We start from the raw sequence: 288,358 nt of genomic DNA, 5'->3' as shown, positions 1-288,358 counted from the left end.
TATGTGAAATAAGCTTATAAATATAAATATAAATTTTCCAAAATATATTAATCAATAAATTAATATTATTTTATGTGTAGTACCATTGCTTCATTGATTTCAATAGTGAAATCATATTATATATATTTTAAAGGGCCCTTATCTTTATTTTCAATGTTTATTATTCACAGAGACTGGCCAAGTTCCTAGATTTTAATAAGTTTCCTACCTCACTTCATCCCCTTCATAGTATGCCACCACATTTGGGAAAATAAAGAATGATGTCAGGGTACAATAAAATTCCTTTGCTGAATCACCAATATCCCATGCATTTATTCACATTCCTTGCATGGCTGAATTGAACACAAAATTACTTTAACACCAATCTGGGCACTGTGCAGAAATAAGTGTTAGTGCCAAAACTCCAAGTTATGTTTAATTTGCACTGTAAGAATTAAGCAGATGATTTGCTATCTAACAAAAATCTATCAAAACTTCAAGGGCCTGTGTTCCTTGCCCCAAGTTTAGAACATTACCGACACAGTGAGTCAACTTTTGCAGTGGAACTAGGAGAAAGAAGAAGTGATCGTTGTGAGCCAGAGAAAAATGAATTTGATGGAGTAAGGTCAGGAGTCAATATCCAGTCCCCCTGAGACTCCTGCCTTCCCACTCACCTTTCCATCATCTGCACCTTAAAGCTCCGCTGTCTGTGAGAATCATTTCAACCTTCCCCGAGGAAGCAGCTACATCTCTGAACTATTCTGTATTATATTTCTCTTTTAATGAATACCACACACATCTCGTGAGTGTCTGTGGCACTCGCAATGAGTAATTAAGTCTTGTGGGATAGAGAGCCCCGGTGGGGGAAGAAGAGAGCCAATAGATCTGGCTTTGAGACAGTGCTGTCTGGTTTTAGGTGTTTCCTTCCTGATGGCAGTGAGTGCTCTGTGGCTCTCGGCATTAGCTCTCTCCCCTCTGGTCTCGGTTTGAGCAGGCGTCAGCTGTCTTGCCTTGCAGAAGATGCTCTGCTTGGGTGCATAGAGTAATTTATATTTTATTATTTTAATTTTTTCCATTTTTTAATTGGATCACAGTGATATACACGTTTACAAAGCTGTTTATGAATGGATTTCAGTCATATAATGTTTCATTACCTGTTCCTTCACCAGTGTACTTTTTTCCACCACTAATTATCCCAGTTTCCCTCCCACCCACTCTCACTGCCTGCTACTATGACAGGAACTCTTTTTTCTCCGTTTCTCTGTCTTTCTCTGTCTTTCTCTCTCTCTTTCTGTCTGTCTCTGTCTCTATCTCCCTGCCTCTCTCTCTCTGTCTCTCTCTCTCACCTTTAGATTGGAAGCTTGCCACAAGAGTGTGTGTAGGCGAAGGGTACAGGGAAAGCTAACCTGTTAACCTTCCGTTATCTGTATTGCAGACAATGCTCTTATCTTCCATGTCTCCAGCGATTTTTCAGAGAAAAGAGGAAATATTTTCTGCTCACTTATCAGGACGATAGAAAACTAACACCTATGACCAAAAGGGGAAGTAACACTTGGGTTCAGTGAGCCTTAAGGCGTTCTCCCCCACCAATTCTTCTCTGTAATGTTTGTCTTTAAGGTCCCTTTACTCAACACCTGGTCTAAATATGCCACCCAGAGAGCACCTGAGTTTGAACTTGCATCATCCTAACAGATGTTTTTCTTGGAATCCAGCCACCGATAAAACTTCTTTCCTTTCAACAAGACTTTATTGAGCAACTACAATGTGACGAGAACCAATTCAATCATAAGAAGGTAGACTGTGTTAAGGCAACATTTAATTTTTCTCAGTGGGAATCTCATAAAATCCACATTTCCCTCCCCAATATTAAGAGTGAGCATAAAGGGAGCATTGCTAAGAGGCTGATTTTTATGGCAAAGAAAAGATTATATATATATTAAAAGAACATTTGGATCCATGTACCATTTAACACTAAGTTTAGTCGCTTTTGCAAGCCAAACTAATTTCATTCAGACCATAAAGAACACCGTAGCAGCTTCTAAATCACAATTTTTCAGGGTCACCTATATTTTCCCTTCCTGGAGTAAATGGTTACATGTTTAAAACTTTAAAAAGCCACGTTATTGGAAATACCACTAAACTTCAAAAAAAGTAACAGCAGGAATACTTTATCTTCCTAAGCACAAAGCTGTTGGACAAAATGATACCTCAAAAATGCCTTGCCAATCTGTTACCTGTAGTTTGTTAAGAGGGTTATTTAAAAGGTTTTGAGGGTGGGAGGGGAAAATAAGCCTATTTATTTGTGAGTATAACTGTGTCTATTCCAGGCATTCCTTGAATTGCTGCCACAGAAGAGAAATATACCCTTGTTCTTCTAAATATGAAGTCAGCACTGACCCCGCTGCCCTAGGGAATGTGCTCGCCCACATATATGTACAAAGACAAACATCATAGCTGTGGGTTTCAAATCTGACTACCTGCTGTCAGCACCAGAGCTACCCTCCTAAATATAAGAATCTAGACAACTTACTCGGTTTTCCCATCTCACTTATGAAATGAGGGGTAAATAGAGCTCACCACTTCATAGTGCGCTGGAATGATTTAAAGGAAACACGCACACAAAGAACTTAAAGTGATGTTTGGCACGTTAGCGCGTAACCAGTGTGAACTGCTGCTATTTTATGCATGTGTTTTAAGAAACTTACTTCAATAGCAGAATCTTGGGAATTGAGGACCATTTGCCTGACTGTGTATTACCAAGGAAAAGTGGTCTGTCATATATAGTGAAGCAATCTATGTTTATTTACTGAATATATTGCCCAAGAATCTCTCGCAAAGTTTTTATGAGAGTCCTTCCATTAATCCTGAAACCTTTTTATCAAATACCTTATTTCTCTATCCCTCTCATCAACTTACGCTTCCCTTTCTCCATTTCTTTCTCTATCAGCTGCTCTTTTAGTTTAGTTCTATGTTATAGAAACAAGTTAGTTTCAAAATATCACCAAATGTGTCTAAAGATAATTCAGATGTTTATTTTAATAGACTTCACAAAATTATTTAAAGTAGTAAATGTTCAAAGAAAGAGCTGCAAAGTTCAAAAAGAGAACTCCCAGAATGACCACCAACTGGGAACTCTTTGGTACTATTGCGGCAACATGGGAAGATGCCATTGTTGACAACATTGACGAGGAATACGATCTACTGGTTCAGCACCTCCATGAATGTGCGAGGAACGCCAAGAGAGAGATAGCCACAAAAAATCGCCTATCTTCGAAAACTCTTGAGCTAATTCGCCAGCGTGGTTTGGCGCATGCCTCAGGCAACCGCAAGCTAACGTCCGAGCTCACAAAGCAGTGCAGAGATGCGATCAAGGAAGACCTCAAAGAGAGAAGAGCAGAAGTACTGGTAGATGCGGCAGAAGCCGGGAAAAGTATTCGTAACGCCCGCCTGTCATTCGCCAACTATAAGACCAAGATGACTGCCCTCCGACGTCCTGATGGATCCATCACATCCTCCAGAACGGCAATGGAGAAGATTATCCATGACTTCTACTCAAATCTCTTCGATAGCCATGTCCACTTGCCGACATACCAAATTCCACAGGATGGGTATGTTGTTCCCAATGTTCTCCCTTCCGAAATCCGACACGCCATTTCGTCGGTAAAGAAACAAACAGCACCCGGCTCAGACAAGGTCAGACCTGAACACCTGAAGAACCTGCCGTCAGTACTCATCAATACACTGGCTCGGCTCTTCACTCGCTACCTGTCTGAATGCAAGGTTCCATCCCAGTGGAAAACCAGCAGGACCGTAATACTGTTCAAGAAGGGAGACATCCATGACATTGGCAACTATTGCCCGATCTGCCTATTGTCTGTCATCTACAAGTTGTTCACTCGAGTCATCCTGAATAGGATTGGCAGAACACTAGATGAAGGACAACCATGCGAGCAAGCAGGGTTCCGCAAAGGATTCAGCACCATCGACCATATCCACACGATAACCAAGCTCATTGAGGTTTCTCGGGAGTTCAAGATGCCGCTCTGCTTAACGTTCATTGATTTAAAGAAGGCCTTTGATTCTGTTGAGATGGAAGCGGTCATTGAAGCCCTAGCCAATCAGGGCATTCAAGCCCAATACATCAGGATCCTCCGTGAGCTGTATTGCGGATTCACTACCAGGATCTCACCATTCTACAAAGAAGTGATCGTTGATGTCAAGAGAGGGGTGCGGCAGGGTGATACCATTTCACTGAAAATCTTCAGTGCCACCCTCGAGAACATCATGCGACGACTGGAATGGGAAGGAATGGGAGTGAAGCTAGATGGTCGGCAATTACACCACCTCCGCTTTACTGATGACGTTGTTTTAATAACACCAAACATCAGCCAAGCGGCACAAATGCTGGCCGACTTTGACCGTGAGTGTGGAAAGGTAGGACTACAGCTGAATCTTACGAAGACAATGTTTATGAGAAACAGCCTTGTTCCTGATGCCCCATTCGCTCTCAATGGAACGACCATCTCCGAATGCAACAGCTATGTGTACCTAGGTCGAGAGGTCAACATGACAAATGACCTGGCACCCGAGCTGCGCAGGAGGAAGAGAGCGGCTTGGAACGCCTTCAAGAACATCGAAGAAATAGCTAAGAGGACGAAGAACCTCTGGCTCCGGGCACATCTCTTTGATTCCACTGTTCTTCCTGCATTAACATATGCCTCAGAGACCTGGACCCTTCGCAAACAAGATGAGAACGCCATTCAGGTCTCCCAAAGAAGAATAGAAAGAGCTATGCTTGGAATATCACGTTTCACTCAAATGAGAGAACAAATCCGGAGTTCTGACATCCGTCGACGATCAAGGATCAGGGACGCTGTCTCATTTGCCAAGGTGTCGAAAATCAGATGGGCTGGTCACGTAATGAGATTTAAAGACGACCGTTGGACTAGAGCTGTTACTCATTGGATTCCACGGAATGTCAAGAGACCGCATGGCCGCCCACCTACCAGATGGTCAGACTTCTTCGTCAAGATCATGAACGATCGGTTTGAGGCCCTTCATGTTCCTGGAGCGAACAGATACCATTGGGCTACACTAGCACGAGACAGGGACAAATGGAGATGTTACTGGCGCCCTCTCAAGCAAATCGACGACTAACGGGAAGTTAAGTGATTAAGTGATTAAGTGAATGTTCAAATAGTGTCAGACTATCGCCAAAAATTAAGCTGATTTTCCATTATTTTTTTAATATTATTTTACTACAGAAAGTAAAGCGTCATATTCACTTTATCAGATTTGAACACTTTGATAATTTTGTTCCAAGGTTAAACTTTTTCCACCCAGAACTCTTTTACATGTAAGTGTTCATTATTTTGGTTATATAATTATTCCCTACCTCTGGAGATTACAGTCATAATTATTTCTCTGTTGTTAATTAAAAATAATCCCTTTCATGTATATCTGATATATGAAAATAGTTACTATAAAAATTCACATTACTAAATAGCATAGACCAAAAAAACCATACTTATTTCAATCAATGTATCTGCACTTTTAGAAAAAAAAATATTTGATTTTGAAGAAAAACTATCATTATTATTGAAAAATTTGCTCATTTTTTATATTAACATATTATAAGCTTTATATAAAATAGTGCTTTATATTTGACAGACTTGAAATTAGACTAGGGGCTGGAGAGATAGTACAGCAGGTAGGGCGTTTGCCTTGCACGCGACCGACCAGGGTTCGACTCCCAGTATCCCATATGGTTCCCTGAACACCACCAGGAGTAACTCCTGAGTGCAGAGCCAGGAGTAAACCCTGTGCATCGCCAGGTGTGACCAAAAAGCAAAAAAAAAGAAAAAAGTAGACTAAATATTTTAATTTAGATCAATTTTTAAACTTCCGGACTGTTATCTTTTAAAAAATCTATATCTAATTTGCGAGAACTTTTTATAAGTAAATCTGCACAAACAGGAAAAAAAAGCATACTTCTGACATCTGACATGGAAAAAGTGAGTGTGAAGCACGATACGATACAACAAGAAGTGTCAAAAACCAGCTTGACCAGAAAGAGTGCAGATATGATTTACAGCCTCTGAAAGGAAAATTGTCACAGTTCTCCCTGTTGCCTACTGCTCTCCCTGAGTTAGTATAAGGCTCTTCAGCTCTTGGTTTGGAGCCACTTCCTCTGCCTCCTCTCTATCTGTGTTGACTGACTATTCCCTCCCACTCCCTCATCTCCTTTTCGCATCCTCCTAAAAAAAGATTTAGCTGCACTTAAGGCAGTACTCTCGCCATCCAGGTTTCAAAATGCAGGGATAACTTCTTCTAAGATTGGAAATATCAATTTGTAGCTTTCCTCATAAATCCAAGGATGCTTAAGTAGGTCTAGAAGCCTCTTTCAAGAAATGCCTAGATCCAAGAAGATACTTGTAGGAGAACATGCAAAGTTCAGACCTAGGAAAGAAAAAAGGGTCCATGAAACACCTTACCTTCAAAGTTCAAGTGATATGTTCTCACAGATATGCTGGAAAATAGGGTCAAAGGGGAACAGGTTGGATTCCCAGAATAATACGAAATCCATGTTATGTTTTGTTTTATATATCCAAAGAGAATTGGGTTAAAATAGTTGAATTAATGTCTGAAGTGGGCATCTTTTATTTCTACTTTAATTTTAGAGGTTGGCTCTGCAGAAAAATTTGATGTTTTGGTGGCTGTGTTTTGTTTTGGGGCCACACTAGCAATGCTCAGGGGTTACACCTGGCTTTGCATTCAGGAATCACTTCTGGCAAGATTGGGGTAACATATGGGACGCTTGGATCAAACTCTGGTCAACTATGTGCAAGGCAAGCATCGTAATGCCTGTTCTGTCTGATCTGCCCCTTCTCATCTTACCTGAGCATTTGATGATCAGTTCTTCTATGCCAGAGGTGATTTGGCAATAGGAAGAGGGGCATATGAAAAAGCTTAGAGATGTCCTCCAGGAACTTAGTGTGAGAAAGACAGCTGTGCATGGTTGCTAAGCTTTGTGTCACCAGAGAGGTGGCAGTGCCTGGCAAGGTGGGTGCACTCTGAGTGGAATGGCTGAATGAAACAGCCAATAGATTTAAGAGGGAGTAGTTAGCACATCAGAAAAATAAATGGCCATAGAATAAACAAAGAGGAAACTATTAATTCTTTATGGAATGAGAGGTCACCCAAAGATCTCTATGGTAAGAGAAGCTCTTGGTAGCATCTTGAAAGAAAGATCCCAGTAGAAAAATAAGAAAGAGATGTTCAGACAAGGGCACTTGAGAAGAGATATACAATAGAAGTCGCAGCATCATGTTGTTTGAAATGATTAGAACATTTTTCTAGTTCTGGTGAGGAGCCAGCCTTTCCAGACAACATGCTGATAATAGAAGTTCTCGGATTAAGTGTTAATAGATTTGGAAATGATTACAATGGCAATGGGAACCAATAAATGCTACCATAACACAGAACAAGAAATTCATCATTTTTTTTTTCATAATGCAACTTAGAAAAAAATGATGTCTCTAAAGAAAGGTACTGAAGCAAGATGACTTAACACATAATGAGTTGGCCCTGAGGACATCTTAAAGGCATATTTAGAATAATCAGAACAAAAAATAATTCTTAGTCAAGGATTCCAGTCTCATTGTCTAGTAAAACTGTAATAAATTATTTTTATATAGATCTTTCTGAGTCCTTCATGTTATGTAAAGAAAAAATCTGACATCAACATTTGAAAAAAAAGCATTCCTACAAATATGTTTCTTTATGTGATGAGCTAAGATCCAAAGACTCAACAACTTTCCCAAAAAGGGTAAACTTGACATATTTCAATTAATTTGATTAAAGGTCATGTAAACTCATTCACTAGGAAATGAGGAAAGTGAGGTATGTTGCCTAGGGTGGGAAAAAATTATAGAGACATAACTTATGTGATCAGTTTATAACCCATTAAAAACTGAGTTAGAATTCTTTAGTATATAATTAGCAAGAAATTATGAAAGACACAATAATTTATACCTTTGAGTCTTCAGATTGGAATTATGAAAGTTATATCTAAGTATTGTCAAAATTCATAAAAAAAGAAGGTTTTAGGAAATTAATGGAGAAACTGTATACCAAGGAATAAATAGCAAAGAGCATACAATTTAAAAGAATTAGAAAGAAACAGAAGTACTCAATAAAATAAAACATAGTGTAGTTGTAGATATAGGATAGTGGGTAGAGCACTTATCTTGCGTATGGCCAACACCTTTCAATACCTGGCATTTCCTATGGTCCCCCAAGTTTCACCAGGAGTGATCCCTAATTACAGAGCTAGGAGCAAACCCTCAGCACAGTTAGGTGTGGAGCCCCCTAAAAAAAAAGACATTTTAATATCAAATAAGAATGTTCAATGGAAATCATATTCCTGAATAGTGTGAAATGCTGCTGAAAGCCAAATACAATGAAAATACAAATGGTGACTGAATTTAACATTGAGCATTTTATTGATGAGATCTGGGAATGCTGCTTTGTCAAAATAACGGAGACAGAAGTTGGGCTTCAGTAACTTATAAGTAAATGGTGCATGAAATTTGGGAAAGGTTAATCGGCACGTCACTTAAAAATTGAAAAAACAATGTATGAAACATGTTTCTAAAAATTACACCGCAGCCATACTCACAATAAGACTTATGAATCTCATTCACCACGTATTTCAACCCACTTACTTTGCATATGGTTACTGATTAATTTTAGATTGTGAAACTTTCAGATGGTCTAATGCATTTCTATCTCTAAACATAATTAAACACCCACACACAGGTGTATATATTTCATAATGTACGTACATATATATTTAATTTGGGGCCTTAACTGTGGGTGCTCAGGGCTTACTCCTGATTCTTTGCTCAGTAATCACTTCTGGTAGTACACAGGTAACTATATAAGGTGTAGGGAATCAAATCTGGGTTAGCTTAGTGGTGTGCAAGGCAAATGCCTTACCTGCTGTACTATCTCCCCACACTATTTTTTGTAGTTATTTGGGATCATCTAATAAAAATGTGATGTAGAGATTAAGTTCATGTCAAGAAAATGGAATTAAGAACTGCTAGACCCGCTGTCTTTCTCAGATCCTGAAGCCAAGAGTTTTGCCCTAGACACTGAATTTAAGCCCAAAGAATGGACCGAGACTTACTTGCTGTGGCTGTAAAGGCACTTTTCTTGCATTTAACCAGCTTGCCATCCTTTAGAGTCTCATGAGCACTGGGAGCACCACCAGGGCAATCAGCACTGTAGCACTGTAGCACTGTCCTCCTGTTGTTCATTGATTTGCTCGAGCGGGCACCAGTAATGTCTCATAACAAATTCTGAGACTTATTGTTACTGATTTTTCTGGCCTATTGAATATGTCACGGGTAGCTTGCCAGGCTTTGCTGTGCGGGCAAGATACTCTTGGTAGCTTGGTGGGTTCTCCGAGAGGGGTGGAGGAATCAAACCCCAGTCGGCTGTGTTGGCCGCGTTCAAGGCCTGCTGTGCTATTGCTCCAGCCCTCCTGAGCTAGGTATGGCTCAAAAATAAAAACCAATGTCTGGAGTGATGTTATAGCAAGTAGAGAATTTGCCTTGCACACAGCCAACCTGGGTTCTATCTTTGGCATCCCATATGGTTCCCACCAAGCACCACCAAGAGTAATTCCTGAATACAGAACCCAGACTAACCTCTAAGCATAGCCCTGTGACCCCAGAAAGAAAAAAAAATATTTTCTGTGAAGAGACAACAGCAAACAGAATTCCCTGACCACATCTTCAGAATCTAAAGCATAAAGGATTCCAAACATGGGGACTTAATTTGAGTATAAGTTGATGAATATTTCTGAAGAACATAATATTTGAGGTTGCTGGAAAGTAATGATGATCAAGCTTAAATAATTAAGAGGCATATATACTTCACCTACAAATTTAGTTACTTCATGGGAGGTCACACCAAGGGCAGAATTTTAGATATGGAGGATAAGGTTTAGAGGTTGCTGACTATAGACCAAACACTCAAGTCTGATATTAACTTTCTTTCACTTTTTTTGTCTATATGCTTTTTCATTGTGTTAGAGAAAGTCCATTTAGACATCATTTTTAAGTTAACACCTTTGAAAACATGAGGTAAACTTTCTTTTTGAGAAATTAAATTCTATATATTAAGGACAGCTGCAGAAAGATCCAAGCATGAGGAAAGTTATAAGGCTTATATTGCTTTAGTGAGCAATTGTGCATGTGGAGGTCTCAGGGCACATATGAATAATTTGAAACCATATATATATATATATATATATATATATATATATATATTTAAAATTCAAGGAAGTTTCAATTCTCTTTTTCCCTTTGCATTGTGGCTATTTAAAAAAATAGTTTTTTTTTACCTGGTTAAAAACATCATTTTTATTTTGTTTTGTACAGAAAGAAGCAACATCAGAATATTGATGATATTTGATGAGGTACATTCTGAATTTAAGCCAAGAGGCTTGTCATTATTGAAAAGTTACTGAAGCTTGAAAGTTATACAAATTGGTATATGTGCAAACAGGTAGCTGGACTACTAATCACTGAGAAGAAGCACAACAACAATAGAAATTCCCTCATTGAGTATGTTCTATGTAAGTTTTAATGAAGTCATTTGCACCATTCCATAGTCAACATAACCTTACATGTTAGAAACTTTTATCAACATATTATAGTACGGACATTCTGGCTTACAGAATCCAAATAACACCCCCAAATTCATTGTGATAACCAGTAGCAAAGCTAAGATTTGATTCATAGTTCAGATCTAGTCAGCTCTGAGCCACTGATCTTTCTAATGTTCTATACAGTCAAAGCAAACCTATCATGTTTATCCTTCCTAAAGAGAAGCGAGGGAACTCATCTGAACAAGGTCAAAATTCTTCACCTTTCTGGCTAACGTAGCTTCTGCCCAAGATTCATATGACCATGGGACCTGGGGGATATACACTAGTCTTTTCAAGTGTCTGCCCATCTATTCCTCTGCAGCTCAAGCCCTCTCAAAGAGTGCTTAATAGGCTACCACGCAACCAAAATAAACTTAGGTCTTGAACCCTGTTGTGGAAACTAAATGCACTGTTCTGTTTTCTCTGTAGGCAGGAGAACGCTTAGCCCAAAGAAGCTTAAAAGGATAAATGAAAGATTGATAAAGGAATCGGAAGAGGGACAGAGAGAAGGGACTTATAAATAAGCCGGAACACACATGTGGTCCCAGAATGCAATTAAACATGAATAGCTCCTTTGGAATGGATATGTAAACTGAATTTCTAGTTATTAGAATGCCGAGTTCTTTTCTGATTTCTGAACACAGATTATAGTGCCTAATCACCAGTGTGTTAAAGTGGGACTCTGAATGAGCCTTTTGCCATTTAAACTATCTGCAGTACTAATTCTGCATCACTATAACAGTCTTTCTCATTGTCCTCATCATTTTATCCAACACCTTACTTTGGAGTTGAAAATAAAAGGGCAATACCTAAAATTTTATGTCAAAGAATCACTATATTGCATAATGCATTACCCCTCTGAGATTCTCAAGTTGTTTAATAATATCAAGTTACACTAGGAAGTTTCACATATGCTCATACACAACTGGCTAACATGATTAATGTAGGACACTAGGTAAGAAACATTTATTCCTTGTAAATCCTTTAAGATGAACTAAAACTTCAGAACCAATTGGGTGTGGTTGACATTTGCATTTTAAGGATCTTTCAAAGATTATAGACTTTAAGCCTCATAAGTATATCATATTGACAGCTTTCCTCTAACTGAAACCATCTTGGCCATTTGCAATAAAATATCCTTTATCCCAGTCCTAGAAAAAGTGTTGAGCTCATAGACTAAACATTCAACAGTTCTGTGCAGTCAGCAGCTTTATGACTTTTTTGGTGCCTTTGTGGAATCATCCTGGAATCAATTTATCTTCATGCTTCAAAGAATACTAATTCAGAAGTACTCCAAATGTTTGGAACTATTTTAAGATTATTTTTCTTCTGGAAGTTCAAATGTAAACTAAAATGAATGCTTTCCCGATAATTTTATACTGTGTTAACTAACTGTTAAAGTGCACCTTATGTTCAAACTATAGCTTTGCAGAAGAAATGTGTGCTAGCTGCCATGATTGTTCTATTTTTGAGAACCTACAATCTTAGTAATACTTATTTCCCAGATATTTCTCTTATATGCTACAATGAGTACAGCCAAATTGTTGCATATATAATGAATTGAATTTCTTTCTGATACTGATTCCCATTATAATAAGAGAGCTTCTTTTGTCTAGTGATAAATAGAAATAAACAGGAGACTGATTTGAAAATTTAAATAAGTAGGAATATGCTCAGTTGCAGGGATGATTTTTTTTAACAGCTAAACTGTTCTTCTGGCTTACATATGGCCAGCAAATCAGATTTCATCCTCTTTTGCAGAGTTTTGTTTTTCCAGTATCTCTCTACCGATATTGACAGGTTCATTGCTCTCTCTGGACCTTAAGAATGTCTCTTGTAACTTTCACACAAATAACTTTGAATATTTTTCTTTTTCTTCCTTTTTTTAAAATGCTATATTCTATCTATTGAGTGCCTAGCAGGCTTTACATGGCCTACAGTTAGCATGGTCATTTATATGATTTATGTAGTTTTTTAAAATATACTCTAAAAACTTAAAGTATACAGAATATATTTGTTTCATTTTTCCAAATTAGCATTATGAACTGTTTAAAATAAAATATACTTATATTTTTATGTTGAAGGATAACAATCTTTCTTCTTGCCCCTTCCTTCTCTCTCTCCATCTTTCCCTTTGTTACTTCCTATAAAATGCTAATTCCCAGGAAGTGAGTATCTACCACGAAGCACCTTGTTTTGTAGGAAGATCTAAAGTTGTTTTGCTTTTGATTAAGACAGAAGTCTTGTGTGGTAAATGTATTTTAGATAAACTGAAAAGCTGCTGTATATCTTAAATGAACATTAAGGCTTTTGATTATTTTCCCCCACTCCCTCAGACAAAGCTCAATAGATTATTTGAAGATTTGACAAAATAGAAAACGTAGCAATAGAGACATTAGAAGATGGTCTGGACAATTGTGTTTCTTAGAGAAGTGCAGACCCTGAGTCCAACTGAATTAAATATTAGTTTATTCTACTCTGTTGGGTCAATATAATAGACTCCTTCTGATAAATGGATGAGTAAATAAACTCAGTGTATCAAATCAGGTGAATATGAGTAATAGGTGAAAAGGAAGAGACCGATTGATTATTCAATACGATTTTGTTAACCATGAAAGCAGATATTTTTAATTTACAAATCTAGATAAACAGTGTGTTTATGTATTATTGGGTAATTGATACTGAGAGGTAGACATGTATATATGGGTATATGTTTGCGTGTGCAGGTAGCAATATGCAAAAATTTTAGAAGAAATTTTGCTAAATCAGATATAGTTCAGTTTTTGAACTAGATTCACTTGATCACTTGACATCCCATTACTCATCAACTTGCTCGAGTGGGCGCCAATAACGTCTCCATTTATCCCTGTCGTATGCTAGTGTAGCCCAGTGGCATCTGCTTGTTCTAGGAACAGGAAGAACCTCAAACCGATCGTTCAGGGTCATGATGAAGAAGTCTGACCCTCTCATAGGTAGGCTGCCACTCGATCTTTTGACGTCCATGGAATCCAGTCGGTAATGATTCTAGTCAACAGTCTTCTCCAAATCTCATCATATTTCCAGCCCATCTGATTTTCGACACATTGTCAAATGAGACAGCATTCCTGATTCTTGACCATCAATGGAGGCCAGAACTCCGGATTCTTTCTCTCATTTGAGTGAAATGTGATACTCCAAGCATAGCTCTTTCAATTCCTCTTTGGAAGACTTGAATAGTGTTCTCATCCTGTTTTCGTAGGGCCCAGGTCTCTGAGGCGAATGTTAATACAGGAAGAACAGTGGAATCAAAGAGATGTTCCTAGAGCTGGAGCTTCTTGGTCCTTTTAGCTATTTCTTCGACGCTCTTGAAGGTGTTCCAAGCCATTCTCTTCCTCCTGCGCAACTCAAGTGTCAGGTCATTAGTCATGTTGACTTTTCGACCTAGGTACACAAAACTGTTGCATTTGGAGATGTTCATTCCCTTGAGAGCGAACAGGGTGTCAGGATTGAGACCATTTTTCATAAACATTGTCTTCATGAGATTCAGCTGTTGTCCAACCTTTCCACACTCACAATGGAAGTTGGCCAGCATTTGTGCCACTTGGCTAATGGTTGGTGTTATTAGAACAATGTTATCAGCAAAGTGGAGGTGGTGTAGTTGCCAACTGTCTATCTTCAATCCCATTCCTTCCCATTCCAGTCGTCACATGACATTCTCAAGGGTGGCACTGAAGAGTTTCGGTGAAATGGTATCACCCTGCTGAAACCCCTCTTTTGACAAATATGGTTTTAAACATGGGACCATCTACAAGGCCGATTAGAGGCCACCCTAGAAGCCTCTATCCCTCTCGGAGAGCCTGGAAAGCTACCGAGAATATCCCGCCTGCACAGCAGAGCCTGGCAAGCTATCTGTGGTGTATTCGATATGCCAAAACCAGGAAATGCAATGGGTCTCATTCCCCTAACCCTGAGAGAGCCACAAATGGCAGCGTTAAAAAGGATGAGGAAGGAGAGGCTGATAAAATCTCAAGACTAAACTAGGCAACCAAAATACAGATGGACAAATATGACTGTCTGTACTTTCAATGCACGTATGCTGGCATCAGAAGCATCCATCGAGGACTTGATGTTGCAAGAGCGAAAGATCAAGTATGACATCATTGGTCTGACTGAGACAAGAAGACATCAATCGCATCACGCTGTTTTCGACACAGGAGAAGAACTGTTTTTCGGAACATGCGACAAAAGATGTGTCGGTGGTGTCAGTGTCCTTGTCAATACGAACTTGGCCATGAGCGTTGATTCATTTGAATGCCTAACAACCCGAATCAGATGATTATACTTGAACCAGTTGAGCAGATGTGGCTCACTGCCTGCAGTTTCTATCTTTGTTGTCTACGCACCAACATCCAATTATGATGAAGGAGAAATTGAGAATTTCTACATGGAGCTCGAGGAGTTCTAAAAAATCATTGTCAGTGATTTTAGTGCCAAGATAGGACCGACGAGATCAGCCGAAGAACTCCACATCGGGATCCATTGCCTAGAATGGAATGAACAGGGTGAGAGACTGTCTCAGTTCATCATGTCGACCAAGACCATCCATGGTAACTCACAGTTCCAGAAGGCCGAATCTAAACGATGGACATGGGAGTCATTGTATGGATGGTTCCATAACCAAATTGACCACATCATATTCAATTGACAGTTTTGCCTGCCTGATGTCACTGTAGACCCCAAATTCCAACGGGATCGGAACACAGTCTCCTTCCTGCAAAATTCTACTTCATGGAGTCAGAAGAAAGGGCTGCAAAGTTTAAGAAAACTTCCAGAATTACCACCAACTGGGAACTCTTTGGCATTATTGCAGAAACATGGGAAGATGCCGTCAAGGAATACGATCAATTGGCTCAGCACCTCCATGATTGTGCCAGGTACGCCGAGAGAGAGAGATAGCCACAAAAAGATGCCTATTTTCAAAAACTCTTGAGTTTAACTAGATTATATAGTTTGTTTATTTAAGTAAAGTACTCGAATAGCAATAGATTTACATTTATGAAGACATGACTTAGATTATCTGTCATCATAAAGATGCTTTGCAATGTTTCAAATCCTCTTTTGTTAACCACTTAGTAGCTCTCAATTATTTTCAATATCATATATATACATATATATATAGACAAAAGCATTGTTTTTTTATTTTTAAAATTTTTATTAGTGAAACACCATGAGGTACAGTTGTATATTTACAAATTTTTGTGCTTGGGTTTTGATTATACAATGATCAAATACCCATCCCTCCACCAGTGCCCATTTTCCACCACCATGGATAATATCCCCCCCTGCCTCTGTGGCAGGGCAATCCCCTGTGTTCTCTCTCTCCTTTTGGGTGTTGTGGTCTGCAAAAGAGACATTGAGTGGCAAACATGTTCAGTCCATAGTCCACTTTCGACATGCATCTCCCCTCCTGGGAAGGTCCTCCAAACACCCTTTATTTGGTGTTCCCTTCTCTGTCTGAGCTGCCCTTTCCTCTAGAATGCCCGACTGGCCACTAAGCTATGGAGTAAACCTCCTGGTGCTGATCTCAGCTATTCTTGGGTATTAATCTCATATTTTGTTACTTTATATCCCCCAGATGAATGCAATCTTTCTATGTCTATCCCTCTCTTTCTGACTCATTTCACTTAGCATGATACTTTCCATGTTGTACCACTTGTATGTAAATTTCATGACTTCATATTTTCTAAGAGCTACATAGTACTCCATTGTGTAGATGTACCAAAGTTTCTTTAACCAGTCATCTGTTCTTGGGCATTCAGGTTTCTTCCAGTTTCTGGCTATTGTAAAGAGTGCTGCAATGAACAAACAAGTGCAGATGTCACTTCAACTATACATTTTTTGCCTCTCTGGGATATATTCCCAGGAGTGGTATTGCTGGGTCAAATGGGAGCTCAATTTCTAATTTTTTGAGAGTCGTCCATACTGTTTTCCAGAAGGGCTGAACCAGTCGGCATTCCCACCAACAGTGAAGGAGTGTCCCTTTCTCGCCACATCCGCGCCAGCATCGGTAAAAGCATTGTTTTTTTAAGAAAAGACTGCAAACTGAGTCTCAGTTTTCATAAAATAAGTTTCTAAAGGCCAAAATGATTTGATGAAATGACTTTTATATGCAAATTGTCTTCCAAACACCACTAAATAAATGTTCTTCACCAAAGTGTGTTTTATATACTTTTATTCTTATCTTCAAAGAAATCATGTACTTTTCTCAGTATTTAAAGAGGTTTAAATATAATTTCAATTTGAACCATCCTTTAGTGAAATTAAGCATTCATACTTTTCCCATTTGTATTTATCTTAAAATTATATCAGTATTTTTTATGTACAAACCTATGATTAATATCATTTGCATTTCCATTGGGCCTGAGCGATAGCACAGTGAGTAGGGCATTTGCCTTACATGTGGTCGACCTGAGTTTGATTCCTCTGGCCCTCTCGGGGAGCCCAGCAAGCTACCAACAGTATCCCGCCCACCAGGCAAAACCTGGTAAGCTCACCATGATGTATTCTATATGCCAAAAACAGTAACAAGTCTCACAATGAAGACGTTACTGGGCTCACTCAAAAAAATCGATGAACAATGGGAAGACAGTGCTAGAGTGCTGCAGCATTTTCATTGTTTAAATTTCTGTTTCTATCAATGAAGATCTCTAATTTTTTTCTTTATAATATATATACTTTGAAAGTGCTTTATCTCGAATGCTTCAAAAGAATTCCAAGATAAATTACTTAAAGCCTAACTGTCATCTTATTTTGAAAAATTACTTATATTACAAGACATCATTATTTTTTCCCAAGAAAAAGGACTGTCTAGCTTCTATGCTTATTTTAGCTCACAATTCTATTTGCTGAAACCTAGTGTGAAACTATCTCTTTCCTTACAAAAGGGGAGGATTCTGGTTCAGGAGAAACATTCTCATTCATTTACTCAAACTTGAGTATTTGCATCTGAATATTAAGAATTTTACCTCATCTACTGCATATTTTAGAGAAATTTGTGTTGTAAGACGCAGAAACAGGGGCACAATTAAAAAAAGACTGCTGTCCTAGTGCTTATCACTGTTTCTTTAAAACTACCCTAAACTTGACTGTGTCGCGAACCAGTCATGACCTTTCTAAAGTAGGTTTCATTTATTTGTTTTGTTTTCCCAATGCCTAATGTGAAGTATATCATTATTTTAAGATCCAGCATTTCACAATAAATTAGGTACAATAGGAAATAAAATGACCAGATTTTCACAGGGAAATAATAGGCCCAGAGACAATCAGATCTTGAAATATTATCTTGCCTTAATTTTTCAGGTCAATTGTAATATTTTAATGATAAAGGTAAAGGTAAAGGTAAAGGCCCTCCCGTTGTTCATCGATTTGCTCGAATGGGCCCAGTAACGTCTCCATTGGAGATTTTGTTGTTACTGTGTTTGGCATTTCGAATACATCACGGGTGGCTTGCCAGGCTCTGCCGTACAGGCGAGATACTCTCGGTAGCTTGCCAGGCTCTCCGAGAGGGGCGGAGGAATCGAACTCGGGTCGGCCATGTTGGCTGCGTGCAAGGCAAACGCCCTACTGCTGTGCTATCGCTCCAGCCCATTTTAATGATAATTTTTATTATTTTTTAAATGGAATCAATATTATTATCTTATATCTGCAGAAATGTTGCACCATATCTACCTCCAGAATGCCTGAATCTCTCCACTATTATCTATAGAGTCCTTCCCCTCACCCTACCTCCAACACCCTTAATGATAGTTCTATCGACCAAACATATGTCCTATTTGTTTCTACTGGGAATTGTCTATTGCCTTGCTTTGTTTCCTTATACTCTGCAAACAGCTGAGATCGTCTCGTGTTTCCCCTTTTCTTTCACTTCACCTAGCATAACTTCCTCTGATATTATCCGAGTTGTAGCAAATTCCCCTGATTTCATTTTTCCTCATTACTAAATGAGAATGCATTCAGTATTCTTTATTTTAAAGATAAGGAGAATACATAATACAAGTCCATTGTGTGTAAATAACAGACTATTGAAAATTTATCAATCAACTTAGTATATATCTAATCATGGGTGTGTGTGTGTGTGTGTGTGTGTGTGTGTGTGTGTGTGTGTGTGCCTGTGTTTGTGTGTGTGTTTGGGAAAATACTTTAATTAAAAAGTGAACAATTTTATATTTTCATATGTAGTATCCTTATGTAAACTTTCAACCTCAGGCATATTTACTTTAAAAAACAAACAGGATAACTTTTAGCATTTTCTGCTTTTGCAATTTTTGATGTTCTAGAATTAATATTAAATTGCTGAAGGAAATGTATGGATCATTTATTAAATAATTGTCTACTTGATTGTAGAATACTAATATCATTTGTAAAAGTCATATATAGAGAGATTTGAAATATGCTACATTGAAATTCATATTATATATATAATATAATATTATATAGGGCTGGAGCAATAGCACAGCGGGTAGGGCGTCTGCATTGCAAGCAGCCAACATGGCCGACCCGAGTTCGATTCCTCAGCCCCTCTCGGAGAGCCTAGCAAGCTACTGAGAATATCTCGCCCACACTGCAAAGCCTGGCAAGCTCCCCGTATTCGATTTGCCAAACACAGTAACAATTGTCACAATGGAAAGGTTACTGGGCCCACTTGAGCAAATCAATGAACAATGGGAGGACAGTGGCAGTGGCAATATTATATAATTCATATTTGGTTTGGGCTGGAGTGATAGCACACGTGGGTAGGGCGTTTGCCTTGCATGCAGCCAAAATGGCAGACCTGAGTTTGATTCCTTCACCCCTCTCGGAGAGCCCAGCAAGCTACCAAGAGTATCTCGCCGCACTGCAAAGCCTGGCAAGATAACGAGAGTATCTTGTCCGCACGGGCAGAGAGTGGCAAGCTCCCCGTGGCATATTCAATATGCCAAATACAGTAAAGGTAATAGGTCTCATTTCCCTGACCCTGAAAGAGCTCCCAATCATTGGGGAAAGATGAGTAAGAAGAGGCTGCTAAAATCTCAGGGCTGGGACGAATAGAGATGTTATGCATGAGTAATTCGAAGACCAACAGGATGACAGTGATACAGAGATCAGCTCAAGGTGCTGAGCAATAGCACAGCAGGGAGGCTGTTTGCCTTGCATGTAGCAGACCCAGATTTGATCCCTGCATGCAATACGGTTCCCCAAACCCACCAGGAGTGATCTCTGAGTACAGAGCCAGGAGAAAGCCATGAGAACTGGTCTGTATGGCCCCCAAATCAAATCTTTCACTGTTTCACTGTCCTCTCGTTGTTCATGGATTTGCTCGAGTGAACCCAGTAATGTCTCCATTGTGAGACTTGTTGTTACTGTGTTTGGCATATCAAATACGTCATGGGTAGAGGCATAAATGGATAGGAAGTGTCTTATAATGTGCTGTGTGGCCATGGCCTGGAGCGTGACGGTGGTTGGGCAGTGGAGGTCGGCTGGTGGGACTGGGTCCCTTGGGATGTGGAAGGTTTTCACCCACCCTGCAGCCTGGCACGGTCTGGAGGCCTGATTCTGGAAAGACCAGCCATGAGTTCTGGAGGGTGGCCGATGAGGAGATCATCAGGCTGTGGCTTATGGGTGTGATTCCTGAGTCATTGGAGACAGGGGTGTGGGGGGTGGAAAGCAGGCAGTGGAAATCAATTCCGGGTTCCCTTGAGTCCAGAGTCCAAGGTCACAAAGTTCTGCATTATCTGGGTTGCATGGAACTTCATTCTTGCCTGAGGCTTGGCTTAAGCATCCAGAAAGCAGACTGGAGTGTGGCAGTGGTTGGGCAGTGGAGGTCACTGCCAGGGCTGGGTCCCTTGGGGTGGGGAGGGCTCTCATCCACCCCACAGCCTGGCATGGACACTACCTTTAACTGATAAATTTTGAGCTAGGCCTCCTTGAAGTCAAACCGACAATGCCAATGAGAATGCTCAATGATCCCTGGATGTTTGGTAGGATTAATTGGCTGCAACCAATCATAACACAGATCATGTTTTGACTCCTCTAACCATTTTCAGGGCACTGACTCAGGAACTATATCTACAGAGGAACAGAAACAACTTGATTCTCCTTTATGTGTATAATATTTGAAGCAAGAGACATTGCATTTGTTATTTATGTTTTATCGAAGAAAATTCACCATTCACTGTATTCCACATAAAATACACTCAGTCACACATGCACACCCCCGCACAAATGCGCATGCACCATGCACCCTCCCCCCCAACACACACACACAGAGTTCTGGTAGCGATTTCTCTCAGTAGTAGGATGAGTTTCAGGAAGGGATTTTATTCAAGGGGAATAAGTTTAAACAGGAAGATAGAGATAAGAGATAAGATCACTGTCACTGTCCTCCTGTTGTTCATCGATTTTCTCAAGCCGGCCCAGTAATGTCTCCATTGTGAGACTTTGTTGTTACTGTGTTTGGCTTATCGAATACGTCATGGGTAGCTTGCCAGGCTTTGCCATGGGTGCGAGATACTCTCAGTAGCTTGCTGGGCTCTCCGAGAAGGGTGGAGGAATCGAACTCGGGTCAGCCATGTTGGCTGCATGCAAGGCAAATGCCCTACCACTGTGCTATCTCTCCAGCCCAAGATATAAGATAAGATAAGAAAAAGAAAAGTAAATGTCAGGAGTAAACTGAATGGTAGAATTGACATTTAAGGTTAAGGTCAAACTGAGGGTCAGGTTGAAATAAGAGTTCTAGTGAGAATCTGGAAAGAAGGCAGAAAGAAGTCTGAAGTTCTAGGTACTAAATGAGTCATGTCCAAATACACTGTTCTGTCTCTGGCATGAGATCCTGTGACTTTAAGAATTTTGAAGATTTTGGATATAAGTACTGGCATGACACACCTCAAGTTTTAATTGTATGCTCATGGAAAATCCATGGAATTCCTATTCACAAGCAATTCACATGTCCTCTGAAATGTCACAAAGAACAGGGAATATAAAATCCATCATCATGTCTTTGTATGTGTGTGTGTGGCCTTCTTCCTTCTGAATTTTGTTTCTGAGCTGGATATAAATGAAGTGCTAAATTCCACAGGCCCTCACTACTCCGAACAGACTGTCTCTCTCCCAAAGTTTAATTAAATCTTCTCCAAATGTGATTATTACAAAAATCTAATTTATGCGATCATTTGCACTAGGTAGCACCTTGTTTCAAAGGACCTTTAATCCTTTTGTAAACTTCTTTCTCCCATTAGGAAATTATGAAATGTTATGTAAATTTACTCAGATTTATCACAGAATGTGGCTGCCAGAGCATATAATCTTCAACTTCTATAGTGTTGAAGTGAAATAAATCATTCTAACATTACCAGTGACATTTGACTAAAGAATAAAACTCAGATTACCTAACAGACTATTTAAACTTTGTCTCAGAAATTCTTACAGCCTGATAACCTGAATGTCAAGCTTAAGACTATAACAAATATTTTTTAACACAAAATAGAATCTTGTGAAAAAGCAGAGGTATGACAGATTGAAATAAAACATTTAAAACATGTTCTTTTCTTAGTGGTTTTGACATTCTCTTCCCATTAATAACATAGCAAGTTCATTTAACTTCTGGTGTTGAGTTGATGTAAAGTTACTGAATATGATGAAATGACAAAAAGCACCAACTTATGGTACAAGACTAGGCTGTTCACCAATGAAAATAAATGGACATGTGAGAAAAAAACATAGTGGGTTTAACATTTATGTTTTAATTGCCTTCAATGTAATATTAATCATAATATTGAGATAAAAGATGTTTTATATAAACTCTTAGCTGATCTTATCCAAAGTTAAATAAAGTTGTGAAAATATGACAAATTTCAGATCACTGCACAGCATATACGCATGTAAATGTTTAAAAGTTAATTTGAAGGGCCAGAGTGATAGCACAGTGGGTAAAGTGCTTGCTTTATATAAGTGGCTGACTGGGGTTCAATCCTCAGCATCCTATATGGGTTCCCTGAGCACTGCCGGAGTAATTCCTAAGTGCAAAGCCAAAATTAAGCCCTGAGTGTTTCAGGGTATGCCCCCCCCAAAAAACAAAACAAAACAAAATAGAAAAAGAAAAGAAAAAATAAAAGTCAATTGGAAATAAAAGAAGTCATTTTTAAATTTAATGTTTGTTAACAAATAAATACATAAATTTGATATTTTTATGACCAACACAAAAATAATAAAAAGTAAATGAATAAAGTGTGATACTTGGTTTATTTTGAAAGATAGCTTTTGCTCAGTAAACAGCAAACACATCTGTGTTTACACAAATACTTTCCTTTCTATAACACAGTAAAGAAGACATAACTTGCCCACCCCCACTCTTACTCATTTCACATAATGTGCTTTCAGCTCAAATACTGACATTTTTTTCCCATTCCCAATGAGAAATGGATGATAAGACCATCTTGATGACCCAGACCATAATGTATATTTGATTTGAAGTGGCTCTATTTCTACCAATTGCACTCATCATTTCAAATCTGAGAATTGTTGGAACCTGGAGATAGTGCTGTGGCTAGGGTGTATGTTTGTCTATTCACACCAAGCAAGCTTCCTTAATAGATAGTTTATCCTTTACTTGTTTTTATAGTACTCATAATGACAAATGAAAATATATCTTTATAAGGATTTATGATATGCCATAATAATTCCAGATGTCTTCCTATAATATTTCACCTGTGGCCTATAAAAGTGATGGAATATGTTGATGTAATGGATTCAGTGGGGAGAGGGGGAATGTAACGTTTGATGTTTTTTCAGTTCTAACAGTAACAGGGTACTCTTCAAGGGGTAATGGAAAATTGTTCTCACAATGATAAGTAATGAAGCATGGTTTGTCTTAAGAAATAGTTATTGGAGAAGTAATAATAAATCTGTTGCTTTCTTTAATCACCAATTAATTGCAAAACAGATGCCACGGGGTAATTTGTATTTCCTAGAACACTGGCAGTGAAATGTATCTGTAAAAGAATTCCTTTTAGAGTTACAAAGGCCACTGGAACAGGAGCACTTAGGCCAAACTAAACACACACACAAACACACACACACACACACAAGACTGAAGTTCACATAAGGATATAAGGATTCCAGGATCAGTCCATCAATTGGGAAATGTGGCTGTTAAGACAAATTGAAACTTAGGCTGCAGAGATGGTACACTTGCCTCGCACTAGCAAGCCCCTATTAGATACCCAGATTTAAATATAGTTCCCTGAACACTACTAGGTGTGATCCTTGTGCATTAAATTTGGGTTGACACACCTCCCCCACTTTCCTACCAAAAAATAAAGACCCTGAAACTTAGCTGTTTCAGATTGTGGTAAAGCATTAAAAGCATTTTATGTGCATATATCATTATATAGAACATAGATAAAATGTTATAGTAAGTTAACTGCATAATAATAAAATTAAAAGTCACCCTTTCCTTTCTTTTAATGGGTTCACTTTTTATTACTTCTGTGTTGGATAAACATTAGCCCTACAATTTATGAAATTTAAACTGTGTCTTTGATGGGTTCTTATTATCTTTTGTTTCATAGACGGAAGCAAAATCTAGACTAAGTACAATAAGTTAGTTTTTCATGTAAACACCTCAGATTCAAGTAACCAAAAATAATAATTTAATTCTCACTCAATTTTTTATACCACACACTTTATTACTGTCTCAGGAAGCACTTAACAGTAGTTCATTTGAAAAATGAAGATTTATCTTAACACTGACTTAATGTAGCAATAATTAGAATGTAACTTTAAAATAACAAATATACTATGTAATGCACTTACTTGACACATAGATGGAGGAGAGGTGACATAAACACAATCCTATAGGAATTATTGACAACCAAAACTACCTTTAAAAATTAGGTATTCCAGAACAAGCCAGTAGGGTTTGTCACAACAGAGCACTGGCAGCCATAAACCTCCAGAACTCAATTACCATCATGGTCTGGCCCAATTTCCACAGACTTGGATGAGCCTCATCCTTGAGTGACACTGCTGAAAAACCCAGGCACACAGGACTTGTGACTGAAATCTCCATGATCACATGGAGTCAGGAGTGAGGGACATCCCCACTCCATTTCCCTATATTTCCTGTAGTTTGGCAGTCACGCACAAGAACTGTCTCTGTCGCCATATAAGTTCATTAACAGCCATGATTCAGAGACTCCCAAATAAATTTTTCAGAAGAGAGCAACACAGAACGATAGGCCACAGAGATGCCTCTGAACCCCAAAGTCACTACCCAACTGAAAAAAATTAAACTCTATTCCTGGAGTACAGTACTCTATACCACTGATGTACCAAGAATAGAACACCACATTTGATGGGGTGTAAAGTAGAATACAAATCAGTATAGAATATATTCTATCCTGATTTACCTTCTGTCTGTCTGTCTGTCTGTCTGTCTCTCTCTCTCTCTCTCTCTCTCTCTCTCTCTCTATATATATATATATATATATATATATATATATATATGGTGATATCACAACGGTAGGGAGTTTGCCTTGCACACAACCAGCCCAACCAAGCCTGGTTCGATTCTTCCTCCCCTCTCAGAGAACCTGACAAGCTACCAAGAGTATTTTGCCCTCACTGCAAAGCCTGGCAAGCTACCCGTGACGTATTCATTATGCCAAACACAGTAACAACAAGTCTCAAAATGGAGACGTTATTGGGCCCACTCGAGCAAATCAATGAACAATGGGAAGACAGTGTTTGTTTGTATATGTATATAGGCTCAACCTTTAAAAACATGTTAGTAATCTTTATAGAAGGACTTAATGGTTCCAGGTGAAATACAACAATCTTCAAACATTTTCCTCTAAGAAAAATTTTATGGATTATTTGTAGTGAATTATTCATAACAGGCAATACAAAATAAATTTTTTAGGTCTTGCTCTGGGGGCAAGGTTTGGAAATCTGGTGGAAACATTCGAAATATGGTGGTGGGTAGGTGGGTAGGTGTAATGGTGATGAATTGGTGTTGGAATATTAAATTTAACAAATTATTGTGAACAATGTTATAAAAATAAAATAAAATTTTAAAAAGTTTTAAAAAGCAAAAGTTAGATATCAACCATGATAAAAATTATCAACAATGTAGATAATTCTATGACATGTTCTAAACAACAGAGTAACTAGCAATTAGAATACATAGCCTGGTCATGTAACTAAATAAAAAATTAAATAGAAAATATGTTCTGTAGTTCTTGAGAAACAATAAAAAAGCATGATTTTAAAAAACAGTGATCCATACAAATAATAATGATCTCAAATGGTTGTTAGATAGTAACGTATAATTTTTCTCTATTGCTATTATTTTGGTTTCTTAACAGCCAAACATTATTCTTTAATTTAATTTTGACCAAATACTCTAGCCTTTAACTATAAGAGGCTTTCGGAATCTACATGCACTTTAAAATCTATATAAAAGCATTGACTAAAAACATATTTGGTAAAAAATGCATACTCAAGTACACAGAGGCACATTTTTAGTTAATAAAAGTGATTTAGCATGCTAGTTATGCAATTGTTCATAAATCACAAAATCACAAATCATCCTGTTATTCGTCGATTGCCTCGAGCAGACCCCAGTAACGTCTCCTTCATCCTGGCCCTGAGGTTATATGCAAGGCTCTTTAGGAGAATGAGACCCATCATTGTTACTGGTATTTGGCATATTGGGTACGCCACGGGGAGTTTGCCAGACTCTGCTGTGTGGGCAGGCTACATTCGGTAGCCTGCCAGTTTGTCAAATTTTACAATTTGTTCTTTGAAAAAAATTATTTTACAATGTTCCTGGGAAGCTATTATAAAAAATGAGAACCTTCAAAGTGAAAAATTTAGAATTTGCTGGAATGATAAACTGAGCATTGCCTCTCTTTGAATATAATTTAAAAGTGCTACATCATTCTATATTTTTCCCACAGCTGTAAAATATGTGACAAATAGGTGAATACATGCTATGCTATTACTTCCTCATCCTGTATTCATGACATATAACAGTAATTACCAAATGATTATTTTCCTATTGAATCTAGTCTTTTACTAGATTTCTTCTCCATATAGTGCTTTGAATAACCACCAAAACATGTGGGACACTTATACTTAAAATAAAAATATATTTCTACAAAATGAAGCATTTGAGATTATAAAGCAACTTATAAATTTAAAAGATAAGTCTACCCTGGCACTTATATTATATACATCAAAGACTAGGTTTAATGATTTTAGCAATATGATTGCTAAACTTAGGTCTTTTATTGGGGGTGGAGTGCCACAAGCAGTGATGCTCAGGCCTTACTCCTGGTTCTACGCTCCAGGATCACTTTTGGTATGAAGGCTTGAGGACCATATGTGCTGATGGGTATTGAACAGGGTCATCTGCGAGTAAGTCAAGCACCCAACTAGCCGTACTCTTACTGTGGTCCCTAATTTTAGGTTTTTAAGAAAGTATCAAGCCTGGACCAGATAGTACATGTTTTGCATGTGTAATGAGACTTGGGAGTGGGGAAAACTGGAGAAAGGGCTGACAACCTCATTCTTGGATATGGAAAAAATCAGAGCTCCGGAAAGTAGGTACTCAAGGAAGCCCCCCTCTCAGCAGCTGATGTAGCAATCACTGAGTCCCAGGGACATGACTACTTTCAAGATTCTAAGGTGATCACATGATTATCCCTCACTCCTGAAAGGTTGAGTCGATGACAGATCAATGAAAGTCTGAGCCGAAACATCTCTCTATTGAATGGGGTGCCATACTCATAAGCCATGGCTCGCCTTTTTAATCAAAAAATGTACAAGAATATAAACTGTTTGGAAACCTCTGTTTAGGAACCTGTCTAGAAATATGTCAGATGGAGTACAAAATGTACCCACAATAATGTTTCTGGAGAGAAACACAGTGATCAAAAAGAAAGCAACTAAATCTTTAGAAAAAAAAGTGTGTGTGTGACTTTCAACTTTCTATAATGTTTTAATATTCTGGGTCAAATGCATATTCAAAAAGATATCTGGGGTAAATTTGGTCTGACTATTGTAGGAAGATAATGCCATAGTAATTAGCCAATGATTGGGTTTTTTCCAACTATTCATATGTAAGACACTCCTATTTCTGAGTTTTCTTTTGGGATTTGAGAATGTTGAACTTTTTTTTCCCATATAAATTAATGATAATAGCATTTCAGACTCATAAAAGACCCTAGCAAATCATACTGATATGGTGTTTTACTTTGGGGTAAGAGAGAAAATCTGCAGATAATAATATATCTTATATAGTGATGATTTCAATCTAGTTTTATAATGTTTCCCTTTCAATTGGCAAACTATTAGCATTATGTCTATAATGTATTTTGTATTCCTTTCCTCCCTCTGAAATTGCTGGAAATGGTGTGCGTTCTTGAGGAATCATTGTGTCTCCCTCTCTCCCATTTCTTAAACCCAGACTAATTACAGAGGAAAAAGGAATTAGTCACTGTTTTAAATAATCCTTGTTGCTTCTCTTCTCCATTCAGGTGGAAAATTAGGCATTTCAATCTGCTTGGAGAAGAGTAAAGACGGCTTTTCACGGTGAAAAATACTAAGGATTATGAAGATGACTTTCTCTTATTAGGTTATTGGTGCCGATCTAATAGAATAGAATAAAAAACCCTGGCATTGTGGCGGTAATTAATCCCAGAACATGGATATTATTAAAAAATAAAAAGTTGCCTTGCCAACCATAAATTATTTCAGCAGAAACTCTCAGCAGGTACTATTTATTTAAAACTGAAGTTCAAATCAAAGTTCAAGTTATAACTCAACATCACTTTCTCCATTCGATAAAGTTCTACTTTAGCCGCAAGATATAATTCAAAATGACTTCCTCTGGCACTAGAGAAATAAAATATTATAGCAGATAGGGTGATCGCCTTGCATGCAGTCAGCCCAGTTATGCTCCCCAGCACATCATATTGTTTCTTGAGCCCCACTAGGGATGACCCCTAAGCACAGAGCCAAACAGTAAAACCATTGGGAGTGACCCCAAAAAGAACAACAAAAATGAATTCCTCTAAGAGTTCTCATAGCAATTTGTTCTCATAGCAAAATATGCTCCTTCATTAAAACAGATGTTACAGAGAAGAATTTGATGGGTATGACATAAATATACACCATGAACAAGAGAATAGCGGGAGAGGGAGAGAAGAGACTTAGTTAAAACATGGGCAATCCTAACTCCATTACTTTGTGGGCAACCAGTTTTCTCAATTTGCAGTGAATTGGGGGGTTTCTATGATGTAGTCTCTTCATACTACCTAGCACTACAGGTGCCAGGATCATAAAGATTAAGAACAACAATAGGAATTGGAGGCACTACTGGCTCCCAATATATTATCTTTTCAGATTATAGAATTCAAGCTCAAGAGGAAATGCAGGTCTAATTGCTCTAAGGGAGTCTGAGGATGACACAACCAGGAGAAGCAGAGTGTTGGGGGAATAAAATCTAAAAATAAAGTGAATCATAGAGGGATTTCAACTAGAAAATGTAATGAAAGCATCTATACCAAACACTACTATCTTTTTATTATTTCTTTTGAACGTCCATGAGATAGTTACAAAGCTTTCATGATTGATTTTCAATCATACAATGATGGAACAGCCATCATTCCACCAGTGTACATTTTCCACCACCAATGTCCCCAGTGTGCCCCCACCCCATCCCAAACCTCTCCCTGCCTCTATGGCAGACAGTTTTTATCTTGCTCTCTCTCTACTTTAGGGCACTATCGTTTGCAACACACATATTGAGAGGTCATATGTTTGTTCCTTAATGTACCCAAACACTACTATTTGAAGAAGACATTTGCATTCCTATGTTCAGCGCAGAACTATTCACAATAACCAAGATATGGAAACAAGGAGAGTGTCCAAACACAGATGTGGTCTATATACACAATGGAATGTGATTCATTCATAACAAATATAGCATCTACTACACATAATGAATCATATCCTTCCAAAGAAGTGTGTGTGAGGTGAGGGTGGATGTGCGGGTGACAATGGTTTGAAAATGATGACATCTGCAACGCTACCTGAACCAGTTGGTAGTGCACACACTTGATCTGTTGTAATGAGAGTGGCACTTTTCTCTTTTGTCTTCTTCCCCCACACCCATCAGAAGTACCTGATTGTCACAGTGGGAGCTGAAGTGTGGAGCTTCAGGTTACTTTGAATTTCCATCCGTGGAACAGGTAGCCAATCAGAAGGTAGAATGGGCTGGCTGGGGTGGGATTTGGTTACAGATAGGAGGAGGCCCTAAGAACCAGCTTATACCTTTTTTTCAGGCCATACGTTTCCTGGACCCACTTCTCTCTTCCTAGGACCTCCAGATTAGGTAGGGCTGCACGATCCTGGACAGGGCCTAATATAGACAGGAAACTCAGGGCCAGACAGGGACAGAACCCAGACAGGACTTGGATGACCAGAAGGGGACAAAATGCTAAGCACAGGACTCTCATCCACACACACACACACACAGCCATGACTGTAGAGTAGGAAAACCGGGACCAGACGACGGGATCTTCTGGTACAGCTGGGAGACCCAGTGACATCATTCATGGGAGGCGAATAGACAACATTAACAGGACAGAGAAGTAGTTCATGGTACCGGGCAACATCAGGGACAGGACTTGATCATCATTTATGGGTAAGGGAGAGGCCTGAATGTCATGGGAAAGTCCTTGAATTATCTACCTTTTCTACACAATAAATTTTCAATCTCCCGAGTTCTATATGCACATCTTTCATACAATTCTCAAGAACCAACCAGCACAGACAAATCCATTTTCACGCTAGCAAGATCACAGAAAAACATCAAACCAATGCAGTGGAGGGGTCCCGTGCAATCAATCCAGTTAAGAAGTATTTCTCAAACACACTCCGGTCATGTAAAGAAAGGACAGTGTCTAATGACTCCATGAAAAGTATCCTCTGTAGGGTTCTGGAATAGAAAAAGATCTATTGTGTAAAAATGAGTTGGAATACCATATGGAAACCAATTAATAGAAATATATCAACAATGATCTATTAACTGCAAAAATGTACCAAATAAACATGATATGCTAATAATAAAGGAAACAATATAATGTATGGGCAACTTTTCTGAGAATCTTTATTCTAAAATTGAATACTTATTTTAAGTATTGAAAGCAACTATTCGATTTAAAATCACATTAAAATTGTGTAAATAGTTTACACAATTTTAGTTAGTTCATTCCTTGTCAAGTGGCACTTGTAATTTTATTAGAATTTTATATGAATGTATTAGTGGATGATAAGGGTAAGTAAAACAATCCCAGTTTTTATTTTCATAATTGGACTTGAGAAAAGATTTGCTGACATTTCTACCAATGAATCAGAGTTGAAAAACAAACTAAATGAACAAATATTTTTTGTACGTTCTAAATCTCAGACTGGGGTATGACCTGATCCTGAAAGTTTAATGTCTCCAGTAGGAGTTATCCTCCAGAGGGCTCAAAATATGTGGATGGCTGAAAAGTGAACAGGATTGTTTGAAAGTTGGTCGAACTACAAATCTAAAATAGGCCATAAGATTTCAAGTTTTAATGTAAACTTGATTAAAGTCTCTAAGGCATAGAAGAGAGGAAAGACATTAAAAATTAGTGAACATATGAGACACATTAGATTATATTCTTGACTAATATATTTTCCTTTTGCTTCATATTTTTCTTTAAATAGGGCATAGGAAAGATTGGGAAACTGGTGCAGTGGGTAAGGTCAACCAGGTTCAGTACGCAGAATCCCCAAAACTCCTCTCTACAACTTTTTAGGAGTAATTTCTAAATACTGAGGCAGGAGTAAACCCTGAGCATCTTGGGGTGTGGCCCCCAAACTAAAACAAAGACAAACATAGAGAATGATGATGAATTGGAAGCAGGAATTTCTAATGTGGTTATATATGTGTATATGTATATATAATCACATTAGAAATTAAATATAATATATAGAGATTATTTAAGTGTATATATACAGATACATATATACATATAAAATTTATATGTACATATTATATATACATGGGTTAAAGTGTTAGCACAGTGGGTAGGGTGTTTTCCTTGCACACAGCCAACCTGTGTTTGATTTCTCCGTTCATCTCGGAAAGCCCGGCAAGCTACCAAGAGTATCCCTCCCCCACAGCACAGCCTGGCAAGCTCTACGTGGCCCATTTGATATGCCAAAAACAGTAACAAATCTCACAATGGAGACATTAATGGTGCCATCTTGAGAAAATCAATGAACAATGGAAGGACAGGGCTACAGTGCTTATATATACATTATATATGTATTTATATACAGATACATATATACATATATAATTTTTAAGTAAATGACAAATCAGAAAAATTTTATTTATCTTTTATGTTGCTATATCAAAGAAAAAACTAAGCTTCAACATAATAGACATGAGTCTTTTGTATTAGTGCACTCAACAATGCAGGCCTAAAACCCAGATGACAAAGAGCTTAGAGCTGTGGACAGTCTAAGATAGTGATTTATAAACCAGTCTGTTTATAATTTAGATAATTGAATGCAACATTTTATTTTGTGAAACTATCAATGAATAAAGTTTAATTTATGAACACATTTTAAGATTTTCTCTTCTTAAATAGAGGCAAAAATTAATATAAAACTCATGTGTTCCTCAAATTAAATAATGGTCCAAATAAATTTACTTGGTCTTAGAAATAAAGGACTAAATAAATGTATGTATTTATTTCTGATAAGTTTTGGACATAAAAGGCTATTCAGCTTATCCTAGTTTAAAATTACATTTTATTCCAGAATCTGTGAAAATAATAGCATAAAAATTCTCAATTATCTAGATAATTAGCCATAAAATGTTTTGAGGCAGAAGGCCATCATCAATAAAAGCCCTGTTTCATTTTTAATAAGTAGGAGTTCTAGCAGTCTAAGATATGCCCTTCATCCAAAAGCAAGTGGCAAAATGATGGGCCCCTAGAGAGAATGATATTCAAGAAACATAATAGTGTTTTCACACATGCCTAAATCTTCCCCACTGATTCCTTGGTGATAGCATCTGATCACAGCCTTCCTGCTCCATTATTTAAAAGTGGAGCACTTAACTCTATCACACTATTTATTTCCTGACTCTATTTAAGCTTTCAAATCTACACTTAAGTTTAATTTGGCCAAAAACCTGAATCAGCTTATTCCTTTTACATACACATACACACAGTTGGATACACACACACAGACATACACAACACAATCATTACTTTCTTCTGAAAAGTGGAAATTACAAGCTCAATATTTGTACAAATTCTAAAAACAATAAAGTTAAAATAATTGTGCTACTTTATTATATAAGTACTCTCAAACAAGTCTCCTTGCCACAAAATACCACAGATTTAGAAAAAAACCTTAAGGGCAACCATTCTAATGCTGTCATGAATTAGGCATCAGATAGCACAGGATTGTGATTTTTGAGAAAAGATAAAAATACCAAGTTAGAAGCATATTTGCTTATCCTAACACTCTTGGTGGTGTTACAGTTCAAAGTGAAGCACACAGAGGTTACTCAAGAACAACAGGTGGTTTTGCTGAACTGAGACTCCGTGATTGAAGTTAGGTGTTGACAAATTAGTAGAAATGGTTGGCTTATGGTTTCAGAGAGAACAGAGCTAAGGAAGGGGAATATTCTGGAATTTTTTTATCAGAATTGCTAGTGGATTGTTAACTGATGGTTATTCTTTGTCTACACAGAAAGAGAATGTACAAGGTCAATGAGCATATGCGCTGCAGGACTGGAAGAATAAAAGAAATGACAGTGTGTGTGGGAGAGGAAGTCAATGGAGTCCTATCCCAACCAATTTGTCGATGTATTAGAAGATTTAATGTAGTTAGGAACTGAGATATCTGGAGAAGCAGAGATAAAGTCGCTTGCCTTGCACACAGCTAACCTCACTTCTATTCCCAGCACCACAAGAAGTCAACCCTGAGTACAGAGCCAGTAGTAACCACTGAGCACTACAAGGTGTGGTGGTCTAACCCCAAGACCCACCCCCCCAAAAAAAGGTTAAATTTTTGATTCTCAAAAAGATTTATCTGCAGATTGAAGCAGTCCAAATAAAAACCACAGCTGACATTTTTTGTTAAAATGGTCATTATTTCTAAGTTTGCATGGAAATTCAAAGGTCCAAGGAAAGCCAAGACGATCATAAAAGAATCAGGAAGGGAAATGAAGGACTAAAGCTACCTGATTTCAGAGCTTACTCTAGACTTACTGTGACAGTATTGGCTTGTGAATAGACAAATAAGTAAGGGTAAGAGAACAGAGTTCTGTAATAAGCAGACAAATATAAAGTCATTCGATACAGTGGAAAAGCTTTTTGTTCCAAAAACGTATAATGACTAGATAACTGAATGGAAAAGTATGAAAAGCAATCTCCATCTCATATAAAACTCAAATTTGTTCAAAGTGCATCATAGACTGCAATACAAAGATTAATACTGTAAATCTACTTGAAATGCAAGGAAAATGTCTTCACAATCTCATGGCAATAAAAGAACTTCAGGATATACAAAATTACTATCATCAATGAAGAATATAAAATTGATTTTCTACAATTAGAAAGTATTCCTCATCAAAAACTAGAAGGGGTTACTAAGAAAATGCACAAGTTCTAAGATAAAAGTACTATTTGCAATATACATCCAGATAATACAATGGATTTATATTCAAAATATATTTGTATTAAAAATACATTAAAACTTCTAAATCTCAGTTGTAACACAAGTGCCCAATTCTAGAAGTCCAACTTGAGATTTGAGATTTGAATGGTTTTACAAAAACATCATAGATATGGGTTGACCTTGCTGTTCCACCATCCCAGGAGAGTCCTATCTCTGGATGACATCACTGGGCCTATTCTGAATCCAGAACAGTACCCCTTATTATCAGGTGAACTCCAGCAGTGTCCATACCCACCCTATGACATAAAAGGGTCTACATCACAGTTCCTGAAGTGCGTGGCCACTTATTCACTTATGACACTCACTAATGACACCTATGGATCTCCTCTACTACATGCAGTTAAAATAATAAATCCATTAATCATCACAAATTGAATTTAATTCATTTATTTTCCAAAAAATTGATTTATTTTCCAATAAGATAGTTAAAATAATAGTAAAAGTAAAGTAAAAAAGTAAAGGCCCTCCCATTGATCGTCGATTTGCTCGAGCGGGCCCAGTAACGTCTCCATTGGAGACTTTGTTGTTACTGTGTCTGGCATATCGAATACTCTCGGTAGCTTGCCGGGCTCTCCGAGAGGGGCGGAGGAATCGAACTCGGGTCGGCCATGTTGGCCGCTTGTAAGGCGAACGCCCTACCTGCTGTGCTATCGCTCCAGCCCTTGTTAAAATAATATTGCAATTAATAATCCCAAGTTGATTTTTATTGATTTATTTTCCAATAATTCTATTTGCTATTCCTTTAGGTTTTATAGCCCAAGTAATGTGAAATAAATTTGTTATATGCCTACGAAGGAGGCAGGCTGGGGGTTGGGAGAGTACCTGGAGACATCGGTGTTGAAACATTGCATGTCTGAAACAACACTTTTATGAAAAATTTTGTAAATTAATAAAGATAAAAATTAAAAAAATCAATATAGATATAGCCAATAAGAATATGGCAAGGCACATAAAATCATAAGATAATTAATGATATTTTATTGGCAGCACCAAATATTCATAGGATATGAAACAGCTAAAACAAACATTTCCAATTGAAGAGCTTGTTACAATCTCCTGAGAAAACTATTTACGGTTTCCTTTAAAGATTTTCCTACCATACAATATGGTCATTTCCTCTTGTATATTTATTTCCACAAGTCAATGGGGGAATACTGATAGAAGCTTTACTAATTATAGCAAGATGAAAGTGATCTATTGTTCAAAAATAGATACCAACAGGGCAGCATTTGGTTCACTAGATAGTATAGCTCATGCCTTGCATGTGTGAGTCTCTATATTTTTTTCATCTAATACAAACAGAAAAGCAGAAAAGCAAATTTCACACCACAAATTATGACACAGTTTTACAACGAGAATTCATAAATAATAATAATAAAAAAATAGCACTGTTGCACTGTAGCACTGTCTTCCCATTGTTCATTGAGTTACTCAACCGGGCACCAGTAATGTCTTCGTTGTGAGACTTGTGAGGAACTTGCCAAGATATGCCAAGAGGGCAGTATACTCTTGGTAGCTTGCCGGGCCCTCCAAAAGGGACCGAAGAATCAAACCCGGTTCGGCCATGTGCAAGGCAAATGCCCTACCAGTTGTGCTATAAATCTTTTGAACATTATAAAATGCAAAAGCAAACAACATTACTTATAAAAGTACAGATTATAAGAGTTCACCCATCTGAAGTTCAAAGAGGGATCAAACTGATTATTACTAAAAAATCAGAGTAGAGGGTCAGAAGTTGCTCATAAGGAGACAAGCAGAAGCTTTGTAAATAGATGGAAGGGAAGTGATCTGTGTCTTAATTTAAGTTGTATATATAGATAAATTAATTTACTTTCCTGCAAAACGAAAATACATATAGTTTGGGGGCACTCTACTATAGCAAAAGTTGCCTTACTTGAATAGACTAATTTATTTTGCTCAGTTATGTTGTAGAGATTTTCCACTGAAATTCTAAGAGCAATTAAGTACTTGGTATATATTAAGAAATGCATAATGAATGTTTTGGTAAGAAGGGAAATCTAAGTCTAATTCTTATCAGTGCTATGGATTCGTCAGAGAAATATGCTGAGTCTACATTTTCAATGTTATTTAGATTCCTCCGTGATTTTTTTAGACCTCCTACTTGAAAATCTCTCAGGATTCCTATAGTGTGCCATTGAGAATCAAAAAGATAAAATTTTAAATGGACTTGTAGAAGTGGTTCAGTTTTAAAATTAACATAATCATCAAATGACACACAAAATTTCATGACTAATGATATTTATTTTGATTATTGACAAAGTATATGGAATTCTTGAATAATTATACTGATAAAGAATGTTATGATTTGCCCACGGGTCAACATTTATAATTAATAGAAAATTACCATGGTTTACAAAATGACACATTTTAGAATCAAAACTGATAATCCTACTTACTTTGAATAGACTTTTAATAAAAGTTCATCAATCAGTAATGGTCAGACAGTTTTACATAAATCAATACAAGTTTGTATTTAAAAGAAATGTTTAAAATTTAGTTCTTTATGTTATTGAATGTTGAGACTTGCTTTTCAAATATTCCATTTTTCCTTACTCAGGAAGTGATACTAAATCTAGTCTTGATAGAATTTATTGTATAAAAGGTCTAACAGAATATTTCATTCGCATCAAATACCTAGACTACAGTCAGATTTTTATTAATTTAAATATTGTTGACATACCTTATGAATTGGGCTGGAGCAATAGCACAGTGGGTATGGTGTTTGCCTTGCACACTTAATCACTTAATCACTTAACTTCCCGTTAGTCCTTGATTTGCTCGAGCGGGCGCCAGTAACGTCTCCATTTGTCCCTGTCGCGTGCTAGTGTAGCCCAATGGCATCTCTTCGCTCCGGGAACATGGAGGGCCTCAAACCGATCGTTCATGGCCTTGACAAAGGAGTCTGACCATCTGGTAGGTGGGCGGCCACGCGGTCTCTTGACATCCCGTGGAATCCAATCAGTAACAGCTCTAGTCCAACAGTCGTCTTTAAATCTCATTACGTGACCAGCCCATCTGATTTTCGACACCTTGGCAAATGAGACAGCGTCCCTGATCCTTGATCGTCGACGGATGTCAGAACTCCGGATTCGTTCTCTCATTTGAGTGAAACGTGATATTCCAAGCATAGCTCTTTCTATTCTTCTTTGGGAGACCTGAATGGCATTCTCATCTTGTTTGAGTAGGGCCCAGGTCTCTGAGGCATATGTTAATGCAGGAAGAACAGTGGAATCAAAGAGATGTGCCCGGAGCCAGAGGTTCTTCGTCCTCTTAGCTATTTCTTCGACGTTCTTGAAGGCTTTCCAAGCCGCTCTCTTCCTCCTGCGCAGCTCGGGTGCCAGGTCATTTGTCATGTTGACCTCTCGACCTAGGTACACATAGCTGTTGCATTCGGAGATGGTCGTTCCATTGAGAGCGAATGGGGCGTCAGGAACAAGGCTGTTTCTCATAAACATTGTCTTCGTAAGATTCAGCTGTAGTCCTACCTTTCCACACTCACGGTCAAAGTCGGCCAGCATTTGTGCCGCTTGGCTGATGTTTGGTGTTATTAAAACAATGTCATCAGCAAAGCGGAGGTGGTGTAGTTGCCGACCATCTATCTTCACTCCCATTCCTTCCCATTCCAGTCGACGCATGATGTTCTCGAGGGTGGCACTGAAGAGTTTCGGTGAAATGGTATCACCCTGCCGCACCCCTCTCTTCACATCAACGATCACTTCTTTGTAGAATGGTGAGATCCTGGTAGTGAATCTGCAATACAGCTCACGGAGGATCCTGATGTATTGGGCTTGAATGCCCTGATTGGCTAGGGCTTCAATGACTGCTTCCGTCTCAACAGAATCAAAGGCCTTCTTTAAATCAATGAACGTTAAGCAGAGCGGCATCTTGAACTCCCGAGAAACCTCAATGAGCTTGGTTACCGTGTGCATATGGTCGATGGTGCTGAATCCTTTGCAGAACCCTGCTTGCTCGCATGGTTGTCCTTCATCTAGTGTTCTGCCAATCCTATTCAGGATGACTCGAGTGAACAGCTTGTAGATGACAGACAATAGGCAGATCGGGCGATATTTGCCAATGTCATGGATGTCTCCCTTCTTGAACAGTAGTACAGTCCTGCTGGTTTTCCACTGGGACGGAACCTTGCATTCAGACAGGTAGCGAGTGAAGAGCCGAGCCAGTGTATTGATGAGTACTGACGGCAGGTTCTTCAGGTGTTCAGGTCTGACCTTGTCTGGGCCGGGTGCTGTTTGCTTCTTTACCAACGAAATGGCGTGTCGGATTTCGGAAGGGAGAACGTTAGGAACGACATACCCATCCTGTGGAATTTGGTATGTCGGCAAGTGGACATGGCTATCGAAGAGATTTGAGTAGAAGTCATGGATAATCTTCTCCATTGCCGTTCTGGAGGATGTGATGGATCCATCAGGACGTCGGAGGGCAGTCATCTTGGTCTTATAGTTGGCGAAGGACAGGCGGGCGTTACGAATACTTTTCCCGGCTTCTGCCGCATCTACCAGTACTTCTGCTCTTCTCTCTTTGAGGTCTTCCTTGATCGCATATCTGCACTGCTTTGCGAGCTCGGACGTTAGCTTGCGGTTGCCTGAGGCATGCACCAAACCACGCTGGCGAATTAGCTCAAGAGTTTTCGAAGATAGGCGACTTTTTGTGGCTATCTCTCTCTTGGCGTTCCTCGCACATTCATGGAGGTGCTGAACCAGTCGATCATATTCCTCGTCAATGTTGTCAACAATGGCATCTTCCCATGTTGCCACAATAGTACCAAAGAGTTCCCAGTTGGTGGTCATTCTGGGAGTTCTCTTTTTGAACTTTGCAGCCCTTTCTCCCCGCTCTGTGAAGTAGAATTTTGCACGAAGGAGACGGTGGTCCGATCCCGTTCGAAATTTTGGGACAACAGCGACGTCAGTCAGGCAAAACCGTCGATTGAATATGATGTGGTCTATTTCTTTGTGGAATCGTCCACCGGGAGACTCCCATGTCCATCGTTTAGATTCTGCCTTCTGGAACTGTGAGTTACCATGAATGGTCTTGGTCGACATGATGAACTCAGACAGTCTCTCACCCTGTTCGTTCCATTCTAGGCCATGGGTTCCGATGTGAAGTTCTTCAGCTGATCTTCTCGGTCCTATCTTGGCATTAAAATCACCCACAATGATCTTGTAGAAGGTGTGGTCTTCTTTATAGAACTTCTCTAGCTCCATGTAGAACTTCTCGATTTCTCTTTCATCATAATGAGATGTTGGTGCGTAGACAACGAAGATAGAAACTGCAGGCAGTGAGCCACATCTATTCAAATGTAAACGTCCGATTCGGGTTGTTAGGCATTCGAATGAATCAATGCTCTTGGCCAAGTTTGTGTTGACAAGGACACCGACGCCTCCAACACCTCTTTTATCGCATGTTCCGAGGAACAATTCTTCTCCAGTGTCGAAAACGGCATGGTGTGATTCGTGTCTTCTTGTCTCGGTCAGACCAATGATGTCGTACTTGATCATTCGTGCTTGTACCATCAGGTCCTCGATGGATGCATCTGATGCTAGCGTACGTGCATTGAAAGTACAGACGATCATTTTTGTCTTCCTTCGTTGTGGCAGCCTAGGTCGGCCTTGAGATTTTGTCGGCCTCTCCTTTCTCATCCTTCTCAGTGCTGCCATGTCGGTGAAGCCTTCAGGGTCAGGTGAATGAGACCAGTTGTAGTTACTGGTTTTGGCATATCGAATACACAGCGGATAGCTTGCCAGGCTCTTCCGTGCGGGCGGAATACTCTCGGTAGCTTGCCAGTCTTTCCGAGAGTTATAGAGGCTTTTGGGGTGACCTCTAATCACCCTTGTAGGTGTTACCATATTTGAACCCTATCAAATATGGTACGACAATTCTAGAAGACGGGTATTTAGAGTCTTATGATGTGTTGCGCGGCCGCTTGCGGCTGCGCGGGTCCAGAAAGCGTCCTGGAGTGTGGCGACGGCTGGGTAGTGGAAGTAGTGTCGAGAGTGGAAGTCTGCCAGTGGGGTATTTATCTGGGTAGGGTGGGTCTCCTGTGCACAATTCGATCCCTGGGTGGTTGATGGAAGCAGACAGGGCAGGGTAGGGTGGGGCTCCTGATTAGAATCCCTTTGTCACCTGTGGTGGTGGGAGCACGCAGAGAAGCTCTGTCCCTGGGTCCGCCGAGCCTGGAGTCCAAGGTCTCAGAGAGTTCCGCTTACCTTGTTCTGTGGGTCTTCAGTTGTGCGTGGGTCTCGGCCGGAGCTGCCGCGCGGGTCCGGAAAGCGTCCTGGAGTGTGGCGACGGCTGGGTAGTGGAAGTAGTGTCCACTACTTGCACACGGACAACCCTAATTCAATTCCTCTGCCCCTCTCAGAGAGCTACCGAGAGTATCTCGCCTGCACGGCACAGCCTTGCAAGCTACCCATGATGTCTTTGATATGCCAGACACAGTAACAAGTCTAACAATGTTTCTGGGCCCATTCAAGCAAAACGATGAACAACAGGAGGACAGTGACAGTGGCAATGACCTTATGAATTCTTTATCATGAGAATTAAAAGTACCTTGATTACTTGTGTTAATTTAAATTTTATTTTTCTTTGGGACTTTTACCAATCCTTTAGACCATAACCTACTGGATTAACTAAGAAAGCTGTAAGATATCAATCATTTTTTATGAAGAAATTGAAACAAAAATGTTATCTGAACTTTCAAAGGTATAGGACAAGTTAATGACAGCAAACAGAAATTGGATATAACTTCACACATTTCCACTTAAGAATTGTTTTTCTACCAGCTCCTAGTACTTAGTGCTTTTTGGTAATATATAACCCATGGCAATAGTTTTTTTCACTATATTAGTGGCTCCATAGCTGAGATTAAAAACATTTTATTATGTGTTTTGTTTTCTTTCAATTCATGATGTGCTCAATCAGAACATCATTTTCAATACTCTTTGTTGAGTATTGAATTTAATTTTTCATCATTATAATCATCTCAGGAATAACAAATATTTTTAAATAATATATGGTAATCTAGATCTTTCTAAATTTCCTATCCTACCATCTCCTGCCTAATACGATCTTATCTAGTTAGCAAGGGAATAGCACTGTAGCATTGTAGCACTGTCCTCCTGTTGTTCATCGATTTGCTTGAGTGGGCACCAGTAACATCTCCATTGTGAGACTTGTTGTTACTGTTTTTGGCATATTGAAACCGTCATGGGTAGCTTGTCAGGCTTTGCTATTAGGGCAGGATACTCTCGGTAGCATGCCAGGCTCTCTAAGAGGGCCGAGGAATGAAACCCTGGTCAGCTGCATGCAAGGCAAACATCTTACCTGCTGTGCTATCGCTCAAGTCCTGTCATGGCATTGGTGATTCAGTGGTAGCAAGGTGATATTGCACATAATTCTTTAGTGCATGCATTTGTGGTTATTTTAAGAAAATGCACTTGAGTACAGATTTTTCTCCAAAGTTATACCAGTTACTGAATCCACATGTTTTAACTTAGGCTCTATTTGCAGTGACGGCACAATCCACAAGCAAAGTTGTAATAACCAAGTAATAAACTATTAAATTTATATTATATATGTATTTGCTGTGTGTCACAATGGGCACTGTTTTAAAACATTCATAATTAGACAATTTTGCCTTTGCATTAACTTGATAGAGTATAAGTTAGTCTTCAAATAGTATTTCTCCATTTGCTTGACATCAGCAATTCAGGAAGGCATATTAAAAGAAGAGTTCAGTCATCCATGACTTCTGATTGCTTCCAGAATATACTGGCTATGTAGGCGCTGTCACTAGGAAAAGGAAATTTGGAACTGCTGTCATAGAGACAGTCCATGGTTGAAATGATATTATATAATATTGACCACATAGTTGTGTTTGTTTATGTGTATATACATGTGTATACATATACACAATGAGAAAGAGATGTGTCACTATAAAAAAGTAACAAACTATAAGGAATAAGAACAGAAATTTTTTCTGAGTATATGTTAAATATAATTGAACTGATACCTATCCACAGTGCTAATCCAAGTAAATTAAATTTAAGGCAAAATTAAGGCAAATTCAAGTGCCTTAAAGTATAAATTTAATTTTTTATAAAGGAGGATGTTTTGTTGGGGATTATAAATATCTTTACTGATGGGTACCAAATTTTCTTTATGATTTTCTTCCAAAAATAAGTTGATCTGGACTCCCTTGATATTTTTTTCTTTTTCGGTCACACTGGCGATGTACAGGGGTTACTCTTGGCTCATGCACTCAGAAATTACTCCTGGAGGTGCCCAGGGGACCATATGGGATGTTGGGAATCAAACCCAGCTCAGCCGCATGCAAGGCTAACACCATATCCACTGTGCTAGCGCTCAAACTGCTCCCTTGATTCTTGACACTGTTTGGGGATTATAGGTGCATTTCACTCTGGGGTACACATGTGAAAACCACACAGATCATTCCACTTGTTTCCATTTGTTGTCACAATAATCATGGAAAACTAATGATAAGGTGATTATGCTACTTTCTTATAGAGACAATAATAAAACATTTATGATGTCACTAAACTTTTAAGATGTGTTTTGTTCCCATGGGTTGACCTTTATCTGTTCTGATCAGGGTAGCCATACTTTAGTAATTGCTGAAATAAAGCCAAGAAAAGGAGAAAATGATCTAAAATCAAATGCAAATTAATTTAAAAAACAGTAAAGAATTTTTTTAAGATCTCCACTTTGTTTCTAGTGTTGAGATATGTATGTACACACATATCAACTATTGGGTGAAATGAACGAGGGATTCTTTGACAACTGAGAAGCACTATCTTCAATTTGGAAGAAAGCACAGTGATGTTTTCTGAATTAATCTCTTCTTGCAAAGCACACCTAATGGATGGAAAAAGGAATATCCATTATTTTAAGCTCCTTGTTACTGCTTTTTTTTCTTTTTTAAAATTTATTGAATCACCATGAGATAAAAATGTGTTTGTGTCCTTTTACATTTGAATCTTCTGACAGTTTTCTTTTCTCCATTCCTGTTTCTCTTCCTTTCTTTTTTTTCCTTAAATTTTCCTTAGTGAAACATCATGAATCATCAGGGAGATGCAGATCGAAACAACAATGAGATATCATTTCACACCACAGAGACTGGCCCACATCCAAAAGAACAAAAGCAACTGGTGCTGGCACAGATGTGGCGAGAAAGGGACCCTCCTTTCACTGCTGGTGGGAATGCCGACTGGTTAAGCCCTTCTGGAAAACAGTATGGACGATTCTCAAAAAACTAGAAATTGAGCTCCCATTTGTTACTGCTTCTTAGAATTAGATAAACATTGTGGTATTAGGTAGAGGGGACTCTGCACCAGGCTGTTTGGAAAGACAAGTAAGGAGATGCTGCTAAAATCTCAGGGATGGGACGAATGGAGACGTTACTGGTGCCTGCTCGAGTAAATCAATGACCAATGGGAGGACAGTGATACTGTGATTAGGTAGAGACTTCCAGCAATTGTTGCCCCAATTTCTTATGAGAACAGAGGAGTATGTGCAAACTTGGGAACAGATTCTATTGTTTGGGCCTTTCCTTGTCTTTCTATAACTTTAAATTTGTCTCTACCACTTTTCCTTTCTAGTTGCATAAACAGCATGAGAGAGAAGGGATAAGGAATTTCTTCATAGAGGAAATACTTGGAGTCAGTTCCGCATTCATATTTTTTTGTTATGGAAGGTCTTACAAAGCCACAGAGCACAAAACCTAGACCCTCAAACCTCCCTTCGTTTTCTTGTCTATGACAAATCAGAAATAAACTGACCAATTTTGTGGTCATTGACATTATTATTCTCTCCTCAAGTCATGACTTCTTAGACAAGGAGAGAATCAATCTTCCAGTTTCTTAGAAGGAAGTGCATTAGAAGTTTTCATGAACTCCAGACACTTGGCTACAGAAAGAGGTTCAGAAGGTTGCTTTTTTCCTCAATAATAGAGATTTCAGAAGTTTGCCTTCCATCATTTATAGTATGCTTGATGCCGGGGAAATGATTTCCAAAGTTAATATGAGAAGTAATACCATAGAAGTAGGGACACACTCCCCTGCCCTTCCCATAGGGGATTTTTTTTTCCATAGGTGGAGGTTAGCTCTATTATTCAATAATTTAACTATTACCACCCTCTTCCAAAGGAGATATTTTTCTGATACAGGTAATCTGAAAACACCTCCCTTAAAAATTCTAGGTTAGAGGACTGTTTTTTTTATATAATAATATTTTCATTATGTTTTATCACAAAGTTTGACTTGCTCCCAGAGGAAAGAGACACACACGGAGTGAGCAATATGTATTTCAACTGCTTTAATTGAAACAGTGGCATGCAAATTTCAGTACCAGTAACACAAACAAAATTGATTTGCTTTACTGGATAATTGAATATATTAAAATGTTAGTGATTTTCTTCTATGGCTTAACTCTAATTCCTCCAGCATATTTTAGTTTATAAGTGCTGGAATATATTGTGATTCTTTTTCAACAAGAGAGATTTAATGTTTCAGAATTATTTAATTTTTTTAACCTTGGTGCCTTGTATATAAACTAGACTAAAGTAAAGTAAAGTAAAGTAAAGTAAAGGCCCTCCCGTTGATCATCGATTTGCTCGAGCGGGCCCAGTAACGTCTCCATTGGAGACTTTGTTGTTACTGTGTCTGGCATATCGAATACTCTCGGTAGCTTGCCGGGCTCTCCGAGAGGGGCGGAGGAATCGAACTCGGGTCGGCCATGTTGGCTGCGTGCAAGGCAGACGCCCTACCCGCTGTGCTATCGCTCCTAAAATGGTTGCAAAATAAAAATCTGATATACCAATTAAATGGACATCAATCTTTTCTATGAAGGAAAGTATTTTATTTTTAATGGTATCTGCTCTATATGACAGAAACATTTCTAATCCTATGTATTTCAAAGACACATGTGAAACTTATTAAGAGGGAGTCAAATACCAATGGTAGGTCACTTGGTTTTTGCAGTTACAGTAGTTTCCAGACAGGCACTTCCACTTCTGTTCCAAACACTATGACTAAGATATGTCTGTCCGAAAGATACCAGAAAGGAGAGGAACACAAATCTCTATAAGCCCAGCTGTATTTTCTAGTATTTTTATACTTATTTATTGTCTCATGAAGTATTCATAAAGTATCATTTGTATCTGACTATGTAAAATATAAAAAGTTGAAAAAGGAAACCACAAAATGAATGTTCCCCAGAGCTGACATTATCTAAACAAAATCATTGAACAAGATCCTTGAACAATATGGGTTGGAACTGTAGGAGCCACTTATGCTCATATTTTATTACAAATAAACAACATAAATTTAAAGTAATGATGCATATGTGGATGTTCTGTAAGTGTAATTGATTTTATATTATTTTAATAAAAACAGATTTTTCTGGATAACTAAGAATAGTTTATCTAATATATTAATGCGCAGGATATGTATTAATCAGGGGTTTACTTTATCAGCATGGTTTCTAGTCAACAGCAGGATATTAGTCTTTACCTGTTTGGGCATACAAAATAATACTATCATTTACAACTGCATTGGAACTAGTACCAGTACCCCACGTTATAAACAGTAGACACTGTGAATAGTACATAGCAACAAATGCAGTGATCAGTTTTAAAGGTACGCCCCACCCAAGATCTTCACCTTCTTATTTTCTCATATACATCTAGCATTCTCCCTTACCAAATTCTGTCTGTGTTACTAACAAAATACAAGTGATAGTGTGTGACTTCTGAGGAATAATAGCAAAAGATATTGTAGGTTCAGTCTTGTCTTTCTTGGATTACTGTGTGTAGTGGAAATCAGTTGTATGTTCTAAAGACACATCAGCAATCCAATAAAAGTGTTTCGTAGAGCAAAAAATGAGGCCTCCTGGAAACACCTAGTAAGAACCAACAGCCATATGAGAAAGCTTGAGAGGAAACTGATCCTCTATATTAGGTCACACCTGCTTCTTGCTCGAAGCTTCACGAGATACTGTGATACGGAACTTCGTTAAACCACCAGCAATTCTTGACACCTAAAAACTCTAATGAGATAACTATTTTGGTTATTATGTCAATATGCTTTGGGGTTATATTTCCTATCAAGATTACTAAAAAATATAAGCAAAAACTTTTCTAGGGAAATGTCAAAAGTATTATGGAAGTTCTAAGGCTGTGTGTCATGAAAGAGATCACATTTGAGTGAAAACTGAAGAGAAGAATGCTAAGATGTTTCATGATGTATAAATGAGAAAGGCCATCACATATATAGGAAACAATACAGAAAAAATCAGTTACATTAGACTTTTAAAGGGGACTAGATAAACACATCTGATAGCAATATTAGGTCACCTGTAAAATCTTTGTAGGTCCTATAAAATTGAATTGAATCTAGGAGTTTTTTATTCTGAGCTAAGAGAATTTTAAGTTGTAAAATTGAGCATGAAACATCAGAAAAATCTTGAACAGTCAGAAAATATAAAGTTAGCAGTAAATAATGCAAGAGATATTTCAAGACACGGGTGAGTCCAGAAACAAGGGAACAATGGTACAGAAGTTCCCTTAACAATAAAAATCCACTAAATATAATTCATCCAATAGCACTAGATAAGAAGAAAATAATTCTTTAGTTGTTCACAAGTCTTTTATTCTATCATCCTTGTTGTTTTTAAGTATCGAGGTACTATAATTTACAATACTGTTCGCAATAGCTTCCTGCATGTATTGTTTCAGTACAACTCTTTCCACCAGAGTGCCCACTTACCTTCATCAAAGTGTCAAAGGACCTTCCTATGCAATACTTTTCCTCTGTAAACTGTTCTGTGCACCAACTCTACTATCATTTACAACTGCATTGGAACTAGTACCAACAACTAGTTATACTCTACAGTTATACTTCTCTCTTAATGCATATCTTTATATTTCACATATGAAAGCATCATTCTATATCTCTCAATCCATTTACATTTGACTGGGTTCACTGACGATGATACCATATACTTACTAACAAATTTTATGATATTCTGTCCCTTCTTACAGCTGCATAGAGTTTAATATATATATATATACATATATACACACATATATATATATATATATACTATAATTTCCTTTTTTTTTCTTTTTTTTTCTTTTTGGGTCACAGCTGGCACAGTGGTTACTCCTGGCTCTGCACTAAGGAATTACTCCTGGCCGTGCTCAGGGGACGATATGGGATGCTGGGAATTGAACCCGTGTTGGTCGTGTGCAAGGCAAACACCCTACTGGCTGTGCTATTGCTCCAGCCCCTATACCATTATTCTTAATCCATTTGTCTGTATCTGAACATTTGGCTTATTTCCATATCTACATATGCATACCTATATTCATTGTTGCAATGAATATAGGTAAGCATATGTTCTTTGAATTGATGTTTTTATGTTTGGGGAATAGATGCCAGGAAGTGGTGTGTCTGGGTCATATGGGAGTTATAATCTTACATTTTAATGCAAATTAATATAATTGTTTTCTTCAAGATAAATACTTGATAAAATTCAACATGCATTTATGTTAAGAACTCCTAAAAATGAATAGAAATTCTCTAAATCAGAAAAAATTAGGCTAAATACAATAAAAGAATTATAAAACATGATTTCTTTGACATGTTATAATTACTGATAGAATAAAATAAGTGTATTACCCAGAACATTACTCTCTATTATTAGCAAAAATCCCCCATATTATCAAAAGTTCAACACAATTAAAGCTTATTCCTCAATATCGTCACAGATAACGAAGTTCTCTTTCAGTGGATCTTCAAGGCACACGGTCTGTAAGAACTTTTTCCACATAGAAGCTCTTTTCCTCATTAGTTCCTACAATCCATTGGGTCTTTGTCATTTCCAAGTGAAACAATGGATAAAGAATGAAAGATCACGTGTATGGAAATTTCTATGGAGGTTCTTGCCTTTCTTTCTTTGACTAATAAGTCACATTGTCACCCCAACCAAAAGAGGCTGGGGGATTTAGACTCACTGAAAGAAATAGCTAGAAATAATAGAAAATGCTGAGCTGTTTTCTCAGCAACTCACAGTGACTGACAAATTTGCACAGTTACCATACTCTATTCTTCCCTTCTAACACATAAAATCTATCCTTTCTGCCCTCTAAGTGAACAAATATTTGTTGTTAAGCAAGGTAAGGTTGAATTGATACATGCATAATGCAGGTGTATCTTTTATTAGTTGCCTACAACTCCTGCAACAAATTACCAATTAGTTGGCTTAAAAAATACAAGTTTATTTCTTACAGTTATGAAGATCTAAAGCCTAAAATCCAGGTATTAGCTACATCATATTTTTTTTCTGGAGAATTTGAAAATAAATTAGTGCCTTTGTCTTTTTTAAACTTCAGCAGACAGCCTGCATTCTTGGCTTATTCCCACCTTCTGTCTATCACTTCAACCTCTTGTTTCATTGCCACATATATTTTGTCTTTATGAACTTCTCTGTGGACTTCTCGCCTCCCTCTTCTAAAACACTTATGATTCCATCAGACCCATTTGTAAAATTCATTAGAAAAAAAAAATAAGATCTAAAGATCCTTATTTTCGTTACATAAGAAAAGTCTCCTATGGTATGTGAGATATCTTACCAATGTATTTTAATCAATGGGGCATGATCTCTGTGAAGATGGAAGCATTTTTGTATAACAGATCTCAGAGGAATTACACTGAAAACTCTTGTAAACAGATTGCATACTGTACGATTTCTTTTTATAGCCCTGTCAATGAAGACTAAATTTACAAAAATTGTCAGATATCCTAAATGAATTCCAGATTTTGGAAAATTCATCTACCTTGTCAAAGGTAACACTAGCATAAAATTTGCAGATGGCCAATGTGTGCTTTCTACAGTCCGATTCATTCCCAAGAGAGAGGGAAGAAAAATTGAATTCAACATTCCTATATTTTTTTAAACTGCTAATTACTCCATTACCCCTAAGGATGTTTTGTCATTTGAGTAATGCTTTCATGAAAAGAAATAAAATGTGCAGGGAAAAAACTGCTTTTCTGAACATTTCGGGTGCTGAAAATTACTTGGACTTAGTAATATGTGGCTATTCCATATTTTGTGAAATTTTAAGTTATTTATGTAAACTTTAGATTGTACAAAATCAAGAGAATTCACTATGATTATAAGAAGTGCATTGTGGTGTGTCTCGACGACTATATGCAGATTGGGAAATAGGAAGCTTTTGGAGATCCACATAGAGTAGCAAAATAGAACTACATTCAGAGATGCAAGAACAGAGAGTGAGGTGATACTAAGATTGGCAAGCAGTAGGAGGAAAGTGAATAGAATTAACATGTTTGTATTTGCTGTCCCTTGGTAGGGGATGTTAAATCTCTAAATAAAGAATCTTTATTCCAAGTACTCTTATCATCTCCTTTGACTATAACACTCTGAGATGTTAAGTAACTCACCTAAAATTTTAAAGAAGAATTGAGGAAGGAATTTGAACCTAATAAGTTTGAATTTACTGGCTTCTGTACTGAACCAAAAACTACACAGTCTTTAGAGGTAGACATCTATTAAAAGATAAACTATTTACATTATCTCAGCAGCATGCCATACAATCTTATGGTAACAGCTCAGTATATTTTAGTTATCACACTGATACTATCCATCTGTATGGCTCTATGTCTGTATTTATCTCTCCCTTTGTGAAAAAGAAATAAAATTAGGGAAACAAATATCTGCCTACTTTTACAGTTTAAGAGTATGCAAAAGCCAAAGGCCAGTGCAATTCTTCTTAGGCAGTTAGGATAGGCCAACTTTTCATGTATGATTTAGATGTGCAGAACAAATATTAGAGGTTGGTTCCTAATGGGGAATTCAAGTTAAATTTGTAAGCATGGTAAAATAATGTATCTTGAATTTTAGGGGTTCCAGATGGCAAAAAAGGAATCTGAGGTGAGGACCTCTGCAGAAAATCTTGGGCAAAGAGCTCTGGTTGGAATGTCTAAGGAAAAGAGAGGCTGATAAAATACATTGACCACTAGGGAGAAAATGGGCAGAGAGCAAACTAGAGTGAGGAGAATAACTGAAGAATATAGCACAATTCTTTTTTTGTTTGTTTTTTTTGGGTTATAACTAGCAATGCACAGGGGTTACTCCTGGCTTTGCACTCAGGAATTACTTCTGGCGTTGTTCAAGGGACCATATAGTATGCTGGGAATAGAACCCCAGTCGTCCGTGTGTAAGACAAATGCCCTACCTGCTGTACTATCACTCGAGAGCTGGGGCAATAGAACAGCAGGTAGGGCGTTTGCCTTGCATACGGCTGACCTGGGTTCAATTCCTCTGTCCCTCTTGGAGAACCCGACAAGCTACCAAGAGTATCCCACCCACCTGCCCAGCATAGCCTGACAAGGTCCCCATGATGTATTTGATATGCCAAAAACAGTAACAAGTCTCACAATGGAGACGTTACTGGTGCCCGCTCGAGCAAATCGATAAACAATGGGAGGACAGTGCTACAATGCTACAGTCCATAGCAGGATTCATGTCTGCAACTCCAGACAGCGGGTAGGGCGTTTGCCTTGCACGCAGCCAACATGGCCGACCCTAGTTCGATTCCTCTGCCCCTCTCAGAGAGCCTGGCAAGCTACCGAGAGTATTCGATATGCCAAACACAGTAACAACAAAGTCTCCAATGGAGACGTTACTGGGCCCGCTCGAGCAAATTATCTCCAACTCTCATATATTAGCAAATTTCCTTTCTGCACTGGGCCACCAAAGAAGACATTTAACCCTTTAGATAAAGTGATTACATGCAGAGCTTCTGAAAGTTAGGATTTCCCTCCAAAAGATGGGCCACACACCTGTGAGGGTAAAAGGTGCAGAGGAATAATGTTGACCCAGACCTTAGAGCTCAGATCTGGGATTGGGCCAGCAGGGAAATCCAATGGTTTTGCGGATGGCTCTTGAGTAGACACAGCTGCCTTCCTTATCTCATGGCACTCCAGCTCGTGACCTTTGCTATCAGGGTGAAAGGGGAATTCATAGCTTTCTGTGAGGAAACCCATTGAATCCATATACACATTGATCCTTATGTCTGCTCACATGACCTAACCAAGAGCCATCAAGCAAAGCAAATACTATAAATGCCTGGAGAACTGACAGGTCTGTCTCTGACAACCTAAAAAGTGATTGGGTGAAAGATTTTGTCATGATAAGTCTTGTGAAAATCATGACACTAGTTCAGTACTGTGTAAATGAGGGTTTCGTGTTTGACTGCTGTTTCTTTTCTCTTTCTCCCTGATCCTCTAGGGCAGCTATCAGAGGAGCAGCTGATGGAGTCTTTGAAGAACAGAACCATGAATATCAGTAAGACCCTTGATCCTTCTCAGGGAAGGGAGTATGTGGGAGCCTTCTCCTAGCTCTTTGAGAGACAAGGGGATATTAGGACAATGCCCCTTTTAGCCTTTACTGCAGTGATAGCAATCATGACTGCCATCATGCCATTAGTTAATGAACACTTTATGGATTTGTTCATCGTAAAAATATACTTAAAAGTTAGTCAGTCAATTATCTCTTCTGTTAATGTTTCCTTCTATTCTTAACTCTTTTTATTTAATTGAAACCATATGTAAAAATATGATTAATTCTTAGATTTAGAATATTAATATGATTTCAAAGATAGGTTGAGGAAGGATAAAGCTATTTCCCATCCTTAATTTAAGACAAGCATCTCACTACTCTCCACTCGTGCCTATGGCAGATAGAGAGTTGTGCTTCTTCGTGCCAAGTTCTGGGCTAAAAGCCCAGAACACAACTTAATGCAGAAAAATAAGCAAAACTAGTTTATACAGCTAGTTAGTACTGATTGAGTGTTTTAAACTAGTGACTTTGCTCACTAAATGTGGTAGTGTTCTATACTGTAACTCTACATTGTCTGTTGCAGTCTGAGGTTGAATCTTTAAAATTCACCACTTTTGTCTCCTCTATCTCCCACCCCTATCCCTATCCCTGTTTTCCAAACATGTGCACACATGCGCGCGCGCGCGCGCACACACACACGCACACACACACACACACACATGCACCTCAGGGAGCTATCTAGAAGACAAGCTGGTTGTTGATTTCTTCCTTCCGTGTTGCAACTATCCCAACTAATTTTGTTGTTACTCACTAGGTGTAGAGGGTTTTGTGCAAGAATTCCAGGATGTCTTTCAGTATTAATAATCCTGCCACTACTCTGGCTGTAGCTAGAGATATGAAGGAGGAAAACAGTGCATGGTGGTTATAATGGTTGTGTGTTTCTGGGCTCAGGACAAGATGGCGGTTCCTGGAGTTGGTTCTTTGTGGACATTGATAGGGTTCATGGGAAACACACACCCATATGAATGGTACTGAGCTGTATTTCCTACATAAAATATATTATTTTTTAACTAAGTAAGTAAGTAAAGGTCCTCCCGTTGATCGTCGATTTGCTCGAGCGGGCCCAGTAACGTCTCCATTGGAGACTTTGTTGTTACTGTGTCTGGCATATCGAATACTCTCGGTAGCTTGCCGGGCTCTCCGATATTTTAACGTAGTAGAAAAAACTCATTAGATCGGCATGATGAAGGTAAATTTAGCACAAAATCATTACAGTTTATACCATTTTAAAGGGAATCTTGAAAGAAAATTTAGAATCTACATAATTTTTTCTTGATGTGTTGATTTTAGATTTAATCCCATTTTAGGAATGACTCTATTCTAGTAAATGCTGAGGCACACAAATGGCTATCATGGTAAATAAACAAACAAGGTGAGAGCACATTAAAAAAGAGAAAGTAGCAGGCATATGAAACTATGAATATTAAACATAGTGTTGGGTGTAGGGAGCCTTGAGTGCCCATGATAATATTAATATCCTCTAATGCTAAATCATTATTCATTCTTATCTCCTCAAAACTTGAGTTAAGAAGTAATCTATCAAGGCTGGATTGATGACACAGCAGGTAGGTCACTTGCAAAGGACAGCCCAGGATTTGCTCCTAGCCCCACCAGGAGCAAATCCAAAGTACTGATCCAGGACCCCTAGCATACTGTGTATGGATGCAAACAAAAACAAAAAAATGTTGGCCCTGGATGTTATCACATTCTCAAAGATTCATGATGTCCCAGGGAATATTTCAGTTTGACTCCCTGGTTCTACTCTGAATTCTATCTCAGCAGCTCAGACTATGCAGAACTAATAATAGATGATACAAAGGGAGGTTGGAGAAGACTTTGAGATGAGTTGAGAAGACTTTGAGATGAGTATTGGCTTTCAAAAACTTGCCTCTATCTAAGCTGGAGAGTGAATCCTTGGACACACTAACTCCTTTAGTCTTGTAATGAAAAGAAAAAATAAATGGATTCATATAATTATTCCAAGTCTAGAATTTGTCTATCTTCTGGGAATCAATTATTCTTTGTAAATTTCAGCCAAAGATTGAGCATAGGAGACAAAGAAAATTTCATGAAAACACAGCATGAAATAGCCACGCCACTCTGCAAGCATGTCAGAAGAGTTGATTGTCCAATGATACATAGAAGAAGAACCAGGAAGAATCTCTAATGATAATGTTAAGGTGGACTTTTTGGAGTAGGGGCACAGAGACACTCAGAAGACCAGAAAAGACCCCAAGATAAAATTATATGATGCATAGGACTGATGCAAAACTAAAACCAACAGAGAAGTTACCAGAGAATCAAGATGGATTAAGAACAAAGTCTATGTCACTGTTAAGATCTCATGTCCAAACCCCATCAAAAGAAACATTCATACAAAGTGCCAGAAGATTTGGGGATATAAATGAGAAAACAATAATCATTGGTGATTTATTTCTACATTGCTTGCATAAATCAGGAATAATATCTATCAATTGATCACATGGATTTGAATTCACCACATTATGGTATGAAGTGTACAAAATAAACTCCTCAATGGTCAAAGGTGAGACAGTGAGAAAGATAATGCTATTCCAAATACAGGTATCTACAACTTTCAAGTTTTCTACTACATAAAATCTGATCCACTGCCATCTAAAAGTTGTTTGAAAAGACATAATGATAGGTAAGTTGGTGATGGGTGCAGTACTGTAATTAAATCAGAAAACATTGTAAATTGTACTGTAAACAAAATAGTATTGCAAACAAAATAGTATTGTAAACAAAATGGTATTTTTAACAAACCTTAAAATTTAAGTAAAATTAATAAAATAGGGCTGGAGCGATAGCACAGTGGGTAGGGCGTTTGCCTTGCAAGCAGCCAACATAGTCAACCCGAGTTCGATTCCTCCGCCCCTCTCGGAGAGCCCAGCAAGCGACCTAGAGTATCTCGCCCGCCCGGCAAGCTCCCTATGACATATTGATATGCCAAACACAGTAACAAGTCTCACAATGGAGACGTTACTGGGCCCGCTTGAGCAAATTGATGACCGATGGGAGAACAGTGACAGTGACAGTAATAAAATAAGGCATAGTAGAACAGAGATTAATGAATATAGCACTGTAGCAATGTCCTCCCGTTGTTCATCAATTGGCTCGAGCGGGTGGGCCACTAACGTCTCCATTGTGAGACTTGTTACTGTGTTTGGCATATCGAATATGTCATGGGTAGCTTGCCAGGCTCTGCTGTGCAGGCTAGATGCTCTCAGTGTCTTGCCTGGCTCTCCTAGAGGGGCGAAGGAATCGAACCGGGTTGGCCGCGTTGGCCTACCTGCAAGGCAAATGCCTTACCTGCTGTGCTATCGCTACACATAAAATGAGATTTCAATGAAAGAAAGCTGTTTCCAATACCTTGAAAAAGAATTTGTCCTTTTATTTTCTTTAAACATAGGTATCCCTAAGTAGATGGGAGCTCAGGTGTGTGGGTGTATATATGTGCATGCAAAATTTTGCTATTTTTTAAAAAAAGCTAAATGGTGTTCTGAATATTCTATTTTTTAATTATGTCTAGTTAATGTTCTAATGGAAGGGCACAAGAATATTGAAAGACAAACTAATCTCAACTCCTAGCAATTCTTTTCTACTGTCACACATGCTTTCAGTTATGGTTCTTTATTATCACATTAGAGAAATTCAAGTTGACTAAAAATACCTTAAAGAAAACTTTATGGCATTTCACTGTTCTATACACACACAAACAAACACATATACAAACACACACACAAACACACCTGCTTTTTGACTTCTATTGCAAAGAATTTCAAGAGATTTGGAAGAAAACCTAGGTACATCTTTTGCATAATGTACTAAATTTATGCTGAGATGAAAATATGTGAAATCATTTTCTAGAAATTTAAATATTATGCGAAATTTTATGTGAATTTTTCTGACTTTTTGTGATTTATTATATATTTTTCTTTGTTTTCAACGACTCTTCTAATACCACATTTGGAAGTACTACTCATAACTTTCACAGAATAGATTTTCTGATTTACATGATTAGGTCAATTGCAAAGGAGAGGCAGTCTATGGGAAGTATGACTAAAATCCCTAAAATTCTCCCTTTTGAGACTAGTTTTAGTGTGTAATTTAATAATTAATTTAGAAATTTCTGCATAAAGAAGGCAAATATTCTTCCTGTCTGGTTCTGTTACCTAAGATTACCACACGTACTTTTAGGCTGTGTTTAGGTATTTAATAGACTACAATAAAAGTAGAAATGTAAACTATATTAAAATCATATAAAAATGTGCTGGAGCTGCCAATGGATACAAAAATAAATAATCAAACCATCTTGCAGACCCTGCACCGGAAACCACTTCCAGAGATGTCTACAGTGCACTCAGTTTTTGAAACTGTGATGGCCAATTTTTATAGTTACAGGAGTTAAAAAATATGAGCATTGTTTTTGCCAAGGTGGTTATCAAAAGCTAATAGTAATGGTAAAAAAACTTGGTCATGGTTCTATTTCATAAAAATACCTACCCACAACAGAAGTGCCTTTCTTCAAAGTATCCGGAAATTTTTATGTATCAAATATTTACAGTAAATTGTACTTTATTGAAATTATTCTGATTTAGTGGAAACTCCTTTAGCGCTAGTAATCTGAATTTTAAGATATGCTCCTGGAATTATTCAGACAATAGTCAAATATCAACTTGAAAATCCCAGCCTTACTTGACTTAGTGAGGGACAGTCTGTTGAATTTCAGCTTTTATTTCTTAGAATATTTTCTGGCTTTGTAGACATCACTGTAGTCCAATTATCATACAAGAATAGAACTCCATGGAAACTCAACCCCAAAATAAATGAGAATGAAAGATAAGGTACAAAATATTTTTCTAAAGACTCTTCCAGTTTTCTTTTGGTCTGCCATCTGATATCTTTTAGATCTTGTTCCTTTTTAAACTCTTCATCTTAGCATTTCTTAAACAAAATATTCAAAGTCATTTTGATTTAATGGCATCTCCAAGACAATTTTTTAAATATTCCCTTTGTTTCTGTCAGAGAATCTGAAAATAACCTCAATCTACTGAAGTTTTAAAAATCATATTTCATTTTCACACCATTAATTGATCGTCTCCTTGAAAAGCTCCTAAAATGAATCATTTATGTGAGCATTTTACCTATTATACTGGACACCAAAAAGTTTTCACGCTTCTGTTTCTACTGTATATTTTGTCAAAGTATAGGAAACACTTTACAAACACCTTAATAGGTTGATGTGAAGTTATTACTCTTCTTTTTTTTTGATAAATTACATTTAAGGCATGATGCTAAACATCTTTCATTGTGTACCTAAAGTATTTTTCATAACAATCTTAAAAGAATGGTAAAAGTTTTATTTTTTCAAATGAAAGATGTGAATGGAAGAGTGGGAGGATTAATTTGCCCTTAGTTTACATCATAATGCTCGGATCATAAAGATAATAAATGGTATAGACTGAAAATGAATCTTAGACTTCTGCTATAATATCCATTCTTTCACCACATGTGCGTTCAATCTGGAGCATCACTTGAAGTAATTGTTGATTCAGTTAAACTCTATTCAGGGCCAGAAAAAATGGTAAAGCAGGTAAGCACTTGTCTTGCATCCAGCTATCTTGGGTTCAAGCCACAGCAGTCCCTGTGACTCCCCAGAGCACCTCCAGGAGTGATGCCTGACCACTGTTGCATCTAGCTCCCAAATTAAAACATATATAATTTGTCCTTTATCTAGACATTACATCCCATGGATTTTGTTGATAAAATGTGATAGAAATGTTTCATAATTTTGATTCTTCTCTACTCTAGTTCTGCTCTCTTGAACAGAATCCCAAATGCCTATTATAAAAAATTGTTCCTTAATTATCATTAGTAAAAATATTTTAGATGTTTCTGGGAAAGCGAAATAGGACAGAAAGTTTGGGTCTGAGAGAGTGTACAGGAGGGAGGGTGTTTGCCTTGCACGCAGCAGACCTGAATTCAATTCCTAGCATCCCATATGTTCTCCTGAATACCACCTGGAGTAATTCCTGACTGTAGAACCACAGCACTGGGGTGGCCCCAAAGCAAACAAACAAACAAAAAAAACCAGGATTGTTTCACTTACTGTATATTCAAATTCCTGTCCCAGAAGTTTCTGAATATTAACATGACTATAGTCCTTATTTTAGGATGCAAACATAATTCAGGGGTAGAGAACTATAGTACAGTGGGTAGGCCTCCTGCCTTATACATGACTGAGCCGGGTTGAATGTTTGAATCCATTTGATTCCCTGAGCTTTGTCAGGAAACATTTCTGAGAGTAGAGCCAGGAGAGAGCTACACCTAACCACTGCCAGGTGTAGCACCAAAACTGTCCTCCCATTCTTCATTGATTGCTCGAGCAGGGCCAGTAATGTCTCCATTTTGAGACTTGTCGTTACTGTGTTTTGGCACATTGAATTTGTCCACAAAAATTAAATTAAATAATTCATTAATTAAGTAAAATGCATTTAGCAAGCAGATAGCCATAGGAGTGATGTCTCATTCCAGGGCCTAAAAAATCACTTCGTCTTTCTTCAAGTATGAATAGTAAAGGCAAACTCTCCTCTTTAAAATAGATGACAAATTCTGTTTTGGGACTTTTTGGGGCGGAAGGGAAAGAGGGGCTGGTTCATAAGTGGATATGCTCTGGGCTAAATCTTTGCACTGTGCTCACTCAGGGATCCCTCCTGGAGATAAATGAGGAATGATAAAGAGTGCTGGGGATTATTGAACCAGGTCAGTTATGCAAAAGTTAATCATGGAAAATCTGAAAAGGCAAATATCACAGAATTTTCAAATACAGACTGAAGTAGTTTCCTGATCTTTGAGAAAAAGTTCCAATGTGGAGAAGCAAGAAAAACATGACTGGATGGAAGAAGAGAAATATTTTATGAGAGAATGAAGAAACAGAAGAAACTTCCTTAGTTCTCTAGACAATTAGGTTTCCTTTGCTCCCTCAGAAGTGTTTGATCACTATTATCTTCAGGAAGGTGTTGCCAGCTGTGTCCTTTGGCTTTTCTTAGACTAGACGTGAAACAAACATATGTTCCTTTTTATGTGGTATTTGCACATTTTCCTCAAATGTTAAGAATATCTCTAATCATAATATAAATGTCTTAATATTGGATGCAACTCAGCAAATAGCTATGTCTATGTCAACTAAAGACAAGAAGAAATTATCTTTTAGATTATTTTAATGTATGACAAATCAAATCTATATATGATTCACCTTTCTGAAAAATTTCTTTTCTTTCCAGGATGCAGAATTATCAGAATAATTAAATTCATTTATTCCATATCTCTGGTACAGTTTTCTTTCTCCAGATGTCAATAACATTTTATTAACCAACCAGTGTTAACTATATCCATTTTTCTAAATATTTTATGACCTTTTGACAAGGTTTGGTATATATGTCTATATACACAAATGTATAATGCAAATATCACTTAATCACTTAATCCCCGTTATTCATCGATTTATTCGAGCGGGTGCCAGTAACGTCTCCATTCATCCCAGTTGCGTGCTAGCGTAGCCCAATGGTATCTGTTCGTTTTAGGAACATGCAGAGCCTCAAACCGATCATTTAGGGTCTTGACGAAGAAGTCTGACCATCTTATAGGTGGGCGTCCACGTGATCTTTTGATGTCCAGTGGATTCCAATCAGTAATGGCTCTAGTCCAGCGGTTGTCTGTAAACCTCATTACGTGTCCAGCCCATCTGATTTTTGATGTCTTGGCAAATGAGACAGCGTCCCTGATTCTTGAGCGTTGACGAAGATCAGAACTCCGGATTCTATCTCTCATTTGAGTGAATTGTGATATTCCAAGCATATATTTATACATATATATATATACATACATATATATACAATTCATATTTTATACAGTCTACAATGTACATGCAATTATATAAATATATAATTCTATATTTTATACAAGTACATAGTTTTGAATAAGTATTATTATGTGACAAGAAAAGTACATATAGAAAATAAGGGTTGAAGAGATAGAACAACAGGTACGGCATTTACATTGCATGCAGCCTTCCTTGATTTGATCTCTGGCACCATATATGGTTCTTCAGGCTCATGCAGGAGTGATTCCTAAGCACAATGGTAGTTTCTGAGCATATCCATATATTAGACACACACAAATAAATGTATGATACAAATAGAAACTTTTCAGTTACACAGATAGGTAGGTATCTAGCAGTTACCATAGAGATACTCTAGACAGATCGCATTATGAGCAAGACCAGGATATAGAGACACTTACTAATAGACTGATAGATTTTGTATTATTTGTTAGAATTTAGAATTTGCAAACATTGTTGTGTAATTGTCAGTTTGTATTTGTTATCAAAACGCAGTGTTGGTGGTGATAATTTGAGGCAAACATTTTAACTTTGTCCTTAAACATTACTTTTCTATCATTGTTTGTACTACGCATGATCAGAATTGTGATGATAGTAATTTTTCTTGATAGATTATAATTTTATCAGGGTGACAATAAAGCAAAATTTTGTTCCATATGTCTGAAGTTTTTCTTCCATTTTCTCTTGCAACTCATTTATAACTTTCCTATTAAGCTGTGGCATTTTATGCCTCAGAGAAGAATGAAAGTACTGATATTTGGATGGTTTCATTTTCTATCATTTCATATAAATTGAGCTCATTTTCACAATCTCTACAGAATATTCTCTTAATATGCATGTTATGCATTGCCTTGTATCTGTTCAGGAAAGATATTGTTGGTCTTGCAGAATAAATCTAAAATAAAATCTTGTTTTCTTATCTTTTATCATTCAGAATTTTCTCATGATTGTGTAGCTTGGATTGTGTATCTAACCTTATTAAATTTTACCGCTACAATATAAACAATTAAGGTTTAATCTTCCAGAAATATAACCTATGCAGTTCCTAATCAAGTTAGTCTTGAAGAGACCTTAACTGAAGAAATCTCTGGAAAACCAGGTACACTTGGAGACCTATTCAAACTTAGCACTGAGTACTTGTCAGAAAGAAATTTACTTAAAGCTTCTAACATAGGGATCCCTATGCCACCACAACAGTCTTGCTTATGACCTTGGCTAAATATCCTATTGAATCTTGAACTGTCCTATGGGATCTCTTTTTCAATCTCACTTGGACTCAGTAACATGATCATTTCTTCACGGATGTCTTATAAATGCTTGACTCAACCTGTCAAATATAGGCAGGCAGAACACCTGTAAGTAGAGATGTGGAGTAACGAAACTGATTACAAACTCATCTAAACAGAATTCTTAGGCCTGGATGACTAGTGAAGAGCCGTCTAGGTCTTGCCTTACAAGATTATGGTCACAAGTTTAAGATTTGCTCACTGGTGTATTTCTGCATACACGTATATATGAAATGTTATTGTCCTGAAGAAAGGAAAGGAATTTCTTTCTGCTGTTGCTAAAATTATTTTGTTGATGCTAATTGATGCAACATTTTTCCTCCCTCCTCTAAGAGTTTTATTTTTTCTTTTGTTATTAAAGAGAAAATCACCTATTTCCTAACAACAAAAAAAAATGTTAATGGCAAACATATTTCATACCCCAAGATCAAAATGAAAGTCTAATATTTTTCATAAAATAAGCTAACATTAGAATTTAGAAGAGGAAAATCATGGTGATATGTATGGTAAAACAAAATAAAGTTAATGATACTAATGAAAAAAACCTTTATGGGGATTTACACATATTTCATCTCCCTGGTTCTTCTATAATATTATGACTTAAGTTTTACTGTCACTTCCAGAAGTTCAAAAAATTAAAAGTAATTACAAAACAGGGCTGGAGTGATAGCACAGATGTAGGGCGTTAGCCTTGCATGCAGCAAGCCCGGCCTAGCCGGGTTCTATTCCTCCCCCCCTCTCGAAGAGCCCAGCAAGCTACCAAGAGTATCTTGCCCACATGGCAAAGCCTGGCAAGCTACTCGTGATGTATTCAATTTGCCAAACACAGTAACAAATGTCACAACGGAGACGTTACTGGGCCTGTTGGAGCAAATCTATAAACAATGGGAGGACAGTGCTACAGTGTGACAAATCAGTCAAAATAGGATTTGAACTCAATTTTAAAATTCCATATCCTTGTTTTAGTCTTCTCTAATTCCCAACACCATTACTCTCTACCTTACCACCACCAAAAGAGTCTCAGAAGGACTGTAAATGCCACCCTTCGTTACTAAATGAATATATTAAATAAGAAATCATTCCATTTTCTTTGGAGCAAGATGCTCAATATTGTTCAGGGGATCCAAATGTCAGTGAGAATATAATTATTTCCAGAAAGGTTCCTATATTCAAGTAGGAAAGGTGGGTGGGATAAATTATTAAAGCAAGTCATGGTTTAAAATGAAATCCTACAAATTTGAATCAATGATAAGATCATAAGACTGTAAGCTTTATGAGAAATAACATGTGTTTGTATGGTCACCATTCTACCTATCCTCACAGCTGTGCAGAGGACCATAAAAGTTGGCAGAAGGACTTATCATCATTGGTTGCATAAGTATGAATCAACAAAATAATTTTAGCAACAGTTGAAAGAGAATCTTTTTTTTTTCCAGAAGTACAATAGCATTTCATGTGTACTTGAATCTAGAAATGCAACGCGGAAAGAAATACTCAGGATTCTGGAAAGGCAAATAAGGGACAATGAAGAGATACTAAATGTGTATGTTCTGCAGCAGACGGAAGTGGGAGAAGAGGAAATATCATGGCTTTCCAGGAATGGTGTAAAGCCTATGACTGGAGATTCTGCCATCATAAGGGAGGGAGTTAAAGTTAGAGATCCAGAATTATAGTGGTAGGACCCAGAGCCAAGGGCTATTCTTAGTGTGAAGTATAAATAAAGCATCTTGCAACTTTCAGGCATGTGTGTCCTGGGAAACAAGTCCATACATATTTAATTCAGTTAAAAACTACTTCCAATTGGCAGATGTTTGGACATTAGCTTCAGAACAGAGAAGTATTAAAATGCTCACTAAATACATCAATATGTTGAGCCCTCTGAGGGCTTTAAACTTGTATTGTATATTCCAATACAGAAATATGCGTGTGATGTGTAAGGTGAGGAAAGCAAACACACAAAACCATATGTATGCACTGTGTTTACAATTATGTTAAAATGTACAGTTATAGAATCTTAGTGAGAGAGGCCATCTGATCATCAATAAGGATGCAAATATTTGGCATCTTACAGTCTACGAATGTTTTCCTGATTAATTTCTCTGCAGCAGATTTCATTGTCACATTTAGTCAATCAAACTATGTATCAGATGACGTCCCTGGATGGGTATATTCTACACGTCTGTTTCTCAGTGACATAAGAGGGCCATAATGTAAGTGATTCTGTAATAGTTAATGTAGGTTGTCTGTAATGGCTCTCTCACTGAAAATAAATGGCTTACCAGAAGGTGTACAGACTGAGGAAAATAGCATTAATAAACTTTAAAACGAGTGTCCAGGGACAAGCTTTATTGTTTTAAATTTAGGTTATATTAAGTCAGCTGTCAACTAATACTGAAGTTCAAATATACCAATCTTATTGATTAGATAGACATTTCACCAGAATAATTTCTTATACTTCATTCAGACTCTGTGAATTTTACATCTATCCCCTGGTGGCTATTTTCTCCTTAATGATAAAAAAAGAGAAAAGTTCCTGAGCTCCCAGTCTGCAAAGACAATGAAAAGGGTATAGTAGAAACATAATTAAGGACTTTGCATATTTCACCACATTTCTGTAAACAGATGTTCTGTGAGCTGGCCAGACTACAAATGCCTGAGTCATATGAGGAACATAATTACTGAAAGCCTTTTTGACAAATAAAATCCAGCTTTCATTTTGCAAAGACTTCTCCAAAAACCTCACACATCATACATGATCATTTCCACTGTTTTTATTCTTCCTTAACTCTTATCCATGTCACAAACTTTCTTCTCTTGTCAAGCACTTTAACCCTCATAGACAATGTAGAGTTAGAAGAATATTGAATGTAAAGGCACTGACAGGCAAGATCTGTGGAGTGTTCGTCCTAGAGTCTTCTCCAACTTTTGTCTAGAAACTAAGATCTTAACATAATAAAAAACTGTATATTTGATTTTTCTTTCTGTTTAAGGTTTGGTGGACAAATTAAGATAAAAATAATTTACCTACACTCATCATTAGTCAAGAATTTTTTTTTTTTTTGCTTTTTGGGTCACACCCGTTGACATACAGGGGTTACTCCTGGCTCATGCACTCAGGAATTCCTCCTGGCGGTGCTCGGGCGGGGGGGACCATCTGGGATGATGGGAATCATTTTGACCAAAAAGAAATAAAAGGTAGTGGTACTAAATGTTCTCTAGTGTGGACCTCATGCAAGGCAAGCGCCCTACCCACTGTGCAATCACTCCAGTCCCCAAGAATTTCATTCTTAATGTGACTGCTGAAGCATTTAGAGCTGGATGGACAGAAATAGAAGAGAGAAAGGCAGAGGAGAGGAGAAGTGAGAAGAGGAGGGAAGGGGAGGGCAATGAGAGGGGAGGAGAGTGGGGAGGGGAGGAGGATGAGAGGGGAGGGGAGGGGAATGAGAGGAGAGGGGAGGGGGAAGGGAGGAGAGTCTGAAGCCTGAGCAACTAACCAGATTATACCTTTCCCTAAGTGTCAGTGTTTGAATCCTCACTGCAGACACATCAGATTGTGTGACGAATCACAAGTGTCCAGACTGACTTTTTGGCTTAGAATGTGGAGGGGGAATTTACTTGAGGATTGCCTGCAGGGTTCAAGCTGTTCATAAGCTGTTACCAAGGTATGATGAGCCATAAAGAATGGCCATAATGAGGAAATCCCATGGGGAGTCCAGAAGTTAGAATGGGGTTTTATTGGTTTCACCCAATGCAGTACAATGGGGGCCCATTAACACTTGGGCTTTGCTTGGAAGCAATGGGGTCTTGGAATTGATAGTGAAATTAAACAATCTTGGCAGGTGTCAGTGATGACAGACTCAGTACATAATTAAAATTGCCAAAATTATGATCAATAATCTATATTGCCCTGAATGACAAAGCCTGGCAAGCTACCCGAGGTGTATTCAATATACCAAAAACAGTAACAAGAAGTCTCACAATGGAGAGTTTACTGGTGCCCACTCAAGCAAATCAATGAACAACAGGAGGACAGTGCTACAGTGCTAATCTATTTTGGCTGAGTGGACCTTTAAGCAGAAAACACCGCAACTCACAGGTTTCTCCAAGCAGGCTGCAGTGGATATAGATTTTCTTCAAACCACTTCTCAATCACGACAATCATAGGTTTGGGACAAGACTGTATTCAACTCTGGTGGTGAATTTAGGAGAGGAATTACCAACATTCTTATCCATATCGTTGCACCTTCACATGCACAGGCATCTGGTCTACCTAAATGAATGGATGTTCTCCCCAGGAATCTACCTGATTTAGGAATAACCCTAACTCTAATTTTTAAATGCTTCTCCTTTTCATAACTCTGGAAATATTCTCTAGTGCGGATATTGGGACACAACAGGAATTGGTCTCTGGTTTTACCAGAGAGGATGTAAGAATAAATCATCAACCAAACAACAGACAAATGATGAAAAAAAATTAGTAAACATATTAAGAGCATGTATATCCCTGGATACCAGGAAGAGATCTAGTAAAGCTGGGGAACATACCTCCGGTTTCTTGTGAAATAATTTAACTAAAGCAAAGGACTTTGGGAAGCAGCTAAGGAAGGTTGACTAAGTAGCTACCGGGAAAAAATCACATGAAATGAGGGTAATTAGAATTACTTTGCTTTTCATTGAAAATATAAGATTAGTTCTATCAAAGAGAACATCTTCAAAGACTGGGGGGTTCATGTCTTTCAAAAAAGTGATCTCTTTAGAGACTCTTTCATGGACTTAATCATTTTGGCCAAAAAGAAATAAAAGGTAGTGGTACTAGAGTGATAGTATATCAGGCAAGGAGTTTGCCTTGGGTTTGTTCCTCAGCACTTCACTCGGTTTCTCTGAACCCACAGGAGAGATTTCTGAGTGCAGAGTCAAAAGTAAGCCTGAGCACAACTGATTGTGCATCCCTCACCCAAAAATGTACAAATGTGGGGTCCAGAGCAATAGTACAACAGGTAGGGCTTTTGCCTTACCTGTGACTGAGCTGGGTTCAATTCCCACTATTCTTTATGGTCCTTCGAGCACTTTCCTGAATAATTTCTGAACTCAAAGTCAGGAATAACCCCTGAGCATTGCCAGGGGTCAGCCAAAAATAAATAAAACAAAACAAAAAGCAAGTATAGGATGCCTGAGACATTTTGTAAGTGTTAGGGCACATGTCTAGTATGTAAGATAACCTCAATACAATCCCGAGCATCCCTTATGCATATAGCTGATGTAGCTCCCCAAAAAATAACCTGTCATCAAATAGAAGAAACTGTTGTCATAGTGTAAAGTTAAAACCGTTTTTTAATTTAAAAATATTTTTCAACTAGAGCAAAATTTTATCTTTAATCAGAGTTGCTTTTCATTTTATAATCACTTTAAAAATTTTACTCATTGTTTTATTTGGAGGCAAGATGGTGCCAACGCTGGTTAAACCCCTCACGCTCTCCCCAACCCAGCTCACCATCTCACTCTGGATGATGCACAACTCAGCACACCGGGCATGGAATTCTGCATGTGATCCCTGCTGAAACACTGCGCATGATTCCTGCTGGACATCACCGGCTGCTTTGCGGGATTAAGACAGAATGGTATCGGTGGGGCAAGGAAAAATCGGGGCAGCAGACAAAGCATCACCGCCTCCTCCCAGCTGGGTCGAGTCACAACACCATCGAGCATGGATTGGTGACAGCAACCCATGCAATGACTTGTCCACTGCCAGATGCTGTCCACCAACCACCGAGTGACTTGGGACTCGGCACAGGTGTTCGACCTGGTACAGACCCTATGCAATGGGATCTTGCTCTGCCAGCTATTCAACAACCTCCAGGCGCACTCCATCCACATCAAGGAGAACAACTTGAGGCCACAGATGGCCCAGGCGCTGGCCAGAGACGCAGGCAGCTATGAGTTGTCAGCCTGCAAATTGTTACAGCAGGCCGGTCACCAGGAACTTACATTCAGTAGAGTGGGCACACCTGCAAGGATGATTAGAGATCGCCCCAAAGGCCTCCATCACCCCCACCCCCAGCCTGGCAAGCTACCAAGGTTATCCCGCCCACACAGCAGAACCTGGCAAGCCACCTGTGACGTACCAAATATGCCAACAACAGTAACTAAAATGGATCTCATTTCCCTAACCCTGAAGGAGTCTCCAGCTGAGTTGAAAAGAACGAGAGGGATCGTACTAAGCAGACGGCATGCAAGTCAATGGGCGGGAAGGCGCTCCACAAGCAGCTGGCCACCAAGGCGGCCCTTAAGAATACGCCAGCCATGGGCGGAGTGAAGAGGCCACACCACTACCAGCCCACACCATGCCTTATATGAGATCCACCACTACCAGAGGTCCACCGAACTGCTTATCCGCAAGCTGCTGTTTCAGTGTACGAGATCAAGTAGGACTTCAGGACCTGCACTCCCAGAACTCAGCCGCCATGGTGCTGCAGGAGGCATATGAGGCCTACCTGGTGGGGCTCTTCGAGGACACCAATCTCTGTGTATTCCCTGCCAAGAGAGTCACCATTTTGCCCAGGGACTTCCAGCTGGTGTGCCGCATCCTCGGAGAGAGAGCATAAAGTTTGCGATGCTAAAATCTCAGGGTTGGGACAAAGGGAGACGCTACTGGCACCTGCTTCAGTAAGTCGATGATTAACGGGATGACAGTAACAGTGACAGTGATTATTTTATTTGAAAAATTATGATTTACAATACTGTGGTTAATAAGATTTTGTGTATATAGTGCTCCAATACAAGTACTTTTTAAAGTTGTGATATTTTCCTATGGTGACCCGAAGCAAATCCTCAGGTTCAGTTAAAACATACTTCATCATATTTTCCTTATTGTAGCTTACAAATAATAAGAGATTGATAATGACTGTCTAACTGCTGTGGGGTGAAAAATTTAGATGCTTCCAAATGGAAGCAGAGGAGTGAGAATCTATTATTGATGTTTCAAGCGGAGACATACAAGCAGAGATCTCATATATTTGACATATTTATCTTAAAAGTTTTATCTTAAAAGTTTCACAAAGTATTGACCTTTAATGTTTTATTTAACAATAACATATAATTATACCCTAAGGAAAACACAAACAGCCTAAGGGCCAATTCCAGCGTCTGATTTTGTAATTAAATTTTTATTGAAACACAATCATACTCTTTTGTTTAAATGTTGTCTGTGGTTGTTTTGTATTATAGAAGACATATCCAATAGTGACAGGGGTTACATAGTTTCCAACGTCTCAAACACTCACCATATGGCCAATTACGAGGGGAAAAATGTTGTCTCCTTACCAAGATTGGAATTAAAGCTTCATTTGACTTCTTCTCTACAGGCTTTAGAGTAAGGCTACTTTCTCTGTCCTGGTCTTTAGACAAATGAATTTCATTCAAACGCTCAAGTACCATAGGATTATTTTAACTATATGATATAAAACATTCTCAAACCTGACCTTAAATAAAATTTGGACTGATTTTTTCCCTGACTTCAGTAATTGATATCCCTTCATTCTCTGGAACCAGTGTACAATGTAATATCCAAGTTTTTCCCAGATCTTGTAGACACTGACCATTGATGTAAAATTAAATAGTTGTTTGAACATACTTTTAGTTATTATCAACTATTATTGCACATAAAAATATTTCAAAACACAAAGACTTCAGACAGTAATCATTAGATCTCATGAAACTATAGGGCAGCTGCTTTAGACTGGGCTAATGTACAGCCAAGTATACTTTGGAGCTTATACTTGACTAGAACAGTTTCTCTGAAAATGAAAACTGCGCCAGATTTTGTCATCTGTCTCCTCATACTGGGCTACAATGGGCATGCTCTTGTTCTTGGAATGGTCTAAGTATGAACAAGCTCAGTCACACAAGTTCTTTACCAGTCTCTTCTTGGCATCGGATGCTGGGAATGTCTATCAAAGGCAGGTCAGAACACCAAGCCAAGAGTGAAGAAGTTGAAACAAATCTCTATTCTCAGAGGTGGAGATGCAGTGTAATCTGGCAAAGGCATGAGGGGAAAAAGGGTGGGGCTGTGTTTTACGGCTAAAAAGGTAATAAAATGAGGAAGGTGTTTGCCCTGCACATGGATGACCGGGATTTGATCCCTGGCACCATGTATGGTCCCTAGAGCCCTGCCAGGAATGATCCATGAATCTAGAACCAAGAGTAATCCCTAAACATAGCTGCATTGTGACCTCAAAACAAAAAGAAAAGTAAAAGAAAATTTAATACATCATCATGGCACTCAAGCATAAATATGCTCTCAGAAAATTCAGATGCTCCATTGCCCAACATATTCATTGTCTATATTAGTGCTGAGAGAACCCACAAAAATATTACACCGATTGCACCACAGCAAAATCAAAGGAATTAAATAGAGAGCCGTTCTAACTCCTTTGATGATTCATTCCAAATCATGAATAAGAGATGCGTGGACAGAGGCTTACACATCTTGATTCAAATTCTACCAACTGCAGTGACATTCTTGAAATACAGAAGCCTTTTGGAACGTGCTTATCTATATAAACTCACTGCCTGTCAGTCAGAACCACATTCTTACCACATTGAGCATAATTTTGGAATGAAGAAATAATCACAGTGGCCATCATCCTAAGTGGTACCATTGACCAAATAAATAAATGCAGTTAGAAATATTTTTTTCTATTTTGAGATAATTTGACATAATTGTAGGCTTATGTTCAGTTTTTAAAAATTATATATATACATATATATGTCCCAAAACCTTTTAACCTATTTTAAAACTATAACTTATAATTAAATATCAGGGTTAGGATACTGAAGTGCTACCATTCATCAAATTTTATTCAGATTTCATCAAATCACATGCGCACACATGTATATGTTTTTAGTTTTATAAATTTATATTATCTATGTAGATACAGATAACCATCGACACAGTCAAGTATAGAGGTTACTAGAACAGGGATTAAGGCATATGTTTTTTTATGTCACCAACACCAATTTGATCAGCGGCACCTTCCCAGTATCAGAACACCTCCAGGTGCTGCTCCGTGGGCCACAGAGCATGGCAGGAGATGGCTCTTTAATCTGAACTTTGCCCAGCTGGCTTGAGGGTGAGTAATCTCTGGCACCACAGGGTCTAAACAACATAATATCCTGAATCTTTAGCCCTTGTATTGAACCACAAGTCCAACCGCCCAAAAATTGTCAGAAGAAGAGCACTGGGCTTTGTGAACACCTCTTAGGAGTCTCCAAAAAGGAAAAACAAAATTCAAGATACAGGACGTATCAATTAAGCATCTACTTTTAACTAGCCTCAGATCAGTGAATCTGTAAAAGAACGCAGACTCATCCTCAGTGTGGATTTTTTTAAAGCAGTCATAAATATTTGGTTCATGGCATACAGGCATAGCCTCTGTCAGACACAAGCTATTTGTCTCTTTTTAAAACAGGTAATTGCCTGTTAAATGAGTCACATAACTACTCTGCTCTCAAGTGACCATGAAGTGCTTCTACAGTATGTATCTTCTTACAAATTTAATAAGAACTGTTCAAAATGAATTAAAAAGTGTTTCAGTGAAATGCTATCTCAAGGAAACTTATCTCTGCCCATTATACTTGGAATTGAAAAAAATCTGAACCACAGTGATGGGTGAGCCCCATTTAGGTGTTTTCTAAAACAAATTGTTTCTATTTCATTACTGCTGCTATCATCAGAAATGGTTCTTTGGTCATAGTTGTTCTCTTGACTCTTAAATTCCAATTAGTGGTACGTGATAGCAAATGACTCAGGCCTCTGATTTCTATAGTTGTCTCATAAATAAAAGATTTGTCAATAGACTTGATGTGCAGAGTTTCATGGTTCCTGTTATCAGAGAAAAAGCTATGTTTCCTTTCTCTGACTCCTTTTCTGACCTTTGTGAGTGAAAATAATGTGGTCTTTGCCGGAAGATTTATGGAATGGCTGCTAAGTTTTATTTTAAGTACCTGAGTTAGAAGTTGGGGTATATGCAATACTTCACCTTTGCCCAACACAATCTTATATATACTATATAATATGTACTGACTGGGCTGGAGGGTTGGCACAGTGGTAAGGCATTTGCCTTGCACACAGCCGGCCCAGTCGAGCCTGGTTCGATTCCTCCACCCCTCTCAGAGAGCCGGGCAAGCTATCGAGAGAGAGTATCTTGCCTGCACGGCAAAGGCTGGCAAGCTACCTATGACATATTCAATATGCCAAACACAGTAACAACAAGTCTTACGATGGAGATGTTACTGGGCCCCCCTTGAGCAAAACTGATGAACAACGGGAGGACAGTGATAACAGTGATGTACTTATTGGGAGAGTTCTCATCTATCAAGGAGTCTACAAAATTTCTTTAAAATTAGAAATTTTTGTTCAAATGATTTTAAAATAACCTGCACATGGACACCAGCATAAAAGTCAAATAGTCCTGTAAGTTTTAATACAAAAATAGAATGCTGATTCAGAATCAAGAATTCTTGAGTCTGTTAAATCCCCAATATCTATATTCTTTTCATGTTTGCATTTTTCTTTTTTCTCTTAGAATAAATGTTTTACACATTAAAGTTTTAACTTTCCTGTCATTTTATAATGCCAGGAATAAATATAAAAATTTCTTTTATAATTTATTCTTTTATAATTTATTCAAAAAATTTCTGTTTTTTTAATGGATGCCCTAATATCATCTCTTCAGAATCCCTTTGAATGATCTCCCCACAAATTAAAGACTCCTCGAAGTATCATTTGAAAACCTAACTCGATCATTTACTTCCAGCTGTTTTCTGGATGAGGACAAAGATCAAATAAGTTTAGTGATTTACCTTATGATATGCAGATGTAGACCTATGATATGCATCTTCTACAAGGGTCTTCTTTCTGGTTATCATATTTAATTCATGTAAATATAAAGCTACAATATGAATCATCTGTTTACGTTCCTTTTCTCCTCCCTTCTTTCTATCTTTGTCTTTCCTTCTTTCTTTCTCTCTTCTTCCTTCCTTCCTTCCTTCCTTCCTTCCTTCCTTCCTTCCTTCCTTCCTCCCTCCCTCCCTTCCTCCTCCCTCCCTATCTCCTCCCTCCCTCCCTCCCTCCTTCCCTCCCTCCTTCCCTCCCTCCCTCCCATTTTTCCTCCTTCCTTCTTTCTATCTTTGTCTTTCCTTCTTTCTTTCTCTATTCTTCCTTCCTTCCTTTCTGCCTCCCTCCCTATCTCCTCTCTCCCTCCCTCACTTTTTTCCTCCTTCCTTCCTTCCTTCCTTCCTTCCTTCCTTCCTTCCTCTCTTCCTTCCTCCCTCCCTTCCTTTTTCCTCCTTCCCTCCCTCCCTCTCTCCCTCCCTCCCTCCCTTCCCTCCCTCCCTCCCTCCCTCCCTTCCTTCCTTCCTTCCTTCCTTCCTTCCTTCCTTCCTTCCTTTCTTCCTTTTTTCCTCCCTCCCTCCTTTCCTCCATCCCTCCTTCCACCGCTTCCTTCCTCCCTCCCTTCCTTCCTTCCTTCCTTCCTTCCTTCCTTCCTTCCTTCCTTCCCTCCCTCCCTCCCTCCCTCCTTCCTTCCTTCCTTCCTTCCTTCCTTCATTTCTTCATTCCATCCTTCCTTTCTTCCTTCCTTCATTCCATCCTTCCTTTCTTCCTTCCTTCATTCCATCCTTCCTTTCTTCCTTGTATATTGTCCACATGCAGCTATACTCAGGACTTATTTCCGGCTTACCTGGCCATGCATTGAAGACTACTTGAAGTGTAGATAGCTGAGTCATGTCACATGTATTTTAGGTAGGTGTTTGCCTGCTATGCTATTGAATCTCTTTGGTCTTATTAAACACATTAATTCCTTATTTGCTATTTTACTTGAAAAATAAGACACCTGCCCTACATTGTGTTTGACAATGAAGCTTAAAAAGAAAGTATAACAAAAATTTTTTCTTCCTGAAATCCATATTCAAGGATCTGCTCGAATATTGTTTGAATGTTACAGGCCTGATTTGGTAGCAGATAAACTCTGTTTGACTTGTCTATTTTATAAACAAATGAATTCAGAGTCAGCATTCAAGAGTTGGCAGAATTAAATGTAGAACGTCTGAGGTCAGAAGTTACAACATCTGCCTCATAATATCCAACTTAGGTTCAATTTCCTGCAGTGCTTGGTCTGCCAAGCATCTCTGCATGTGCAGTTCCTTAGGCCTCCAGCGTGACTGGGGTGGCCCAGGAAATCCGTGGCACCTCAAGACCTGAGCAATGTCACAATTTTCAGTACTTGCATTAATCCACTGGCCCTGTTGGCCAAGAATTATAAGCCCTGCTTGGAAGCCCCCTCCCCACCTCAAAACAAAACTCAAACCCGTTGGTAATCTGGTTTCTCCTCAAGAATTGCAGGTCCTCTGGGAATACTGGGCCTTTAGTGAAGCTCTTGAGATTCCTGGAGAGCTAGGTGCAAGAGCCCTTTGGGATTAAACATGCAACCCATGAAGCCACTCTGTCCCTCTCCTTTCAGTTCCCTCTTTCACAGACCCCGCTTCACCCCTAAGGAAATTGATATTTGAAACTTCTGCCCCTATTGATTTTCAAATTATGCTTTATGAATCTTAGAAATTCTCAGAAGGGTATCATCAGTCCTAGTTCCAGGACCATATAAGTAAGAACTAATGGATTCTAACAGAAAGGCTGCTAAATTCTTCCGTTTTGCCAATTCCATATCTATTTCAGGCTTCCTATTCATTAACTGCTATAGAGAAATTTGACTGAGTTCTACTATTTTACATTGAGTGTTTTTCTTAGCAGATACACAGAATAAGGTAAAGGTAAAAGGTAAAGGCCCTCCCGTTGATCGTCAATTTGCTCGAGCGGGCCCAGTAACGTCTCCATTGGAGACTTTGTTGTTACTGTGTTTGGCATATCGAATACTCTCGGTAGCTTGCCGGGCTCTCCGAGAGGGGCGGAGGAATCGAACTCGGGTCAGCCATGTTGGCCGCTTGTAAGGCGAACGCCCTACCCACTGTGCTTATACACAGAATAATCACATTTTTTTTAAAAAAGAGGAAAAAATCAAGTTCCAGTATTTTATGCAGAATTGATGGAAGAATTGGTTTAGAAGCAACCCACGGATGGTCTGAAAAGATACAAAAATTAAGATGGAGCGAAACAATATAAAGGATCAATAAAAGAATAAGTGACATTATTTCCTGAGAAAACTATTTGACAAGTACATGGTGCTACACTGAACACCCTAAAATATAATGAGAAGATATAAATGGTTTTTAGATGTAGAGAATATCTTTGAAATACATTAAAAGAGTAATAAGGAATCCACTAATTCTATTCACTATTGTCAGCCAGAAATGTGGATTTTCAAATACTTCTTTGGACAACTCTTCTGTTCTTTGTGTAAAGTAATGAGATAGGAGCTCATTTTGTAAGCAGTATGGTGAAAGAAGATCTGTGTCGAGAAAATAAATTATAACACTGATTTTATTTTCCATTGCTATAGGGATCACACCCAGTGGTGCTCCAAAGCTCCTCCCAAGTTGGTGTTCAGAAACCATTCCTGGATTTTCTTAGGGACCATGAAGTACCAGAAAGTGAATCTAAGCCTTCTGATACAGGTAATGCACTCTGACCCTTTTCATCACCTTCCTGGCCCCAGAGTAGATTTATTTTAATAAAACATAAAATCAATAAAGACTAGAGAATAGTTTGCCTAGTATAATTAAGATTAATGTCTAGTTAGAATAAATAAGGTGTCACTTGACTTCTCATACTTAAAACATATGGATTCGCATGTCTTTCAAGTTAAAGGGTCATTTGGTGTGCTTTGCTTTAAAATGTAAATATTATTCCTTTCTGCTTTTATACTTTCAGCATTTAAATAGAGGAAACTAGCATGGAGACAATTGCTTATCATATTATAGGCTTGATTTTTAAATATTTAAATCTGCTTGCTTATCATTTTGTCCTTTTAATCCTCCTTTTCATTCTTTTACAGTGCATCTCACAGAATTATAAAATATTTTTCATCCAAAGTAACTGATTTAATGATGACTACAATGGAGCTAAATATAGGAGTAAGAATAACTTAGGGGGAAAAAATCCAGTTATAACATCAGTTTCAATAGCTACACTATGAACACAAAAATCACTATCTACATAAAAATTTTGCCTAGTGAGTAAATCAAAACTATTCTTTGATTGTGAGGTATTTTAGGGGGTGTGGCTTCAAGAAACTGATTTATTTTGACAGATAAAACAGTATCAGTCTTTGGGCTGGAGCAATAGTACAGTGGCTAAGGTATTTGCTCATTCAAATGCCTAACAACCCGAATTGGATGATTACACTTGAGTAGATATGGCTCACTGCTGGCAGTTACTATCTTAGTTGTCTATGCACCAACATCCAACTACAATGAAAAAGAAATTGAGAGGTTCTACTTGGAGCTGGAGAAGTTCTATAAAGAAGACCACACCTTCTACAAGATCAGTGATTTTAATGCCAAGATAGGACCGAGAAGATCAGCTGAAGAACTCCACATTGGAACCCATGGCTTAGAATGGAATGAACAGGGTGATACTGTCTGAGTTCATCAAGTCGACCAAGGCCATCCATGGTAACTCACAGTTCCAGAAGGCCAAATCTAAACGTTGAACATGGATGTCTCTCGTTGGACAGTTCCACAATGAAATTGACCATGTCATATTCAATCGATGCTTCTGCCTGACTGATGTCGCTATTGTCCCAAAATTCCAAATGGGAACAGACCACTGTCTCCTTCTTGCAAAATTCTACTTCACAGAGTGGGGAGAAAGGACTGCAAAATTTAAGAAGAGAACTCCCAGAATGACCACCAACTGGGAACTCTTTAACACTATTGTGGCAACGTGGGAAGATGCTAACGTTGACAACATCAATGAGGAATACAATGGACTGGTTCAGCACCTCCATGACTGCGGGAGGAATGCTGAGAGTGGGAAAGCCACAAACCGACGCCTGTCTTTGGAAACTCTCAAGCTCATTCGCCAATGTGGTTGGGCTCATGGACTCAAGCCTCAGGCAATCACAAGCTAACATCCAAGCTCAAAAAGCTGTGCAGAGAAGCAATAAAGGAAGACCTCAAAGAGAGAAGAGCAGCAGTGTTGGCTGATGCAGCAGAAGCTGAGTATTCTCAACACCTGCCTGTCCTTCACCAACTACAAGACCAAGATGACTGCCCTCTGACATCCTGATGGATCTATCACATCTTCCAGAAGGGCAGTGGTAAAGATTAACTAGAGTTGTTATCAACTGGATACCACGGGACATCAAAAGAATGTGTGTCCGCCCACCTAAGAGGTGGTCATACTTCTTCGTCAAAACCCTGAACAAACGGTTTGAGGCTCTTTGTGTTCCTGGAGCGAGTAGATGCCATTGTGCTACACTAGCATATATTAAGGAAAAATGGAGACATTACTGTAGCCCGCTCTAGCCAATAGAAGATCGATGGGATGACAAGTGATACACGTGAATAAACAATTTACCAGGAGGTGTACATGAAAATTCTCCTTTGATAATAAGCCTCACAAAAAATTCCAAGATTAAAAAAAATGTATCTTACTTTTTAAGACAAGATTAATTTTCAGAAGAACTTTATGGCTTCTTCAAAGTTCCTTTGTCTTGAATTTGGGGTCTTTACTCTTCTCAAATGGTAAATAATATTTCGAATTATAAGCAATCCCACTGGGTCGTGTAACAGACCAAATGAGATCACATAATAAAGGGTTTAAGTAACAAGTGAGGCTTAATAATTTTTAATTTTAGAAATAACATGGTACCAGAGCAAAAGTACAACAGGAAGGGTACTTGGACATGGTGGACCCAGGTTCAATTCCCCAGCACCCAATCTGGTCCTTTTAGCCTTGCTCAGAGTGATCCCTAAGCACAGAGCCAAGAGTAATCCCTGAGCACCACAGGTTGTCACCTTCCTTTCCCCCAAATTTAAAAATAGCAGTAGGATTTGGGATTGGTTATTTTCATATAACACACGATTCTGTCTCTTCCTTCCAAGCTCTAGATGTTGCAAATATGTTATAGAATAAGGTGGGTGTTGAGATAGTATGAGCCAACATAGTAATCTCTCACATCTTATAGTTAACTGGTTTCCCAGGTAAGGAATGCTTACAAATCTAGACTTTTGAGCATGTAATTTGGTTTACTTCACAAAAGTTTTGCAAACTCTTATTCATTTAAAAGCAGACTTGAAATAATGAAAACTTGGACTCTGAAAATTACACAAATTTCTTTCTATGTGTGGATCTCTTCAGTATCCCCTTCACCCACTGAACATTCATTTCGTCCATGATCACCTCTGAGAACTAAGATGGGACTCTTGCTACCAGAGGGGGAAACCCAAGCTATTCCAGATGATTCTAGATGTAAAAAATGTTTACATATACTGGGGGTGATACGGGGATGGAATTCAATCACAAAATGTACACCCGTTTGCACTAGACGTAATTATTTGCGCTCTCCTTCCAAATGACATTCTTCATAATTTAAGGACATTTAAACTGACTGACTTCCTCAAACAAATTATCCCCAAGTCATTCCACCATTCCTCTTTGGTTATGGGAAAAGAATTGTACTTTCAGTGTTACTTTTCTCTGAGTTAGTTAACCTGACCTAGTGCAGTCCTTTATGTGTTATCTGAAAAAAATTTCTTTCTTATGCAAAGTACAGTTCTCTGAGGCAACCACATAGCAAATATCATTGATCTTTCTTTTGCTTATCAATGTCATCTCGCATGTGAAAGTTCTAATCTTCCTTTTCTATATCCATTAAAGCAATATAGTTTTTTTGGCATTTAAAATATCGCATTTTTAATCAAACAAACACATTGCTCAGAGAGTGACCATGTGAATCAAAGCTCAAATTCAGGGAATTCCAGTAATACCATGCACAACCAGAAATGCTATTTACATCGAATCTAATGCATATTGTCAAAGAGCCAGCAGATAATATAGTGCTGGCAATATTTTTATATCACTTAGCATTATTTTTTTCCATTTTTTTATTAGTGAAACACCATGAAGTACAGTTATAGACTTACAATTTTTTTGTGCTTGGGTTTCAGTTATACAATGATTGAGTACCCATCCCTCCACCAGTACCCATTCTCCACCTCCAGTGCTCCCAGTATCCCTCCCACCCCCCATCTCTCCCCATCCCATCCTACCCCTGTGGCAGGGCATTCCTTTTTGTTTTATCTCTCCTTTTGGCTGCTGTGGTTATGCAACGTAGTTTTATTTCCAAGTAAACTTTACTTGGGAAGATATGAAAGTAGGGAAAGAGAGGGAATACATGTTCAAGAGAAAATGCAAGCTTTTCTAGAGTGGAAAAAGCAAGTACGCAAAGAGGCATAGATTCAAAAAATTGTGATGTATATTCAAGAGAGAACATGGGCTTGAAGAATCTCCTTTACTTTATTTTTTTAGCACCAACATTTCTTGGAGACATCTCTCAATTCTTGGAGTCACATGATGAGTATTCAAAGATTTGAGGTATCATTGATTCAGAGGATTGCCATAACTGCGAATGGCTCACAAACATATTAGTTTTGGTCTTCACTGATCTGGTACATATAATGTTTAAAAACAAATTAAAGTGCCTTTCCAGAGCTGCATACATTGGCATTTGCAACACAGAAGAAAGTGACTTATAACTCTGAGTGATTGTAATCCCATAATCACTTAGCGTCAAATCTCAGCAATTTATACAGAGCATGCCTGTCCCAGGACCTTATACCTGCCTCTCTGCACTGGCTTTTATAATCTCTATTTTTTTTTGCATGTGTAAGCAGAACTGTAATGGTTTCAGAGACTTTCATCTGGTTCCACTCTACAGATTAAACTTTCATCAAATATTCTTTGCACAAATTATTGCTCCATGTTTTTATTTCCCTACTGAATTTCTCCCTCCACAATCTCCTCCTGTACCATGGCTAATAGTAAAGCATCTGTAGACAGATTACCACATACTGGGGCTCTCGAAGTTCCAGAAAGAGTCTTTCCAGTTTGTTCTTTTTCCTTATCCATGTTTGTCTCTGTCTCTCCTCTTTAAAAATATCCTTTTCACCCACTGTTTTCCAGCTCCCTCAGAACTGCCCTTCCAATTTCTCCCTGCCCCTACCATCTGTGTTTGCCTTTGTCCTCTGCATTTCTCCTTCCCTTGGTCATGCAGCACCATCCTCCCAGCATCGGTCTGTCTGTCATTCCTGTGTCTCTGCTTGTTTTATCTCCTGTCTGATCCAGAACCCACAGTGTCTTTCTTTGCTCTTCTTCACATCACTCTGTTATGCCTATGCATAGTCTGTTCTGGAGCCTAGGAGTGCTAAAGTTCCTTTTCTGGACCAGCAGCACAACATAAATCCAACTGGGAATGAACAGTGTTGAACCCTGGTCCAGGAAAACAGAAAAAAATAATAATTCTGAGGCTAGGGCTCTGCCATCTGGACAAAATGAGACTCCGAGGTGATTGAGACACATGTTAAAGTTTGGTGATTATTGTTCTCTAATCCACCTGTTCTCCACCTTGGCTGACTCGAATTACCTGAGGAGGTTGAATTACCTGGGGAGGTTTAAAAACAATATATTTTTCTTGTTTTGGCACTACTCAAGCCAATTAAATGTAATCCTTGGAAGTGAGACCCAATTACAGACATATTTTGAAATGCGCTTCTAATGCGCTACTCCCTGGATAATTTTAATGTGTCAATTCCAATGAATTTCGGGACCAGAAGGTACAGTGGGTAGGGCATTTGCCTTGCATACTGTTGACCCTGGTTTGATCCCAGCATATGGTACATTTCTGGAGAAACAACAAAAGTGATTACTGAGTGAAAAGTCAGAAGTAACCCCTAAGAATTGCCAAGTGTGCCCCCAAAGCCCCCCTCTACCCCCAAAAGAATTGACTTTGATCTGTCAAAATACTTCCTACTTCTAAGTTGAGGTTTTATTCCTCTCTCTGACAAACTTTTCCTGCCCTTTGGGCGCTTTTCTTTTATTCCCCAGGTCACTGTTAACGTTTGCTTTCTCTGAGATAAAATTCCAGTCTAGCTAAATCCAATAGCCTCTATTCCCAGGTCTTTCTCCTCTAATATATTTTCTGAATCATATTAATTTATCTTTCATTTGTTCATTGGCACCACTAGATACCAACTCCTAGGAGATACAGCTCTTCTTTTCAAAAATGACTCTTCCGTTTTCTGGAACACAGCTAGCCACAGGGTCAGAGGTGTGGAAATACTCATGTGAAAAAACAAATACACATGGCCCTGTTCCCAAATATGTGATTTTCAGCATCTAGTTTGCTTGGCCTAAAATTTTGTCCTTCTCCTTTCATTATCTTTTATGATCAGCCATGAGGAACCAGAACATCTGTCTCCATCAATTCCTTCCCACCCCTAGCCTCCAAGGCTTTTCCTTTTCTGAAGTGACTCATGATATTATACCATTATTTAATGATTCACTCTCAAAAACAATGCATATTGAATACTTATTTGCCTCTTCACTGACTTCCTGAACAAAACAATGAAGTATAGGTTTCTTTCTGTTGGCTGTGTGTGTGTGTGTGTGTGTGTGCGTGTGTGTGTGTTTTGATGGTGTGGGGGGCTGTAGATTGTCATTATACAGTATATGCCAACTGATACTGTCTGAAGAGAATTGACTTAAGAAAGAAAACACTTCCAGTCAATAGTTTTAAAAGCTCAGGGAATCAGTGAAGAGAAAGAAATAGAGATGGTGGGGTGGGAGTTGAGGGCGGGGGGGGGGGGTTATCAGATACTAAAAAGAACATCTGGTTCAATACAGAGATTGGATCTTTAAAGGAAAACCAAGGTCTGGGTGTCTAATGTGTGTCTATGTTGAGAATGCTGTTTCCAATTGCTCCCTCCTCTGTTCCTACGCTTTTGAATACCTACGTCTATACAGAAATCCACTCAATCCTGTCTCTTTCTCTTTTAAATGGTATAGAACACTGAACTAGCACTCACATCAGGGAATGTTGGCTAACCACAGGCAGCCTTTGGTGGCAAGTGAGCTACTACAGCAACTCACCTTCTTTGATACCATGTTTTCCATTTGAAGCAATCAGAGAGATCAGCTGGAAACCCCCCAGCACTAAACAGGACCTGAGCAGCTCACACACTGCTCCTTAAAACATCTTGCTGGGCAACAAGTAGGGCTCACAGGCATGAATTAACATCCCCATCCTAAGATATTGAAAGCCTGCTGACTTCTTTAGGATAGAGCCTAGAGTAGACAAACCGTCCAACAATGCTCCGGCATGTTGGGATCAGGATGCTTTGGTCTTTTACCCAACAAGGAAGTGACTCTGTTACTGGATCTGGGTTTTTATTTAATGAAGCAGAGACTGAATTACTTAGATTCCTAGACACTTTTACCCTCAGATATACACTTCGACGCTCAAGGCTGTAGGCTGGCATCTGTAAAGCTTCTTATGTCATTTTTGTTCTCTGAATCTAAAAGTTAAAAAAAAACACAGGTTTCTAGAATCAAGCCCCCAGAATATAGTTCCCTTCATCTTCATCTTGCACAAGTTTACATTTCTTTCTTTTACTACTTCCTGCTCTCTCTAAGGAGTAAACTTTTCCTAGAGCTGCTGAGTGGATGCCTACAGCTTTGCCCGACGCTGTTCTACTACTGTAAGTTTTCAAACTTGAGAACTTCCTGTCTTCCTTCCCCTTTCCTGAGTCAATTTTCTTAAGATAACGAAGATTTTCGAATGCTAATTTAAAAAAAATTGCGCTCTTGATGATGACCTATCAAGTTACTGTTTTCACACAACAGATGGACCTTTAAAGCAGTATCTTAAACTCTGCAACTATGAAAAGGCATTTCTAGCACTGCTGGAGATTAGAAAACTATAGGGAAGATTTAGGCAGTGGGCAAGGGCAAACCTTGTGGTGGTGCTCTCACTCATCATGCTGCTTCTACCTTCTTTGTTTCCTCTCAATAGGATAATCAGCATAATCAATTCACCATGCTCTATGCACAACACCAGAACCTAATTCTTCACGCACTCCTGGAGCTTGAGTCTCTGCTACAGCCAGAGATGCTTTGTCTGAGGATGAGCCATAGGGGACCAGCAGAGGGATAGATCTTTCCAAGTTCATAGAGGGGAACTTTATAAGAAGTGAAGGGAGAAACCACTAGTTTGGAAGGTACATTTTGTCTATATCCTGGCTCCAATTTTTTTGTTTTTTCTTAAAGAAAGCAACCAAATAATTTACAGGAAGTTAACTTCAGGCTGAATTCCGTTTAAGAAATATATATCAACTGTAAGGTTGACATGATAAGAATCATCACATTTTATCATGCATGTTTATCATGCACCCCCACTACATATTTCACACGGATTATGGTAATGAGTGATTTCATCAACATTCTTTCTTGGTTTGTAGTGTTATGCTAGGTAGCTGGCTCTTTGGATAAAAATATTAATACCCTGATTTATAGCACTTACTGATTAACATGGTGGAAACATCCTCATCACAGATAATTTCGAGTCTAAATATTTACAGTTGATCCACAAAATTCCCAACTATACTAATTGATGCTCAGAGGTAGTAACAGCTGCTTCTAGCACACCTCTGGGGTAAGTATATTTCATTCTTCCTTTGTTAGAGTGACAACTTCATTCCAGTTTGCTTGGGACTTCCTTGGTTTTAATATTAAAAGACCCATGTCTCAGGAACTGCTTCAGTTTCTGAAAAACTGAGATTGTTGTTACTCAACCTTTAGGACATATGCGGAAACTGAGGTTTAGAGAATTTAGAAAATTGAAACTTAAAGCAAAAGCAAAACATCTTTAGGACTCAAGAGATGGTGAGCTTCTCCTCAGCAAAGCTGAGATTGGTATGGCACAATGAGTGCAAAACTAATTATAAAGAGTGAGCATTATAGGAATTTAGTAGCTTGCTTGGCACCACATATGGTCCCCAGAGTATTGACACACATGATCGGATGGAGCGGTAGCACAGCGTCAGGGAGTTTGCCTTGCACATGGCCAGCCCAGCCGAGCCGGGTTTGATTCCTCTGCCCCTCTCAAGAGAGCCCAGCAAGCTACAGAGAGTATCTCGCCCACACAGCAAAACCTGGCAAGCTACCCGTGATGTATTCGATATACCAAACACAGTAACAAGTCCCACTCCAGCAAATCGATGAACAATGGGAAGACAGTGATACAGACAGTGATAGAGTGACCTCTGAGTGCAGAACCACTGGGTTTAGCCCAAACACCAAAACCCAAACCATAACAAACCCCAAATAATGTCCATGCATATGCATCTTGTACACAAAACCTGATAGGAAGTGGAAAGAAACTCATTCCTTGTGGCAGAACTAAGGCATATCTTTATGCATATATACATATATACCAAAAGGCTGGTTATTTTTCGTAAATCAGTGACTGAGCTCAGTTCCAAATTATTGAGATTCCCCCCAAAGAAAGGTCCACAGTCCTTTGGAATCTGCCTTACCATCATTTCTACAATTTCTGCATTTCATAACTGCCATAGATGAAGGTCCACTTCTCAGCGTAATCTCCACAGCAATATAATCACTGTATATCTTTAACAACCCCGGAAACTTTGTGCAAGAAAATTTGCCTTCTCTTAATGATGCACTGTTAAATACAAGCTTCATTAACTATAACACAATTCTTCAATTCAGAAAATCATTTCAGTGATTATGCTTAATGAGAATCAAGATATTTATATGAAAAGCAGAGCAGTTTTCCATTATAAATTGAAACTCATGAAATCTAGTATATCTTTTAATGAGAATATCCTTTAAGAATAAGTTTCATGAATGATAATGTTAATGCCCTGTTATTTGTTAAAATAAAGATTTGTTTGGAAACTTCAATTTTTGCTTTTCCATTTCTGATACAGGTTTTAATACATGTCATTTGGAAAAAGCCGAATGATTTGTTTACATTATGGTGAACATCACCTCTAATCTAATAGAGACTCTTTAATGGGTAAAATAAATTATGTACTACACAGAGATGAACTATTCTGATTTTTTAAAATGCCATACAATTCTGAAAGCTTTAGTAGAGTGCAAAATGATATTAATTCTGAACAAGTAATGTTCCAGAAGAGTTGTTTCAATAAGAATATATACACATGAAAAATAGTGACTGTCAACACCCATAAGCTATCTTAATTTTCTTAAAAGCTTTCAAAAAACTCTTCCCAAATACTCTCTCTTTAAAAAAAAAAAGTAAATCTAATGCACAGCTCACACATTAACTTTGAAAACTAAGTACATATCTACTAGGGCCTTTGTGTGTATGTGTGAGAGATAGAAAGTAAAGGGGAAAATAATAGAAACTAAAAGAAAAAAGATTTAACTTGTAGAGGGACCTGGGCATCACAGAATTATAAGGTAAAGGTAAAGGTCCTCCCATTGATCGTCAATTTGCTCGAGCGGGCCCAGTAACGTCTCCATTGGAGACTTTGTTGTTACTGTGTCTGGCATATCAAATACTCTCGGTAGCTTGCCGGGCTCTCCGAGAGGGGCGGAGGAATCGAACTCGGGTCGGCCATGTTGGCCGCTTGTAAGGCGATCGCCCTATCCGCTGTGCTATCAGCGGTAGGGTGTTTGCCTTGCATGCAGCCAACATGGCCGACCCGAGTTCGATTCCTCCGCCCCTCTCGGAGAGCCCGGCAAGCTACCAAGAGTATTTCGCCTGCACAGCAGAGCCTGGCAAGCACCCCGTGACGTATTTGATATGCTAAACACAGTAACAACAAAGTCTCCAATGGAGACATTACTGGGCCCACTCAAGCACAGAATTATAACCAGACATATATTTAAATTTTATTTGTATCAAAATTATATTCCTATATTAAATTGCATTGAAAATCACAGAGTACTTTATATCCTTGGGATCTAGTTATAAATGGAATGAATCTAAATGTACAAAAGAATTTAGAAAAAACAATCATATAGAATATTGGATATTCCTTGGAGAGACATGTTATCTAATCCATGAAAATAAAAAAATGAATATGAGGGATGGGAGAAAGAGAAAATCTGGTAGAAGCATTTCTCCATGCAAATCAGCAATTTTGTGTGTTGTATGAATGTAATCTGGCAGTAGGTACTTGATGAAAGTTCCCTAACAATGAAAGAGCAATCTGGTATTTTCATTAATTTGGGGGGAGAGGTAGTACAAAATTGTATCACTGACCTCAGATACATAATTTTTGTAAATATGGAAAGAATGAGGAGAACACGATGCCCTAATCTTAAAATGAAACTTTATTGTTTTATCGTGAGGTGGTTCTAAATCAGTTTTCCCTGTATGTTACAAAAGATTGGTTGCTCTTAAATCAAACGTTTCGGTTTTAAGTTTAGTGTGACTTGCAAATTTTTACTTTTTTTCTGGCAAAATTATATCTTTTACAAATTTCTCCAAACAGTGAAAAATCCAATAAAATGTTAAACGATAATAAAATTTCTGGCATCTATTGAACTATAATACTTAGTACTTATGTATCTTGGTTGATTAGATGTACAGTGAAGTTATGTAATAAACCATTGTTACATTTGTACTAAATTTTAAGCTTCTGATAAAGGCTTACAAATGAAAGCAGATGGAATGGATTTATATATAAGAAATGACAATAATTATTTAATTATATTTAATATGCACTTTAACAAATTTTCCAACCACATTAGTAGCATGTTCTCAGAGACACATGTCCTAAATTTGATTTTTATTATTGGCAGAGATAGCCTTTGGTCCGAAGCAATCATCTGTATAACATGATTTTAGAGAAGTTATTAAGATAAGCTTGAGATCACAAATGACCCATTACATTGTTCAGCTGGAAGTTCAACCCCACAGACATATTTCCCCCCCCCCCAATCTTTCTTTCGTTCATCTAAATTTGGAATATATTTGGGGTAAGGGGGAGGGGGGAAGGATTATTTTAACAGAGAACAGTCGTTTGCCAGAACCATGCCAGAACAAGATCATGAAGGTCTCCCATGACCTCTTATAATTTTAATAAAAAGAGAAAAGGAACTCTGGAACACCAGGAAGGGGATTAAAAATTTTCATTGAAAAAAGAAATTAGTTATGAAAATAGAAACAAAGAATGCTAAAAATGGATTTCATTCACATGCCATTCACCACAATGTCATTTATAATGCATAGAAAAAAAATGCAGCAAAATAAGTGCTCAGGTGTAGAATAACACTGTTTTTGTCCTTCCTGCATAGTCTCGGATAGTTTAGGTTTTTTGGTTGCTCCCAGCACAGTACTCCCATTTCTCTGTGTTTATTTGTAACTTTTTTTCTTTATGCTTTTTTCTTTATGTAACTTTTTTCGACTTTTAAATATTGTTTTTCTCTTCCCTAAGTTCTTTGCATTCGGAGATGCAAGCAAGTTCTTTGCATAGTTTATTCAGAACAATGTCCTTTTTGTATGGACACAAGAAGACAGTACATGCTATAATTTTGTAATGTGACTCTCAATGATATTTTCCTCCTGGGCATCTGTTCTCTCACCTAAGCCTCAGCTGCCTTTACTCCCTAGCACCCCTAAAAGCAGATGAGAGACTGGATGGAACCAGGGCAAGCGGTAAGCTATGTGCTACCCTGGCATCGAGATGGGCTTGGCCAAAGTGCCATAATGCTTAACTATAAGTTAAGAGCTTGGTCATGGACAAATGCTGTCATGATCCAAATGTAGAAACTAGATTCGGACCCTGCTAGGCTTAGGAAAGATTAATCTGACCTGAGCTCTTTAGTCTGAGTCTGTGGCAAGATGTTCCAAGGAGAGCTGCCCTATAAGCCTCAATGTATCTCTTACTGTGTCCATACAAAAATAGTATTAAGATGTTGATAGAGTTATTGAGTTATTGGACTGAGGGAAAGGAGAGAAACACCTTAAGAGGTATTTTGCCTGAGACAGTGAGGAAGGGCTTTGAAATACCTCTTAGGTGGTGTTCCCTTTGAAGTTGGTGGGCCCTCAGGAAGGACTTTCTTATGTTGATTTGTTTGGCTACCTGACTGTGTGCAGTGTCAGCCCTGAGTGGGCAGGGGGCTGGGGTAGGATTTGGAGAGAACAAGAGGGCTGGATGAGAGAGAGAACAGGGTGGCATGATGAATCCTGGAGAGACTAACAAGGGGGACAGAGAGAAGAATGTAGAAGAAGAAGAATACAGGAGCAGACACACAGATAAAGCCCAGGCTGCGAGATGGAGCACAGATAGATGAACGGAAGAGACAAAAGAAGACAGGAATGAGGGGCAGTGTGAGACTACAATGGGAGGCTCAGAGAGACTGGGGAAGGCATCTGGGAAAAATGGAATAAACAAAAGGCATCTGATCAATCAACTGGCTTGGCCCTCATTTCCTCCACCGTCTGCCTCATGACCCTGGCCGCTCTGGTTGGACGAGCGGCCCAGGGCCCCCTGAACCTTGGCGGCTAGGTGAAGAGCCACCTGGCCACCCCTGGCCAGCCCCTCGATATATTTATACACTCAGGATCTTTGAATATGCAACATGGACTTAAATAATTTAAAATATCATTATTTTTTCCCTAGTAATTGTGTTTCCTTATGAGTAACAGATTCCTCTGACTTAGAAATATAAATACAACTGTCCACTATTAGGCACCAGAGGTTTAGTGACATATTTAACTCTACAAAGCAAAGTTATACCCAAAAGATAAAGGAGATATATAAAAAGATGTCTGGGAACTAGCTTGAAGATGCTCTCACTTTCAAAATCTTAGGCAATTTAGGTGCCAAAATAAACAATGATAGTGACAGAAATGTACAGCTATAGTAAAGAAATCACATAGTATAAATAATATAAAATTTAAAAATTAGTTGTCAAAAAACCCAAAATAATTATCTAGTAAGAAACAATCTTCTTAAAGTATAGACAAACCACTAAGAAAAAGAAATATAAGGGAGAAAAGACAGAGAATGCATAGAAATACACTGTGAGCATTATAAAATATGCCATGCTTTTGATTAAACTAAGATCTATAGTTTAAAGTTAAATACATAAAAGTCTTTTAATAACTCGGAAAAATAAATCTTTTCAAGAAAGTCAGATTGATGATAATATTTTATAAAATGTGCATTAACTGATTAGATAAACAGTAATATTATAATAATTGAACAGAGAAACTATTACATCCCTTATAGTGAATACATTTTTACACAACACTAAAAATAACTGCTGGTTTCAAACTGTTTTCTGGCAATCCTCCCTGAACTTTCAAGGAACACATAAATTATATCTCATCTGAAGTGTCTCAGAGAAAACAAAAAAAGAAAACATAAAAGTAATGATTATTATTTTCAAAGGAGGAGTCAAGTATATCATTGATACCTATTACTGATACAGCTTCTATAAGAAAGTATACATTAATTTAATAGGAAATACAGATGCTAAATAATATATTTGAAATATTAAGAAGCCAAATTCCATAGTTTTAAAAGAATAACTGATTATTTTTAATTAGGAGCTATTAAGAAAAGAAAAAAGATAATATTTGACAGTATTTTAATATAATTTACTACACTTATATATTAAAAAAATAGAAACATATATCATCTCAAACATGAATCTACAATAAGCTCTCATGAAAGAGTTTTTAGTGAGATATTCATTGAGGACATTCCTTTATCCCAATAAATTTTAACCACATCAAATGGTGCTGAATGGTAGAAGCTCAGAAGTAGTTCCTATAAAGTCAGACATAAGATAAGCTTGCTTAGTATCACCTCCACCAGTCAGCATTTCCTTGGCACTATTTGCAGGATAGTGATAAAGAAAAAAAGATAAGCATGAGAAACTTTTATAGACAAAGATGCAATTGTATAAAAATAAATGAAAATAATGGATTAACATTTAATAAGATTTTATCATAGATTAAGTAATAAATATAGCACCCAAATAATATCAAAACAATTATCTATAATATTAAAAATGTTACAATTAAATAATATCATCCAAAACCCAGGAATAGATCAAATAAGATATAAACAAGGATGGCAAAGCATAAAAACTATGAAAGCTCCCCAATATCCTTTTATTATATAAGAATTACAGTGTGTGTACCTGGAAAGACTTAATATAAGATGTTAGTTATGCTACGTCTTAGTTGACATATTTATGTAGTTTATAAAAATATCAAATTATTTTTAAAAACTACATACAAAACTAAAATCTTTTCAGTTTTGATAAAACTGAAAAACGGACTTGAAAATCGTATTTTTTAAAATAAGTCAAACAGCAGTAAAGAAAATTAAAAAGAGTTAACAAAGGATGTAGAACTTACTCTGTTCAAGAGCAGATGTATTTAAGTGATAGAACCATAAATAGCAAGTTTCTTAACAGTGGATTAGATTTGTGACATTTCAACAGGACTGGGGCTAGAGGATAGCACAGTGGGTAGAGCGTTTGCCTTGCTAGCGGCCAACATGGCCAACGCAAGTTCAATTTCTCCGCCCCTCTCTCGGAGAGCCTAGCAAGCTACCAAGAGTATCTCACTCACAAGGCAAAGCCTGGCAAGCTCCCCGTGATGTATTCGATATGCCAAACACAGTAACAATTGTCACAATGGAGATTTTACTGGGCCCGCTGGAGCAAATCAATGAACAGCGGGAGGTCAGTGACAGTGACAACAGGACTGAGGGCCCATAAAAAACCAAAATGCATAAAATCTAGTATGTGCTGAAGAGCATTGCAAATTAAGGGTTATTTGGTCAAATTTTCTTTATAGAAAAATGTTGAGCTACTTTTCACTTCTTACCACAAACCAAAAGTAATTCCAGAAATGACCAGAAGACAGAAAAAAGAAAAAAAGGAGGAAGAGAAAGAGGAGGAGGAGGAGGAGGAGGAAGAGGAGGAGGAGGAGGAGGAGAAGAAGGAGGAGGAAGAGGAGGAGGAGGAGAAGGAGGAGGAAGAGTAGGAAAAGAAGGAGGAAGAGAAAGGAAAAGAGAAGGAGGAAGAGGAGAAAAAGGAGGAGGAGGAGGATAAGGAGGAGGAGGAGGGAAAAGAGGTGGAGAAGGAAGAGGAGGAAGAGGAGGAGGAGGAGGAGGAGGAGAAGAGAAAGGAGGAGCAGGAGGAAGAGGAGGAATCAGAAGAAGAAGGAAGCAGAAGAGGCAAAAATTAGAGGAAGAGGAAAGAAAATTCTACATAGAATAAAATAAGAAATAGTATCCAAATTTTATAATAATTCTAAACAAATATAAGGAAATATAAGCAACTATCTAGATTAAAGAGAAAAGGACTTTTTAAAAGTAATTCTCATAGTATTTTGTTTTCCACGAAGTGAATTACATTCAAATGTAAGAGTGTTTTGTTCTCTTACCATCTTCTACATTAATTAGTAGTAAGATGATGCATATTGATGAGGAGTCATGGTTAGTTCCCCAGTATATTTCTAATTAATTTACAGCTAAACTGTCAGTTTTTTAAGACAGGTCATGGAATCGATAAATGGCAGTTATCCAAAGACTACATAAAGTAGTCAAGAAATTAGTATTTCAAAAAATTGCCCCTGGCAAAAAAGAAATCAATTTGAGTCTTCAGTCTGTGGCATCTTCAAATAATCTAAATATGGTCTTTTATAATGAAAGGCCAAATGAAAGTTATTGCTAGCAATGTCAGAGAAAAATTACACAGTCCAGGAAATATGTGATTTGAAATTATAACAAGATTAAATAATGAAACAAATTTCACTGATTCATAACTTATTTGATTTAACCATGAGACATTTTAAGACTTAGAACAAATGGCAAATATTTGCTTTGAAGAAAATACATATCATCCTTCCGTTCTTTAATTCTGTAGGTGGTCAGTTCCAATTGTTGTGTTTGGCAGAAGTAGTTTAATTCCTTTCAGGCCAAGTAGAACAGATGGAGGATAGCAACATTGACAAAAAAAGTAATTTACTATGGTATGTTCACAAAATTTCACACTTTCCAAGAGTCAGAATAACTATATTGTTCATTGGAAAAGATTCATATGGACCTGGAGCAGAGAGGAATCAGAGACTTTCCACTTGAATCAAGGCACTGCAAATACATTAACATCAAAAGCAGGAGCAGAAAATGCTCCTGGAAAAATATGCTAATTAACTAGTGGGTAGGGATGAATTTTCATGTTGGCCTCGATTGCTTAGTATTTCCAAGTGCAGTTAAGATTAGAAATATTAAATATTTAACATTCTTAGTGCTGGCATATTTTGCAGTCAGAGAACTTTCCTTGATTTCAATTAACTAATTTATTTTTGGAGTCTCCCAAACAGTGCTCAGGAGACCCAGGGCCTCCTCTCAGTCAACCAAGCTGAAAGTTTAATGCAATGACCCAAGGACTTGGTGCTACTCAGGTCTTGAAATGTTGGGGATTACATGGACCACCGTCACAGTGTTCAAGGTCCTGTAAGCCATCCTTAGTGATGCTCTGGGCTAACTCTATGATATCAATGCTCCAGAGATCTTGCAGATTAAACCTGGACTGACCACATGCAAGGGTTAAATGCTTTACTACATCTCCAGGCCATATGTTTATCTTAATTTTTGGTAGAGATGGGAAGGGGCAACAAATATTTAGGACAGGGAAACAGAAAGAACATCCAAATACTGCTAATTTCCTGTGCTAGATTGTGAAAGCATTGGGGTTCTGATGTCAGTGGGTGAGGGTCCCCTGGGTGGCTTATGTAAAGTTGGGACAAGAAAGGCAACCGCTTTGAGAGGGGGATCTGCCACTATCTACCCACCTCAGCTACCCCAGAAAAGGACTGATAAGGTCTCTGTGATGAGCCCCTGCAAAGCACGAACTTCCCATCCCGCCAGCCCCACTAGGCAGCCATCAAACTGTGCCTGAATCCACACATTCTGTGTTGATCCCTACCACCCATTTCTGAGGAGCAACGGACTTGCTCTGGAGCCAAGTATCACTCTTTGAAGGAGAGAAAGAGTGAGTCCGAGATATTACCAAGGGCTTTGATATCCTCACCTTTCTCTCAGAGAAGAATTTTCAGGAGGAGAAGAGCAGTGAAATAAAAACAGGCTTTTTTTAGAAAGTTTAAGGGGAGAGAGAGACAGACAGACAGACAGGCAGAGGCAGAGAGTCAGAGAGACAGGCAGAGACAAAGAGAGAGAAACAGAGACAGAGGCAAAGAGACAGAGACCAAGACAGACAGACAGACAGACAGACAGAGACAGAGACAGAGAAGCAGAGAGATAGACAGAGACAGAGAGAGACAAAGAGAGACAGAGACAAAGAGACAGAGACCAAGACAGACAGAGAGACATCGAGAGAGAGACAGACAGACAGACAGAGAGAGACAGACAGACAGACAGAGAGAGAGAATTACACTAAAGTATGAAAGGACAGGAAGTACACATCTCAGGAAGGGAAATTCAGGCAATGTAAGCTCAGGAACCATGGACCCAGGCAACACCTTTGTTCTCTTCCTTTGTTCAAATTGGCTTTTATAGTTTATTTTTTCCCAAGCTGCCCCCCCCCCTCCACCCAGCAGGTCTTTCTACCTACCTACCTAAGAATCCCTCGTTAGGGTAAATTAAGGTAGGGGAAGAATTAGGAATAGTTTATGGCCTTCTTTGATATTCCTCTTCTGAACTTTGTTCCTGCTTCTTCCCATCTGGGCCTGCAATGGCAAGAAGTAAAGAACTCATGAACCTTAGTTCATTTGTCTTAAAGTATGTTTTGACAGTCTTTTTTGTTTTGAAGGTAAACTATTTTTATTCTATTTGTCTACTTTTTCAACAGCAAGTTTTGTAATTTTCACTTTTTTTTATTAGTGAAACACCATGAGGTACAGTTGTAGATTTACAAATTTTTGTGCTTGGGTTTTGGTTATACAATGATCCAATACCCATCCCTCCACCAGTGCCCATTTTCCACCACCACGGGTCCCAGTATCCCTCCCACCCCCCACCCCCCCATCCCACCCTGCCTCTGTGGCAGGGCATTCCCTTTTATTCTCTCTCTCCTTTTGGGTGTTGTGGTCTGCAAAAGAGGCATTGAGTGGCAAACATGTTCAGTCCATAGTCTACGTTCAACATGCATCTCCCCTCCTGGGAGGATCCTCCAAACACCCTTTATTTGGTGCTCCCTTCTCTATCTGAACTGCCCTTTCCCCCTAGAATACCCGGCTGGCCTCTAAGCTATGGAGTAATCCTCCTGGTGTTGATCTCAACTATTCTTGGGTATTAATCTCATATTTTGTTACTTTATATTCCCCAGATGAATATAATCTTTCTATGTCTATCCCTCTCTTTCTGACTCATTTCGCTTAGCATAATACTTTCCATGTAGTACCACTTGTATGTAAATTTCATGACTTCATATTTTCTAAGAGCTACATAGTACTCCATTGTGTAGATGTACCAAAGTTTCTTTAACCAGTCATCTGTTCTTGGGCACTCAGGTTTCTTCCAGTCTTAGGGACAGTGTTAGGGATGTTGGTTTTCTTACTCCCAAGAAATCTTTGCCCTCTCTCCCTGTCTGCCTGCCTGCTTCATTTCCATTCTGTCCAATATATTGTGAAAAGAAATCTTCTATTTTAATTACTACAGCATGGTTAGGTGAGAAATCTTTTGCATAGGGCCTTCATAAGAGCCAATCTAATCTTTAAGGGTTATATTAATGTGTCTCTTCTTTCAGTCATTGGTAATTGTACAGCATTTCAATACCTACTGCCAGATACCACCAATAGAATATTTGCTAGAATATTTGCAAAGGTTGTTAGACGAGACCCCAGTAATTATGGTGGCATAGTAAGTTACCTTAAAATCAAATGAAACCTTGAATACAAAGTTGGTTTACTAAAAATTACCTGCCATTGCCATTTCCCTTTATGAAAGTTTTAGTCAAATTTGAACCTCCTCTAACAGTGGCAGTAAAATTCATGGAGCACAGGATTTGTTTCTGAGACTTCCTGTCACTAATCAGTTATATAAACCTTTCTATATACTATGTTCCAGGCTATGAAAATCTCCATCTGGGAAGTAAGCTTATTTTTGGTTATTTTATTTTGCTTCATTTTTTTTAATTGTCTTATTATAGTCTCTAGGCTACATGTACTTCCAACTTTTCAAATTACTTTCTGGAAAATTTTAGTCAAAAAATAAAACCTGAAAGAAAGAAAGAAAGAAACAAAGAACTCTGTTTAACATTTCCAAACCATTGCTGACAAAGCTTCCATCAAGAAATTAAATTGTCACTCATAAAAATTTATTATTTATAAATGCCTTAGTGTAAAGACAAAAAAACCAAACAAACAAACAACACTATGCTTTAGCCTTATTTTAACTTACAGGAAAAGGGAGCAGTCCTACACGCCCATTTCTGCTATAACCTACAAACCTTTAGAGATTCAAATTCTGAACAATGGTCCACCTGCGTATTTATTCTAAGAACATGAATTTAGGCAAGAATGTCCTTGGAGTGGTGGACACTCCTGGCTAGCTGTAATGACCATACAATGAGGCTAATAAAGCTTGTATTAACAAGTCAATTACCACTGCTTTAGCCAATCTTACAGTTAAGTCAACCCAAAGAGCCAGACCTTCACATGGATACTTTGCTACATCCAAGGTACAATCTGTCTAATCTTTCTGTGGTTTGGAGCTGATTGCTGCCACACAGATTTATTTGCCTCTCCACCTCCATCAAAGGGGTTTAGCCATCTCTTTTCTCTCTCACAAGCTTTTCCTCTGCTCACCCCATCTCCAGTCAACAAGTGCTATTTTCAACCAATTGTCTCTATAGAGAGTGTGATTTCTCACAGATGCTAATGAACAATTCAGGCTGGCAAGAAAGACCTGCACAAACAACCCTTAGGGGAAGCTCCCCTGCTTCCTAATGAGCAAGGCCCTTGGGCTCCAGATTTCTGCGTGAAATAAATGATTCCACAAACCCAAAAGCTCATTATTGGCCTGAAATAGGCCCAGCCTCAGGCATCTGTGGCCACATTCAGATCATTAAGAATCTTCTGCTGCTTATTGCTTTCTCCTTTTTTTGCGATTTAAGACGCCAGGCTGGTGCTGGTTTCCAACCTCTTTCACACCTGGAAACCTATTTCTCCTTCCAAATTTTTACCATCACCCTAATCTCTGCCTTGTGTCCCTGTTTTTTTCCTTAGCCTAAGCAAAATCAAGACTTTCTCTCTGGCCAGTGACCCTACTTTTGAGGTTCACTAGTCAACATGTACACAGCTGGAGACTTACCCTTTTTTATTGTCTTACAAAACCCACCTCAGAAGGTCACAACCCTATCTGGAATTTGCTCCTTTCATGTCTGAGCACCCACCAACTGGACATGAATTTAATAAGGGAAGGTAGAGCTGAGTAGAAAACATTTCACAAAACCTAGAGGGCCTCATTTAAAGGTCTTTGCATCTCTAACTCACACAGATGAAACTGAACGAGTTTCCAGGAGAACAGCACAAAGCCAAACTTTGGACACGTCTTATAAATTAGCGAATAATAACGTGTGAAATATTTTATTTTTCTGGTCTAATGAGTGTGAATGCTTTCAGACCACAGGTCTTTTTTTTTGTCTTTAACTTGGGACTAATGAAAATATCTTTTATTTCAGCCATGACATTAATCCACTTTATTCTACCTGTTAATTTTTGCACATTCACAGCCATCAGGATAAGTAAATCTGTATTTTCATTTACCAAACATCTTTGCGTCTGGCATGTCCACAGCCAAAATATATTTTGTATGCAAATCTACTCATCAGGGTGTTACTTTCCTAAATTTCGCTCTGGATAACCATGACATTTAATTAGAGAACTATTCAATAGCCATTTTTAAGTTTCACTTAGAATATTTTCTTTGGGTAGAGATGAGTCATTTCTTCAGAAAAATTATTTCAAAGAAACATTCGACAATAGAAAACCAAAATTAAAGAGGAGGGTCTGGAACAATAGTATAGCTGGTGGGGCACTTACTTTTCATGCTGCCTACCCAGATTTTATCCCCAGCATGCTCTATGGTCTTGGTATCCTAGAAAACAGGAGTTATCCCTGAGGGAAGAGCACCTCTAGGTGTGACCTAAAAATATCATAAAGAAGAGATAATTGGGGAAAAAAAAGACTTTGATGATAACAGATTGTCTTCTGGCTAGTTAAAACACTATTAAAGGGGAATGAGAGTGGTTGATAACTTGAAATAAAAAAGGTTGAAGAGTTTTCAACCCTTGCCTTGTATGCAGCTGGTCCCTGTCATTCCCTGGCACCACGTAACTGTATATGGTCTCTTGAGCACCTGTAACACTGATCACTGAACACAGCCCAAAAGGAAACACTGGGAATTGCCAGGTATGACTCAAGAGCCAATTGTGGTTTTGTTTTTTGTTTTTTTGTTTTTTGTTTTGTTGATTTTTGAGTCACACCTGGCGGTACACAGGGGTTAGTCCTGGCTCATGCACTCAGGAATTACTCCTGGCGGTGCTCAGGGAATTGAATCCGGGCTGGCCAAGTGCAAGGCAAATGCCCCACCCATTGTGCTATTGCTCCAGCCCCCTTTTGTTTTTCTGAAGATGAAGAAATATCTCTTTAGTGAAAAATGATTGTAGAAGAAGGAAATGGTGGAAAGGAGGATATGATATGTTTACTTTCTACCCTGTTTTCAGTTAACTTTTACTGATGTCCAGGAAAACCCTCGTAGGGGGCTTTGTTCTTTCCTTAAACAAGGATTTGTTGAAGTTTGGAGAGTGAGACCGTGAATATAAAGAGAAATAAGACAGGATGCCCTATCCTCAAAGAATCTGTCTTTGATCTGTTTAAAGATGGAAATAGACTTTCTTAGCACAAGATGACTATGCAGACCAATTCAAAAGAGTGGGGTGAGTTATTTCTAAAAGTGAAGAGAAAAGCTTTGAGCTGGACCTCATGCTGACCGTCAGAGGGATTTATTATAACCTGGTAAAGGTAGAAAATAATAGTCTTTATTTTGTCTATGTGGAGCTTTATTTTTCCAAGCTACCTTTAGAAACATTTTTGATAAATTTATTTGGTCGCTTTGAAAAATATCTAATGCTTTTTTCTCAATTTGGTGTTCAAGTACAATATTCCTGATTAAGTGAGGGAGTTAAGAGGTTGAGGTTGAATCTGGGCATTCTGCTTCCATTTAGACAACAGTAGCTGAAAGGGTAGGGGTGGGGGGTGTTGAAATTGTCAAACTAAATAATGAAGTGATAACAAATGTCAAATGGTTCCTAATGATGTGTTGCTCAATGAAATTAATATTTAGGAATATTTCATCACTGCAAAAGTACTGACATATGCTCCTCTTTTCATCTTGCTTGAAGGCTCTATTTGTATGACTGAATAGGACCTTGTCCCAGCACTACCACTTACTAACTTTATGGACTTGAGAAAGTTAGTAAACCTGTTTGTGACTTGATTTCCACATCTGTCAAACAAAACAGAAGACTCATTTTGATAATTAAAAAGTAAAATACACAACGTTTATAACTGTGAATAACACATAAAATATGTCCTTAAAATGTTAATGATAAAGATGATGCTATCACTCATTTCTTTAATAAATATTTATTGGATGCCTGCGTATATTTCCCATTATATGAATTGTGTATATAAATATTCTTGTTAATGACATAGATTATATATACATCATATACACAGTAACATTTGAATTAAATTTTAAGTAAACTAGTTCACAAAAGAAAATATATGTACATCAGATAATGGAACACAATATCATAAGTATGATAGAACTAAAAACTTTGGGGTCAAGATAGCCAATTAATAAGCTTTGGAATCACATCGACTAGTTTATTTAATATTCAGTCTTGGACAATATGCATCATATCTGTAATCTCTTAAGATTTTCCTTAACTGGACAATGAAATAGATGATAATACACAGTTTAGAAACTTACTTATTTATTAATTAAAAGAAAAAACTAACTCAGAAACTCTAAGATAACAATGTGTGTCCTTTCTCCCTGGCCGCATGGAACTTAGGTTTATTGGGTTACACCCACCGCAATGCTCCTGAGACACTCCCATTCTTCTGTGCTTATTGGAATATAGCTCTAAATATTTTAGACTTAACATTGGTATGCCCTTTCTCCCTTGCCAGAGAAAGCTTAGGTTTATCAGGTTACACCCATCACAGTGCTCCTGAGACACTCCTATTCCTCTGTGCTTATCTGTACGCTCTTCTCTGTCCTCTGCTTTCCCTACCGGTCAATCACCTTTATCCACAAGTCAGACTCTGTTGACTTGTAAGGTCAGATCCTGCTAAGGACACTGGATTTGTATTTGTAAGTGCAATATTGCTTTTCTCTTCTCCTTATGTCCTTTGCATAGTTACTTTAGAGCAATGACCTGCATAGACAAAGGAAGACAGTCAATGCTATGTTTTTGTAACTTGGGAGTTAATTGACTAGAATAATATTCATTCCTGGGCATCTCTCATATTTTCTCAACATAAGCCTCAGTTGCCCTCAGTTCCTAGCACCTCCAAATCAGGGACTGGATTGACCCAGAGCAAGCTATGAGCTACTCTGGCACCAAAATGGGCCAGACCAATCGCCATAATACTTAACTATGAGTTAAGAGCATGGTCATGGACTAATTCTGTCATGATCCAAAGAGTAACAACTGGACAAGGACACTGCTTAGGGTTAGGAAGGGCTCATCTGTTTTGAGCACTGTAGTTTGAGATCTATAGCGAGATATCCCCAGGAGAGCTGCCCTATAAACTTAATGTATTTTTTACTGTGTCCATACAAAATGACTAATATTATTAAGAAGTAGAATTAAGATGAATGTTTAAATGATTTTTGGACTAAGGAAAGGAGAAACACACCCCTAGATGGTATTTTGCCCTTAGGCAGGTCATCTTTCTGGATGAGAATTTTTTTCTTGAAGAAGCTTCCCCTGAGGGAAGGACTTTACATCTGTTGATTGCATGACCACACCTATGGATAACTGCTACCTCAAACACTCATGATTTGGGACTATCAATAATTCTGTAAGAGTGAGCAGGGGGAGGAGAATTCAGAAGGATAGAGGAGGAATATGGGAGTGGGTGAAACTGGAAGGAGGCAGAGGGAGACAAGATTGGAATAAACGGCAACTGATCACCAACCAGCCTGGCTTTCATTTCCTCCTTCATCTATCCATTGCCTTCAGTCATTGGGGGTATGGGAAATGGCCTGAGAATACCAAACATAGGCAGTGAGATAGTGCCGGGGTTTGGGATTCATTTTTTGAATACACAAGAAATGTTTAGTACTCAGTAGGGGCATGGATCGTTAGTGATGACCTTTCCATGATAAATTCTTAAGTATTCAATGTTTTAGTTTAAAATAACTAATTTTTTATTCTAATACTGAGAAAATAAAAATAGACTGGGTTAGAGAGTATTTGGTTTAAATTTTAGGCACTTGAAGATAACACTACACCTCTATTGTCTACAATCCTTCATTTATACAATTATTGAAATATACAGAATAAATTGGACAGAATCCAATGCTGATTTATTAAAACATTAAGGTTTAATGGGGAAATTAAGACTATGGAAAAGAATAGTGATATTAGAGAAGTGATATTTTTGTAGTTTATATCTTACTTTTCATTGAAATATGATATATAACATCTGATTTTCATGTTTACTACAATATTCAATATTTGTATGAATTGGAAACTTATACCACAATAAATCTAGTTAGCATTCATCATTATATGCACAAATATTTTTCCTTTGATAAGAAACTGTCATACTTACAATCTGAGTGACTTTCAAATAAGGACTATGGTTAGCACAACAGATATTAGTTCCTCATTTCTTATTTATTCTATAACTGGAAGTCTGTGCTTTTACCATCTCTCACCTATTTTCCTAAACATATAAGCATAGGACTACTTTTAGTTTAACTAAACCCTAAACATATCAGCATAGAATTATTTTTGGTCTAATTGTAAACATTCGGTAACCTACCGAATGTAGCCTGCCCACACGGCAGAGTCTGGCAAACTCCCCGTGGCGTACCCAATATGCCAAATACCAGTAACAATGATGGGTCTCATTCTCCTAAAGAGCCTTGAATATAATCTCAGGGCTAGGATGAAGGAGACGTGACTGGGGCCTGCTCGAGGCAATCGACGAATAACAGGATGATTTGTGATTTTGTGATTGTGAATTGTAAGCAACAACTACAAATGATGTGCAGTGTAGATCTAATTATACCTATAATTTCTCCTTACTAGATATCTGATAATATCTCTGAACCCAAAATGAATATAAAATGTACATATTTGGATTAGAAAACGGATCTCTTAATCTGAGAGATACACTTTCAGCATGATGTTTCACTACCTCCCATACATTCATTAACTGCAACTAAATCTAGGGCTTAGGAAACATAACGGATGAAAACAAACCCACACCGGCACAGATGAGTTCTTGCAGGGAGTCAAATCTTGAGAAGTAAAACATGTGGGGTTGACTTTCAAATCTTTCCTGGCTGTGGGAAAGTCTTACCTTAGGTGTTTTCTTTGTAGTGCAGGCAGATAAATTCTACAAGATACTTTTTTTGGTGAGGTCTAGAGGAACTAGGATAAGAAGTATCTGAGTATCTGCGGTTTGTCCTGGCCTTGGATATCCAGGAAGACTGGTCAATGGTTGAAAACTTGCCAAAAGAGAGTGCATGCGTGTGTGTGTGTGTGTGTGTGTGTGTGTGTGTGTGTGTGTGTGTGTGGTGGGGAGCATGGGGGCAAAGGGCAGTTAGGTTAAAGAAAGGACCACTATGACAATAATAGTTGGAAATGATGATTCTGTACAAGAACTTAGTGTTGGAAGTAGGTTAAGGGAGGTACATGATAAACTCTCAGTATCTATATTGCAAACCATAATGCCCAAAAGGGGAAAAGGGATTGGGAGAGAGAGAGAGAGAGAGAGAAGAGAGAGAGAGAGAGAGAGAGAGAGAGAGAGAGAGGTGACTGCCACAGAGGCGGGGGGGGGGGGCGGGGAGTGAGAATGGGGGTGGGGCAGGAGGGAAACTGAGGCCATTGATGTTGATGGTGGGAAACGTACACTGGTGAAGAAATGCATGCTGGAACATTATATGACTGAATTCCAATCATGAACATTGCAACTGTGTACCTCAATGTTATTCAATAAAAAATAAATTAAATTTAAAAAGTATTTAAAAGCTTAAACTATATTCACGGTCATGGTCCTCCCATTGTTCATCAATTTGCTGGAGCGGGCCCAGTAACGTCTCCATTGTGACACTTGTTACTGTGTTTGGCATATCGAATACATCATGGGCAGCTCGCCAGGCTTTGCTGTGCAGGCGAGATACTCTCGGCAGCTTGCTGGGCTCTCCGAGAGGGGCAAAGGAATCGAACTCGGGTTGGCCATGTTGGCTGCATGCAAGGCAAACACCCTACCGCTGTGCTATTGCTCTAGCCCAAATTATCTTATAGGGGAAAAAAGAGGTGTCTGTGGGCTGGACAATTGGGAAGTAAATGTAGGATAGGAGAGACCTGGGATGCAAGATTCCTCATTTTTATTTCTGAAATCGTAAAAGTCTTGGGGACGGAGAGATAGTACTGGGTAGAATACTTGCCTTGCATAAAGATGATTCAAATTTGGTTTCCAGCATGGTTTGCCGAGCCCTATGAGAAGTGATCCCTGAGTGCAGAGTTAATAGTAAGCCCTGAGCATAGAAGTTGGCACAAAAATCAAACTAAAATATTCTTAGGCTATTCTTTGCTCTCTGTATACATAGGATCAACAGCTAGAACTATAACATGACTTTTGAAAACTGACCTGAAATGTGAACATGCTTTCAAAAGATGAGACAGAGTTTATAGTCTGAATGGAATCAAGTTAATTTTCTGCTCACTGCTTCACAGCAGCATTTCCTAGGAGACCCTGACTATTAAAACAAATTATGAAAAAAATTCCAGAAAGCACTTAAAAATTACCCAAGAAAAGAGATCTATAAAAATGTGAAAATATTCAAAAGACAAGAAAATCAAAAGATAATAACCTAGCCCTGCTATGATCAAGATAAAGATATAAATAATATTTTTTCATATTTTAATTCCTTACATTGGTCAAACATGATGTGGGCTGAAAGTGTACTGAAATATAAGTCTTAGTTTGTATAGTCTTAAATTTGTATAGTCTTAAATTTAAAAAAAATGATTTTCAATAAAAGTTTAGCTTTTTGGTTTATTTTGGGATCACAGTTGGTAGTTCTCAGAGAATACTCCCAGAGCTCATGCATGCAAATCACACTTTCTAACCTAATGGACTGTCCACCTTGTCCCCAAAGTGTAGGTTTAAATTCTGGTTTGAAACTTAGCAAGATTGCCACTGGGTATTTCAAACCGTATCACTAGGGCAGCTTCGTAGACTTTTATTCTTAAAGATTGATCTCTGTTAGTGTTTCTGTCATTCATACCCACAAACCCACAGGGAAATTTGATATTCTGGAATAGCTCAGAGGTTATAAGAAGTCTCTAGATTGTACTTGTCTCAGGTTGAGCAGAAGAAATTAGGGTAGCCTTTTCACCCACCCCAGTCTGGACTCACACTGGCTCATCGAAGTATGAATCTTCAAATACAGATTCTTTTGTTTTTGTATTTGAGGATTTAACACCTCATATACATGTGCAAGGAGGAGACCATCATTACTGCTATTGATGCTCACCTATTTATTTGGTGATTACACAGTCATTATCTAAATAAGTAAATTCCAGCTTAGGAAGGTTAGGTCATAATCACGATCATGATCATCTTGTTGTTCGTCAATTGCCTCTAGTAGGCACCAGTAATGTCTCCTTCCTCATAGCCCTGAGATTTTAAAAAGTGCCATATTCAAGGGTTAGGAGAATGAGACCCATCTTTGTTACTGGTTTTTGGCATATTGGCTATGCCATGGGGAGTTTGCCAGACTCTGCCGTGTGGGCAGGTTACATTCAGTATCTTGCCAGTTTGTCCAAAGTAAGAATGAGATAATAAGATAATAAGCTTCCAGGAGCTGGGTTTTATAGTCTCTGGGTCTTGGCCGTTGAGGGGATTACCGGGCACTGGGGGCAGTTGGTGGGTGTGACCCCTGCCTACTGGAAGATGGAGGATCTGGGTGTAGGATGCTCAGCTCCTACCCAAGGAAGGTTAGGTAGATGATTAAAATCACACTGGACGTGGAAATTATCACATAGGATGAAATGAGTCAGAAGAGAAGGGGCAGATATAGAATGACTGCACTCATTTGTGGGAGATACAAAAAATATTATAAGATTAATATTCAAGGCCAGGGAAATCTGGGGCCAAGAGGACAAGTCAACGGTCAGAAGCTTGCTGGAAGTGTGTTTGGGGAAGTTAGAATAGAGAAAGGACCAGTATGACAATAATACTTGGAAATGATCAATGATCACTCTGGACAAGAACTGAGTGCTGAAAGTAGGTAAAGAGAAATATGTAATAAATGTTCAGTATCTGTATTGCAGACCACAATGCCCAAAAGGAGACAAGCAGAGGGAGAGAAGAGAGAGAGCAAGAGAGAGAGAGAGAGACAGACAGACAGACAGACAGAGACAGAGGCAGAAAGAGAAAGAGAAAGAGAAAGAGAAAGAGAAAGAGAAAGAGAAAGAGAAAGAGAGATACAAGACAAGTGCCTGCCATAGAGGCAGGGGTGAGGAGAGGAAGGAGGGAAACTGGGGACATTGGTGGTGGGTAATGTACGATGGTGAAGGAACTGGTGTTGGAGCATTGTATACCTTAAATTCAATCATGAGCAACTTTGTAATTATGTGTCCTACTGTGATTCAATGAAAATAAATACATAAAAATAAATGAATAAATAATAAAATCACACTGCTGATAGGTTCTGGAACTGAGCTTTCAAAACAGTGATATGATCCTGAAGTTCATGCTTTATACACTGTGCAGTACTGTAGACATGGCATTGCACTTTTGGTGCTTTTATTATTCTTTTTTCAGTAGAATAAGCTGTGAAGAGAGGAGAAAGGGACAAATGTTGTTTCAGAGCCTCTAGAATTTTACCTGGAAGTCACCAACTTTATATAGGAACAAAGTCATGAATCCAATTGCTCTTTGAACACATGTGTGCAACATTTCAGAATACAAAAGAATCCCCTTAGTCCATGAACTGATTGCTGGTAGCATGCTGGTTCCCTTAGGAAACTGTGACCACAAATACACACGAGAAAGTGTGGAACCCCAGTCTTCGTTTCAAGTCACCAAATAACCCAGTGATGTCCATTCTAGGAAACTGGTTTCAGAGCAGTCAAAATGTTAAGAGATGGTATGTTTGTTTCTGAATAAAATTTCATTTTTTTATAAATAATTTTGAAAAATATTATAATCCTTAAATCAAGGCCGACCTAGGCTGCCACAACAAAGGAAGACAAAAATGATCGTCTGTACTTTCAATGCACGTACGCTAGCATCAGATGCATCCATCGAGGACCTGATGGTACAAGCGCGAATGATCAAGTACGACATCATTGGTCTGACCGAGACAAGAAGGCACGAATCTCACCATGCCGTTTTCGACACTGGAGAAGAATTGTTCCTCGGAACATGCGATAAAAGAGGTGTTGGAGGCGTCGGTGTCCTTGTCAACACAAACTTGGCCAAGAGCATTGATTCATTCGAATGCCTAACAACCAGAATCGGACGTTTACATTTGAATAGATGTGGCTCACTGCCTGCAGTTTCTATCTTCGTTGTCTACGCACCAACATCTCATTATGATGAAAGAGAAATCGAGAAGTTCTACATGGAGCTAGAGAAGTTCTATAAAGAAGACCACACCTTCTACAAGATCATTGTGGGTGATTTTAATGCCAAGATAGGACCGAGAAGATCAGCTGAAGAACTTCACATCGGGACCCATGGCCTAGAATGGAACGAACAGGGTGAGAGACTGTCAGAGTTCATCATGTCGACCAAGACCATCCATGGTAACTCACAGTTCCAGAAGGCAGAATCTAAACGATGGACGTGGGAGTCTCCCGGTGGACGATTCCACAACGAAATAGACCACATCATATTCAATCGACGGTTTTGCCTGACTGATGTCGCTGTTGTCCCAAAATTTCGAACGGGATCGGACCACCGTCTCCTTCGTGCAAAATTCTACTTCACAGAGCGGGGAGAAAGGGTTGCAAAGTTCAAAAAGAGAACTCCCAGAATGACCACCAACTGGGAACTCTTTGGTACTATTGCGGCAACATGGGAAGATGCCATTGTTGACAACATTGACGAAGAATACGATCGACTGGTTCAGCACCTCCATGAATGTGCGAGGAACGCCAAGAGAGAGATAGCCACAAAAAGTCGCCTATCTTCGAAAACTCTTGAGCTAATTCGCCAGCGTGGTTTGGCGCATGCCTCAGGCAACCGCAAGCTAATGTCCGACCTTGCAAAGCAGTGCAGAGATGCGATCAAGGAAGACCTCAAAGAGAGAAGAGCAGAAGTACTGGTAGATGCGGCAGAAGCCGGGAAAAGTATTCGTAAGGCCCGCCTGTCCTTCGCCAACTATAAGACCAAGATGACTGCCCTCCGATGTCCTGATGGATCCATCACATCCTCCAGAACGGCAATGGAGAAGATTATCCATGACTTCTACTCAAATCTCTTCGATAGCCATGTCCACTTGCCAACATACCAAATTCCACAGGATGGGTATGTTGTTCCCAACGTTCTCCCCTCCGAAATCCGACACGCCATTTCGTCGGTAAAGAATCAAACAGCACCCGGCCCAGACAAGGTCAGACCTGAACACCTGAAGAACCTGCCATCAGTACTCATCAATACACTGGCTCGGCTCTTCACTCGCTACCTGTCTGAATGCAAGGTTCCGTCCCAATGGAAAACCAGCAGGACCGTACTACTGTTCAAGAAGGGAGACATCCATGACATTGGCAACTATCGCCCGATCTGCCTATTGTCTGTCATCTACAAGTTGTTCACTCGAGTCATCCTGAATAGGATTGGCAGAACATTAGATGAAGGACAACCATGCGAGCAAGCAGGGTTCCGCAAAGGATTCAGCACCATCGACCATATCCACACAATAACAAAGCTCATTGAGGTTTCTCGGGAGTTCAAGATGCCGCTCTGCTTAACGTTCATTGATTTAAAGAAGGCCTTTGATTCTGTTGAGACGGAAGCGGTCATTGAAGCCCTAGCCAATCAGGGCATTCAAGCCCAATACATCAGGATCCTCCGTGAGCTATATTGCGGATTCACTACCAGGATCTCACCATTCTACAAAGAAGTGATCGTTGATGTCAAGAGAGGGGTGCGGCAGGGTGATACCATTTCACCGAAACTCTTCAGTGCCACCCTCGAGAACATCATGCGACGACTGGAATGGGAAGGAATGGGAGTGAAGATAGATGGTCGGCAATTACACCACCTCCGCTTTGCTGATGACATTGTTTTAATAACACCAAACATCAGCCAAGCGGCACAAATGCTGGCCGACTTTGACCGTGAGTGTGGAAAGGTAGGACTACAGCTGAATCTTACGAAGACAATGTTTATGAGAAACAGCCTTGTTCCTGACGCCCCATTCGCTCTCAATGGAACGACCATCTCCGAATGCAACAGCTATGTCTACCTAGGTCGAGAGGTTAACATGACAAATGACCTGGCACCCGAGCTGCGCAGGAGGAAGAGAGCGGCTTGGAACGCCTTCAAGAACGTCGAAGAAATAGCTAAGAGGACGAAGAACCTCCGTCTCCGGGCACATCTCTTTGATTCCACTGTTCTTCCTGCATTAACATATGCCTCAGAGACCTGGGCCCTACGCAAACAAGATGAGAACGCCATTCAGGTCTCCCAAAGAAGAATAGAAAGAGCTATGCTTGGAATATCACGTTTCACTCAAATGAGAGAACGAATCCGGAGTTCTGACATCCGTCGACGATCAAGGATCAGGGACGCTGTCTCATTTGCCAAGGTGTCGAAAATCAGATGGGCTGGTCACGTAATGAGATTTAAAGACGACCGTTGGACTAGAGCTGTTTCTGATTGGATTCCACGGGATGTCAAGAGACCGCGTGGCCGCCCACCTACCAGATGGTCAGACTTCTTCGTCAAGATCATGAACGATCGGTTTGAGGCCCTTCATGTTCCCGGAGCGAACAGATGCCATTGGGCTACACTAGCACGCGACAGGGACAAATGGAGACGTTACTGGCACCCGCTCGAGCAATTCGACGACTAACGGGAAGTTAAGTGATTAAGTGATTAAGTGATTAAATAAAGAGAAAGTGTGTTGTTCAAACATATTAGGATTAATTATTTGCTTTCTTGGTCTTTTTTGTTTGTTTTGCTTTTTGGGTCACACCAGGCATTGCACAGGGGTTACTCCTGGCTCTGCACTCAGGAATTACTCCTGGCGGTGCTCAGAGGACCATATGAGATGCTGGGAATCAAACCCAGGTTGGCCGTGTGCAAGGCAAAGATCCTACCCACTGTGCTATTGCTCCAGGCTCAGGATTAATTATTTGTAAGGGTTGCTGGTGGACTTTGCAAAAAGAAAGAACTGGGAAGTGACATAGTGCCATCCTCTCCGTGTTGTGTCAAAAGGTATTTATCCAAAAATGCTGAACATCTGCAAAACTCAACAAAACTACTCAAGACTCAGCTATTTTTTACTATAAAACGTGTCATTTGAGAGTAGGTATGTTCAGTTCCAAAACTGAAAAATAATGGGCGTCAACGGTTCAGACATTATTTTACCTTCTGTGTCATTTCATTTGCAGGCAGTTACTATTTTCTTCAGCTTCCGTCTAAATCTTCATTATCTTATATAGAAAAGAAACCACACAATTAATATCTGACCATGTAAAAATGTTTTCAGAAATAACAACAAACATAGACTTGTCCAAATTCCATACTTCGGCTAGCCCAACGGTTTAAAAGGGTTAAAGAGAAGTCAAAGCTGAACTCCTTTAGAAACTAACAGTTGCTTTGAGAAGAGTGTGGGGGAAATTACTGAGGATAAAGAAAAGTTTCTATTTTGATAAGATACTAAGGTGGAAAGGCAAGCAGCTACAGACTGCACTCAATGTAAATCTGACAGATCAGACTCAATAGAAAGACCACAGTCCACTTATATACCAAGAAGCATCATTTGTGGCAATGGGTTCCTAGAGAAAGAGGCTGACTGAAGGAGTGGGCGAGCTCAGTTAGCATCTGTGTTGCAAGGAAGCTGAAATAACTGGATCAGACCGAAAAGCACAGGGTTATAGCTGATCTCTTATATACCTAAGTGCATGTGCATAATCAAATAGCGAAAAGGAACAAAGTTTTATTTAGCTGTATATGTGGCAATTCAGATGAGTTACAGCAACAAACATACCTAAATTTGTTATACAATTGTACACTCATATGTATGTGTCAGCATGCACTATGCCATCGTCTGAAGACAATTTTGCTTTACAAATCTGGCTTTATGCTGTTAGGATACTCTACTGAAGCAAGTTTTATGTGTTTCTGAAGTGTCCAAGACCAGTCTGCCAGAAATCTAAGCCCATCAAAGTGAGCCAGTTGCAATGCTACCCCACCTCCACCCCCCACACTGCCCCTAAAACAGTGCATCTCTGCCTGGTAATCACTTAATCACTTAACTTCCCATTAGTCTTCGATTTGCTCGAGCGGGTGCCAGTAAAATCTCCATTTGTCCCTGTCGCGTGCTAGTGTAGCCCAATGGCATCTGTTCGCTCTGCGAACACGAAGAGCCTCAAACCGATCATTCATGATCTTGATGAAGAAGTCTGATCATCTGGTAGGTGGGCAGCCACGCGGTCTTTTGACATCCTGTGGAATCCAGTCAGTAACAGCTCTAGTCCAGCGGTCATCTTTAAATCTCATTACGTGACCAGCCCATCTGATTTTTGACACCTTGGCAAACGAGACAGCGTCCCTGATTTTTACGTGCCTGGTAATAGATCAGCAAATATCATCTGATCAATGGTATAAACCAACACCGACTGGTAACCAACACCAGTTCATAAAATAGTATAGAGTGGCTGTATCTCTCCTCAGCACCCTCCTACTGCTCAGAGTTGCTTTTCTCTGGTTCCTGAGAGGTGAGGAAGTACAGTCATTAACCTTTCTCTAATGACCCCCCACTTTATTTTGTGGGCCACTGTTATCTCTCCTACATTATTTTTTTTCCTACCTAAGTCAGCTCTCTAGTGTTTAAACATCATCTCATTTAGTTGAATATCCCTATAACACTACTCTGTTTACATACACAGCTATAAGAAAATATGCTTCCAGAAATCTTGGATAAAATGTCTCTTTTTAAAGAGCTTAAAGTTGCCAGAGACACATATTTGAGTTGGATCATGTTTTAAAGGAAATAATTTTCCTGTAGAATCTTGGAATTCTATCATCATATGGAAGGAAAAAGGGTTCAGTATGTTTAAAAGTTGAACATATTGTTTTTTTCTCCATATCCTGCTCTGATTTGTATACTAACTGTAAAAATAAGTTGCTGTTTTCCAAAATGTGAACTGTTTTTTAAAAAAAATGAGTCTGGCACTTTTCCTTTCCCTACACTTGAAGTGAGACCAATGATCCCAATTACAGCACCCACCATTGGCATCACGATCTTTCTGCTGGCAAGCATTTCCCAAGAACACAAGTTTTCTCTACATGGGATGCGTATATGAGCATACTACTACTTCTGATGTTTAAATGGCATATGATATTTGTTACGCACTTTCAGTTTTGTTCTGATGATACTGTCTAGGTAAAACTCAATTAAACCAAAGCTTGCCAAAATTGGAAATGAATTTGCCTGGCAAGTGGGGTCTGGTGTTTAAGAGGTCCATATGGTATAGAGAGAAGAGTGTGGATAAGAATTAAAAGTACATCTTTCCACAATTACTCATTTTTGTAACACAGATCTATCTCCACACATTGTGTGCTTCTATGTCCATTTCTTCTAGTGAAGCAGTTCAACAAGATGTTTTTTAAGTGTCTTATTCAGCTCTAAATTCCAATGAATCTGGGCAGGAAAAAAAAAAGAAACTGTAATTTAACCTTCCTTGGAGGGTTTGATGTTAGAGGTAAGAAGATATCCTAATGGTAAAAATGTCTTTAGCATAGACAAATATTATCTGGGGATGTTATAAAACTCTATTCATTTCTGAAAAATATCTCTTATTTATGTTTCCAGGTTTAACCATTTCAATAAGTCCTTCTCGAATTCAGAGAAAGAATTAGAGGAGTGACATTTAGAATTGCAGAAATCCATAGAGTTTCTAAAATAAATTAACAAAGGGCTTTTTAAAAAGTTTTTCTATTAACTGAAATTAAATAACAAAACCAATAATCAACAAACTATTGATTGAAATTACTTAAAGAACATTCTAGCATACAATTGAATATAAAAAGCAATAATTTATGTTGGTACTTTATTAGAGAACTCATTCATTTTCCTAAATTATTTCATTTGGGCCATTAACTGTGAAAACATTATCTCAGACCAGCAGAGATGAGCCGATTGGCTTTTGAAAACACTGGTGGATGAGATTGACCTCTCACTTTCTGTGCCTTAATCCCATCATTTCCTTAAATCGGTTTAATTATCCTGCAAAAATAGAACCACAGCAGTGGCTTTTGCAATTTCCTCTGGCATTGAGCATTTTCTCTGTTCCTCAGTTTAAGTTTATTCTATTTCACTGAACATTGTCATTGGCTCACTAGGAAGTTAATTATTTAGATATCTTCTGTTAAATACATCTCAGTGTTCAGAACTGGAAAATAGGCCATGACTGACAGAGCTATTGACTGTTAATGTTTCTTTTTGCTATAGATACTTATTTGGACTAGACCTTTTCTTTTTTCCCAATTATGGTTGTCTCTGATTCTCTCCCATAACTTTCATAATATTCTGCCTCTAATTTTTGAGAACATACACTGAAGTAAGAGTCTTCTTGAAGTCGCATTCCAAATCAGTTTATGAGCTGGTGGTAGTTACCAGTCACTATTGATTTACACCATTTTGACCAGATGATATTTACCAATCTCTTACCAGACACAGATGCAATGTGGCATGGTTACTTTTTAGATCCATGAAAATTGGAGTGAATTGGAGAGGGGAAGATTTATATAATGAAAATGTCTTTCCCATAGGCTGAGAAGAAATGATATGATTCCACTCTAAATCATTAGAGTACCAAATTATTCAAGAAAACCAATAATGTGTTATATAGGCTGCTAATATCTTTAGAAATGTATTGTGAGCACTGGAATGCAGAGGGATGATACTAATTATGTTTTCTAAATTAATTCTTAATTTTCTAAATTATCTTTTCTTTTGCGAATGGATTTGTTTTGGAATACTGTTTTGTTGTTGTTGTTGTTATTATTACACACAGAAAATAGTGAATAACTAGTCCATTTAACAACAGGGAAAGTTAAAACAAGAATAAAATGCAACTACAAACCTGTTTAAGTGTTACAAAAATTCACAACACTAACAAAATGATGTGTCAGTGAGAAACATTCGTTATCAGTGGGAATGCAAAATAGTGCTGTCATGGTGGGAGATAATATTTTTAAAAACTAAACATAATATTACTATACAACATCCACAATTACATCGTGGGTATTTGTCGAAAGGAATTTTAAACTTATGTCCACACTAAGACTTGGACAAGGTTATTGACAGCAGCTATCGTCATAAAGTCCAAGCTGTACAAGTCTCCTGGCACCACCTGTTGAAGGATTTCCTAGCTCCAGTTTACATTTCTTATCCCTTTATCAAAGATCTGGTGATCATATATCTGAGGGTCAGTGTTAGGATATTCAACTCTCTTCCATTCATCTGCGGGTCTGTCTTTATTCCAATACCATACTGTTTTGATAACTGCCGCTTTGTAGCAGAGTTTGAAGTTGGGAAAGGTGGTGCCTCCCATCATCTTTCTTCCAAAGGATTGCTATGGATGTTCATGGGGCTTTATTGTCACATATGAGTTTCAAGAGTGTTTGATATATTTCTTTGGAAAATGTCATGAATCTCTTTATAGGGACTGCTACTGCATTGAATCCGTATGATACTTTGGGGGAGTATTGCCACTTCGACAATGTTAACTCTCCCAATCCATGAGCAGGGGATATGTTTCCATTTCTTTGTGCCCTATATTTATATGTATATTTATATATTTATATTTATATTTCTAGAAAAAGTGATCATGTAGGTTTCTTTGTACAGCCCGTTTACCTCTTTAATTAAACTGATTCTGGGGTACTTGATTTTCTGAGGCATGATTGTGAATGGGATTGCTTTTCTAATATCTAAGTTTCCTGCCTCTTATTATTTTAGGAACTCGATTATTAGAGAGGAGTCAATCATGGTGGAATCTGGACCATCATGGTTAACAGAATAGCAAACATGTTTTCTCTGGATATCTATATTTTCTAACATAAGCTTTTTCTCCAACTTATTTGTACAGTCAACTCTGGTAAGAATTGTTACTATAGTCAGATTCAAGACAGTTTTTGTATTGCATTTGTTGTCATGTTGGCTCCCTAATGAGCCCCGTTTAAGAATTTTGAGACCTCTTGGATATTTTCTGCACCAGGGTAGATGGTTCATGCAACACTTCCCATTTTATGATCACCCCAGTGCTCCAAACTTGCCTCATGTACTTAGTCTTTAAGGAAGAGTTTTCTCTCCACACTGTGCTTTATAGCTTTCTGTTTATTTGTATTCACAATCACTATGAATTTTGAGTAAAATATTCTATAACACATTTTTTTTGTATACAGGGGTCAAGTTGGAGAGGAGAGTTAATGCAAAATGATAATTAGATGAACTTTCAGAAAGTCTGATAGGGTGCATGATAAATTCTATATTATTTTCTTTTGATTGAATATCAGTCAGCTTTTGTTTAGTAACCTGAACAGACATAAAACTTCATTTTTTGCCACATCATGATGTTTTAGCCATTAGCTGTGGCCAGATTATTGGACTTACTTGACATCATGTCTTGTCTTGATATTTTTATTGATGTTTTTTAGAGAAATCAGAAGTTCTTTCCATATTTTAATTATAGCAGACCTGAAGACTAGATAACACTTTTGATAAATATCAATATTCATAAAATGTTCTGATAGAGCATTGCTATTTCATTTTTATTTCTATAGAAATAAAGAAAACAGAATAGAGTAATATTTAATTTGATCATATAGATAATATTTTAAACATTACAGCTTATAATTAAGAAACAAAGAAAATTTTATTTATTTATTAGTGAATAACCAATGGGGCTCAGGGTTTATTTCAAACTCTATTCTTAGTAACCTCTCCTGGTCAAGCCCAGGGGGACATAGGAAGTGCTGGGGGTCGAATCTGACTCAGCAAATGTGTTATCTGCCCTACTGTCTGTTTGGCTTCCAAATAAAACAACATTTTGATGTAAGACAGAAAATTCACCAGAGAGTAATCTTGACATATATGTTTTTAAAATGCAAATGAATATTATTTATCATGCAAATAAATGCCAATAAAATACATAATCTGCTATTATATTGATGACATATGATTGGAAAATTATCATGCTTTGCAAACTCCAATTTTTCCATATTATCAAATTATAAATTGTTCCCCTGAAGAAAATAACAGCTTATAAAACACTTGCATAGAATAGACAGAACACATCTAAGTCCTTTGCATGTGCAAATATTGAATGTTAACTGTTTGCATACAGTTTAAGAGCCACAAAGATTCCTAGCAGATGTTGCTTTGTTATTATTAGACTGTTCTTTGGGGAGCCTTCCTCATTAAACTCTTGTAGCAATTGGATGGAGATGGATGAAACTCAGGAAATCTGTCCTTCCAGGCTCTGAAAATGGTCGTATTCACAGTGCACTGTCCTTGGATGATTCTTCCTGCTTTTGCTAATTAATTAATTAATCCATGGACTTTTAGAATTGAAGAGGTGGAAGGGAATGTTTTCTTGTTATATCCCCACTCTTTTAACATTGTAGCACTGTAGCATTGTTCTCCCATTGTTCATCAATTTGCTCGAGCAGAAACCAGTAACGATTCCATTGTGAGACTTGTTATTACCGTTTTTGGCATATCAAATATGCCAGGCTCTGGCATGTGGTCGGGATACTCTCAGTAGCTTGCCAGGTTCTCGAGAGGGACAGAGGAATCGAACCAGGGTTGACCACGTGCAAGGCAAACATCCTACCCACTGTGCTATCCCTCCAGACCTGAGCCTTTATAAAAAAATCAATGAGAAATAAATTAACAGTATATTCTCTTTTTTCAGTAAAAGTCCTATCTACCCCTTTTATTGAGGTACCATACTTTACAACACTGATAATGATAGTTTCATAAATCAATCCAATACCATATCCACCATCAAAATGCCATTTCCTTTCACTTCATATTTCTTTTGACTACTGAAAATAGGATCTAATGTATAGGAATTCGGTAAAATGGTATCACATTGACGAAACCTCTCCTGACATGGATGATCACTTCCTCGTAGAATGGTGAGATCCTGGTAGTGAATCCGTAATACAGCTCAATGAGGATCCTGATGTATTGAGTTTGAACAACCTGTTTGGCTAGGGCTTCGATGACCGCTTCAGTCTCAACAGAATCAAAGGCTTTCTTTACATCAACGTATGTTAGACAGAGTGGCATCTCGAACTCCTGAGAAACCTCAGCGAGCTTCGTTACCATGTGGATATGTTCGATCTTGCTGAATCCTTTTTGGAACACAGCTTCCTCGCATGGTTGTCCTTCATATAGTGCCCTGCCGATCCTATTCAGGATGACTTGAGTGAACAGCTCGTAGAAGACAGACACAGGCTGATTGGGCGATAGTTGCCAATGTCATAGATGTCTCCCTTGTACAACAGAATGGTCCTGCTGGTTTTTCACTTGGACGGAACCTTGCATTCAGACTGGCAGCATGGGAAGAGCCGAGCCAGTGTATTGATGAGTACTGGCGGCAGGTTCTTTAGGTTTTTGGGTCTGACCTTGTCTGAGCCAGTGTTGTTTGCTTCTTTACCCCCAAAATGGCATATCGGATTTTGGATGGGAGAACACTGGGAACGACATATCCATGCTGCGGAATTTGGCATGTGGACAGGTGGATATGGCTATCAAAGAGATCCCAGTAGAACTCACGAATAATCTTCTCCATTGCCCTTCTGGAAGATGTGATAGATCTATCAGGTCATCAGAGGGCAGTCTTGTAGTTGGTCTTGGTCTTGTAGTTGGCGAAGGACAGGCTAGCATTGTGAATGCTTTTCCAAACTTCTGCTGCATCGGCCAGCACTGCTGCTCTTCTCTCTTTGAGGTCTTCCTTTATCGCTTCTCTGCAATGCTTTGTGAAACTCTTCAGTGCCACCCTCGAGAACATCATGCAATGAATGGAATGGGAAGGAATTGGAGTGAAGATAGATCGTTGGCAACTACACCACCTCGGCTTCACTGATGACATTGTTCTAATAACACCAAACATTAGCCAAGCGGCACAAATGCTGGCCCACTTTGACTGTGAGTGTAGAAAGGTTGACTGTAGCTGAATCTTACAAAAACAATGTTTGTGAGAAATGGTCTCATTCCTGATGTTCTGTTCGCTCTCAATGGAACAAACATCTCTGAATGCAACAGTAATGTGTACCTAGGTCGAGAAGTCAACATGATGAATGACCTGGCACCTGAGTTGCACAGGAGGAAGAGAGTAGCTTGGAACACCTTCAAGACCATCAAAGAAATAGCTAACAGGACAAAGAAATTCCGGCTCTGGGTACATCTCTTCTATTCCACTGTTCTTCCTGCATTAATATACACCTCAGAGACCTGGGTCCTACGAAAACAGGATGAGAATACTATTTGGGTCTCCCAAAGAGGAATCGAAAGAGCTATGCTTGGAGTATCATGTTCCACTCAAATGAGAGAAACAATCTGAAGTTCTGACCTCCGTCGATGATCAAGCATCAGGGACACTGTCTCATTTTCCAGGGCATCAAAAATCAGATGGGCTGGACATGTAATAAAATTTGGAGATGACCGCTGGACTAGAACCATTACTGACTGGATTCCATGGGACGTCAAAAGATCGAGTGGCGGCCCACCTACGAGATGGTCAGACTTCCTCGTCAAGACCCTACATGATTGGTTTGAGGCTCTTCATGTTCCTAGAACGAGCAGGGACAAATGGAAATGTTACTGGCTCCCACTCGAGCAAATCGATAAGTAATGGGATGTCAAGTGAACAAGTGATCAAGTGTGTAGGAATTGGTGAAGACAAAGTACACAATTGTGAACTTTTGAAAACTGGAGGACACCTGAATAACAGACTCAGATTTCTTATTTTTCTCATCTTAAAAACCTGCTGCTCCTTTGGGTTTCTTATTAAATTCAGTACATTAGTCATTTAAACTGTTCTTGTTTTTTCTTTGCATTTAGGTTTCTCCATTAACCTTCACTTTAAGTTACCAAACTGTAATGCTCATGTTTCCTAGATAGCTTTTAGATGCACTCATTCACTCATCTATTAAGTCAATATGTGTTATTTTTCTCATCTGCAACATGACTGGATTATAGTTACTGGATATAGAAAGTAAACTTGTCTGGTCTCTCACAATGTTATAATCTAGTAGCCAGAGAATTAAATCAGAAGTTACAATATATAAAAATATCTGCTTTTTTAACATTGTATGAAAAATAAATAATTTTTAAAATGCTTTTTCTACAACTTTAAAGATGATGTAGTGGTAAGTTTAACAGAAACTTGACCAGAGTACCAATACCAATTGCCAGAGAAATGATAGCTGAAAGCTTAAAAAGCTTATTGGTAGAAAAGTATATGCTTCACAAGTTTAAATACACACATGTTAAAACATTAATATATTTGTTAGAATCAAATATATTATCTTCTCTATTCTTCTCTATACCTACCACTTTCCCTCTTTAATTTTGTTGTTTTTCTTTTTGGGTCACACTTAGCGTTGCACAGGGGTTACTCCTGGTTCTTCACTCAGGAATTACTCCTGGTGATATTCGGAACCATATGGGATGCTGGGAATTGAACCCAGGTTGGTTGCATGCAAATGCCCTACCTGCTGTGGTATCACTCCAGCCCTTTCATCTTTAATTTTTTATGTCATAAAATCAAGCTCCCAGAAGAGAACAACACAGTCTCTTGCCCTCGTGCCTGGATGTCCTCACTGGGGTCCTTTGGAGGGGGCGGGTTGTGTTGCCCTCCCTGCCCTGAGCAGAGCCCTGGCAGCCGAAGAGCTCTGAAACCCAGCCACAGCCATGCATAAGATCACTCTCCACACACAGATGAGCGTCATGCATGAAGGAACCGGCAGAGGAATCCAGGTGTGTGGAACCTGGGAATGAGATCTCCAAGCCTTCTCAAATTGGGACTGGGCTTCCACCACCCAGATTCCCCATCTTCCAGTAGCTAGGCAATTACACCCACCAACTGCCCCTGGCACCATGTAATCCCATTAATGGCCAAGTTCCAGAGACTAGAAAACCAAGCTCCTCGAATCTCACAGTCACATTAGTGGCTGCACAACCTCTTATCTGCACAACCTATTATCTAGTTCTCGCTCTTAGAGAACCCCAGCACACACCAAGAGTATCCTGCCTGCACGGCAGAATCTGGCAAGCTCCCAAGGTGTATTCAATATGCCAAAACCCAGTAACAATGATGAATCTCACTCCCCTGACCCTCTAATGTGGCACTTGCTAAAATCTCAGGGCTAGGACAAATGGAGACTTTACTGGTGCCTGCTCGAGGAAATCGATGAACAATGGGATGACAGTGATACATTGATACAGTATAACATTTATTTTAATATTTCAAAAATTATTTACTTATTTATTTTTAGAATGATGCATTTTTCTTTTTCTTTCTTTTTCTTTTTTAATCAAACCACCATGAGATATACAGTTTCAAGGCTGTTTATGATCAGGTTTCAGCCATACAATGTTCCATCACCCATTCTTCCACCAGTGTCCCCAGTATCCCTCCCAACCTACCATACTAAGAGACCACCATGATTTGTCCTTTACCCACTTTCATCATCATTTATCTCCCATTCAGAACAATCACTTCCAACTATCATTGTCTCTATGCCAACTGACCTTGTTCCCAGCACTTAGGGCAGGCTTCCATCAGTGGACCATCCTCCTGGCCCTTGTTTCTACTATCCTCAGGTATTAGTCTCATACTGTGGTGATATTTTTTTAAATCATCATGATCACGATCATCCTGTTGTTCGTCGATTGCCTCGAGCAGGCACCAATAACGTCTCATTCTTCCTAGCCCTGAGATTTTAAAAGAGCTATATTCAATGCTCTTTCAGGGTTAGGAGAATGAGACCCATCATTGTTACTGGTATTTGGCATATGGAGTACAACACGGGAAGTTTGCCAGACTCTGCTGTGTGGACAGGAAACTTTAGGTAGCCTGTCAGGTTCTCCAAAGGAAAAATGAGATAATAAGATGCCGCACAATTTAATATCCCACAAATTAGTGCAATCATACTATGTCTGGCCCTCTCCTTCTAAATCATTCACTCCTATGATATTTTTATGTCCAGCCATTTATACACAATTTTTTGACTTCATCTCTTCTAAGAGATGTATAGTATTCAATTGTGTAGTGTTGGAGTACACGGAGCTTGGGTTTATCAGATTGTACCCATCACAGTGCTCCCGAGTCACTCCCATTACTTTGTCTGTCTGTAACCTCTTCTATGCTCTCTTCCCCAACCAATTTGTAAGGTCTCATCCTTCTTAGACACTGAAGCTGTACTGTAAGTCAATATTGCCTTTCTCCTCTCCTTATGTCTTTGAGCAGTTTACTTTAATGCAATGTCCTTTTGTATAGATACAGGAAGACAATTAATTAATATTATGCTTTATAACTTAGGAATTGATTGGCTTTGAATATTATTCACTCCTGGGCATCTGCCTTCTCAACTTAAGCCTCAGTTGCCCTCACTTCCTAGCACTCCAAGGGCAGGGTCCCGACGTGGGACTGGATGGAACCAGGGCAAGCCGGTAAGTTATGTGCTACCCTGGCATCGCGATGGGCCAGGCCAAGGTGCCACGATTCTTAACTATAAGTTAAGAGGTTGATCATAGGCATTATGTCATGATCCAATAGTAACGATGAGACTAGGGCCCTGCTGCTAGGAATAGGAAAGATATCTGGCCTGAGCACTGCAGTCTGAGATCGAGATGGCCCTAGGAGAGCAATTCTATAAGCCCAAAGTATTTCTTACTGTGTCCATACAAAATGATTAATATTATGTATGCTTATATGTTGGTTGGACAAGGAGAGGAGAAACACGTCCTAGAAGCAGTTTCCTGTGTGTCCTGACTAGCTTGGATGAGACTGCTTTCTCCCCTTCAAACTGTCTTCAGTAAATGATTCCAGTATATTGAGACAGTTTCCCCTTTCTCTCAGAGCCTTAGCTGGTCTTAGATATGCAGATCTCAGGTGGTAGCCAGGATTGATCTTTAGGATGTAGATTCCCAGCTCTAGCCAGGCTGGTCTTTGGGATGCAAATCAAGGTGCTTGCAGCTTGTGAAAGTGCTTGTGAAAGGTTTCAGCTTGGCTTTGTATCTTCTTTCCGGAGGCCAGTGTTACTGGCCTGAGGATGTAAGGAAACAATGTGGATGTAAAGAAACAATGTATGGTTTGCCACCTCAACGTTCTTTCTGTAACTCCTTTTGATGACATCACTGTAATGCGCCTTTTAGAGGGTCTATGATCTATATAAGGGGATCTTTGGGAGTCTCAGGCGCGCACGTGCTCGAGGATTCCTGAGGCCTCCATGACATACATCTCTTCCATGTAATAAACGGCTACTAAGACCAACTAGCTTGGCCTCGTTTCCTTCCTTCACCTGACCATCGCCTTCGACCTCCCTGGAGTGGGGAAACGGCAAGACCGCCGGCCTTTTTATTTTTTGTGTGTTTACACAGTGTAGATGTACCATGGTTTCTTTAACCAGTCATCTGTTCTCAGGCAAACAGGTTGTTTGCAGATTCTGGCTATTATGTACAGTGGTGCAATGAACATAGAAGTGTAAATGGCATTTCTATTGTGTATTTTGGTTCCCCCAGGATACATTTGTAGAACTGATATTGTTGGGTCATATGGAAGCTCAATTTCTTGTTTTTTGAGGAATTCCCATATTGTTTTCCAAAAGGCTGGACCAGTTGGCATTTCCACTAAAATGAATGATAGTCCCTTTTCCCCCCACATCCACACCAATACTGGTTGTTCTTTTTCTTTTTGGTGTATGCCAGTCACAGAAGAGTAAGATTGTTTTGATTTGTATCTCCCTGATGGTTGGTGATGTAGAGCATTTTTCATGTGCCCTTTGGACATTTGTATTTCTTCTTTGAGGAAGCTTCTGTTTATTTCTTATCCCCATCTTTTAATACGGCTGGAGGTTTTTATTTTGTAAAGTTCTACCAGTGTCTTGTATATCCTGGATATTAATCCCTAATCTGAAAGGCATTGGGTAAATATGTTTACCCCATCCGTGGCTGTCTCTGTATCTTAGTCACTGTTTCTTTGGAGGTTCATAATCTTCTTAGTTTAACAGAGAGTCATTTGTTTATCTCTGCTTCCATTTGTTTGGTCAGTGGTATTTCATCTTTAAAGATGGCTTTAGCTTCTATGTCATTAAGAGTTCTTCCTACATATCCCTCCAGGTAACTTATGGACTCAGGTCTGATATCGAGGTCTTTAGTTCATTTTGATGACTTTTGTTCCTGGCATTAGAGAGAGGTTTGAAAGTTTTTTTTTTTTTGCATGTAGCTGTCCAGTTTTTCCAGCACCACTTGTTGAAGGGACTTTCCTTGCACCACTTTACATTTCTTGCTTCTTTGTAAAAGACTGAGTGGTCATATACTTGAAGATCTGTATCAGGATGTTCAATGCTATTCCATTAGTCTACCAATCTGTCTTTATTCCAATATCATGCTGCTTTAACCACTACTGCTTTGTACTGTAGTTTGAAATTGAATACGGTGATGCATCCCGTTTCTCACACGCCTCCGCCCTCTGCCCAAAGATTGTTTAAACTATTTGGAGCGGGGGTGTTATTGCTCCATATGAATTTCAGGAATGTTTTGTCTATTTCTTTAAAAGATTCCATGGATATCCTTATAGGTCTGCATTGAATCTGTATAATGCTTTTCGGATAATTGCCATTTTGACAATATTAATTTTCCTATTCTCCAGTCTATGTGCAGGGGATGCATCTCCATTTACTCATGTCCTCTTTTATCTTTTGAATTAGTGTTCTGTAGTTTTTTTTTTGTACAGATCATTCACTTCTTTAGTTAAGCTGATTCTGAGGTAATTGATTTTCTAAAGTACTACACAAGCAATGTGAAGTTATTTTTTATGTGTTTTTTTGCTTTTTGGGTCACACCCAACGATACACAGGAGTTACTCCTGGCTCTGCACTCAGGAATTACCCCTGGGAATGCTCAGGGAACCATATGGGATGCTGGGAATTAAATTGAACCCAGGTCAGCCGCATGCAAGGCAAACACCCTACCCGCTGTGCTATTGCTCCAGGCCCTGAAGTAATTTATTTTCTGAGGAATAATTGTGAATAGGATTATTTTATAAATCTCTGTACTCCCGTTCATCAATTTGCTCAAGCGGGCCCAGTAACATCTCCATTGGAGACTTTTGTTGTTAGTGTGTTTGGCATATTGAATACATCACGGGTAGTTTGCCAGGGTCTGCCATGCTGGCGAGATACTCTCGGTAGCTTGCTGGGCTCTTCGAGAGGGGCAGAGGAAATTTTTTAAATATTTCTTTCATTTTTAAAATTATTTTAAAATTTTAATTATTTTATAAAATTCTCTTTTATTATTTATATATATGAAAGTCATGGACTTTTTGGTATTGATTTGGTATTGATAAATCTATCACTTTACTATACAAACCTATTGTTTCTAGGAGTTTTTAATAGTCTTTAGGATCTTTTTTTGGGTCGGGGCTGAGCATCTTCCACCCAGATCCTCCATCTTCCAGTAGGTAGGGGTCACACCCACCAACTGTCCCCAGTGCCGTGTAATCTCATCAACGGCCAAGACCCAGAGACTAAAAACCCCAGCTCCCGGAAGTGACATCTTTTTATCTCATTCTTACTTTGGACAGCCTGGCAGGTTACCAAATGTAACCTGTCCACATGGCAGAGTCTGGCAAACTCCCCGTGGCATACCCAATATGCCAAATACCAGTAACAATGATGGGTCTCATTCTCCTAACCCTGAAAGAGCCTTGAATATGGCACTTTTTAAAATCTCAGGGCGAGGAGGAAGGAAACGTTACTGGTGCCTGCTCTAGGCAATCGACGAACAACAGGATGATCGTGATCGTGATCATAGGATTTTCTAAGTATAGTGTCATGACAGCTGCAAATAGTATGTGCTTGACTTCTTCCTTTCCTATCTCCATGGCCTTGATATATCTTTCTTGCCTAACTTCTATGTCAAGTACTACTAATACTATATTGAATAGAAATTGTGATAGTAGGCAATCTTGTATTGTCCTCAGTTATAGATGGGAAGCTTTTAATTTTTACCCATTGAGAATATTGCTCGCCACGGCCTTATGATAGATAGCTTTGACTACACTGAGGAAAGTTTCTTCAACTCCCATTGTGTTGCTCTACCATTGTGACCTTTGCAGTTTGGATCTTGTGCTCACCATTGCTTTTGTATTCAAGGGTCAGATGTTAATTGGAGTAGGGGCTAATGAACTATTGGTCTAATGTGGTCGGGGTGGTCAGGCCGCCTTAGTGTGTGTTCCATACGAGGGTAATTTGTGGTTCGTATGAAATATGGTGGGGAAGATAATGGCTAGGGTGGTCACTCCCACCAATCCTCTAACCTGTAAATTCAGGTATTAGGTCCTTACAGTTCTCATCACTAGTTCAGAGCTGTCTTCAGCTTGGGTCCTGCCATTTCAAAGCTTTTGTTCTGTCACGTGTGTCTTTTGATCTCAGGAAGTCACCTTTTCCCTTTGTTTCTGAAACATATTAAGTTGTACATAAATAGAACTACTTTGCCAGTATCTCTATCAACACCTATATTTCTATTATCTCTAGTGTAAAATCAATCATAAACAATGTAATGATACAAAGCGAAATATACTCCAGGAGCCAGAGAGAATGCTCAGTGGGCTGTGCACATTATTTGCGTGTGGGAAACACAGGTTTGACTCCCAATCTCATTTGATCCCTCGGCAATGTCAACAGTGAGCCCCAACACAGAACCAAAAGCAGCCCTGAGCACACTGGTATAACCCAAAAATACTAAATGAAAGCTGATATATGCATTCTTAAAATGCAAATACATACTCCCATTTCCAGTCACTAGGTCATACATGAAAAAAAGAGTTTTTATAATTTAAAATAGAAATGACCAATCACTATACTTTAGATAAATTGCATGACAATTTTGAACATCTCAGGATTTATGCATTTCTTAGATAACAGAACTTGACAATGGAAGCATTCAGATCAAAAGATCCACATAGTCTTGATTTCCTCTTATTTACAAAATCTTAAAACAACAATTCCATTTACATCAAATAAAGCGATAACACAGCATTTGAAACTAAATTATTGGGAAGAGGGTGGGGATTGAAGGTAAAATATTTAACAGCAAAGAAAGTGGTAAAGGAACAGACTAGAACACAATCACTCCAGCCCAGCTCCAGGTGGAAGTATTCATGAATATTTGAGGTCCCAAAAAGACATAATTTGTTGAAAAAATACAGGAAAATGAATAGCTGGATAAAAGACTAACTTTTCAAATGTGTACATTACCTAACAGAAGGTTATATTCTTATTCTCCCTATGAAAAATCACAGATGTATATACATCTGCCTGGACTAACAGAGGGTTCTCATTTAGTGAAATCATTTGCTCTCCCTCTTAAAAATTCTATAGTAATTCCATATTTCATCTGAAAACCTAGCTGTATATCGATTTCAAGTTTAGCTTCTAGGGAAGCCCTCTCTGTGATTTGAGGGCTGATGAAGAATCCATATGTCACAGCAGTCCAGACACAGGAAAAAAAGAGAAATAAGCTGACTATAATTCATTCTTTACTATAATTATCGGTAAGTTTACAGTTCGTACACTAGACCAAAAGATATAATTTGTAAACACGGTGAGTTATAGTTGATCTCAGGGCCTGGGGCGAACCTAGTTTGTATTACAAGTTGACATTTCCAAATCTTTTAAAAATTTAGCCTTTGATTGCCCTGTAGAATGAATATACATATACATATACATAGATATCTAAATATACGTACAGACTTTTTAGAATTCATTGATTGACCACACTAAGATAAACATACCGCTTTCCCAAACAGATGAAACTGTTTACTCAAAGGCATTTTATTATTTCCACTAAAGAAAAAACCTGGAAAACACTTAACATTTAAGAGCTTTTAAAAAGAACACATGGTATGAGCCTTGCACTGCCTTGCCAGGCCTGACCTTGAGTGCAAACACACTTTCAATTCTTCCACCCAGAGTGAGGATACCTTCCAAGAGCTCATAGAGGATGCAAACCTTTGATTCTGGCCAGGTGGTAAACACACCCTTGTCTGCACTCTGATCCCATGTTCTGGCTACTTAACAGAATCGAACCAAAACCTTCACAGGAAAGCTCACCCATAAACATCATAATAAAGTAAACGTACGGAAAAAGGTTTTACCAAATCTACAAACTATAGTGCAAAATCCTGTCACTATTTTAATATGCATAAGAATCATCTACCAACTTGATCAAATGTGGATTTCAAATTGAATATCACAAATTTCAATTCAATAGAACTTGGACATATTATGGTCCCAAGAATTCACATTTGTTAGAAAAGTTGCTAGTGATTCTGACCCCGAGGAATCATGAATTGCATTGTCAGAGTTGCTTAAAGAGACAATTTTTCTATCGACTGTTCAAAACCACACTTATATGACAGTTTATATATGGAGACTTTAAAAAATTGCTCATTCATCAGCAATTATGAGTGTGATCACATTCAAATAAAGCCGAAACAGTTCTGCTCAAATGACAGAAGATAATTATTCTTTACTCAAAATTATTTTACAGTGCTCATGGACTATGAAACTAATTAAGCAAAAAAAAATTTCTTTGTTGAGAAAATTATATTAACCTTGTTAGCCTTTTCTATTCTTAGTTAAGAAAGAAGAAAGAAGAAAGGCCCTCCCGTTGATCGTCGATTTGCTCGAGCGGGCCCAGTAACGTCTCCATTGGAGACTTTGTTGTTACTGTGTCTGGCACATCGAATACTCTCGGTAGCTTGCCGGGCTCTCCGAGAGGGGCGGAGGAATTGAACTCGGGTCGGCCATGTTGGCTGCTTGTAAGGCGAACGCCCTACCGCTGTGCTATAGTGCTATTTTCTCAGCTGTAAATTTCTTTTATGTTTGAATCAAGTTTGTTTGCTTGTTTGTTTTCATTATTTTGCACTGTTGCACTGTTGCACTGTCCTCCCGATGTTCATAGATTTGCTCAAGCAGACTCAGTAATGTGTCTATTGTGAGACTACACATGGAAAAATTATTTATATTTAATTGTAGATTAAATATAAAAAATTTGTATTTATATATAAAGGTAAGGTAAAGGTAAAGGCCCTCCCGTTGATCGTCAATTTGCTCGAGCAGGCCCAGTAACGTCTCCATTGGAGACTTTGTTGTTACTGTGTCTGGCATATCCAATACTCTCGGTAGCTTGCCGGGCTCTCCGAGAGGGGCGGAGGAATCGAACTCGGGTGGGCCATGTTGGCCGCTTGTAAGGCGAACACCCTACCCGCTGTGCTATCGCTCCACATTTATATATATATATATATAGGTATAAGAAAATATTTATGTGTCTTTGGGTCTGTGGTGAATGATGACTACTGTCTGTATTCTTGATGAAGAAGCAAGATAAAGAGGAAGGGAAAGTGGAAGGAAATTAAGTTTCTCATTTGAAGTGATCCTTCATTTTTGTGGGGCTCAATCTCCTCAATGATAGCCTATGACCTATGGTTGGTAACTCATTCCCTGTGTAGTACCTCTCCATGTACTGGAACAGTTGGCCTGGACCAAGAGAACATGGCAGAAGTGAGGAGGTGGCACTTCTGAGCTAAGTTTATGAAAAATCTGTAGTTTCTTTTCAGCTCTGAGAAAGCTAAAGGAGTCAACTTGTTGACCTTGGACTCTTAGATGGTCCTGTGGAGAATTCCTGTGATAAGATAGTCTGGAAAAGGCCTCCAGGAAACTAACTGTGAGTTAGTATTATCATCTCCTATACATCATATCCAGCCACCCCTCCAAATGACTGCAGTCTTGGCTAACATACAGATTATCCCTCATCAGAATTATTGGACTTAGTTGATCCCAATGCCCTGACCCTAGAGAATATTGGGCATAATAAACATTTCTCATTTTATTTATTTATTTATTTATTTATTTATTTATTTATTTCATTTTGGGGCCACACCTGGTTGTGTTCGGGGTTTATTTCTGGTTCTGTGCTCAGGGATCACTCCCAGCTCTGCATTCAAGGATCACTTCTCACAGGTTCAGGGGCCATACAGTGTGCCAGGGATTGAACTCAGGTTACTGCATGTCCTGCAAGTACCCTGGTTAGTCGACTCTTTCTCAGACCCTCATTTTTCATCTTCATCATCATTGGGGTAATTATTATGCAATAATAGAAACTTTAATGTTTTCGTCTTCATTTGCTATGTAAAATGTCTGTGATGGAACTCACAAACCATTTTCTATTCAAACTTGTTATATTATAATGTCTTAAAGGAGAAGGAAATACTTTCACAAAGTTAAGCGTATGAATTTATTACTAGTGGCATTTTTGAAGAGCTAGCAGAAAGATAATAACTTCTCTGTTGTACCACATTGCGTAAAAAGGTCAAAATTTTTCTATTAAATGAGAATACCTATATTATTTTAAATTGGAAGTACAAGTCTTTAATACTATTTTGTCTTATTATAAGTTTAGTCTTGGAGTCCCAAATATTATAAATATTATAAAATTATGATTTCAGTACTAGCCTTAAGAATGTGATTTTAAATAAGCAAAAAATCACAAAACGTATATTCTATTACACTAAAATATTTGATAGATACTGAAATCATAACTAGGGTAATTTTCTTACTCAATTAAATTTAAGACTGAGTCTAACTTAAGGATTAGAGTCTGAATGTTTTTCCACTTCAAATAAAGACTAAGAAAAAATTAAACACTGTTACTGCTTGTGGGAATTTGTCCTGCCCCCCTAATAGAAAAACCCAAGGATTGTATATGCCGCTAGAAAAAATAGTTTAATCTAGAATGCAAAGGGTTTGCAAAAATGCACCAGGGAAAAATAATATAGCAGGAAAGAAGAGAATAGATGATAAATATCTGCTGCGTGCAAAAAATGCATCAATAAGACATTAGAGTTTTTTAGATAAACGGACTACATGGGCAAAAATAGAATAGGAAACTCAGGGCTTTGTATTCCACATGACTTTCTGTTAGCTGTGTGAAATGCCCCAGCCTCTGATCTTCATGTACCTACTGAATGTTGATATGCTCACCAACTGTCCTCAATGTCACTGTCCACAATGGTTCACCTATTGAGAGACCATTGACAGTGCAGTATTGATACTGTATTAAATAATAGCCTATGCAACCTCCTGCCCAGGAGACCTAAAACATGGACAGTTTGTGTGTGTTTGTCTGTCTCTTTATTTTTCTCTCTCTCATTCTTTGTGACCAACCACTGCTGGACAGAGGTAAAAGGTGCGAATCCAATTGTTTTAGACAACTGCTCATATTCAGCATGTTGTTGGAAACTGTAGCTAGTGCAAAAAAGATAAGAACAATAGAAGATCATATATTAGAAAGGAAGAAATAAAATCATTTATGCAGATGGGCATGATCATCTATAGTCTCATAATGTTTCTGACCAATAAGAGAGACTAGTCAGGCTATAGGACACAAAATCCACAAATTCAGTTGCTTTTCTGCATAGAGAAAATCAAGAATTATGATAAAATATTAAAAATTTATTTTTGTGACAGTATAAAATAGGAATCATTAATCATCAATGACATGAGTCATAATCTGTACAACTTGAGCTATAAAGCATTTGTTGAATTAAATTGAAGAAGAACTTAAACACGGGAAGATTGCAGTTACAGATCAGCATTATCAGTAGTTCTTACCAACTGATATTAAATTGAGAGAAAACTTATTCTCATTTGTGTTTATATGGAAATAAAAGAATGTAGATTATGCAAACATCTTAGAAGAAAAAATAGTATATTTAAGAGTAACTTAATCCAAATTGTATATTCTCAGGCCCTCCCCTAACAGTAGTTTCTCCATTAAAGCATTTGCACTATAGATATTTTAAACATAAAAAATGCGATGAATTATGTGTGCATATATATAGGTAGTTAATAAAACATACTAAAGAATGAAAAACTATGAAATTCACAGAACATAATAAAGAAGAATAAAATTTTTTGTCATCTTAGGTTTGGGAAGGATTTTTTAGTTAAAAATCAAGACACTGTGATATACATAGTTATTCATAGTTGAGCTTCAAGAGTACAATGTTCCAGCATCAATCCCACCACCAGTATCAACTTCCCTCTATAGAAGTCCCTAGTTTCATATGACCCAGTCTGCCTCTTTGGCAGGTACATCTTTGAAGTTTGGTGATTGCCATTCAGAACTCAAGCTTCCAGTTGTTGTCTCGAGTTTATATATGTATATCTATACATGGGCTGGAGCGATAGCACAGGAGGTAGGGCGTTTGCCTTGCAAGCAGCCAAGATGGCCGGCCTGAGTTCGATTCCTCTGCCCCTCTTAGAGAGTCTGGCAAGCTACCGAGAGTATCTCGCCCTCATGGCAAAGCCTGGCAAGCTACCCGTGACGTGTTCGATATGCCAAACACAGTAATAATTGTCACAATGGAGACGTTACTGGGCCCGCTCAAACAAAGTGATGAACAACGGGAGGACAGAACAGCTCATATCTCTACATATATTACATATGTACGTATATATGACTAAAACTCACCTCTACACCTCCAATGAGCTTGATGCTCCTGAACTCTACTCTTGTCACCTTGCTTCCATATCTTCTTACTCCCCTCCTAGGTTTCTTTCTAACATTTCTGTGACCAAGGGAAAGGATAATCTGGCTATTCTCCCTCTACAACCTTGCATTCTATCCTCTCGATCAAATCATATGGAAAAGAGTGGAGGGTTCTAAGAAAAGTAAAAACAGAGGTCCCATGTCACCTAGCAATTCCACTACTTGGTATCTACCCCCAGGACATAAAAATATTCATTCAAAAGGACATATGCACACTGCTATCCTTTGCAGCACTCAGCACAATAGCTAATATATTGGAATGACTTTTAAGATAAAATGCCAAAAGTACAATTCAAGAAGAAAAAATTATGTTAGACTTCGTAAAATTTAAAAAGCTGTGCTCTGCAAAATACTGTTTCAAATATCAAAAAATAAACCACAGAGTAGGTGAAAAATATTTTGACTGTTTATTTGGTTACTCGATTTTAGATATCAGAAAGGACTTTGTAAGATCTCAGAAAGATCTAAAAAATACTGATATTCAAAATATACCAAGAATTCTTAAACACAGCAAAAAGAAAACATATAGGCTCCAAATTTTAAGTTGGCAAAAGATATAGACAGACGTCTCAACAAATCACAAAGATGTAAAATGGCAAATAAGCACAAGTAAAGACATGCAGATAATAAATCATTAAGAGTTTGCAGGTTTAAACAATAATGATATGGCAGAACAAACCTATTTGAGAACAGTCAATATATTAAAAAAAAACCAATGACACCAAATTCTATAGAGGATGTGGAGCAGAAGTGATTGACACTCATTGTAGGAATGGAAAAAATGACATAACCATTTTGGAAAGTAGTTTAGCAGTTTCTTAGCAACTAAGCATATGCTTGCCTATGACCCAGAAACCACAGTCCTTGATATTCCTAAAGAAGTAGGAAGCTTAGGTCTACACAAAAACCTATACAAGATGTTTAGAGCAACTTAATTCATAATTATCAAAATGTGGAACCAATAAAGATGTCTCGTTATAGAAAAATGGATTTTAAAAGGTTGTGGTACTTATATCAATAGAATATGTTGAACCAAAAAAAATGGTACCAAAGTATAAGAGGCATAGAGAAAAATTAAATGAGACAATGCGATTTGTAAGTGAAAAAATATTCTGAATAGATGATATATTATATTTCATATACACACATATATTCTGATATAACATTTTAGTAAAGGTAGCAACAACAAAGAGACAGTAAAAAGAACAGTGGTGAGTCAGGAATGTGGCTCATGCGTAGAACATATGCCTTATATGAGTGAAGGCCTTAAATAAATCCTGGCACCATGTGGTCCCCTGAGGACCACTAGGTGTGAGCATAAAAGCTCCTGAACACCATGGGGTGTGTCCCCAACAACAATAACAAAGAGTTATCATGAGCTAGGAGAAAAGACGGATAAATAATAGGAGCACTGGGAATACTTACTGCAATGGAACTATTATAATTTACAGCAGAATACTGTAATGCTAGACACTTGGCACTACACATTTGTCAAAATCCATGAAATATACAAGTACTGAATCCTACTGTAAACTATGGACTTTATTGAATAGTATGAATAGTATCCATAGTATCAGCTTACTCCTTGTAGTAAATGCATCCCATGAATGTGATAAAGGAAATGGTGAGGGGCAGAAATGTTTGGTAATCTATAACTTCTCTGAAAATTATAGCTTATTAATTAAAATTGTTGAAGAGAAATTTAAAAAGTGTGCTCCTATTATGGAGACCTACTAAGAAATAGGATTACTGCCAACATGCTTTTTGAAGGAAGACCGAAAGTTTGGAAGCAGCTTATGTTCTCCAAAGAGTAAAATAAAATCGATCTAAATGCTTTACAGATGAGAGCAAAGCAAAAGACCAAGTAAAATTGTCATTTTAATAGAACTTCATGAATAAAATGTGTCTTTGATGAAGTTGGCAGTGCCTAAATCTATTTTATAGATGTTACTTTAATAGTATATTTCCAGTATTTAAGCAGAGACTATGTGAAGACACTATAATACCTATACTCAAAGGGGATTTATACATTTTATCCCTAAATCTCATGCAAGGAGGTAATAGCACTCTATTGTATTAAAAAAAAAGGCAAATGGAGGTTCAAAGATATTAAATAGCATTTACTTAAAGTCGCCCAGCTTGCTAGTTTCCAACTTGGGTCAATGTCATTTTAAATCTATATTTCTTTAATAATGAATGAAAATATCAGGAACTATCAGAACCAACTATGGATAAATATTTGTGAGTAGATGGGGCATTTCAAAATATACCCAGTAATAATTGCAATGTAGCGAGCATGTTGAATTGGAGGAATCACTTCTAAAGAATAAGTTAAGGCTAATGTTATGTCATAGATAAATTATGGTGTTCATTGGATAACGTATTAATTTTCTCAATGAGTAAAACAAGGTCCTTTTTAGAGTTTAACTGCTTTATGTGAAGTATTTCCACCTAATCCCTTTACTTCCTTTTAGGGAAAGAGCTACCTGATCTTCAATGATAATATGACTGCTCAGCCTGAGAATACATTTGCCTGTGTTCCCAGTCACTTTGGTGTGAGTGAATTGTGCCTAGCACATGATGTATGACATCTTTTAGTCCTATTTTTTTGGTCTTTTTTTGAGCCATGTCCAACAGTATTCAAGATTTACTACTTGTTCTATGCTCAGGGATCACATCTAATAGTGCTCAGGGAAATATATGCTGTAAAGAAGATCACTCAATCAGGGTCATCCCTAATAAAAACAAGCATCTCGTCCCCTAAATTAATTCCCCAGTCTTTGAATAGTATACAATTTTATTAACAAATTAATTACTTGTTTGGTTTGAGGCTACACCTGGCAATGATTAGGGCTTTTGCTTCTGTGCTCACGGATCACTCCTGGCAGAATCAGGGGACCATACCCACATTGATTGTATGCAAGGCAATGTCATATTCACTACATTATCAGTTTATCCCTGAATTCTATTATTTTCATGTGGATGAATAGAACAATTATTTTTGATTATCATACAGCTTAATTAACATATTTTGTTTCAGGACCTTAAATGACAGTTTATTTATGATTATTGTTGTAATCTAATTGAAATGTTGAACACTAAAATTCAAGAAACAGTCCATATTGAATTGTACATACAAAATCTATATAGTAAATCACACATCTATATGTTACTGTTAGGCTGGGTGAGCAATTAGTTGAATTTATGTTTAGTAGATTTAAAAAGATTTCCTTTACTCTTCTAAATCATGGGGCATCAGTAGCATTGAAGTCAGAAAAAAAAATTTCCATCGAATGAGTAGCAAAATTTCTGTGAAACTCTAAAATTTTCTATGCCATATTGCCCCCATATGTGGTATCCTCTTCATGTCATCCGGTCAAATGGTATCAAAGAACTTCCGCTCATCATGACCATAAACTTTTTCACCAAAAAATTCTGAAATATTCTACAAAGAGATTAGGGAAAAGAGATGTGAGCATTCCTTGGGAAGTTAGAAATAGGAAGAGTCCTTGAGACATTGGTGGAGGGAAGTGGGCACTGGCGTCTGTTTGGAATCGGACTGATGGACTCATGAAACTATAGTGAACAGTATCGCAAATCATGATACTCAAAAACAGTGGGAGGGGAAAAATGTGATCGAGTTGAGGGTTTAGAAGAAGAGGTGTTGGGTTTCTTGGAGAGGGAGGTGGGTAGACACATGATGGGTGTGGCATTGGAATTATATGCACGGGAAAACCTTTATTAATTGTATTGTAAGTCACTGAACATCAATCAACATTTAAAACAAATAAATAAACAAATTTAAACTATGTACCTGAGGAGTTTAGGACGCAGCTTATGCTATGGGAATCACTATAATCTGTAATTATAGGATAACTTACTTGACATAATCTCAGAGCCTGCTGCAGCAAAAAGGCTTTTTTTGTTATTTCTTTCTTTTTTCTTGGGATCATATTAAATTTTAGGACAGCAGTTTACTTGCCTCTAGGCTTTCTGCTTACCTCCAGTTTATAAACTAAGGGTTTAACATTAATTCCATTGTTCCCAAAGAGAATACCAACTGAACTCATTAAATGAATCTTTCCATATTTCCTTATTTTCTTTATTTATAGTTAGCAACATATAAGACATGTTAAAACTTGGCACATTTTTAAAAAACATGTATCAAATAGAAATGTAATGAATTTGCTTAGTAATTAATGTGTTTTTCAATTATATGTATTATTATTCATTCATAGGTGCTATATTAATATTATAACATTTTAATTAGGTAGAAAATACTCGTTTTATTCACTTGAAAGCTTTTTTTGGAGGAGAGTGGGGGCAGTGGGCAATTAATGGATAATTAAATATGTCCTTTTTGCTTCCCTTTGGGCCTGGTGAATATTTCTTTTCAGAATTTTTCATTTTTTATTGAGATTCTGTAGTTTACAATGCTATTGATAATGGCTTCTCATACGCATAATTCTATGATGCTTTTAAAGATCTGGATTTTCTGGTGTCAGGGTCAATTCAAACACTTCATTCTGGGTATTATTCTTCAGTTTCCCTAACCTCGGTCAGCAACCTGGTTTTTCCGACCAAGAATCATTAATCTGGGCTTCCACTTTTCCCAATCCAATGGATTCCTTATAACTTGGACTAGAAGACTGGTTGTCTCAAACTGGTGCTCAGACCTCTAATGGTCTATAGGTATCAAAAAGGGAAAAACCAGTGGATCAGACCTATATTTCTTACCTCAGCTTTCTAAAAAGTAGATGCATCCTTCTGGGTTCTCAGCTTCCACTAAACTAACTGCAGGTTTTGATGCTGAGAGAAGAGTAAAATACCATGTTATCACACAGTACCCTTTCCACAAAAAAGAAAATGTGTGCTTTTTTTTGAATTATACCCACAATTGTGAAGATCATTTAAAAGTAGACGTAAGAGAGAAAGAATTAGTCTTACTGTTTATAAGAAATTAAAGTAATACTAAAATGAATATGAAAGGCAGTAGATTGGTGACTGTGATATCAATATTTCTGGTTCCCTCTACGCTTCGGATTGTGCTTCTAAAGGTGCACCAGAGGTGGATCAAAGCATGTCCCGAGCTTGCAGGATTCACTGCCCAAGGTAAGACAATGTGCCCCGCAGCACCACAACCCTTTGTCTATGTCTTCATTATTCTGTCTATGACCCTGAGTAAATATGAGAACACAGACTTCCATACATTGTAACCAATTCGTACCTCCATTTTTTATTCTATGATGGCACCATTATTACAAAGCTGTTTATAATAGTGTTGCATACAACTTCCCAATATCAGTCTTATCATCATTGTTTATCTCTCCATCACGTTCTTGATTCCCGTCTGCCTTTCCATTCTTTTTCTTTGTCTTTGTGGTTATTATTGTTTTTGTTGGGGGACGCCGACCGCTCGGGGGTCGCGTAACTAGTTAGCATGCCAGAGTCTCGTTCGTTATCGGAATTAACCAGACAAATTGCTCCACCAACTAAGAATGGCCATGCACCACCACCCACGGAATCGAGAAAGAGATATCAATCTGTCAATCCTGTCCGCAATCCCCGATCCCCATCACGAATGGGGTTCAACGGATTACCCGCGCCTGCCGGAGTAGGGTAGGCTCACGCTGAGCCAATCAGTGTAGCGTGCGTGCAGCCCCAGACATCTAAGGGCATCACAGACCTGTTATTGCTCAATCTTGGGTGGCTGAACGCCACTTGTCCCTCTAAGAAGTTCTTAGTTCTTCTTTCACTACTTCCACTACCCAGCCGTCGGCACACTCCAGGACGCTTTCCGGACCCGCGCGGCTGACATATCATAAGACACTAAATACCCTCTTCCGGAATTGTCATACCATATTTGATAGGGTTCAAATATGGTAACACCTACAAGCGTGATTAGAGGTCGCCCCAAAAGCCTCTATCCCTCTCGGAAAGACTGGCAAGCTACCAAGAGTATTCCGCCCGCACGGAAGAGCCTGGCAAGCTATCCGCTGTGTATTTGATATGCCAAAACCAGTAACTACAACTGGTCTCATTCACCTGACCCTGAAGGCTTCACCGACATGGCAGCACTGAGAAGGATGAGAAAGGAGAGGCCGACAAAATCTCAAGGCTGACCTAGGCTGCCACAACGAAGGAAGACAAAAATGATGGTCTCTACTTTCAATGCACGTACGCTATCATCAGATGCATCCATCGAGGACCTGATGGTACAAGCGCGAATGATCAAGTACGACATCATTGGTCTGACCGAGACAAGAAGGCACGAATCTCACCATGCCGTTTTCGACACTGGAGAAGAATTGTTCCTCGGAACATGCGATAAAAGAGGTGTTGGAGGCGTCGGTGTCCTTGTCAACACAAACTTGGCCAAGAGCATTGATTCATTCGAATGCCTAACAACCCGAATTGGATGTTTACATTTGAATAGATGTGACTCACTGCCTGCAGTTTCTATCTTCGTTATCTATGCACCAACATCTCATTATGATGAAAGAGAAATCGAGAAGTTCTACATGGAGCTAGAGAAGTTCTATAAAGAAGACCACACCTTCTACAAGATCATTGTGGGTGATTTTAATACCAAGATAGGAATGAGAAGTTCAGCTGAAGAACTTCACATCGGGACACATGGCCTAGAATGGAACAAACAGGGTGAGAGACTGAGTTCATCCTGTCGACCAAGACCATTCATGGAACTCACAGTTCCAGAAGGAAGATTCTAAACGATGGACATGGGAGTCTCCTGGTGGACGATTCCACAATGAAATAGACCACATCATATTCAATCGACGGTTTTGCCTGACTGATGTCGCTGTTGTCCCAAAATTTTGAACGGGATCGAACCACCATCTCCTTCGTGCCAAATTCTACTACACAGAGCGGGGAGAAAGGGTTGCAAAGTTCAAAAAGACAACTCCCAGAATGACCATCAACTGGGAACTCTTTGGTACTATTGCAGCAACATGGGAAGATGCCATTGTTGACAACATTGACGAGGAATACGATCGACTGGTTCAGCACCTCCATGAATGTGCGAGGAACTCTAAGAGAGAGATAGCCACAAAATATCGCCTATCTTCGAAAACTCTTGAGCTAATTCGCCAGCGTGGTTTGGCGCATGCCTCAGGCAACCGCAAGCTAATGTCTGAGCTCGCAAAGCAGTGCAGAGATGCGATCAAGGAAGACCTCAAAGAGAGAAGAGCAGAAGTACTGGTAGATGCGGCAGAAGCCGGGAAAAGTATTTGTAAGGCCCGCCTGTCCTTCGCCAACTATAAGACCAAGATGACTGCCCTCCTACGTTCTGATGGATCCATCACATCCTCCAGAACGGCAATGGAGAAGATTATCCATGACTTCTACTCAAATCTCTTCAATAGCCATGTCCACAGGATAGATATGTCGTTCCCAACATTCTCCCTTCCGAAATCCGACACGCCATTTCGTCGGTAAAGAAACAAACAGCACCCAGCCCAGACAAGGTCAGACCTGAACACCTGAAGAACCTGCCGTCAGTACTCATCAATACACTGGCTCAGCTCTTCACTCGCTACCTGTCTGAATGCAAGGTTCCGTCCCAATGGAAAACCAGCAGGAACGTACTACTGTTCAAGAAGGGAGACATCCATGACATTGGCAACTATCACCCGATCTGCCTATTGTCTGTCATCTACAAGTTGTTCACTCGAGTCATCCTGAATAGGATTGGCAGAACACTAGATGAAGGACAACCATGCGAGCAAGCAGGGTTCCGCAAAGGATTCAGCACCGTCGACCATATCCACACAATAACCAAGCTCATTGAGGTTTCTTGGGAGTTCAAGATGCCGCTCGGTTTACCGTTCATTGATTTAAAGAAGGCCTTTGATTCTGTTGAGACGGAAGCGGTCATTGAAGCCCTAGCCAATCAGGGCATTCAAGCCCAATACATCAGGATCCTCCGTGAGCCGTATTGCGGATTCACTACCAGGATCTCACCATTCTACAAAGAAGTGATCGTTGATGTCAAGAGAGGGGTGCGGCAGGGTGATACCATTTCACCGAAACTCTTCAGTGCCACCCTCGAGAACATCATGCGACGACTGGAATGGGAAGGAATGGGAGTGAAGATAGATGGTCGGCAACTACACCACCTCCGCTTTGCTGATGACATTGTTTTAATAACACCAAACATCAGCCAAGCGGCACAAATGCTGGCCGACTTTGACCGTGAGTGTGGAAAGGTAGGACTACAGCTGAATCTTACAAAGAGAATGTTTATGAGAAACAGCCTTGTTCCTGACACCCCATTCACTCTCAATGGAATGACCATCTCCAAATGCAACAGCTATGTGTACCTAGGTCGAGAATTCAACATGACAAATGACCTGGCACCCGAGCTGCACAGGAGGAAGAGAGCGGCTTGGAACACCTTCAAGAACATCGAAGAAATAGCTAAGAGGAGGAAGAACCTCCGGCTCCCGGCACATCTCTTTGATTCCACTGTTCTTCCTGCATTAACATATGCCTTAGAGACCTGGGCCCTACGCAAACAAGATGAGAACGCCATTCAGGTCTCCCAAAGAAAAATAGAAAGAGCCATGCTTGGAATATCACGTTTCACTCAAATGAGAGAAAGAATCCGGAGTTCTGACATCCGTCGACAATCAAGGATCAAGGACGCTGTCTCATTTGCTGAGGTGTCGAAAATCAGATGGGCTGGTCACGTAATGAGATTTAAAGAGGACCGCTGGACTAGTGCTGTTACGGACTGGATTCCACGGGATGTCAAAAGACCGTGTGGCCGCCCACCTTCCAGATGGTCAGACTTCTTCGTCAAGATCATGAACAATCGGTTTGAGGCCCTTTATGTTCCTGGAGTGAACAGATGCCATTGGGCTACACTAGCACGCTACAGGGACAAATGGAGACGTTTCTGGCGCCCGCTCGAGCAAATCAACGACTAACGGGAAGTTAAGTGATTAAGTGATTAAGTGATTGTTTATGTTTATTGGGGGTCACACTCATGCTCAGGGATCACTCCTGACTGCACTCAGGGGGATAATATGGGATGTTGTGGGCTGATTCCAGCTTGGCCTCATGCAAGGTAAGTCTCCTGCCTATTGTACTTTCTTAGCCCCTATTTATACCACATTTTTAAGTTTGGTTACTGTAGCTTGGTGTTGGGGAACAGTTTTCCTCAAGGTGCCCAGACACGTTGTGCACTGGGTCCGGGCAGACATGGGGAGAAAGATGATGGGTGCATGGAGAAAGACCCTCTGGGAGCACCTGATGGCAGTTCACTTTATTGCCAAATACACACATATTTTATAGAGGGTCTCGGCTTACAGGAAAATACAATCACATAAAGTTTAGCATTATTGGCCTATCACTTCTTCTATTCTGCTTTGCCCTGGTCCAATTCCAATCAGGGCTAGATGCTATGGTTACGATGAGTTGCTAAGCATACGTGATAGTTTCTGTGTCTTGAGCTCATGTGACTAGGAGGTTGAGTGAGGCTCAAGGCTGGACACCTGGTACTGACACCCTGTTCTTGCCAATTTTGGCCAGACACTCCTTTCTTCAGAGTCTCCCTTCTGGGAAGCTTTGCAAGGTCGAGTCTTATCTGCTACAGTGCCTTTGTCCACAGCTTGGGTTCAAGGTATTAAACTTCTACCATACTAAAAGAAAGATTGCTGAAAGAAAGCACATATTTCTGGAGAAGACAGAACACATAGAATCGAAAATAAGAATTTTATATATCAGCATTTATAGTGGGGAAAAATTGGAACCTGCAAGAAGACTTTATAATATATCATAAATTTATTTCAAACATTTCAGCTTTCAGGAACCAAACTTCCTACCTAAGGCAATATCTTAAATATATGGAAAATGTGAGTGTCCTTGTGGATTCCATTTTGTTGTATTTACTTTCTTTTGTACTTACCTGGAGAACAATAATTTTGGAAAAAATTGCCAAGTCTCATAAACTGTAAATTAAACAGCTACAATCAAAGGAATAAAAATGAACAAGCCATGTATTAATTTGACAAAGGTAAAGAAAATCATTTTAAGAAACTATGGAATGTGAAATTATATAGATGAGTGCACATTGCTTCAACAGAAAATCTTTTATTTAGAAAAAGTCCAATATTTGGGCATGAGTAAGAAAACAATGACAGAGGTATTAAAATCATTTGTTATCAATTCCATTGCCTCTGAATATAAATCATAATGTTCTTATAAGATATTGACACTTTTTAAGATGTATTTTCTTTTTAAAATCTTGGTGATAAGGAACTAATGACAGTAGTGAAGCCATTACACACACTCACACACGTATAAACACAGAGTGTAATACTACGCTACCATAAGAAAAAATAAAATCATTCAGTTTGTTGACATGACAATAATGCAATGGTTATATACACAGTGTAATACTACACTGACATAAAAAAATAAAATCCTTCAACTTGTTGCTACGTGGATCAAACTGGAAAACATTATGCTGAGGGAATGATTTATCTTATATGTGGGATATAAAGACACATAGTAAGGAAAGAACAAATGTGATGGACCATGAAACTGGCTTACAGAACTGAGCAAGAAGTCTGGACAGGAAGTAGGACAGGAAGTAGGCCAGTAGGGCAAACTGAAGAAAGGGGAGGAGGGAAGCAGATACTCTGTTGCACCAAACCTTGTCATTAACAGAATTGTAATTACTGTGCACAAATTTATTTTAAAAAAAATTTATTTTCACTGCAACAAATACACAGAAAAATGTGCCCATCTACATCATACAAAGAGAATTTAGTGAATTTTCAGAAGGTGAATGAAACCACTGGCAGCACATATACTAAAATTGGAACCATACAGAGAAGATTAGTGACCCCTGCTCGAGGATGACATGCAAATTTTTGAAGTGTTCCATATTTTTGGGCTGGAGCGATAGCACAGTGGGTAGGGTTTTTGTCTTGCACACACGGCCGACTAAGATTTGATTCTTCCATCCTTCTCAGAGAGCCTGGCAAGCTACCGAGAGTATTCTGCCAGCACGGCAGAGCCTTACAAGCTCTTTGTGGCATACCCGATATGCCAAAAGCAGTAACAACAAGTCTCACAATAGAGACACTACTGGTGCCCACTCAAGCAAATTCATGAACAATGGGAGGACAGTGCTACAGTGCTACAGTGAATGAAACCATTCACCCAAATCAAGACTATTCTGAATGTTGCACTGCCAGCTTTCACTCTTTCTGATCACGTTTCTCTTACTGAGAATGAGGGTGAAATGAAAGGCTTCTCTATAGAGCTTAACAAAGCAACAATATTTAGTCAAATAATCTCTCATCTTACTAGTTGATAAATTTGGTTATTCACAACCGATTTCCTGCTGAAATCACTATGATGGCCCTTTTCTAAGCCACTTCCATTGACTGGTCATGTCAGATACACAGGAGGAGTCAATGTTTGATTGATTTATGTACACATGGGGTCAGATGGTAAGTGATGTAACACATCATCTCTATCAACGACTGTGATTTGGTTTTGTTCTTGAAACTAAAAAAAATAAATAAAATAAAGTTCAGTTTCTCTCTCAAAGAAAACCAATTGATTCCATTACCTTGCACTTTATCTTCCTTTCTTTTAGAAGTGAATTTTTTCCCTAATTTTTATTAGATACTCTGATTTAAAAAACTGTTAATAGTAGAGTGTAAGGTATACAATGTTACAAACATATTACCATGATTAGTGGTAGTGTTCCAATAACTCAAGGTCTCCACCCAGTCCAAATCAGGCTATCTTGACAAAGTATTTTTTTAAAATATTATAGTTAAAGTCATGTGCTTACAAAAATGTTAGAGTTTATGGTTTTGATGTGCCCAGTTACATGACCTTATCACCACCAAATCCAAGAGGCTTAGTCAATAACCTTATGTTTCCTCAGACTACCTTTATTTCTGAAGACAGTTTTTCTGTCTTTGAATCAAATATAAGTACTATAAGCTAGGGTGGATTAGTGGGCATTCCCACCAACAAAGAAAGAGTGTCCCTTTCTCCCCACATCCATGCCAGCACTGGTTGCTTTTGTTCTTTTGAATGTGTGCCAGTCTCTGTGGTGTGAGATGATATCTCATTGTTGTTTTGATTTGCATCTCCCTAATGGCTAGCGATGTGGAGCATTTTTTCATGTGCCTTTTGGCCATTTGTATTTCTTTTTTGAGGAAACTTCTGTTCATTTCTTCTCCCCATTTTTTGATGGGGTTGGAGGTATTTTTCTTGTACAATTCTACTAGTGTCTTGTATATCCTGGATATTAATCCCTTATCAGATGTGTATCGGGTAAATATTCTTTCCCATTCACAACAACAATTCTAACCAGTGTGAATGTGTTTCATGTTAAAGAAAAAAATTAAAGACATTTAATTTATTATTTCTTTCTCTTAAAATATGGCTTTGAGGTCTGAGAGCTAGTATGGGGAATAAGGAGAGATAGTGCAAGGGATAAGGTATTTGCCTTGAGTATGGCCAACCCTGTTTCATCCCTGGGGCCACCTGGTACCTGGTGCATCACTGGGTTGATTCTTGGTTCATCCTGAACATCACTCGGGTAACCTGGGTAATCCCTTGCACTGCAGGGCTTAGCAGCACTAATTCTTGGGTACTTATATTGAATCAACAGTCTTGTTGGTCAAGAGTTTCCTGGAGGGGCCAGAGTGATAGTACAGTAGGTAGGATGTTTGCTGTGAACACACCACCCCACGTTTGAGCCCCCACATCTCATATAGTCTCTGAGCACTGTCAGGAGTAATTCCTGATTGCTGAGCCAGGAATAACTCCTAAGCATTCACTTATGTGACCCCAAAAGACACACACACACACACACACACACACACACACACACACAGAGAATTGCCCGGAGAGGGCAACACCTTTCATGAAAAGCACTTTGGAGTCCCCTAAATAAACAAATACAAAAGTAGAAAGTATTTAGGGCCCAATGGTTTCAAAACTGTTTATACATAAAACATTTCAACATTACGTTGAGTATATGAATTTTTCCTAGCATATATTCTCTGGCATATACTGCACTAGTTGAAAAGTGATTCAATAACCAAAAAAGAACATGAGCATTTCATTTGCCTTTGTCCAGGAGAAAGAAAAATAATAGTCCATCTTGACTTAAAAATTATTCCACATATAGTAGCATCATGGCAATAAATCGTTTTCTGTTTTGTTGAATTGTAGAGAACAAATTAATAAAGGTAAGGTAGGGAATCCAGAAAGGAAGCATTTCTAGTTTCATCCCAGCAAGAGTACTGTGTTGGTTGAGAAAGAGAGAAAGAGGAAGATACAGACAGAGAAACAGAAAGAGAGAGAGACAGAGATACATAGAGAGATAAAGGCAGAAACAGAGACAGAAACATGTACAGAAATGAGTAGACTAGTTGAATTTCATATTAGTTAAAATGTATGTATGCACTACATATTCTCTTTTTTCATTAATAAAGTTTCTTCCATAAAAGACACTGAACAATTAATAGCAATAATAATTAATAACAGTTTCATATTTTAGGCAATATAATAAAAACCTTTAAAAGTGATTGGCTATACAAATATTCAATATTGATATTCAATGGGCTGTAGCCATAGCACAGGGGGTAGGGTGTTTGCCTTGCAAGTGGCCAACATGGCCGACCAGAGTTCAATTCCTTCGCCCGTCTCAGAGAGCCCAGCAAGCTACCAAGAGTATCTCGCCCGCAAGACAAAGCCTGGCAAGCTACCTGTGACGTATTTGATATGCCATACACAGTAACAAGTGTCACAATGAAGAAGTTACTGGACCACTGGAGCAAATCGGTGAACAACGGGAGGTCAGTGACAGTGACAGTGATATTCAAATATATAATGTTATATGTTGTGATATATACACAAGAATGTAAAACATGTAAATACATATGATATTGGAGTTCTTTATTTTTAAGCTAAAACTTGTTCATGGACATAGCCTGATAAAATTGATCAATAAATAATTGTGCCCTTAGCCAGAGAGTTCTGACCCATCTTAAGTTCTATGCCCCTTCTCAGAGATAACCATTGTCGAGAATTTCAGGCCCTTCTTATGGAATTTAATCTTCAACTTGCACAGTGCTTGCACTTCATCAGCACAAAAGAGGGAGGTCTCATGAGAAATACTGACTGCTCCATTTTCTTGGAATCAACTAAGCTTTAATTTTTAACTTCCAGCCTTTTAAATCCAAATTAAAACATTCTAAGGTCATGAATATCCTCTCCACCTCCATTTTGCCACTCTAGGACAGTGATGTGTCATAGACACTCAGAAGAGTTCCCTGGCACCATCTATTATTTTTAGTGATGGCCAAGATAACTGTTGTAGAAGTTGACATGGTTCTCTCGTATCTGTGTGATGTGAAATATTCTTCGGGGTTGTAAGGATAGAGAAAAATAGGAAGTTCAAGTTCAAGAGAAAACATAGGCTTCTTCAGAGTGGAAGAAGCAAGCAACAAGAGATAGAGACAAGCAAGTGTTGTTCAAGGGAGAACAGAGCTTGTCAATCAAGACCAAACGTAGTTATTTTGTTTTGATTTTGTTTGGGGCCACAACTGCCAATGCTCAGGACGTATTCCTGGCCCTACACTAAGGAATCACTCCTTGTGGGGTTCAGGGAAACATAAGGGTGCCAGGAATCAAACTTGGATTGGCCACATAGAAAGCAAGTACCAACCTATGTAAAGCCCTTCTTATTGTACTATCATTCTGTCCCCATGGGTGCATGAATATTTGATAAGATTAGCAACCTCATTTTGATAGTTTTGCACTTCCCAAAGTTCATATAGTTTTCCTTACTTCAGTAATCATTTTTAGTGCAATTTGATACTAATACTTCCCCTAAACACTTGGGCACTCATGTTCCTTCTCTTAGAGATTGTATAAAACTGATGTTAATTCTTATTTAAATAGTTGATAGATTCACCAATGAAACTATTTGGGTTTGGATACCTTATTTGAGGGAGTTATCAAATTCTGATACACAGAAGCTAGGGAAGTAGCATGGCAATATGGTTTCTTCTTGCATGCGTAGAACCTGGTTTTAAACCCTGACACCAAAAAAATTTAAAAAACTACAGATTTTATTTCTTGCCATTATGTAATTATTATGATTATTTTTAGATTGAGTTTGTGTTGCCTATAATAATATAAAATCAATGAGTTGCTTTATTTCTACTAAGTTGTTGAATTTCAGAATGTAATGCTGTTCATCCACTCCTTTAAAATTCTTCTAATAGCTGCATTATCTATAATGATGTATCATTACTTTTGCTTTTGATATCACTGGCTTATGTTCTCTTAGTTTTTTTTAACTTGAAGTTTAATCCATCTTATTGATTCAAAAATATAATCATATATAGGGGGAAAGATAGTATAGTGGTCAGGTGCATAACCTGCAGGCAGTCAATGTAGGTTTAATTGTTGACCCCACATAAGGTGCCTTGAGCTCTGCTTGAGCTCAAGAGAGAACCCTGAGACAGAGCCCAGAGGTGAGCACTGAATATGGCCCCAAACAGAAACAATCAGAAATTACCCAGTAACTGTTATACTGCATTTCTCTAGTGTTTTTGTTTGTTTATTTTCAGTTACAATGATGGCTTTGTTATTCCTTTCTATGTTTTCTTTCAGTTTTATTGTTATTATAATTTATTGATATATAGTATGTTCATTGATTTGAATTTTTTCTCCATCGTAATGTAGTTTATTGCTATTTAGTGCAATAAATATCCCTCTAAGCACTGTGTTAACTCTACCTAGCATATATTCATTTGTTTCCTTTCCATTTTTTAAAAATTTAGTGTTTTTATATCTTTTGAGATTTTTTCTTATACCCATTGATTGCTAAGAAATAAGCATCTTAATTCAATTTTTTTGCAGATACTCCCACTCTACTTCTGTTGTCAGTTATTAATTTCACTATTCTCAATTGAACATGTTATATGATAAAATTCTATTTAAATTTGTTAAAATGTTATGGCCAACGAGATGGTCTGTCTTGTTTAATTTTCCATAAGAATTTAAAAATATATGGATGCTATTATGTTTTTCTGTGGTGTATTTGTATATATAAATACTGCTGGTTTATGATGGTCTCGTTTCAGAATTTCCATATCTTAGTTGATTTTATGTCTAGCCAATTTACTGGTTTATATCCATTTCTAAAGAGTGTTGAAGCCTCCACCAATAATCGCAGATTTGTCTATTTATTTTTTCAGCTCCTTATTTGTTTTCTCTCATATATGTTAAGATTTTGTTTGCTGTTCTATGCACCATTACTATCCTTAAATCTAACAGACTGGATATTTTATCATTATGAAAATGTCTCTCTTTGCTTCTCTTAGTTTTTCTTGCATTAAAAATATTTTTCAGTTATTCAAATAGTCACCAGATATTCTTTTAGAGAACATTTTAAGTGTTGTATTTGCAATTATATTTTTCCACCCTCTTTTTTCACTGAATTTAAAGTGAGTTTCTTATAAACAACTAATGGCATTTTATCCACTCTGGCAATCCATCTTTAGAGTAGACTATCTAGTTTAGTCACACTTGACATAACTCTTGATTTATTGATGTTTAAGTTTGCCACTTTATTTTTATATGTATATTTAAACTTTTTTTTTAGCAGACATTTATTCTGTTGAGCTATGTCAGTGCCCATCCTGCCTTATCGTTTTGGACTACATTCCAGTGACAGTTAAAACTTTCAGAGTCTCTGTGGAATGTTTTGTTCTGTTTCTTTTATTTGGTACAACTGAACTCCAGTTGTGCTTCCCTGTGTTCTGTGAAAGGGGAGAAGCCTTCCCCAGTCAAGTCTTCTACTTTTATTGGCAAGATCTGAGACAAAAGTAATCCTGGCCAGCTGCTAAGCCCAGGTCTCTCTACCTCCCATATCTCTCCTAATGGGAGTAAAGAAAATTTTCAAAATTCTAAAATACAGTTTTTCTAGACATAATTCTTTTACCATCCATATTCATTTCAAAATATATCAATTGAAAAAATATATATACGACCTAAATAAAAGTATATTGACTGAATACTTGACATGTATGAGATGATCATTTATTTATTTATTTATTTATTTATTTAGGTTTTTTTTGGGGGGGGGTTACACCGGGCGATGCACAAGGGTTACACTTGGCTCTGCACTCAGGAATTACTCCTGGTGGTGCTCATGGTACCATATAGGATGCTGGGGAATTAAACCTGGGGCAGCTGCATGTAAGGCAAATGCCCTACTCACTGTACTATCGCTCTAGCCCCAGATGCTCTTTCTAAATGCTAAAGAGGTTATTAACTGGAAATGGAATAAGAATGACTGGAAAGAGTAAAAAAAATTGTATTTTGCTCTTCCTCTTTGTCCCCAATGCTATGCCAGTCCTCTTCCCCACTCAGGTCAGACTGCCTGCCCGTATTCAAACCTGGGAGTTGGCTTTCACCATGAAAATCCCCCAGAATCCTCTAGGACCCTGGGACAAAAGCAGACCTGAGCCTTGAGCCTCTTCCTCTTCGTCCCCAATGATGTGATGGTCTTCACTACCCAGCCTTTACTCTCCACACATGCCAGGTCCCCGTGGGGGGCATGGCTTCTTCAGAAGTGGGCATGGCTTCGGTAGAAGTGGGCATGGCCTAATTTTAGGCACACCAACTCTCATGTGGCCTCAGGTAGTTTAGTCATACCAAGTAATCTAGTGTACCATCACAGTTCACATACTTACACACCAACATGAAGAAACAAAACAAAGCCCCACCACGTGGGGAGGACGATGAAAAGAGTCCAGAAGCCTCAGTAGGTGCTACTCACCCAAGGGACCTCTCTGAGAAAGAATTCAGATATGAAGCCATAAAGATGTTCGAAAAACTCAATGAAACAGTCAGACAGATATCCAATAAATTGAAGGAGGACATGGAATAAACAATGGATCGGACAATCGAGAAAATCCAGGAAGCAATGAGAGCAAAAATTGGAAAGCTATGCACAGAAATGTCATGAATTAAAGATTCTGTAGGTGAAATAAAACACTCAGTCTGTGCTCTCAACAGTAGAATGACCACAGCTTATGACAGAATCAGTGAGCTGGAAGATCAGCTGCACCAAGCCAACAGGCAACAACAAACAATGGCAAGGGACCTCAAAACAGATGTAGAGTGAATCAGAGTCCTAGGAGATGATTCCAAGAGGAACAACATTAGAATCATTGAAGTACCAGAATCTCAGGAAAACAATCCCAATGAAAAAGCCACAGTTAAACAAATCATTGCTGAAAAATTTCCAGAGCTTGACAATGCAGCTATTCAGATTCAAGGAGCCCGAAGGGTGTCAGCTAAAAGAGACCTTAACAACATACTCTGGTTTCTCTTCAGATCTAATAAATCTTTCGCCTTTTACTAAAAGAGACCCTAACAAAAACACTCCAAGATATATTATAGTTAGAATGATCAATGCCGCCGATAGAGACATAATACTGCTAGCAGTGAGGGCAAAGAAGGAAATCACATACAAAGGAGCACCCCTTAGATTCACAGCAGACCTATCAGAAGAAACCCTCCAAGCCCAAAGGCAATGGTGGGATATAGTGAAAAAACTCACTGAAATGAATGCTTCACCAAGAATACTCTATTCGGATTAACTCTCACTCAAACTCAAAGGAACAGTACACTATTTTCTAGATAAACAGCAGCTCAGGAACTTCATAGACTCAAAACCAAACATAAAAGAAGGGCTAAAGGGGCTACTATAGGACAAGACAAACCCTACAAGCACAATACACCCTTACAGAAAGATGCCACAAAACCCCATAACAATAATCTCTCTCAACGTCAATGATCTAAATTCACCAATTAAGAGACACAGAGTGGCAAAATGGATTCAGAGACAGAACCCAACATTCTGATGCCTACAAGAAACTCATCTCAATGGTCAGAGCAAACACAGACTCAAAGTCAAAGGATGGTAAATAATTCTGCAAGCAAACAGCTCCCTCAAAAAAGCTGGGGTGGTCATATTAGTATCCGACCCGACAACATCAATTTCAGGTTGAAAAAGATTAGAAGGGACAGAGAAGGCCATTTTCTATTCATCAACAGATACGTACAACAGGAAGAAATCACTCTTAAATGTATACGTACCTAATGAGGGAAAAGCTAAATATTTAAAGCAACTGGTAATGGATATTAAGGAGACCATTGCTAGCAACACAATGGTAGCTGAAGACTTCAACATCGCCTTAACTCTGGATAGATCAACAAGAACAAAACTCAGCAAGGAAACATTGGCTTTGAAATAAGAAATAGAAGAGGGAGGGCTTATAGACCTACACAGGGCTTTTCACCCCAAAAAGAAAGAGTACACATTCTTCTCCAGTGCAAACGGAACATTTTCCAAAATAGACCATGTGCTAGGACACAAAACATACCACAATAGAATCAGGAAGATAGAAATAGTATCAACAATCTTTTTAGACCATGATGCACTGAGAATAGAAGTGAATCACACACAGACACAGAGAACCAAATCAAACATCTGGAAATTAAACAACTCAATGTTGAACAATGAGTGGGTCAGGAGGGAAGTCAAGGACAAACTCAAGATACCTGCAAACAAATGAGAATGAAGACATGAACTACCAGAACCTATGAGATGCAGCTAAAGCCGTGTTAAAGGGGAATATGTATAGCTCTGCAAGCATTTCTCAGGAAGGAAGAAAGGGCCCACATAAACAACTTGACTTCACAGCTCAAGATCTTAGAAAAGAATCAAAAAAAGGAGCCCAAATCATGCAGAAAGAAAGAGATCGTAAAACTTAGAGCAGAAATCAATGACATGGAAACCGAATAAGAAAGGAGAGTGGGAATGCAGAGAATTAACAGAGAGGAAACTCAGATTACTAAATGCCAAATTAAGAAGAAAAATCAGTGATCAAATTTACTTTGAAGGAAATAAAGACAAAAAATCAAGAGAAAATAAAGATTTTCTAAAGTGAACTTTGAAAACCGCAAAGCTACCAAACAGTTTATGTCCCTATGTTTCTTCTTTTTAAAAAATATTCACTATAATAAATTTTATCTATAATATCAATATTATTGTTAGAAAATTGTATTGCTATTATATCAGGCCTGTCGCCACACTTCTAGGAGCCATCCATTATTATCCCAAAGTCCTCAATCCTTCATAAACTTCAGTATCCCCAGATTACAAATGGTATTTAAGTGTAATACAAAATATGTAAAGTTATCATTAGAAGATTTAGAAATGAGTGCAGACATATTACTCACCTTTAAGATGTAGGATGCACTCATATCAAAGACTATCCTAGAACTCCACATATATAACTTGAAAGAACAATAATTTGGCTTCTTTATGGAGAGAATAAAGCATGCACACCCATGACTTTAGATTGTGTCCAAGTACCCACAGCAATTAAAAAATTATAAGCATGATATGAAATATTTTATAAATTTGATGAAGATTCATATACGTTTGAAAACATTCCTCAAAACCTACTTGGGTTATTTTTTTTTTTTCGGATCACACCTGACTAAAGTCAGATTTTGTTCTTGGCTCTGTGTTCAGGGATCACTCCAAGCAGTGCTGGGAATCTAACCAGGCTCAACTGGTTAGATTGCCTTGACCCCTAAGTTATATGTTAGGTCAAAATGCTTAATGTTTAGTGCAGTTTAGAATTTCTACTTTGGATTATGTTACCTTTCTTTAGGTTCCATAAACTCTTTGAGTTTTCAGAATTTTCATTTTGTAATTAAAAGCAAGAGCTATATGAAAAATCAATGTAAATCAGGAGGTAAAAATAGTGTTTGAATATCTCAGATGATTCCAAAGATTGAAACACAGCAGCTGCACACATTATTTTACAGGCTATAATTCTAGTCATTTGAGAGTAATATTAAAATACAATTTTCATTTTCAAAGGATAATAAGACATATTCAAATTACTGATTTGTTTGGATCCAGCTACTTAATAAATCAAACAATTTTTGTTGGTCTAGGCTTGATGTGAAAACATTGCTAAGATACTTAGGGTGTCATGTGACAGAAAATTAGACCATTTCTGATTAAATTAATCTACTGAAAACTAGGTATGATATCTTGCTGTCATGTTATTATAAAACTAGAATAAACCACCTACATTGTTTTTCCTCTCTTGCTTTCTTTCTTATTGTTCTGATTTACTTCTTTTATTTGACAGCATTACATGATTATCTTTCATTGACAGGACAAATGCATATACTACTGTTAGTATAAGCAAAAGAGCCAAGATCTCAAATGTTTTTGCTTGGCGATAGGGAAATAGTTTTCCTACTGGGTAAAATGTAAATATTTCTTTAAAGGTTTCTTCAGGTTTTTATTGCTATTTATCAGGAATTGTGCTTATAATAAAGCTTGATAGCTGTAGATACACATTACTTTATATATTTATTTCCTGTTCTATCATCTATCATGTATCTGCCTTTATATCTATCTAGATACTGAAATAGATTAAAAGAACTAGGTTACATTTTTGTTGTAATTTTTTGTTGTGTATATGTGACTCTGTGGGGGAATTTTATTCCCAGCCATATTACCCTCCATGAATTATGTAGAAATACTTAAAATTTTTTTCTTATCAAATCATCATGAGATAAACAGTTACAAAGTTGTTCATGATTTGGTTTCAGTCATACAATTTTCCAACACCAACCCATTCACCAGTATACATTTCCAAGCACCAATTTCCCAAATTCCAAATTTTCCTTCTTCCACCCCCACCACCAGCCTTTCTTCTCTGTGTCTGTCTCTGTCCCTATCTCTGTCTTTGTGTATCTATCTCTGTATCTCCCTGTCTCTGTCTGTCTCTGTCTCTGTCTCTCTCTGTCTCTCTGTCTCTATCTATCTGCCTGCCTGTCTGTCTGTCTGTCTCTCTCTCTCTCTCTCTTTTTCATCATTATGATTTGTGGTACAGGTACTGTAAAGTTATTATGTATATCCCTTTACGTACTTCTAGCACTCAGTTCTTGTTCAGAGTGATCATTATCAACTGTCATTGTCACAGTGGTACCTTCTTGATTCTAACTGCACTTTCCTCTTTCTCCCACCCCGTGACAAGCTTCCAACCTTTGATAGTCCTTGCCGTCATTTTTATTGTTCTTTGGTAATAGTTGAATATTGTCTTATTTTTCATTTCATTTCATTTCATCATCCTGTTATTCGTTGATTGCCTCGAGCAGGCCCCAGTAACGTCTCTTTCATCCTAGCCCTGAGATTATATTCAAGGCTCTTTAGGAGAATGAGACCCATCATTGTTACTGGTATTTGGCATATTTGGTACGCCACGGGGAGTTTGCCAGACCCTGCCCTGTGGGCAGGCTACATTCGATAGCCTGCAAGTTTGTCCAAAGTAGGAATGAGATAATAAGATGTCATAAAAAAGATGTCCTGATAAGATGTCGCGCGGCCGCGCAGTTCCAGGAGCTGGATTTTATAGTCTCTGAGTCTTGACCGTTGATGGGATTACATGGCGCCAGGGGGCCAGGTGGTGGGTGTGACCCCCGCCTACTGGAATTTGGAGGATCTGGGTGGAGGACGCTCGACTCCAATCCGAGTAGGCTTGGAGATCTCTGCCCAGAACCCGCGTGGATTTGTCCCTCTGCCAGTACCTTCATGTGTGCAGAGAGTGGTCTCAGCATGGTGGTGGCTGGTCCTGGAGGTCTTCGGCTGCCGGAGCCCTGGTCAGGGCGGGGAGGAAAGCTCAACCAGCTCCCCTCCAAGGGGCCCTGGTGAGGAACAGCCAGGCGCGGGGACAGGAGACTGCCTTATATATTGTCTTATATATCCCACAAATGAGTGCAATTGTTCTGTTTCTGTCCATTTCCTCACTCATTCCATTCAGCATGATACTCTACATATCCATCCATTGATAAGCAAATTTCATGACTTCATCCTTCCTGGTGGCCGCATAGTAGTCCATGTCCAGATGTTTTTGTCATCAAAGTATGAGCATGTTCAACCCTTATTCCTCTCCCTTACCAGTAATAATTTTTATTGATCATTTTCAATATTGTCTCCCTGGAAATTCAAAAATAATTCACTCAAATGAGAGAAAGAATCTGGAGTTCTGACCTCCGTCGACGGTCAAGAATCAGGAATGCTGTCTTGTTTGCCAAGGCATCAAAAATCAGATGGACTGGACACATAATGAGATTTGGAGATGACCGCTGGACTGGAGCCATTATTGACTGGATCTTTTTGACATCAAAAGATTGTGTGGCCGCCAACCTATGAGATTGTCAGACTTCTTCGTCAAGACCCTGAAGGATTGGTTTGAGGTTCTTCGTGTTCCTAGAACAAGTAGATGCCATTGGGCTACATTAGAACGCAACAGGGATGAATGGAGACATTACTGGCACCCAGTCAAGCAAATCGATGAGTAATGGGATGTCAAGTGATCAAGTGAACCTAGTATTTCTCACTGTTAGATCATGTACAACTATTTAAGATGTTTCATTAAACAGGTTTTTTTTAAAGGAGAGAAGTGCCCATATAGCAACATAAGTAGACCCAGTGAGTGAACTACAGTTCAGCATTAAAACCTCTGGACTATCATCGTTGTCACTAAATTGCGAACATAGGCACTTGGATAAGAAGTATATTCCTTGGAGTGCTGGACTGGGAAAGTCACAAACCTTAAGTGCTTATCAAATATTTAACAGAAGAGCCAGCAAAGATTTCCTACTTGAACTGGCCTTCAGCAGGAAACATGCCTCTTGGGGGCCAGGAGGAGAAATGGAATAGGGAAGAGTCTATTTCTATGGCAGCAAGAAGTATTCAACCAAGAGTAGGGGATGGGGAATGAACTATAGTAAAGGGTTCAGAGTCTCCTGCTTCCATGCCAGGCTGTCTTCAACAGGCTCCCCCGGGGTGGGGGGCAGGTTGAGTTTTCCTCCCCACTCCAAGCATAGCCCCAGCAGCTAAAAACCTCCAGAACCCACCCACAGCCATGCTCAAGGCCACTCTCCACACACTCAGAGGAGCCTCATGCATGAAGGAACCAGCAGAGGAACTCATGTCTAGGACCCGGGGCTGAGATCTCTCCAAACCTGCTCAGATTGGGACTGGGCCTCCTCCTCCCAGATCCCCCGTTTTCTAGTAGCTTGGCAGCCACACCCACAAACACCCCCCCCCCCCCCCCCCCGGTGCATTGTAATCTCATCAATGCCAAGATCCAGAGACTATAAAGCAAAGCTCCTAGAAGAGAGAACCACAGTTTTTTCCCGGTGTATCCTGTAAAGAGCAGAGCTGGGCAAGCTACCTGTGGCATATTCAATATGCCAAAAGAACAGTAACAGTATTCAGTCTCATTCCCCTGACCCTGAGAGAGCCTCCAATATGGCAGCATTGGGAAAGATGACTAAGGAGAGGCTGCTAAAATCTCAGGCTGAGACAAATGGAGACGTTACTGTTGCCTGTTCGAGCAAATTGATGAACAACAGGACGGCAGGTGATACAGGTGAAAGGGTTCTGCATGTAACTCTACCAGAACAGTACTGTAAACCCTGCTGCCAAAGTTATATTGAAAAAAAAAAAAGCTCCTCTTGTAGAGGTGAGAGACAAAGGGATGGGGAGGGGATTGGTGGAGGGAAGCAGATATTGGTGAAGGGAATTAGTGTTCAAACTGTATCTCTGACCCCACACATGAAAACCTTCGTAATTCATTCAAGGTGATTTTTTAAATTTTTTTAAAAGTAGATGAATTGGCGAAATCAACATTTTAAATTTCTTTATAACCTCTGCTAATATGAGGTACAGAAATGTTCTCTAGTAGTAGAATTTATTGCTGCTAGTTTTTTTTTTCTTTTGGGGTCACACTCACCAATGCACAGGGGTTACTCCTGGCTCATGCACTCAGGAATTACTCCTGGCAGTGCTCGGGGACCATGTGGGATACTGCAAATTGAACCTGGGTTCAGCCACATGCCAGGCAAAAGCCTTACCCGCTGTGCTATCGCTCCAGCCCCATATTGCTGCTAGTTTTGAACCTACCTCAAGATGCAGCATTTCTGGTACGTGTTATGTTATGTATGGGTCACACCCACCAACTGGCCCCCTGGTGCCGTGTAATCCCATCAATGGCCAAGACTCAGAGACCATAAAACTCAGCTCCCAGATTCGTGGCCGCATGACATCTTATTATCTCATTCCTACTTAGGACAAACTGGCAGGCTACCGAATATATCCTGCCCACACGGCAGAGTCTGGCAAACTCCCCGTGGCATACCCAATATGCCAAATACCAGTAACAATGATGGGTCTCATTCTCCTAACCCTGAAAGAGCCTTGAATATGACACTTTTTAAAAAATCTCAAGACTAGGACGAAGGAGATGTTACTGGGGCCTGCTCGAGGCAATAGACAAACAACAGGATGGTTGTGATCATTATGTTGTTGTTGTTGTTTGATGGAAATAGTAATACACAAAACCAAATGTAGTGTAAGTGGAAACATTAGGGGAATATTTATTTCCTTATTTTTAGAGCACCCATATATCATTGAAATAATCAATAATTTGTTTCTTAAAAACACAAAAATTCTTGTTGATCAATGCTATTTGTGGCAATACTGTCACTACATCATTCAGATACGATCACTCTTAGTGTCCTAATACCCACAGGATGCAACTAATGAACACCTTTTGGCATATGAGCAGAAGACTCAGAAGCATAGCTATAATTTATTTCTATCTAAATTACTACAATTTGCACAGGGATGTTGAATTGTGCTGATTTTCCATAAAACTAGCTCATTTTGATGAATACTAGCTTGTTTCTTTATGTGGGATATTAGAGTAATAGAAAATAAACACATCCACACATATAAATCACTTCAACCTTGCATTTTAAATCAAACAATTGCTTTTTATCCGCATTAATTCACTTAGTAATTAATACTACGTTTTTCAATGGATGTCATTGTATAATTTGAGCATTCCACAATAACAATATTTCTTTCCTTAGAAACAAAAAATGAATCACATAACCCTTTAACAGCTGTTTGAAGCATATTTTTGTAATCAGATTGGGCATTTGTGCCTGTAAACAATAAAATGTTGAATTATTCTTTAAATATGCCACTCTGACAGCATTTTACTGTCTGATCACTCATGTTAGAAAGAGTTGAGTTCATTATGGACTGACTTCCTGCAACATTTATCTTAGTATAAAACTGTACCAAATAATCTTTTTTTCTCAAACACTTCCCCCATTATTATTGTACATGAAATCTATCATTTACTTTTAAGTTTTCTTTAAATAAAACTGATAGATGCCATCTGAAATAGAACATTACAAGAAAAATAGTCTCTCTGACTTATTGTCTCCTAACTATGGATGTAAATTAAGATATTAGAATTTATTCATCACAGGAGTGGATGGTAAAAATATTGATGCACTGCTTATATATGAAATAAATTCAGTAGACATCTACTGAAAAAGTCAAGCTATAGGGGAGACACAAAGAGGTACAGTATAAAATTTTTTCCTCACAATTTATGCTCTAGGATGATTATAAAACTGTGACAAAATAATTTTAGCACTTTAGCCTCTGCAAATATGTGCTTGGTTTTGTTTTTCTTGTTTCCAGAAAAACACTTGGTAAGAATTTACCAGAATACTATGGTGTGTAAGTTATTGTAGTTTAAATATTCATTCAATTTCTGTTGAAAATTACACTCTCTTTCTCTCTCTCTCTCTCTCTCTCTCACACACACACACACACACTCTCTCTCTCTCTCTCTCTCTCTCTCTCTCTCTCTCTCTCTCTCTCTGTTTCTTTCTTGCAGAGGCAGGTACAGCAGCCACGGAGTGAAGTGACTTGTCAATCAGACTATAAGTAAATGACAAACCCTGACCTTCACCTAAGTCCACTTTCTTTGTAACTTGTTCCCATAGGGACAAAGTTCATTTTTATTGATGAAGAGTTATTTGAACCCCGAATGCCATCCTATTGGAAGGTTTAGTCTTGAATCCGATAGAACATTTGCAACCAGTTTGTCAGGGGTGGGTATTGGCGGGTGTGCGTGGACAGGAGGTGACAGAAAGAGCATAGGTCAGTGGTCTTGTGATGATGTGACTGTGTACATCAAAACCCAACAACTAAGTATCATGGTAAAGACATTACCTTAACTACAGTAATTTTAATTCATGTAACAAACATCAGCAATAGGGAATAATAATAAAACTGTTTTCAGTTTTCTATTGCTATATAATAAATACCCCAAGATGTAGTGGCTTGCGTATTTTATTTTATTTTATACTTTTCTTTGCCAAAAATTCGGGAAGCTGGATATTCTGATTTGGGATTCTTCATGGGATGCAGGTTGAATTTTGTAAAGTCCAGATTGTGTAGATGATCACACACATGGAATTTGAGAAAGACTGCCTGTGGAGAGTCCCCTGTTCCTGTCTATAAAAGCTTTAGCTTCAGTGTGGTTTTCCTAGGTGTCAGATTCAGGTCAGTCAGGCTACGATTATGGCACTGCATTTCTCCAAGCACGTTCATGGCACTGCATTTTTCCAAGCATAAATTTGTCCTGCATAAGGCAGGAGCAACATGACTTTTAGTAATTACACTTGCAAGTTACAGCATCACTTAAGTTGTGCTCACTAAAGGCTCACATGGTTGTAAACCCACCCAGGCTCTAGGGAACAGAGCACTGAGACCATTTCTCCATTGCCAACAATTATGGCCACTTTTTAAACTTGACCAGAAATCAAGTTGATTATTTCCCGAACTTCAATAAATAAGGCTTCTAGTTTTTATACACAATTATTTCCTCCTAACCCATGACAACTGAGAGCTTGACTTGCTAAATCTAGTAACAACGCCTCAACTGTAGATGTGAATCTTTGCCCCAATTTCTCATGTCCGGCATGAGCCATTTTTTAAAATAATAATTAATTATATTTAATCTATATATTTAATGTTATTTTATTTGTTAATACTAACTTAATATTATTTAACATTGTTTAATTTGACATTTAATGATAATTTAATGATATTTAATAAGGAGATTCAATAAGGTATAATTTAATTGCTCCTGATTTTAAGAAAGTTATATTACCCCTAACTTTAATAAGTAAATAACCCAGTGGGAACACAAGCTACCTGTATGTAGGATACAATTGGGTAGGTGACATAGAGAGGCATGAATAAATGTATGGAGGGGTTCCGAACAGCAGATCTATCTCTTCATGATAAGGACTATATGTAGAAATGCTAAGTTGATGTTGGAAAATGAACATATGGATAATTAAGAAATCTAACTCAAGATGTCTGTAACTATAGTTCAATATTTTTGTCTAATATGGATTTACTTGCCGTAGAGGTATTGACATTCAGAATAATTCAGTACACTTCAATTATTTATAAGAGGTAACTATATCATTTTGCATTATATTCACTTCATCCATGATGTTATAATTTACACTAAGAGAAAACAGAAAAGGACCCCACAATATTTCTGGAAATGATTAGAATATAGACATTATAGTTTGAGATCAGTAATCGGTATCTCCAAAAGCTAAAGATAAATGTAGGTGACTTTTCTTTTTTTTTTAATAGACCCTTCACCATCTTTTCAGCTAATTACTGTCCATTGCCTGAATCCCTGCTTGTTCTCCCTACCCCATAGGTGAGGTTAACTTCTCAGCTGATATCCCAGGCCCTATTTCAACCCAGAAATAGATGCCGGTATCTTCCAGCTGAGTCCCAGTAACCCCCTCCACTGTCTTTTCATCTGTTCACATCCATATCTTCAGAGTCATGCCACTGCATACACTACAGCTACAGAGGGGGTGAGGATGGGGAATAAGAACAGGGATTTACCCTCAGTATAGCTGAGACTCTGCCAAGACTGCTGGGAAGGTGCAGAGAATCCCATCAAGTGTATCTCTGTATCACTGTCATTCCATTGGTCGTCAAATTACTTGAGCGGGCACCAGTAATGCCTCTATTCCTCCCAGCCCTGAGATTTTAGCAACCTCTTCTTACTCATCTTTTCCCAAAAGATTGTAGGCTCTTTCAGGGTCAGGGGAAGGAGACAAACATAATGAATTCAAATAATAATATGCAACACTCTACCAATCAGTTAGGGCTGGAGCGATAGCACAGCGGGTAGGGCGTCTGCCTTGCACGCAGCCAACATGGCCGACCCGAGTTCGATTCCTCCGCCCCTCTCGGAGAGCCCGGCAAGCTACCGAGAGTATTCGATATGCCAGACACAGTAACAACAAAGTCTCCAATGGAGACGTTACTGGGCCCGCTCGAGCAAATCGACGATCAACGGGAGGGCCTTTACCTTTACCTTTACCTTTACCAATCAGTTAGGTAAAGTACCAGAATGACTTGAGTGATTCCATTGAGAATGTTTAATGAACTCAAAGAAACAATGGCACAACTAGTCAGCACAACACAAAACAGTATGAAACATAAATGATAAAACTACATTAAGAAGTGACAGAAATGAAGAATATGGTTGTTATATATATATATATACACACACACACATATATATATACATATATATGTATATCACTGTATCACCGTCATCCTGTTGGTCATCGATTGCCTCAAGCAGGCCCCAGTAAATGTCTCCTTCGTCTTACCCCTGAGATTTTAAAAATTGCCACATTCGAGGCTCTTTCAGGGTCAGGAGAATGAGACCCATCATTGTTACTGGTTTGGGGCATTGAATACACCACGGGGAGTTTACCAGACTGTGCCGTGTGGGCAGGATACTTTTGGTTGCTGGTTACTCTGGAGAACCTGGCAGGCTACCAATACATACACACACACAACACTTTTGAGTATCTGAGCAACAAATAACAGTATCTGAAGAGTAAAAAAATTTAGAAACATAATTCCATACCATACATCCTGACTACAACATTTAAACGTTTTCAACTCATTGGCTCTGTCTATCTCTATTTTTTAGCTTATTTTTACTTTGAGCGTAAATATATGTGTGTGAAGCATGTATTTGTGTGTGTTGAGTCTTTTTAGTGGTTTAACCCACATGATATTTAAGTGACTAATCCACACTCACAAATATATTACCGAAGGGCACTGGATTAATCAAAAGGTATAATTTTACTAATGAGAGTAAGGTATATGATGCACTGATTTGAAAGAAATACTACAGCATTTGCATGTATAAAACAGAAGAATCCTGTTCTCATGCTACTTTGTGTATACACAATATAGACACTATGGAAACTTTAGTTATTAGTGTCTCTTTTGACTTGGATCTAAATTTCCAATGACTTTTGAGATGTGCTTCCTTAACTAATGTTCTTTTATTCAAAAGATTGACCTACATACTTTTTTTTTTGATTTTTTTTCCCTTTATTTTATTTTTTTTTTAAAGTTGTAGATTTACAATTTTTTGTGCTTTGGTTTCAATTATACAATGATCAGATACCCATCCCTCCACCAGTGCCCATTTTCCACCACCATGGATAATATTCCTCCCACCCCCATCCCCCCATCCCCCATGTCTCTGTGGCAGGGCAATCCCCTGTGTTCTCTCTCTCCTTTTGGGTGTTGTGGTCTGCAAAAGAGGCATTGAGTGGCAAACGTGTTCAGTCCATAGTCTACTTTCGACATGCCTCTCCCCTCCTGGGAGGATCCTCCAGACATCCTTTATTTGGTGCTCCCTTCTCTATCTGAACTGAGAAACATTACTAGTTAACGCTTTTATTTTACCAGTGAGAATACAAAAAAATCTATAAAAGATTTTTAATACTAAGGGGAGAGGAATATTTAAAATCCAAGAGGGTAGGAGCGATAGTACAGCGGATAGGGAGATTGCCTTGAAAGTGACAGACTGAGGCTTGATCCCCAGTATCATATATGGTCCCCTGAGTCCCTTCAGGTGTGACGCCTAAGCGTAGAGTCAGGAAAAAGCCCAGAGTATTGCCAGATGTGGCACCAAACAAAGCATTTGATAGGCAGAAGAATGGAAAACAATAGCAATATATAGCATTAATCCCTTCCTACTTTCTGATTAGAGTTCTATCTATTCCTACCCCTAGATAGGAACCGCTGTCTTGGTTGAGTTTTTAATGCACATGCATAGATACTATAGAGACTGCATTAAGACAGATTCTGTGGTAATGCAATAGGGTTCTGTGATTGATAAGTGATGTCTCCTGTGGATGGTGGATTGATTCCCTCCATCACAATGGCTCATACTCCATTACTGACAGTGTCTTATGTAACCTGAAATGCAAGTGTAATAGATTGGTTCTGAAGAGTACACCCAATTTTTTCATGACTATGCAAAAACAACATTTCAGTTAGTTTTTTTTTTGGTACTTCCCTTTATTTTAGCTTTTAGGGTACACCTGGCTGTACTCAGGGCTTACTCCTGACTTTGTACTGAGGAATCACTCCTTGTGAAGCTCAGGGGGCCATGAGAGGTGCTGGGGATTAAACCCGTCCTAGATCACTACCTCTTCAATCCCACAAGAAAGTTTTAAAGATATTTTTGAAACTCAGAGCCAGAAAAAAAGATGTTTCAGGGGACTCCTAAACTGGTTAAATGAAGGATGATGAATAGAAGAGACTTATCTAATTATTTTAATCCGTCATTGGTGATTACCAAAGGATCTTTGGAGTCTACTAAGAAACCTTTCCCAGGAATAATTTTATGAGTTTTTTTCTTTATTATCCAGAGAAGGATACCCACCCACACAAACACCCTGCAATTTGGTCTTGAAAAATTGCATTTAAAGTTAAATACCAAGCAGAAAGAACACTGCAATTTACAGAAAGTGAAGTCCCAAGGGATGGTCTTTGAATATAGCTCAGAAGTATGTAATATTTTTTACTCATCTAAAGTAGTGAGGATGCCAAATATTGATGTATGGGAAGCAAAAGAATTCATGAGGCATGTGTTACAAAATTGCACTGGGCGTAGGGGCTGTGAAAGATAATGAATTCTCAACAATCAAGGGCATACAAGCTAATGAAAAAAAAGAGCTCAGCTAAAAGATATTATATACACCTATTAGGAGGTATATATACAGTCCTTCCAGACAAACATATATAGAACCCCTAATATAAAAGACAACAAATATATGTATATACATATTTTGAAACATCAGTTATAGATAAAACTTAAAATATTTATATAAACCTTATTGTTTTTTATTGCCTAAGAACAATATTGTTTTTTAGAAATGGAATATGAAGCAGGAATCTTAAATTTCATTCTAAAAGTTGTCTCTGGTTAGTTATGAGATTTGGAGCAAGTTCCATAAAACATTTTGAATTTTCTTTCTAAAATATTGCTAGGGATTAAATAATTTCTAAGATACATTATTAGAAATGCGTAAAACACTTTGTCATGTGATGTAAAGCAGGATGCTGATCCACCAAAACTGTGGGCAAAGGGGAATCTGAAGGGGAGACTGAGGCAGATGCAAACTTGAACCTATTTGCTTCTTGCAATGGGGATTTAAAGAGACAGGCATGTTATTTATCCTTGCTCTCAATCTACTTTGAGAGCTCTCAGGAATTCTCTTAGGTCTATGGAGAAGAGTGAAATAGATCAGGAAAAGAATGAGGAGCCAGCGAAGAAGGCCTACAGTTTCTAGTGAGTTACTCCTGAACACAGTTTCCTCTCTAAAGGAAGCATATCTGTGTTATACTATAATAGATATAAAATATCACCCCGAAAATTGTTTAGGCCACTAAAGTATGACTGCACCTGCTTAGCGAAACATCTATGAATCAGTCTCCTCCTTGTGGGATTTCTGACCCAGATTCTCATATTTAGACTTAACCTTCAGAGGGAAATGTATTGCAGTTTAGTGGGCCAAAAAATTAGTCCTTTGATGCAGTTCTAAAAATTTTAACGTGGGTGGATATGGGGAACAGAAAATATGATGTAAGAAGTTGTACACTGATTAACATTTCATGGAGATTGAAAAAAATTGAAATAAACAATCAGTTTTATTTAATTTTGACCAGGAATTTGGAAGATTTCCATATAGAATATGATTTCCATGTAGAAACATAGACTGGAAACTGGAGATTTTCTCTGGTGTAAACAGAGCTACATCTTAGACCACCTATTCTAAAAATCTTGAATTATTCTGTAAAAAGACACTTTATTTCTCTTATCAGAACCTGTAATTATTTTACTTTTAAGGACATATTTATTGACTGAATTGTGTACTAGACTGAAAACTCTAGAAGGCCTTAATATTTGTCCAAAAATATTTGGTGCATAGCACATACTCAAAAATTAGTTACTGAATAAACTAATAGCACTGTAGCATTGTCCTCCCATTGTTCATTGATTTGATTGAGTGGTCCCAGTAACTTCTCCATTGTGACACTTGTTGTTACTGTGTGTGACATATCGAATACGTCACTGGTAGCTTGCCAGGCCTTGCCGTGCAGGCGAGATACTCTCAGTAGCTTGCAGGACTCTTCGAGAGGGGCGGAGGAATCGAACCCGATTCGACCAGGTTGGCTGCATGCAAGGCTAACGCCCTACCCACTGTGCTATTGCTCAAGCCCTGAATAAACTAATAAGTGAACTATTGTTTCATGAAGTGAACACCAAGGAAAAATCAAATGAGAAGTGCTCTTATATACTTGCCATGTGTTTTATAACCGAATACTATTTTTAGTAGTCATATTTATATGTTTGGAAGAAACAATGACATGACTTTTGATTCACTGTTTATGAGTATGTGATATCTCTAAAGATCAATGAAATATTTTCCCTGATTTTAAATTACACTTTAAATCTATTTTAATCAAAACTATGATACAAGAATAAAGGCAGACTCAAAGTAATAGAACAAAAATGAGAGCCCAGAGCTAAACCAGAAAATTTATGAAAGAAAATATACAGAAAAATAAGAAAGAAAGAAGACAGAAAGAAAGAGAGAGAGAGAAAGAAAGAAAGAGAGAGAGAGAGAGAAAGAAAGAAAGAAAGAAAGAAAGAAAGAGAGAGAGAGAGAGAAAGAAAGAAAGAAAGAAAGAAAGAAAGAGAGAGAGAGAGAGAAAGAAAGAAAGAAAGAAAGAAAGAAAGAAAGAAAAAAAGAAAGAAAGAAAGAAAGAAAGAAAGAAAGAAAGAAAGAAAGAAAAGGAAGAAGGAAATTGAAACTGTATCTCATAGAATTACAAACTACAAATTACTACATTGAGGAAAACATAGGCAAAATTTTCCAGGGTATGGACTCCAGAAGTGTCTTCAGTTATTTGAATCCAGAGACAAAGATAATAAAGCCGTTTCCCAAACCAAATGTGATTATGTTTAGTTAAAAAGTTATTCATGAACAATGAAACTCAAGATAAAAAAATTTAAAAATATTATTGAATAGAATAAACTGCACTGTAGCATGGTCCTCCCATTGTTCATCAATTTGCTCGAGTGGGCACCAGTAACGTCTCCATTGTGAGACTTGTTGTTACTGGGGATCTTGCCAGGTAGGATACTCTCAGTAGTTTTCTGGGCTCTCCGAGAGGGATGGAGGAATTGAACCCAGGTCGGCCACGTGCAAGGCAAAGGGCCGACCTGCTGTGAAGAAGAAAACATGTACACATAATGTGTAAGATAAAGGATCAATATCTAATATATCTCATAGCTCAACAGCAAGGAAATCAATAATTCTATCAAATTTGGGGAGAGGAGATACACCAATGCTGAACCAAAGAATGTGTATAGAATGCTGTTATGCATGTGAAAAAAATGATCATAGCCACTGATTTTCTGAAAATGGCAATCAAAATATCAAAATATCTCACACAGTGAGAAACACAAATATAGAAAAGACTAGAAATAGTTAATGTTGGAAGGGACATTGCCAAAATGGATCCATCATTCATTGTTGGTAGGAACGTAACCAGGTTCAGTCTATGTGGAAAGCAGTATGAAGTTTTCTCAAACATAAATTATGATATACCAGTGATTCTGTTTATTGGCATTCATACCCATGTGCACCTGTATTCATTGCAATACTTAGTACCATAGCTAGATTATGGAAACAACCCAAACTGCCCAAATCCTGCCCCCACACCTGGCTGTCCTCACTGGGGCCCCTTGGAGGGGGGTGGATTGTGTTTCCCTCCCTGCCCCAAGCACAGCCCTGGCAGCTGAAGACCTCTGAAACCCAGCCACAACCATGCTTAAGACCACTCTTCACATGCTTGCACAAGCCTCACACATGAAGGAACCAGCAGAAGAACCCAGGTATGTGGGACCCGGGGTTGAGATCTCCAAGCCTGCTCAGATGGGGACTGGGCCTCCTCCACTCAGATCCTCCATCTTCCAGTAGCTTGGCAGTCACACCCAGCAACTGCCCCTGGTGCCATGTAATCCCATCAATGGCCAAGACCCAGAGACTATAAAACAAAGCACTACAAATACATCCTCAAGACCTCTTATTGTCTAATTTTCTCTCTCAGAGTACCCAGCAGGCTAGTGAGAGTATCCTGCCCACACAGCAGAGTCTGGCAAGCTCCCTGTGGCGTATTTGATATGTCAAAACCCAGTAATGATGATGGGTCTCATTCTCCTGACCCCGAAAGAGCCTCCAATGTGGAACTTGCTAAAATCTCAGGGATAGGACTAATAGAGACATCATTGGTGCCTGCTCTAGGAAATATATTAACAATGGGATGACAGTGACAGTGATACATACATATATACATGTATACATATATATATGAGCTGGAGTGATAGCACAGCGGTAGGGCGTTTGCCTTGCATGCAGTCAATATGGTCGACCTGAGTTCGATTCCTCTGCCCCTCTCGGAGAGCCTGGCAAGCTACCGAGAGTATCTCACCTGCACAGCAAAGTCTGGCAAACTCCCCATGATGTATTCAATATGCCAAACACAGTAACAAGTGTCACAATGGAGACGTTACTGGGACCGCTCAAGCAAATCTATGAACAATGGGAGGGCCATGACCGTGACATATATATATATATATATATGTGTGTGTAAGTATATATATGTATACTTATATATATATATAAATTTCAGTGCATATATATTTACATATCTATGTTTCATATATACTTCACCTTAACTTATAAGATGAGACACTTATGAAAACAAAGATGCTATTTTAATTTACCCAAAGTAATTTTTGAGGGCAAAAAGCAGATCTAAGGCATCTCAGATAGCAAAAAATATACTTCCCCTTGTACTATTCTCTAAATCTATAGGAGAATATAAAGCATGAAATAAAACAAGTAACATGGCAATTTAGGAAGGCAAGGGTATGAATTCATAGAAAGAGTAAGCACTCCTAGAAAGATAGAGGAAGCTATCAGGATGTTGGGAGTTTATCATCCCTAAAGACAAACTAGTGGAAATCGAAGTATTTTTAAGAAGACTCTTGGGATGATGTCTCCAACAACATGAAAATCTACAATATGTTTGCCTCTATTAAGAGAGACCATAAATTTGGGAATAATTTTGACTAATTAGATGAATACTTAAGAAAGAAAACATAAACTGTGGTATATATAAAAGCAATCAAATACTAGCTGGCTTAAGAGAACATGAAATTGTTCAATTTGCTACAAGATAGATGGATCTGAAGTATATTATGCTGACTGAAATCAGCAAGGGTAGGGACAGATACACAATGAGCTCTCTCATATGTGAGACATAAAGAATCTTAGTAAGTGGATAACAAATGTTCATAGGTCACAGAGCCTAAGAACTTGTCTGCAGAACATGGCGGGAATGTGATGGAGGAATAGGTTGAGTGGGGAGGACATTCTAACCGAAGGAGTAGTGTTGCAATGTGGTATGCATGAAACACTCTTATTAACAGTATTGTAAAACACTACATAAAATTAAAATAAGTATGTAAAGAAGTGCAACTGTTCAAGTTGAAGGAAACGGTTTGCAAAAAACTAGTAATTGTATCACTATCACTGTCACTGCCCTCCCGAGCAGGCCCAGTAATGTCTCCATTGTGACAATTGTTACTGTGTTTGGCATATCGAATGCATCACGTCACAGGTAGCTTGCCAGGATTTCCCATGCAGACGAGATACTCTTGGTAGCTTGCCTGGCTCTCCGAGAGGGGCGGAGGAATCAAATTTGGGTAGGCCAAGTTGGCTGCATGCAAGGCAAATGCCCTACCCGCTGTGCTATCGCTCCAGCCCAGTAATTGTGTATTAGTTTTTAAATTTTTTTGTGGGGGAGCAAGAATTTGGTGGTGCTCAAGGCTCACTCTTGAACCTTCTTGGTGGAACATATGTGATTACAGGGGTCAAACCATGGTCATCCACACGCAAGGCAAATACTCTACCTGCTGTAACATGTTTCAGCCCCTTATAGGGTATTACATGACTTAGGTGATTCTAGTGTATATATTACCATAAATATCAACCTAAAAATAATTATTTAACCAACATTGTGCTGTAATTCAATTGGGAAAATAATGTGTAAGCTAGAATGTATAGGAATTGCTAGGTACTTAGAATATTAAAGAAAGCTATACCATTGTGCTCCATAACTCCATAGTAATACATTATTACATGATGTTGCCAAGTTAAATTACATTTTTAGAGTTATTGATGAACAAATTTATGAAAGGAGCTAGAGGTGATTGCCTCTAGGAAGTGAGATATCTTTGTCAATGAAAATGGGTAAGGGTTACAGAGAAATTATTTTTTGAATAAAATATATAAACTTAATTTTCATGTTTATATTATTTCTATTTACTTATTGGTACAATAGAAATATCATTACATTACAATTGTATTTAGATTACAATATAAATATTGTGTCCAATATTTATGTGCTATTTGACATTTAAGCCTGAGGAGTAGGGAACCTACATTTTAGTTTCTACAAAATACTCAATTTTCAATTTGTGCAAACACCCTCAATTTTGTTACCCGAGTCTCCAGGAAGGGAAGGTAGAGACACACTCTATGCATAGGGGTTCTCTATTCAGTGTCTCCCATTGCTGCAATCTGCCTCTCTCTGACTCGCTGGTCCACTGTTCCACTTTGCTCTCCATCCATTCCTTTGGAGGATTCAGCACCAAAGGAATCCTTCTCAGTCTCCTCCTGGCTCTGCGGTCTTATAGGACTTTCCTCTTTAAAAATAACCTTTGATGAATGAAGGAGAAATAGCTATCACATTCAAAAAACTAATCAAGCTGCCTGGGAAATATGAATGTAAATAAAATATTGATTAAAAGCTAAAAGGAATTTAATTAGGTTACTCACTTTAATAGTTTAATTTGGCAGAAACAGACAACTTGGACAAGGTTCTTTGTGTAAGCACATTTTAAATCACTAATTAAAATTTCAGATGGCATTCTGAGATTAGCAAAAGGATCTTCAAAGGCAAGCAGGATGTCCATTTATTTTATTTTAAAACAAAGCTATACTAAGATGTGACTTTGAGTCTCTAAAATAATGTGAATTCTTGTGTATATTCTAGCCCACTGTGAATCACATGCAATCTGTAAATATATTGAACAGAAAACATAATTGTATATAAAGATGTCACATATAGTATACTTTTGTATTTTATTTTTATTTATTTTATTTGGGGACCACATCTAGCAGTGATCAGAGCTTACTCCTGCCTTCATGCACAGAAATAACTCCTAGAGGTCTTAGCAAACCCTATGGGGTGCTGGGGATCAAACCTAGGCATGCAAGGCAAATGCCCTATCCCTTATTATCATTCCAGCACTAATTATTATACTTTAATTGATGTTTTTTAATAGGATAGATAAATTTAGTTTATCAGAAATACAACTTTATTCCATAGTGGAAATGGACTTTGAAACAGGTAAAACTCATGGCAGAGTAGAATGTTATTTATTTAGTCTGACTCAGCTAGTGTAAAAACCATTTGAAGTGAGATTTTTAGGAATCCTATATTTTGAGACTCTATTAGATAATTATATATCAATATACCAAATGTTACACTTCAGCATTGATGATATAGTAGTTGGCATAGCTGCTTTCCAAGGTGCACTTGAAGGTCAAAATCTGTGCTTATGTTTAAGGTAGTATAATATGCACAGTATTATTAGTGTAAAATAGAGTATACCGGTGTATATTATTATAAGGGGAATATATTATAAGGGGAGTGTAGAGCCATACTCTCTGGGTTCATAATCAGATATTCCCCTTGCCTATTTTAGATAGCATTCTAATGCCTCAGCATCTACACTTAATATTGTAGGAAAGGCTATAATTATACCTATTTTGAATAATTGTTGTTAAGATTTTTTAAAAGAAGGGGCCAGAGAGATAGTACAGTGGGTAGGGCAGTTGCCTTACTTGCAGCTGGCCCAGGTTTGATACCTGGCAGTCATATAGCTCCCTATGCCTCCCAGCATCCTGCCAAGTGTGATCCCTAAGCACAGAACCAGTAACAAAGCCTGTGAACTGGTGGATGTGGCCCATCAAAACATTTTCAATCACATAACACACAAATCTGTAGAATGTGAGCAATCAAATGCAGTGAATGAGAATTTTTGGTGTAACTAAGATAGCAAAATTGCAGAAAATTGAAGATATAGGCACTAAGAGAAAAAGAAGAATAAACAACAAGTGCACTGCTTTAAGATACATTTTTTAATTGAAATCTTACATTTTCAGTTCTAAATCTTACATTCACCTGCTGTATGTAGCTTGAGGAATTACTCTGTACTTTATCTTGTTTAATGAAGAAAAATCATAACTAACTAGGTTATTGTATTTGAGAGCCAATAATACAATGAAGCTAATGCTCTATGCAAAACTTGACCCTGACCCATAGAGTTGTTCAACAAATGTCCCTATTTTTTTTATTTTGAAATGAAAAGAAAATAGAAGATACATAACTGGTGACCCGCCCTCTAGAAATTTATTGAAGTGATAACTCATAAGGTGGTTGCTTCTATTAATTTAAATTCTCTAGGAAAGCCTTCAACAGTGCATTGATTTTATAATGGCAACCAAAATATACTGGAGAGTCTACGTATGTTCTGATACAATATTCATAACTCATCTTTTGCTGGAAAGGCAGCATTTCCATTCATATCCATAATAATCATTAATCTACTAATCATACATGTCAAAGTGCTGATATTTATACAAAGTCTCCATAGTTTTGGTACTACAGCGGAACTGTAGGTATGACATTCACTCTGCATTATAGATTTGAGATAATTTTACAAAAATTATTGAAACTAACATCTCAACTTCTTGACTATTCATGACCACAGTCCAGGTATTTGAAAATAATACATTAAGATATTAGGTTGAAATTCTTCTGGGGGCTGACAACTCATCAATATATCTCATTGATGCAAAGAGCAAATGGGGTGAGAACATCAGTTTCAGAACAATAATAAAGATATTTCATAAAATAATAATGGGTAATATGACAAACATACCACATCAATATTGTTAAAAAGGATTTATACGTAGCAAAGTTATTTATAAGAGATTAAAATAGACAACTTACAAAAGTTTCAAAGAACTGACATGAGAGTATATTAGTACATTGTTTTAATTAACAATTATATAAAGAAGTTCAATATGACTTGATGTTTATATCTCTTTTGTTATCACTATATATTTTTCTGCATCTTTAAAATGAATCTACTTGTACAGATGACTGGTTAAAGAAACTTTGGTACATCTACACAATGAAGTACTATGCAGCTATTAGAAAAGATGAAGTCATGAAATTTATATACAAGTGGTACTGCATGGAAAGTATCATGCTATGTGAAATGAGTCAGAAAGAGAGGGACAGACATAGAAAGATTGTATTCATCTGGGGAATATAAAATAATAAAAAGGGAGACTAACACCCAAGAATAGCTGAGATAAATACCAGGAGTTTTACTCCATGGCTTGGAGGCCAGCCGCACATGCTGGGGGAGAAGGCAGCTCAGATAGAGAGGGGAACACCAAGTAAAGGTTTTTGGAAGGATCCTCCCAGGATGAGAGATGCATGCTGAAAATAGACTATAGACCAAACATGATTGCCACTCAATGCCTCTTTTGCAAACCACAGCACCCAAAAGGAGAGAGAGAACAAAAGGGAATGCCCTGCCACAGGGGTGGGGTGGGATGGGCGTGGTGGGGATGGGTGGGAGGGATGCTGGGAGCATTGGATTGGGGCACTGGTGGAGGGATGGGTACTCGATCATTGTATAACTAAAACCCAAGCACAAAAAATTGTAAGTCTACAACTGTACCTCATGGTGTTTCACTAATAAAACCTTTTAAAAAAATAAAATAAAGTGGATCTACTTCTGTTTGGGCTGGAGCGATAGCAAAGCGGTAGGGCGTTCGCCTTACAAGCGGCCAACATGGCCGACCCGAGTTCGATTCCTCCGCCCCTCTCGGAGAGCCCGGCAAGCTACCGAGAGTATTCGATATGCCAAACACAGTAACAACAAAGTCTCCAATGGAGACGTTACTGGGCCCGCTCGAGCAAATTGACGATCAACGGAGGGCCTTTACCTTTACCTTTACCTACTTCTGTTTGGAAGTGCCATACTCAATTTCCTTATTTTTCATTTGGCCTTATCTCTAAGATAATTTTGAAATCATTATCGGAAACTTGTTTTCTTTCCTCAAATTATTTTTTGAATCCACAACCTTTGCCACTTAATCAATATATATTTTTAATTTTTGGGGGGGCAGTAATATGGCATTATAATATTGTGCAAGTTTAAAGTATGCATCACTAAAAGTCAACAAAACTGCACTGGTATCTTAATCACTATGCTATATACAGTAAACAAGATATGGAAACCAAACAATGAATTCAACAGCATATGAAAATCACAACCCAGAAAGATGTGGTATGTAAACACAGCAGAGAACCATTTATGTTATGAAAAGAAAATAAATTGTTGGTAGGAATGTTTTTTTTTTTTTTGCTTTGCCTCTGTAGAAAATAGTGTAAAACTTTCAAATAGAGCTTCCATGGGATCACTGAGACTGTCCAATAGATAGGATGCTTGCCATGCATGCAGCTAATCTAGTTTTGATCCCCAGCAGCCCATAGGGCTCCCCAAAGCTCACCAGAAGTCAGCCCTCAGTGCAGAATCAGGAGTAAATCCTGGGCACCACCAGGCATGATCCCAAAACAAACCAAAAAAAAAAAAAATAGAGATTTCAGATGATCCTGCAATCCCATTTTTTGGCATCTAACCAAAGAACAAACAAACAAAACCATTCATTTGAAAAGCTGTATGCACACCTACTTTTATTGCAGTGCTGAGTAAAATTGCCCAGATAATAGAAACAACACAAGTATCCAATGATAGATGATTGGATAAAGTTGCGATGTACACATGTATTACTATAAGAAACATAGGATATTACAGTTTGGTGCAACTTAGATAGAACACTAGGAAATCCTCTTAAGTGAAATAAGTCAGAGGAAAGAAATTGTCCTTTGTATGGAATGAGGACAAAAGTCTTTGATGTCAGAATTTAGAACATTTAAGCAAGGGAGAAAAATGAGAGGTTAAAAAGACACAGAAGGTGGAGTGTCTTGGACATTTGGTTGAAGGTGAAGTTGCAGTAACTGAGTATATTAAAACATGAGTTAACACTACTGTGACCATGTCACCAATACAACCGTGTGTATGAATGTATTAATAATAATAAACAAAAACTTTATCATTTGTAATAACAAGTATACAACAGGAAGGTTGTTACACTCTGTGAAATAAGTCGAGAGAGAGAAAGAGAGAGACAGAGAGACAGAGAAAGAGAGATACTAATCTCACTCATATGTGGACTAGAAAGAAAGCAAGAGAACAGAGAAATCCAAAACTAAGCCCTGAATTTAGATAACAGAATAGAAGTTGCCAGAGCAGGAGAGCATAGCAAGCACAGAAGGAGAGTGGGCCCAATAGATGCTGGAGGGAGTGCTCGCTTTTGAAGAGGTGTGAAAAAGCGCTTCTAACATATACAAAGATGTAAGCCAATATTATCTCAATGCAACAAACAAAACCTGCCTATAGTGCATTGCATTCATCAGTGAAAATTTAAGTCCAATCCTTTCTAGACCTACAATGGGTTCATTTCATAAATATAAAGAATTCCATGACTGTATAAACTCCGGGCAGCAAGGGGAGGCCCTGGCGGCTCTCCCCCTTGCCGCCTGGGTTCTGGGGTGGGCCAGGGCTGCTCCCCCAGCCAGGTAACCCGGGACATGAGGCAGAAGATGGAGGAAACGAGGGCCAAGTCGTTTGATTGATGGTGTTTATTCCATTCTCCCCATGTGCTTGTTCCAGGTTCGATAACCCCCATTCTAGTCTCACACTGCCCCTCATTCCTGTCTCCTCCTGTCTTTTCTGCTCATCTCTCCATGCTCCATTTCACAGTCTAAGCTCTCTCTCTCCACGCACCTGCTTCTGTATTCTTTCTTCTTCTACATCCTTCTCCCTCTATCCCCCTTGCTAATCTCTCTGCACTCCATCTTGCTGCTCTGCTCTCTCTCTTCTCTCCAGCTCTCTAGTCTCTCCAAACTCCCCAGCACTCTGTCACACTTGCTGCCCTGCTCTCTCTCTCGTCTCTCCAGCTCTCTCAGTCTCTCCAACTCAGAGTGCTGGGGAGTTGGAGAGACTGCACCCAGTCAGGTAGCCAAATCAACATAAGAAAGCCCTTCCAGAGGGCCCACCAACTTCAAAGGGAACACTACCTAAGAGGTATTTCAAAGCCCTTCCTGACTGCTCAAGGGCAAAATACCTCTTAAGGTGATTTTCTTCTTTCCTCAGTCCAATAACTCTATGAACATCTTAATACTAGGTATTTTTGTATGGACACAGTAAGAGATACATTGAGGCTTGCAGGGCAGCTCACCTGGGAACATCTTGCCACAGACTCAGACTACAGAGCTCAGGTCAGTTTAATCTTTCCTAAGCCTAGCAGGGTCTGAATCTAGTTATTACTTTTTGGATCATGACAGAATTTGTCCATGACCAAGCTCTTAACTTATAGTTAAGCATTATGGCACTTTGGTCAGGTCCATCTCAATGCCAGGGTAGCACATAGCTTACCGCTTGCCCTGGTTCCATGCAGCCCCTCATGGAACTCTGCTTTTGAGGGTGATAGGAAGTAAGAGCAGCTGAGGCTTAGGTGGAGAGAACAGATGCCCAGGAGGAAAATAACACTGAGAGTCACATTACAAAAGCATAGTATATACTGTCTTCTTGTGTCCATACAAAAAAGGCTATGAATAAACTATGCAAAGAACTTAGGGAAAAGATAAAAACAACAATCACAAGTCAACAGAGCAAAAAGTTTACAAATAAACACAGAACGGAAGCACTGTGATGGGAGCAACCCAATAAATCTAAGCTACCTGAGGCTTTGCAGGAAGGCAAAACAATGTTATCCTATACATGACCTTCTGAGGTGTTAGTTATAGCCAGAGTCAAGGATGCCGGCTCATAAGGAAATGAAAGGAAATATAAGGCAATAAAGACTCACGAACTAAATCTCTGAGAGAGACATAAACCAATCCACTAAGATTTATGGTCACACTGCCTCCCAGCTGAAAGCTCTGGGGCCTACTCAGTACCTCAGGAGGGGAGCAGGCTGTGCTCCCCCATCCTACCTGCCAGAAGCCCTGGCAACTGCACCCATACCCTACTGCTGCCACCGCATAAATGGTCCAAATCCACAGCTCCCCCAAGAATCTCTACAGTGATAGCAAACTTACAAAAATTCCAGGCATTCCACTGTTAGGTTGAGAACTCTGGGGTCTTCTCAGTGTGGGGGTTGGCTGCCTTCCTCCCCCCCGATACCCAAATACATCTGGAAACCTCGACAACCATGCCCAAATCCCACAGACACTATCTTGTCAATGCATCGGCCCAGTTCTATAGATCCTAAAGTTTCTGAAACTCCAAATTTGGGCACCACTTCTGGGAATAATCCTGGAGATGCAAAAAAAAAAAAAAATACAGTAGAAATGACATTTGCACTTGTATGTTTATTTCAGCACTATTTACAATAGCCAGATATGGAAAAAACCCAAGAGCCTCAGAACAGATGACTGGTTAAAGAAACTTTGATACATAGTGGAATACTATGCAGCTGTTAGAAAAGATTAAATCATAAAATTTGCTTATAAGTGTATCGACACAGAGAGTATCATGTTAAGTGAAGTGAGTCAGAGAGAGGGGGACAGACATAGAATGACTGCACTCATTTGTTAAATATAAAGTAACATAATGGGAGACTAAACCCCAAGGATAGTAGAGATAAGGGCCAGGAGGATCGCTCCATGGCTTTGAAGCCGGCCTCACATGCTGGAGGAAGGTAGATTGGTTAGAGAAGGGACAACTAAGTAATGATGCTTAGAGGGCTCACTTAGGATGGGAGATGTGTACTGGACCAAACATAATGGCCGCTTAGTACTGTATTGCAAACCATGATACCCAAAAGTAGAGAGCGAGTAAGAGGATTAAGAGGGAATGTGCCTGCCATAGAAGAAGGGGATCAGAAGGGGTGGGGGTGGCAGGAGGGATAGTGGGAATATTGGTGTGGACAATGGGCACTGGTAGAAGGATGGGTACTCTATCATTGTATGACTGAAATGTAATCACGAACGTTTGTAAGTCTCTAACTGTATCTCACGGTGATTCATAAAAAAAATAAAATAAAAATAAAAAACCAAATTTGGACACCTCCAAATTTCTCAGTAATGAAATCTCAGTAGGAGCTCACCAAATTAGATGAGAAAGCAACATAGAAGCCAACTAAACTCAACAAATAAAATCAAAAACACAGATGACTCAACTAATAAAGTTAGTGGCGAATCCTGAGATAGGACTTAAGAAATCCATGATGATATCAAACAATTTTCACAAATTTTCTTTTACTGCAGTATTTTTTTTATAATTTATTTAATCTTTTAGTTGTCACAAACAATATAAAACAAAGTATTGTGTGCCTCCTAGGGAGGCAAGAGGCAGGGTGGGGCTGGGAAAGGGTCACTCAGTGGTGAGATTGTTGTTGGAACATTGTGTACCTGAAATTCATTATTAATAACTCTTCAAATAATGGAAACATGCACACACACTCACCCAATTGTATCTAATAATCTAATATGATGCAAGAGAGAATGTAGGGGGTCAATTTCTTTTTTATTTTTGCATACAGTTGACCCTAATTAGATTCCTGCCTGGGCAGCATCAGATATGGTCCCCTGAGCACTGTCAAGAGTGATTTGTGAGCACAGAGTGAAGATTGGGCCCTGAGCATTGCAGAGTGTAGCCACAAAACAAAAATAAAATAGATCCATGTAAAGCGAGTTGGGATTTCAGATTCATTCCACTAGGATAGGATCTTTTTATTCAGCCTCGTGTGATGACTATACTGTAATAAAATAGAAATCACTTATCATAGACACAAATCTCTTATGAATATCAAAATCCAGCTTCTTGATATTATTTTTAAAATACACCTAATTGTTTTTCCCCATGCTTTGGTAAAGTAGATCCCAAGGAGTGAACAATCGGTGGCTAGGTTTAATGACAGAAGGCAATCATGGGCCACAAAAGCTTCTTCTCAGACAAAAACTGTGTCCTATTAGTATTCAGTAAATCCTTGAAAAAAAAAAAAAGACATAAGCACAAGCCACCAAGCAGCTCTTTATCTGTCATTATCGGCTGTTCTTTGATGAAACTACTATCTGGGAAAATGCATCTGCCTTCCTTGGGAGATTGTTAAGTACTGGAGAGTGAACGAACCTGCAATTTCCGAGCTTTGTGGTTTTCCTCTGAATAGCAACCAACGTCGACAAGTATGCCTGCCATCTCTGTTTAGTCTGATCCTAAAATAGGGTGATAGAGCCAATATCAAAGTCAGTTTTTGTTCACTGGGTAAAAAGAATTGCTAAATCTAATGTAGCTCCTATTGGACCCTAGGCATTGTTTTTTAAAATAGAAGAAAAAAATAAAACTTTAATTCTAGTTTGGCAAGACAAATATGTAATTTTAACTAATGTTATATCATAATAAAGTGATTTAGCAATACCCAAGAACTGAAGTTATTCTTTGGTGTACTAATAGTTTGCTGTTTTGGGGGTCCACACTCAGAAATACTTATGACTTACTCTCATTTCTGTATTCAGGGATCACTCCTTGTGGGCTTGGGGGACCAACCATAGAGACCAAAGTGAGCCGCCTGCCGTGCTATAGCTCCAGCCTCCGTATTTTTTAATATTATAAATTTTAAGTTTCCCTTTTGATTTCACTCCTGCTAGTCTCCAATGTCACGGTGCTGAATTATAGTGGTGGTATCTATCATTGCCCAAAGCTTTACTCTAACAGAGTCATGTTTCCATTATGAAATTCTGACATGAAATTCTCAAAGTTATATAAAAAGGACCAAGTCATCCTTTCACATCTTCTCAACCACAGCATTGATTCATTTAAAGCCATCGTAAAATCTGACATATAAAAGGAGCAAGATTGTTCATTAAACCCTCATGTGTAATATGACTTTTTCTTTTTTTCAATCTCGCATGGCCTGCATTTACATGGTCATTTCAGATTGATGAAAGCATGTTGATCCGAACACTCTGCTGAGAATTGCTAAAGAAAGACTTGCAGCCTTTCTACCAGGAGTCACAAACTCACATATTAACAGTAGACATCAACAAATGCATGCTCCATCCAGGAACACGATGGAGCATCCACAACTTCACATGTAGTGAGTTTAGTGAGTCTTTCTATCACCCCATAAGGTAGGTATCACTGTCATCATCTGAGAGGTGAGAGAACTAAACAGAGAAGTCAGTAATTGACCCAATGGTACTTAGTGATAGAAGAAAGATCTGAAACTGTCCTGCACCTCAAAAATCAGTTTATTGTCATCTCCTGAGCTCTGAGACTGCAGCTTTCTAAGGTCAAAACAGCTCATAGAAATGAGTTAGTGAAGAGCTTATTGTTGCTGTAAAGGAAGTTAGCTCTCTCTGATCTTGCCATTGGTTCTCAAAAGGCAACCGAAATATTAAACTTGGATTGTCCATGTGAAGGAAGTGTCTTGCTTTTAAAATGTCAGGCACTAATATTTTTAATTACTAAAGAAATGTTCCTTTATAATATTGTCTCATGTGTGCATCATTATAAATCAGCATCTGTATATTCTACAATATGTTCACCACTAAACACCTAGTTCACTAGATCCTTTAACTTATAATTAAGCCCTTTAACCTGATTTACCAGCCTACCTCTTTCTCCTTCGCTTCTGGTAACCACTAATGATTTTACAATCTGAAAGTTTGTTTTGTTTTATTTAGTTTATTCATTTGTTTGGTTTATCTATAGAACATAAGTGAGGGAAATCATAAAATGTTTCTCTTTATTTACTTAAACAAAATCCTTTCTCAGTTCATTATGCTGCTGCAATAATGACAGGATTTTATCTTTTCAGAACAGAGTAGTATTCCATCACACACACACACACACACACACACACACACACACACACACACACCACATCTTTATCATTTAATCTCTTAGCATTTTTTAGATGGACTCTTCTCTTTAAACATATTGTGTGTTTCACAATATAAATCGCTTGTAAAGCTTTTTGTATTATTTATTTATTTATTTATTTTTGTTTTTTGGGTCACACCAGCATTGCACAGGAGTTAGTCCTGGTTCTGCACTCAGGAATCACCCCTGGCTGTGCTCAGGGGACCATATGGGATTCCAGGACCTGAACCCAGGTTGGCTGTGTGCAAGGCAAATGTCCTCCCTGCTGTACTATTACTCCTGCCCCAAGCTTTTCATATATTTTAAGAAAAAATGTACAGAATTGTTGAACGGAGGCTGATGCAACTCATCAATGTCCCAACTTGAGAAAGAAATCTGAAAGTTTGTAGTGTGTTAGCTCAGCTCATCACCTAACTACTACAATCATTATTAAAAACCTTTTATTTTATCAAGATAGTCCTTTTGGTGTTTGCATTCAGTGATCTTAGTTCTGTCCTCTGGAGATACACCACTAGGACAAATCTTACATCAACAAAATCGTGTTAGATTTTTTAATTCAGTTAAAATAATTCCTTCATTATTTTTTTCAAGTTTCACAATTGCAAACACTTCAACATTTTCTGTCATGGTCCTAAATCTTTAACCAGTTTTTAAATAAAGGTAAATACCAAGCATCTGTTATGTGCAATTCTAATGGTGCCTGAAGGTTTCTTTCTTTTAATTCACAATCACCTACCGTTCAGTTATTTTGAGACTACATTGGAATATGTGCTATATGACACATACATGCAGGTACATGTAACTTGAATAAAATATAACTTAATGCATACATATATCAAATGCATATTACTTTATTTTGTGGGTTTTAGTCTACTATTTTAATTCTTAGGATTTTTCCAAAGTGTTAAATTTTTTAAATATACTTTGTTCAGGCTCCCCAATTTTAACATTGTTGACACTGAGCCAGAGAATTCCTTTTTTTGGAGGCTGTTAGGCTGTTATGCGCATTGTGGAAAATTCATCAGTAGCACCTTTGACCCTTAATTCCATAGATCTTAGTGATATGCCCTAGTTTTGATAATCTATAACATCTAAGATGCGCCAAATTTCCCACTGGAGGCAAGATCATCCCTTGTTTATAAACAAGTTAAAACTTGTTTATTTGGGTCAAGGTTTATCAAAGTTATAGAAATAAGTCCACAAGTTATTATTTTTGAAAATTTTAAAGTTATAAACTGCTTTCTTGAAGATTTACTTAGATCATTACTACTTTTATCTCTCAATGTGTCTAATGAGCTGTTTGTGCTTGGAACAAGAGTGGATTTCTCCCATTTGTCTTGGTTTGTTTGTTCAACCAATATTAGGGCTACTTTTGATATAATCTTTTTGTTTATTTGAGATTTTGTTTTATTTTGTTTTAGGGCTACACTGTGCAACATTCCAGGATTTCTCCTGGCTTTGCATTCATGGTTAACTCCTGACTGTGCTCAGGGGGTGATATGGGAAGCCAGGGATCAACCCAGGTCAGCTGCATGCAAGACAAGCACCATACACATGATACTCTTGCTCCAGTAACTTGAGTGTCTCTCTTTGAAAGAGGCTTTTTCAAGTTACTTTTAAAGTCTACTTACTTGCACTTATTTCAATTGAGGCATATCAAGGTGTGTCACTATCCACCAAGAGTTAGTATGGCGGTGAACAGCAGGAAAGCATCTCATTTAAAATGGAGGTATAGCATTGTATATAACATGGAGCCACCTAATTTCCAGCCACCGAGCTGCCTAGGGGGAGCAGACAGAGGGAAAACACCCTTTTCCCCCTGGGTTGGCCCAGCGACAGTAACCTACTGCGGGGTCTGGACATATTTCTGCCAAAAGCCACTGGGTTCCGAGGTTTGTTTCTGAGTCTCTGGGATCATGGCTGTTAAGCAGCTTGATCAGGAGCTAGAGAGGCCATTTGTGGGCAATGACTCGGGATCTCATTGGGGTGGGGAAGAAAGGGCCGGTTCCACCCCCATCCCGTGAGACCTCCACATGTCTCATCACTGAGGGAAGGGCCAGTAGTCTTGAGTCTACTTTGATGGCTTAAACCACAATAAAGCTAAACTTGCTAACCAAACTTCAAATGTGCCTATCAAGAACATAAGCTGGAGCTGAGGATTAAAAGTAAGAAGAAATATTCTGAGTAAACTTTCAGTATCAATATTGCAAACTACAGTGCTCCAAAAGGAGAGAAAGAGAAAGCGAGAGAGGGAAAGAGAGAGAGAGAGAAGGAAAGTGCCTGCCACAGAGTCAGGCAAGGATAGGGTGGGGGTGATGGGAGAGAACCTGAGGACACTGGTTCTGGGAAATGTATTCTGGTGGAAGGACGGATGTTGGAATACTGTATGACTGAAATCCAATCATGAGCAGCTTTGTAATATAAATAAATAAATAAATAAATAAATAAATAAAACACTGTCCTCCCGTTGTTCATCGATTTACTCGAGTAGGCCTGGTAACGTCTCCATTTTGAGACTTCTTACTGTGTTTGGCATATTGAATACATCAAGGGTAGCTTTCCAGGCTCTGCCATATGGGCGAGATACTCTCAGTAGCTTGCCGGGCTCTCCGAGAGGGGTGGAGGAATCGAACCCGGCTCAGCCGGGCTGGCTGCGTGCAAGGGAAACGCCCTACCGCTGGGCTATAGCTCCAGCCCTAAATAAATAAATAAATAAATAAATAAAATAAGGGAACTTGGATGTTGATGGAGTATTCACAATAGTTATGGGATTTGTGTTAGAACAATGTAAACTCAAAATTCCACTAGGACACTTTTGTGAATCATGTTGTCTTAATAAAAAATTAAAATTAGCCATCAGAGAGGATAATACCGCTTAACTGTATTACTTCTCTCCCAGTTTTGTGCTATAGTACTTCTATCTTCTAAGCCTAAGAGGTAGATTTATTTATATTAAGATATTATTATATAATATTTTATTATATTTGTATCCCGATTATACACTGTCCAGATTTTAAAAAACTACTAAAATATCACATATTTATTGAACATTCATTGAACATTAGGCAAAATTTGACCTGATTTCATTTTTGACTAAGCTATTTTGAAATCACATTAGATTTATAGAAACATTACAAAGATGTTGCACTTCTGCAATCTCATCACAAAATTTGTGTTAATGTTATCATGGCAGGTAGGGCATTTGCCTTGCATGCAGCCGACCTGGGTTTGTTTCTTCCGCCCCTCTCGGAATGTCCAGCAAACTACTGAGAGTATCCCATCTACACGGCAGAGCCTGGCAAGCTCCCCGTGATGTATTTGATAAGCCAAAAACAATAACAAGTCGCATAATAGAGACTTTACTGGTGCCCGCTCAAGCAAATCGATGAACAACAGTGCTACAGTGCTACAGTTATCTTCAGACAAAAACTGCTGCATTTATAAAAACACACAGAATAACATTGCTTTATTGGTACGAACTCACCTATGCTTCATTTGAAATTCTTTAGCTTTTCCAACGTCCTTGGTCTGTTCAAGATTTCCAAGGAGCTTCCAAATTGCAGTCCAAAGTGCTTTTCCCTCACTGTCTCATTTCATTCTTCCAGTTACCTCAAAGATGGATACCATCATTGTCCGCCTTTTGCACATAAGGAAACCGGGGCCCAGAGAAATTAAGCCATTACTTAAACTTTCCCTGTGAGTGATAAAATTAGCATCTGAACCCTAGTAGATTGGCACCAGTGTTGTTGTTTTTTTTTTAACCTTTATGCTCTGTTGCTAAAGTACATGATGCATCTTGCAATTTCACCCTAATTTTAACCATCAATATCCTTATGCATGTGCTTGTTTCTTGGTGGATTCTGCCAGTCCCAGAGATTCCTCCATGTGTGCATCCCATCTTGAATCATTCTGCTGAGATTTGTGTCAGAAACTCAAAATGCTTTAGTATAAAGACTTGACATGTGCTGAGACTCTAATTATTTCCTGCTTTACATTTTTTTTCTAGAACAGAGCGATTCAAATCTTAACCATGGATGTGGATCCTAGGAAAATAGGGTAAAATGCAGATTTGGCAGGTAAATAATAGAACCTGGGATTCTTCCACGGGTCCCAGGTAAAGTTCCCACTCTGGGGGGACAGGGAACTCTCCGGCAAGTGATGCCTTCCTCGTCTCCCACGCTCATTTTGGCCAGTGTTCTTTTCTTGAGCAGGCAGACCTCTGTTTGGACACAGAGAAGAAAGCAGGTTCAAGCTCTTCTGTCAGAGCTCTTTTATCTAGCTCAGACACCTGTATTTATTTAAATACTGTTAGCTCTTTAGCATTCAGATTCCTTCTTATTTTTAAGAATTATTGAAGCAAAACAATTGTTTGTTCATGCTGTTATGTTGCTCTCTGTCATTTGTTAATGATCCTCTCTAACGGCCTTTCCCCTCTCCTTCATTATCCAAATCCATCCAAAGGCGTTTTAATTGTTAGGAGCATTTATATAAGCCCTAATTTACTCTAAAACATTAACTTCCAAGCCACTCTGTTTGCTGAGCTTTGTCGCTAATTATTTGGATTTATCTTAGACCATAATTTTTCTCCTTTCCATGTTCGTGGGTAGTGATTTAAAATGTGAATGGGCCAAAGTTTTTGTGCAGCTTGGTTTATTTCTTTCTGGGTTGCTTTCTACTCCAGTTGCCTCCACATTTCTTTCTTTCTGGAAACGTTTGCAGTTGTGGGAATGTCATATTCCTTATTCCTGTCTGCTCCTTTGTTCTTGGTTTGTTTATTTTAAGAATTTCCATTTCCCATGACTTTAGAAATGAGAAATATATGTTATGCCAATTGAGAAATAGATGTTATGCATTTTTGGAACCTCTTGAAATCTACTTTTATAAAAAAAAGACTGAAACGGATATACTTGTTATATTCATATTGAAAAACTAGCAGTTCAAAGGTGAGATCACTTTTTTTTCTTCCAAATGTCCTATTCTCTAAGCCCCCTCTCTGCCATGTCCTTCCTTATAGGTTAGAATTAAATCTGAACGAAGAGTTCTGACTCCTGCTCCCTTTACTTGCTGAAAGATGAAAGTGTCAGCTCTTCCTCCAGGCTAAGAATTTGCATACTTGCAATTTTACTTAATGGAAGAAATGAAATATCTCAGGACATGCCACTGAGAGCTAGCCAAGTACGGACAGACACAGACCAGCGTGCTAGAAAGGCACTCTGGTTCAGAGGTTGGCCTGTAGGGGATGATGTTAGCGCTCTGCAAGTGCAAGATGCTCAGTAAATTCAGCAGAAACCTCGGAGTCCTTTACGCGGCCTCCTTCTTTCTATCGCTGTGGGGATCGTGCCTGTGCTATTTGACACAGTTATACTGCTCAGTGAATGCCTGTTCAAATCAAATTGCAAACAGGATTGGGGAGGGATCCAAGAAAGCACAGTTTGTCAATAACCAACGTCTGAGATGGAAGCTTTCTGATAAGTAGCAGGCTTAAAACCCGAAGAATAGTGTATCAAAATCATAAATGTTAACACCATTATCACCCTGTTACCTAAATGACAGTACGTTGAAAAAGAAAAACAGGATGATACTATGAAGAGAAGTTAGAGGTGTATGACTTGGAAAAGAACCATGAATACTCTCCACTCATACGTTCTGCCACATGCAGACGTACTAATAATGGATCTGATGCATTGATTTCTGGATGAACAGATTATATATCTATTTATTTGGTTTCGGGGTCACACAGGCAACGCTCAGAGATTACTCCTGGCTCTGCTCTTAGAAATTGCTCTTGGAGGTGCTCAAGGGACCATATGGGATGCCAGGCATCGAAGTCATGTCAGCTGTGTGCAAGGCAAACACCCTAGCCACTGTACTCATCACTCTGATCCCACCAAGATTTTCTAAACGTCGCATCCTCCCTGAGGCTGTTATCTGCCTGGAGAAGGGACTGGAGGAAGAAAACAATTGGGGCAAATCAGAGATCTGCTGAGACATTGGTTGAACTCTTTGATCTAATCCTTACTCAAGTGCTATGATCAATCCACATGCTGCTGACAACATGGTGCAAAGTGAAAGCATATGGCATTTATAGAGAGATGTATGGAGGTAGAGGAAGAGGCAAAGAAACGTGTCAAAGGTGAGAGAGCGGGCAAGAGGAGCAGTGCATACATACACCCTACATCTATCCTCTGAGCAGACAACTAGAAATCTCCAACAAGTGGCTGCTTCAGATTCACCTCTTAGCCTTCCAGAATTCCAGGTACACCAAGTCTTTTCCAGCCCTGTTCCCAGTACTACTCAACTTTTAAGGATTTAACTGCCCTACTTTTTTTTTTTACCAGTGTAGAGGCAGATTTACCCTATAACGTTCCAACTAATTCCCATTACTCCTGTTAATTAAGATACATATTAAAATCACAATTGAACAAGATTTAACTGCAAATAAATAAACAGGATAAATAAGTAATTTAACCAGCTATGTTTATCAAGATTTATCAAATAGACAAACAATTTAACAAGATTTAACTGCAAATAAATAGTTAAATCACAGATAAATAAATGGTTAGAGTGCAATTCAACAAGATTTAACTGCAAATAAATAATGCGAGTCGGCCGGGGTGATCTCACCATAATGCATTGAAATGATCTGGAAACATTATGGTTTAAAGCAACAACCTTTTCTTTCCTCATAACTCTATCTAAGCATCAGGAGTTTGAAAAGCATTCATGGGATAGTTCTTCTCCCTGCAAGATCATGGAGCCTTTAGAGCTCAGCTGGAAAACAAGCAAGATGGGAGAATACAAAAATATTTTTTCTTGTGTATATGGTTTTTGTGTTATTGAACTTGACCTCTCTCCCTGATTCACTAATTTGGATTTCCTGTCTACATAATGTTCTCAAGAATGTTGAGTTTGGTGCCTTTTTTTTAACTACTGTGAAACTAGCTTTATTGTTTATTTTTCCTATGGTTGCTATCTAACATCAGATGGGAAATGGAGTTGGTATCCAAAGGTTTGACTGAGCTTGTTTTCCAGAAAACACATAGCCTTGACTGACAGCTGACTCTTACAGTTATTGACAGCTTAATTGTCACTGTTAACTGGAGTACTTATATATGGTCTCTGTGTACATTCACTTTTTGCGTGATAGCACCTGGGTTCTTATCATAAGTATCCCAAGAGTTAATGTGGCAAGAACCCCAAGAAGATAAAAGTTGATACTTTTCTTGTGATCTGACTTCAAAGTTATACAGCATCATTTCAGCCACTCTATGAGTCAAGAGCAAAACAGAGTCAGTCCAGGTTGTAGCAAATGGAATTCTATAAGGTGTGAGTTCGAGCAGGCATGGTCCCTATATCTGGTCTATTCATATATGCTCATTGTATTAAGGGAAAATTTGGGAGATGAGGCCAGGCGCCAAAGACTGCAAATATATTTGATCATATTCAAGAAGCGTGATTCTGAGATGAACACATACAAAAATTGCAGACTTCCAAGATCTACAGTTTTCGATAGTATTAATTATTACACGATAGTTAATCTGATTATCCATTAGGAGAGGAATAGACCTTCCATCTCATTAGGGAATAATAAAACTAATTCCTCACACACACTCTATTAACAAGTCATAGAATTGAAAAAAATCTCAAATAACTATTTCAGGTAACCTTCCACTGGTTCTTTATTAAAAATAGAAATGGGTATATGATGATGCGTTTTATATTAAAACACTAATATTTACCTAAGTATGTGGAATTCTTTTATCAAAGTTACACCCAATAGAATTTTTCTGTAGGGCTGGAGTGATAGCACAGAGGTAGGCCATTTGCCTTGCATGCAGCCAGCCTGGCCCAGCCGGGTTTGATTCCTCCACCCCTCTCCTAGAGGTCAGCAAGCTACCGAGAGTATCTCGCCCGCACGGCAAAGCCTGGCAAGCTACCCATGACGTATTCAATATGCTAAACACAGTAACAACAAGTCTCAAAATGGAGACGTTACTGGGCCCACTCGAGTAAATTGATGAACAACGGGAGATCAGTGACAGTGACAGAGAGTTGATGACCATTTCAAATGCTCTGGATAAGAATAGAACTTTTGTTACATGTCCAATATGGGTAAAATTTCTAATAATTTATTTTGAGAAGTTTGAAACCTAAATGAAAGAACATAATTTTTAAAATTGTTTTCCTTATAAATTCATTTTATTTACCAAATGCCTCAGATCATAATTTTGACAGTAAAATACAAGAAATAATATAAAAATGGCCACAAAACTAATTATGAACTGATAAAAGTTCTTAGAATGTAATTTGTCAGTGTTTATTGTTTTTATTCAAACATATTTTCTATTCACCTTATTTAATTATGCTTAATAATTTTAATTGAAACAGAATGTACAATCTACTACTAAATGATCTAAAAATATGTTCCTATTAAAGATTTTTTATCTCCAGATAAACATTCAGCATAATATATTTTAAAACAAAAATGAAATTGAGACCTAGAATTTGATTATATGTAGTCTCAAAGAAACATTAAGTATTTATTCAATAAGTGTTTATTGAACATTAGCTGAGTACTGAATGTTAAATTAGGAGTTAGAATTAAGATCAGATAGACAATCTCTATTTCATCATAATTTAATGTGTATGTTTGTTATTTTAATGCATCTTTGATATGCATCACCATAAAGTACAGAATATAAAGCTTTCACTGTTAATTTGAAATTCTATCATAATGATGCGCTAAATGGTCATAAATACATGGTATTGATTCTGAACTTTCTGATTCTACTCCATTAATTCCTTTTTTCTTTCACTTTCCCAAGTACCACAACTATAAAATATATTTTGTCTGAATTTTTCTGCAATTATTGTCCTTTTTTTCTTTTTAATATGTGGTAAGCAAAGCAAGATGTATCATTGTAATTAAAATTTTGGCTCTGAGACTAATCTGGTTTGAATCTAAGGTCCATCACTTACTAGCTGTATTACCTCAAACCAGTTACTTAACATCTCTTAATAATTTTCTCATCTACAAAATGGTGATTATTATAAATGAACAACATAAAGTTTAATAAGAATGTGATCATATTAGTTAACGGATATCAGATTTAATGAAAACTTCCCTTATCTTAATGCAGTTGAAGTCTATCTGGTTTCTATCAAGTCCAAAGTTTTCTTTTAATGAAACTATTAAGGTGTCTTTGAGGGGAAATAAGCACAGGTGACCTAGTGTAATTTGCAGTGATGTTTATCATTCCCACTCACTTTTCATTGACTAGAATGTAATCACGAGGTTAAGTATAAGGACCCAAGAAACTAGGAAATGTAGTCTAGCTCAGTGTGTAGAAGTTGAAGATTTGTTGAGCTACCAGAAAATATCACCAGAATAAACCAGATTCTTATATAAATGCCTACTAGCATAAAGGCACTTAATAAATATTAACTATTGCAATCATTATTGAGGACATATGAAATTGATCCATTCCAACACTACCACTTGTATGAGAATAACAGTTTGACAAATTTTCTAATATGGAGAACAACATACTAGAGTGACCCATGGCCAAATGCAGAGACATGGCTGCATTCTGATGAAAGAAAATTTAAACACATTATGTGAGTAAATAAAATATGACATGTTAGAAAAAAGGAGTAGAGCAATGTAGAAAAGTTTTAAATATGGAAATGAGTAGGATTAGAATAATTTTGATATTTAAGGTGTCATTCTTGGTAGAGTTTGGTTAATAATGCTTAGTTTTATAAAGACACTTGAGAAAAAGAAAACACCCAAGCATAAAGAATCTTAGAAAAATGTAAATTGTTCTTGACTTTGTCCTTATATCAGTGTGAAGTTGTTTGAGAATATGAGTCTTACATGATAAATGTCAATAATCCAATGAGACTTTTTGATCATGGTAGTCAAAATGACATTTTTTATTAATATCAATTGATAACTTGCTTATAAAATACATGAGCAGTAAAACAGCAAATAATTTAGAAAGTGTGTGGAGTAGTCCAAGTATAAGGTTATTATGAAATATTAGGGATATTATCTGGAAGCATAATATATAATTTAAAAAGGAAAATATAAAACATAATTTTATGAAAGGGAAAAAATAAAACACAATTTAAGATAAAAATAATTCACACTAAATCTTACATTTAAATGATGTTAAAATATGAATTAAGCATCAGCCTAAAAATAATAAATTATTGAATTTATATTCTTTCAATTATTGGTCCATCTATCTTCATCATGTATTTAACATCTACTATATACCAGGTACTATGAAAACAATATGCTAAAAATTTAATAAAATATTGACCATGTGCTTGGAGAGTTCATCGTTGGGTCAGAGAGGTATCACAGAGGTTAAGATGCTTGTCTCACATACAGCTAACCACTCTGGTTCAAACTTGTCGCTAAATATATTTCCCTGAGCCCACCATGAGTGACTTCTGAGCACAGATTTTGGAGTAAACCTTGAGCATGTGTGTTCACCACTCCTTTAAAAAAAAATTCTCAATGTCTAGTGGGAAATCAAATATAAATAGAACAAGAACACAATTTCATTTGGGGAAACTTCTATCAAGAACATCAGAGAATAGAGTTTGTTCTTCAATGTCATATTTAAGAATGTTTTATGTTAGAGGGGATATATATATAAACTGTGTTTTGACTTAAAACTTTGTAAGGGAGAAGAAAGAACTAAAAGTGCATTCCAGGAATACAGAAGAACATGCACAAATTCTCGGAGATAATGGACAGATTAGTAGTCAAATATTCATTGAATTCTTAGTAAGGACTTTGCATTTCCCTGCATCACTGAAAATTCAGTTTCATAATGTAACTGCATTTAGTGTATGGACTGGGGCCACTTCTGGGGAGAAGAGCTTAAAAAGAAAAAAAAATCCTTAATGCATTGATCCTTGCCTCTTCCATGAGTACTGGTTATAGAATACAAAGTGAAGATGCCATCAAAATGTCTCTAGATGAGAAATGTACTATAAGACTATTTTCTGAGACTCCATAATGAACATGTAGAATGAGAAAAATACATCAACTTTCATTGTTTTTAAGCCACTGAGAACTGGGGACTGTTTCTTCTTCTATAGCATAGCCCAGTCAATATGTGAACTGCTACAGAAATGAGAATTTAAAGTGGAGTATCATAAAGATGAAACCCTCAATTATATATCAATGACTTTTCAAGCAATGGGTAGCAAGCAAACTATCACTGAAGACAAAGAAAACTGTGGCTATGTAGTGTAGCACTGAAAATCTTAGCGAATTTTCCACAAACTGAAGAAACCTAATTAGAAGCTTGTATAGTATTTCTTTAACTCCAGAAAAGAGATGGAAAAGATATGTGTATAATTTTCCTATTTTGTTAATATGTTTAATGCCCGATATTTGAGACCTATATCATATATAACAGGCATTAAACATTTTGTTAACAAAAGAGAAAAAGTATCACAGAAATAAATATTATATTTGGGGACATCAATTATCCTAGATGAAGAATAACCTTGGGATAGGATCTAAACTTAAGTGATTCAGATAATTCATAATACGTTATCAAAATAATTAGATATTTATAGAGTAATAGTTATTTGAAGTCAGAAATTTTGTGACAAATGAGCTTTTAAGAAAATTCTTTTATACAAGAATATCTTTAGGATAAAAAGAATATTTTAAATTGCTTCTCCTATATAAATTAGGGATTATAATTGTATTTTGACAGTGCCAGGACTCAAACCCAGAATCTCATACATGAAAGGCAAGTATTCAACTGTTAGGCCCCATCCCTGGTTCGCAAAAGAAAATTAGTACAGTTCAAAGTCCTCAAAATTTATGTTCAAGAAATAAGAACTGCTCTTTTGTCACATAATATGATGCTATTTCAAAATTTTTCAGATACGTTTAGCAATATGCTTTCAGATACTTGATTTATTTATTTTTAATTTTTTATTAAATCATGCAAGACAAACGCCCTACCCACTGTGCTATTGCTCCAGTACCCTGTATATTTATTCTTCATCTTGACAGTATCATAGCTTCCCTAGAGAGACAAATAGAGACTAGATCCAGAGAGAGAGTACAGGGATTAAGACATTTGCCTTGCATGCATTTGACTTCAGTTTAGTCCCAGCACTGTGTATGTATGTCCCTGAGTAAAGCCAGTAGTAACACTTGATCACAGACCTAGGAATAAGATCTGAGCACTGTGTTCCAATACTCATACCTTCATCAGTGCACATTTCCCATCACCAATGTCCACAGTTTCCTCCCTCATTAACCCCCGCTCTCTAGCCTGCCTCTGTGATAGACACCTCTCTCTCTCTCCCCCCCGCCTCTCTCTCTCTTCTCCTCTCTCTTTCTCTTCATCTCTCTCTCTCTTTCTCTCTTTCTCTTTCCTTTTGGGCATTATGGTTTGCAATACAATTACTTAAAGGTTATCATATGTGTCCTTTACACTTTTCAGTACTCAGAGTGATCATTTGCAACTATCATTGCTAGAGTGGTCTCTTCTCTGTCCTAACTTTCCTCCTTCTCACCACTTGTGGGAAGCTTCCAGCCATGGACAAGTCATTCTGGAACCTCACTTCTACTATCCATGTGTATTAGTCTCGTACTTTGTTTCTTTTTCTTTAATATTCCACAATCAGTTGAGTACAATCAGTTTATGTCTGTTCCCTCCCTCTGACTCATTTCACCCAGCATGATTAAAGTATAGTTCAGCTCTCAGGACAAACCAAAATCCAGTGCTTTGGTAACATTACCTATTACAGATTTAAAACTTCGTTTCTCAGGTAACTGAATTTATGAAAGTAAGTCAATGTGTCTCAGAGTTTGCAGTAATCAATCAATACTAGAGAAAAGCAATAACTGAATTTTGGGAGAAAATACTCTGAACCATGCTAAGCAGAACTACATTAAAAACTGAGTGTTTTTTGGTATGTTTGGTTTTTTGTTTAATTTTTCTTTTAATTAAATAATAGTCATCTAACAGAATTATACCCAGATAGGTACTTTATGTTCTTTTCTACAAGACAAATTATTTCTCTATGAAAGAATTTAAAATGGGTCTTTGATAAATTACTGAAATAAAAAAAATGAAAAATTCCTTAAAGCATTTGGGAGTGGTAGTGGGAGTATCTACTGGCTGATTTATTATCTTAAAAACGGGTCAAAATATAGTTCACATCTTTGCTTTTCACTTTATTTTTTGGTGGGGGGTGGTTTCTTCAGCTTTCTAGAAGGTTTATTAAATTTGTCTTTCTATTCCAACATTGCTATAGTAATGACAAAAAATATTTATAGCATTGCTCAAAAAGCAATGGTTTCTAATGTCTTATGTATATGTTTTTGTTGTGAATACACATTTTAAGTACCAAATTTGCCTGGAAATATATATTGCTTGATTCACTGGGTCATACTAAAAAGTGAAATGCTGACGCAGTGAGAGCCAAATTATCCACAGCCCAGATGAAGCTATACCCAGAAATAATTTGACGTGTGTGTGTGTGTGTGTGAGAGAGAGAGAGAGAGAGAGAGAGAGAGAGACAGAGACAGAGACAGAGACAGAGACAGAGAGACAGAGACAGAGAGACAGAGAGACAGCGAGACAGAGAGACAGAGAGACAGAGAGACAGAGAGACAGAGAGAGAAAGCATAGGAGCTCGGTGAAAAAAGTGCTACCTATACTTATGCTCTGCAAATATAAAGAACCTCCCAATTATTTGTTCCAAGTTGTCATGGTAGTATGTTTAGAGCTAAAATTTTTAAATTGTGCTCAACACAAGCCCTTACTTTCCACATGGTCAGCATTCAATACATGTTACCAATTTATGGCAAATATCATTTTAGCACAAATTTCACATATGTTAATATACAAATTGATAAGCATTAATGTTCCCAAGCTCCCTCTGAACACTCCATGCCACTGACATACACAAACACTTAAGAGAACTTACAGAGAAAGCCGTCAGGGCCAAAGGCCTCCAAAGTGAGTTCTATCCACAAAGCTTTCTATGCAATTAGAATAGTATACTTTTTCCCTATCTAATTGCAGTATACTATCATGTTACAAGATGAGCACTGGGACTTTGGCAAGGGAGAAGAGGAGAACTCTGTCATATGAAGAGAAAAACTCCTGCCTAGGCGGACTCAAGGTGAGGAGAGGACTGTAATTTTGGAGGGTTTTGAATACACCCGCTGATGTTCAGGGGTTACTGCTGTTTCTATGCTCAGGAATTATTCCTGGTGCTGTTTTGGAAAAACAAATGGGATGCCAGGGTCCTAACCCAGGTCAGCTGCATGCAAGGCAACATACCCTACCCAGTATACCTTCTTTCTGGCAATGAGGGGTCAGTGTGAAATATAATCACTATACATGAAACTCACCATTGAGTAGAGAAAGGCACATTATTAGTACACAAACTGCCAAGGCACTGACAGCAAGACTAAATCCTCTTGAATAGCGGAATTGAAGGAAACTGTAATACAGTTCTGTATTAAAGAAGGTAAATTATTGGATTCATGTCAAAACAGTCTTTCCATTCCAGGGGATCAAGTAGAATCAAAGCACAGAAATGTAGTGTCACCCCTGGGACCAGATAAGAAGAATCTAGAGAGAGGGGAAGAATTTTTCAAATAATTATGAGAAATTAATTCAAATCTTACCCCTACAACGCGGAAACTCCACTAACCTATTTACTTGCAGAGGTTTTAGTTTCTTATTCCTGTACTCATTTTATTCCCATGACTTTCAGTTAGGCAGACTTCAAAAACTTCACAGTAGTTATGTCAGGAGAAATCAAAGACTTTAACGCCCCTCCCTAGCCCTGGCTTTCCACTATGTCCTCATTTGGGCTAGTACTGGAGATAAGAGCTCAACTTCAGAGAAATTGATCATTTCCCTCAAAATCAAGATGTCGAGCTGATACAGAACTTCTACCCAAGATGGTTGACTAATAGAACACAGTAGCGGGTCCTGGAAGACATCACAGTGCCAGAGATCTCTCCGGGCCCCTTACCAAGCCAATTTCACCAGGGCACCCAAGATGGAGCTGGTGCACTCTCTCCTCCTACTCCAGATGGAATCCCGATGATCAAGGGCTTCCACAAGTAAGACCCAGGTATGCGGGTTCCAGGATTAAATCTCCGGGCTGCACAGTGGCAAAGGCGCCTGGCTGCCCCTCCTTAGGTCCCCACTCACTCGTCAGCCTGGCTGTCTTGCCCACAATCTGCCTCCAGATGCCATCTTAGCACACCAAACAGCTCTGGTGCAGACATTCCCAATTGAATCCCAAAATGGATTAGTGCCTTACAGAGACGTCTCTGGAACCCAACTATTTACAATCTAGAATTCCAGAAGCATGCAACCACTTTTATGGCCACACAAGCTCTAATGGTATTCAAGATGAGCAATGGAAAATAATTTATCTAGCATCTGCCCCTGGCAGGTAGGATTGAATGGTGGTGGAAAAAGTCGAGCAAAATGCAATGCCTCAAAGTAGAGAGAGAGTATAGGGGAAATTGCCTTCCATAGAGGCAGGATAAGTACTGGGATGAAGGGTAAGGTGGGAAGGATACTTGGAACATTGGTGGTGGAAATCATGCATTGGTGGAGGGATGGGTGTTTAATCATTATATAGCTAAATCTCAAACATGAAATCTTTGTAACTCTATCTCAATTCAATAATATTAAAAATATATATGTCATTGAAGATTTGATACCTTTAGGATCCCAGTATAAATATTGCTAATGCACTCAAGATAATTCCTGGGAATGATACTGGGATCTTAAAGGAGATTTCAGTTAGACAACATCTTCCCAAATAAAGTCATCTCAACGGTTTACATGAGATACTTAGGGAAGTTACTTCTGTGTGCAAAAAGTTCATCATGCAGTTATCTATCTACCTGTGTAAAGCAAAGAGGTCTGGAGCGATGTTCAGCTGGGAAGGCATTTGCCTTGAACAAGGTCAACCCAGGTTAGATCTCCTGCATCCCATATGGGTCCCTAGACACTGTCAGGAGAAATACCAGAGTGCCATGCCAGGAGTGACCCCTGAACATCATTGTGTGTGACCCCAAAAGTCAAAAAAAAGAAAAGAAAAGAAAACAACTTGCCAAAGAGACAGCCTTCATGATTTTGTTTTGAAGTTCCAAAAATAATACTCTAAACTTTTATGACAATGATCTCGCTGAGGATGCAATGGCCAGAGAATAGTGTGGGTAACTTGTATGCGTTCATTCAAAATAATTTGGCTTTCTTACATTTAATCTTCCTGTGCTCACAATGTTCTCCTTAATAATGGAATTTGAAAATTCAAGCAGCTCTTGGAAACCCAGCTAAAGTGAGGTCAATCAAAAATTTTTAAAAATTTAAAAAATACTGGGGCTGGAGCAATAGCACAGCAGTAGGGCATTCGCCTTGCATATGGCCGACCCGGCAGACCCAAGTTCTATTCCGCCGCCCCTCTTGGAGAGCCCAGCAAGCTACCAAGTGTATCTCACATGCACGGCAAAGCCTGGCAAGCTACCTGTGACGTATTTGATATGCCACACACAGTAACAACGAATCTCACAATGGAGACGTTACTGGACCCACTTGAGCAAATCGATGAACAACGGGAGGACAGTGCTACAGTGCTTAAAAAATACTAATATCAACAGATGAATAATCAGAAAAAAGAATATAACTGCAAATTAGTGACTTAAAACTCTGTAGCTTGGGGCTGGAGAGATAGCACAGCAGGTAGGGCATTTGCCTTGCTTGCAGCCAACCCTGGTTCAATTCTCAGCATCCCATATGGTCCCCCAAGCACAACCAGGAGTGATTCCTGAGTGCAGAGCCAGGAGTAACCCCTGAGCATCGCCAGCTGTGACCAAAAAAAAAAAACTCTGTAGCTTTCATTGTATTTGCCATAACAATTCAAACCTGGCTTCTGTAAAATTATTATTACATTGATTTCTGGTTCAATGATCAGGCATTATTTCTGGCATGTATGGGGGATAACATCTGGTGCCAGAGATCAAACCCAGGTCAGCCATATGAAAGGCGCTGAATTATCTCTCTGGCCTCACATTATTAAAAAATTTTAAAAAATAAATAACTTCGTCCCCTATTTTTTGGACATTTCTCCTACTGACTGAAATTTAAGGAAGGCTCCTCTTTATAAATGACTCTTGTTTTGTCAGGAACTGAATTGTTCTGAGATCCCACTGTCCACCTTCCTAACATTATTAAAACACTTAAAAAAAAAAGCTTTTCAGATATCTATTCATTCTAATGTCAACCCTGCCACCTATACTGTGTCCTCCTGGTCAGCAGGGCTATCTGTGTTTTCTTCATTTATATATTCTTTTTTATTTTGCTTTTTGGGTCACACCCAGTGATGCCCAGGGGTTACTCCTGGCTCTGCACTCAGGAATTACTCCTGGCAGTGCTCAGGGGACCATATGGGATGCTGGGAACCGAACCCGGGTCGGCCACGTGCAAGGCAGATGCTCTACCCGCTGTGCTATTGCTCCAGCCTCACATTTATATATTCTTAACCCTGAATATTGTGTTATCCGTTCTATAGGGAACCTGTTCTATAGTAAGTGTTTGAGGAATGAATGGCTAAAATTAAACTGTAAAAAATATGAAGAGGTTTTGATGACAAGAAGCATTTGTCTTGACATTTGGGAATAGGTACAACATGAGATGTGAAGAAGAAATATGAAATTTCAGCACAGAATGCCCTTGCTAAAATAATATCACAATGCATCATCCACCGTGAGACATTGGAAACATTTTACTTTATACATTTTGTACCACCTTTACTACAAATTATTGTTTGCTTCTTAAACTAGCAATGCAATCCTTAAAAGATGATTATCAGTTATTGAGCAATTGGAGCTTTAAAATTATACCCACCCCACAAGTTCGGAGAGACACCTACGTAGGTGGAAACTGTGAAGTTCTGAATAAAATTGGCATTTCCTAATTTTCTGATATTAAGACGCTGAAATATGCTGTCAAGCATTAACATGTCTGTTGATGGTAACTTGGCTTGGCAGGAGAGAGACTCCAGAGTGAGTTACACTTTGACGATTACATTTTCATTACTAAACACAGATCTATATCTAAAGCAGTTTATTGCTTTGAGTTATTAGTCATGCTGGTATGGTGCATGAATGCTGTTACCCTTGCCCAATTTTAGCAGAAGATGCATTTGGTAAACAGCTTAGTTTAAGTCCCGCATCCTAAAATGATGACTGAACACATGTTAAAAAAATTAGTTCAACTAAATATTGAACATTGTAGAAAGTCATTTAAATATGGTATGATTCTGAAATTGTTTCTTCTGTAGAAAGCATATAAATGTGTTAACTATAGCATGCATTATCATTCATGTACCATTAAAATATTTTTAATTCTTTATGTTGTTTGTCAATTTGCTCAAGCGGGCCCAGTAATGTCTCCATTGGAGACTTTGTTGTTACTGTGTTTTGCATATCGAATACGTCACGGGGAGCTTGCCAGGCTCTGCTGTGTGGGCGAGATACTCTCGGTAGCTTGCTGGGCTCTCCGAGAGGGGCGGAGGAATCGAACTCGGGTCAGCCATGCTGGCTGCGTGCAAGGCAAACGCCCTACCGCTGTGCTATCGTTCCACAGCGGTAGGGCGTTTGCCTTGCAAGCAGCCAACATGGCCGACCCGAGTTCGATTCCTCCACTCCTCTCGGAGAGCTCGGCATGCTACCGAGAGTATGTCGCCCGCATGGCAGAGCCTGGCAAGCTACTCGTGACGTATTTGATATGCCAAACACAGTAACAACAAAGTCTCCAATGGAGACGTTACTGGGCCCGCTCGAGCAAATCGACGAACAACTGGAGGGCCTTTATGTTGTTTGTTAATCTACCTCTTTCAAAATGTTTTAAATCTTTTAAAAGGAATTATTTTAATGACTAATGTTTACATTTTGTTTCATAATTTTTTATTTTTGCTTTTTGGGTCACACCCAGAGATTCTCAGGGGTTATTCCTGGCTCTGCATTCAGAAATCACTCCTGGCAGTGCTCAGGGGACCATATGGGATGCTGGGAATCGAACCCAGGTCAGCCATCTATAAAGACAAACTCCTTACCCTCTGTGCTATCAATCCAGTCCCTGTTTCATAATTTTTAAAAGGCGTTTTTCTGTCTCAAAATTAGTAAAGGCATTTTTTGTCAAGATTAAAAGCATTTGGGGAGAATTCTCCGGGCCCTGTACTGAGCCGATATCACCGAGAGGTCCCAGATGTGGTAGGTGCTGCCTCTCTGCCTTCTGCCGATGGAATCCCGGTGACCATGAGCTTCTAATAGCATGGCTCTGATACGCAGGCACCAGGATTATTTTCCCAACCATGTGGCCACTTAAGCAGCCACGCGACTTTTCCTGATATGCAAAGTGATCAATGGAAAGTAAATGATCTATCATTTGTCCCTGAAAAACAGGCTTGAATAGTGGTGGAAAAATCTGAGCAAAATAATGCCCAACCGAAATGCATCTGGACTGTGCATTTAACTATGGTGCTATGCTGCCCTGGGAGGTGAAGGGTGTCTGTCCTTTGACCTTTTCCCCCTTGCAGCAGAGGCATGATGGCCTGCATCTTTTAAAGACTAATGAACAGCAAGGTATTAGATTGCATTGACGAGGCATGTGGGGCCTCGTGGGATTGGGGTTGGAATCGGCCCTGCTCCCTGCCACGACAATGCTCAGGGTTGCAACCCTCAAAAGGCTCCTCCGGCTTCTGAACAACCATGATCACAGAGGCACACAAACCAATCTCGGAACCCAGGGACTTTTGGCAATAATCCCTCTAGGTTTATTAGTAAAATATTAGAAATCTAAATTCATGTGTCCGCTGTTGTGGCCACACAATACCATATGCTCTTCATAATCAGCAATAGAAAACCAATTATCTAATGATGTCTTTTTGGCAGGTCTGAATGTTGAGGAAAATTCCAAATAAAAATTTTGGGTCTTTTGTCGTAATATTGAATGTGATCAACGTAGAGCAAGAGAGTAAAGTGGAAATCTGCCACACAGGCGGAGACTTGGTGGGAGGTGGGTATACTGGGGTTCTTGGTGGTGGAAAATGTGTACTGGTAATGGAACAGGTGTTTGATCATTGTATGACCAACTGAGACTTGAACTGAAAGGCTTCGTGACTGTTCTCACAGTGATTCAATAAATAAATAAAAAAAACTTTAAGAACTAAAATACTGAGTACTGGTGAAGTGTTAAAAATATTAATATACCATAAAATTAACCTCTTGGAAGCCTAGCAATTTGATAATTTTAATGTTACTTTGAGTTGTGCTACCGTCATCACTGTCTACTTTCATTATTAGATATTTCAGAACCAAATTCTTACAACTCTTCTTTCTATATTTTATTGTGCATTGCAGTATTATGATGACTAGTAGTTATATGTGAAAACACATGATAGTAGACAAAGCAAATAATAAGAAAACGTTTCTATTTATGATAATATTTCTACCTTACATTTTTACCAAAGTGTTCTTATTGATCTACTATTACCTTCTTGAAAGTTATTATTTAATAATGAATGAATAGGGAGAGGCCGGAGTGATAGTACAGTAGGTAGTGTTGCTTGCAACCAGCCCCGGTTCCATCCCTGGTACCCATATAGTACCCTAGACCCTTCAGAAATAATCCCTAGGTGTAAAACCAAGAGTAAGCCCTGAGCATTGCTGGGTGTGACCAAAAAACACAAAGCAAAAAAAAAAAAGAATAAATAGGGAAAATAATACATAATTTCAATAATATTTTACTGTTGAGCAGGCTTGGAGATCTCAGCCCCGGGACCCGCATGCCTTTGTTGCTCTGCCGGTATACCTTCATGCGTGTGGAGAGTGGTCTCAACATGGTGGTGGCTGGTTCTGAAGGTCTTTGGCTGCCGGAGCCCTGGTCAGGGAAGGGAGGGAAACTGAACCTACTCCCTTCCAAGGGGCCCTGGTGAGGACAGCCAGGCACGGGGGCAGGAGACTCTGTGCTGTTCTCTTCTGGGAGTTGGGTTTTATAGTCTCTGGGTCTTGGCCGTTGATGGGATTCCATGGTGCCAGGGGGTCAGTTGGTGGGTGTGACCCCTGCCTACTGGAATACAGAGGATCTGGGTGGAGGATGCTCAGCCCGATATGAGCAGGCTTGGAGATCTCAGCCCCGGGACCCGCATCCCTTTGTTCCTCTGCTTGTACCTTCATGCATGTGGAGAGTGGTCTTAGCATGCTGGTGGCTGGTTCTGGAGTTCTTTGGCTGTCGGAGCTCTGTTTGGGGTGGGGAGGGAAACTCAACCCGCTCCCTCCAAGGGGTCCCGGTGAGGACAGCCAGGTGTGAGGGCAGGAGACTGTGCTGTTCTCTTCCAGGGCTGAGATCTCCAAGCCTGCTCAGATCAAGGCTGAGCATCCTCCACCCAAATCCTCTATATTCCAGTAGGCAGGGGTCACACCCACCAACTGGTGCCCTGGCGCCATGTAATCCCATCAACGGTCAAGACCCAGATACTATAAAACCCAGCTCCCAGAAGCATGCGGCCGCAAATGCGGCCACACGATATCTTATTATCTCATTCTTGCTTTGGACAAACTGGCAGGCTACCGAATGTAACCTGCCCACACGGCAGAGTCTGGCAAACTCCTCGTGGCGTACCCAATATGCCAAATACGAGTAACAGTTATGGATCTCATTCTCCTAACGCTGAAAAAGCCTTAAATATGGCACTTTTTAAAAAAAACCTCAGGGCTAGAATGAAGGAGACGTTATTGGAGCCTGCTTGAGGCAATCGATGAACAACAGGATGGTCGTGATCATGATTGTTACTGTTGAAAGGACATAAAAATTTTTAATGAGCTCAAATATGATTAAAAAATCTGGGAAAGTCTTTTTAGTTTTAACAAGACATTGAAAATTTGTTAATCCAAGTCCACATTATTTTTAAAAAACTTCATACTTAACTGTTTACTTCAAGTTACAAAGAAAATTTATTACAATATTTTCCATGGATTTTGTACTATTTCACTAATCAAATATGTAATAGAATTTATTGAACAGGTGTCTATATAACAATATTAGTGTGTCCTCTAAATACAATGATAGTATATTACTTATGATATTCAGCAAACCGATTTGCTTCATTTTATTTAGTTTCTCCTTATATAAAAACAAGTTAATTGTCAAGAATTATAAGTGTAATCAAAATTTCAGTTACAAGGCATAATGTTAATAATTCAAAATTATTTGTTACAAAAGCATCCTAATATTATAAAAATTGCCCACCATGGACACAGAATCTTAAAAAAATGACATGGTATTTAAATAAAATTTTTAGGAAAACCTTGGGAATATTATAAATCTGTATAACAAAATCATACTTTGTAATCCTCACTATATTTTGATAGTGATAAATATGGGCTGATAAAATTTCTTGCCACCTTAAAAAAAAGAATAAAAGCATTTGAATTTTTGTTTGTGGGTCTTTCCCAAGTGTGCCTCTGAACTTGTTCTCAGGGTCCACTTCTGGCAGGGCTTGAAGAAGAAAATAGGGTGCTGGGAATCCAACTGGGTTCTGTGGTGTGCAAGGCAAGCAACCTACCATCTCTCCATCCCCCTAAAACAGAAAGTTTTGAAGGTAGGATGTTTTGAATGTAGGTGAAGAAGAAACATTCTCTACACCTCACCCTTTAGAAAAAATAAAATGCTAATGCAAAATTCATTTTCTTCTTTTTTATTATTGAATCACCATGTGATAGAGCACTACAAAATTGTTCATGATTGTGATTTTTTTCTTTTGGGGTCACATCTGGTGATGCTCAGCGATTACTCATGGCTCTGCACTCAGGAATTACTCCTGGCAGTGCTTAGGGGGCCATATGAGATGCCAGGATTGGAACCCAGGTTGCCCGCATACAAGGCAAACGTCCTACCCACTGCTATTGCTCCCATGATTGCGTTTCAATCATGTAATGTTCCAACACCAATCCGTCCACCAATGTAATTTCCCAGCATCAGTGCCCCCAGTTTCCCTCCCACCCCTTCAAACCAACCCCCACCCCAGCCTGCCTCTAAAGCAAGCACCCCTCTTCTCTTTCTTTCTCTCATTTTAGGCATTATGGTTTGTGATACAGAGGCTGAAAGGTTATCATGTATATCGCTGTACCTGCTTTCAACACTCAGTTATTGTCCAGAGTGTTCATTTACACTAATATTGTCAAAATGGACCCTCCTCTATCTTAACTACCCTCCATCTCCCACACCATTGACCAACAATTACTCAGTCCTCCTGTCCTGGAAAAACTGACTTTTATCACATTTGAAATTTTAGTCAATGTTAAATAATTAAGATTTTAATAAAAACTATAGTTTCAGGGCTGGAGATATAGTACAGCAGATAGGGTTTTTGTCTGGCACATAGCCGACCTGGGTTCGATCCCCAGCATCCCATATGGTCCCCCAAGCATCATCAGGACTAATTCCTGAGTGCAGAGCCAGGAAGATCACTGGATGTGGCCAAAACAGAAAAACAAACAAAACAAAACAAAACAAAAACACATAGTGTCAATTAAAAAAAAATCTATACATTTCTATGCATTAGCTCTGAAGGTCATTCATCAGAGAATATCAGTTTGTTCCCTGAAATATTTCTCTTTTTTCTGCTTCATCTTCTTTTTGTTTTTGTTCTTGAATCACACCTGGCCAAGCTCAGAGTCTACCCCTAACTTCACTCGGGAATCACTGCAGGTAGTGCTCAAGGGACCGTATAGATGCCTTGCATAGGGCTGACCTGGGTTTGATCTCTGGCACCACATGTAATCCCCCATATATCCCAGAAGTTATGCCTGATCACAGAACCAGAAGTCAGGCTGAGTCCCTGCCAGACAGAGCCCCCAAACTTAATATTTTTACAGAAGCCAGGTTTGAATTGTTATGCCAAATACAATGAAAACTACATAGTCTTAAATCACTAATTTATAATTATAGTCTCTTTCTGATTATTCACATGTTAGCCACATGCAAGACGAACCAACCTAGCAGCTGTATTATGTCTCTGGTCCATGTTTCCTGATTCTTAAAAAAAAAAAGAAACATTTGAACTTTAGTTATTTAGTGTGAGTATTACACTATCTTCTGTTTGAATGTTCAATGAAGTCATAGAGTTCATTATATTTTGGCATCAGTATATTGACATCAGAATATTCAGTACACTAGAAAAACATTCAGTCTAATTAGTTTTCCTAGAGAAATCAACTTGAGCTAAGATAAGTCCAATCAAACAATTTTTAGTAAATTTTGATTTTCTGTCTCTCTTCTGAACAGAGGAAAATAAACTGTGTACACCAAGGTCATTCATTTTTTAGCAAAGGCGGGAAATACCGTCTTTGTGCCAAGATTGACTTGTAACCACCAATTAGAAACCAAGTATCTGGAACACTCCTTTGGGTCTGCTAATGCCTCTGAACCAGTGTTTTGTGCAGTAGATTGTGATAATTAGTGCTGTAAGCACAAATAAGAAAATGAGGGGTTTGTACTAGGTGATCTCTAAGGTCCCTTCCAGCATTAGCAATTCTAGAAATTGCGAGTTGAAAATTGCTAATGTTTCTGAATGAACCAAATTTATACCTAGGGGCAGTTTATTCACTCAAAAGATATGTATTTTTTATTATAAATTTGGCTAATAAATATAAAATTAAATAAAAGGTAAACACTAAGAGTAAGAAGTTCTACAATATTGGACTTTTTAAACAACCAGTAGAGCTAAGAACTCTTCTTTGGAGGGTGGGTTGGTTCTTTTTCTATGAACCTGAGATGTCTGTATTTCAGAGTTTTCCAAGAAAATTGAACTTTTTCACAAATTATAAAATTGCATCCCAGAATTCAGTTTCTCAGATCTCAGTTCTCAAATCCCTCTTAACTCTGATATTTCACAAGTTACTTTCAATTTCACTTTGAAGAAAATGAGTGCAAGACCCCATAAATCAGCATTCTCCAAAAATGTTTCACTAAATATCAGGTGTTCAGAAGTTCAGAAATCAGATGATTTTTAAAAATTTCATGTGTTTGTTTTTCCTCAAGCCTTAGTAATACTTCAGAACAAACTTCTAGTTACGATATATTCTTCTATAAAAGACAATCCTCTTATGAAAGTCCATTAAAACATACAGTACATAATCTGGCAGTGAGAAACCATGATCATGAAGGTGGCTTTCCCAAGTAAGGCTTATCCTTTGTCCTCATGATACGCTGACCCCCATGACTCTACATGTGGGAAACTCGACTGCCTAATTTGTGGTAGTAGGGGATGGCGTTTTCTCTATCCCTGGTTTAAAAATCACAATCACAATCACAAATCATCCTGTTATTCGTCGATTGCCTCAAGCAGGCCCCAGTAGCGTCTCCTTCATCCTGACCCTGAGGTTATATTCAAGGCTCTTTAGGAGAATGAGACCCATCATTGTTACTGGTATTTGGCATATTGGGTACGCCACAGGGAGTTTGCCAGACTCTGCCGTGTGGGCAGGCTACATTTGGTAGGAATAGCCAGGCGCGGGGGCAGGAGACTGCACTCTTCTCCTCCGGGAGCTGGTTTTTATAGTCTCAGAGTCTTGGCCGCTGATGGGATTACACGGCGCCAGGGGGCCAGTTGGTGGGTGTGACCCCCGCCTACTGGAATTTGGAGGATCTGGGTGGAGGATGCTTGACTCCAATCCGAGTAGGCTTGGAGATCTTGGCCCCGGAACCCACGTGGCTTTGTCCCTCTGCCGGTACCTTTAGGTGTGCAGAGAGTGGTCTCAGCATGGTGGTGGCTGGTCCTGGAGGTCTTCGGCTGCCGGGGCCCTGGTCAGGGAGGGGAGGAAAGCTCAACCCGCTCCCCTCCAAGGGGTCCCAGCGAGGAGTAGCCAGGCGCGGGGGCAGGAGACTGGTTTAAAAATAAAATAAATAAAAAGAATAAAATAAAATGTGGGGTACAGGTTTTCCTAGGCTCTTGTTAGTATCTTTTAAACTTTGCTTAAAATGTTCACTCAGTACGATGTATCTGCCCATCCATAATATATGCATTGATTCACTCATCCATGTAAGCATACAGCTATTCAATCATATCTTTAGTTAGACTAGAAACAGAGTTTTTAAATGTTCTACAGTTGGGACTGTAAAAAGGAGGTAGCCTTGATGCTATTTGCTTTGCAGGCAGACACCCTGGATTTAGTCTCCAGTGCAACATACAACCCCAAGAGCCTACCCAAGAGTAGTACCTGAGCTTAGAGTCAGGAATAAGCCCTGAGCAATACTGGTTTTTGCCTAAAAAAATTCTTCCATCTTCTGGGGGATATAATAAAATAGAGGTTCTGAAAATTCAGTGTGATAAATGCAATGAAATATACATTACTGTAAATTGAGACGAGGATACTAAATAATGAAAAATATAAGTATCCAATATCCCTTTATGTTAAAGTCATAGACAGATACAAGTATGAGATATGTGTTCCAGAACAAACAACCAAAATGGATTTCTCTAATGGGTTTTTCTTTACTTAAAATTTTATCCTAGTACAATTTTGGTACCTTAAAGGACTTTTGCTCTACTTGTAAATTCTCCTAAAAGTCAGAAAGAAAAATGGAGTGTCAGTGTGCATTGCTAGAAATTCCCAGATGATAGTTAAAAGTAGACTCAGGGAATGCAAAGATAGCTCAAAAAAGCTGAGTCCATCTTTTTGGGCAGAAGGCCTGGATTTCATCCCAGCACTGCATGGTCCCCCAAGCAAAGCTGGGAGCAACTCTTGAGGTCACAGCCTGCATTTGATCTGAGGACCATAGAGTTTGGCACCCCAAAATAAACTAATAAGCATTTGCTTAGATACAATTTAGTCAAGGAGTTTTGAGCAACACACTGCCAAGAGAACCAATGCAATATCCATAAATGCTGCCTCTTGATTCCTCTTTAGATTTCCTAGGTGACTGGTTGGCTTTCATACTACTTTTTAAAGAGTGTGCTTTTTTCAACATAGAGTATCTAACCTCAGAGATTGCCTCTGAAACAATTTGATCGAATAGGTGGATGCTTATATCTCTGCCTTGTTGACATATGTTTTAGTTTATGCTAAATAGAGTGCTTTGCTTCAATATGCTTGTGAACATCATAAATAATGACAGGGAAAAAAATGGAAGTCAGAATGTGAAAAAAAGTAAGTGATGCTATGCTAAGAAGACAGATTATCTTTCTAATATAAACCTAGTACATTTTTAGTAATTGTGGGATGTGTGAATTGTCTCCTACCTTATAAAGGCATAGATCTATTGCATGCTGCCAGAATTTGTTCTTTCCTCGAAATATCTTGGAAGAGGGGATTGCTGTATAAATACAATCTCTTTCCTCCGGGAATAAAAGGGAAATGAGTTAATATTCTATGAAGAATCTGTTGGTTAATGGCTATTGCACAAGAGAGTCCATGCCCTATATCTGATGTCTAAATCTCATTGTACACAGATGAAGTTTAGAGCTTTCGCTTTGGGGAACGTAATCTCACAGGGATTACATATCCTCTGTGATTCAACAGAGTTTGAGTTTCAGAGCATGAAAGTTTACTGGGAGCTTGGAAATAATTTTTACTATAATATTATATTTTGTTTGCATGTCACAATTTTTGTTTCATCCATTTGTAGTCTGAAATGGACTATAAATCAAAAGCAGTTAAATCAAACTATAAATAAAAAAATTAGTTTTGATTTAGTATTAATAATTTTGTAATAGTAGCAGAGTAATATAAAAGAATAAGATTTTAATAGTATAATCTTAAATATTTATTTAATTATTCATTCTAATTTATATTAAATTTATGACTGGAAATATCTGGAAAATACACATTTATAATCAAAACTGGAAAAAGATTGTGATTCAAATATGAGTTCACCTCCAACAGCTGCAGGAAATGGATAGGCATATTGAGTAATAAAAAAGAAACTGTATGGTGAAGGCTGGAATTCTGCATCTTAATGGTGAACATAATAGGTATATAGGTGTTTGTTATTATGCACACTTGAAACATTGAAAGTCCCGTAATATCTCACTGTTTCAATCAGATTTTGTTTAAACGGATTCAACAGCTATGGCTTTAAAACTATAATCTTTCTTGCCTCAATACTGGAGCTGCCATGGTGAATTGGAGAAGAGAAATATTTCCAGGTGAAGGCCAAGCCTAATCATAGCAAAGTTGCAACACTGTATCACCTTCCAAGCTAACTTAGACAAGTGGCTGGCGGCTTTATTCTCATGTTTAATATTGGGAACTCCAGAATCCGGAGAAACAACACACTTATCAAAGCCAGATAACAGAATTGCCCAGAGTCGTCATGGGGTCTGTGCCCACTTCACATACCCTCATGAAGGTTCTCATCCTCTTTGGCCAGGATGTCATCAACCTCTTGACTGATGTCCTTTTGTATGTTGGCTCTCATCCAACACAGCTGTCAGAATGTTCTTTCGAAAACAGAGCCTTGGAATTATCTCTGCCCTGCTTTAAATGCTTTGATGTTGTTTTTGAGATAAAGTTCAAGTTCTTTAGCATGGTCTATATGCTGACTTCATCTTTTGACACCTTCTTTCATACACCTCAAGTCCCAAATCCAAAGAGAAAATGTTTCTTCTGATCTCTGTTCTTGTTCATGCAAAGTTTCTCCTTTGATTTTCACCTCAACATATTCATCTAACCTGTATTTCCATTCAAAAAGTATATTAAAAAGCACTGACACCCCCCCACCCCCACTTATTTTCTCTCTATCCCTCTCACATCACCTGTTTCCACATAAGCATTTCCTGGTGTCATTACAATTTTGATGTATAATTTCAAACCCGATTCTTCTATTATCCTCCAAGACTCCTCTCCATTTTCTCCATTCTGAGTTCTCCTTCCAAAATCTCTATTTATTCTTGCCGTCTTCATGTGGTAATTCCTCTGGCTCCTTAAATGCCCACATTCCTCAGATTTCTAACATTGATACAATTCTCTTTTTACCCTCGCCAAATTCTTGCTGGGTTATCATTCCCATGAAATGATTTGACACTTTTGTTTTGCTGGCTCATTTGTAACACAGCTCTCATTCCATCTCCTGAGCACCAGATCCCTTTAATAAAATTTCTACAAAGCAAATTCCTTGAATATCTCATTCATGTCCCTATCTCAACGTAATCCATCCTTTCTCAGAGGCTTCGTTTCTCTATGAGGCGTTTTGTCTCTTTGTCATTGAAAAATCAACAGCCTCATTAGAAACCTGGTTATTTTTTTTTTTTTACATTTCTTTGTTTCCCTGTGTCCAGTGATAAACCAAATTCAGTTGATACCAATCAATCAACATCTCCTTTAGTTTACTTGTTGCCAATAAATTTATTTAGTTTCTGTTGGGTGGGGTAATTCAAATAGTTATTATAAAGCCATAGTATTTATTAGTCACTTTCTGTCCAAACTGTTCTCCACAACTTGCAACTTAAAGAATTGTTATACCTTTATTTTATCTAAATTCCCTCAAAGGTTTCTCATTTATTCCCAGGAGATGTTCCATTTTTCACTGCAAAATCATTGAAGGTTTTATGCCAATTTTGTAGGTAAAGAAGTGGGACGTGACCATAACATGATACTTTAAAAAATATTTTTCCAGTATTACTTAAAAACATAGTGTGATGTTTGCATAATGAAATATAAAAACTCAATCTTTTAGCCATGGTAGAGCAGAAATGAGATTATCATTATGCTTGGGTCACAAGAAATTAAAAATGTTCACCTTAATAGTCCTAGTTAAATGGGTAGAGAGTTCAACAAAGGCCTGAAGTAAATTAAGACGAACCACATGTATGTGTAGCATATGGTCCCTAAACGTCCTTTCATCTTTATCAATTGACTTAAAGCTTGATCTTCCATCTACCTTGTCTCCAAGTGAACTTAAAGGCCCTTGAAAATGCAAAACTATCTCAAGCTCTGTGCTTCTTTTGTTTAATCGCAGGAATTTGGTAAACTAAACTTTCTGGGCTGGAGCGATAGCACAGCAGTAGGGCGTTTGCCTTGCACGCAGCCAACATGGCGGACCCGAGTTCAATTCCTCCGCCCCTCTCGGAGAGCCCGGCAAGCTACCGAGGGTATCTCGCCCACATGGCAGAGCCTGGCAAGCTCCCCGTGACGTATTCGATATGCCAAACACAGTAACAACAAAGTCTCCAATGGAGACGTTACTGGGCCCGCTCGAGCAAATCGATGATCAATGGGAGGGTCTTTACTTACTTTTACTTTAAACTTTCTGATTATAACACCCTCATTTCCTATGCTTTCATGGAAGGCACAAACTTCTCCTTTAAACATTGTTTAACTCTAACCTCCTCCATTAAACTTTTCCTGGATTCTTTTCTCAGATAGGCTAGACCCCTTTCTATTTTATCTGTGTTCTAGTGTGGAATGATATTAGTACATGCTAATCCTTTACTTTAATTGAATTGGTTACTTTACTTCTTCATTTAGTTGATTGTGAGGGTGATTACTTGTAAGAATATTATTTCATCAATTTCTAATACCTGACCTAGAACACACAACAAAGACATTAAAACTAATTTTAGGGGCCTGAGAGATGGTAAAGCAGGTAGGACGTTTGCCTTGCATGTGGCTGACCCGGGTTCAATCCCTCACATCCCATATTGTCCCCCAAGCACTGCCAGGAGTGATTCCTGAGTGCAGAGCCAGGAGTAACCCCTGAGTATTGCTTGGTGTGGCCCAAAAAGAATAAAAACGTAGAATGTTATCTACATTGATAATAAATGAATATCATTAAAAAACTAATTTCAAAAATATGAGAAAATCAATGAATTATAAGAATGTACCACATATCTTAAAGGGTTATTCTGAACAATTTTATTTTGAAAAACAATTTTCACATAAAACAATTTTTGAAGATTTCTTATATTTATAGATAAAAGATAAAATGTACAAGACAAGTTATACGTTGACTCTGATTTAAACTAAAGAAAATACTATAAAATCCCTGCTTTTATATCAACTCCATCTTAAATTAAGTGTGAACAATGAAGTTCATAATAAACACAATATCATCATGGGACATGAGAAGCAAAGAAGAAAAGGAGATTTGATGAGGTAAAACATTGGGGACATGTGCTTGCAAAATACTTGAAACATATTCCTAGGGATGCTAAGTATGGTAGATTTGCACTTTTCATCAATCCTTAATCTAGTCCAAAAAAAGAAAAGGAACTTGAACACCTTACCTAAACTTGTCCACTGACATTATAGAATATTATATATAATGTCAGGTTAACACTGTTCCTCCAGTCACATATATATATGTATATATGTATATATATATATATTATATATAAAGCAATATACATGAACAATGAGCCAATGAGTGTCAAGGATAGTATAGTGGAGGCACTTTCCATTCATGAATTCAATGAGAGTTTGATCCCCAGCACTGCAAATAATTTCTTGAGCACTGTCAGAGTTACCTCTGAGCCCAGAGCCAGGAGTAAGACCTCTGCAAAACCAGGTGTAACCCAACACTTCTCCACAAAACAAACTCATAAACTAAAAAGAAGTAAAATATAAACTCGCAGCACTTTTAGAGACAACATGCTACAATGTGTTATAAACCAATAACAAATCATTAATAAAGAAAAGTAGTAAATAAATCAGCATATTATAAACACTCGAGTGGGCCCAGTAACGTCTCCATTGGAGACTTTGTTGTTACTGTGTCTGGCATATCGAATACTCTCGGTAGCTTGCCGGGCTCTCCGAGAGGGGCGGAGGAATTGAACTCGGGGCGGCCATGTTGGCCGCTTGTAAGGCGAACGCCCTACCACTGTGCTGTCTTGCACGCAGCCAACATGGCTGACCTGAGTTCGATTCCTCCGCCCCTCTCGGAGAGCCCGGCAAGCTACCGAGAGTATTCGATATGCCAGACACAGTAACAACAAAGTCTCCAATGGAGACGTTACTGGGCCCGCTAGAGCAAATCGATTATAAACACACTTAAGGGTAGCATTTTGATACTAAATTCTACTAGATCATTTCTATCATATCTAATAAATATTCATTTTCCATAAAGGTACAATTATTTATTAATTAAATGTATTCTGCATATTTCTATTGTAAAGATGCTGAGAGGTTCATTTTTGTAAAATACTCTGCCTAGGATATGTAAGTGTCAATGACTATTAAGAAATATGACTTTAAAAAGAAAAAGTTGAGGGGTATGGTACCACCAGCAGGTCAATATATACCTGTGAGGAGAGTGCATCAGTAGCCTGATGGCGCTTTCAGAGTTCCAGATACTCCAAAATTGCTGCTGTGCCTTTGGCCAGACCCAAAAACTTGAGACAAAGTTTACCAAGAAAGTAAACGGCCAAAAGTTAGGTATGTGGGAGACACACCCATAAACCACCTCGGGCTCAGCTATGTAATTATATAATTGGAGGCATGACCTCTCTGGTTGCTGATCAAACTGCTTAACGGCCATGATCCCAGAGACTCAGAAACAAATCTTGAAACCAAACGGCTTTTAGCAGAAATGAGTACGGTCTCTGCAGTAGATTACAGACGCTGGGCCAATTTAGGTGGGAATAGGTTTTGTGCCTTGGCCTGTTCCCCCCGCCTTGCAGCCCAGTGGCTGCCATCCTCCAGAGGCCACTGGACAGTCAGGTTTGGGCCTGCAGTGACGAGACACATGGGGCCTGAAAGGATGGGGGTGGAGCCAGCTCTTTCCTCCCCCTCCTCCCCAATGAGACCCCACGAATGGCCTCTCTGACTCCTGTTCAAGCTGCTTAATGGCCATGATCCAAGAGACTCATAAACAAATCTCGGAACTCAGTGGCTTTTGGCAGAAATACCTCTGGACCCCACAGTGGGTTACTGTCGCCAAGCCACCCCAGGGAGGAAAGGGTGTTGTCCCTCCGCCTGGTCCCCCTAGGCAGCTCAGTGGCCACCATCCTCCAGAAGCCAGTCAGGTTTGGGCCCGCAGTGTTGAGACACACAGGGCCTCACGGGATGGGGGTGGAGCTAGCCCTTTCCTCCCCATCCCAATGAGATCCAGAGTCGCTGCCCATAAACAGCCTTTCTGGATCCTGATCAAGCGGCTTAATGGCCATGATCCCAGAGACTCAGGAACAAATGTCAGAACCCAGCAGGTTTTGGCAGAAATACCTCCAGATTTAAGTGTTAAAATTTAGGAATTTCAAAATTTCATGACCACTACTGCAGCCACATGATCATCATATGTTATTCTTAACCAGCAATAGAAAACAAATTGTCTACTGTTGCTTTTTCAGCAGATCTGAGTGCTGGGGTAAAATCCCAAATAATAATGGTGGGTCTGGTGTCAAACTATTGAATGTGATAAGTAGAGAGTAATGTGAAAGTCATCTGCCCCACAGGTAGGTGGAGGGTGAGGGATGGGGGTATACTCAGGTTTTTGGTGATGGAGAATGGGCACCTGTGAAGGTATGGGTCTTCCATTGTATGAGTGAGACTTAAACCCAAAAGCTTTGTAACTGCTCTCACGATTACAAATAAATAAATAAAATTTTAAAAAAATGAAAAAAGTAATGTGGGGTTCATGCCCAATTCAATCAGCTAATCAGTGGCTGAATAAATAGCAGTAGTCCTACATAACAAAATAAAAAGCTGGATGTGGGGAATTTAGAGCCACACCTGACAATGCTCAAGACTTATTTCTGGCTCTGAGTCTAGGGATCATTCCGGCAGGACCTAGACCATATATGGTGGTCTGTGTAAGCTTGTGTAAGCTGCATGCATGGGAAGCTCCCTGTCTTCTGTACCATCTCTCAGGTCCCAGATGACTTTATCTTAAGCAAATTAGCGTTTCAAGCTTACCACAGAAGTTTTAGCATTCATTGAATGACTAAAATTTCATCTCTTGCAATGATTGGCACCACAGGAGCCAACCACTTGCTTGGCTCACTTAATTTTTATATAATTCAATAATTACAACCTTGTAAACAGGCTATTAGCAACGCACACAAGAAAATTCTCAGATGGATAATCAATTGGCAAAAATTGATTGGTAAGAGAGTTTTAGAAGTTCCACCTTTTGAATACATTTCCGTCATACTGGTTAATGGTGGGAATCTATCACAAATGCACGGGGGGCGGAGGGTTAGTAAGATAGAGAAAGGGGGGCTTGAGTGATAGCACAGAGGGCAGGGCATTTGCTTTGAACGCTGCCAACTTGGGTTCGATTCTCAGCATCCCATATGGTCCCCCAAGCACCGCCAGGGGTATTTCCTAAGTGCATGAGCCAGATGTGACCCCCCAAAAAAACAGAAAAAAAAGAAGATAGAGAAGGGACTAGTATGACAATAAAAGCTCAAAATGATCATGCTGGACAAGAACTGAGTGTTGAAAGTAGGTATAGCGATATTCCTAATAACCTTTCAGTATATGTATTGTAAACCACAATACCCAAAAGAAAAAGGGGCACGGGAAGGGAGGTGAAAGAAGAGAGAAAGAGAGAGAGAGACAGAGACAGAGAGACAGAGACAGAGTCAGAGACAGAGAGAGAGAAGAAAAGTGCCTGCCATAGAGGCAAACCTGGGGTGGGGGGGTTGGAGGGTGATGGACACTGGTGCCGGGAAATGTACACTGGTAGAGGAATGGGTGTCAGAACACTGTTTCACTGTAACCCAATCATGAACAGCTTTGTAAGGGTATATCTCACAGTGATTCAATAGATAAATAAATAATAAATTTAAAAGATGTGTCATAGTGCTGAGGTGTTCTTGCTCAGAGAGAGGGGGATATTGATGGTGGACCTGACACTCCAGGAGTCAGCTTTAGGTCTTGTACTGGCATGATTTCCACAGTACAATGACTGAGACAGACTTAATCTCTACACAGAAGGTGTGGGAAGGACAGAGAAACAGAGGACAAGCCCAATTTTATTTGAAGCCAAATATTACAAGGCTTTGGCAGAATAATGCCTGTGTCACTCTGCTTTTTGAGAACATGAGACATGAGGTCTCCCACCCCTTCTGGAATACCATCTGCCTCAACCCTGCTATGGGAGCCATACATGACAGTAATCCCTGAAAACCTTCAGTATTTAGAATTTTGATATCTTTTTTGTAACCATATGGGAAAATATTGCCAGAAATTTAACTCTGTGTATATACATTTTTTTCTTAGCCAACTGGGGAATGGGTTTATAATGGGAATGTTATTAGTATAAATAACAAGAGTAAAGGCAAAACACCATCATAAGCCATCAATTAGCTGAAAATAGTTGAAATATGTAACTAAGTAGGGGCAAGCATTATGCTCGAGATCAACAATGTTTGTACATTGCTTAATAAAAAAACAATTAGCCCCAAATAATAGTGGTTGACTGCTTCTTTTATACATAAGCCATGACCAGAAGTTGATAAATGATTGTTTGTTAGTAGTAGCTTTAAACAGATTTTGTCATGGAGTTGGCCCTTAGGTATTAACAACTATTGTGTGTTTTTATGTTTATGTTTTTCTACTGCAATTGATTGAAAGCTTGAGCCTTGAAGACGATCATTGTTTCTGTGGATAAACAGGAAAAAATAAGGCTCCTATTATAGAGCTCAGGACCAGGAAATCCTGACTTTGGGGTTTGGAATAATAGGAATGTTGCTTTTACAAGGTTAGCATTTATAAATGCCGAATATTCTAACCAAATGTTTGTAACCTTCAAATGTTGCCTGTCAGTGGAATGCACCTGCATTTCATTACCTGACCCCCAGAAATTCCAGTAAGATTTGAAAATCATATACATAAGGAGAAAAAAAATTCTCTTGGTCTTTTCCATCAAATGTTCAGTGTCTTTGATAGAAGATATCACATATAACAAATTACACTGGTAAATATAACATTGATGGTTTGACAAGTAGTACGGTGATAAAAATGTGAAATATTTTATATGGATCCAAAAATTATCTGTTTCTCTTTCTATTTATTGAAATGAGTTTAAATATTAGTTGTTTTTATCCTTGAATCTATAAATAGGATAAAAACTACATACCAATCATGTCTTCAGAATGATTAAGAAAGATAATTTAGATATATGTATTTTGCCTGTAAGATACCAGTAATTTGTTGGCAATATAGCAGAATCATGTTGTCGCTAATATGAACATTCTTTTGGACAGTGCACACTGACAATGGTATTATTACATGGGGTTCAATCATATAATAAAGTCCACTTTCCTCTGTCAATAAAATTCCCCATTTTCTAACTAAGATCTGTATCCATAATACTCTTTTATAAAGACCCCTTTGTATTATCTCAGCAACATGTTTCTGGTAAGGAAAGGAACCAAGCTAAGGAATATAAAAAGGTTAGATAAAGAAGCTTATTTTAGTTACAATTCTTCCTTATATGAATTAGGCATAGGATGAACTTTTGAATGACTTTGTTGAAACACTATTTAAAATGTTGTTGGAGACCTAAACAACAGTCCCGACCTTAACTTCCCCTCCTGGAGGCCAGATACTTTTCCCAGACATTGAATCGCTAATGGGAAATTAAAGGCAATAAAACAACAGCTGGAATCCCAAAGCTGACAAGGTTTATATTGTACTCAGAGCAATTCACACTTAAAGAATTTCCTTTCCAATCATCAGGTTCATTTCTTTCTTTCTTTTCAACATACAGTTGAAGAACCCTCTCCTAATCCAGTGCTTTCCCTTTTGTATATCTGAACAAAGTTGAGCTCATCATAAAATCCATACACAATTCTATCTCCAAATATTTGCAGAATTCTATGCTTTCCTTTATCCATGGGGGGCAAGGTGTGGTCAGGAAGGGGGAAGGAACAATCTGTTCTGTGATCCACATGACTTTGATGCTTTCAGATAATGCTATTTTCTTATTTTGCCCAATGTTGTGAATGCGATTTTTCCAATTTCATGAGTAAATGGAGCTGCGAGAGAGTTCAAGGGTAACTGTTTTTTTTTCTTTCACAAAAGTACTCATGTGAACTCAAGTTCTGTAGCAAGAAAATGGGGGTGAGTTGTTACCTTCCATTGAAGGAAAATCAGTCTACTTCAAAGAGTAGTAGTCACAGTAATAATAACAAAAGACTTACTGTTAACTATTCTTAAACCCATTACCACATCAAGTAAGTCACATGAAATATTTCATTTACTCTTCCATCCATTCAAGAGCACTTTTTATTTTATAATTCTTATATTACACAGAGAAAAAAAACATCCTGGTACTTACAAGGGTTAAATGCTTCATTTGGGACTTTGAGTAGTAAGTGAAAACAATGTATTTTAAAATCTGCGTCGTCCAATTCCAAAGTACAAGTTCCACATGACTTTAAATATAAATTCATATGTACATATGTGAGGACAGATTCAAGGTCGTTATCATGTCACTCTCACTAATATAATATACTGTCATAATACACTTTCCTGAGTCAGGAAAAAAAGGTGAAGTTATAGACACATCTTTAAGAGTACTGGTGGAAATGTGTTACACTATTGAATGTCGTCTGTGAATTGTGTGACACGTGAAAAAAATGTTAAGGTCTCAATCTAATGGGAAAAACGGGTGGGCAAACAGATGGTCACAATGCACTGTGTCTGGTAAGAGCTAGCAGGTCCATAAGATGGTGAGATAGCCATAATAAGAGATACCCACGGAAAGTTTTCTTAAAGAAGTAAATGCCTGAGTTGTATCTTTTATGAAGAGCCCCTAAGCATAGAGCAGTAGAAAAGCAAGAGGACAGGGGAGAACTACAGGCTAAGGAAGTTTCTGTGGCAGGGACAGGGAGTACATAAGGGAGTGGTTTGTGTACATAGTAAGATGGGCATGAGGGAAACTATTGATGTGTTTTGAGATTTACTTTATGTGGTAATTTTTTTAAAAATAATTATTTAAACCTGCTGATTTATTACTTTCATTGCATGTGTGCAAAATTTGGGGGGAAAGATGCGAACAATGTAGACAGAGAATAGGTGAATAGAGAAAAATGGAAAAAAGAGATATAGATTGTCACTAAATCACAGAAACAAGCGCAGGTGAGAGAGATCACAGACCTATGATAAACTGCTCAGGTGAGATTCATGGAAGATATGCGTAAAAACAGAACTTTAAAATGTGTAGTTGGTACATCTTGGTAGCCAATACAATATGGTGAGTGAAAAAGAAGAAAGAATACAAAAAAATTTGAGGGAGTTATTTCTGATGGAAAATCCATGATAAAGGTTTTGGGCTGGAAAAAGTGAAATCATCTTAAGATAATAAGGTACTCTTGCAGGGAATCTGAGAAATAGAAAGAAGATCATACCAGAACAGAGAGCAATAATGATGTAGAGTTATAAACAGTTTGTTAGTTTGTTGCTATGGAAGTGTTAGTTGAAATCATGGGAGCAGTTAAGTACTCAGAGATGCTTGCAGTGGCAGTGGAAGAGAACTGATCATGAGTTTGGGATACATAGAAGCAGTATGTCTAGTGTGAGGAGAAGAAGTCAGTAGGAGAAGCTAAACATAAGTAGTTTGAGATATGTGAATAAATCACCAAAAGATAAACTTGAATAAATCACGAGCAGAGAAATGTTCACATTGAGAGCAGTTAGCTGTGTCAAACTCCCCAGAAAGACCGATTAACATGAAGATGACAAAGACTACCTGGAATTTGGCAGTGCTGGGGATCCCTGATGAAACTGAAGAAATGGGTTTACGGCACTAAAAGAAAGATGGTAGCAATTGAAATTCTGTAGAACTGGAAAGAAAATGAAAGGTTGATGGAGATGATTCATTTCACTCAGAGAAGTGCAGTTTCATATACCTTTATTTTCACAAGTCTCAGAATTTAGTATGTAGGTAAATAAACTCTACCTCAATAAATTCATCTTGATAATACATTTTTGTTGCAGTCACTTAACTTTTACTACTTTTTCAGTGTATGCATGCAGTGATGACTTACTCATGGGTTATAACACTATAGAATTTCAGGGGCACATTTTCTATTTGGGGAGGCACTGAGCTGTGTTCAGGGATTACACCTGGCTCTGCATTCAGGTCCCTTGTAGTGCTCAGGGATCATATGTGGTGTCAGGGATTGAATGTGGATCAATAAAGAAAAAGACAAGCACCGTATCCACTGTATTAATGCCCCAACCCTTTGAAGCACATCGCCATACCTATGTATGAAAAAAAGACACCACACCAACCATCAACATTCTAATCTCATTATCAAAGTGTCCTCTATCCACATTCACCTCACCTCTTTCCCCTTTCACTGTAGTAATCACTACAGTCTTCACTGAGTCTGACTCACTTTTCTTGTTTTTTCGTGTTCCATTTTCACAATCATTTTTTAAATTTTTTAATCAAGGTAACACTGGTTCATAACAGTTTTAATGTTTATGTGGCTTAAAGTACAGTTTTACCATACCAGACCACCACCAAATTGACAATATCTTTTTAACAATGTCCTTTGGACCATTGCAGCCAACTTCCCTCTTAACATGAAAATCTCAATTTTGAAATCAGAATCCAAGACTTTCAAGTCACTGGACATTCTCACTTCTCTTATGTTGTTTCTGTATATCCCATATATGATTAAGATCTTCCAATATTTGTCTTTCTTCTTATAGATTGTTTTACTTATTATTTCACCCCCTTCCATTTTATCCATGTTGTAGCAAAAGGCACAGCCTGATCCTTTCTTATTCCAGAATAGTATTCCATTAAGCATATCTGTTGCATCTTTATCCCTTCATTTGTCGGGGGGTGGGTGGTTGGGTGGGTTGTATTGGTTGGCCCAGAAATTGGCTATAGTAAATAGAGCTGCAATGAACATAGATATACATATACGTTTTTCAAATCAGTGTTTGTGTGTGTTTGGAAAAGATATCTAAGGGTAGAACTACTAGATCATATGGTACATATATTGTTTTGACAAAACTCTGTACTGATTTCAATAGAGATTGGAACAGTTTACATTCCCAACTGACAATGAGCAAAGAATTCTTTTTATCACTGGCACTGGCACTGGCACTGTCCTCCCGTTGTTCATCGATTTGCTCAAGCAGGCCCAGTAACGTCTCCATCATGAGACTTGTTGTTACAGTGTTTGGCACATCAAATACATCACTGGTAGCTTCCCAGGCTTTTCTGTATGGGCTAGATACTCTCAGTAGCTTGCCAGGCTCTCTGAGAGGGGCGGAGGAATCAAACTCGGGTTGGCCATGTTGGCCGCTTGAAAGGCAAACGCCCTACCCGCTGTGCTATCACTCCAGTCTCTTTTTATCCTCAATATTTTAAATTGGTAACTTGAAATAAAGTGATTGCATGAGGTATAATTCCTATAATGCTTCTTCAAATTGTCTCCTTTTCATCAATTTCCTGACACTTCATTTTTTTTTTCATTTCATCATCCTGTTATTCGTCGATTGCCTCGAGCAGGCCCCAGTAACGTCTCTTTCATCCTAGCCCTGAGATTATATTCAAGGCTCTTTAGGAGAATGAGACCCATCATTGTTACTGGTATTTGGCATATTTGGTACACCACGGGGAGTTTGCCAGACTCTGCCCTGTGGGTAGGCTACATTCGATAGCCTGCAAGTTTGTCCAAAGTAGGAATGAGACAATAAGATGTCCTGACACTTATTCTTCATTAATAGCCATTCTCTATGTTTAGCCTCTATGAAAACTTTCATGACTCTCACTCGCTCCTAAATTATCATTGTTAACATTGTTTTGTTTAGTTTAATTCCTCCCAAACTCAGGACACTCATTTTAAACTAGTTACCTCCTTTACAACATCTTTCATTTGTACTTTTGACTTTTTTTCCCTCAAACTTCTTTTTATTGAGGTGGTATGTTTTACAATGCAGTTAATATAATTGTTTTATGCCTACAGTTCTAATGTGCTGCACTCACAACCAGGGCATCTATATATCTCCCTATTATAGTAAAATCCCATCCTCCCTGCCACACTTCACCTAGGCAGCCTCAATTATTTTACTAGATAGCATGATATATAGCTTGATGACAAATGTATAGTTTGATGACTAATGTAAAAGAGGATAATATATCTTGAAAATAAAATATTATCTATAGATTTCCATGCTGAAATATGCACAAAAAGTTTATTAACATATTTTTGAAAATTTTACCCATGCACCCGATAGAAACAAAATACTCTATATTGAGACTCCCAACTTTTCTTATATAATCATGCTTCAAATCAAGTAGGATGATAGAATTTGTAAATATCTGCTTCCATTGCCACACTGAGAACCTAATAGTATTCTAGAATTTCATTAATCTGAGACCTTTAAAAAAAAAACAAAATATTATTTGAATAGAGTAGCCTTGTCATAAAATGAAGACTCTACATACAGAACTAAGTCAACTCAAACATAAATAGGTTTGGAATCTTCTGAAAAGTATTAGAATCTGAGCTTGTCCTGACTATACTGGTTTCCAAATTTGCTTAAGGATGTTGCTAAAACACATACACACAGGTAAGACAGAGTCACCTCCCTTCCCCTGCATCTTGTTTGCTCCCTTTTTATCCTGATATGTCTGTCCTTTATGTCTCAGGTCAGTGACCGCCAGGTGGATCATATCTGCCATTTTCATTATCACTTAATCACTTAATCACTTAACTTCCCGTTAGTCGTCGATTTGCTCGAGCGGGCACCAGTAACGTCTCCATTTGTCCCTGTCGCGTGCTAGTGTAGCCCAATGGCATCTCTTCGCTCCGGGAACATGGAGGGCCTCAAGCCGATTGTTCATGATCTTGACAAAGAAGTCTGACCATCTGGTAGGTGGGCGGCCACGCGGTCTCTTGACATCCCGTGGAATCCAATCAGTAACAGCTCTAGTCCAGCGCTCCTCTTTAAATCTCATTATGTGACCAGCCCATCTGATTTTCGACACCTTGGCAAATGAGACAGCGTCCCTGATCCTTGATCGTCGACGGATGTCAGAACGCCGGATTCGTTCTCTCATTTGAGTGAAACGTGATATTCCAAGCATAGCTCTTTCTATTCTTCTTTGGGAGACCTGAATGGCGTTCTCATCTTGTTTGCGTAGGGCCCAGGTCTCTGAGGCATATGTTAATGCAGGAAGAACAGTGGAATCAAAGAGATGTGCCCGGAGCCAGAGGTTCTTCGTCCTCTTAGCTATTTGTTTGACGTTCTTGAAGGCGTTCCAAGCCGCTCTCTTCCTCCTACGCAGCTCGGGTGCCAGGTCATTTGTCATGTTGACCTCTCGACCTAGGTACACATAGCTGTTGCATTCGGAGATGGTCATTCCATTGAGAGCGAATGGGGCGTCAGGAACAAGGCTGTTTCTCATAAACATTGTCTTCGTAAGATTCAGCTGTAGTCCTACCTTTCCACACTCACGGTCAAAGTCGGCCAGCATTTGTGCCGCTAGCTGGCTGATGTTTGGTGTTATTAAAACAATGTCATCAGCAAAGCGGAGGTGGTGTAGTTGCCGACCATCTATCTTCACTCCCATTCCTTCCCATTCCAGTCGTCGCATGATGTTCTCGAGGGTGGCACTGAAGAGTTTCAGTGAAATGGTATCACCCTGCCGCACCCCTCTCTTGACATCAACGATCACTTCTTTGTAGAATGGTGAGATCCTGGTAGTGAATCCGCAATACAGCTCACGGAGGATCCTGATGTATTGGGCTTGAATGCCCTGATTGGCTAGGGCTTCAATGACCGCTTCCATCTCAACAGAATCAAACATGGAAATTTCTCTGAATCTTCATTTAATATTTTAAAACTGAACCCTTGATGCATATGTCATACAGATGTTGTCATACATATAATTCAATAACATGTTCTTTTTAATTCTTTTTAAAATTGCTAAAATTCCTTAATCTATACAAAAATCTACAACTGCTGACATCCTTTCAATCCCTGTAAAGATCTCTGTGGTGTGCTTGTGCTTTAGGAGAGTTTTTATATCTCTATGACTTAAGTTAGAAAGAAAATGTTCCTGATCTTATCAGTACAGAGAAGATAGTTTTTCATTACTCTAAAGTCTTTTCTCTGTGGCTATTTCCTGCCTTCTACTTCAAATAGGCCCGATGACAAGTTAAACAATTTTCTCATTCATTCTCCCAACAAACATTTACTGAGCATGATTTGGGGGCACAAAGTCAAGTATGATAACTTTCACTTTTTTTTCTTATTTTAAGGAGCCAGTCTTCTAGCTGGAAGAAACACAAGAAGATCAATAACTATCGGGCAAGTACAAATATTACTAATCAGGATTGTATGAACTGGACTGCACCCAGGGAAACATACTTATTTTAGAAAAATAACTGAGTAAGCTTCTCTGAACAGCCACTGTTCTATCTCAGTGAAGGATGATAGTGAATTTTCTAAAGATGTGGAAGGATAGCTTATCTAAAAAAGAGGAAATCTGTGTAGACACAGAGGTCTGAAGCAGTCATAAATTTGGGAAGGAATTGGAGAAAAGTAAAAGTTTAGTCTATTTCATTCTGCTTGGTTTAGGACACTTAAGTCTTGTGAATGAGAATATATTCACACATAACTATTAAATGAAAGAACTGCATGGCTCCTTTGAGGCACTTTGTTGTAATAGAGTGGCAAACACTTGCCAGGAAAGAAGGAGGGACTGATTCTAGATAAACAAGCCAGCACTTCCTCCTACACTGAAGAAGAGCTGCCAACAAAGAGTCTTTAAATGGTTCTTGTAACCATCAAGAAGAATCTGACAAGGTTTATGATGTGACATTTTAAAACAGAATTTTATTTGAAAAAATGTTTCTTTGTTTTGGGGACACACTTAGCAATGCTCAGGTGTTACAACCGGCTCTGCCTTTAGGAATTATTCCTAGCAAAGCTCTCCAGATCATCTCCAAACCAGGATGCCAGGGATAGAACTCGGGTCTGCCGCATGCTAGGCAACTTACTGTTGTAACTCTGCCACCCCCAATTCTTGGAATACATTGGAAGTTTTGTAGAATCAAGTCAGATAACTTTCTTTGATGCTGGAACTCATAGAGCAAAAAGACAGTAATCTAAAATAAATAATTAAATAATCAGATAAGAAAAAAAAACATAGTAATCCATAGGGTATAATCATATTACCTGAGTTTTGGTAGTTAAAGGGAAAGTAGAAACAAAAAAGCATTTATGATGCATAAGAAGGTCCAGAGCACAGAAATGATGGTGGATTTAATAGACCCCCAGGTAGGGTAATGGAGAGAGAATGTTCTATTCTGTACAACTATCATCAGTCACCAAATGGGGGATAACAGCAATATGACAGCTTCAGAGAAAGTTTGTTTTTCGAGGCCTGAATTTTATGTCCTATAAAACATCCAATGGAAGGTGCCTAATTTGAATTTGGAGAGAAAAGTTTGGTACCCATTGGAAATTAATGGACCCCTCTATCTCCAAAGAAACCCATAATTCATTACATTATTTTTAGAAATAAAAATGTTAGCATTCTCACAAATGAAGAACTATAGGAAATTATACTCAAGTCTTTCTTTTGCTAATTATCATCCTAAATATTCCTGTGTTAGCTAAAGCAATGTGTAAAAATTAGTCACATCATGAGTTAGCTCAGCTCTAAAACAAACAGCCAAACAGAGTGTCAATATTTCCACAGTTGTCAAGCTAGTTATTTTGGTAACATTTGCCCAAAACAACTGGCTGATCTAATTGTATACTCTGTCAATAATTGCTTTGGCACCAAGTAAGCAACCAATAACAGGGTTCTTACCCAGATGCAGCAAAGTAAATACAAGGAACATTGTACCTCTGAGGATTTTATAAATATTAGTTGACATCAAACCAATATGTAACTATGGTGACTATTTACAGTAAATAATCAGAGATAAGTAAATGTGTTGGCATAGGTGATGAAAGCAGTTCTTAATAAAGGTAAACTCTTGGAGTGATAACAATGTTTTCATTTAGGAGTCAGTGGCGAATAGTGCTCCAACAGGGCACACCGTTCCTTCATTAGTAACATAATTGTCGGGAAAATATTGCCAAGAAATTAAGAAATACCATGCAATGTCCACATGGAAGCTTTCAAACTAAAATAAATGTAGATATCCCTAGATAGAGGTGAGTAGCTTGACCATCTTAACCTCGTAGCTCCAAATCATACCATGGTTTAGTATGTGACAGAAAACTCTAGTAGAAAAATTAGTTGGGTCAGAGGATATTGAAAAGGAAATTTTAACTATATTCAAATTTAATTTATTAATTAAGCAATTTGGTGATGTTTATTGTATGGCAGGTACCACGGCAACAATAGCGAATAAGTCAGATTCACATGTTAGGTTATTTCTGTGGCTTCTGTCCCACTTCCAATGTCTGGCTCAACATGGATTTTTTTGAAATTGAGCTTATAAATAGTTGCCTCAATTTAACAATGACAATGACAACAACAAATTGACACAGGGAGAAATTTCTGAAGTCAGCTTGTCAACATTATCAAGCTATTAACTGTCAGTACCAGGTTTAGACAACAAGTTTAAGACTTTTTGAAATACGACTGAAATCAATGTAGCTTTCAAAATGAAACGTCATTTCTAATAGGCTCAGAATGGAATAAACCTAAATATTTCATATAGGACAGATCAAAATTTTAATGTGTCCATAAAATGGAAAACCACACATTGACAAAAATCACAATAACGGTATAGAGGGAAGACACAAAGGAGTGTATGTTGTACAGTTTTATTTACATTAAGATAGACAACATGAAAAACTTATTAGTAATGATAAAAATAAGAGTAGTGGCTACCTTTGGAGAGTTATATGAAATAGGAGGGAATGAGGAGATCCGTCTGATATGCCAGAAACTATGAATATGATAATAGTTTTGGTGGCACAAATATGTTTACCAAATTGTTTATATGACTGGAAGCTCTTTGTATATTCTATACCACTAAAAATAATAAATGATGAGAGAGAAAGAATTTGATAAATGCAAGAAGCATTATTAATATCTTTAAAATCATTTTAAAGAACCTGTAGCTAAGTTTTGATAACTTAAATTTGTGTGTTTTTTAAGTTTTTTTATTGAGGTACTGTAATTTACAAAGTTATTCATAGCACCCAACTTTACAATCAGCTATGATCAAATTCCATGTGTACAGTTTTTCAGACCTCAGATCTCAATCCCATCACACCAGCATCAGAGATCACTCCCCCGCCCCCGGGCTCTCGGGCTATTAGGGTGCCAGGAATGAAACCCGGATCAGTTGCATTGCAAGGCAAACGCCTTAACCACTGTCCTAGCATTCTGGCTCCTTGTGTTTTTTAAGTGCTCATTTTCACATCCCACTTAGACTTGTATACTAATACATATTTTAGGTTAACTGCAATGAGCAACAACTGATCTGTGTTTCCCTCAGCTACTCACAAAATGCTACCAATTATTCATGCTATAACTTGATTTTCCCTGTTACTTTCTTCATATAAATAACTCCAATGATTCTCCATTTCTACAAAGTAAAGGCTGAAGTCAACAGCATGAGTATGGGATCTTTTGCAACTGTCCCCCTGACAGCTATTCCAGTATCATCTAATTACTGTCATAAATTTCCCACCCTCTCTTCCTTATCTTTCCCCTTCTACATCCCTTCCTTCCCACCTCCTTCCCTCCCTTTCTTCCTTTCTTCCACTGTCCCACCTTTCCTTCCTTCCTTCCTTCCTTCCTTCCTTCCTTCCTTCCTTCTTTCCATCCTTCTTTCCTTCCTTCCTTTCTTCCTCCCTTCCTCCCTTTTTTTCTTTCTTCCTTCCTTCCTTGCATGGCTATACGTCTAAACTCTGTAATAGTGTTTTATTTAGTTAAGATGCTCACTGTATGGTAATAAATTAAAACAAATAAAAAAATAATCACAATGTTAAAAAAAGAGAGAATAATCAAAGAAAACCAAATACAAAGCTAATTGGGGAGCATGTAAAGATAGACAGAAAACGTTATGAAATGAGAAGAAAGGGCATAAGACTCTGCCTGGGAAGATGCGTGTGTGCGTGTGTGTGTGCGTGCGTGCGTGCGTGTGTGTGTGTGTGTTAAATATAGGGCTTATGGAAGATGCTGAGGCTTAAAAGAGAAAGAAAAATAAGTCTTAAGTCTTATAGATAGAAGCAGACATCTGCTACATAATAATGGTTTGAATTCAAGGAATTACCTGGGTATGTGGGTATGAAAGACGTGGGCTATCTAGGAAATTACAAACAAAAAATTTAAAATGATTGAATCTTATGGTTTAAGGGTGGTTCAAGGGTGGAGGTGGGTGTGGCAATGTTTCAGTTGGGAAATTTAGGCGGAGAACCTGCTGGTCCAGAGCCTTGTTTGCCAGGGTAGGGATTTTGGATTAGCTCTTACAGGCTGCAGAGCTCCCAGGCACACCCTATACTGTAGACCCGCCCAACTTGGCTTGATTCTACGACCACCTCAGGCACTTTTACAACTTTCTGCTATTGTTCACTTTGCTTCTGCAGCTCCCAATGCCAGCCCCACCTGGCAAAAGTCTATTCATTGTTCTCAGTTGCATACTTGACAGCACAGAATTGTCTTGACTGATCTTGGCACTAGTTATAACCATTGGCCCCCTTTCGGGAATGTTCCAAGAACAGGTCATGAACGTCGCTATTGTGTTGACTACAGTGATGCTGTTAAAAATGATTGCTGTCCTGTTTCACAACATGTCTCTTTAGGTGGGCACCAAGGTAATGTCTCTTAGAATAAAACATAGTTAAAGTCTTGTAGTTGAGGTTTCATAGTTTTTCATGTAAATCTTAGCACCCTGATTCATTCCAGAAAACTTTCTTCCCATAAATTAGATCTGTGACCCACTGTCACAGAATTTTATATTTTGGTATGAATACCTGATGCTATTCATATTTTTCTAGACTAACCTCACCCTGCCATCAATTATTCTTTTAATATTCCCTTGATAGACTGGTTTTCTTAGTTTTAAACAGATTATGTGAAACTGAGAAATCTGAATCCATTTAGATCAATCAGAGCTACAAATAACTAGACAAATAAACAAGTGAATTACTATTCTCCAGCATTCTATAATGCCTTTCCTTAGTGAAGCCTACTTCATTGTTCCAGCAAAGTTTCTCAGTGTCTTCACAGAATCCCCATGACTTTCAGCTTCTTTATGTTGGTTTCTCTTGCATTGCTTCACATATAATCTCCTGAACGTTTGCCCAACCCATTAAAAAATTTCTTCATCAGACACAAGAAATTTTAATGCCCCTGTTATTTTCCAAGAGTCTAATATTATCGAATGTTAATGACACATTTACTGCTTGATGTATTAACAGATAAATTCACAGATAATGTTCAGTTGTTATGAAATACAAAACCAGAGGCTAGACAGATAGTACAGTGGTTAATGTGCTTTCCTTGCATGAATCTGTCCCCGATTGATCCCTGGCACCCCCTACCATCTCCTAAGCACTACCAGGAAGGACCCCTGAGACAGAGTCAGGAATAAGTCTGGAGCACACTGAGTGTGACACCAAACTGAAACACACAAAAACCAAAAAACTTGAGTCAAACTAATCTGAGTTCTGGGAATGGGGGCCAGAAATAGAGTGGAGAAGTGAAGGTAATTGTGTTTCACATGACCAATCCTAATTTGAATCCCTGGCACCACATACAGTTCCCTAAGCAGCACTAAGGTTCACTTCTGAACACAAAGACAGGGATGGTTTTGAGAAAAACTCATGTGCCCCAGAAACAAACTAGAAATGAGTTCTGGGCTGGGTGCACTTCATTTAGGAGTTGCCTAGACCCATACTTGGGTGCATACTTATTTTATGAAATTCCTCCCCTCTCTCTACTTCTCATTCTCTATCTCTTCTCATATTTGCAAAATAAAGCTTTGTATTTCAGATTTTTCAAAAACAGAGGTCTTGGAATAGGATGAAAGAATACTAAAAAGATAGTTATCTTGAGCTCTCAAGATGAATTATTTATTTATTAAGAAAATCTTTGCATGGGGCTGGAGCAAAAGCAGAGCGGTTAGGGTGTTTGCCTTGCATGCAGCTTACCCGGGTTCGGTTCCCAGCATCCCATATGGTTCCGTGAGCACCACCAGGAGTAATTTCTGAGTGCAGAGCCAGGAGTAACCCCTGCGCATCACCGGGTGTGACCAAAAAAAAAGACAAAAAAGAGACCAAAAAAAGTATAGCTTGACATGTGAATCAGAACTTCTTAAACATTTTATACTCACAAGTCCTTTGCATGACATATATATACACAATATTTAATACACAATATAATAAAATAATAGGTATGAATGAAAATCAAACATTAAATTATAACAAATTGTAAATTAATTGCAGGGCCAGAGAGATAATACAACAGGTAGTGTAGTTGTCTTATACACAGCCAACCAAGGTAGGAGCCCTAGTGCTGCATAAGGTTCCCAAAGCACTGCCAGGATCTCTGAGCACAGTCTGGAGTAAGCCCTGAGCACAACCAAGTGTTTTCCAAAAAACATATGCAGGGCTGGGAACTAAAACCAGTCAGCTATGTATAAGGCAAGCTGATCTATTGTTTCAGGAGACTCTAAAACAATTGTTTTCAAGATCTTGCAAAACACCCGCATTGTTCTGTGATCCTAAATAAGGCCGTGGCACACAGTTTGAGAGGCTAGGGTTTACACAGTCTCCAAGAGTGGCATTAGAATCCAGTATACTTTTGGACAAATCCAGTAATAAATGGATCTCATTTCCCTAACCCTGAATATGCAGAGTCGAGAAGGATATGGAAGGAGAGACTGATAAAACACCAAGGCAGACATAGGCTGCCAAAACGCAGAAAAACAAAAATGATTGTCTGTACTTTTAATGCTCGTACGCTGGCATCTGCTGCATCCATTGAAGACCTTATGGTACAAGCGCGAAAGATCAAGTACGACATCATTGGTTTGACCGAAACGAGAAGACATCAATCCCATCATGCTGTTTTCGACACTGAAGAAGAACTGTTCCTTGGAACATGTGATAAAAGAGGCGTTGGTGGTATTGGTATCCTTGTCAACACAAACTTAGTCACGAACATTGATTCATTCGAATGCCTAACAACCCGAATCGGACGATTACACTTGAATAGATGTGGCTCACTACCGGCAGTTTCTATCTTTGTTGTCTATGCACCAACATCCAGTTATGGTGAAAGAGAAACTGAGAAATTCTACATGGAGCTGAAGAAGTTCTATAAAGAAGATCACACCTTCTACAAGATCATTGTCAGTGATTTTAATGACAAGATAGGACCAAGAAGATCAGTCGATGAACTCCACATCGGAATCCATGGCCTGGAATGGAACGAACAGGGTGACAGACTGTCTGAGTTCATCATGTCAACCAAAACCTTCCATGGTAACTAACAATTCCAAAAGGCTGAATCTAAACGTTGGACATGGGAGTCTCCCGATGGACGGTTCCACAATGAAATAGACCACATCATATTCGATCGGCGGTTTTGCCTAACCGATGTTGCTGTTGTCCGAAAATTCCAAACGGGATCAGACCACCGTCTTCTTCATGCAAAATTCTACCTCACAAAACGAGGAGAAAAGAATGAAGAGGACTCCCAGAACAACCACCAACTGGGAGCTCTTTGGCTCTATTGCTGCAACATGAGAAGATGCCGTCATTGACAACATTGATGAGGAATGCGATCAAATGATTCAGCACCTCCATGATTGTGCAAGGAATGCCAAGAGAGAGATAACCACAAAAAACCGTCTTTCTTCAAACACTCTTGAACATATTCGCCAACGTGGTTTGGCACATGCCTCAGTCAACCACAAGCGAACATCCGAACTGGCAAAACAGTGCAGAGAAGCCATCAAGGATGACCTCAAAAACAGGAGAGCAGCAATACTGGTAGATGCAACAGAAGCTGGGAAAAACATTCGTAATGCCCGCCTGTCCTTCACCAACTACAAAACCAAGATGACTGCCCTCCGACATCATGATGGATCTATCACATCTTCCACAAGGGCAGTGGAGAAGATTATTCATGACTTCTACTCAGATCTCTTTAATAGCCACATCCACTTGCCCACATACCACATACCACATGATGGATATGTCGTTCCCAATGTTCTCCCTTCTGAAATCCAATATGCCATCTCGTCGATAAAGAAACAAAGAGCACCTGGCCCAGACAAGATCAGACCTGAACACCTGAAGAACTTACCATCAGTACTCATCAATACATTGGCTCGACTCTTCACATGCTACCTGTCTGAATGCAAGGTTCCATCCCAATGGAAAACCAGCAGTACTGTACTACTATACAAGAAAGGAGACATCCACGACATTGGCAACTATCGCCCAATCTGCCTATTGTTTGTCATCTACAAACTATTCACTCGAGTCATCCTGAATAGGATTAGCAGAACACTAGATGAAGGACAACCATGTGAACAAGCTGGATTCCGAAAAGGATTCAGTACCATCGACCATATCCACACAATAACCAAGCTCATTGAGGTATCTCGGGAGTTCAAAATGCCGCTCTGTCTAACGTTCATTGATTTAAAGAAGGCCTTTGATTCTGTTGAGACGGAAGCAGTCATGGAAGCCCTAGCCAATCAGGGCGTACAAACTCAATACATCAGGATCCTTCATGAGCTCTATTGCGGATTCACTACCAAGATCTCACCATTCTACAAAGAAGTAATCATCCATATCAAGAGAGGGGTTCAGCAGGGTGATACCATTTCACCAAAACTCTTCAGTGCCACCCTCGAGAACATCATGCGACGACTGGAATGGGAAAGCATGGGAGTGAAGATAGATGGTCGGCAACTACACCACCTCCGCTTTGCTGATGACATCGTTCTAATAACACCAAACATCAGTCAAGCGGCACAAATGCTGAACGACTTTGACCGTGAATGTGGAAAAGTCGGACTACAGCTGAATCTTACGAAGACAATGTTTATGAGAAACAGCCTTGTTCCTGACGCTCCATTCGCTCTCAACGGAACCACCATCTCCGAATGCAGTTATATATACCTAGGTCGAGAAATCAACATGATGAATGACCTGGCACCTGAGTTGCGCAGGAGGAAGAGAGCGGCTTGGAATGCCTTCAAGAGCATTGAAGAAATAACTAAAAGGACAAAGAACCTCCAGCTACGAGCACATCTCTTTGATTCCACTATTCTTCCTGCATTAACATATGCCTCAGAGACCTGGACCCTACGAAAACAGGATGAGAACGCTATTCGGGTCTCTCAAAGAGGAATCGAAAGAACTATGCTTGGAATATCACGATTCACTCAAATGAGAGATAGAATCCGGAGTTCTGATCTTCGTCAATGCTCAAGAATCAGGGACGCTGTCTCATTTGCCAAGACATCAAAAATCAGATGGGCTGGACACGTAATGAGGTTTACAGACAACCGCTGGACTAGAGCCATTACTGATTGGATTCCACGGGACATCAAGTGATCACGTGGACGCCCACCTATAAGATGGTCAGACTTCTTCGTCAAGACCCTAAATGATCGGTTTGAGGCTCTGCATGTTCCTAGAACGAACAGATACCATTGGGCTATGCTAGCACACAACCGGGATGAATGGAGACGTTACTGGCACCCGCTCGAATAAATCGATGAATAACGGGGATTAAGTGATTAAGTGATTAAGGGTTGGAGAGAAAACTAAATGGATAGAGTGGCTGCTTTGTGCACAAAAGAATCAGCTTGGAGCCCCAGACATGATTCTCTGAGCATGATCAGGGGGACTTCTGAGCATCACTGTGCTCAATCTGAAAACAAAACCAGACCTGGAAGTGGAATATTTAGAATGTGTGTAGTTTTAAATAACTGCATAGGAAATGAAAAGATGAAACATTGGCAGGGCAACTATGAGATAGTTTGACTCTGCTTTTTTTTTCTATTCTCCCTCCTTCCAATATCCCTTTTTGAATCCCATTTTTTTCTCCTCCCAATTCCCCTGAATAATGTTAAACTAGAAATCAAGGTAAGAATTCAATGCTTTTAATTAACTTCCTGTATGAACCTCGATGAGTCATTCAAACATCTATACAACAGGCATACTCACCTTCTTCTAGTGCTCTCACTCTGTGATATTTCTCCTCATAATAGGAATAGTCATAATCAAAAAACACTCTTCTTTCTGCTCTCTTCAAATGTCCCAAAATATATACTTGCCAGGAAAAAACTCTATACAGCTGGTAAAACTGAGTAATGTGGACTGGATGATCTAAGATTAGATCTATAAAATAATAAATGCATATTTGTAAGAATTTCCAGGCAATAAAAAGACATCTCACTCCTACAGAATAGTGTAGACCACATTCCATGGTGTGTCACTGAAAAAAGGGTGTATCTCTCTCTTTCCTTGTGTAGTATCCTTAGGAATAATTACCCTTTTGTATCTTCAACAAGTTTCCTCATTTTTACCTCCCACAGAACATTCTCTTTTTATGGCTTACTCTGATAACATTTCGAGTTTCCTTGTCCTTGGTCAGATCCAGTCAATGTACTGTAACTTCCCAGTATAGAAATATATCTATTAAAAAAAAACATTTCTTTCTTTTCCTCCATTTATCCCCTCTCCCATCCATCCCAATATATGAATGTATCTACTTCTTTTGACGACACAGGTTATCCAATGTAATCTTGTTACTTATAGCACTGTCCTGATTCCTGATCCTGATTCAATTCCTAAATCACTGAAATATGAAGCATCCCATCCCAAAGTTAAATGATCTCTCTTTCTATTTACTTGGCAGATGGGGAACTGCCCAATGTAATCATTCTCATTCCCAATTTAAGAATCCCTAATCGATGGATAGCATCTTCTGTTTAGAACACCTCATTTCATTCATCTTCCACACCTCAAATGCTTGATGAATTATTCAGCCAAAAAAGTTAAGTCATTATATAGCTGAGAAGCATCATAATAATATGGCAAGATGAATTAGCACCTTAATTTTTTGGGTACTTATTTTTGGGAGGTACTTATTTCATTTAATACTCTTTATATTCTCAAAACAATGATCCAATGGAAGGACATTTTACCTCATTCTAAACTTGGATCATCTTAACTATTTATTTGATTTTAACAGCATATATACAAGAGTATTCTTCTGAATCTGTGAAGTGTTATAACAACATCTACAAAAACTTAACCTACTTAAGCATCATTTGTTACAAAATTAATATGAAAATTTTAAAGTGTCACATAAATCTAATGATGAATAATTATTTCTTGCTACCAGACCAAAGAAGAAAAATAAGGCATGTTGATTTAAATTGCAGCAGGAGCAGAATACCATTCTTTAAATCGATTCTACCTGGCATCTCAAAACTTTTTTTCCTTTATATCTTCGTTCCTGAAAAATAATTTCCTTTACCTTTTTTTGCCTCTCTAACATTGCTCTTTTGAAGTTAGTCAGAGAAATATATCTATTTTCTTTCTCAAAAGCATTACAACAGGCAGACATATTTAGGAGAATAATTGCATTTCATGATGGAGTGCATCATGAAAATAATACAGTTTTTAACTAAGATAATAAATATGACAATAGAGAAATATGTAGAAAGATAGAAATGTGATCAAAATCTCTAGGACTACACTGTCCTCCCGTTGTTCATCGATTTGCTCGAGCTGGCCCAGTAACATCTCCATCATTGTGAAACTTGTTGTTACACTGTTTGGCATATAGAATATGTCACAGGTAGCTTGCAAGGCTCTTCTGAGAGGACGAGATACTCTCCATAGTTTGCCTGGCTCTCTGAGGAGGTGGAGGAATCGAACTCGGGCCAACCGGGCTGGCCGCTTGCAAAGCAAACACCCTACCGCTGTGCTATTGCTCCAGTCCCTGTGATCAAAATGTAAAATATATTTTTTTATTTAGAGTGAATCTAGGTGGAAGGTATTATACATTTACTATTTTTTTCAGATGTTGCTCCATGCTTGAGTTTCTTTATAATAAAATATTGAAAGAAATATTTTACAGGGGTGATTTATCCTTTTTACAAATTCCTTTCACACTCCAGCATCCCAGTATGCTGTAAAATTTGCTCTCCACTGATTTGCAAATGGACAAGGCTTCCTATTACAAGAGTGTAATTAGGGCACCAGTTTAGAAATTTGTCTGTCAGTGTTAAAAAGAAACATTTTCTACTTTGTGCTGCCCTCATCAAAAGACAAGATGAAGCATACTCTTTTGTCATGATATTTTTGCATTGCAACCTGATAAAGTTTCAATTCAGCTAGCTCTAGCCTACTTTTATAGACTGAATTCTACCCATAAGTAACACCAGCAAAGAGGAGCTTTGCAATAAGGGGCAACTGACAAGGAAAACATATGCTTAATATTGCAAACATGACACATATAATCCATATTATACATTCTTGAGAGCAAAATCACAGGGAGAAACAAGTAAATGAAATTTTACTTGTATAATTTAGGGTATTGTACAGTATAGCAAGAATGGAAGGAGAATGTTAAAAAATAGGAGGAAAAAACTGTGGATAACATTTAACCTCTACAGATTCATAGCCTACCAAAAAAAAAAGACTTGCAAAAATATTCACATAGTATCTAAAGTAAATGAATAGGAGACAGTCACTTGGTGCTTAAAACAGAACATTCTCCTTTCTTCAGATGCCATTTATTAAAGATTAGATAATATGTAATCCCATGCATGAGTCAGTTAAAGAAGGAAATTGTTTCTCTACTTTTAATTCTAAGGCCAATTATTGGTAATATAAGAACATCTCACCTATCTGGTTACCTTTGTAAAAGTGATATGCTTTCCCTGACTATTTGAAAATGCTTATTGTTATCAGGGACAGTGTCTAGACAAGCCATTGACCTTCTACTTACCACGACCTACAGTGTCATTGACATCTCTCTAGCTGTCAGACAGCAATAGTAGACATTTAAAAAAACATTCAACTTTTGGTGGAATGTACTGCCCTTTATTTCTTTTTGTTCCCTTTAATTTTAAAAATTCTTTGGGATTGATTACAATGTTCAACATAAAATAATTTATACTTTACCTTTCTCCAAATAAATACCATCAAGCAAAAACCTAGATTAAAAAAAAACTTGGAAAAAAGATTCTAGAAACATTTGCAATACAATAAGAATACAATGAGAAGAAATTAAAACTTGGCCAGATTTCTGCTCATATGTGAAAATGTCACAGATATCTTGTATGAGGGACAAAATTTTTGGCTTATTATTATTCCTCAGATAACTTCAATAGTGTTTCAACCAACAATGTGAGAAATACTTTTAAGATTTGGACCACAACATTGAGAACAAAATTTAAATTTCTCTGTATCACAGCAGTGACTTTAATTACCCTAAGGTAATTTTTTAAAAAAATATTTCTCTTAGTTATTAATGCTGTTTTAAATTTATAAATATTTACTTGTAAATATTTGTTACTTTTTTTGTTCTCAGCATCTCTTAAGTACCTAGCCTCATAATTCACTAAATACCACTTTTTTCATTTTTTATAATTTTATTTATTGAATCATCGTGAGAGCAGTTACAAAGCTTTCGGGTCTAAGTCTCGAATACCACATTTTTTAATCTCTGTCTGAAATACCTAGTTTGGTCAGTTCTGACTTCTTCTGCATAAATATCCTCTTTTCCCTTCATGTAGAATTCAAGAGACTGAATTCTAGATGGTGATCAAATACCTCAGTAATTCACATAGTCATGATCAAAATTTCCATTGAATTGAACAACTGTATTATTTTTGATGACTTTTCAGAAGGTAATAAAATAGGCACAGCACATTTTATTATTATCTATAACATAAAAACATTACATAAAGTGCTTCTGTCTCCCTTTCCCTCTAACTTCTTTCTTTTCCTTTTTCTCTCTTTTTTCTTCTTTATCAACTTTATTCTATAATTATATAGAGTTATCAACAATCTGTTAGATTTCATGGTTGAACTATTATGCAGGATTATATTCCAAATGTGAAATGATACACCACCAAATTTATTCCAATAATCATGGCATCTATTTTGCCCATGTTTTCTTCAATTATCTCTAAAATTTAGAGAGATTCTTGAATTGTATAAGTAACTGCTTAAAATTCCACTTTGGGGGCTGGAGCAATAGCACAGCGGGTAGGGCGTTTGCCTTGCATGTGTCCTACCTGAGTTCGATTCCCAGCATCCCAATGGACCCCTGAGAGCCGCCAGGAGTAATTCCTGAATGCAGAGCCAGGAAAAACCCCTGTGTATTGCCGGATGTGACCCAAAAAGCAATAAATAAATAAATTAATTAATTAAATTAAAGTCCACTTTGTTGCAAGTATAGCCATGCAAAGAGAAGGACTTCCATGACAAAGATAGTTGGAAATAATCATGATGGATAAGAATTGCGTGCTGAGGGGCTGGAGCAATAGCACAGCAGGTAGGGCATTTGCCTTGCATGCAGCCAACCTAGGTTCGATTCCCATCATCCCATATGGTCCCCCGAGCACCGCCAGGAGTAATTCCTGAGTGCATGAACCAGGAGTAACTCCTGTGCATTACTGGGTGTGACCCAAAAAGCAAAACAAAACAGACAAACAAAAAAAAAAAAGAATTGCGTGCTGAGTAAAGGAGTGAACATGAACAATGAACAATGAACCTCTCTGTACCTATATTTCAAATCACAATGCCCCAAAGGGTAGAGACAGAGACAGACAGGAGGGAGAGAGAGAGAGAGAGAGAGAGAGAGAGAGAGAGAGAGAGAGAGAGAGAGAGAGAGAAGGAAAGTGTCTGCCATGGAGACAGGCTTGTGGGAGGGTGGCAGGACGGAAACTGGGGACATTGATGGTAGGAAATGTCCACCAGTGGAGCAATGGATGTTTGAACGCTGACCATGATCAGTTTTGTAAATCTGTATCTCATGGTTATTCAATAATAAATAAATAAATATATAAAGGTTTGTAAGAACTTAAAAAAGTACACCTAACAGAGACTAACACTGTATTTACTATCAAAATGGGAACAATTGGTGTATTTTGAGAGTTGGTAAAAGAGCAGTTTACTTTTCTATTCTTTCCCCACAATCCTTTCAAAATACGCTCCTATTGTCCTAGAAAGAAAATGGAAGAAGCAGAGAAAAGGGAGGATGAGAAAATTTATTATGATTAAAGCTATGAAATTTGAATAATTATTTTATTTAAACAGCTATAGTCAAATAGAGTACTCCATGAATCATCAAAGAAATGTTGATAAAAAGCAATTGAATATCCAGTAATTAATTCATGGTAAATAGAATTATAACAGTATCCTAGAAAAAAAGTCACATTTACACATTTTAACTACCTTTGAATCTGGTATTTTCTCAATTTTTTTCCGTAGTATTAAACTAGACCATACATTAATAATTAATTAACATAGCCTTTACTATCTGACATGTGGGCAATTGTCACCATTTTTATACCTTTTGGTTACATACACAGAGTCTTTCTAATCTTTACAATACATTTGGTTACATACACAGAGTCTTTCTACTCTTTACAATACATTCTAAGAAATAATTTTGACATGAGGTTGGCATAATCAGTAGTGATCCATCCTCTCGCATCACTGTATCCATGGAAATATAATATTGGATCTAAATATAAGTAAACTGTGAACATAAATGCCCCAGGGTTCCTTCTCATCTCCTAAACAAGCTGTTAGAAGATCATGACCAAGGCCACTGGCAGCATAAACAAGAATCAAAGAACTGGCTGTAGGTGGCACCATCTGCAGCAGTCTAAAACTACCCTTTAGCAATCTGCTAGGCAATTATGTAGCTGGATGGGGTACATTTGTAACTAGTGAAAACCATGAATAAAAGAAATAAAAGAAAACAATATCTATGCTATTTAATCGGCTTGGCATGGTTTAAAGTAAATCTTTATTCCCAATAAATTTTTACAACCATCCATTTGGATTGTGTTTTAAGAGTCCAAGATATGGTGGAATCATTTGGTTCAATTTAAGCTTATGATAACTGAAGAGTTTCAAATCTATATAACCCTATTCACATGTGTTTTCTTACCTAGCAACATAAAGGGAAGACATGACATTCCCAATTTATTGAACGATTATGTTATTTGGAGCTACGGAGACACAGTTCCTTTAGTTACATCCATCCTTATTTTCCTTACCCACTTTTTGCTTTATTCCTTGGAGAAGGTGAAGTTGTGAAGCTGTGATTTTACACCCTTTCTTAATTTGTCTCACTCAATCACAAGATATTATCTTTAAAAATATGTTTGGGTATAAAAATTATTTCACAAACATCTTTAACACACTGAGATGGCTATACGAAGGATGCATTATGGGCTTGTGCATCATTCCACATTTTATTAGAGATGTTTTAAACAATTTCAATAAGGCTGAGCTTATGATATGAGATCACAATAAGAACAGACTAAAGTTCTTTAGGTATATTGAAATAACAGCTAACTATAGTTTAATCAGACACCATTATAGATCTAAATGAATCTAAGTGTTAATCTACATCTATCTCCTAATGAAATGTGTGTAAACAATGAGACAAAAAAATTTTAAAAACAACCTGTCAAAGAGTTGGGATTGGTCCAATATGCTTATTGAGAACTGATTGTCTGATTCTACTAAACAATTCTAAACACAGGGAAATTGGGAAACAGAAGAATTGTGTTTGCCATGGAAATATGATGCCTGGGAGTCCCTTTCACCATGATTTTTTTTTAAAAAACTACTCTTTTTCTCAACTTAGAAATATTAACTAAAAAATATTAACTAAAAATCTCCTAAAGCATTTGAGCTTCTTTAGGGACATACAAGCTTGGAGGAAATGTCCTAGAAGAAATATGAAAATGTCCACAAGTCTGGATTGATACTGAGATTTTCAGAAAGAGCATTTGTCCAGAGGTTGAGAGGAGAGAAGTTGACAGAGAAGCTTAAGGAAAAGTATTGGCTTTTTCTTTCAACTGAAGTGTGATCTCTTAGAAATTACAGTTGAATCTACTTTGCTCCCCACAGCATCCATTATATAGAGTTGGTTTTGGCATGTTACAGACCCTTAACATTGGTGACATGAAAACAAATTGAAACAAAGTGAGGAACATTTTTCTAGGATAAATGTCTGATCTCCAGAGAATCAAAGTTTCTCAGTCCCTTCAACTGGTGAGTCATGGATGGGTCCCTCAGATTTCTGAAGACCCAAAATATGGCATATTCTGTTTACTTCCTGAATCCATAAGGTACATGGAGAAAAATGAAGGCAGAACCCAACATGACGTTGAAGCTAAAAGCATCTTTAAGGATGAAACACCACTGACCAAGCAAGTGGAAACAAACATATAAAAATGGAACTACATTAAACTAAGAAGCTTCTGCATCTCAAAACAAACTGTGATCAAAATAGAGAGAGAGCTCATGAAATGGGAAAGAATATTTACCCAATACCCACCTGATAAGGGATTAATATCCAGGATATACAAGACACTAGTAGAATTGTACAAGAAAAAATCCTTCAACCCCATAAATAAATGGGGAGAAGAAATGAACAGAAGCTTCCTCAAAAAAAAAATACAAATGGCCGAAAGGCACATGAAGAAATGCTCTACATCACTAATCATGGGGGAGATGCAAATCAAAACAGCAATGTGATATCATCTCATACCACAGAGACTGGCACACATTCAAAAGAACAAAAGCAACCAGTGCTGACATGGATGTGGTGAGAAAGGGATGCTCTTTCACTATTGGTGGGAATGCCAACTGGACTAGCCTTTTTAGAAAACAATATGGTCATTTCTTCAAAAACTAGAAACCAAGCTTTCAGATGACCCCACAATACCACTCCTGGGACTATACCCCGAGGATGCAGAAAAGCACAGCAGAAATGACATCTGCACCTGTATGTTCATTGCATCACTGTTCACAATAGCCAGAATCTGGAAACAACCCAAATCCTTGAGAACAGATGACTTGTTAAAAAATCTTTGGTAGATCTAAACAATGGAATAATATGCAGCTGTGAGGAAAGATGAAGTTATGCATTTTGCTTATAATTGGATGGCCATGAAGAGTATCATGCTAAGTGTAATGAGTCAGAAAGAGAGGGACAGACATAGAATGACTGCATTCATTTGTGGAACATAAAATAACGTAAAATGAGACTGACACCCAAAGACAGTAGACACAAGGGCCAGGAATACCGCTGCATAATTGGAAGCCTGTCTCATGAACGGGGGGAGAAGGCAGCTGGAATAGAGAGGGGATTACTATTACCAATGGTGGTTGGAGGAATCGTTCGGGATGGGAAATGAGTGCTGAAAGTAGATAAAGGACCAAATGTGATAGCCTCTCAGTATCTATGTTGCAAACCATAATGCTCAAAAGTAGAGAGAGAGTATGGAGGAAATGGTCTGGCATAGAAGCAGAGAGAGTTGGAAAGGGGGTGGGTAATACTGGGGACATTTGTGCTGGAGAAAGTGCATTGGTGGAGGGATGGGTGTTTGATCATTGTATCACTGAAATTCAAACATGAAAACTTGTAACTGCATCTCAAGGTGATTCAATAAAAAAGAGGCAATAGCGGTGTGAAAAGAGATGTAAGATACTGAAGGTATAAGGAAGGGAAGGAGAGAAATGACCATATTCTTTTCAGATGCCAATTTCCCTGAGCACAGTCAGGCGATTGTATTTAAAAGGGAATTCTCACCTCTTCTCTGTCTCTGCTACAGGGATGTGGGTTCTCCTGACATAGTTTACATGACCAGACTCAGTTCTCAGCTTTACTTCCAGAGCCTACTTATCTCCTAGGTAGAGTCCATGTTTAAAACTTACTATTAGCCCCATCTCCTTTAGGATTGATTGTGAGATTTACCCAGTTCCTTCTTATCATATTCCCAAAATGTGCAATTGTGCATCCCCTTTTAGTTGTAGATTCTGCTTCCTATTAACATTAACCAGTGTGACCCACTCTCTACTGTCCAGACAAAGCTATCCTCAAACCAAAGCATCAAATTACTCTTGCTCTATTTTGGCAAGTGCCCAGATGCAAAATAAAATTAACCATGTTTGTAGCAGTGTTTTTTAGACAATTACAGTATCATTAGAGACAACACAGGCTTTCTGGACTATACCCTCTGGCAAAAAAGGGAGAAGATACTGAATTACCAACTACAGGAGAAGTTCTGTTAAGACTGAAACCTACAAGATTTTAGAGCCATTGAAACTTCAAACTTGAGTTCTTTTAACTTCCCAACTGTGTGACCTAGGTAAGGTCTTCAGTCTTTTTGAGCTTCAATTTCTTCATCTATGATGTTCAAATAATGGTAACTTCCTAATATTATAACTGTGCCACAGTATTCCATGTCCAGCATTATTGTGTATTTTGTGCATACTACGACTTCTTTTCCCTCCAGAGAGAAATAATTATTGTCTTTGAATTATTATCTTGTGCTGTGGGTCTGTTAGAGCTACTAGAAAACAGATCAACTAAGATCTGGTGAAATTAAAAGAAAAGCTCTGGTAACTGTTAAGTTAGTATAGTAAGGGGATAAAGCACAAAGAACCCAGAATTTGAGAGATTTGACCCTAAAATGATACAAGATTAGTTATGGTCTTTAATTGTCTTCCCTAAAACAATGTCTCAACAGAACCCAACTGGGCTGCACCAAACAAGTCATACAGTCTCTCACACTCACCTAAGATTTAGCCCATCTCAATGGCAGATATGGTGTCTGCGCTTGATTAAACTGTTTCATTCAAGGACAACCGAGAAATTATAATCCTTGCTCTGAAGGGTTCAAATATAGAAATTTGGATGACACGTGCAATAATCATATGCAATGAGTTATGATATCATGTAGTAATTGCTGTAATAAAAGTATAAAAAAGGTAGAAAAATTGAAAGTTGAATTAATTTAACCTTTCAAATCTTTAGTTAAAATGACAGCTGGAAGTGTGGCTGCACTAGACAAAAATAACTCCCAGTTTGTAAAAACTGTCTTTGGAAATGGTAAACTCGAAGTCAGCCTGATTAATGGCCTTCGAGCTGGTCAATAATATTGGGTCAATACTGAATAAAAAGGATGATAAAGATCAATGAGAGGTAAGACTTGTGATTATGTCTAAATCACTCCTCCAAATGCTGTACCAATATCCACTAATTAAGCTTGATCATATTGTGTGGAGAATGATAAGTATCGTTATCCCAAACAACATTTTGAAATGCCAAAGCTATGCTCAATGTGAGACTTGAATACATCCTCAGCGACAAAATTGCTAACCGACACTTGATTTGATATTATTGTAGACACACCTGGATGAGAGCATCAACAACTCACTAATAATACATTCCTGATATTCCAGTTTCATACTTTTACAGCTGGATAAATTTGGGTGAGTGACTTAAAGTTTTTGAGCTCCAATTTCTCTTTTATTCAAGATATTCATCTATCTACCTCCCACCCACACCCCCCCAAAAATGTTGTTTTAACATTGGAATAAGTTAATGTGTATAAATCCCTGGAAAATGGAAAGTCTTTGTTAAATGGGAACCGTCATTGTTGTTGCTGATATGGCACTTTGAGGGGAACACTCACCATATCCTGATAGGTACCAAAAGTTTGGGCAACTGATAAGAAATCAGGAGTGGCCCTTTGAGAAAGAGGAAACTATATCTGATCTCAGTGGTTGCTATGTAGCAGGTACTATGCTAAATATTTCTGTTCGGGATTTAATTTTTCTTCTTCTATGTATTGCTTAAAATTGCTCCAATTCTTAAATGGAGTAGGCAGAGCTAATGTGCAAGACACTTGTCTCTCAACTGGCATCTCCTTCTCAGGAGCAGGTGCTGCTGAGGAAAAGGGGTCCCCACTGTATTGGGGCTTGATGCAGACAGGAGAAGCCAGCATCATCATTCTTGGAAACTCAGACTGAAAAGCAAGTCCACTCAGTGCACTGCAGTGTAGGTGAGGTGTCAGATGTTGAGCTGAAGCTCAGATGCAGACTTCAGGAGCACTGTAGAACTGTCCTCCCATTGTTCATCGATTTGCTCACCAGTAACATCTCCATTGTGAGACTTGTGGTTACTGTTTTTGGCATATTGAATATGCCACAGGGACCTTGCCAGGCTCTTCCCTGCAGGTGGAATACTCTCAGTAGCTTACAGGGATCCTGAGAGGGATGAAAGAATTGAACCTGGGTCGGCCGCTTGCAAGACAAATGCCCTACCTGTTGTGCTAGCGCTCCTGCCCTAGACTTTAGGGAGAAGAGAAAAATCAACAGACCAGAACCCTTCTTGCAGGACGAGTAAATTAGGATAAAAATGAAAAGTTACTCAAACACAGGAAGCTAGGTAGAAATTCAGGGATGACAGCAAGTGACATGTACATAAGAAATGTCTCTTCTGGTACACATGGATGTCAGAATCAAGGGTCCAGAGCATTAGCACGGAACATCAAGTGAACTCAACAACAGAGAGTTTGTTTTAATGTTGTTTCACTTATGTCCCCTGGGCCCCTATATTATCAATCTGTTCCAAGTGCATCCTTCCAAATGTACTCAGAATAATGGAATTACTGGAATTGCTTCCTTAAACTGAGCTGGTGTCAATCATTCTCAGTAAAAGGTACCGTAGGAGTATTGCAGGGCAAAGATGCTTCTTGCAATTTGCCGTGCTGGTGGTTAGGAATGACAGGAAGGTGAATGGACATAGAGTGTCTGGCATCACAGCAGTTCCTTTGTAATCTTACAGGGACTCCTTTATTATAGTTCATAATTATTTATATTAACCTTCCTCCATTCTACCTGTATGCTATTTCTATCTCTTGAATTAGGTCATTTTTGTTGAAGCTCTTTGAATAGTAAGGAAGTTTTGCTGAAACCCAATGTGATAGAATTACATTCATCTATAATTCACGTGATTCAGGAACTGCATTCCTCTCTGACATGCTCTTTCCTTGACTTGGTTCCAGAATATGCCAAGTGTCACAGTGTAAAGTAGTGGTTAGATCATCTACCTGAAAAAGGGTCTTATCTAGACCCTCCTGCACACTAGCCTAGCTAAAGCCGATCTTACAAACACTCCTTTCATGAATTATTTATCAATGGCTCCATAGAGGGGCTTGCTAAAATTATCATGATGTTTCCCCTGCTCCATTTCCTCTATCTTCAGCCTTTCTCCAAAAGGGCAGAGGTCATGTCTGTCACCTCATCTAGCATTCCGAGCATTCAGAATAAAAGGAGAGACTCAGTAAACACATATTACATGAGTGAATAATGAGTGTTGAGTTCTTTTGTTGTTGTTGTTGTTTGTTTTTTGGCAAGGAATCACCCTGTAGTGCTGAGGGGTTATTCAAGGCTCTGCGCTCAGGAATAAATTCCTGGCTGGCTCAGAGGACTATGTAAGATGTTGGGGATCAAACCTGAGTGTGCTTCAGGCAAGGGAAGCACTCTACCTTCTGTACTATCTCTTGGGCATGATTATTGCATTCTTTGTGCAATCTCCTGCCCCTGCGCCAGGCTTTCTTCACCAGAGCCGCTCTTAGGAGAACAGATTGAGGCTCCCTCCCCACCCCAAACAGAAACCTACCAGCCGAAGAAAAACCTCCAGAACCCAGCCACAGCCATGCTCAAGGCCACTCTCCACATGCTCAGATGAGCCTCACACATGAAGGAACCACCAGAGGAACCCAGGTATGCGAGACCCGTGGCTGATATCTCCAAACCTGCTCAGATCAGGACTGGGCCCCCCTCTACCCAGATCCCCCGTTTTCCAGTTCGTTAGCAGTCACACCCACAAACTGCCCCCCGCCCAGTGCTACATAATCTCAATGGCTAAGATCTAGAGACTATAAATCAAAGCTCCTGGAAGAGATTAATGGAGTTTCTCCTTCTCAGAGAGCCAGGCAAGCTATGGAGAGTATCCCGCACACACAGCAGAGCCTGGCAAGCTACCCGTGACGTACTCAATATGCCAAAAGCAGTAAAACTAATGGGTCTCATTCCCTTTACCCTAAAAGAGCCCCTCATGTGCCATTAGGCTATGCTAGCAAGTGACAGGGATGAATGGAGACATTACTGGTGCCTGCTCGAGCAAATCAATGAACAACAGGATAAGTGATACAAGTGTTTATCATCATCATCATCATCATCATCATATTTATTTATTATTGAGTCACCATGAGATAAAATTTTAAAGAACATTTAAAAAGCTGTTCATGATTGGATTTCAGTGATACATATTACAACGAACACCCATCCGTCTACCAGTGTCGGTTTCCCACTGCCAATGATCCCAGTTTCCCTCCTGACACTCTCTACCCAGTCTGTGTCTATTGCAGGGACTTTATTTCTCTCTTTTCTCTCTCTCTCTCTCTCTCTCTCTCTTTCTTTCTCTCTCTGTGAATGTGTGTCTGTCTGTCTCTCTGTGTCTAAGTCTCTCTATCTGTCTCTCTATCTATGTATCAATCAATCAATCAATCTATCTATCTATCTATCTATTTATCTACCTCTCACTCACTCTGTTTTCCTCTCCTTTGGAGCATTATGATTTGCAATACCATTATGGTATTTGCAACATATCCAAAAGAAGAACGTTGCATTTTTATGAAAACTTCCATGCTCGAGTATTCATCTTCCAATGTTTCTCTTCTGTGGCCACGATGAGATCTCAGTGGAACCCTAGGATGCCCAGAAATTAACCAAGAGCACATGGATAAAGCTCCACATTTTTACTCCCCTCATAAAGTTATGTTCGTTCCTAGAGAGAAGGCTTCAGCTAGAGAGCTCTGGGAAAGGGGCCTGCAGAGACAGGGTTATACTGCTCTCAGAAAGCATTTGGGACAAGATTGTGGATTAAACCTCAATGTCTGCTGCTCCGTATGGCATACTGCTGCAGAAACCAAAAGAGAACCTGAGTGTCCTTTGTTTTGACCTTTTTATTTGTTTGTCAATGGAAAATGTTAAAATAAAATATTGCTCAATATGGTATCATAGGATCCTATGGCATAAAAAGACCTCAGCATCTCTCCGTGCAACCTCCTATGCAATTTACGTTTGGCTTTTCACTTTTCACGTTCAGAGCTATAATGATTAGTTCTTTTGAGCGATTGTTGCATGAAGACCTTTTCCTGCTCTCTGCTCTAGTGAGAGCAAGGAAGGAGGGTCTGATATCTTTTCTGGGATGGAGAAGGCATGTCAGGAACAGAGGTGGCTCAACCACACACCAAGTGAAAACGTGAGCTGACTGTCACATTGTGAGGATTTAAAAATGTGTAAAATAAGAAAATTCTGGGATAGACACAGAAAGATGGCATTCATCTGGGGAACATAAAGTAACAAAATAGGAGACTAACACCCAAGAGTGGCCAAGATTAGTACTAGGAATTTTTCTTCATGACTTGGAGGCTAGCCACATGTGCTGGGGGAAAGGGAAGCTCAGATAGAAAAGGGAACACCAAATAAAGGGTGTTGGGAGGATCCTCCCAGGATGGGAGAAGCATGCTGAAAGTAGACTATAGACCAAACATGATTGCCACTCAATGCCTCTCTTGCAGACCACAGGACCCAAAAGGAGAGAGAGAGAACAAAAGGGAATACCTTTTCACAGAGGCAGGGTGGTATGGGGGGATGGGGGGTGGGGGGAATACTGGGACCTGTGGTGGTGGAAAATGGGCACTGGTGGAGAGATGGGTACTTGAACATTGTATAACTGAAACCCAAGCACAAAAATTTGTAAGTCTGTAACTGTACCTCATGGTGTTTCATTAATTAAAAAAAATAAAAAAGAAAAAAAAGAAAATTCTGAGTTACCACATCTCCTCCAGGCAGGATTGAGGATCCAAAGAAACAGGCAAAAAAGGAATAAAATAAACAGCTAGAGGCAGGACAAAAGAGATAGTTGGGGGAAAAGGGGAGGGATGGGGGGGAGGGGGTGACAAGGGGGGAACTGTTACCTTTTATGTGGACACAGCCCTAGGACATATTTTCTACTGAGCAGTGCCAACAGTGACTCCTGAGCACATGTCTTGGAGTAACGTTTGAGTCCTTCTAGGTATGGTTTATTTTTCTCAACCACCAGAAAGGTAAAGGCTAATAGGATGTCACTGTCACTGTCCTCCTGTTGTTCATCAATTTTGCTCGAGCGGGCCCAGTAATGTCTCCATCGTGAGACTTGTTGGTACTGTGTTTGGCATATAGAATACGTCACGGGGAGCTTGCCAGGCTTTGCCATGCAGGCGAGATACTCTCAGTAGCTTGCTGGTTGTCCGAGAGGGGCAGAGGAATCGAACCCAGCTTGGCCGGGCTGGCTACCCGCAAGGCAAACGCCCTACTGCTGTGCTATTGCTCCAGCCCAGTAGGATGTTAAAAAACAGAATGTAGGAGTAGCATTTTAATTTTCTGAACTAAATCTAAGACTGGATCTGAAGTTCTTTTTTTAAATTCAACCTTTGCAAGATCAGGAAGTTCCTGGCATCTCTATTTTCTGCAAAAGAGAGATTGTGGCATGAGCTATTGTAGAGCACATGACTTGCATGTATTAGAACAGGTTTATATGCCCAGTGTCCCATAGATCTCCAGAGGCCAGTCAGAAATGTTCCTTGAGCACAGAGCCATCAGTAAATCCTGAGAACCATAGAGTGTGGGCCAGAAACCAAGACAAATACAAAGGCAGTGATCCTTGAAATTTCATATTTTACTAATAAAATAAGTAACACCTAGCAGTTGATATTTTCCTAGTGACTCAATTTTTAAGTCCACCTATGTTATATAATGAATTACATTATATAACACATATTTGGATTACAAATTAGATGATAATTATTTAAGATTTAGTGGAGAAAAAGGATTGCTTTTCCAAATTATTTTTTTAACCATAGCTATCAAATATAGATTTAAGCAGTTTGTATGAGATGCAAAATCATGTCCTTAATCTTTAGTAGCTTTATTCTCTTTGAGGATAATGACATAATTATCCCTAATGTTTGGGATTAGTAATAGCTAGTACCCATTGATCACTGTCAAACAATACACTTCACCCTTTGCATATATAAACCTCAAAAAAGTTCAACGAGCCAGATAGTATTGCAATCAACTTTTCTCTCTCTTTTTTATTTTTTGAAGATGAGGAAATTGAGAATTTAGCAACATCCCATGGTTTATATTTGAGAGGTCAAGAAAACAGACCCTCTACTGCCTCCTGTTCTCTAAAACCCATTAATTGTCCTGACAGACACCACCAGGCATGTAGTTGGGAAATAGTAACTCAGGCACTATACAAACCCAAGTTCAAATGTATCTAAGACCAGTGCAGAAGGATGAGTTCTACATGACTAACAAGTCATATATTAAAAAAAAGGTGGGAGTGGAAAATAGAAGAGACAATCTTCTCTTGTCACATAAAATTAAGCACATGTGAGAAATAGTAGAGAAAATGTTTAATTTTTATTTTAAAAGAAACTAGGATGTTTTAATTTTTTTTTATTTTGAGCAAGACAGTGTGATATTTAGGCTGTGATTTTGGAAAAACTTCTGTATTGGAAGGAAGGAAAAATAGGTGCAGAAAGTGTAACAATGATATTGAAATGGTCTGAATAAGACATAGTGAGAAGCAGAGCTAAGGTAATGCCCCTGGGAATGGATAAAAAATAATCCCAAAATAAAAAAAAGAGAGGTCAACTCTGTCCAACTTTGGAAATTCTCTGATTTAGGGATGTTGATTGATTAGGAAAGGAAAGAATCAAGGGTAACTTCAGGTTTTGAGTGAGCATCAAAGGGTAAGAAGCTATATTTAAAGTGATGTATATTCTGCAATGAAGTCAAAGCTGAGAGGTTTCTGGGAGTGTGAGTTTTTAATATTAATTTCCTCAAGCTCAGTGAAAACTCTGATCTGTGATCTAATATTAGTTCTGTTAAAGCATGTCACCTTTCATGTGAGAATGAACTCTGCATTATCAATAGGCATCATTGGAATTCCATTTCCCAAAGATGCCCATTATTCCTAAGACTTTGTGTAGTTTTAGAAATTTGGACCAGATTGTTAACCTCTGAAAAACAAAACACGCTTATGAAATAAATAAACAACTTATGCTAACTTAAATGAAAACAAGTGAAAGGTTAAAGAGTATCATGCTGTGCCCCCATCAAGGAGCCCACCGCATTTTGTCATCGTGGGGTGGCAGTGAAGTGCTCAAAAACATCCTAAAAGTTGAGTTCTCCAAAAAGTAATGCAGGTGTCTAGGTCAAATGCAAATAAAGAGCTATGCAAATTGAGCTATACTTGACTTCAAAATCAGATGCTTAAAAACATTTCAGGAAAGTGAAGTTCTAGTCTCACAAAATTCCCCAGTCCTCATTATAATATGTTTCCCATTTGTGCCTTTCATTCAATGTACTAAATGCATGATGGGACTCCAGTTAAGTAGATTTAGAAGCTGATTATGCTGCATTAAATGTATTCACTTCAATTTTAGCAAGAATTTTTTTCCCTTTGAAAGGATTTCTAAACCCCCAAACTTTAAAAAGCAAGACAGCAAATGAAATACCTTCTGTGATGCTATGCATCACAGAAAAAAGATAAGAAAAAAGGGTGACTTTATGATATCGCATGAGGAAATATATCCTTACATCTCTGATTTAAATAATGGACAAACATTTCAATTATAATAATCACTGTTCCTTTATATTTGACACCTTCAGTATACATTGATTGAGCCGAGGCTCAATTTTTCTTGAAATACCCATTTTTGTTTTACAGGTATGATGTTTTTCTCTTACAATACATTTGATGATAAACAATTAAGAAAAATATCAAGAAGATTATATTTGCAGGTGTTAGAAATGTTGTTACCAACCTTGGCTCTGCTCTAAGAATAAGTGTTATCAAACTGTGTCTCAATTAATTTTCTTTTCTCTAAAATAAAGAATCGAATTATATTACTAAGTCCTTAAGTCCCTCCTGACTCTGAAAATATGTGATTTTCAGAACATTATTTTAATTCTAGTTTTCAATCTGCTTATAAGGTAAAGGTAAAGGCCCTCCCATTGATCGTCGATTTGCTCGAGCGGGCCCAGTAACGTCTCCATTGGAGACTTTGTTGTTACTGTGTCTGGCATATCGAATACTCTCGGTAGCTTGCCGGGCTCTCCGAGAGGGGCGGAGGAATCGAATTCGGGTCGGCCATGTTGGCCGCTTGTAAGGCGAACACCCTACCCGCTGTGATATCGCTCCAGCAATCTGCTTATATAATCCTGTTTTCAATCAGCTTCCAAATAAAAATAAGGGAAATGTAATAATTGGATTTATAAATTTGTCCATATGAACGTTTAAGAATTTATCATCACATATGAACAATATCATACACTCATCAAAACTATGGAAAAACCAATAGTTCATAATATGATAAAGTCTATTCCTGAAGGAATCCAAGAAACAAATATTAGAAGAAATAAAAGATTGACAAGAAAAGAGAGAAATTTCAAGTATACATCTAGTCTGTCATAATTTTATGTGACAAGAGTCACTTAGACTATATACAGACTATATACATTTAGAATGACTCTTTTTTTGGTATTGTTTTCAATTTTAAAGGAATGAAGCAAATTTCCTTTAAATAGGATTCAGGTCCTAAAGCTTGCATGCATGATTGATAAAGTAATTTTTAACAGTGCACAGCAGTGAAAATATAGATACTTATATTGTAGCAATGTCACTGCTTCATAGTATATGATGTCCCATTTTACAATAGTTGAATTTAAAATTGTAGTTATAATAAATGCAAAATAATTCTTAAATGCAGAACAAATAAACATTTTATCCAAACACATTATTCATGAACAACCAAGGTTCTGCTGGCTTCCCCAATTTTTCAAATATTTGCTGAACACCTTCAGTACATAGATTATTTATCCCCTTTCCTTGTCTTATTTTCTTCTTTAAGAACTACCAAATTGATCTTCAACTGCATTTTCCTTCTTCCTCTCATAGTTTCTGATGACGTTTTGTTGTGTTTTTTGAGTTTATTTTTAGAAAAAGAGCATTTAATAAACCTTTCTTTTGACTTCTTTAAGCTTGGGCAAATATTTTAAATGCCCAAGAGCTATTTCTTGCATCCTGATGGCCTCTACTTAATAGCATGTTAGCTTAATTTTAGGTATACAGAATTTTTGTGAGTTTTTCTACTATCGACAAGACACTTCTATCTTCTTGATTTCCAAATCCCCTAATTTCCTTTTTGATATGCTTTCATTTGCATGGATTATTTTCTCATAATCCAGATACCATTTTATTATCCTTCCACATTTTCAAATGAAGCGATAGTAAGATTCGCTGAAAACTGTAGGCTTAGATGCAATTTATTTCCCAAAGTTATCATTTTGCATGCACAGGTTTAAACTCTCTCTGGTGTCCCATTTACCTTCCCTCCAATGCTAAAATGTGAAGGGAGTTTCTTTAGGTGATTGGCATTCACAGTATTTCCACTATTTTCTCTAACAATAGCTTTCAGCTTTACAGCAACAAAAATCTTTTGTATTTCATGAGTTGCTGTTTTGACTGGAAAAGAAACACTTTGCAGGTATTTTTCAAACAAGAATAAGAAAAAGGACTGTCTACTGGCAATAGTTCCTGGAAAAGGCAATCTAGAGAGTGTTTACAGGCTGACGCACAAGGAGAAATTTTGGGCAGTTCTAGGGACCTCTGCCCCTTTACTGCCCCTGGATGGACAGTACACTTATTTTCTTTGTTTCTAGATTTGTGTGAGGATATATCCCTGAAGCAAAAATATAATGCCGAAACTACCTGAACAGTGTATATCACCAAATTCAGTTCACCATGCTGTGTATACCTTGAAGACTGAACAGTGCTTGGAAAGTACTGAGATGCTTGATTCCACCAGAGACAGTCTGAGAACATTTCCTTGGTGACTGTTACAAGTGAATGCTCCTGCCCCACCAGTCCCAAGAGGCAGTTGTTCAGCTGCACTGAGAGCCCTCTTGCTCTGCCAAGTGGGGGAATGATTCCTGACATGGGATGACTTGGGGACCCAGGGACTCCTGGTGCAGTTTGGAATGGCTCCTTTGCAGGAAAGGGAAGTCAGTCATAATCTTAGCCCCGTCTGTTGGGTGCCTTGCCTTTCCTTCACAGAAAAGCATTTCAGGAGGAGCTGAATAGTAAAATATAACAAATGTGTTGGGGAAATAAAGGGAGGTATGGAGAGATGTAAGAGAAGATATGTGTCCAGGAAACATGAGCTTCTCCAGAACAGAGAGCCAGTACCCATCTCGGTGTTAAAGCATGTGTGTACAAAAGTACACATCTCAAGAGGAAAGATGCAAGGGGCATGTTCATGGGGGTAAGGGTCCAGCAGCATGAATACAGGCAACAAGGGTATACGGGCATCATGGCACGGGCACCATGGGCCTGGGTGGCACACCATGCTTCTTCCTCTGTCAAATTAGTTTACTATGTACACTTTTTCCAAACTGCCCCCCCCCAGCCCCTGTATGTTTCTAGGGTGGTTGCCAGGGTGGGCGAGGCTATTTGGAGAACTTTATGGTCTTGGTTACAAGTCCTTTGTTTTAGATGGAGCCTTTCCTCTCAGGTCCAGCTATTCCGATCCTCAGAGATCCATGTTTAGACCTGGAATTCTGCGTCCCAATGGCTTTCCTGGCTCCAGAGATGGCTCTTTTTTGTCAAAGGCCTCCATGCCTTGGGGAGGTTCTGCTTTCAGAGAGATTACCCCAACATACGTTACTGAGCCCCTTATCTCACTGCCTGCCAATAATAACTACACACCCTCTTACCAAGATGCATTGGTTTGATATTTTTCTTTAGTCTTTTTGACATCTGTGCTTGGGGACTGGTTTAAGGCTATAGCTGGCTTGTATCCCAATGCATATACAGACCTAAAATCAATACTCTAACTTTGTCCACCTCATTTGATTTCACTGGTCATGGGTGTCTGAAAGGCAGGATAGATTTCTCATTCGCCACTACATTCTCAGTACTGATATTCAAAGTTGAAGGTAGTGCTGTGTTTCCTTTTTAATCAGTTTTTTAAAATCAACCAACACTTTGCTGAGGATTCATGAGATAACTCAAGTGGTAGAACACGTTCAGCACGTGCAAGATCCTGAAGTCATGCTTTTGACAAGGCAGGCAGAAATATGAGGGTAAGCATCACAATGTCAGACCCTCATGAATGGGCTGAGCAGCTTGGAAGTGCTCCCAGGTTCTGTATCCTTATCTCTGATGGGAGGGGTGGTGTGTGTGTGTGTGTGTGTTTGTGTGTGTGTTACCTTCTTCTTCTTCTTCTTCTTCTTCTTCTTCTTCTTCTTCTTCTTCTTCTTCTTCTTCTTCTTCTTCTTCTTCTTCTCCTTCTCCTCCTCCTCCTCTTCCCCTCCTCCTCCTCCTCCTCTTCCTCCTCCTCCTTCTTCTTCTCCTAGAGATTTGCATGCCTTCAAATCACTGAGACTGAGCTTTTTCAAGTGTACTATGAAAAATTAACTTTTTTTTGACAAATGGATTTTAAGAAGGTGAATTTCAGTCTTATGATGTTTATTTAAAGCAACATATGCATTAGACAGCAGGAAATTGTGGTGCAATGCAGTGATCTAGGGCTCCATATACAATCCATATAATTGTGAATATATATTTGCCACACCTGGTGTTGCTCAGGGCTGAGTCCTGGCAGTGCTTGGGGGACACTATGGTATGCTGGGAATCGAACCTGGGTCAACCACGTACGAGGCAAATTCCCTCCGCACTGTGCTATAGCTCCAGTCCCAGCTCAGTGTTTATCTTGATCCAACTCCAACCCTATCAGAGGGGTCCCTACACCTAGGACGGAACCATACAAGTATCACGTGACGTGAGCTAGGATGCTTTACTTTTTTTTTTTTTTTGCTTCTTTTGGCGGGAGCCACACCTAGCGACACACAGGGGTTACTCCTGGATCTGCTCTCAGGAATCACTCCTGGCAGTGCCCAGGGGGAAACTCTGGGATGCCTGGGATCGAACCGGGTCGGTCTCAAGCAAGGCAAATACCCTCACCGCTCCACCCCCCACCCCCCCGCCCCAGATGTTTTCCTTTAACCTTGAGTTTCAGAGCCAGGAGAGAAATGGCAGTTGGATTCGCTCGCCCTCATTGTCCCACGGAAAGTCTGTCTCGAACACAGGGAAGAACGTTGACTTATTGGCGCTGCCCATTTGGGTGAGTGACATTGGTCTCTGCGGCTCAGAAATCATTGAGAGAGCAGAGACAGCTTCTCTCAAGTCATCCACCCTGAAGGAGAAAGCCACTCCATCTGCATGTCACTCCCTTTTGCCAGAAGCCTGTAACCTCCACCCCCCACTCCCCATCCCCGGGATTTTTAGCTCCTTTTGAAAGTCCATTAGTAAATGGTCCTTTCTTTTCTTTCCCTGCCCACTCTTCCCCGCCTTGCACTAACATCAGCATCTTTCTGGGTTTTGGCCTGGGCCTGGATGAGTTCTGGAGCTGTTTCTCTCCCATTCACCTTTTTTTTTTAAATTGCTTTATTTTATAAAGTAGTCCACAATGATGGAGTTCATTACTTTAGTGTCAGCAGTTCATTACTTTAGTGTCAGCTGTGCAACACACTCCCTACCCATTTTTCATAATTAACACACCATATTTGATGGGGTTCGACAGTAGGCAACAAATTATAGGGGGGAAATATATATATATATATATATATATATATATATTTCAGTACTGATTTTCAAAGTTGATGGTATCTCCTCTCTCTCTTTCTCTCTCTCTCTCTCTCTCTCTCTATATATATATATATATATATATATATATATATATATGAGCCCAGCAAGCTACTGAGAGTATCCCTCCCACATGGCAGAGCCTGGCAAACTCCCCGTGACATATTCAATATGCCAAAAACAGTAACAATAACGGGTCTCATTCTCCTGACCCTGAAAGAACCTCCAATACGATAGCGTTAGGAAAGACAAGTAAGGAGAGGTTGTTAAAATCTCAGGGTTGGAACGAATGGAGATGTTACTGGTGCCCGTTCAAGTAAATCCATGAACAACAGGATGACAGTGATACAGTGATACGGTGATGCATTAGACAGTACATATTTATTTGTTTCTATTCTATATATGTTGTTGGTTTGTTTGCCTTAACTTATTTACTTTGTGGTAACTTGAAATTTTATAGTATATATCTTAACTTGTCACAGTGTTCCTTCAAGACATACTATACTGTTTCCAATCTTGTATGACAACTTTACAATAGCATGGTTCTAATTTTTCCTTCTGTGATATCAAAGTCACATATTTTACAATCACATAAATCATACAACTGCCATTATATTAATTATGTTGTTTTCTACAGACTTATCTTGAAAGATAGTAATAGGAAACTATCAGTTTTACATTTCCATTTGACAAAAGGTCCTTTCTGCTCTACAGAACTTGTTGATTTTTTTCTTCTTCTCTTCACATTGTAATCATTGTGATTCCAGGAGTTACACATAATTGGTTGTGGTGCTTGCACACTCAGTCACAGCATTTGCCAGCAGCACACCCTGGGGTGGTGGTATTCACACAAGTATTTACTAGGTAAGGGCACACACTTTCCTATGGAGTCTACTCGCTCTTCAGTACAGTGACCCCTGAGGTAGCGCCTTTTAGCTGTGGTGTTCCCACGTACCTGGCTGTCATTTGCTCGATATTATACTCTCCGTGTTGGGCTGTGGCCTTTGAGATGGTCACAAATGATGGAGCAGCCTGGACTGTACAGGTGAGAAACATCAATATTAAACTAAACAGACTTGAGCTTACAGGACAGGAGCTGTGGTCACTGAAACACCCCAGATCCCGGAAAGATTTAATATTTCTTATGCTATAGCTTAGCTAGTGCTAAAATACTTTTAGTTGTTTTTTTTTTTTTAGTTTTTGTTTTAGTTTTTTTTTTTTTAATCTATGAGAGAGCTGTGGAGCTGTGGAGCGATAGCACAGCTGGTAGGGCGTTTGCCTTGCACGCAGCCAGTCAGCAGACCTGAGTTCTATTCCTCTGCCCCTCTCAGAGAGCCCAACCAGCTACTGAGAGTATTTCGCCCGCATGGCAAAGCCTGGCAAGGTACCAGTGCCATGTCAGATATGCCAAACACAGTAACAGATATCACAATGGAGACGTTACTGGGCCCGCTTGAGCAAATTGATGAACAACGGGAGGACAGTGACAATAGCAGTGTCATCTATGAGACAACACTTTATTTTAATTTTGTTTTAAATGATGTTTCCATTCATTTTCAAATTCTAGTGTGACATCTTTTTATTTTTATTTTTCTCTGAGTGCTTTAAAAAATGTAGCCACACTGTTTTCTTGCCTATAACTTTATGGATAAGAAATCTGTGATTTTTTTTCTTCTCTTAGTATGTAAATTGAATGTTGTTTGTACTCCTTCCTTTCAAGAGATTTTCCTTTTAAAACTGATACAAAATAATATTATTTCTTTGTGCCTTAATGTAGAATTTTCATATTAATTGTGATTGTGATTTATCAAATCTTTTTAGAAAGATGGGTAGATGGGTTTATAGTTTTCACTAAATTTAAAACGAAAAATTAATCTATTTACATCAAATTCAGTTTAATCATTTTAAACTGAATTTGATGTAAATAGATTAAGGAATGATAGCACAGAAGGTAGGGCGTTTGCTTTGCAAGCGGCCAACCTGTGTTCGATTCCTCTTTCCCTCTTGGAGAGCCCGGCAAGCTACCAAGACTATCCCGCCCACATGGCAGAGCCTGGCAAGCTCCCCGTGGCATAGTCGATATGCCAAAAACAGTAACAAGTCTCACAATGGAGACGTTACTGGTGCCCTCCCAAGCAAATTGATGGACAACGGGAGGACAGTGCTACATCAAATTCATTTTCTTACCTTTCATGTATATGAATGGTACATATATATGTGTATATATACGTACATACATATATATGTGTGTCTGTGTGTGTGTGTCACTGTCACTGTCCTCTGGGTATCTTGCCAGGTTTTGCTGTGCGGGCGATATACTTTGGTAGCTTGCTGGGCTCTCCGAGAGGGGCGGAGGAATTGAACCCAGGGTTAGTCGGGTCTGCTGCTTGCAAGGCAAATGCCCTACCACTGTGCTATCACTATATACTATACGTCATCACAATGCTCACATAACTCATTGAGGTCCTTTTCCTTTTTTATTTGCATTTTATTTCAGAGAATTTTTATGTTGTACCTTCAAGTTCATTATCTTTATATTTTCTTACTAATGCATGTCAATAAATATATTATATCTGATATTATATATACATTTCAACAGTAAAAATTTTACTTAAATCTTTCTTGTACTTTATGTATTATTCTTTAAAGATACAAAAATATTGATATTTCATGTCCTTCTATGCTATTACACCCATGTCATTACAAAGATAACTTCAATTCATGATTATTTTTGTTTCTTTTATAAGCAAATATTTTTAATTCTATGCCAAATATTTTAACCACTACCTCCTTAGAGCTGTATGATTTATATTATTGTAAGAAATTTGAGCATTGTTCCAGAATACAGCTGAGTAACTTGAAAATAGTACAATCCTTTTGAGTCATGCATTTGCAATTAGGTGACATCAAATCAGAGCAAACTCTAGGATTGATTTTTCCCTTTGATGAGGAAAGATCTCCAAGAGGACACTACCCAATGTCTATGACTCTTGTGGTTTCCTAGTTGGGGAACAAGGTCTAGTCCCTACCTTATTTGAGTATCTTTTTTTTATGTAGGAGTACTACTATTTATTCAGCCACTGATTAGCTGATTGAATTGGGCATGAACTCCACCTTACTTTTTTTTCATAATTTTATTTATTTTTGTCTTCTTATATTTATTTATTGAATCACTGTGGGAAAAGTTACTAAGCTTTCAGGTTTAAGTCTCGGTCATACAATGATCAAATACCTTTCTCTTACCAAGCACTGTTACCTCTAACCCATTGTGCTTTCTCAAAGTGGGCAATCAATCCCCTGGGCAGTGTTAGGGTCCATGATCCAAGGAATGAGACATTGTTAAAAATGCAAGCAAAGAAGTTCTTTATTCGCACCAAGCTCATGTACTGGTTGACTAGGGTCCCCTGCACAGAGGGTGACCCGTCTCCCTGAAAGCATCCCCTTTTAATCCTTTACTTGGTTTGGACTTTCCTGCCTTGGATTGGCTCCCTCCCAGGACCTTAGGGTCATGTTTTTATCTTGATTTATTATCCCTTCCTTACTGTCCTCACCTGCTAACCTAGATTACCCAATTTGACTTATTTTCCCCTTTTTTCCCTTTTTCCTTCTTCCTTTCCCCTTCCTTTCCCCTGCTGCTTTGCCTTTTATGGTCTTACGCCTTTACTTATTTTTCTGCTTTTCCCAGAACTTATGCCAGTGATTGTGTTAGCTGGGTTATAAAGATAAACCCAGATTCGCTGTGCAATGTGCCTGTTTAGGATTAAATCGTTACAATGTGGGACTATGGCTAATATGGAGTCCTTAAAGTTAGTTCTTGCAGCCTTTCAGGCAGCACTGAAACCATTCAGCTCCAGTGCAATATATTACTGATAGTTGTCTGTAGTGCATTTGTAGGGTAGGTACTTTCTGCTTGTTTGAAGAAAGTAGATGTCTAGGGCACACTGAGTGGCATTCTTTTCTGAAGAGAATGGTAGATTAAATAAATTAGGGATACTTTGATATTCCTTTCAGTGTGATAACTCTTTTCTCACACCTGAGTTTTTTTCTTTTTTTTTCTTTTTGAATTATTTCTGACGGTGCTTGAGGGACCATATGGGATGCCAGAGATGGGACCCCATAGGCTGCTGATAAGGCAAATGCTCTACCTGCTACTGTAGCTTTGGCCCACATCTGTGTCTTTTTACTTACAGGCAGGCACCTACCAATATTCAGTTGAATCCTAGGTGAGAGTCATCTGCAGTTCTCTGGAATTCTCAACACAACAATCAACTCTGTTGTGTAATCTCTTATTGATTGTGCTTTCCCAAACTGTCCTGTACATCTCTAACTAAAGGAGTATTCTAAGTTCTTCCTGCATCACCATTGCCTTCATTGTAGACTGGAAATTCACTACAGAAAATAAACCGAGTTCATCATTAGTCTCTGTTATAGTTTGTTAGAAACACAAACTTCATCACAGTGCTGGTCAATGTTCAGTTAAGAATTGCTTTATAGTAGACTATGGACTGAACATGATTGCCACTCAATGCTTCTTTTGCAGACCACAACACCTAAAAGGAGAGAGAGAACAAAAGGGAATACCCTGCCACAGAGGCAGGGTGGGATGGGGGATGGGTGTGGGAGGGATACTGGGATCCATGGTGCTGGAAAATGGGCATTGGTGGAGAGATGGGTACTTGATCATTGTATAATCAAAACCCAAGCACAAAAATTTGTAAATCTACAACTGTACCTCATGGTGTTTCACTAATAAAAATTAAAAAATAAATAAGTAAAAAAGAATTGCTTTATAATGTATTCATTTATGGTTGTTTTAGACAGGCAAGTAAATTTGATCTCAGTTATTCCATCTTGCGTTATTAAATTATATTTCTCATTATTTGTGGAAGACATGGCCATCCCAGCAAGAATGACAGCATGATGTCTATCTGTCATACAAAACACTGAAGTTGATACATAAAGGAATCATAAAGTTTGACTTCCAATTAAAGTATGAGTATTCTAGGGAGTGGGGAAAATATTGCAGAATATAAGGCTTAAGGACATCCTCAATTTCCTCTAATTTATAAAAAGGAGGTCTCCCAACATAATAGAGTTTGTGTGTGTATATATATATATAAAATTTATAAGCTATTATTTAAAGAGCAAGCAGGATGTTATGTAACTAGGTCAACAGAAAAATAACAGACAAGTGTTGTAAACATTTATAGAGTGCTTAGCTCAGCATTTTTAGTCAATAACAACATTAACCCATTTAGTATTTAAACAACCCTATGATGTAGACAATGATACTACCTTAGTGTGTAGATGATAAATATAAAGCAAATTTTGTTCAAATCACATGGCAATAGAATAGAAGAGGCAAGAATTGAACTGAGTACAGCTTCAGAAACTAAATTTTTAGCCATTTTATTTTCTCTCTTCTCTAAAGAAATAGAAAGGGGGGGGGGGAAATAGTTTTCACACCTCAGAAAAAAAGAAAGTAATTTTCTATATCAAACCATATGTATTCTGTAGTAGAATAATACTATTATGCTTCTTGTCATTCAGCTCCTATTTCTGACTCCTTTGTGAAATCTTTGGAAAACAAATATATTTGGAGATGGAGCAATAGTATGGAGGAATAACACTTGCTTTGTTTAGAACTGACCTGAGTTCAATCCCCATCATCTCATGTTCTCCCCTGAGGCCTGCCCGGAGTATTTACTGACTGGAGAACCAGTAGTAGCCTCTGAGTTTCTCTAGGTGTGGCAAACGATTAAAAAATGGACATGTTGATTACATTTGAAGTGAGAAAAAGACTCAGAAACCTCAGAGGTGATGATTGAAAATGTGGCAGTGAGTGGATAAAAGGTAAAGGCCCTCCCATTGTTCATCAATTTGCTCGAGCGGGCCCAGTAACGTCTCCATTGGAGACTTTGTTGTTACTGTGTCTGGCATATCCAATACGCCACAGGGAGCTTGCCAGGCTCTGCAGTGTGGGCGAGATACTCTCGGTAGCTTGCCGGGCTGTCCAAGAGGGGCGGAGGAATCGAACTCGGGTTGGCCATGTTGGCTGTGTGCAAGGCAAACGCCTTACCGCTGTGCTATCGCTCCAGTGAGTGGATATTTAAGAAATATATTTTCTAGAAGAAAAGGGTCAAAATTACCTTAAAAATTCTTAGAACATACGTTCATAAAGTCAGCTGTATTCTACAGCTGAATCTCACGAAGACAATGTATAAACATTTATGGGAAACAATTTTGTTCCTGACGTTCCATTCCCTTCCAATGGAATGAACATCTCCAAATGCAACAGTTATGTCTACCTAGGTTGAGAAGTCAACATGATGAATGACAAGGCACCTGAGCTGCACAGGAGGAAGCGAGTGGCTAGGAACGCCTTCAAGAGCGTCAAAGAAATAGCTAAGAGGATGAAGAACCTCCGGCTCCGGGCACATCTCTTCAATTCCACTGTTCTTCCTGCATTAACATATGCCTCAGAGACCGGGGCCCTACGAAAACTGAATGAGAATGCTATTTGGGTCTCCCAAAGAGGAATCAAAAGTTCTGTGCTTGGAGTAACCCGCTTTACTCAAATAAGAGAAAGAATCCAGAGTTCTGACCTCTGTTGACGGCCAAGAATCAGGGACACTGTCTCGTTTGCCAAGGCATTGAAAATCAGATGGGCTGGACACATAATGAGATTTGGAGACGACCACTGGCCTAGAGCCATTACTGACTGGATTCCATAGGACGTCAAAAGATGGAGTGGCCGCCCACCTATGAGATAGTCAGACTTCATCATTAAGACCCTGAATGATCAGTTTGAGGGCTCTTCTTGTTCCTAGAATGGGCAGACACCATTGGGCTATAATAGCACGTGACAGGGACAAATGGATATGTTACTGGTGCCCGCTTGAGCAAATCGATGAGTAATGGGATGTCAAGTGATCAAGAGATCAAGTTTATAAAGTCATATCACAAAGATTCTACTATCTTAGTGCTCTAAGATTCTTTCATTTTTGTTTGAATTTTGCAGCTGCTCATTTCTGCATACTATGTAGTATTATAAAATTATATAAAATTAAAATTATTACTAAGGAGTTGGGAGGATATCTTTCACGATAATTGCTAGCATATTACTGCATAAGGGTCAGTGAAATTTAAAATTTTTTTATTAAAGTAAGACTTTCTTGGGACTGAAGAGAAAGCCCTATGGGCTGAACACTTGCTTCATATCAAGAATTTCTGTATTTGATTCCCAGATCCATTTTGAGCTTAGCTAGAACAATACCTGGACACAGAGCTCAGAGTAGCCCCTGAATATGACAGGGTATGGTCCCCCAAACAAATCAACTCCACATTGAAATATCCCTGAGAGTTAATTCCAATGCATTCTGTGTACTTAAATATTGACTCATCTATTTCTGGAAGCATGCACCAAAAAATTACTCTCTCATACTGATTAACAAACTTCTAGCTTAGAACTAAAAGGATTTTAAAAATAAATGTGGTGTTTACTTTTCTGAATAAGTCTACATCAATGAATACCACAGATGGAAATATTTGAGAGGGAGTTTGGCATAGAACCATAGCATTGATTCTGCTTTTGAAGTCTGAGTGCCCTGACTAGTTCTCCAGGCTCCACTCTCCTAACTCCTTCAGTAATTACATCCAATCTCTTGGAATTATGTATAAAGTTAAATGGAAGGTCTTCCAAATTGTATCTTCTGCCACAAATTCCCCTTGACTTTTACCAAGCAATTTCCATACACTTCTACTTGAATGTGTGGTAAATATTTAAAATTGACACGCACAAATATGAATACCTAACATTCTCTACTCAAATCCATGCTTCCCCATTTTATTCATCTCAATGAAACACAATTTAATCCTCAGAGATTCTAGAGACTATTACCACAAGGAATAATTCTGTTACTCTCTTTATCTCTCGTTTTACCTTGAACATATCAGAAACCCTTACATCAGAATATTATTAAAGAACTCCTATCTGGTCTTCTTGATTACATTCTTCAGTAATCTATAAAAGAATAACCATATTAATCATGATAGAAAATGTTATTTATGTCCGTCATCTGTTCAAAACTCTCCAATATCCTTTTTCTCAGAGAAAATCTATGAAACTTGACAGAGACCTATAGTGAATCAATAATGAATATCTATCATCTTCTATCATTAAGCTTCTACAACAGTTCTTCTAGGATTGTGATCCATATAAGAGCCAAAAATACAATTAAAAGTTCCATATTGGTAGTATTCAGAATTAAAAAAAGGGAGACTTCCTCTCTGATGAAGCCCATGTTTTCTCTTGAGCACATATTTCTCTTTCTCCTCTCATGCTTCTCTAAGTATATTTACTTAAATAAAGACAATTTTACTTCATTAAATTAAGAGAATTCAGAGAGGTGGTAGAGTAGACAGGGCTCTTGTCTAACACGTGATTGTCACAAGCTTGTTCCTTCGCATCTTGTCATAACTGTATTAAGAACTATGGGGTCTCTATAAGTAAGTAAGTAAAGGCCCTCCCGTTGATCGTCGATTTGCTCGAGCGGGCCCAGTAACGTCTCCATTGGAGACTTTGTTGTTACTGTGTCTGGCATATCGAATACTCTCGGTAGCTTGCCGGGCTCTCCGAGAGGGACGGAGGAATCGAACTCGGGTCGGCCATGTTGGCCGCTTGTAAGGCGAAAGCCCTACCCGCTGTGCTATCGCTCCAGCCCGTCTCTATATTTGCATTTATATGTATGTATATATATATGAAATTTAAAAAAAAGATAAAGAGGAACCAGATAGGTCACATGCATTGGATGTGGCCAATCGCAGTTTCAACACCTAATACCTAAAGCCCTTCAGGCATTCTCCCTGAGAGCAGAGTCAGATTGAGCACGTCAGATATTTTACATATATCACAAGGTTACATTTATCAGTTCTTGGTCCCTAGGAACATTCCCTAGTTTGGGATTGTTAGTTTGGTGGTGTTCAAAGAGTTTTGTAATATGGGGGTTAAAACTCAAACTCTCATATACTAGATATTTGTTATATACTTGATTTTTTCTCCAGTTTCTATGTTCAAAATTTTATACTTTTCTTGTTTTCTTTATTTATATTTGTTGTCAGAAAAGAAAATGCACTCAAGTATCTATGTTTCAGTGCAAAGAAAATAGGGAGCTTGAGTATAATGGAAGCCTTAGTAAATGAGGTTAGAGAAATCGACAGAAAGGAAAGGCAAAAAGATTCCTGAGTATAAATGAAGTCTGTAGAAATGTGAAAATAGAAATCTGGGGAAAGAACACAGAAGCAATATGACTTCTGTTTGGGGAATGAAAATAGAATGGAAGAACATTGTAGGATATAATCAAGTAAGGACAAAAATAAAATAGAAGAATTTCATAGGGATTCATCAAAATGAACTACTGCTTTTTGATCATTGAATTTGAGATGATAGAAATGAACAGCAGAGTGGTCGCACAAACAAATTGGAGAGAGTACCTTCTCTGTGTTAAGAACACCCTACAAATAATGTCCCCCTTTTCCTCGCAGTACTATTTGGTAGGCAATAGCAATCATTTTCCATATGGGTAACCATACTTAGAAAGATTGAACACTTCGCCTAGTGGCTTAGTCTGTTTACACTGATGTAATATAATAACATAGATTGAGCTGTACAAAACAATAGAAAATTTATGTTTTCACTGTTCTGGCAATTGAGAAGTCGAAGGTCAAAGTTCTAGCAGATACAGTGTCTGGTGAAAATCTTCTTCCCTAGCTCACGGATGAACATTTCTTATTGCTGTTGTTTCTTCACATAGTTGATGTTGATAACTTGTTTATAATAACACTAATCTCATTCATGAGATCTTTGCCCTTGAAGCTAATCAAGCTAGCAAGATTTCCATCTCCAAATCTGATCACAGTGTAGATTAAATGCCTCCATAAGAATGTTGGCAGACGCAGTTTATAGCACAGATCACATACCAATTCAATGAGAGACCAAGGGAAATAGTTATGTTTTTAGCCCAAGTGCCATTCATGCTGTGTCTACACCCCAGCTCACTCCCTATGTGGAAATAACTGACTCTTCCAGAATCTCTTTAAACATATGCTCCACAATGAAATGCTTCCTTTAAAAAAAGTCCTATTTTTCCCTTCTTTATACTCATATGTGCATTTTACATGTTCTTCATCTAAGCTGAAAAATTTGATATCAGACAGTAGACATAAGCAATATTTGTAACAAAAATGTGCCTGACAATTCCAGCACCAAGACCTCTTAAAAACAGTGTCCCTGCACAGAGTACTATGTATTCATCAGCCAAGTGAGATCTGTGGATTCTGAACAAATTGAACATATGCATGAAAAACGTTTCTAATTTTTGTGCTATTAAGATTTTATAAGATATGTAATGATTCTTTGGCATACTTTGTTACAATGCTCATTATAAAATCTAAAAAAAAGGATTAAAATAAATCTCAGATGTCAACACAATCTCCTTGGCAATTCTTCACTAGACCAAATGATGCCATCCACGACTGCATTATCTATGAAGCTGAGAATAGCTAATGAGACCCATCTATTGTGATAGAACCTGTGTTATGCTGAAAGATGTTCTCTATCTTCCCTGAGAGGGGTAATGCCCACCCACACCTGAAGAGAAAGTTGGGCTTTTATAGTCAAACCAACACTGAGTGACTCTAGTGAAGCCTAAGACAGATTTCAAACTTGAAACAATCCTAACTTGTTATGTTGTATGTTATGTTGTATGTATGATCAAAATCACATTTTAAGAGCTGGGGGTCTTCTTCTATTCTATTCTTTTACGATTCCAATGACAGTATCAGGCACATGTAAAAGCTCAAAATATAAAAACCCATAAATAAACTTAGGTAGATAAATAGAGCATAAGGTGGCATGAATGTGCATAGAAGCCAATAACAATATATATCAAAGATTTGTTATATTATACCTTGCCATCACATTATGTTCTAATTATCCCATTACCTGAGCAATGCATGTATTATTCTTTGAAAAACACTGAACAATATGTTTTTCATATCTCATTTTCTGCTCCTGTATTTGGTGACATGTTTGTTCTATAACTTCCTGTCTCCTACTATGATTTTTTATGTCTCCACATAGTATTCTAGTTATTTGTGTTTTCATCTGTAATTACCCTCTCAAATAAGCTTTTTTTAAATCCCTGTGCAGCTTTGTAAATAAAAAAGCATTTGAAAAAAAAGCACATTTTCTCTTTTCCTATCTGAAAAGTTCTGTAATGCATCACAGAAACAAGTAAAAAAGGCAAATATATCATATATAGCAGTATAAAGGCAGATTCATTCAAATGCAGCCAAAAGGAATGCATATTAATTTCAAGTCTGTTATTAATTCTGAATGAATCTAAGTAATATTTTCTTTTGTTGGAGATTCTTTTCTTCATTTAGTTTGCCTCTTTGTCCTCAGTTTTTTCACAAGCACATTGAGAGAACTGAGTCCAGAAATGTTAGCACTTTTCTAAACAATAAACTTGTAGAAACTGAGAAAACCAAATATATGTTGCCACTAACCTTTAAATAAAAACAGTTCAGCAAAGGCAAGTGGTGTGTCTCCCCATTCTGGTGTGTGGCCTGCATAACCAACTAAGATGTGCACTCTCATTCCCACTTTGAAGAAGCCATTGTTATCTCTTGAACATTATTCTCTCTCTTTCCTTCTTCATAATCTCTCCCTAAGAGATAATGCAAAACTAAATGAAATTAAAGGCTCAGAGACTAATAACAGTTTTGACCACAATGGATAGTGAACGACTGGGATATATTGTCCTTTGTCACTTCATGAGTTTGATCTGTTGCTTCATGAGTTAATGTGTCCTTCTAAAAATCAATAATCCTGGAAGAATATAAAATTTCGACGACAAGTGGTCACATCACCCTGTGATCATGAAACTCCCTTTAGTTCTTCAATTCCCAACAGAATTTAATAACACCTAACCTCATAATAATTTTAAGGTAAAGGTAAAGGTAAAGGCCCTCCTGTTGATCATCGATTTGCTCGCTCGAGCGGGCCCAGTAACGTGTCCATTGGAGACTTTGTTGTTACTGTGTTTGGCATATCGAATACTCTCGGTAGCTTGCCGGGCATAATTTTATAGTAATTAAAAATAAGACTAACCTCACCATGTGGTTGGAGAAGTTTGCAGACATATCCAGTACTTTGCAGACCCTAATTGAAAAGTTTTAATAGTAATATTATCAGAAAACACTAAATCTCAAAAGATGAACAGACTCAGCAATGAATTCACATCATGAAAATACATCATCACGGGAGTAGGGAACCCAAAACAGCACATTGGTCTACTATTTGAAAAACAAAAAGCTGTTTGAGTCCTTCTTGTTTTAAACTGGAATTTGTTAAGATTAATATCATTGTTCACAAATAAAGTGTCCCCAAGCATTTGCTTCATGACATTTAGGTAACACAGTTAGAGAATTCAAAAAGAAATAGATAATCCCTTCGGTCTTTATCACTCAGGTTGTTCTTCTATATGGAGAATGGCTGGAGGCAAAAGGTGTTCAAATGGACTCCACAATAAAATATAAAGGACAATCTAGTTTATTTCCTAAATTAAGAGCTTGGATGCTTTTGTACAGTCATGGTCTCAAAGATAATGCATTGATAGGCTATAGGATCTATTCCCTACATGGCTGATTACATCCCTACCAATTCCCTACATGGCTATGCAGCCTTAAGCATATTGAGAAGTTCATTATTCTGAGTGCATTAATCTATACCAACAGCTCATCCCTATTTGTGAATTCTAAATTTGGGTGTCTGACACATCCGTTCTGTGGCCAAGAACCACCTCCCTAGGCTCCCCAACAAAGGAATAAAGAGACAGGGGACCAAAGACTGATGGTCAAAATGGCCTCTTTAATACAGAACTGTTAGCATACTTATAGAACATCTGAAAGGGTTCAAGGTACAGGATTTCACTTAGGTGCAATTGATCATTTATAGAGGCAAAGTATTATTTTTCAACAGGCAATTCAGTTAGGGGGATTAACTCAAGGAGATGCTCTTTCTCCCAGGGACATCTATATTGCTTTTCTCTTTCCCTTTATTTGTACATATTAAACGATTAAGTTTACTTCTTATTAATACTTGTAGCTATTTGAATAAACAGTGAGATGTAGATCCCAAAACTTAGGTCTCTAGGCTCAGAGGGCAAACAAGGCTTTTACCATAAATCTCAGATTAGGTCCTTAGGCCGGTTTAATTTATCCCTTCCCCATGGGGATCCTGTCCTTTAAGTCATAATGGCTTGCATCAACACCACACTTTTATGCTTTCTAGACTGTCCCATTTCTATGTCAGAGCAACTTTGTTGCTCACCCCGGCTCCATCCAAGTCTCACAGTGAGGACCTCCTTTTATGGGGCGTGAGGAACTAAATCAACCAAAACCTGATTCAAGTAATTATGATGCATGATCAGGAGTAAATATAATTTATAGCCAATCAACTCCGAGATATTAGGAGCGCAGCATTAATGGTGTTTCTGTGTTTAAGCAATGAACGTTGCTCTATAATAAAATATGAAAAGATTATAGGGGAAATAGAAAAGCAAGTAATTCACTACAAATACAAGTCCAGAATTACCAAAAGGTTTGACTTATAAGTTATGACAGTGAGAGGTAAAACACAGAGGTAAGGTTAAAGATAGAGTGGGGAAATTAGGGGTGCTTGCAAGAGCACTGTAAGTTTCTCGGGGTGGGGAGGGGAAGTTCACTGATGAAGCTTGAGGTACTTAGAGTTAATATCCAACACCTATTTTGAATTATAAAATACACTTATTTAAAAAAAACTATAAGCAAACTTATCTGCTTCTAGTGCTTTATTTATTTATTTATTTATTTACTTTTCTTTTGGGGCCACACCGGGGTATGCACAGGGATTACTCCTATTTATGCACTCAGGAACTACTCCTGTCAGTGCTCGGGGGACCATATGGGATGCTGGGAAGCGAACCCAGGTTGGCCACATGCAAGGCAAACACCTTACCCCCTGTGCTATCACTTCAGGCCCTGCTTCTAGTACTTTAAACACAGGAATAAATCCAAAATTAAATTCGATGCAGAACAACTTCTTATATTTAAACACTTCCTAAAATTGTCTTTTCACAAAATGAGGCCACCTGAAAGATTAAAAACTTTCCCTTTTCCTCCTTAAAATAAAAAGGAAAGAAAATGCCAAACACATAATAGCATGCTAATTAAAACTTTAATTGTGTGCTTTTGTATTTGTAAGATGTTTCACATTCTTTTAGAGACAATATTCTTATTTGTCAAACAAGCTGTCTAATCATTTAAAGGTATGGTTTCTTCACACCATATACCTTTGCTGCAAAACAAATGAGAAGGTACAACCCTGTATTTTTCTTAAGTGTGTCTTAATTATGTACTCATAAAAGCAACAATCAAATACTCATGCTGAAAAATGATACCCTTGACTACAACAAGTCTAAATACAAATTAACTTGGACCTGTGTAGATTTTTGTAAAGCAGTATTTTTCCTTTTAGCAATAAAAAAATGGATAAAAGGAAAAAAAAACAAAAAACAGCACAAATTAAAAACAAATACAAAACCAAGGGTCTTCTTGAATATTAAACAGTATACTTGCTCAGAGAAGTAGTAGGGTGAATGATTAAGCACATTGGCTTTGGAAACTAAAATACCTAAATTTTTTCTTGGGAGAATAACCTAAGTTTTGATTCTCACTATCAAAAAATAGGTTGAAGAAACATTATCTTCCCAAAAGCATTGGGGAAAAAAGATAATATGAGATAATATATAGGTTCTTTGAACTACTCAAGAAGTACAGGGGTAGTTAAGGTAGCCATTATTGGTATGATTAGGCAATCAGTTTTTAAACATGAATATACATTGGATGTTCTCCATTTTTCTATTGAAAATCAAGAAGGAACATGAGCAAGAAAACTTGCATTCTCAGATTATCAGTCATCATCAAACAAGTCCTGGGTACTTATATAGATGATCTCAACTAGTCATCATAACCTCTACCTGAAGGTGTTATATCTGATTTAGAGATAAGGAAACGGAGAGAAATGGATTGGAAAGTATACATATGTATGGATATGGAGAGAGAGGAGAAGATACAGGAGAGAGATGAGAGAGAGAGAGAGAGAGAGAGAGAGAGAGAGAGAGAGAGAGAGAGAGAGAGAGAGTGTATACTGATTAGAAAAGATGGAGATAGTCTTGCTTGAAAAAACATGTGTTTATTCTATTACTGACCCTCTCTCTCCACACACTACTACACGCCTAGAATTGTTTCTAGAGTTTGAGGATTGCTGTGTGTACTTAGAGGCTAACACACTTAAACCTTGTAGTGTCTTTATTTCACCCTCCAGTCTGGTGATGATGTGCTATCCTGATTTTTACTAAATGAATGAAGAGGTAGTAACTCAAAGCATAAGTTAGGTATCTCTTCAACACCAGTGCGCTAGTTTTTAAATAGAAACCCTTCAATAAAATGCAGAGCAAACTTTACATTTAGTGTCTGTGCTACAAAAGATTTACTTTCTCTTGTAAAAAAAAACATGGGCTGTCTCATGGTGAAATTTCTCTTGCTGAATAAAAGTGATGAGAGCTGGCTTGCTTTAAGGTGTGTGAAAAGGTAAAGTAACTCAGATGTGAGTATCCTGCTGATTTATTTCTTGTGAATGAAGGTATCAGACAAAGGGCAAAGTTCCTGTTTGATTTGAGCAGAATGCCTAGTCCACATAGTTCATTTATAAGCTTCTTTTTGGTAACAAGCTAACTTCTGTGTGGAGAGGTCTCTGTTTTGGCTAGTGGCCAGGAAGGTGATCTTTAATATACCACATATTTCTTTCTTTTCTCCTTTATATATATATATTTTATTTTCATAAAAGTAGTTCACAATAGATCATTACAGATAATATTCAAACACCAATCTCACCACCAAACACCTTCTCACCACAATAAGAGGTTAAGAGGTGTGAAGGTTGTTGTATTTCATTCTGGAGACACTTAAACCCGAATATAAGAGAATACAAGCAAGTATGTTAGAAACCAAACAAATGTGTGATACTTTTGATAAGTAAGTGAGTAGAGTGTAAGATATTTATTCGCAGCTATGCTCTCCAGGAAATTCTGCAGCATTCTCTTTCAGGAGCTTTAATTTATAGTCTCTGGGTCTTGGCCGTTGGTGAGATTACCTGGTGTTGGGGGCAGTTTTGTGGGTGTGACTGCCAAGCTACTGAAAAACTGGGGAGCTGAGGGGAGGAGACCCAGTCCCAATCCAAGAGGGCTTGGAGATCTCAGTTACACGTTCCCACTTACCTGGGTTTTCTGCCAGTTTGCTCTCAAGTGAGGTTCATCCCATCTTGGATGAAATTCATTCCCTCTTGGGTGATGTCATCCAAGCATGTGGAGATTGGCCTTGAACATGATGGCAGTTGGGTTCTGGAGGTTTTCAGCTGCCAGGGTTCTGCTTGGGGCACGGAGGGAAAATCAACCCACCCCCCTCCGAGGTGCCCCAGTGAAAACTGCCTGGCACTAGGTCAGAAAATTCTGCCAGTATATCACATATTTCAATCAGGGAATTTCAAAGGCTGCTTGATCTTGACTTTGCGTTTTCAAGCAGCACACAGTTCTGTCTAAAGGCACGAGGCAGGGCAATGAGTTTTCCATGCTCTCTCTATAAATGCTCTCAGAACCAAAGACAGGACAGGAGGTGATACGGTAGCATCTAATAGTTCAAAGCAAAGCACAATACAAGAAGGTGTTGTCTTGGAACGACTTCAAGGAGCCATATTTTAGATTCTATTGCCTGAAGAAAGTACTATCATACATATTAATTTTCACCAGGTGTTGAATTGGCATGTTGGTAGAAAGTATATTGGTCTATAGTCATTGCTTAGAAAATTCCACAGCCCGTGATATTTTAAAAACAGAATTTTGAGAGGAAAAATGTAAATGAAAATATGCCCATTAGCATTAACTCACAAGACTATTGATCAAAATATATGATTAATTTGGGGTATGAAAAGGAGCATCCAATGAACTAAATATTTAAACTTTAAAGTTCTAACCTAAATATAAAGTTGCTATTGTTTGCAAAATTAATGATTTTACCATTGAAAATTATTATTTTTATTTTAGCTGTGTCTAAAAGTCTTAGCTAAAAAGCTTTATCTTGTTCTACATTTAAAGCTTGTCAGTGAAAACAAAGCTAATTATACAGAGTCTGCCGAAAAGTGTGTCTTAACTATGAATCAGTTGTTTGAGCAGAAGTAACACAATCTTTAAAGTTTGACTCCAAATTCTTAATAGAATTTCTAGAAATTCTAGATGCTCTCCAACATACTACCAAATTCCTAAGTATTTGCACAAATACAATGCACACAGAGATATATTGAAAAATCACACAACTTTCTAAATTTAAAAGTAAGAATTTCAGTGATAAGAAAGAATCATAGTCACAGAAATATAAATGGTACCTCTGAAGTGGCCATTCACTCTAAATGACTGAAAATTGGGCTTAAGAACTGCTGCTTCACTTTACCTAGTAGGTCCTGTCCTAATTCTGTTGTTGGGATGATAACAGTGTCCTCTGATCTTACTCTTCTCTAGCTTGCCCACCAGCCTGCTGTCAGAGAAATCTCCCTGTGATATTGTACAAATGTTAATTTTACCTTCAGAAGTTTTTCATGTCTCCCTTGTTGAAAGAATTATGTCCCTTCTGCATTAAGTGGCATTTATGAACCTTGAAGAGGCTAACTGCAAATCTTAAATTCTTTTAGGTTACACATTACTAAAAATTTAAAAAGTCTAAACTACATGTCTCTATGTGTAATTGTGTCCTCTCAAACCAAGAAATATTTCCAGAAGTCACTATTCTACTTTAGATGGAAAAACTGAATTTACACTGTTAACGGTGGAATCTATAGTATGCAATCTGTGTGTTTGATATGCATTTCATTATTTTTTCAAGACTTGTCCATGGAATTGTTCAAAATATGGCTCCCAACTTCTGACACATCTCTAAAAAGTTCTTAATTCATGGTTTTGAACAAAAGCCAGGAACTTGCATTTCAGTATTTTTTGGTTATTCTGAGGCAATCCAGTTAGAATTATCCATGTTTAAAGGTAAAGGTAAAGGTAAAGGCCCTCCCGTTGATCGTCAATTTGCTCGAGCGGGCCCAGTAACGTCTCCATTGGAGACTTTGTTGTTACTGTGTCTGGCATATCGAATACTCTCGGTAGTTTGCCGGGCTCTCCGAGAGGGGCGGAGGAATCGAACTCGGGTCGGCCATGTTGGCCGCTTGTAAGGTGACCCGAGTTCGATTTCTCCGCCCCTCTCAGAGAGCCCGGCAAGCTACCGAGAGTATTCGATATGCCAGACACAGTAACAACAAAGTCTCCAATGGAGACGTTACTGGGCCCGCTCATCCATGTTTAAAATTATTCATATTTTATTCCCATTTTACAGATGTAAAGGCTGAAAGCCAGAGTAGTAAAGTGATTTGTCAATGATTACACAGAAGTGCATAACCAAACAGAACTTAAATCCAGGTCTGATGCCACCAGGAACTCTCCGTTTCCAGAAGTTTGCCTACTATAGAGCAATAAAGGTTTCCCCATCCTGTGTAACTATTTGCTGATACCCCAAGAAGCTTCCATGACAAGTGCATCTTTTATGACAAAATTCTATCACAAGTTTATATAAAAAGGTCATTTCACAATAATGGCTTTTTTTTTCTTGGCTCATCTATTTAATCAATGTGTTCTGCCTCATTTGCTCTGTCTCTAGATTGGGAATAAAAACCACTCTCTCAATGAATGGTTTTTTAGCATTATCAAAAGCATAGGAAAAGATAGATTACCACCTTAGTTCTCAAAGTACTTTATGACAGATTCTCTGTAAATAGCAATGCATGTGTACATTTCTGTTATAGCATTAGCATTAAAGAAAAAAGTGAAAAAAAATCAGATCATCAGTTCATGATTTATAATTCTCATGAGAAAAGTTTATGCAGGTCATATAATGCATCACAAGTTGACGTTTATGTTTTGGGCCAGCTGAGCTGCATTTGCCCTCAACTTGAGCTGAAATGTATACTTAAAAATGAATTTGATCCATCTGATATGAGAGGCTTTCTTTGCCTAACATTCTAGGGAGGAAAAAAAAAACACGACATGTTTGATAGATTCATTAATTCATTCTGGATGAAACTAGTTTTATGTACTCAAACAGAAACTTCTTAAATACTCCTCTGCTTGACTTAACTAATTTTATGTAGCTCCATTTACTTCTATGGAATAGTAGAACTATCCGGGGAATTGCATTCACGGTCTATTTCACAATAAGAAAATGTGCTTAGTAGGGGAAAAAGAGTTTAAAGATATTTCCAGTACTGGATAATAAAATTATTGCTTTTCTTACAAATAGGTCAACTTATTCATGTAAGACTTAATTATTCATTCATCCATTCAATAAACATATATTGAGTGCTAGAAACGTTTGCACTCTGAGACATAACAATGAGCAAAGCATAGGGAGTTTCTTTGTTCCGTGGTTATACAGAGGCATCAAAAAGGATATAAGCGTTAATCATATAATCACATAGAGATGAAGTTCATCATACTAATAGGCTGTATAACAAAGTCCTTCCAGTGAAACTGAAGAAAGCTTCAGAGGCACTGATAATCCGACTGAGACCAGAGGGGTGGAGTTTCTAACTAAGGCAAAGGGAGATAGTGTGTTTGCATGAATTTCTTAATTTAATGACCAAGGTGCATAAAACTCAGTTCTCAATAAGTACCCACTCCCTCAATCTAATAATTAGCTCTGTGTGTGTGTGTGTGTGTGTGTGTGTGTGTGTTTACTAACCAACCTTGAGGGGGACACCAACAGATTCTTCATATCACAATAATTGAGATTTGGTGGACAACAAATCTAATGACAAAATGACCTAGGAAAGTTGCTTTAATCTCCCTGTTTCTGAGCCTCTACTTCTGCAAAATGGGATTAGGAAAGCCTACTGCCTAAGGTCATGAGGAGATTAAGTGAAATCAGGTGTGTGCTGAGTTTTACAAACTGAGAAGTTACAAACAAAGGTGAAGGATTAGAAAAGATTATGGTGACTAATTCTTCCAACATATAAACTACTCTATGGTAAGAATAAAATTGAGAATCATTAAGGTAGTTTAGTAAGCTGTTTAATAACAGGCATATGATTTTCTCAAGGTGTCAAACCAATGAGGACACAAATTCCCTGAGTTTCAATTTTAAATCTGTTGAGGTTCCTGCCCAAGACACATTTAGACTGAGAGCCTTTGTTCATGATCCCAGAGGCCAGGTTCTGCCAGGTTGATTGCCTGGCATAACCGGGTGTATCCTGTTTTAAGGCCTCTTTCAATTTTTGAGCCTCCAAGACTGGTTTCAATCCAAGAGGCTTGGAAATAGCATCCCCGCCTATGAGTTCACCATCTACAAATATTAAAACTCTAGAGAACTCAGGTTTTATCTAATATGACAGGAATAACCATAAATAATTTCCTGAAGCTTTCTCCCTATAACTCTTTGCACAGACTAGAAAATGTTTTTGTTATCTGCATTCAGGGTCCACCCTTACATCTGCAAGACTCAGGGGGACATTCTACTGTACAAGTATGTTTTCAAATAGTTGGAGTGTGATTCTAAACTTAACATCAAGGAAATTCTTGATTGATTAGTTAGGGACTAAAATTTTCAAAAAGAGTGGTAGATAAAAAGGTAATCAGAAGGAAAGTTCTATTATATTTGCATAAACAGTTTGAGTTTTCAAAGAAAGATAAAATGGTTACTATAATCTGAAATTCTATAAAGGGAATTTATTAAATTAGAGTCACACTTACATTAGCTCAATCTAGATCAGGTAATTAGATCTGTTGGTGTATATACATAATTAGTGTTGAACAGGAAACTAGAAATTATTCTTTCCATAAAGAATGTATCCTTCCGTTTGATTCTATAGGACTCTCTTTACTTCCCTGGAGAATTTTGTTTGTTTATTTTGGAATCACAGTGAAAAAGTTTAACTTCTACAAAAATCCTAGTCACAAAAGAAACATTTTTTTCTGTGTTAACTGCCACCATTCCTCTGGAAGGAACTAGCTACTGAGTAAACAATCAGGGCACCAAGTTCAGCTCTTGGTGTTCAACTATCCTCTTATGAGGTGTTCCTCTGCTCTACTGAATAAAAACAGGAAATATTGCTCAAGACTGACCCTGAAGTATCAGAACAGTGTAGTTATCTAGAACTATTAGTAGAGCACTGGAAGAAATTTGGTGAGCCATTTCCTGTTTTGAAGTCATAAAAGAATAAAATTTGGTGCAAAATTAAGAGTCTCTAATAAATCACAGTTATATCTCTACACAGAAGCAACAATGATCCTAAGGAGAAAAAAGAAATTTAGATCTTTTGGTTCTAGATTAAAGGGCATTCAGATTCTTATTTATTTCCTTTTATCACTGCACATGATCATTGCACGTTTTCCTTCTTATGAGCAAAGAAGCTTTCAATAGTAATTTCTGATGTTGCGTTTGCCATGGTCATCCATTTTCATATCCCTTTTCACCTTCTGCTCACCTCTTGTGTTTGCTTCCCCGTAAAATATTTCTATAGCCGTTTTTAAGACTCTCAGGCTAGCACATTTAAGATAATTGGTTTATACATTTTCCCATTTCTTATTTTAAATCTCTTATCATTTGTATTAATTATATATTTAAGTAACTCCTCTATATTCCTTTATTCCAATTCTACATCCAATAGATTTGTACAGGTTTATTTTATTGATTTCTGAATTCTTGCAATGATTTTTAACAGGTTCCTGATCTATCTGATCTCTTTGTCAATGCATCCTTTATACTTTCTCTAGATCGATCTTTGTAAAGCAGAGTTTTGGTCAGATCACTTTATAAAAAAAAATTTGTCAAGTCTAAATGTTCATGTTCGTGGTATAAAGACAAAAAAACTACAAGATTTTCTTAATTGGATTCCAGTTCAACATTAAATACATTTATTCTTCTATGTATCTTAGAGAAGCGGAAATCTCTGAGACCTTGGACTCCAGGCTCGGCGACCCAGGGACAGAGCTTCTCTGCTTGCTCCCACCACTACAGGTGACAAAGGGATTCTAATCAGGAGCCCCACCCTACCCTGCCCTGTCTGCTTCCATCAACCACCCAGGGATCGAATTGTGCACAGGAGACCCACCCTACCCAGATAAATACCCCACTGGCAGATTTCCACTCTCGACACTACTTCCACTACCCAGCCGTCGCCACACTCCAGGACGCTTTCCGGACCCGCGTGGCTGCAAGCGGCCGCGTGACACATCATAAGACACTAAATACACATCTTCTGGAATTGTCGTACCATATTTGATAGGGTTCAAATATGGTAACACCTACAAGGGTGATTAGAGGTCACCCCAAAAGCCTCTATCCCTCTCTGAAAGACTGGCAAGCTACCGAGAGTATTCCGCCCGCACGGAAGAGCCTGGCAAGCTATCCGCTGTGTATTTGATATGCCGAAACCAGTAACTACAACTGGTCTCATTCACCTGACCCTGAAGGCTTCACCAACATGGCAGCACTGAGAAGGATGAGAAAGGAGAGGCCGACAAAATCTCAAGGCCGACCTAGGCTGCCACAACGAAGGAAGACAAAAATGATCGTCTGTACTTTAAATGCACGTACGCTAGCATCAGATGCATCCATCGAGGACCTGATGGTACAAGCGCGAATGATCAAGTACGACATCATTGGTCTGACCGAGACAAGAAGGCACGAATCTCACCATGCCGTTTTCGACACTGGAGAAGAATTGTTCCTCAGAACATGCGATAAAAGAGGTGTTGGAGGCGTTGGTGTCCTTGTCAACACAAACTTGGCCAAGAGCATTGATTCATTCAAATGCCTAACAACCCGAATCAGACGTTTACATTTGAATAGATGTGGCTCACTGCCTGCAGTTTCTATCTTCGTTGTCTACGCACCAACATCTCATTATGATGAAAGAGAAATCGAGAAGTTCTACATGGAGCTAGAGAAGTTCTATAAAGAAGACCACACCTTCTACAAGATCATTGTGGGTGATTTTAATGCCAAGATAGGACCGAGAAGATCAGCTGAAGAACTTCACATCGGGACCCATGGCCTAGAATGGAACGAACAGGGTGAGAGACTGTCTGAGTTCATCATGTCGACCAAGACCATTCATGGTAACTCACAGTTCCAGAAGGCAGAATCTAAACGATGGACATGGGAGTCTCCCGGTGGACGATTCCACAACGAAATAGACCACATCATATTCAATCGACGGTTTTGCCTGACTGATGTCGCTGTTGTCCCAAAATTTCGAACGGGATCGGACCACCGTCTCCTTCGTGCAAAATTCTACTTCACAGAGCGGGGAGAAAGGGCTGCAAAGTTCAAAAAGAGAACTCCCAGAATGACCACCAACTGGGAACTCTTTGGTACTATTGCGGCAACATGGGAAGATGCCATTGTTGACAACATTGACGAGGAATACGATCGACTGGTTCAGCACCTCCATGAATGTGCGAGGAACGCCAAGAGAGAGATAGCCACAAAAAGTCGCCTATCTTCGAAAACTCTTGAGCTAATTCGCCAGCGTGGTTTGGCGCATGCCTCAGGCAACCGCAAGCTAACGTCCGAGCTTGCAAAGCAGTGCAGAGATGCGATCAAGGAAGACCTCAAAGAGAGAAGAGCAGAAGTACTGGTAGATGCGGCAGAAGCCGGGAAAAGTATTCGTAACACCCGCCTGTCCTTCGCCAACTATAAGACCAAGATGACTGCCCTCCGACGTCCTGATGAATCCATCACATCCTCCAGAACGGCAATGGAGAAGATTATCCATGACTTCTACTCAAATCTCTTCGATAGCCATGTCCACTTGCCGACATACCAAATTCTACATGGTGGGTATATCGTTCCTAACGTTCTCCCTTCCGAAATCCGACACGCCATTTCGTTGGTAAAGAAGCAAACAGCACCCGGCCCAGACAAGGTCAGACCTGAACACCTGAAGAACCTGCCGTCATTACTCACCAATACACTGGCTCGGCTCTTCACTTACTACCTGTCTGAATGCAAGGTTCCGTCCCAATGGAAAACCAGCAGGACCGTACTACTGTTCAAGAAGGGAGACATCCATGACATTGGCAACTATCGCCCGATCTGCCTATTGTCTGTCATCTACAAGCTGTTCACTCGAGTCATCCTGAATAGGATTGGCAGAACACTAGATGAAGGACAACCATGCGAGCAAGCAGGGTTCCGCAAAGGATTCAGCACCATCGACCATCTCCACACGGTAACCAAGCTCATTGAGGTTTCTCGGGAGTTCAAGATGCTGCTCTGCTTAACGTTCATTGATTTAAAGAAGGCCTTTGATTCTATTGAGACGGAAGCGGTCATTGAAGCCCTAGCCAATCAGGGCATTCAAGCCCAAAACATCAGGATCCTCCGTGAGCTGTATTGCAGATTCACTACCTGGATCTCACCATTCTACAAAGAAGTGATCGTTGATGTCAAGAGAGGGGTGCGGCAGGGTGATACCATTTCACCAAAACTCTTCAGTGCCACCCTCGAGAACATCATGCGACGACTGGAATGGGAAGGAATGGGAGTGAAGATAGATGGTCGGCAACTACACCACCTCCGCTTTGCTGATGACATTGTTTTAATAACACCAAACATCAGCCAAGCGGCACAAATGCTGGCCGACTTTGACCGTGAGTGTGGAAAGGTAGGACTACAGCTGAATCTTACAAAGACAATGTTTATGAGAAACAGCCTTGTTCCTGACGCCCCATTCGCTCTCAATGGAACGACCATCTCCGAATGCAACAGCTATGTGTACCTAGGTCGAGAGGTCAACATGAGTAATGACCTGGCACCCGAGCTGCGCAGGAGGAAGAGAGCGGCTTGGAACGCCTTCAAGAACGTCGAAGAAATAGCTAAGAGGACGAAGAACCTCCGGCTCCGGGCACATCTCTTTGATTCCACTGTTCTTCCTGCATTAACATATGCCTCAGAGACCTGGGCCCTACGCAAACAAGATGAGAACGCCATTCAGGTCTCCCAAAGAAGAATAGAAAGAGCTATGCTTGGAATATCACGTTTCACTCAAATGAGAGAACGAATCCGGAGTTCTGACATCCGTTGACGATCAAGGATCAGGGACGCTGTCTCATATGCCAAGGTGTCGAAAATCAGATGGGCTGGTCACGTAATGAGATTTAAAGACGACCGTTGGACTAGAGCTGTTACTGATTGGATTCCACGGGATGTCAAGAGACCGCGTGGCCGCCCACCTACCAGATGGTCAGACTTCTTTGTCAAGATCATGAACGATCGGTTTGAGGCCCTCCATGTTCCCGGAGCGAAGAGATGCCATTGGGCTACACTAGCACGCGACAGGGACAAATGGAGACGTTACTGGCGCCCGCTCGAGCAAATCGACGACTAACGGGAAGTTAAGTGATTAAGTGATTAAGTGATCTTAGAGAACAACCAGAGAAGGTCATTTGTCATTTACGATAGTCTCCTTTATCCCTCTGCTTTGTGTTTTCTGTGCTTTGGGCCCAAATTATTGCAAATCCATCACTGTTCTCTGTTAGAATTTGAAAAACACATACTGAAAAATATGATTCTTCAAATTCTATCTCAGATGAAAACAGTGAAACTGTGAAAATGTCAGTTTCAAACTGTGAAACTGTACTTATGATTTTCAGTCCGTTTAGTTGTTTTTTCTCCTGATCTCATGTTCCTTGTACTTCTGGTTTTTGCTTAATTCATTAAATTTTATTGTTTAAACAGGGTCTCCATTATCCTAAAGAATTTCTGATAGTATAGGATAACATCTATTTGATTTTGTATTCATTCAAGTGTGTCTAGGGTATAGTTAAACGTTAAATCTAAAATTTAAGGAAATAGTTAAAAATATTAATAATGTGATTTATCACAGTAACAAAACAGTAAGACAGAAGATACTCTAAAAACTTTACCAGCTTGAAACTCTTATTTTTAAAATATGTTTATAAAATAAAGATAAATGTTTTTATGTCTAAAAATAAGTAATGATAATTTAAAAAATAGTAGAATTGGTTTGATAGCCTTGGTAAATATAATGTTAGTCCTGTTAATCTATTTTATCACCTATTCTCTTACTAAGTGAGAATACTTTTGAAGCTCAAACACATGAAGTTGCTTGCCTAGAAATTTATGAATTTGAAGAGGAAAGAAGGCATAAAGTATGATCAATGATCTTTAAAAAAGAAAGCATCTGAAAAACCACATAAAAGAATGAAAAGTCAAAAATACAAAAACTGGAATGATAAAGTAAGGAACTATTATTTAACCCTCCAGAATCTCAGAGAAATTTGAGACTCAGAAATACCTGGTACCTTGTCAGGAAGTCACAAGACCGGAAGCTGATAATGAGAGAAATTTAAAGTTTGCATGGTAAATTCTATGCATTCCCTGTATGCAAAACTTCTAGAAGACTTTCTAATGTGTCTAATTCACATCAAAGAGAACTAGGAGCTGGATAAATTGAAAGGTCTTAATCTCTTACATTGGAGAATTCCATAGCACTGGGAACATTTCCCATGCCAATCACTCTACAATAAAGTCTGTCAGTCAAGAAGCTCCATCCATGTGCAAAGAGTTGCCATGGAGCTTGTATTGTTGCATTCCTAAAAATAGACAAGAAAGGATCACTTGACAATGAGAAAGATGAAATGCAAAAGAAAAAACAAAACCCACTGGGTTAAAGAAAGAAAGAAAAAGCTGTAACTAAGGAAAACAAAGGTAATTTAGGAGGAAAAAGAGTAGCTTAATAATGTAAGATTACTTCTACTTTAGAAGACCAAGATACTTTCTCTCAATAAGAGCACGGAGCTTTGCTTTTTATTATCTAGTCAAAATAATGCATGAGTAAAAAAATTAAACACAATACATTATTCAAAGGGTATATGATAAAATGATCTATGTATTATATTTATTATCAAAAGATGATGCCAAAATATTTTAGAACTAGTGAATAACTATTAAGTTACCTAAATAACAGCTAAATGTTCACAATAAGAGCATTCATTAAGCCCTTTCCAGCACCAAGCACTTCAAGTTTTTTAAGTATTACTTAAGTCATGATGTTCCATTGTTCCATTTTTAAAAATGCAGTGAAATAGACCTTGACTAATAATTTCAGAAACATAAAATAATAAACAATGAATTTTTCAAATATGTGTAAGATTTTGCAAATTTTTTTAAAAACTTGATGATGTAGTTAACATTATGCTAACTGAAACTCTTTCAGGGTGACAGACATCAATATTTACATTGGTGAACTGTGAGTCAATTGCCTATCAGATGTGAGTGAGCCTTATCTAATCAAAGGACTATAATACAAGTATTAGCCTCCCTGATAAGAGTGAACAATCATCAGGCCTTATCTGCACCATCAGATCTCCTGGGTCTATTCATCTTGCTGACTCTCAGTCTAGAATATGGGATCATCTTGGGTTTCCTGCCTGAGGGTCGACTATTCAAATTTAATCAGACCAGAGCTCTGCAATTGTGAGCCAATTCCTTATAATAAATATGCGTGTAATGGTATCCCTAGAGAAGTATAATATACTCAAATATATTCTTGTTAATATATTTAAGTGACAGGATAGATGATAAATACCTATATCTACCAAAATCCAAAGACAACATTTTGTAGGTGATCATTCTAAAACAATGCTTCCAACACTCCTCCTCAGTCATACCTGACATGATGGTTTTGAGAAGTAAATTACTCTAAATGCATATTTCAAATTCAATAGATAAAATCCTTAAAATCATTTGAAAAAGAATGAATATTCATTGCAAATGCCTTGTAAAATATAAAAATCTAAGAATAAGATTACTGCAGTGGAAGACATGTTTTGGAACAAAATTGTAATGATGGAAAGAGGGAAAAGGAAAGAGTGTCTTTGTGCTCTTTAAAAACGTCCATTTATCTTGTACATACACCAGGGCATCTCAGGTTATTCCAACTGGGAGTGGCTGCTGTGTGGGAGGCATTGGAGAGCTCAGCTGTGTTGGTACATGGCTCAAGGTGAGTCAGTCTTGCTTCATCTGGGGACATGGCAGGATAGGAGTCTCAGGAATGGAGGAAGAAGCCCTCTACTGCTTCTTATAGGGCTGTAAAGAGAAGTTAGAAGACCCAGTTTCTGTTATTTGAAATTCAAGAGTTACTTATTCAGTGATGTTCCTTCCAGTGCAAAGACTCCTAAATTAGCTCCAGAAAACTTTGGGCCCAGAAGACATTTGGATAACAATAAAGTAATGAGTCAAGTGATGAAAGATGAGATAAAGCAGCTACCTCTTAGAAGACTTTCCAAAGGCTAAATTGTTAGGGAAGAATAGGAAGAGGAACAAGATTAGTCTTGAAATTTTTCATGCCTCAGCAAATTCATGACTTTACTTATTCACACGTATTATTTGCTTAAATCAAGTTAGTAGATTCTCCTCACTCCCTTCTCTGCCTTTGGGTCCGACTTATCATTAAGCTTTTTTGCGTGTCTTTGGAGGGCTGGAGCGAGAGCACAGTGGATAGGGCGTTTGCCTTGCATGCTGCCGACCCCGCCAGCCCCGGTTCGATTCCTCTGCCCCTCTCAGAGAGCCCAGCAAGCTACTGAGAGTATCTTGCCCACATGGCAGAGCCTGGCAAGCTCCTCGTGGCGTATTTGATATGTCTAACACAGTAACAAGTCTCACAATAGAGACGTTATTGGTGCCTGCTCGAGCAAATCGATGAACAATGGGAGGACAGTGCTACAGTTCTTAGAGAACTTTTATCCACTTTGAATTTGTAACCTTGGACTTTCTAGCAAGCTCTTCCACTTTTAGAACATAGTAATAGAATTATAGAAAGTGTTTAGGGTAAAACCAATACACTTACATTTTAAGCTAATTTCAAGAAGATGTTAACTTCAAAAGCAAGAACAAAAACAAAAAACCCTCAATTTACCCAAACTATTTGTCATGATCCTTTCCACCACAGTTTTCATGAAACCACAAAATCAAAACAAATACAATTTAGGGATAACTATTCCTAAGTTTTAAAACCAGCATCTTGTCTTTCAAATAAAAATGGAAAGTAGGCCATCTTTAATAAACAATACAATTGTGTGGTTTAGTTGTTTTATTTATTTTATGTGTTTTTAATCATCTCTTTGGTCAACTAATTTTTTCAGTAAATAAAAATTTGGTATCTAGAAACTATTTTTCTTAATATGAATGTCCTATTTAATGTAATAAATATCATTGAAATATGTCAGGAATGTTCCTGACATTTTCTCTCATCACTTTTCTATAAAATGCCATCACAAACTTCTATCGACCAATGGTCATTCATGGGTGAGAAACCTTTTTCTGTCAAGAGTTACTTGAATCTTTATTATAACACTCGTGGAAAGATAGCCCACAGTCATCCAGTGAAAAGCAGGACTCAATCTCATAGTTTCTTGGAGCTTATGTACTCCTTCCCACTCATGAAGATTAACAGAAATATACTCAGAACTTACTCTAGGCTCTGTGATCAGATATAACTTCTGATTGGGCTCAAGAAACCATAAGGGGGACTGGGAATAAAATCTTTGTTGGACTCATGCAAGGCAAGCATACTAGCCACTGCACTCTCTCTCCAGCCCCAAGATTTCCTTTTCCATAGCAGTGAGAATAAAGGGCCACTTTAGGACACTGAAAATCAAATACACATTTAAACTATGTTAGGAATAAAAAAGCATAGAAATATTTTTGAAAGCAATTTGAAAATAATTCATAACTTCTTACAAACCCAAAATGCCACTTTTCAGTGCAATCCTTCCAGAAGTCTGTGGTGGTCAAAGAGACACATATTGGTAATCTTTTAAGCTATTTACTGGAGAGGAGAAAGATTCATAAGAATTAAGTTCTCCCCGTAGGAAATTAGATAACTAAACCGTTATGTGGTTGCAATGCATGAACTAGATCATTTGTTTCAGCATCAATTGATTCCTAGAATTATATTTCTTAGTTATCCTGACTCTTTTTCTTCTTGTACCTCTAGAAATAATTCAAATTATATCCCAAATGTTTTCTTCTCTTGGCCTCTCTGCTTCAAAAATTTCCTGCCATTACAAATTTTTATGAACATGACGACTTTTCTTAAGAATCTTGGGAGATACTTACTCCTATTCTATACACCTTTTTCCGCATCTTCAAGTTTTCAAACTATCTCAGGATTTGCTATCTCCAGATCAAATTATGTAGACAATTTCTAAATCATTTTTTCTATTTGCAGAATTGTGTCACCTATCCATAAACACCTATCTACTGCCCTTCTACAAAAACACACACGTGCCTCACACTTTCAACCTATTGAACCCAGGTTGAAGATTGCAACTCTAAGTATATAAAAAAGAAAAGACAAAGGAGGAGGAGGAGGAGGAGGAGGAGGAGGAGGAGAAGAAGAAGAAGAAGAAGAAGAAGAAGAAGAAGAAGAAGAAGAAGAAGAAGAAGAAGAAGAAGAAGAAGAAGAAGATAATTTTCCTTAGAAAAAGTCTGTAGAGTTACAATTTTTTTTGTGCTCGGGTTTCAATAATACAATGATCAAATACCCATCCGTCCACCAGTGCCCGTTTCCCACCACCATGGATCCCAGTTTTCTTCCCATCCCCATCCCCCCATCCCACCCTGCCTCTGTGGCAGGACATTACCTTTTTTCTCTCTCTCTTATTGGGTGTTGTGGTTTGTAAAAGAGACAATGGGTGACAATCACGTTTGGTCTATAGTCTACTTTCAGCATGCTTCTCCCATCCTGGAAGGATCCTCCCAACCCCTTTATTTGGTATTCCCTTCTCTATCTGAGCTGCCTTTTCCCCTAGCATGTGTGGTTGGTCTCCAAGCCATGGAGAAAAATTCCTGGTACTAATCTCGGCCATTCTTGAGTGTTAAGTCTCCTCACAATAATTTATTACATTCAATATTCCAACAACAATTCCACCACCATTTTACCTTGCCACCACCATTATTTCGAATTTTCCTAATCACCATCCAAGCCTGCCCCAATAGGCCCTAAATAATTTATTTTGTATTGATTGTTATGAATAATTTGCTAAAAATGATTTTTAAAAGTTTTCTTAGAAGAAAGTGTGTGAAGATTGTTGTATCTCACCCTGGAGTCTTAGGCTCTTGTACTTGATCACTTGATCACTTGACATCCCATTACTCATCAATTCGCTCAAGCGGGTGCAGTAACATCTCCTTTCTTCCCTGTCGCGTGCTAGCGTAGCCCAATGGCGTCTGCTTTTACTAGGAACACAAAGAGCCTCAAACAGATCTTTTAGGGTCCTGATGAAGAAGTCTGACCATCTCGTAGGTGGGCAACCACGTGATATTTTGAGGTCCCGTGGAATCCAGGCAGTAATGACTCTACTTCAGCAGTTGTCTCCAAATCTCATTACGTGTCCAGCCCATCTGATTTTCGATGCCTTGGCAAATGAGACAGCGTCCCTGATTCTTAACCATCACTGGAGGTCGGAACGCTGGATTCTTTCTCTCATTTGAGTGAAGCATGATACTCCAAGCATTGCTCTTTTGATTCCTCTTTGGGAGACCCGAATAGCATTCTCATTCTGTTTTCGTAGGGCCCAGGTCTCTGAGGCATATGTTAATGCAGAAAGAAAAGTGGAATCGAAGAGATGTGCCTGGAGCCAGAGGTTCTTCATCTCTTAGCTATTTCTTCAATGCTCTTGAAGGCATTCCAAACTTCTCTCTTCCTCCTGTGCAATTCAGGTGCCATTTCATTGATCATGTTGACTTCTTGACCTACATACACGGTTCCTTGTACAAGAGATTATTAACATGTTGTTACACTTTGAGCCTTGTGTGCTAATTTTTTTAATCCAACTCAAAATTGCGGAAGTTATTTGTTATTTCTTTACCTTTTACTGAAATTGATTTTTCCTTAAACTTCAATATTATTATTATTATAAAATTGATGTAAAATAAAAGCCAGTGTTGGCAGTAGCAAAAAACACAACAAAAAGGTTTAGTCAAATTGTTGCTTGTTTAAAGTGAAAAATAAAAAACAACAAATTAAATTTAAATAATAATTTTATTGGGAATTGTAGCAATGGTATAATGTTTTCCATGAATGTCCATCATTCTTCAATTGTGTACAATGGAATGACAAAATTATGTAAAAGTAAAATTGGTATACATAGTATAGCCAATATGGAAGTGGTTTCTTCTACAAGAAAGAAGATATTTAACATTTGTGAATAGTAATGAATAACCTTTTCTCTTGTAGTCATAGATGTGTATTTAAAACATGTATTCTGTAAGCAGAATGGCACATAACAAGCATATGGTTGGTAATGTACACAATCTGTAAATCATGGTTGAACCCAGCCATTAACTTTGTTATAAAGAAATATGGCAATTTATGTAATGATTGAGAAGAATTATGTGTTAAGAAAAGGGAGTGTTGTGTTTTGATTATGTAGGCATAGGATGAAATTAAAGTGGTTCATGCTGATTTATGGCTAAGCATCCTGACTATACAGACAGACTGAGGAAAAATCTATGTTAGCTCTGGATATACCCAGGATTTTCAAAAGTTCCATCAGCAGACCTAAGGGAGTATACTATTTTTTTCTTACTTCAAATCATCTAAAATTGTCATGAATATAGGCATGGTACTTTTAAGTTCTATAATTAATATTGCTTTAAAATTTTAATTGAAGCCCAAATGCTATATAAGAATTTTAATTTATATTTTATTGTCTTGTTGTTGTTTTGGGGTCCATTCTAGGCAGTGGTCAGGTGCTCTTCTTCCTCTGCACTTAGGCATGACCAATGGCAGTGCTCAAGGGAATATATTTGATCCTGAAGCAGTCACAACTGTTGGCCCTCATGAAAGGCCTTCTACCCTGTATTATCTCTCTGGCCTTGACAGTTTATGTTATCCAGCCCAACCTTGTACTTCTTTTTCCATGGAACTCTTGCTGGAGTCCACTAGCACTTGGTTATATATACCAGTTGTGATCGTGGTTCAGTCAGCATGAAACAAGTCGAATCTCAGAATCAAAGACCTTCCAAATCTCCAGCACTACCCTAATGATCGCCAGGACTGGGGATCATACTGGGGCAGGATATGCTTAATAGCGTCCTTTTGCTTTATAAGCCACCTAATTCTAAAAGTAATAATACATGCAACAATAAGTAGCTAATCATCTAGATAGTTTAAATTAAGGTAAAATATAAAGATGAATGGAAATGTTGGATATTTTTAATTTTATCCATCATGATCCCGATCACGATCATCCTGTTGTTCGTCAATTGCCTCGAGCAGGCACCAGTAACGTCTCCTTTATCCTAGCCCTGAGATTTTAAAAAGTGCCATATTCAAGGCTCTTTCAGGGTTAGGAGAATGAGATGCATCATTGTTACTGATATTTGGAGTATTGGTATGCCACGGGGAGTTTGCCAGACTCTGCCGTGTGGGAAAGTTACATTCGGTAGCCAGCCACGTTGTCCAAAGTAAGAATGAGATAATAAGATGTCCGGGGGCTGGGTTTTATAGTCACTGGGTCTTGACTGTTGATGGGATTACATGGCACTGGGGGTCAGATGGTGGGTGTGACCCCTGCCTACTGGAAGGTGGAGAATCTGGGTGGAGGATGCTCAGCCCAGATCTGAGCAGGCTTGGAGATCTCAGCCCTGGGACCCACATGTCTTTGTTCCTCTGCCGATACCTTTATGCATGTGGAGAGTAGTCTTAGCATGGTTGTGGCTGGCTCTGGAGGTCTTTGGCTGCCAGAGCTCTGCTCAGGGCGAGGAGGGAAACTCAACCCATGCCCTCCAAGGGTCCCTGGTGAGGACAGCCAGGCATGGTGGCAGGAGACTCTGCGCTGTTCTCTTCCGGGAGCTGGGTTTTATAGTCTCTGGGTCTTGGCCGTTGATGGGATTACACTATTATACTATTTTATCCATAGTATAAGACAATTATACTCAATATAATGATAGAAATATTCCTTGTGATTGCCTTTCAATAGCTAGACTATAGACAACTATTGAGTAAATGAAATGTGACTAGTTAACGGTAATTATTGAGAAATTTTATTTTATTTTATTTTATTTTAACTAATTTAAATGGAGTGCTTCCTTGGCTACCATGCTGAACAGTTTATATCACACATTTAAACTAATTTTTTAATATGAGACTGAAGCATATGTACAATAGGTAGGCCTTTGCC

General features: G+C 38.4%; 1 non-coding gene and 1 pseudogene across 1 annotated transcript; both read left to right on the top strand.

Moving 5' to 3' along the window:
* The first annotated feature begins 66,947 nt into the window (after positions 1 to 66,947).
* Positions 66,948 to 67,800, top strand: LOC130021181 (histone H3-7-like; annotated as a pseudogene).
* A 72,556-nt stretch (positions 67,801 to 140,356) lies between these two features.
* On the top strand, positions 140,357 to 140,465 carry LOC130021257 (U6 spliceosomal RNA). Its single transcript, XR_008792144.1, has one exon. It is a non-coding gene; the product is annotated as a U6 spliceosomal RNA (small nuclear RNA).
* The last annotated feature ends 147,893 nt before the right edge of the window (positions 140,466 to 288,358 follow it).

This window comes from Sorex fumeus, unplaced genomic scaffold (assembly GCF_029834395.1).
Source record: "Sorex fumeus unplaced genomic scaffold, SorFum_2.1 ptg000014l, whole genome shotgun sequence".
Classification (NCBI taxonomy): Eukaryota; Metazoa; Chordata; class Mammalia; order Eulipotyphla; family Soricidae; genus Sorex; species Sorex fumeus.
This window is presented reverse-complemented; position numbering and strand designations above follow the sequence as displayed.